The sequence below is a fragment of the Heptranchias perlo genome, chromosome 2 (assembly GCF_035084215.1).
Source record: "Heptranchias perlo isolate sHepPer1 chromosome 2, sHepPer1.hap1, whole genome shotgun sequence".
NCBI lineage: Eukaryota > Metazoa > Chordata > Chondrichthyes > Hexanchiformes > Hexanchidae > Heptranchias > Heptranchias perlo.
Genome location: NC_090326.1, coordinates 19,901,057 through 20,141,675, shown reverse-complemented (window position 1 = coordinate 20,141,675; position 240,619 = coordinate 19,901,057). Strand labels below are relative to the sequence as shown.

General features: G+C 44.5%; 1 protein-coding gene across 1 annotated transcript; it reads left to right on the top strand.

Moving 5' to 3' along the window:
• Positions 1-27,980: 27,980 nt before the first annotated feature.
• LOC137335661 (collagen alpha-6(VI) chain-like) lies at positions 27,981-227,538 on the top strand. Its single transcript, XM_068000953.1, has 38 exons — positions 27,981-28,019; positions 30,282-30,382; positions 34,266-34,871; positions 38,841-39,473; positions 42,818-43,381; positions 45,662-46,222; positions 49,153-49,731; positions 66,140-66,715; positions 69,894-70,249; positions 77,956-78,034; positions 93,469-93,605; positions 93,873-93,965; positions 94,090-94,143; positions 113,088-113,159; positions 113,256-113,282; positions 113,408-113,452; positions 113,537-113,590; positions 116,889-116,951; positions 130,915-130,980; positions 131,094-131,147; positions 133,014-133,049; positions 136,036-136,098; positions 141,442-141,504; positions 155,876-155,938; positions 157,348-157,410; positions 162,714-162,764; positions 174,222-174,257; positions 174,346-174,408; positions 183,446-183,508; positions 185,284-185,319; positions 185,433-185,469; positions 193,719-193,730; positions 193,849-194,342; positions 208,883-208,964; positions 210,585-211,253; positions 224,028-224,124; positions 224,212-224,264; positions 226,070-227,538. Exons 2-38 carry the CDS (start codon positions 30,307-30,309, stop codon positions 226,243-226,245), a joined length of 6,852 nt encoding a protein of 2,283 aa, XP_067857054.1. The 5' UTR covers positions 27,981-28,019; positions 30,282-30,306; the 3' UTR covers positions 226,246-227,538.
• Positions 227,539-240,619: the final 13,081 nt, after the last annotated feature.

Below are 240,619 nucleotides of genomic sequence, written 5' to 3'. Positions count from 1 at the left end.
TGGGATGAAAACAGAACCCAAAAGATTACTGTACAACATCTGCGATTGTGGTTCAAAGGGGAGCATTCCAATAGTGTAGTGAGTTCGGATTTATTCTGGAAACGTAGCATGGTTTATATCTTTGGTAGATGGAGTTTTGACATTCTTGACAAACATTATCGCTATAGATTGCCAGTCTAAAAACACAAAGCAAATGAATTTAAATACAACTTGGCTCCAGATAAAATATCAATCACTTAGACCATGATGAATTGAGGCCCATACATACCAAAAATGTTAAGAATTTTTTTTGTTTGCATAATTTGTTTGTATAAATAGTATTTTCCTGGTCTTTTTTAAGTCTTCCCTACATCATACACCTGTCCCAGTTAAGATGATATGTAGATAAACTGTTCCCAAGCCCCTCCGCATGCTGCTCATTTAACTAAACTAACAATTATAAATTTTCAATGTTATTACAGATATACCAAATTAAACTAGGTTTTGAACTGATTGTAGATATTGAATTTCTAAAAGTGATAATTTTCCAACTTTTCAGCTTATGCCCACCATTTTCTGACCATTGTATATAATGGTTGAAGAACGACATCTCCCCGCCCCTCCCCCCACACCACCACCATTTTGAACTCTCCTATCCTTTTGTAAACCTATGCCCCCTTTAAACTGAACCTCAGACAATACCAAACACCCAATCGTATTTCAGAGAACTTAATATCTATAAATCTTCCATAGCAACATATGCCTGCAATTCCAACATTTTACTTTTAGTACTTCTGTCATTTACACAGGAGCATTTTAAGAAACTTCTTGCATGCTTCATGGTTTCTCTTACATAAGTTGATTTGTTTCCTGTAATTAGAACTAAATATCGTTTTAATATTGCCATCCACTGCACTTTTGTTTGCAGTCCTAGATAAACTGCATACAGTAGAAGCTAAATTAGCTCCAGCCCCAATTAGGTTAAATCAGAGGCGGCTCTTGTCAGATAAGATGTGGAGATGCCGGTGATGGACTGGGGTTGACAATTGTAAACAATTTTACAACACCAAGTTATAGTCCAGCAATTTTATTTTAAATTCACAAGCTTTCGGAGGCTTCCTCCTTCCTCAGGTAAATGTTCAGGAGCTCCTCGAAGCCTACGCATTTATACATATAGAACAATACATGGTGTTTACAGACTGCCCCTGCAACTGCCCGTTGCCAAGGCAATCACCGTGTTCAGACAGAGAGGTGTCACCTGCAGAACCCCCGAATACACATTCAACAAAAAAACAAACAGAGAAAAAAAACAGAGAGAGGCAGAAACATCCGGAAGGCAGAGAAAGCCAGCAAATGACCCATTATATTAAAAACAGATAACATTTGTTCGCTGGTGGGGTAACGTGTAGCGTGACATGAACCCAAGATCCCGGTTGAGGCCGTCCTCATGGGTGCGGAACTTGGCTATCAATTTCTGCTCGACGATTTTGCGTTGTCGTGTGTCTCGAAGGCCGCCTTGGAGTACGCTTACCCGAAGGTCGGTGGATGAATGTCCATGACTGCTGAAGTGTTCCCCGACTGGGAGGGAACCCTCCTGTTTGGCGATTGTTGCGCGGTGTCCGTTCATCCGTTGTCGCAGTGTCTGCATGGTCTCGCCAATGTACCATGCTCTGGGGCATCCTTTCCTGCAACGTATGAGGTAGACAACGTTGGCCGAGTCACAGGAGTATGAACCATGCACCTGATGGGTGGTGTCCTCTCGTGTGATGGTGGTATCTGTGTCGATGATCTGGCATGTCTTGCAGAGGTTACCGTGGCAGGGTTGTGTGGTGTCGTGGACGCTGTTCTCTTGAAAGGTAGGTAATTTGCTGCGAACGATGGTCTGTTTGAGGTTGGGTGGCTGTTTAAAGGCGAGTAGTGGAGGTGTGGGGATGGCCATAGCGAGGTGTTTGTCCTCATTGATGACATGTTGAAGGCTGCGGAGAACATGGCGTAGTTTCTCCGCTCCGGGGAAGTACTGGACGACAAAGGGTACTCTGTTGGTTGCGTCCCGTGTTAGTCTCCTGAGGAGGTCTATGCGATTTTTTGCTGTGGCCCGTCGGAACTGTCGATCGATGAGTCGAGCGTCATATCCCGTTCTTACTAGGGCGTCTTTCAGCGTCTGTAGGTGTCCATCGCGTTCCTCCTCGTCTGAGCAGACCCTGTGTATTCGCAGGGCCTGTCCATAGGGGATGGCCTCTTTGACGTGGTTAGGGTGGAAGCTGGAAAAGCTGCCTTCCGGATGTTTCTGCCTCTCTCTGTTTTTTTTCCTGTTTGTTTTTTTGTTGAATGTGTATTCGGGGGTTCTGCAGGTGACACCTCTCTGTCTGAACACGGTGATTGCCTTGGCAACGGGCAGTTGCAGGGGCATTCTGTAAACACCATGTATTGTTCTATATGTATAAATGCGTAGGCTTCGAGGAGCTCCTGAACATTTACCTGAGGAAGGAGGAAGCCTCCGAAAGCTTGTGAATTTAAAATAAAATTGCTGGACTATAACTTGGTGTTGTAAAATTGTTTACACTTGTATCCAGAATCCTGCCAAGAAAGTTAGAGGGTTTTTAGATTTAGATTGGCCACTCGCTTTTCTTCTCCCGACTTACTGCAGCAATGTGAGGGAAGACGTCCCCTTGGAAAGTTCCAAGCCCCTCTACTGAATTCAAAATTGAATTCAATTTTAATAATTTGTTTTAAACCCTGCTAGATTTTCTTTTCAAGACTTACCACTGTAATATGAGGGAGGTCAGCCCACACGAACGTTCCCAGGATAGATTTATTGCTTACTGTAATATGGACACCCCAAACAGCAAGATTTTGCAAAACAGTCTGGTGATAATCCAGTTAGTTTCTTTCCAACAAAGTTTTAGTTGCTTTTTAAAAAATCCAATCCTGGATGCAAAGGTTTAAAAGAAAATAACTGCTGAACAATGCAGATACAGCTTCCATTGTGGACCTGGACCTTGCCTGAATGAAGAAGCTCAACCAAGTATTGGACTTTTGGATGCACCAGTGTCACTCTCTGCATGTCACGCTGGTAGAATACAACGACCAGAATACAGCTTAAGCATGTCACCTTCTATGGAGTCTAATACTCCAGTACCAACTCAAAATAAAACAACACCCCACATCAGAAATGCATTCTAAACCGCAAACTACCTGTGAGCAAAGTAACGGGAGATAGTTATATTGTAAGAATTTTTCCAAATGAAGCCATTCTAATTACTGGTTTTAGGGACCTATAAAATTGTATTAATAACAAGTGAGTGCAAGATTTTATGTGAAACTCTGCACTAGTAATGTTGCCTTGAAGGGCTTTACTCATGATGGACCAGGAAACTGCTATGCAAACCAATTTACTAAAATAAGACATTCCACTAGGGGTTTCGCCTAGGGCAAAGCTCAAAGAAATTTCCTGTGCACTAATCAACAAGTCTGTTAACACAGCAATCCAATGTGAGGGTTTTTCTGTCCTGTCAGTGAACTTGAACTGCGTTCCACTGAAAGAAACAATAGCATATAAAGTTAGAGATCAGAATATGTCAATGTCTGCTATAGGAACATAGGAACATAAGAACAGGAGTAGGCCATTCAGCCCCTCGTGCCTGCTCCGCCATTTGATAAGATCATGGCTGATCTGTGCTCTAACTCCATATACCTGCCTTTGGCCCATATCCCTTAATACCTTTGATTGCCAAAAAGCTATCTATCTCAGATTTAAATTTAGCAATTGAGCTAGTATCAATTGCCGTTTGCGGAAGAGAGTTCCAAACGTCTACCACTCTTTGTGTGTAGAAATGTTTTCTAATCTCGCTCCTGAAAGGTCTGGCTCTAATTTTTAGACTGTGCCCCCTACTCCTAGAATCCCCAACCAGCGGAAATAGTTTCTCTCTATCCACCCTATCCGTTCCCCTTAATATCTTATAAACTTCGGTCAGATCACCCCTTAACCTTCGAAACTCCAGAGAATACAACCCCAATTTGTGTAATCTCTCCTCGTAACTTAACCCTTGAAGTCCGGGTATCATTCTAGTAAACCTACGCTGCACTCTCTGCAAAGCCAATATGTCCTTCCGAAGGTGCGGTGCCCAGAACTGCTCACAGTACTCCAGGTGCGGTCTAACCAGGGTTTTGTATAGCTGCAGCATAACTTCTGCCCCCTTGTACTCCAGTCCTCTAGATATAAAGGCCAGCATTCCATTAGCATTATTGATTATTTTCTGCAACCGTTCATGACACTTCAATGATCTATGTACCTGAACCCCTAGGTCCCTTTGGACATCCACTGTTGTTAACTTTTTACCATTTAGAAAGTACCATGTTCTATCCTTTAGTGATCCAAAGTGGATGACCTCACATTTGTCTACATTGAATTCCATTTGCCACAGTTTTGCCCATTCACCTAATCCATCAATATCCCTTTGTAATTTTATGTTTTCATCTACACTGCTTACAATGCCACCAATCTTTGTGACATCGGCAAACTTAGATATGAGACTTTCTATGCCTTCATCTAAGTCGTTAATAAATATTGTGAATAATTGAGGCCCCAAGACAGATCCCTGCGGGACTCCACTAGTCACATCCTGCCAATGTGAGTACCTACCCATTATCCCTACTCTCTGTCGCCTTTTGCTCATTTGGACAGTTTTTGTTCATTGGGGCAGATTTTCATCTGGGCAGTGAGCCTGAACCAAAAGGCCAGAGGATCACCGTGAATTGGTCCTCGGGCCTCATCTACATATTCAGGTTAATTGCAAGCACCTGTTGCGCCTCCACAGGCAGCTTGCCCAACAAAAAAAAAATCAATTTCAGGCCACCTACCACACCGGCAGCAGCCCTTGGGTAAGTCCTGGGAGCTGAGTTGGAGCAGGCTATGGGGAGGGAAACCGATCACGATGACTATGAAGTTGGAGGAGCACTCCTGTTCCTCCTGGCACCACAGGAAGGTTTTTTAAAAAAAAATTTGGAAGAAAGCAACCTTTTGTTAGCAGACGCAGAGGCCACTGAAGAATTCTGAACAGGGCATGCCCAATGCCTGCTCTGCTTATTCTAAATTAATTTCAGCAAAGGGTCCTTCAGCAAGCATTAGGAAATTATTGACCTGTTAGTCTAACATCTGTTGTGGGGAAGTTATTGGAATCTATAATTAAGGACAGAGTGACTGAGCACTTAGAGAAATTTGAGCTGATTAGAGAGAGCAAACACAAATTTGTAAAGGGTAGGTTATGTCTAACGAACCAAATTGTTTTTTTTAAAGAAGTAACTAAAGTAGTAGACAGGGGAATGTCTATGGATGTAGTTCACCTGGACTTCCAGAAGGCATTCAAATGAGTTTGTTAAGAGCTAAAATTAAAGCTTATGGAATTGAAGGCAAATTATTGGCCTGGTTAGGAGATTGGTTAGGCGGTAGAAGACAGAGAGTAGGGATAATAGGTATGTACGCGAATTTGAAGGAAGTGACGAGTGGTGTCCCACAAGGATCTGTGCTGGGGCCTCAACTACTCACTTTATTTATTAATGACTTAGATAACACAATAGAGAGCCATACATCTAAGTTTGCTGATGACACAAAGATTGATGGCATAGTAAGTAGTGTAGATGGGGGCATAAAATTACAAACAGACATTGATAGATTAAGTGAGTGGGCAAAAACTGTGGCAGATGGATTTCAATGCAGGTAAATATGAGGTCATCCATTTTGGGCCAAAAAAGGATAGATCCGAATATTTTTTAAACAGTGAAAAGCTCGGAACAGTGGAGGTCCAAAGGGACTAAAATGTAGTACTCAGGTACAAATAATAATCAAAAAGACTAATAGAGTATTAACCTTTATAACTAGAGGGCTAGAATATAAAGGGGAGGAAGTTTTGCTACAGCTATACAACGCCCTGGTTAGACCACATCTGGAGTATTGTGTACAGTTCTGGGCACCGCACCTTAGAAAGGATATAATGGCCTTGGAAGGAGTGCAGTGCAGATACAGCAGAATGTTACCAGGGCTCCAAGGGTTAAATTGTGAGACGAGATTACATAAACTAGGCTTGTATTCCCTGGAATATAGAAAGTTAAGGGGTGATTTGATTGAGGTTTTTAGGATTTTGAAGGGAATTGATTGGGTAGATTAAAACCTTTTTCTGCTGGTGGGGAATCTAGGACAAGGGGACATAACCTTAAAATCAGAGCTAGGCCATTCAGGAGAGAAGCTAGGAAACACTTCTTCACACAAAGGGTGGTAGAAATGTGGAACTCTCTCCCACAGAAAGCAGTAGATGCTAGCTCAATTAATAATTTTAAATCTGAGATCGATAGATTTTTGCTAACCAAGGGTATTAAGGGATATGGAGCCAAGGTGAATGGGTGGAGTTAGGATACAGGTCAGCCATGATCTCACTGAATGGCGGAACAGGCTCGAGGGGCCGAATGGCCCACTCCTGTTCCTATGTCCCTATATGCAAGAGGCACGTGTTTTAGGCGGCTTCCTGGGATGCCTAAAAAATGGGCCCAACGAATATAGCAGTGAGCCAAACGCCTGTGCTATCTAGGTGCAAGCAGTCCCACTGCTAAATTGTTATGCATTGTGCCCACTTTACACCCGAAAAACCTGCACAACGCATACCAATTTCTACCCCATGATCTCTTGGTAACATTCAATCTAATAACGGGTGCACCAATCTCTGAGTGATTGTGAAAAATTAGTATTATAGCTATCATCAATAGTAGAAGATGTCCTGAATTCAAAGAAAAGATATTGTACTTCTCTTTCTGGGTATTACTGTTGAGATCTTAGTACAGTTACACATGTTTTTGTACACAGACATGATCGCCTGGAATTTCTGCAGGGGCTCTCCTGCAGAAGAATCCTACAGATATTCAAAGTCATTATGTGGCCATAAAGACATAAATGTTTTCTAACTTGTCAAAGCATCATTACATCTGAACATTTTTGATTGCGTATCCTACACTTTTCATCGTCTGACAAAAATTAGTTGGAAGCAGAATTTATTACTATGAACAGCTTTATTCACTTAATCTCTCTCAGCCAACATCTAATCATTTAACATTTATTTCTGGCCTTGTTCTTGGAATAGGATCACTTTTAGACTTCTGCTTACATTCACTCGCTTACCCAATTTGTTTGCGAGCTGCAATCCTTTCGGCTAAGTCTTGCTGGAGTTCCTTTTATCTTTTCTTTAAATGCATCTTCACACACAATAACTACCTCATGTCTTACCCTTTTCCATTCTAGAAGAATATTTGAGGTAGTTTTCTCAATACCTGCAGCATGCAATTATTTAGTATTGATTCATGCAATTATTTTGCTATATTGGCCAGGAAATTGGAATAGCGCCAGAAACTGGCACAAAATGGGCATTCATGGTTGGAATGCACACCTTAAGAAGTTGGCCCAAGGCTTGCTAGAAATTGAGCCTCAGTCACCATCTGCATAAAACGGGCGAGCTGCAGATGCCAATTGGACATTCCAATACAGCTTGCAGGCAGTGCCTTGGGTTGGTTCTGACGTTGAGCTGGCCCACAAGTAAGTCCTGGGAGGGAAGGAGGTAAACCAGATGAGGGGGCTAGCCCAGGCAGCAGCAGCCCACAATATTTTTGGATTCAGAAGGAGCACTTACCTTTAATGACCATTGGATAGGCTGCTGTAGATCAGGGAAAATGGAACAGAGCATGTTGATGATGAATTTTGAACAAGACCTAAAACAGGCGTTAGGACCCTTATTTGCATATTCAAGGTATCTGATGCCTGGACACTTGCTAGACGCCAACTTCCAATTTGTTGAGGGGAAATCAGGTGCGAGAAATCACGGCCTGAAATTGGCCCCCAAAACCAAATTTTTCCCAAAAAAAATGGGCGCAACGAGGACCAATGTCTTTCCATTGTTAGATGCAAGAACAATAATCTCCTGGTCTCCTGGGTGGACATAAGAAATAACAAGGGGCAAAAAGCACTAGTGGGAGTAGTTTATAGGCCCCTAACAGTAATTATACTGTTGGACAGAGTATTAATCAAGAAATAAGAGGACATTGTAACAATTATCATGGGGGACTTTAATCTTCATATAGACTGGACAAAGCAAATTGACAAAAGTAGTTTGGAGTACTGATTCATAGAATGCATTCGAGACAGTTTCCTAGAACAATACATCATGGAACCAACTAGGGAACAGGCTAGTTTAGATCTTGTCTTGTAATGAGACAGGGTTAATTAGTAATCTCATAGTAAGGCATCCTCTAGGGAAGAGTGATCATGATATGATGGAATTTCACGTTGAATTCGAGAATAACATACTTAAGTCTGAACCTAAAGTCTTAAACATAAACAAAGCCAATTACATAAGTATGAGGGGCAAGTTGGCTAAGGTAGATTGGGAAATTAAATTAAAAGATATGACAGTAGATTAGCAATGGCAAGCATTTAAAGAAATATTTCATAATTCTCAATGAATATACAATCCATTGAAAAGTAAAATCTCCACGGGAAAAGTGATCCATCTGTGACTAACTAAAGAAGTTAAGGATAGTATTCAATTAAAAGAAGAGGCTTATAATGTTGCCAAGAAGTCTAGTAAGCCTGAGGATTGGGAAAGTTTTAGAAACTAGCAAAAGATGATCAAAAAAATTGATAAAGAGGGAGGAAATAAAATATGAGGGTAAACTAACAAGAAATATAAAAAGATTGTTATTGCTTCTACAATTATGTAAAAAGGGAGAGAGTAGTAAAAGTAAACATGGGTCCCTTAGAGGCTGAGACAGGAGAAATTATAATGGGGAATAAGGAAATGTCAGCGATGTTAAACAAAAATTTTGTACCAATGGTCTAATGAGATTGAGGAACTTAAAGTAATTAATATTAGTAAAGAAAAAGTACTAGAGAAATTAATGGGACTAAAAGCCAACAAATCCCCTGGACCTGATGGCCTACATCCTAGGGTTCTAAAAGAGGTGGCTACAGAGATAGTGGATGCATTGGTTGTGATCTTCCAGAATTCCCTAGATTGTCGAACGGTCCCAGCAGATTGGAAGGTAGCAAATGTAACACTGCTATTCAAGAAAGGAGGGAGAGAGAAAACAGGGAATTACAGGCTAGTTAGCCTGATATCAGTCATTCGGAAAGCGCAGGAATTCATTATTAGGAACGTGGTAACAGTCTTAGCACTTAGAAAATCATGATATGATTAGGCAGAGTCAACATGGTTTTATGAAAGGGAAATCGTGTTTGACAAATCTATTCGAGTTTTTTGAGGATGTCACTAGTAGGGTAGATAAAAGGGAACCAGTGGATGTAGTATATTTGGATTTTCAAAAGGCATTCGATAAGGTGCCACATGAAAGGTTGTTACACGAGATAAGGGCTCATGGGGTTGGGGATAATATATTAGCATGGGTAGACAATTGGTTAATGGACAGAAAACGGAGAGTAGGAATAAACGGGTCATTTTCAGGTTGGCAGGCTGTAACTAGTGGGGTGCCGCAAAGATCGGTGCTTGGGCCTCAGCTATTTACAATCTATATTAATGACTTGGATGAGGGGACCGCGTGTAATGTATCCAAGTTTGCTGACGATACAAAGCTGGGTGGAAAAGTAAGCTATGAGGAGGACACAAGGGGGGTAATTTTACCACCCGCTATCGGGTGTGTTCTCGGCGGGGGGCCCCCGAAAATCGGGGAATCCCGGAGCGGGACTGGATCCTGTCTCGATCGCGCCCACTTCCGGGTTCCCCATGGACGCGCCGGCGTGCGCGCGCAGCCCCCGCTGGTGGGAATCCCGCAGGCAATTAAAGCCAGCGGGATGCCACTTGACAATATTTATTTAGGTATTTCAGGTCATTAACTAACCTGATTAAGGGATTATGTGGGATTTTAGAACAAAGTGGGACTGTTTCCCACACTGGGGGAAACACTCACATGTCAAATGGACGTGTTGCAGCTGTCAGCCTGTGGCAGCTGCAAAGGTCCATTTGACAGGTGGCAGGGGGGAGACCCTCACCCATTGCAGGAGGCCACTCTGTCACTTAGGACAAAGTTTGGCCTCCACCACCCTCCTCCTGACAGTCAAAGTCACCAACTTGCACACTTACCCCGGGGTCCAGAGACATGTACCTACCTTGCGGACCCCCTCAGATGTACATCTTGCGGATGGGGGACGTCGTAGCTGCAGTCATGACCTCCTCAGAGGGCGAACAGCATCACCAGCCTCACCGGCCTCGCCATCCACGCCGTCCACCTCTGACACGTGGAGCTCCACAACACAGTGCTGTGGCACATCCACCTGCACAGCAGGAGGGAGGGCTACCGCAGAGAGAGATGCGTCGCAGAGGGCACTACCCTCGCCACAGGGTCCACAGACAGAGGCTCAGCCTCCTGGACCTCTCTGAGCAGCAGTGCACACGGAGGCTCAGAGTCACTCGACATGTAGTCGTGGACATCTGCAGCCTCTTTCATGCCGAGCTGCTCCTGGCTGGCCCGAGCACCATCTTCTTACCTGTCGCTGTCAAAGTCACCACTGCCCTCAACAACTTCTCCTCCGCATCCTTCCAGGATGCAACCGGGGACATCGCCGATGTCTCCCAGTCGTCTGCGCAGAAGAGCCCTGCAAATACACCTACACCCACTCTGCAGTGACACAATGGATGGCATCAGTTGTGGCTCCTCATAGTGATCCTCAGGAGCGGGCATTATTGCACAGACCAGACAGGATTCGCGAAGACATGGCAGTAGTGGTGCCAATATAATATGTAATGTGAGTTGGTCAGAAATTCAATATAAGTAACAACCATGACAAACCCTCAAACACCCTTGTGCATCCCCTTCATGCTCACGACACGTTTGCCTTACGCTGCCTACTGCACATATGTGATGCATGCCCTGTGGCTGCAGCACAGGTGGTGGCAGGTTGAGTGAGGCTGGCCGTGAAAGAGATGCACGAGAGGGTGAGTATGAGATAGAGCCATGAGATTGTATGAGGATTGGGTTGAGTGGTAGTGGCGGGGTGAGTACTGGCGAGGTGAGTAGGTGCAGGTAAGATGAGGATGAGGTTTGAGTGGGTATGAGGGGTGATGTGACAGAGTAGTGTTGGCAGTGCCGAAGGAGATGTGGGGTGGGGGCAGTGATGTGGCAGATGGAGTGTAGGGGAAAGACTATGTGTACTCACTTTGGCTGACCTGCTGAGGTCATTGGAGCGCCTCCTGCACTGTATGCAGGTGGGCGATATGTTGGTTGCGCTGGTGACCTCCTCTGCCACCTCGAGCCAGGCCTTCCTGGTGGCAGAGGCGGGCCACTTCCTCCCGCCCGCTGGGTGGAAGATCTCTGTGCTCCCCTCCTCCTCACCCCATGTATTGATACCTGGAGTGAGGCATCATTAAACTGGGAGCAGCCTTACCCCTGGGCTGCTCCATGCTGTAATTTTTTCTATTTGTTGCAGCATCAATCAGTGGAGGACTGCCCCTTTAACTAGAGCGCCTCCAGCTGACAGATCTTACTGCGCATGCGCAGCCCGCCCGACGCGCAGATCAGCAGTGGGGAACCCGGAGGAGCAGGTAAGTGGATCCAATTAGTGAATTGTCGGCTACGATCGCGCGGGAAACTGACTAATTTCACCGGGCGCGTTACCCACGCGCCCGATAGCCCCCCTGCCGAGAACCCGCAGCCCTGCTAACATCGGGCCCAAAGCGTCTGCAAAGGGATATAGACAGGTTAAGTGAGTGGGCAAGAAGTTGGCAGATGGAGTATAATGTGGGGAAATATGAGGTTATTCACTTTGGTAGGAAGAATAGAAAAACAGAATATTTTTTTAAAGGGTGAGAAATTATTAAATGTTGGTGTTCAGAGGGATTTGGGTGTCCTTGTATACGAAACACAGAAAGTTAACATGCAGGTATAGCAAGCAATTAGGAAGGCAAATGGTAGGTTGGCCTTTATTTCAAGGGAGTTGGAGTACAACAGTAAGGAAGTCTTGCTACAATTTACAGGGCTTTGGTGAGACCTCACCTGGAGTACTATGTACAGTTTTGGTCTCCTTACCTACAGAAGGGTATACTTGCCTTCGAGGCGGTGCAACGAAGGTTCACTAGAGTGATTCCTGGGATGAGAGGGTTGTCCTATGAGGAGAGATTGAGTAGAATGTGCCTATACTCTCTGGAGTTTAGAGGGATGTGAATCTTTGGAATTCTCTACCCCAGAGGGCTGTGGATGCTCAGTCATTGAGTATATTCAAGGCTGAGATCGATAGATTTTTGGACTCTAGGGGAATCAAGGGTTATGGGGATCAGGCAGGACAGTGGAGATGAGGTTGAAGATCAGCATGATCTTATGGAATGGCGGAGCAGTCTCGAGGGGCCTCATGGCCTACTTCTGCTCCTATTTCTTATGTTCTTGTATTCCAGGGAATAGAAGCCTAGTTTATGTAATCTTTCCTCATAATCTAACCCTCGGAGCCCTGGTAACATTCTGGTGAATCTGCGCTGCACTCCTTCCAAGGGGGTACAGGAACAGAGAGACCTGGGGGTATATGTGCACAAATCTTGGAAGGTAGCAGGACCGGTTAAGAAAGCAATTAAAAAAGCATATGGGATCCTGGGCTTTATAAATAGAGGCATAGAGTACAAAAGCAAGGAAATTATGTTGAACCTTTATAAAACACTGGTTCGGTCACAACTGGAGTAATGTGTTCAATTCTGGGCACAGTACTTTAGGAAGGATGTGAAGGCCTTAGAGGGGGTGCAGAAAAGATTTACTAGAATGGTTTCAGGGATGAGGGACTACAGTTATGTGGATAGTCTGGAGAAGCTGGAGTTTTCTCCTTAGGGCAGGGAAGGTTGAGAGGAGATTTGATAGAAGTGTTCAAAATCATGACGGGATTAGATAAAGTAAATAAAGAGAAACTGTTCCCATTGGTGGAAGGGTCAAGAACCAGAGGACACAGATTTAAGGTGATTGGCAAAAGAACCAATGGCGACATGAGGAAAATCTTTTTTACGCAGCGAGGGCTATGGGGAAAGAGCGGGGGAATGGGACTAAATGGATTGGTCTCACATTGAACCGGCACAGGCTCGATGGGCTGAATGGCCTCCTTCTCTGCTGTAATGATTCTATGATTCTATGAAAAGCTGGCGTCAAATAAAGTGTTGCATTTTTAAGTCTGTCAAAAGCTACTTAAGCTAACAAACTCCAGATGTGCTATGGTAATCATTTGTACTATAATATGCTTTGGCTGATTTTTAGGTTAGTTGCACTCCTTAAAAGCACATAATTGCTTCATAACCCACCACAAGTATGGGCGGAGATCAGTTGCGTTTAATCTTCACCCACATTGCACACAATTTGAATTTCTGGGATGAATGCTTGACTCAGGAAGCTTCTGAGAGAAGCCAAAGCTTCATTTAAAGATCTTAATAAGGCAGAACGGAGTCTTTTGGACATGGACAGAATTTCCTGACTGTTACATTGGAATTGCATTAGATGTTAATTTTGCCTATATAAAATTGGTGTCCTGGGTTACTAAGTTTTGTCTTTTGTAAACAAACTTATTTTAAACTGATCTTTTGAAGTGTTTTGCTTTTTGATTTTCTTTTCTTCTGGGGCCAGCTCTGTGTCTGAAGAGTATTGTGGCACAGGTTTTGGGGTGACCATTTTTGGCTATCAAAGTGGGATAATGGGTGTTCCTGTCGATTCCCTATTTATTTGTGCTATTTTGAGGAAGAAGTGGATGTAGTGTACATGGACTTTCAGAAAGCCTTTGACAAGGTATCACACTGAAGATTATTGGAGAAGATTAAGGGGTATGGAATTAGGGAAAGGATACAAAATTGGATTAAATAGTGGTTAGATTGGAGAAAACAGAGAATAGGAGTCAAGGTCAGTCTTTCAGAGTGGTTGGAAGTGCGTAGTGGTGTCCCACAGGGTTCTGTTCTGAGACCACTTCTGTTCAGTGTACATCAATGATTTGGATAGAGGGCTAGAGGGAGTGGTGTTTAAATCTGCAGAAATAGGAAACATAGTTAGAATTTGATGTCAGTAAACGTGAGGTGGTACACTAGTTTAAAAAAATTATTATATTTTAATTGGGGAAGATTGGGTGATGTGGAAGAGCAAAAGGATTGGGGGTTTAGGTCCACAAGATGCCTCCACAGGCATTGCTCATCCAACAAATAGAGAATGTGCATTTCTGCCTGTAGATTCTGGAATGAAGGTGCCAATGGGATGATCTAATGCTTCTCTGGTGCAGCATGATCTGCCTAGCATCCGCCTGTTGTTCCTCCTCTTCCTTCTCCAAAAGACACAAATATAGGAGGAAGCCCTTGCAGAAACCCGTCGTGGCACTTTTACAGCTTTTAGGGAGAATAATCTGCACCACAACAATTACAATGGTTCCTGAAAGCCTAAATTACAACTTCCAAAGACAAGGAAAATGGTTGAGAAATGGCCTGAGTTATCAGGAGACCAGGAGAGCCCCACAGAATTTCAAGTCTATGGTGTGTAAAAGGGGCCAAGACTGTAATTTAATGCAGACCTAACACAATGGAGATGATGTGTGACTTCACGTAAAAGGAGGGTGGTAGCAGTGGTTCACATTTTCTGACAGGTTTAACAGCAAAGTAAAATCCTTAATCCATTTCCCGGTACATGCAGGCCCATAACACAAAACAACTTTAGTTTGGCACAAAATTGGAAATTCCATTCAGAGTACAGGAAATGGAAAAACTCACAGCAGTACAGATGGAGATGTTCTTCTGAAGACAAAGTAGACGATTGGGATACATGCTTTTTTCTATATCTGGCTATGCTAAACATGACCTGGGCATTGCTTGATACTGATGCTGACATTGGATGCCAAAACTGCAAATGTGCCATTCTTCAGCACTAATGAACACAAAAAATCCCCAAATATATACATTCTGTCAATTCAACCTAAGTAAGGTTTTTTAAAACTAAAGTAATAACCAGAATGTTTAATTTTATCATTTTCCCTCAGCAAATTCCATTTAAGAAGAGCCCTTTATAATTTTTGTTTAGTTTTCAATGAAAAACACTTCCCTGCTCTTCGAAAGAAATGCACATCTGCAATCTTCATTATCCACTTTTATCAGTATTCCATAAAGTTTTACGAGGAAACATATTTTGTTCAATATCTGTTGCAGAACCCTTCAAAAGAAAAAGAAAAATAACTTTCAAATGAGGGTCATATGTTCATAAATCATCATTCATAGATGATTCAACTACATCCAAAACCACATCTGAAAATATAAAAACCAGCATCATCCTCTCCAGAAATCACACTTTTATATGTGGCAGAGGACAAATGTAGTTTTGTGACCAAACCATTCTCCAAAAGAGGGTAAAGGAAATGTTGTGTACAATTCCAAAATATGCATTAATAATATATGTGTTCAACACTCAAACGGTGATGTAAAACTATTGCTACGTTAAATTATGTTAGGTAATTCCATCCTTTAATTATTTGATTAGTTGGTGAAGCAGTACTTTTGTGCTAAATGTTAACACCAGCAAATAATTGGCATCGTACAATTCAATTTATATTTGTTATGTTTTTTGTTCTTTTACTCAGATAATTTTCTTGTGCTTAATGACAAAGTCCTTGCTTCCTCGGAGCTGCAGTGCACTTTATAGGCCCAATGTCTGGTAATATAATAGTGAGCCCAGGGTTGAACCAAAATGCTTGCCACTTTATTTAGCTTATTGGATATGTAAGCCCTTTCATAGTCTCCTAGACTTTGAAAGGCAGCGGAATAAACATTCTAGCAGACCGTGTCAGTCAATATATTATGGAATAGGTTTGTTACAAATAACAGAGAAGCAGCAGCAGGGACAATTACCATAGTTTACAGAACAAATTTGGCAAAGGTATATATTTTGTCAACTGAATTACAGGACAATTTACTAAAACACAGAGAAGCAAATGGGTAATCCCTACCTAAATATTAAAGTATTGCCCTTGGGGGTATTCATGGCTTATTCATTACCCAGAAGCAATGTAATTTGGCAGCACAACTTGGCAGTACTCATATCAATTGTCTCGCACACTGTAATGCACGCTACCACCTTGAAGTCTCATATCCTAGGTCCTTGCTTCATCCACCTATTATTATTACCATCCATTCCATGAATTCTGACAGATAGTGACTGCAGGATCTGGAGAAGGTGGCAGCCAATAAGCACAACACATTCCTACTGCAGCAGGAGACAGCACATAATGCCAGAGTTTGATAGGCCACGAGAGGAGGATGTACACAAATCCATATATTAAGTGATCATGAAAAGGAAGCACTGGCAATCATTGGATTTAACACTGACCTGGCAGTCGGGTATGGAGATGTGGGAGTCAATGTGCCTTCAGTGGGTTCGTGAGCTTGTAAATCTTTTCTTATATATTTCTGTGTATTCTTCAATCACCCCAGCAGCTAACTGTTTTCTCATAAGAGATCCAGAAAGTAGCTGTTTAGCATAGCATGCTGCTCCTGCAGACCCAAGTTAACTGTGCTTTTATTTACCTCCAGAGGCTGCAAGCCAGGAATCAGATGAGAATGATGATGATTATAGAGTCCTCTACCTCTGACAACACTTGTAAACAATTTTACAACACCAAGTTATAGTCCAGCAATTTTATTTTAAATTCACAAGCTTTTGGAGGCTTCCTCCTTCCACATCGTTCACCTGAGGAAGGAGGAAGCCTCCAAAAGCTTGTGGAATTTAAAATAAATTTGTTGGACTATAACTTGGTGCTGTAAAATTGTTTACAATTGTCAACCCCAGTCCATCACCGGCATCTCCACATCTGACAACACTGGCATCCATTATTCTCCCTCTTTCTTGCACTCAGCAGCCTAAGACACTCACTTACAGGGTACAGACTGTGTAGATGAAGAATTGAAATGTGGTGAGACACAGAGCACAAGGAAGCCAGGGGATGCAAATGTGGAAATGGAGCCCGATGTAGTTGAGCAAACGATTAAGAAATGTCAGCCCCTGGCTACAGAGCACTTGGATGATGATCCCCCAAGTGCTGCTGTGCTGCTGTGAAACAAAGGATGCTACCAGAACATCAAACATATATGGAGGTTCTGTGTCGATGGCAGTTGGCTAAGGTAGTGGTGGAGTTCACTGCCCTGCTGTGCACCAACATTCAAGAGGGTTTCACTACGTTGCAGTGCACTCTGAAGTAAGTGGCGGCTGAAAAAACATCCGAAAACCAAACTCTGCTTCATGAGAGATCCAAGCAAGTCAGTCAGCTCTACTTGGAGGCACGGAATGAAAGACTGCAAGTCTTGAGGGACCAAGTAGAGAGCGCCATGTTGAAGGGATTGTAAAGTATACAGGACAACATCTCGGAGGGACTGGAGGATATTGGTTGACTCTCTCTCTCAGGAATTTTAAGGATCTTTCTGTTCCATGAATTCAATTCTTCTGAAGATCACTGGTAACCAGAATCATGTTTCCTGAACCAGTACAGTAGCCAGTGTGTATGATGATACGTGTATGATAGGGCTTTAAACTAAAAATGGTGGGGGGGAGGGGTCAGATGAGGGGAAATTTAGAAATTTAATGAGAAAAGTCAAGGCAACAGAGCAATGTAGTGATTTGGGTAATGATAAGCAGAGTGTGCAGGAAGGGTCAGAGAGTTTAACGGTAATAGTGCACCAGCAAATAATGTCAAAGCAAGGAAAAATGGTAAAAAGTTAAAATTAAAGGTTCTCTATCTGAATGCACAGAGCATTCGTAACAAGATAGATGAATTAGTACCACAAATAGAGATAAATGGGTTTGACCTAATAGCCATTACAGAGACGAGGTTGCAAAATGACCAAGGTTGGGAACTAAATATTCCAGGGTATTTGATATTTTCAAAAGACAGGCAGAATGGGAAAGGAAGGGGTGCAGCCCTGATAATAAAGGATGAGATAAAAACAGGGGTGAGAAAGGATCTTGGCTCAGAAGATCAGGAAGTAGATTCAGTATGGGTAGAAAAATTAAATAACAAGGGGCAGAAAACACTGGTGGGAGTAGTTTATAGGCCCCCAGTAGTAGCTATACGGTTGGACAGAGTATTAATCATGAAATAATAGAGGCTTGTAACAAAGGTAATGTAATAATCGTGGGGGACTTTAACCTTCAAATAGACTGCACATATCAAATTGGCAAAGATAGTCTGGACGACGAGTTCATGGAATGTATTCGAGACGGTTTCCTAGAACAATATGTCGTGGAACCAACCAGGGAACAGGCTATTTTAGATCTTGTATTGTGTAATGAGACAGGGTTAATTAGTAATCTCATAATAAAGGATCCTCTGGGAAGAGTGATAATAATATGATAGAATTTTTGCAAGAGGGTTGGAATACAAGAGTAAGGAAGTCTTACTACAATTGTACAGACCTTTGTGAGACCTCACCTGGAGTACTGTGTACAGTTTTGGTTTCCTTATCTAAGGAAGGTTATACTTGCCTTAGAGGCGGTGCAACGAAGGTTCACTAGATTGATTCCTGGGATGAGAGGGTTGTCTTGTGAGGAGAGACTGAGTAGAATGGGCCTATACTCTCTGGAGTTTAAAAGAATGAGAGGTTATCTCATTGAAACATATAAGATTCTGAGAGGGCTTGGCAAGGTAGATGCTGAGAGGTTATTTCCCCTGACTGGAGAGTCCAGAACTAAGGGGCACAGTTGCAGGATAAGTGGTTGGCCATTTAAGACTGAGGAGGAATTTCTTCACTCAGAGGGTTGTGAATTTTTGGAATTCCCTACTCCAGAGGGCTGTGGATGCTCTGTCGTTATTTATATTCAAGACAGATAGATATTTGGACTCTAGGGGAATCAAGGGTTATGGGGATTGGGTGGGAAAGTGAAGTTGAGGTCGAAGTTCAGCCATGATCTGATTGAATGGCGGAGCAGGCTTGTGGAGCCGTATGGCCTACTCCTGCTCTTATGTTCTTATGAAAATACACTTTCCCTCATAGTGGCAGCACACAGAAGCACTCCATCATCTCCCTGAAGGGGGCCTTCAAATTTGCAGGACTAGTTGCCAAGGAGCCCATGAAAAAGAGTCAGCCTGTCCCTTGTCCATCCAAGGACTTGAGAACCCTGAGGGAAATGGCCATCTCCATCCCAAGAGCCTCATAATATTTTTCAGCAGTCAACTAATCTCGGGCCTCAGGCGATGCGCAGAGGAAATGTTAGAATAGGACACGGTTACAAAGGGTGTGCACAGTGAATTAAAAAAACTACTGTTTTTGTAAATAGTTGTAATAAATTACTGGAATATATACCACTGCTTGGTGTTTGGCTCTTGTAGGACAATGGGGAACAGGTAATGAGCTGAAGTTGAGGATCAGGATTACACTGTGAGGAGCAAAGATTTTATTTAGACCATAGAAAGGTCAGTGGGCTGAGATTTCTGATAAATATTGCTCTGTGCATCCATGAAGGTGTCCTGAATAATTCTAGCTCTCAATTGACTAGAGGCAGTTGTCTCTGCATTTGCTTCCTGTTCTTCATGGTCCTCATTTTCAGCATCAACAATGTCATCATCAGCCTCTCTTGGCATTCTCTGGGACATCTACCATCAGTCCTTTCCTGATTACAAAGTTATGAAGCACAAGACATACTATTGTAACTTGTGAGACAGTGCTTGGAGCATACTGGAAGGCACCCCTGCACCTATACAGGCATCTGAACCTTCCTTTGAGTATCTCAATGACTTGCTCAGTTCTTATATTTGTCTTCATGTATGCTTCATGGTAGTCCTCCTCTGCAGCACTGATGGTACTATAAAGTGGAATCATGAGCAATGGGGGTAGCGGGTGTCCCTTGTTACCTAGCAGCCATCTTGCCCCTTTAGCCTGCTATTAAAATAGAGCTGGGACACTGAACTAGCTCCAGCATGTCATGAATTCATGCGCAAGAAGCTGTGCCCATCATTGCAAATGACCTGCTCATTTAGGGAATGCAAGACTTTCCGGTTCATATAAATATGAGGGTTTACATTTGGGCCATGCAATGCCTTGTGGTTTAATCAATTGCCCTGAGGAATTGGGCGATTCTGGAAAAAAACATGACCTTCTCAGTCATCACTCTTAACCAGTGTTAAATTGTATGAACTGAATGCATTGGTGACTTGCCTTATACGGGAATATACAGCAAATTGGCTGGTCAGGCAAAGTTCTCCTTTGACTCCCTGGAATGAGCCTGTGACATAAAAGTTTCGAGATGAGGTCATTTCTCTACCACAATCAGAGCAGTCCATGCTGTGAACTTTGATTGTACATCTGGCTGCATAAACAAGCAGAGCTTGTCCAAAGCTTCATGACTGAAGCGCAGCCTCTTGAGACAGAGATTTCAAAAAGAGCACCTGAGTTGATACATTTCGATGGATGGGTACTGTCAGGATGGTCTGGCTCTCTTTTCATGTTGTCTGATTAATATGGCTTCCGTCAAGGCCTCCTTCTGCTCCTCTTCCTCCAGCATGCATATCATGTAAAGTGTGAATTTCATTGGGAAGCCCATTTTGCAGCCTTCAGATATGAGCTCCCTGATTCTCTTTAAATACAATGCTCTCCAAGGGTAATGCAGAATGTAGGTGAAGGATTCCTGAGTACACAGTGCAAAATTTATTCAAATACCTGCAGTCGATCCCAAGAGATGGCCAAAATTCTTCACAAACAATCTCACTTCAGTGATTTCCCTTTAAACAAATACTTCTGCCTTGATGAGCAAGATCTGGCAAACTGCGCCTTTTAAATAGTGGCATACAATCACAAAGTTGTATGGGAAGGTGGAAGTCACTGAATTGAGGATGGGTGACGTAATTCCTTCCCAACTCCATGATTCATATATGGCTGTCACTGTGAGGGCAGGTTCTTCTTCAGTGTATGTGGAAACTTGATAAAATTTATGCCAGGGTGTTTTTGGGATGGATATGGCCAAATTCCTGTCACGACAAAGATGCAACGCTAACTTACGCCCTTCACCGAATTAGGAATTTCGCAGCCATAGAGTATGTCTGCAGTCCTAAGGATTATTGATACCCAAGATGGACTGCAAGTTGGGCACATGTCTGTCACTATCGATGTACTCCTTCAACTTATGACATCTCAAGACTACATCTCTGCCTAACAAGATGGTATATTTGGCAGATATTCAAGTATCTGGTGCATACGATTCTGTTGCAGAGCTTCATCTTACATGAGTGTACATTCAAAAGTTAAGCATGTACACTCCATGATTTTCCATCCTGAACAGCCTACTCAGAGTAAGACAACACCTCACAACTCCTTAGATGTCTCTCACTAACATATGCAAGTGCCAACACGGCTACACACATTCCAGATAAAAAAGTTGGTGAGCTTTAGGAGGTAGTCACTGTGCAAAGTGTGGGGTAGCAAGTGGTGTTCGTAGAAAAGAAACAGGAACCCGCTGAACAGGCCAGGTGGTCATATGGCTGCCATAAATGACACCTCTGCTCTTTGTGAAATGCAGCAGTGCAGTGAAATTGGGCAAACTCTCTTCTCCCTAGTGGAAGGAATAAGTGTAGTGACTGGAAGATGGGTCTCATTGGGACCTGCTTGATATTGAGGTGACCCTGTACTTCCTTATGCTGATTCTTGAAATGGCCTGTTGATTCAGCCATGTCCATTCAGCCTGTAGTGGAAGACTGGTCCTGGCCGCTTTCTGGTATATGTACTATTGTTTCACTGTGGTCTGTTCAGCAGTCTGTACAGACAGACAATAGCCTCATCCCTGTCTACTCCGGCCATATATCTGCTCCTGAGCAATCCCTCAGCATGTTCACAGATGTATATGGTAGCAGACCACTGGCAGCAATAAGGCCTTGTCTCAAAATTCGTTCAATCTGATCTCCCAATATGTTAAAAACAGACAAGAGAGCCTATTGCACTTTGGAGTCCAGGACCTCTATAGAAGCAGTGTGAGCATTCATGAGAGATTCTTCCACTGTGCTCAGTACCTGTGCCACAAAAAGCTCTGATGTAGATGCCCATGGAGTAGACATGTGCAGAGATGCCTTCATGCATGAATGTACAATGAGGCTACTGGGCTCCTCAACATTGCTGGCCAGGTCTTGCATGGTATTTTGTACAGATTCAAGTGTCTGGTGCATATAATCCTGCTCAGACAACAATTTCCTTTTATAAGTCGGTCCTGTGAGGTCGAAATCCTTTGGCTTTGTAGCTGAAGAAGGAAACAAGCTGAGCCTATATCCAGCAGGCTCCTGCTCCTCCACTGTCACTATCTCATGCTCCTCCTCATGCATGCACTGTGAATTGACCAGTGATAAGTCCTAAACTCGCTTCCTAGTTTATTTAGGGTGGAGGTAGCTGTGCTGTTGCTTGCAGCGGGTGAAGTAAATGATTCAGGGTGCTGTGAGGTGCTGGTTTCTCCAGTGCCACTGGGACTATTGGCTGACTCCTGGTACATGACTACAGATAAGGAACATATATTACAATATGGCCCAAAGGCATCCCTAGTGGTATGATGGTGTTGCACTTGAATGTAAACCTGCATGAGAATAAGTAAGTGAGTGTGTAGGTAGAGAGAGAAAACATAGTAAGAGATAATGATACTAGCGCCAGGCTTGGAAATCACCTCTAGCTTTTTCCTCCTCCATTCCCTCTATGTTTTGCAAGCCAATTATGTTGAATGTGGCCTCCTGAAAATTTAGGGCCCTTTTCCTGAGTGCATTTGCTCCTTCCTGGAATGAACTACCTCGCCCTGCTAGCAGAGAAGTAGTATGCAATGTTGGAAATTTCAAGAGCCAAGACAGTGACACCCAAGTGCCCATTCCACACCCCACCACATGTGAGTAAATGGACATGCATCATGCAGCTAGGTTGTGTTAGGGAGATTTTTTTGGGTGAAACTTTTTTAAGGTGTCAGTGTGACAAGAGTTCCAGTTACAAGTTGTAGCTTGAATGTGTGCCCCAGTGTTGTTTGGCCATGCATGGTAAGAAAGGATAGAGCTGTAAGGTTGTCTGAGTGCTTTGCATGGGCAGTAGTAAATCTGTGACAGGTTGAGAGGAAGCATTTTGTGTGTGGCATGCATATTAGTCATCTACTTGGTATAGGAAACCATTGGCTGACCTTGTCTTGACAGGTTTCTTCAAATCTACCATCTTCTTCTGCATTTGTTTCCAAGTCTTCTGAGTGTTGGAGACCGAATTCACTCCTCCTGCCACCACCTCCCAGTCATTCTGTACTGCTCTCTTCTGGGGACGGTGTTCTGGAGTACCAAGTATAGCGACCATCATTACACCCATTTCACACAGCAACACCTCTATTGCTGCATGAGTGAAACTGCCGGTTCTTCTGTCAGAGCATTCCATAAATAGTCAAGAAACTATTTTCTTTCACAATATATTTTTTTTTACTGGCTGTGGTCCCCTTTAAATGGCTTTGTAGCAGCATTCTGAAACTTAAGTCACATATGTGCAAGCCCACTGCAAGGGCGAGAGCTGCTCTTACACTTCTAATTATGGCCAAACCCGGAAGTTCAGGCGGAAACAGCACTGCACAAACAGTCAGGTCAACATCTTGTTCCCATGCTGGGAGTGCCGAAACCATAATTTTTACCACATTCCATCATTGTTTTGAAGCTCTACAAGTATATGACTGTCAAATATTGAAATTTTGCCATGAGACACGCTTTATCTCATGCCTATGTGGTATAGCCTTGACTCAAAAGTAGCACTCTTACCTCTGAGTCAGAAGGTCATGAGTTCCAGTCGTACTCCACAGACTTGAGCATATTATCTACGCTAGCATCCCGGGCAGTACGGAGGCAGTGCTGCATTTTTGGAGGCGCTGTCTTTCAGATGAGATGTTAATCTCAGACGGATGCAAAAGATCCCATGATATAATTGAAAGAAGAACAGTGGAGTTCTCCTGGTAACCCGGCCAACATTTATTCCTCAACCAATATCACCAAAACAGATCATCTGGTCATTTATCTCATTGCAGTGTGCAAATTGGTTGCTATATTTCCTACATTACAACAGTGAATACAATTCCAAAGTACAATTGGCTGTGAAGCACTTTGGGATGTCCTGAGGTCATGAAAGACACTATATAAATGGAAGTTATTTTTCTGTGTGCATCACTTTTCATTTCCACAAGGTGAACAACACTTCTAAAAAAAAGTTATCAATGCTTCTCATCTATGTTTCAATCACAGAATTAAGTAAAATTAATAATAATTAAGAACCATTACATTTGTTTTCCGTTCAAGTTTTCTTATTTTCTACATATTTGTTGTAATTTTTGTTATATTTTAATCTGTTTTGGAATCTACTTTTTAACAAACAATAAATTCTGATCACACTTTTACCTTACTCTCCATTTGTGATTTTTTTTCAACTTCATCTCCAAGCCTCTTTCTATTAAGTTCCTTTCTCTGCACAGCTGGTTTTGTTTTTCTCATGTTGATTTAATTCTGTTTGATCTGTCACATTAATGTTCTTGATCCTTTGCTGCCAAATACTGATGCCTTTCATTTACCCTTTTATTTGACCAGAAATATGACCAGAAATTCTGCACCGAGTGGCTCATCTTTTGACTCTCAAAGCCTGTCTACCATCTACAAGGCACAAGTCAGGAGTGTGGTGAAATACTCTCTACTTACCAGGATGGGGGCAGCTGCAACCACACTCAAGAAGCTCAACGTCATTCAGGACAAAGCAGTCTGCTAAAGCAGTCTGCTTAATCAGCGCTCCATCCACCAGCTTAAACATCAAGTTTCTCCACCAGCAGTGCACCTTGGCTGCAGTGTGTACCATCTACAGGATGCACAGTACCAACTCGCCAAAGCTTCTTCGGCAGCACCTCCAAACCTCCGACCGCCACCACTTAGAAGGACAAAGGCAGTTGCATGGGAACACCATCACCTCTAAATTCCCCTCCACGGCACACACCATTCCAATTTGGACACATTTTGCTGTTCCTTTATCATCACCGGGTCAAAATCCTGGAATTCCCTACCAAATAGCATTGTGGAAGCAACTTCACCACATGGACTGCAGTGGTTCAAGAAGAAGGCTCACCACCGCCTTCTGAAGTGCAACTAATGATGGGCAATCAATGCTGGCCTTGCTAGCGACACCCATATCCTGAGAATGAACAGAAAAAACCTCTTGATACTTTGCACCCTGAGCTCTGGAATCTCTCATATTGGTGTGTTTAAAGTGAATATTCAAAGTCTTTTTGAAGAGGTACCAATTTTAATCTCAACCATCATTTTACAAAATATTATAAATTTCTCCTTGCCTGTTATGATTTCAGGGTCTTCTTTTTCAACGGTTGTTATCTTAAATAGACCTTGTTCTTGTGATCCAAAAATTGTAGCTTTCTATACTCTGCCTAAAAGATTAACAATTACCCAACTTGCATGCAACCTAATTAACTACATTTAATGTTTTTAATTTATTCTCAGGATACAGGTAATGCTGGCAAGGCTGCATTTATTGCCTATTCCTAGTTTCCCTGAGAAGGTGGTGGTGGGCCTTCTTCAACCGCTGTAGTTCTTTGAGGTGGTGGTGCTCCCCCGATGATGTTAGGTAAGGAATTCCAGGATTTTGAAAAGAACTTCTCCAAGCCAGAATGGTTTGTGACTTTGAGGGAACTTGTGAGTGATGGTTTTTCTAAGATGTTGCTGCGCTTGTCTTTCTTTGTGGTAGAAGTCACGTGGCTGGGAGGTGCTGCCGAGTTGCTGGGGTGCATCCTGTAGATAGTACATACTGTAGCCATCATGCACTGGTGGCAGAGAGTGAATATGGAGTTCAGTGGCAGGCACCAATCAAACAGATTGTTTTTTTCTGGATGCTGTTGAGCAACTTGAGTGCTGTTGTAGCTGCAACCATCTAGAGAGTGGTGAGTATTCCACTACACTACTGACTTGACCCTTGTGGAGAGGCATTAAGAGATTGAGAGGTGAGCCTTTCATTGCGCAATACCCAGTATCTACCCTCTTCTTGTAGCCAGGTTATTGAAATGGCTGGTTCAGTTCAGCAAATGGTGACCCTCCAGGATATTGATGGTGGGGAACTCGGTAATGGTGGTGCCTTTGAACATCAGAGGCAAATAGTTGGACCTTTACTTGTTAGAGATGGCCATTGTCTGGCGCTTATGTGGCACGAATGTTACTTGCCATTTGTCAGCCCAAGCTTGGGTGTTGTCCAGGTCATGCTGTAGGCTGGCACGGGCATCTTCATTATCGGAGGAGTTGTGAATGGAGTTGAATGCTGTGCAATTGTCAGCCAGCAGCCCCATTCCTGACCATATGATGGAAGGAAGGTCTTTGATGAAGTAGCTGAAGATGGCTAAACCAGAGACATTACTCTGAGGAACTCCTTCAGTAATGTCCTGGGGCAGCAATGATTGGCCTCTGACAAACCATGACCATCTTCCTGTGTGTCAGGAATGACTCCAACCACTGGATAGCTTTCCCATTAACTCCCAATGGCTTTAATTTTGTAAGGTTCCTTGGTGCCATACTGATGAATGCTGCCTTGATATCAAGGGCAGCTACTGTCACCTCTCATCTGGCATTCAGCTCTGATGTCCATGGCTAGAACTAGGCTGTGCCAAGGTCAGGAGTCCAATAGTTCTGGCAAAGCTCAAACTGAACTTTAGCAAGCAGGTTATTGGTGAGTAGGTGCCATTTGATGGCACTATTGATTACTTCTATGGCTTTGTTCATGATTGTGAGGCAGCTGTTAGGGCAATAATTGGCTAGGTTAAATTTGTCCAGCTTTTTGTGGCTAGAACAACTTTCCACATTGTTATAGTTGCATTAGAACAGCTTGATTAGGGGGATGGCTAGTTTCTGTGTGCAGACCTTCAGCACTACAGTCTGAATGTTATGAGGCCCTAAAGCCTACGCTGTGTCCAGTACAATCAGTCACTTCTTAATGTAATGTGGAGTGGACCAAATTGGTTGGATAATTGCATCTATGATGGTGCAGTCCTTGGAAGGAGGCTGAGTAGAATCATCCACTTGACACATTTAGCTGAAGTCGCTTATCAACACTTCTGACATGTAGATCAACATTCTATTGGCTTTGTTGTTTGCTGCGTTGAGCATCAAGTCTAGTAAGATTCTGAGGTCTCTTTTAACTTCATTCTTAGCTATTTCAACAAAACATGTATGTTGCTCATTTTTCCTTCCTATGTGCAAAACTTTATAATTGTCTGCATTAAAATTAATTTGTCCTTGTTTAGCCCACTCACATATTTTGTTTTAACTCATTCTGTAATTTCTGGGCTCCCTTCTTTGATTCCACCGCCCCTCCGAGTTTGGTATCATCGTGCAAATTTCACAAATTTGCTTTGACTTTCTGAATTCAAGTCATTGATGGAAATTAGAAACAGTAGTGATCCCAACACTGGGCACTGGGGCACCCCACTCAGAACTTTCCCCAAGCTGACATTATTCCTCTAACAGTGTCGATTGTTTCTACCCTTCAAACTGTTACTTTTCTATTTCTAAGTTTTGCCTTGAATCCTCACAGCTTTGATCTTTTTGTGTGGAACTTTGCCAAATGCCTTGTGGAAGTCTAAATACGCAACATAGTAGGGTTCACCAAGGCCCACTTGGGTTATCACCACCTCAAATCAAAGAGGTATTCAGAAAAGATTTCCCCTGTCGATCCTTCCTCCCTCCCTGAAATGAAGCACATTCTTCAAGTTCCTGATAACCCCAAGGGCAACAGGCACCCAGCTGGAATTTGCTACATTACAGACTCACTCAGAATTCGGGGAAGAGCCGCCGGGATTTAAGGAACAACGGGCGGATTTCATTTACTGTAAAACCGGTGTAATTATTTCCGGCTTCTTACTATTGGGAGGTACTAAGTGGTACTAGGAATGAGGAGGAGGAGCTTGTGAGCAGTTTATTAATATGAAACAGTGCAATTAGTTTGGAGTTTTAGAACCTGCTGTGTGCAGTGGGTGGCTTGAAATCCTCTGAGGTGGTAGTGAGTAATAATTTCTTCTTAAATATTCGTGCACGGATTTTATGCAGAATAAAAATATGTAATAGCTGAATGGATTTTATACAGCTATTATGAACCTCCTGTATACTGTGACTGTGATTCGATTTACCTTAGATTATGAAATGATTGTATTCTGCGACCCTGAATCAGTTTTATACTCTGATTTTTACTTCAATTGCTTAAATGTAAAAATGGCGATAGATATGTAGATTTTTAGATTCTCTGCTCCGCACAGTCCAAAGTTCCTTGGATTTCGGGAACATTTTTCTCCCTGTGGAAGGTTAGAGATGCTTTTTGCTAAAGTGTTTATAACTTTACGCACAGAGGGAAATATACCGCCTTATGCTGTAAGCAATTTGAATTTGTGTCTAAATACAAGCAATTGTTTGAAATGAATCTCTGCCTTACTCAACATTTAATCCGTTTCGCACAGGTACACCTTGCTTTCTAAAACCATGTTGGAGTTTCCTTTTAGAGTATCACTTGCCAGGGTAGATAAAAGGCTCTGCATGACTTTTGTTCCTCACGAAAAGCGGTGCGTTTAATTGGATTATATTTGTTCCGTTTCTTCCGAGAGTCAGCGAGAGATAGGAGGTGCAGTGGGCGACTTCCAGTTTTTGTGAATCCGTCTCTTTGGTATCAATGGAAATTTCGTTCTATTAAACTGGAAACATTAGATTCAGAGAGCTGTCTTTTTTGTGTGTAGCATTGACCTGTTTCTGTCCGCGGCGATCGATCCGTTACAAAGAGGGAAAACACGAGCTCCCTTCCAAGGGTAAAAGGTGCGGTGGAAGCGTTGAAAGATGAATATAAAATACTCTGAGGTGGTCATATGGTGTATTAATTCAGCTCTGTAAACACCGCATTTGTGGGAAACTTCACCTTCATCAACGTTTATTTGTAAGGAGGGGCAGTGATCCGCTTTATTGAGACTGATTTAAACAGCCTGAAACTGGTTTACTAGACCTGAGGGAAACTGTTTACACTAATAAATAAGTATGCATTTTACAACGGAAGCAGCCAACATTAAAGCATTTTTTCGGAATGTTAAAATAATATTAGTTTACAAAAGGTGGGAATAAAGGCGCGCGATTTTTTTCACAAATATGATTTGAAATGGATTACATTAAAGGAATCCCACTGAAATTTGCAAATGAACTGACCAGCACTGGGGTTTAGCCATTCATTGCCACATCTGGCTGGAACACATCAAGCACTCCTCTCCTCTGCCAAAACTATACTCCTGGATCATCTTGGAATGCTAAGATAACCCCTGGCTTCTTTTCTCCACCACCAACTGTCTCCTTAAACACCTCTCCCCTGCCACCTTCACCCTCGCCTCCAATGTCAAGTGCGAGGAGCTCATGGATATCTTTGTCACTAAGATTGAGATCATCTGTTTGGCTGCCTCCGCTGCATCCCTCCCTTTCCCTTGACCATCAAGCCAAACTTCCCCCCTGCCCTAGCCCTGAACTTGCATCTTTCTCTAGTTTCTCTCCTATCTTCCCTCATGCCATCTCTGAGCTCATCTTATCCATGAGACCCTTCTCCTGTTCTCTTGACCCTATTCCTACTAAACTGCTGACCACCCAACTTCCCTTCCTGGCTGATACTGTGAACCGTTTCCTCTCCTCAGGTTCTCCTCCCTTTCAAATCTGCTGTCATCACCCCCTCCTCAAAAAACCCACCCTTGCCATTCTGTCCTTGCAAACTACCGCCCCATCTCCAACCTCCCTTTCCTCTCCAAAGTCCTTGAATGTGTTGTTGTCTCCCAAATCCATGCCCATCTTTCCCGCAACTCCATGTTTGAACCTCTTGTATTAGGTTTCCATCCCTACCACAACACTGAAACGGCCCTAATCAAAAGACACAAATGACATCCTCCAGTGGTGGCCGTGCCTGTGCTCTATGTCCTACACTCTGGAATTCCCTTCCTAAACTGCTCTGCCTCCCCATTTCCCTCTCCTCCAATGACCCTCCTTAAAACTCACCTTTGACCAAGCTTTTCGTCATCCCTCCAGATATCTCCTTATTTGGTTCAGCGTTGATTTTTGTTTGATTATGCTTCTATGATGTGCACCAGGATTTTTTTACGTTAACGGTGCAATATAAATGCAAGTTGTTGTTGCTGTAATATGCCATTTAAATATGCCAAAATAGGTTTTTGTGACTGTGAAAGAGCTCACTTCTAGGTTTGGAGAAGTTGTACAACGTTTGTAAAACATATCTTTTTTTCAGGAAAGTGTCTTGGAGCTCTGTCAATATGGGGATGTTAGAAATAACTGTCATGTTATTCATTCTAACTGCGAATGTATATGTTACCAAGACGCAGCAAAATGGTATGTAAGTAATTGTATATGTATTTTATAAACACTGCATTTTTAATTTTTTTAAATTTAATGAACAGCTGATGCTTATGTTTGATAGATGTCTTTATTTTAACTGTCAGCATGTGGTTAACAATCCAGAAAAATGCAGACATGTTTATTCAATTAGGCATGTAGTATTAGAGGTAGTGTAACACTACTAAATATTTTCACACAAACTAACATCTCCAGGGAAAGCAAGCTTCATGTTTTGACTGGGGAGAATGGGGGGGGGGGGGGAACGGTTAAAGAGTTATTGGCTCACTCAAGTCCCTTGAGTTAGGTGGGTGCAATAACTATCAAACAGCCAAGACATTCGCCTCAATATTAATTCCTCTAAGACAGGCGGGAGAGGGTTGGGTGCGGGTTAAAAAGTGAAATGCGCGGAACCTGCCATTTTTACAGCAGTGGATATCAGGGCATCCGAGTGTCGCATCATGGAGAGGTGGGATGATTAATTAACATACTTAAATTGCTTAATTAACATATTTTAAAAGGGTTCCCACAGTGCAGTTGGGAGCCCGATTTGAAATTGACTGCTGCTGCATGGGTTTCCCATGGGTCTGGAAACTCAGCAGTAAGATCGAGGCAGGAGCTGCCGGCTCCCTAAGGTAAGTGCCTCCTTCAGTAGGAGTGCTCCCCTAGGCCCTTCAAGGAACCCCAGCCCCGAAAGCCAGCCTTCCCCACCCCCCCAGCCCCGAACGCAGACCTCCACCCGTCCTGATTGTAAACCTCCCCACCCCAGCCCCCCGTTTGGCGACCTCACCCACCCATCTCGATTTCTGGGGATCATCTCCAAGGCTCCCCGGCTGCGACCTCCTGCTGCTGGTGTACCCTCACGCCCACCAGCTAGGCTTTCAATGAGATCGACTGATTTGCAGGGCTACGGGGAAAGGGCGGGGGAGTGGGACTAGCTGGATTGCTCTTGCATAGAGCTGGCGCGGACTCGATGGGCTGAATGGCCTCCTTCCGTGCTGTGACCTTTCTATGATTCTATGACTGCCAGGCGGGAGACGGAGGTACAAAATGTAAATGAGGTCCTGCCGTTCGTGTCCCAGCGTTGCCGGGTTCTTCATCTGTTTTCGGCCTCACCATAAATATTGGGACCATTGAGTACGGAATGCTCACACGTGGAACAAATTCCTCCATTTAATGGATTATTTTAAAGCACTTTCTTTGTTCTACAAGTGTGGCATAAATATATTACTCATTATCTTATTATGTACATTTTTACTTTAGTCTAAGCATTTATAAACGTTGTGACACCTTAATACTTCTCGTGCCTTTATGTGAAGTGATTTTCAATTTGTTCGAGATGAATTTGTCTACCATTTTGATAATCCCTGAGCAGGGATTTAAGTTGGTAATTGTGGGCCAATACAATCTTTCATGTTTAGAACTTAACCTTATAGCTAGTATAAATTTGGCACCCTTAACAGTCATATAAGAAAATAAACAAATCTTATTGGTGCCAGCATGTGGCCTTATTGTCAGCATCTGGGACAAACTTCTTACTTCAGTTTCTTCCTGAATTGTAAATTTAAAAATATTTGTGTTCTGAGTAGCAATAAATCATGCAGACAGATATCTAGACTAGCCTTGTGACAGAATATTAAAATGTATCTTCAGGTGAAATTGACTGAGTTAATTCTAGGAATGAACAAAATAGAAGAAAGTACTCCCAACCCCAGTGCATGCCAAAATAAGATACACCAATTAGATACACAAATGGTATGCAGTGTAAATTGTATGATTTATATCAATGAGTGTTAATTGTATTCAGGTGGCGGGTATCAATTGGGGACTCTGTTGTATCCTTTTTACAGGACAGCTTATCGAGGGTGTGGTGTGTGTGTAAGGGGAATCTCTATGAATAAAGGCTTGGAAACAATTAAAGACCAGGCTCTAGTATTCTGTCCTTCACCACATGGCTATCCATTTATAACATTTAAGGCTTTGTTTGTTCAAAAAGTCAAACAAAAGAAAAGCTTCAGGAAATCTTGCATTGTCATTGTAATACAATGTTTATATTTGTATTAATTTCCCTTCTCATATTTTAGCTTTTTGAGAAAATTATGGATTTTTTTTATTAAATCAGTCCTTTTTGTGAGAAAGGAGGAACTTGCAGTTATATACCTCCTTTCATATCCTCAGGATGTCTAAAGCACTTCACAGCCAATGAAGTACTTTTGAAATTTAGTCAGTGACGACTGCTTGCTAATTATCTTAGATCTGTGTCCTCTGGTTACCGACCCTCCTGCCAGTGGAAACAGTTTCTCCCTATTTACTCTATCAAAATCCCTCATAATTTTGAACATCTCTATTGAATCTCCCCTTAACCTTCTCTGCTCTAAGGAGAACAGTCCGAGCTTCTAGACCTGTCTGCAGCCTTTGACACAGTTGACCACATATCCTCCTCCAATGCCTCTCCTCCATCGTCCAGCTGGGTGGGATTGTGCTCACCTGGTTCCATTCTTATCTATCCAGTCATAGCCAGAGAATCACCTGCAATGGCTTCTCTTCCCGCTCCCGTGCCGTTACCTCTGGAGTCCCCCAAGGATCTATCCTTGGGCTCCTTCTAGTTCTCATTTGCATGCTGCCCCTTGGCGACATCATCTGAAAACAAAATGTCAGCTTCCACATGTACTAAGACGACACCCAGCTCTACCTCACAACCACCTCCCTCGATCCCTCCACCTCCCTCGACCCCTCCACTGTTTCTTATTTGTCACACAATTTGTCCGACAGTTGGATGAACAAAAATTGAACAATGGGAAGACCGAAACCATTGTCTTTGGTCCCCGCCGCAAACTCTGTTCCCTAACCACCGACTCCATCCCTCTCCCTGGCCACTGACTAAGGCTGAACCAGACTGTTTGCAACCTTGGCATCCTATCTGACCCTGAGATGAGCTTCTGACCACATATCTGCTCCATCATCAAGACCGCCATTTCCACCTCCGTAATATCACCCGTTTTCGCCCCTGCCTCAGCTCATCTGCTGCTGAAACCCTCATCCGTGCCTTTGTTACCTCTAAACTGGACTGTTCCAATGCTTTCCTGGCTGGCCTTCCATCTTCCACCCTCCATAAACTTGAGCTCATCCAAAACTCTGCTGCCCGTATCCTAACCAAGTCCCGTTCTCCCACCACCCCTGTGCTCGCTGACCTACATTGGCTCCCTGTCTGGGAACGCTTTGATTAAAAATTCTCATCCTTGTTTTCAAACCCCTCCATGGCCTCGCCCCTCCCTAACTCTGTAACCTCCTCCAGCCCTACAACCCTCCGAGATCTCTGCACTCCTCCAATTCTTGCCTCTTGTGCATCCCCAATTTTAATCGCTGTGCCTTCAGCTGCCTAGGTGCTAAGGTCTGGAATTCCCTCTCTGAATCTCTCCGTCTCTCTACTTATCTCTCCTCCTTTAAGATGCTCCTTAAAACCTATCTCTTTGGCCAAGCTTTTGGTCACCTGTCCTAATACCTCCTTATGTGGCTCGGTGTCACATTTTGTTTGATAATGTTCCTGTGACCTGCCTTGGGTCGTTTTACTATGTTAAAGACTCTATATAAATGCAAGTTGTTGTTGTAGTCCTCTAGTCTCTCCACATAACTGAAGTCCCTCATCCCTGGTATCATTCTAGTAAATCTCCTCTGCAACCTCTCAAAGGCCTTGACATCCTTCCTAAAGTGTGATGCACAGAATTGGACATAATACTCCAGCTGAGGCCTAACCAGTGATTAATAAAATTGGTAGTGGAATATCTTGGTAATGCCATTCATTCATGAGTAATATTAATGGTTCTGTTTACAAATGAAAGTTCTCCGTATATACTCATTCTTTGTTATTTCAAATTGACAGCTCAATATTCTGACATTGTGTTTCTGGTCGATGGATCTCGAAATGTGGGACGAGCAGGATTTCAATATATACAGAATTTTATTTTAGAGATTGTCGATCAACTAAATGTTGGAGCGAATAGCTACAGAATTGGACTTTCTCAGTACAGTGGGGATTCACGAACTGAATTCTTACTGAATACATTTCAGAGAAAGGAGGAGGTGATGAATTACTTACGGAGGAGTTTTGTCTTCAAGGGTGGAGCAGCACTGAGAACAGGACGTGCCATCGATTTTCTGCACAAAACATTCTTCACTCAATCTGCTGGGAGCCGAAAGGAGAAAGGCGTTCCTCAGATTGCGATAATAATTATTTCTGCGCCATCGCAAGATAATGTTGAAACAGCTGCCAAAGCTTTGAAAAATGACAATGTGAGAGTTATTTCCATTGGTGTAGGGAAGTTAGACCTAAGTGACCTGAGGAAAATGGCCTTTATTCAAAGTTACCCATTTGTGATACAGGTTGATACTTTTGACAAACTTATGCAGTCTGCTAGTGGTATGGCCACTACAATTAAAACAATAACACGACAACAGTTTTTGATGCAAGAGCTCAAAGCGCCAGCAGGTAACGGTTCATCTCCTCTTTCCTCCAGATCAGAATTGGTTCTAGGGGTGGGAGGTATCTGTCTGCCTTTGTTTGGTCTCATTGTGAAGAACATTGTAATCCATTGAGATGGTGTTTTGTTATAAATTGGTTCATTTGGAATGTTTCTTTAATGAAAATATCTTAATGGATTGAAAACCTGCCCCTGTCACTTACTGATTATTATTAATTTTTATTGTAAATTCATGTGACAACCACACATTTGTGCAAATGTACAAAGTTTAACTGGGGTAGACTTCTAACAATGAGTCAGTTTTAACCATTTTTATTCTTCACCCCCCACCACCCCCTCCTGAAGTTATGGATAGGCAGTCAACAAAACTGAGCAAAAAGTTTAAATACACTGGGTAAAGTTTTTACACTGTAAGGAAAAGGTCAACTTTTAGAGTTTAGCAGAAGAATTGTCCCGACCAAGTGGTTGAAGAGATGACACTGGGAGGAAGACATAGATTTTATTGATATCTAGGATGGATTTTGGGAAAAGAATAATTTATTCAAAAGGATGACTAATGCGATTGGATTTGGAGCTTGGAAGTTGGAGTTGAACATGAAGGGATTGAATTTCCTTGGGTGTTTTCCCATTCATCCACCTTAACTTCAGCAGAAGATCCATGGCATCCCCATGAGAAACTGTTTGTCATTTTTCCAGGTTTTCCGTGGATCTTCTGGAGTTATGGTGGACAATCGGAAGAATCTCTGTGGAATTTCAACTCTGAAAACTTTAATAGATTAAAATTAGAAAGGAGGGAAAATGGGTAAAATAACCAAGGGAAAAATGTACATGGAAGGCATGTGTTAGAATTTTGTTTTTTTATTGGACCAACTTTCACTTTAATCATCTAACAGCCATTCCTGTAAGTGGACCCTGCCTACCAAGTTCTCTTCAAAATATTATCATAGACCAGTGGTTTACAGACTAAAACAACTAAGATCTTTATTTACAATTAAATAGTGATATGAAGAACAAAAACCTTCAGCAAGTACTAAATATATAACATATGTAAACTTATATGCTGGCACTGTCATCTTTGAGCTGGAAGGTGATTGGTTCAAACCCCACTACCTGAATGGAGTTCATAATCTAGCTGGCACACGAGTGCAGTACTGAGGGAGTGCTGCACTGCCACAGATACCATTCCTCAAATATGCCTGCTAAATCACAATTCTATATGCCCATAAGCGTATTTGAAGAACAGCCAGGAATTCTCCCTGTTTCCTGGCCATCATAGCTTCCTTAACCAATGCCAACAAAAATGGATTAACTGGTTGTTTATCTCATTGCTGTTTGTGGGATCTTGCTATATGTAGATAGTGTTATGAGCACTACAGCAGTATCCTTGAGGCAGATACTGCATTCTGGAGACCATTTTGTTTACTGGAGCTGAAGGTTTGTGTTACTTTGCCTGTATATCGATCTTAGCTGTTTGTGTCCTGGAAGTTCTGTCAACACATTTCTTGCCATATTTAGTCTACTCTGCAGAAAGTACTGTTTTGAACTGAGGACTTTGATTTCCCAATGGAAATCTCTCTGTTCCTATGTTTTGAAGAGGATGAGGATATGTAAGACACAAGATTGGGGTGAGGCATTGTGGAAGACATTTGTTTCCTACATATAGATACCCGCTCAACAGGGTTTACAGACCAATATGGTTCAATTTTGTTTTTTTTTTGCATGTCATTACCTCAGAAGGTTCTCCGTCCCCCCATCAAAGGCAGCTGGGATTATATATCAGTTGCTGGCTGAAGACTTGCTTTTCACTTCTACCTGGAGAACAGCATTGTCTGCCCCAGTCAAAATCTTAGTAGTTGTTTTCCTCCCCGAGTTAAATTTCTCTGGTGCTGCTTATATTGGACTTTTTCCATTACAGGGAGAGAACACAATTTTAAAGGAATGTAAGTGGCATGATCTTACCCCCCGCCCCCCCACCAGATAAGTGCATGCATTCCATGATGATGAGACCCACAGGTGCATTGTTCCTTTAAATCAGCTGTCCTTCCAGACTAGCAGAACCCCTTGATGTAGATATTGAGTTCACAGAGTGGCTGTGTTAACGTGATGTTTCACTGGTTCCAGAGGTTCCCCTTTGCATAAGTCAGTTTCCCTCACACCCAGGTGGTGACACTTAAAGAGCATGAGAGGTAAGGAAGTGGATAGGGGGAGAAAGAGGAGAGGGGACAGAGGTGGGGATTGATGAATGAAGGGTGGAAAGGGAAAGAGAATAGGAGGGAAGAGAGAACAGAGGAGGGGTGAGAAGAGGGGGAAGGTGGAGGAGGACAGGAAGGGAAGGGAGAGAAAAAGGTAGGAGAGGTTAAGAGGGGTGAAAGGAAAGGAGGAGGGAGAAGATGGGGAGGGGAGAAATGAGATGGGGAAGGGGGTGTGGGAGGATGAGGAAGAGAATGAGCGAGAGGAGTGTGGAAGAAAAGAGGAGGGAGAGGTAGAGATGATTGGGAATGTGAAGGGAGGAGAGGGGGGCGGGGAAGAGAGAAGGAGGGGGAGAAAAGGAGGGGGAAGGGAGAGTGGGAGGGGAAAAGAATAAGGGACAGGTAGAAAGTGGTAGGGGGTCTCAGAGGAGAGAATGGAAGACAAGAGGAGGGAGAGTAGATGATAATAGGGGTTTGGGCGATGGAGAGTGGACTGGTGAAAGAGGAGGTGGGGGGAAAGGGGGACATGGTGGAGAAGGATGGATGGAGAAGTTCGGAGAGGGGAGGGTGATGAGGATGGTTGAGAGGAGGAGAATGAGGATTGGGAATGGGATGGTGAAGGGGAAATTGGACAGGAGATTGAGAGGGGGAAGAAGAGGAGGGGTTGTAGAATGTATGGATGATAAGTGGTGGAGTTGGGGACAGTTTTGTTGCCGGGGTGGTGGGGGGGGGGGGGCGGTTAGTATATCAAGGATGATGTCCCTGCCATTAAAGAAAGAGCACAGGGCCTGAAATGCTGGTCAGTAGTGGGGTGGGGAGCGATGCAGGATCACAATGGTGGGCAAGGACTGAAATGCTGTTCATTGGGGGGTGAACAGGTGCTCAGTGTAGTAGGAGATGTTGAGGTGCTACGTGATGGGAGGGAAGGCAAAAATGTTAGTCTTGAATGGGTTGACAAGGGCTGAAATGTTGTGCATGGAGGGTAGGGGTGAAAAGTAACTCCGAATTGCTGGGGTGGGGGGAGGTGTTGGGGGGGGGGATGCTAAGATGCTGCTCCGTGCAGGGAGGGCAAAATATTGCTCTGTTAGGCAGAAAACCAAAATGATTCTCAGTGAGGAGAGGATGGGTGCAATGCTGGTATTGGGGACGTGAAAGTCAGAATTAAAATTCCAACTCGTGGCGGGGCGTAATGGGGGCCAATTTGCTGCTGAATGTGGGGTGGTGGGGAGGAAGTGTTTCACAATGCTGCTCAATGGGGGAGAGCAACTTGGTGGTTACAATGCTGCTCAGTTAGGAGGGGGGATGTTTCAGTGGAGGCTTGGTGGGAGGTGGGTAAGAGTGGCTAAAATGCTGCACGGTGGAGGGGTTGTTGAAGTGCTGCTCGGTGGGGGGAAATTGGAAGCTTGTTGGAGGCTGGGTACAGGCGTGAATTACTAGTGAATGGAGGAGGAGGAGAATTGATCTGTGCGGGGTAGTGTGTGTCATTCTTACGGGAGTGCTCCTCCTGGGCTCACAAAATAACTCTGGCCCCCTGCTCGTGCGAGGCCCCTCTGGGATCACCTCCCCCCCCCCGCCCCCCCCCCCCCCACTCCCCTCGATTCAACCTGCTGGCTGGTTCACTGTTGAAACGGGCCAATTTCCCACCCTCCCACAGTCAGTCACTATACGTCCAGGTGCAGGAACTGGAACAGCCGCTCAGAATTCTTTTAATTATTGAATACATGCCTGGTCTTTGGGAAAGTAAATGTGTGCACAGTGCAGTTACAGTGTTTTCTTGTTTATTTTCAGTGTGCCAGTCTGCATCAATTGCTGATATTGTTTTCCTTGTGGACGAATCAAGCAGGGTTGGAGAATCAAACTTTCAGCTGATCCGTAATTTTATGTATAATTTTATCAAGGCGCTTGATATTGGTCCTGAAAAAGTGAGAGTTGGTTTGGTTCAGTACAGCACTGTCCCGACACCACAGTTTTACCTTCTTTCATATCAGAACAAGAATGACCTTCTCCAACACATTACAAATACACCTTACAGGGGAGGAGACGCAAATACTGGAATTGCTATTGACTATATAAAAGAGAATTACTTTGAACCAAGAGCTGGCAGTAGGAATAAACAAGGAATTCCTCAAATTGCAATTGTGATCACTGATGGAAACTCCAACGATGATGTCAAAAAATCAGCTGCTGCCCTTCGACGTACTGGTGTTACTGTGTATGCCTTAGGAACGAAAAATGCTAGTGACAGAGAGCTTCGAAATATTGCCTCGTATCCTCCAGAAACTTTTGTTTCAAGTATAGATCCTTCTGAAGAAAAAGATACTAGAAAAATGGATTTTGAAAGAATTATCCAAAAGAAAATTTGCGTTGAGATCGTCCAAATGACTGCAGTAAGATCTGAACAGAAAGAACACCTTCAGCAAGGTGAGATGTGTAAATTTCTAAAGTCTGAGCTTTACACAGATTTTAGGTGGAGAAACATCTTTTCAGTTGACTTCCAAAAGGATTTAGAGTAAGTTCCACAGGCGAGCCAATGAGTTAAACTCCAATCTGTGGGGTATCGGGGTAAACCTTGGGCATGAATAAGAAACTGGCTTAAGGGTAGAAAACAATGGAGGGTGAATGACTGCAGGGGTTGTCCCTATTGTCGACTGTAACTTTGCTGGCAGAGCTGCGATACCCCAGAAAAATGGCATAAACAATATTTACACTTTTCTCTGGGGTTTAAGAACATAAGAAATAGAAGCAGGAGTAGGCCACATGTCCCCTTGAGCCTGCTCCGCCATTCAATAAGATCATGGCTGACCTTCGACCTCAACTCCACTTTCCTGCCCGATCCCCATATCCCTTGATTCCCCTAGAGTCCAGAAATCTGTCTATCTCATGAATATATTCATGTAAGGAATCTTACACCACCAGGTTATAGTCCAACAATTTTATTTTAAAATCACAAGCTGGTGTTGTAAGATTCCTTACATTTGTTCACCCCAGTCCATCACCGGCATCTCCACATCTTGAATATATTCAACAACTCGGCATCCACAGCCCTCTGGGGTAGAGGGTTCCAAAGATTCATTACCCTCTGAGTGAAGAAATTCCTCCTCATCTCAGTCTTAAATGGCCAACCCCTTACACTGCGATTATGTCCCCTAGTTCTGGACTCTCCAGCCTGGGGAAACAATCTCTCAGCATCTATCCTGTCAAACCCCCTCATAATCTTATATGTTTCAATGAGATCACCTCTCTTTCTTCTAAACTCCAGAGTGTATAGGCCCATTCTACTCATCCTCGCCTCATAGGACAACCTTCTCATCCTAGGAATTAATCTAGCGAACCTTCGCTGCACCGCCTCTAAGGCAACTATATCCTTCCTAATCTAAGGGTTGTGACTGTCTCCTGGATCAAAGTGTCCAGGTAACTCTCCCCCTCCCTGATGCATTGCAACATCTGCAGCTCGGACTCCAGCTCAACAACTCTGAGCCAAAGCTCCTCGAGCTGCAGACACTTACTGCAGATGTGGTTGCCGGGGATCACGCTGCTCTCCACCAACTCCACATGCTGCAGTTATGACACACCACCTGCCCTGCCATCGCTTATCGAAGCAGAATTTATTTATTTATTAAAGCTTTTAATCACTTGCTATTTTTGGTTTTATTAACTAATTAATTTATCTATTGTAAACAATTTTACAACACCAAGTTATAGTCCAACAATTTTATTAGAAATTCACAAGCTTTCGGAGGCTTTCTCCTTCCTCAGGTGAATGTGGAAATGAAATCCTCGAACCCTTTGCATTTATAAATCACAGAACAATACTTGGTGATTACAGATAGTCTTGTAGGTAACACCTCTCTGTCTGCACACTGTGATTGCCTTGGCAACGGGCAGTTGGAAAGACTATCTGAAATCACCAAGTATTGTTCTGTGATTTATAAATGCGAAGGGTTCGAGGATTTCATTTCCACAACATTCACCTGAGGAAGGAGGAAGCCTCCGAAAGCTTGTGAATTTCTAATAAAATTGTTGGACTATAACTTGGTGTTTAAAATTGTTTACAATTGTCAACCCCAGTCCATCACCGGCATCTCCACATCATTAATTTATCTAGTTTAAGTTATTGATTTAAGCTCTTTGTTAAACCCCTGCCCTGACTTAGAGAGAGAAAATAAACAGTAATACTCACCAACCAATCACCTACCTGCTGACCTGCGATGTCACTCTTTCAATTTCTGCCTTTGTGAGTTGACGCCAACTGCGTAAAAACCGCGTGCGGCCTAACCTCCCGCTCCCCTCCCGCTCCTCCCCTCCCGCTCTCGGGCCTTGTGCTGACTCTGCTTTTTATCCTCTCGCTCCTCTCTGCTCTCGGGCCTTGCGCTGACTCTGCTTTTTATCCTCCCGCTGCTCTCTGCTCTCGAGTCTTGCAATGACTCTGCGTTTGATCCTCCCGTTCCTTTCTGCTCTGGGGCCGTGTCTCGGGACACAGGAGTTGTGTTTCTCCAACTACTGTTGAAGTCACAGTGGGTGATTGGAAGAAGGCCCTTGGAAATTCATCCCAATGACTACTTGTTAGAGAACTTATGTTGGAGAGAGGTGGCCAAGGGCTCACAGTTGCAGTTACTGCTGTTCCTAAATGAGCTGGATTCAGAAAGGCAATGCAGAGTATTCAAATTTGCAAATGATACCAAACTAGCAGGGGCAGTGGAATCAGAGAGGCAGCTCGGATAATATATAAGTGGGTAGAACAAAGTCAGGTAAAATTTAATGCAGACAATTTTGAAATATTGCATATTGGAATGGGTGACATGCAAATTTCACGATGGTGTCGAAATAGCTACATGTGAAGCTGAAATAGGCCTAGGAGACTTAGACTGGATGCTCAACATGAACAATCACACAGATCAACAATTAACAAAGCCAATAGAATCATAGAATGATACAGCACAGATGGAGGCCATTCGGCCCAACGTGCCTGTGCCGGCTCTATGAAAGAGCTATTCAATTAGTCCCACTCCCCTGCCCTTTCCCCAAAATTTTCCCCTTCAAGTATTTATCTAATTCCCTTTTGAAAGTTATTATTGAATCTGCTTCCACTACGCTTTCAGGCAGTGAATTCCAAATCATAACTCACTGTGTTTAAAAAAAAAAATTCTCCTCATCTCGTCTCTGGTTCTTTTGCCAATTACCTTAAATCTGTGTCCTCTGGTTACTGACCCTTCTGCCACTGGAAACAGTTTCTCCTTATTTACTCTATCAAAACCCTTCATGATTTTAAACACTATTAAATCTCCCCATAATCTCTGCTCTAAGGAGAACAACCCTAGCTTCTCTAGTCTCTCCACGTAACTGAAGCCCCACATCTAGTAAATCTCCTCTGCACCCTCTCTAAGGCCTTAACATCTTTCCTCAAGTGTGATGCCCAGAATTGGACACAATACTCCAGCTGGGGCCTAACCAGTGAATGTTGAACTACATAGCCAAAACAGTAGAATATAAGCCAGAGGTAATTGTAATCAAAGCTAATAGTGCTTTGCTCAGACCACACCTTGAATAACATGTTCAGTTCTAGTTACCGAGACACAAGAGAAACATCCATGCACTGGAGGCATTGCAGAGAAGAGATAATCCCTGTGTTATGAGGCAAGATTGGAGAAAATTGGTCTCTTCAGCCTAGAAAGGAGGTGTCCGAGAGTTGATCATACATAGAGAGATATGTTAAAATACTTGTTTCATCTTTCAGTACCTGAAGTCAGATTGTTTTGTATTTTCAGGCTGCATTGATACTGAAGAAGCTGATATCTTCTTCCTGATTGACGGATCAGGTGATATACAATCTGAGGATCTCAAAGACCTGAAAGATTTCATGCTAGATATAGTACGCATATTCCGTATTGGCACAGACAAGGTTCGGATTGGCGTTGTCCAGTATGGATATATTGCACAGACAGAATTTGACATCTCACAATATACGACTAAAAAGGACATAGAAGCTGCAATTAACAAAATCAGATTGATTGGAGGAGGGCGGTCAGAGGCGGGTCGAGCATTGACATATATGAAAACTCTCTTTAATGAAGCAGATAAAAGTCGTAAAAATAGGGTACGTCGCTTCCTGATCACCATCACAGACGGAAAGTCACACGACGATGTTTCTAGACCTGCTGCAGAATTAAGGCAAAGGGGAGTCGATGTTTATGCTGTTGGTGTGGGAAAAGCCGAACAATCTGAACTGCTACAGATCGGCGGAGCAAGAGAAAGGATTTTTCACACTGAAAACTATGACGCTTTGACAAAAATAAATCATAAAGTTATACGAGATATGTGTTCAAAAGAAGGTAAGAAGATCTACGTTTTTGTTGAAATTAGCAAACATGGAAAGGTTTCTGTCTCAGTATTCTATGTAGAGGGCCCTGGGATTCACTTTCCGGGCCCACTGTGCCCCAGGAGCAGTGCATCTAAAGTGCACTGCTTCAGTCTAGGCCCAGGGGCAGTGGGATTTCCAGTCCATGGCCACTAACATAGTTGAGGGGAAAGTCCTTGTACAAGACTGACACTCAACGGCATTACCATCGCCAAATCCCCCACCATCAACGTCCTGGGGGTCACCATTGACCAGAAACGTAACTGGACCAGCCATATAAATACTGTGGCTACAAGAGCAGGTCAGAGGCTGGGTATTCTGCGGCGAGTGACTCACCTCCTGACTCCCCAAAGCCTTTCCACCATCTACAAGGCACAAGTCAGGAGTGTGATTGAATATTCTCCACTTGCCTGGATGAGTGCAGCTCCAACAACACTCACGAAGCTCGACACCATCCAGGACAAAGCAGCCCACTTGATTGGCACCCCATCCACCACCCTAAGCATTCACTCCCTTCACCACCGGCGCACCGTGGCTGCAGTGTGTACCATTCGCAGGATGCACTGCAGCAACTCGCCAAGACTTCTTCGACAGCACCTCCCAAGAAAACCATGACCTTTACCACCTAGAAGGACAAGAGCAGCAGGCACATGGGAACAACACCACCTGCACATTCCCCTCCAAGTCACACACCGTTCTGACTTGAAAATATATCGCCATTCCTTCATCGTCACTGGGTCAAAATCCTGGAACTCCCTTCCTAACAGCACTGTGGGAGAACCTTTACCACATGGACTGCAGCGGTTCAAGAAGGCGGCTCACCACCACCTTCTCAAGGGCAGTTAGGGATGGGCAATAAATGATGGCCTTGCCAGTGACGTCCACATCCCATGAATGAATTTTAAAAAAGTCCTGCCGCTTACAGAGCAGAAGGGGCAGGATGGAGATGAGCAGCCATAGTGTACTAAAATTCTGGGGGGAAGTTTAAACAAAAAAGTCACCAACCTTTGAGTTATAATCTGCCCCGGGACTCCAGAGGCCCCTCAGATGGTGGGAGGTTGGCTGGCCACAGCACCATGTTTCTCTGGGTGCTCTTGCGCTGTGACACAAAAGGAATGTTCATTTGGAAAATGAGGTGCGAAGCTAAGAACACCTTCTCCTGTCTCTTTTGCATCAGTGCCTACTGCAAAGACAAGCCCCAGCCCATCCACTTTCCCGTCCCCGCCCTCTTCCCCCCTCCCCACCTCAGAGGTGGGGGTCAGGAAAATTGGTGCTGGAGATAAGACTGCTAGTTTCAACAACAACAAACTGTATTTGTAGAGTTCTCCTCATGTAAAAGAAAATGTTAGAATGCTTAACAAGGGTAAAAATGGTGGACTGAGCAGGAAAAGGGACGAAAGGCATGATCAGAGAGAACAGTTGTTAGAAAACAAGAAACGAGGCAAAGTGGCTTTGGGAGAGATATTCAAAGAGCAGGGATGGATTCACTGAAGGATTGGCCTCCAATGGTAGAGCAGAGGGAGTGGGATACTCCAGTCCCTACACATGAGTTACCTGCTAACCTTTCACTGAGGGCCATCTTGTCATGTAATAATGCTGGCTAAGAAACCGAAAAGTCCTGACAGGACCTCAGGAAGAAGTATTGCGACTTGACAGCAAGGTAAGGTAGAAATGGAGTCACAATTGCTACAGCCTTTACTTTACACAGTGGGGTAAATTTTCAGAGATCTCACCTGCCACCAGTGGCAATTAGAAAATCATGGGTGCACTGTGATGGTGGTAGGTGAGGTACCTCGCCTTGTGCGAGGACTCGGAAAATCCACTCTCTATTTATATATTTCAGTCTAATTTTTTAAGGTATTGCACACATTGTTATCGGACGTCATACGTAGCCCAGTATTAATACAGATATAATTGTGTAAAGATGTCAGAATGAAGGTAGTGACTTAAAAAATGTTCTCTTCAAATTTGCATTGAGTCTGCCATGACAGTACAGGAAAACTAACACAGCATTACAGGAATCTTGCTGAACAGATTTGCTAATGTCACTTTCACAGAAAAAAGTGGTGACCAGGAACAGGGTCGACAGTGGTATCAATGGAGACAGCAACAGAGTGAAGCCTCCAACAGCCTTTGAACAAAGTCTGCTGTTCTAAATTGATATGGAGAGATCGAATAGGCTTAAACAATTTGAAAATTTAGTAACAAATAACAACTTTGGACACAAATATTTTTTTGTTTTATTTTCCCACAGCCTGCAGTAAACTGGAAGTGGCAGACATCATTTTCCTAATTGATGGATCAAGAAGTATATACGGTCCAGATTTTAACAAAGTGAAAACATTTATAGAAACCTTAATCAACAAAACTGAGATTGGTGAAAGCAGAGTCCAGATTGGTGTGATACAGTTCAGCACACAAACAAGATTGGAATTCCAGCTTGATCAATATACTGACAAACAAGAACTACTGAAAGCTATTAATGACATTGAACAACTGAACGAAGAGACACTTACAGGCCGTGCACTGAGCTTTACAATAAAGTACTTTGATAGCTCAAGAGGGGGCCGTACTGGTGAACGACAATATCTTATAGTGATTACAGATGGAGAGGCACAGGATGAGGTGTATAAACCTGCCAAAGCCATAAGGGATAAAGGGATTAATATTTTTGCCATTGGTATCTTCGGTGCTAATAACAGTCAGCTTGTGGACATTGCAGGATCCCAAGATAAAGTTTATAATGTGCAGAATTTTGATGCCCTAAAGGACTTAGATAAATTGATTTCATTTGAAGTGTGCAGTCCATTTGAAGGTGAGTAAAAAGTTCATCAACTGCAGTTTTACAGGGCCTTGGTGAGACCACACCTGGAGTATTGTGTGCCATTTTGGCCTCCTTACCTAATGAAGGATATACTTGCCGTAGAGGGAGTGCAGCGAAGGTTCACCAGACTGATTCCTGGGATGGCAGGGCTGTCGTTGAGGAGAGATTGGGTCGACTCGGCCTGTATTTACTCGAGTTTAGAAGAATTAGAGGGGATCTCATTGAAACATATAAAATTCTGACAGGGCTAGACAGACTGACAGGGAGGATGCTTCCCCTGGCTGGGGGTCCAAAACGAGGGGTCACTGTCTCAGGATATGGGGTAGGACATTTAGGACTGAGATGAGGAGAAATTTCTTCACTCAGAGGGTAGTGAACCTGTTGAATTCTCTACCGTAGAAGGCTGTGGAGGCTAAGTCACTAAATATATCTAAGAAGGAGCTAGGTGGATTTCTAGACACAAAAGGCATCAAGGGGTATGGGGAGAGAGCGGGAATATGGTATTGAGATAGAGGATCAGCCATGATCTTGTTGAATGGCGGAGCAGGCTCGAAGGGCCGAATGGCCTACTCCTGCTTCTATTTTCTATGTTTCTATGTTTTCCCAAATTACTTTGAAAACTAGCAGAATGATTCCCCATTGGGAGGAATTTTTCAAATATGTGCTGGTGGTGGGAGCCTTGCCCACTGGCAACAAATATTGGAAAATCATCGATGTGCTGCCTGCAGTTGATGGAAAATTTTCCCATATGCTCTGCCAGAGAGCAAGGTTACTCCATTGATCATCCATTTTGGACCAAAAAAAGATAGATGTGAGTATTTTTTAAATGGGAAAAGCTAGGAACAGTGGAGGTCCAAAAAGATTTAGGGGTCCATGTACACAGATCACTAAAATGTAGTAATCTGGTACAAAAAATAATCAAAAAGGCTAATGGAATGTTAGCCTCTATAACTAGAGGGCTAGAATATAAAAGGGAGGAAGTTTTGCTTCAGCTATACAAAGCCCTGGTTAGACTGCATTTGGAGTACTGTGTACAGTTCATGGCACCGCACCTTAGACAGGACATACTGGCCTTGGGAGATTGCAGCGCAGATTCACCAGAATGTTACCAGGGCTTCAAGGATTAGATTATGAGGAGAGAGTACATAAACTAGGCTTGTGTTGCCTGGAATATAGAAGGTTAAGGGGTGATTTGATTGAGGTTTTTAGGATTTTGAAAGCAATTGATAGGGTAGATAGAGAAAAACTTCTTCCACAGGTGTTGGAGTCTAGGACAAGGGCACATAAAATCAGAGCCAGGCCATTCAGGAGAGAAGTTAGGAAATACTTCTTCACGCAAAGGATGATAGAAGTATGGAACTCTCTCCCATGAAAAGCAGTGGATGCTAGCTCAAATTAATAATTTCAAATCTGAGATCGATGGACTTTTGCTGGCCGAGGGTATTAAAGGATATGGAGCCAAGGCAGGTGGATGGAGTTAGGATAGAGATCAGCCATGATCTCATTGAATGGAGGAACAGGCTCGAGGGCTGAATGGCCTACTCCTGTTTCTGTGTACTTACCCTTAATTGTGTGTCTGGTTACATTTATTGCTGATTTACTCTCCTCCTCTCCTGAAGGTGGTGACGTGTGTTGAGTTACGGTTCCTTTGATCCCAGAAGCCTTCCAGTACTTCAGCCAAGTGGCCAATCTTCATGTTTGAGCCTGGCAGGGTATTTGACTCTGGGAGCCATCACAGCTGAGCCTAATCCTGTTCTCAGCCATAGTCCAAATATTCACACTTTCCAGGGGTCACTGGATAATGATAAGGAGCTGGAATCTTGATTGTGTTTTTTCCCTTCTCTAGCTGGAGGTAGTGAGGCCAGTTATAGCACCCTCCCTACCATCCCAGCTGAGATCAACTAACTCTAAACTAGAAATTGAACCTGAAACTTTTCTGGTCTATAAAACTCATTATAACACACAGGGAGCATCTCCCCCACCATTTCAGATAATGAAGGGTAAGAATGTTCTACAAGACTGTATTGAAAGCAATATTGCAATTTGTCAAGTTATTGCAATTAATACCCTTACCAAACAATTTCAGTTTTGAAATTTTCTATGGACCCCCAGCCTCAACATCTTTTTGGGGAAGAGAGTTCCAGATTTCCACTACCCTTTGTATGAAGAATTGTTTCCTGATATCACCCCTGAACTGCTTGATTTTAAGGTTATGCCCCCTTGTTCTGGACTCCCCCACCAGAGGAAATAGTTTCTCTCTATCTACCTTATCGAATCCTTTAATCATCTTAAATATCTCAATTAAATCACCCCTTAATCTTCTATACTGAAAGGAAAAGAAGCCTAGTTTGCAACCTGTCTTCATAATTTAATCTTTCAGCCCTGGTATCACCATGCTGAATCTGCGCTGCAACTCTCCAAGGCCAATATATTCTTCCTGAGGTGCGGTGCCTAAAATTGGACACCTTCTGTGAAGTTAAGTTAGTGCTTCAGGTCTTTTGACACTCTGTGAATGAGCAATCCCTTTATAGAACAAGAAAATAAAGTGAATGGGGAGAACGACATGTAAATGTCTAGACTCGGGTAACTAATATCACAAAGATCCACCTGATGGGTTTAAAAGCCTGTTATTATTGAACCCATTAACTTCTTCTTTGTGATGGGAATCAGCATACTTAAACCTCAACATTTAGCTGTTGTTCTTTTCTCCTCTCTTTGTTTTGTTCGGTCCTGTTTACCTTCCAGTTTTCAGTCTACACCTGAAGCATTGACCTGTCCTTTCTGTTTTCAGATGCTGACAGATCTACTGTGCACTTTGGCATTATCTGTTTTTATTTCAAATTTTCAGCATTTGCAGTTTTTTTCTTTTTGTTTCTACTTGCCTTTGCCTGATTATTTATTGCTGACTTTTTTTTAAGCAGAGTGCAAGAGAATAGAAGTTGCAGACATTGTATTTGTAATGGATGGATCAGACAGCATATCCACATCTCAATTTGACAGCATGAAGCATTTTATGATGGCAGTGGTGAACCGTTCTGAAGTTGACCGGGATTATGTTCGATTTGGAGCCATTGTGTATGGAAGCAGCCCGCGGACCATGTTTCAGCTTGATAAATTCACAAGCAAAGCTGAAATCAGAGGAGCAGTTTTGGGACTACGGAAAGAGACACGTGGATCCAGGTACACAGCAAAGGCTCTGAAACATGCAAAGGAACTTCTAGCTGCAGAAAAGGGTGGTCGAAGAAAAACCAATGTGCCGCGGTTCATTATTCTCATTACTGATGGACCAGCCACAGATTCAAAAGGCATACCAGCCATAGCTAAAGCCATCAGAGACGGTGGTGCTGAAGTCTTTGCCATTGGTGTAGCTGGTGCCAATAAACAAGAACTTGTGGCGATTACAGGATCAGAAGAGAAATACCATGATGCTCCAGATTTTGGAGTTTTGAAAAGTTTATCCAGAATAATTTCTCAGTCGCTGTGTAATCAAACTAAACCTGGTGAGTAATTATTTGTAAAAGCAAATTGCATGGAAAGTACATTGTTGAGGAATTGTGGGACATAAACCATATCATAAATGACAATCAATGGGATATCTCAATCAGTGGGATATCTCAATCAGTGGGATATATTGCTACTCATTTTATACCATACTTTACATAAATAATCAAGGTTAAAATGCTAAACATTAAGTATAAATTTAATTTTAAATGGGAACTAAATTGGATTCTGTATCTGCATTATATGCCAAAAGTACAGAATTATGCATGGTGGAAATCATTTTGGTGAATGGAAGATCTGGTCAAGAGACCTTTAAAAGTGCAATGTTTTTCTGACAGTTACAGCAGATTATTATACATGGTTTGTGTAGAAGAGTTGAAACTGTTTCAGAATTTATTTATAACTGACCTCAAAAGTAATTTCTTTGTTGAAAATTAGGTAATGTGTACACTAACCATCCATTAAAATACCTAGATGATGGTCTTTATCAGCTCCCATCCTTTAACCTAATCAAAGTGTTCAGGTGATAGAGTGAACTTTGGACAGTTTATGTAATTTGAGCTCGAGATTACTTTGTAGCTTTTAACTGACTCAGTACATTAAAAGAGGTGTGCCATTAATTTCTGCCAGGGTTCTCCCGATTGACTGCCGTAACTTTGGTGGAAACAGCACAGACAAAATTAGGCAACGGATAATCGGGAGAACCCCCCAGGAAATTGTACCCCGTGAAGTTTCATGGTTTATTTCCATTTTAGAGAATATTCCAGCGTTTTACTTAATAATAGTAGATTCCACAGAAATTCCCTCCATAACATACATTGTAATAATTAAATATATAGGGCCCAAACTTCCAAATTCCTTTTGGTGGACTCCCACCCCAGCTCTAGCTGGATTGCACTGGAAGGTTTGGAAAACAGGCCAGGACACAGATATGCCATGTCCCGGCCTGTGTTACCAAAATCAGTGGAACCTCCGTCCGCCTCTTACAAGGACAGCTGCATCAGAGGGCAGGGCCGGGGCGGGGAACCCCTAAGCTTGGAGTTCCCACAGTCTCGATCTTACAGAGACCTGGCGTAACTTTGGAGCCGAGTGAGAAGAGGTGTGCCAGCCTTCTCAGTGACGCAAGTGGAGATCACCCCGGGGGTCAAGACCAGGTAAGTAGCCTAGATTCTGAAAGTCTACAGTAGGAAATATTTTTCTCTTTGTGAAAACAGTGGGAAGTGTTCAAAGAAGTATTTGGTACAATACAAAAACCAGTACATGCCCCGAAAAGGCAAAAGTTGCACTTACAAATGAGGTAAGAGAGAGTATCCAGCTAAAAGAAAAGGCTGACTCAAATGCAGGGAAAAGTGGAAATCCAGCGGACTGGGAGAGCTATAAAAAACAATAAAGGGATGCAAAGAAAGTAATGAGGTGCAAAAATGGAATATGAAAAAATACTTGCAAGGGTTATCAAAGCTAACAGTAAAAGTTTTTTGTAAATATATTATGAGAAAGAGAGTGGTAAGGGAGTATGTGGGCCCATTAAAGACAGATGCAGGTTATACTATAATGGATAGTTGGGAAATGGCAGACTTATTAAATGAATACTTTGGGCACAATTTTAATATGCCGGCAGGAAGAGTCCGAGGGGAGTGATTTGCAGACGCCAAACCCGGAAGGGAAGTAGGCGGGTTGCGATCGCAACCCTAATGAGGCCAATCAAAGCCTCGTTTGGGTTTTGCGCCCGGCAGCCAGCCTGATTGACAGGCTGGCTGCCGACAGGAGCTGCACATCCGAGGGTGGGGGGGGGGGAGGGGGGGTTGGGGGGAGGGGGAGAAAGAGAGAGAGAGACCTCATCGGCCGTTGGGTGAGAGATAATCTGATTATAGATTGTTTCCAAAGCACCTGGACCTGGCTGTCTTCCTCATGCATTATTTTCCTTGTACCATTATCATCCTGGCACAAGGAACTTGCATGAAATTGTTCTGAAACAAAATTAGTGTCCAGGCTACACTTGCTTTTCTGTTTGGATTTTGTACTTCAGTGCTGGGAGTTGATTCTTGGTCAGCAACACGAAAGAAAGAACTTGGGTTTAAAGAACCCTACAACATTTAGGGTTTCATAAATACTTGGCCATAGTCATATAATGTGGTTAATGGACAGTTTATTAACTATTCATAAAATATCACAAATTTGTGTAGATATAGCAATGTGTGTTTTTTCCAGAAGTACTAGTCCAAGTCTAAAAATCTTCTGGTTAACATATATGCTATAATCTCGTAATATCAGTCTTGTAATATTTCCATTCCCCATATCCCCAGTGCATTAATTTGATGCTATGTCTTCCACCATTGGGAGAGAGATGGGTGGGGGGGGGGGGAGACAAAGATCGGAGGTGGGGGGGTACAGGTGACATTGTTTATAAGTTATGTTTATTTATTTTTTTAAATGGGAAATGTAATTTTATTTAATTTATTTAGTTTATTTTTCACTGATCCGGCCCGTCCCGCCTGGTTTCACCAGGTGTGAATCAGAAGCTGAGGGAAAGCCGCTCAGGTAAGGTCAAAATCTTTTTAACTGTCCAATATGCAAAAAATAAACTGCCTTCTTCAGCGTGTTGGAGCCAGGTATCCTGTCCGCTCCAGAAAATTACGATTTTCTTTGCCCCCCCCATCCCCAGCACACCTGGACTTTCATTATAAAATTGAGCCCTTTGTATCCGTTTTTACTGTAGAAGAAGAAGATCAAATACCAGTGGTACAAGGCAACCTAAAAACCAAGTCAAGGGGAGGAACTTAGTGGATTTCCACCCTAGGGTATTAAAAGAAACAGGTGGGGAAATTACAGATGCATTAGTCATAATTTTCCAAAGTGCTCTATATTCGAGAATTATGCCTTTGGATTGGAATATTGAAAATGTCACTCCATTATTTAAAAAGGAGACTACAGCCCTGTCAGTTTAACATCAGTAGTTGGGAAGTTACTGGAATCTATCATCAGTGACAGAATGATTGAGTACTTGAACAAGTATGAGCCAATCAAAGAGAGTCAGCATAGACTGGTGAAGGGTAGGTCATGTCTGACAATCTGTTTGATTTTTTTGAGGAGTTCATTAACTTGGTGGACAGGGGAGTTGGATATTGTCTATATGGACTTAGAGAAGGCATGAGAGAATATTAGCAAAAATAAAAGTGCATGGAATTGGAGGTAACCTTGTGACATGGCTTGGTAATTGATAGCAGGGTAGGAGACAGAGAGTTGGGATAAAAGAAATGTACTTTGATTGCCGGGATGTGACAAGTGCATTTCCCAGGGATCTGTATTGGTGCCTCTGCTTTTCACCAAATATATGAATGACTTAAATGAAGAGATAGAGAGTTGTATTTCTAAGGTGAGGTAGAAATGGAGTCACAATTGCTACATCCATTATTATGCACAATGGGGTAGATTTTCCAAAATCTCGCCTGCTGCCAGTGACAATCAAAATCATCCAAGTTTGCAGATGACAGTAAGTTGGGAGGAACAGTAATTTGTGTCAATGGGAACAGGAAGTTACAAAGGGACATAGTCAGATTAAGGGATTGGGCAAAACTTTGGCAGATGGAGTTCAATGTGGTGAATTGTGAGGTCAAGTACTCTGGCTCCAAGAATGACAAATCAGAATATTTTCTTAATGGTGAGAGACTAGGAACTGTGGAGGAGCAAAGACAGTTCAATGTCCGTGTACACAAATCACAAAAAGTTAGTGCTTAATACAAAAAGTAACCAAAGGGGGCTGGAGTACAGATTGGGAGGACTTCAGTTGTATAGAGCCTTGGTCAGACTCTATCAGGAGTACTGCATTCAGATTTAGGCACTAAACCTTAGGAAGGATATATTGGCCTTTGAGGGGGTACAGTGCAGATTCACGAGAATATATTGGGGTTTAAAAGGTTAAATGAGGGCAACAGGTTGCATAAACTTGCCTTGTATTCTCTTGAATTTAGAAGGTTGCCTGATGATCTAAGTGAGGTGTTTAAAATTATGAAGGGATTCGATAGGGTAGATACAAGAAATTATGGCGGAAACCAGGCAGGGGGCAGTCAAAATGGAGTGGGATACTTACCCATTCCTTTCCTGCCCCGATCGGTCCGACTGCAATTTTAAATTGCAGGGAGCAAGGACACCTGCTCTGATTCGGTGGGGTCCTCTTTAAATATGCAGGTCAGGCTCCAAAGATGTCAACAGGGTCCCGATCTACGATTTCAACCCAAGGTCTGAGCGGGGAAGCAGTGGTGCCTTCCCTGCCAGATCAAACCTGCCAAATGCTAGATCGAGGGCCAGAAGAGGCCCAGCAAAGTAAGTTTAAAATGTTTTTCTTAAGTTTTGTTGTTGGCCAGGAGGAGCAGGAATGCCTACAGGACCCTATAAGGAAGCCGTGGGCCTCCCTTGCCCTGTGCTTCTCCCACACCTCCCCCCCCCCCCCCCCCCCCCCCCCGGATCTGGGCCCCCCTCCCTCATCACTTCCCAGATGGCTGGGAAGTGATCCCATGGGCCCCATGCCAGAATCGAGGCCTGATTATTTAAATGAGGCCCGGGAGTTAGAATCTCTCCGGGCCTCGGCATGCAAATTTATTGCTCGCCCTGGATCCCCGTACACACCGATCCCACCCCAACTTAAAATCAAAGCCAATATCTTTTGTGATGGGGAGATCCATAACCAGGGAACACAATCTTGAAATTCGAGCTAGGCCATTTAGGAATGGAATCAAGAAGCAGTTTTTCACACACAGGGTGGTGGAAATCTGGATCTGGCTCCCCTAAAAGGCTGTGGATGCTGGGACAATTTAAATTTTCAAGGCTGAGATTGATAAGTTTTTGTTGGGTAAGGATATCAAGGGTGTTTTTTTATTCGTTCATGGGATGTGGGTTTTGCTGGCGAGGCCAGCATTTATTGCCCATCCCTAATTGCCCTTGAGAAGGTGGTGGTGAGCCGCCTTCTTGAACCGCTGCAGTCCATGTGGTGAAGGTTCTCCCATAGTGCTGTTAGGTAGGGAGTTCCAGGATTTTGACCCGGTGATATATTTCCAAGTCGGGATGGTGTGTGACTTGGAGGGGAACGTGCAGGTGGTGTTGTTCCCATGTGCCTGCTGCCCTTGTCCTTCTAGGTGGTAGAGGTTGTGGGTTTGGGAGGTGCTGTCGAAGAAGTCTTGGCGAGTTGCTGCAGTGCATCCTGTGGATGGTGCACACTGCAGCCACGGTGCGCCTGTGGTGAAGGGAATGAATGTTTAGGGTGATGGATGGGGTACCAATCAAGCGGGCTGCTTTGTCCTGGATGGTGTCGAGCTTCTTGAGTGCTGTCAGAGCTGCACTCATCCATGCAAGTGGAGAGTATTCCATCACACTCCTGACTTGTACCTTGTAGATGGTGGAAAGGCTTTGGGGAGTCAGGAGGTGAGTCACTCGCTGCAGAATACCCAGCCTCTGACCTGCTCTTGTAGCCACAGTATTTATATGGCTGGTCCAGTTAATTTTCTGGACAGTGGTGACCCCCAGGATGTTGATGGTGGGGGATTCGGCGATGGTAATGCTGTTGAATGTCTAGGGGAGGTGGTTAGACCCTCTCTTGTTGGAGATGGTCATTGCCTGGCACTTGTCTGGCATGAATGTTACTTGCCATTTATCAGCTCAAGCCTGGATGTTGTCCAGGTCTTGCTGCATGCGGGCACGGACTGCTTCATTATCTGAGGGGTTGCGAATGGAACTGAACACTGTGCAGTCATCAGCGAACATCCCCATTTCTGACCTTATGATGGAGGGTAGGTCATTGATGAAGCAGCTGAAGATGGTTGGGCCTAGGACATTGCCCTGAGGAGCTCTTGCAGCAATGTCCTGGGGCTGAGATGATTGGCCTCCAACAACCACTACCATCTTCCTTTGTGCTAGGTATGACTCCAGCCACTGGAGAGTTTTCCCCCTGATTCCCATTGACTTCAATGGGCTCCTTGGTGCCACACTCGGTCAAATGCTGCCTTGATGTCGAGGGCAGTCACTCTCACCTCACCTCTGGAATTCAACTCTTTTCCCATGTTTGGATCAAGACTGTAAGGAGGTTTGGAGCTGAGTGGAAATGGAGCAAAGACTGGTGAATGGAGTTAAGGTACAGATCAGCCATGATCTGATTGAATTGTGGAACAGGTTTGAGGGGTGAATAGCCTACCCCTGTTCCTACGTAGATTCATGGATTTATTTGCATTTTTGATTATGCTATAAAGTCTGGTCAGATAACATGGCATGGGGGAGATTTTGAGGCCTCCCACCTGGCGGAAATGGGTTGGTAGTGACCCAGAAATGATGAAGAATGACACAATATCCCATTCTCGCCGTCAATGGGGCTGCTGCAGTTTTCCCCTGGGCCCAATGGTGGGCGGCCAAGTGCCAGTCTGAGTCAGGCAGTCGGCTATTTTAATATGCAAATGGTGGTGATATGACGTACATGGAACCCTGTTTGCGATTTTAGGGCAGTATTGGGCAGAGCGTGTGGCACGCCGGAATAAGTGTTCTCGTCTGGGCTGCTCGGGGCACTCATTTTCTACCAGCAGCCTGCTGGCCGAATGCTAATGAGGCCCGGCTCTCAAAATGGACCGGGCTTCCCACTGTGACTATCAGGCATCCAGCAGGCGCACTTCGCACATGGGTCACACGAAATCTGCAGCAGGAGAAAACCTGCTCACATACCTTTTATAATCACTAGCAATTCTAGGTTGCTTTACTACCTGTGAAACTAGAAAGAAAACAGGAGAAAGAGGAAAAGAGAGAGACTAGCTTCTAATCACAGAAATCAAAATGACTGGGGCATTAGAACCCAGACTGCATTGTAAATTATGCCACAAGCTTTGCTGTGAACTGTTTATCAAGAGCTACGTGGATAGACCACCTGAAGCTTCAGCCTCTTCTTCCTAGTGTGCTAGCTCCGATAGCAATGATTTTGTAATTGTCTCAATGAGAACTTTTGGAGTTGGAATACTTTGTGACATACTTTCATCAAGACCTGTTTCTTTTGAATTCTTAAACTGTTTTCATATTTTGCTCAGTGTGATGATGGGGTCACCATCTTCACTAAGGCCAGCCTGCAGACCCATTGATTTTCCTAGTAGCAGCCTTAGAAAATATGACAAGTTTATTCTGGGGTTGCTAGTGGCTGCATGAGTCCCACATGTCAGGAGGTAATGACCCCAGCACTCCACTAAATGCAATATGAAAGCAGCTTTAAATAGCTGACTCATTTAGTAAATACCATTTCCAGGGTTAATTGATGCAGTCAATGCCTATTTCCAAAACTCCATTTGAAATACCTCTTGGATATTTTCAAAGTCTTACAAATGCCGACATTTATTTCACATAGCATAGTGTAGTGCTACATAATATTTGTAACTTCTGTAAACTATCAAATCCATTACATAAACTGCAAGTCGAATCATCCGAAAAATTGGGTAACCAAGGCAAAATGCAGAACTAAGATTTAAAGAACTAAATTGTGTAAATGTTACTTTAAATTGAGCAAAATGTACATGGTGCAATTTTTTCCAGTGTTCTAGTTGTCATGATTTATGTTTTACACTATGGGGGAAAAAAAATATTGGATGGGGGCCGTTTTTGGGCGTAGGTAGTGTGATGTGCTATTACCCCACGCCCAATGGTTCCTGCACAGGCAGAATGCAAGTTTCAGCCCACCCCAGGACTTATCTGCAATCAGCCTTCCATTCCAGGCCTTGCACGTGGAATCAATGCAATTCGCACTTTCCACCACCAGGGGGAAGGTCAATCTCTTAAAGGGAGGATGTATCTTAGAAATCTCTTAAAGGTAGCTGGTTACTCTTATTTGCTGAAAATAACAGTCTATTTTCTGCACAGAGTCTGAACAGATATCAGACATCGCACACGTTAAATACAGATGCAGGTCCCATCCTTATGTTTACACACTGATAAGGTATGTTAAAACATTGAATAAAGGTTGCGCACTACTAAATCCTGCATCCTCCAATCTGCACGCCAGACTTCACCAATCTGCCAATCTGAGTTAATACCAGGCCTGCGAGAGTGCATACACCAAGGTTCTCTGCTGATGCACTAGAGACCTTGGTGCAAGAGGTGGACAGAAGGAGGGACATCCTATATCCGCCAGGGAGGGGGGAGTGGGGGGAGGGGGGCAAGAGGCCCTCCAGACATATATCCAAAAGGCAGTGGGAGACAGCGGGGGACAAAGTCAATGCCAGGCGCACAACATCATGAACATGGATGCAGTGCAGGAAGAAGTTCAATGCTTTGACATGAGTGATCAAGGGGAGTGAGGTCAACTATCAAGTGGCGTCTCTTACTAACTGCTCCACACACTACACCCCCATCACCCACATACCAACAAACTCTTTCCATCAGTACTCAACTCTTCCAACTAGATGCTTCCTCTCACCCTTACACATTACCACTGTTCTAAGCCGCCCACCCACAACTCACAGGCCACACACACTGGCAGCTATTCAACCATGACAGGCACATCACCCAGACACATGTTCCGCTTCCTTGAAGGAGCAGGTGGCGCATATCAAGAGGTGGCAGTGGCATTTAGCCCATCGAGCCTATTCCGCCATTCAATGAGATCATGATGGACCTGTAACCTAACTCCATATACCCGCCTTAGCCCCATATCTCTTAATACCCTTGGTTCGCAGAAATCTATCAATCTCAGATTTAACTTTCACAAGCATCAATTGCCATCTGCAGAAAAATGTTCCAAACGTCTCCCACCCTTTGCGTGTAGAAGCATTTTCTAACTTCACTCCTGCACGTCCTGGCTGTAAGTGTTTGGCTATGTCCCCTAGTCCTAATGTTCAAGTCTAGGAGACCTCCAAAAACAGTAACAAATGTTTCTGCAGCCAGAAGTAATAATCCAGCCACTAACCTGTAAATCCTGCATGGCCCCTTTAAATAGCGCCGGTGAGGGGTCCTTCAGGCACTCTAAGACACGTTCAGATGGTCGGGGTTAAGACTGTGCGTTGAGTTGAGCGTTGAGTCCCAAAATGGTGTCTATCACTCTAAATCAGCGTTGCACACTGATTGAAGCCATTTTCTCCCTACGTTACATGATTCCAGCGTTCGTTATCTGCGCCTGCAGTAACTCCTATACCAAGATGGCGTCTGGCGCATGTCACACTGGAAACGTGCGTGCACATCCAAGACGCCATCTTGGATGTCAGAGAGGCCGTGTAGCGCTGAAACAACGGACGCTACACAGCCCAATTTAGCGCCCTATATGTTTATAACATTTTGAAGAATTTTAATAGAATTGTTTCGACCCGTGTGTGACTTTTTCTATTTTTTTACACCAAAACATATCCTGACAGGCTAGATTTACATTTAACATTCTTCAGCTGCCTCCAGCTGTTACTCTACAGCTATGTAAACGGTAACATAATATATACACCAATCTATGGCTGCATTTCTGTTGGCTACAATTGTCTTATCTGCTGATTGAAATGCTTAATACCTTTGCTGTTAAATATCAAGGCAGATCTTATTGCAAGACAAAGAATTCACCATCCTGATTTCTAGGCCTAAATTTTAACTCCGAAAAACGGGTGGGTTGGGGGCAGGGGGGCAGTAAAATAACTTTTAAAGTCTAAAACCCACCCCCAAACCGCCTCCATCCTGCCGATTTCAGGTTTTAATGGAGGTGGGACGAGGGGTGGGCGACTAACCCGCTCTTAGGAGGTGTGTCGGTAACTGAAAGCTTTCAAGGAGGCTGCAGGCCTCTGTTTTTACAGCTTTTTTGTTTTTAACATCTGGGGGCCAGGATTCCAGGACCTTCTGCTTCACTACACGTGAAAGGAGGTGAGAAGGCTCGAAGCTGCCTTTATAGCACTGCTTGTGGGCCCGGAGGAGCAAGAATGCTTCCCCCAGGCCCAACAAGCCTACCAGCAGCAACACCCCGTCTCCCCCGCAATCTCGGACGACCCTCTCCGCTCTCCCCGCAATCTCGGACAACCCCCCCCCGTGATTTCGGACGACCCTCCCTACCCCCCCCCCGAGATCTCGGATGACCCCCCTCCACCCCGCTATCTTGGACGACCTCCCCCGCCGTGATCTCTGACCCACATTATTCCTCTGAACTTTCCCTTCGTATTCCTCCCAAACTCCAAATGCACCATATCACACATTCTTCTTTACATCCGCATTGTGTTGAAATTAAAACACATTGCATTGTCTCATACACTGAACCAAACTTTTTCAGATCTTCTTAACTGTAACTCCATATCTCCCTCAGTCATCTCCTCTTCCTACAATGCACAGGTTTCTAAAATCTAAGCTTGGCGTTGTCTAATCACTACATATTGATTTACCTAATTTTCTTTCTCTTTTTGGCTTCAGTGGCGTTCAGCACTATAGGCGTTCATCTAGGTTACTTAAAAAAAAAACAGCTATTGCACCAAACTGAGTGAGAGGGGCTTAAGAGATTATAAACTGGGTAGAAACGATGGGGGTGAATTTCCGCCGGAATTCACCTGTTCATCTGCTGTAACTTTGGCAGAAGAGCCTTGGAAAAATGAGGTAAGTGGCGATATGGTGAATGAGCAGCAGAACCCCCATGGAAATTGAACCCCCATGTTTTGCACTTATCCTTGGTATACATACTATTAACCCAGAGCTGCCAACACTGGGGAGAAGTTGGGAATGACTGGTACAGATTGAGAGCTCATTGAAGCATATAGAGATGTGTACATGCTTAAGAGTGACATACATCAAAGTAGGCTGTATTTTTTAGCCAAAGCCAATGACAATCATTTATATTCAACCAACCTCATATCATTCTAGCTCCAATTTCTCTTCTTTCGCCTCAGACACATTATTGCAACCAAATTTGATGCAAATTTCAAGAATGATACCTCATGTCTCTTGGCACTCTGCAGCTCTCTAGTCTGAGCATGAAATGTAGCAACTTCAAGCTTTAGGTGTCTCCTTGATTTTCTCTCCCGTCTCTTCCATTAATTTTCCACTTCCAATGGGTGGCCTTTAAAGAGGAGATGGTTCGGGTACAGTCTAGGTACATTCCCACGAGGGGGAAATGTAGGGCAACTAAAGCCTGAGCAGAGCTCCCTGGATGACAAAAGAGATAGATAGTAAGATGAAGCAGAAAAAGGGGGTAGGAACATAGGAACATAGGATCAGGAGTAAGCCATTCAGCCCCTCGAGCCTTCTCTGCCATTTGATAAGATCATGGCTGGTCTGTGATCTAACTCCATATACCTGCCTTTGGCCCATATCCTTTAATACCTTTGGTTGCCAAAAAGCTATCTATCTCAGATTTAAATTTAACAATTGAGCTAGCATCAATTGCTGTTTGCGGAAGAGAGTTCCAAATTTCTACCACCCATTGTGGGTAGAAATGTTTTCTAATCTCACTCCTGAAAGATCTGGCTCTAATTTTTAGACTGTGCCCCCTACTCCTAGAATCCCCAACCAGCGGAAATAGTTTCTCTCTATCCACCCTATCTGTTCCTCTTAATATCTTATAAACTTCGATCAGATCACTTCTTAACCTTCTAAACTCTAGAGAATACAACCCCAATTTGTAATGTGAGGTCATCCACTTTGGATCAAAAAAGGATAGAACAGGGTACTTTCTAAATGATAAAAAGTTAAAAAGAGTGGATGTCCAAAGGGACTTAGGGGTTCAGGTACGTAGATCATTGAAGTAATCTCTCATCGTATTGAAGTAATCTCTCATCTCATTGAAGTAATCTCGTATCATTCTAGTAAACCTACGCTGCACTCTCTCCAAGGCCAATATGTCCTTCCGAAGTTGTGGTGCCCAGAACTGCTCACAGTACTCCAGGTGCGGTCTAACCAGGGTTTTGTATAGCTGCAGCATAACTTCTGCCCCCTTGTACTCTAGTCCTCTAGATATAAAGGCCAGCATTCCATTAGCCTTCTTGATTATTTTCTGCACCTGTTCATGACACTTCAATGATCAATGTATCTGAATCCCTAAGTCCCTTTGGACATCCACTGTTTTTAACTTTTTACCATTTAGAAAGTACCCTGTTCTATCCTTTTTTGATCCAAAGTGGATGACCTCACATTTGTCTACATTGAATTCCATTTGCCACAGTTTTGCCCATTCACCTAATCTATCAATATCCCTTTGTAATTTTATGTTTTCATCTACACTGCTTACAATGCCACCAATCTTTGTGTCATTGGCAAACTTAGATATGACTTTCTATGCCTTCATCCAAGTCGTTAATAAATATTGTGAATAATTGAGGCCCCAAGACAGATCCCTGCGGGACTCCACTAGTCACATCCTGCCAATGTGAGTACCTGCCCATTATCCTTACTCTCTGTCGCCTCTCACTCAGCCAACTTCCTAACCAAGTCCGTACTTTTCCCTAGATTCCATGGGCTTCTATCTTAGCTAACAGTCTCTTATGTGGGACTTTATCAAATGCCTTCTGGAAGTCCATATAAATAACATCCATTGACATTCCCCTGTCCACTACTTTAGTCACCTCTTCAAAAAATTCAATCAGGTTTGTCAGGTACGACCTACCTTTCACAAATCCATGCTGGCTCTCTCTGATTAACTGAAAATTCTCAAGGTGTTCAGTCACCCTATCCTTAATTATAGTCTCCAGCATTTTCCCCACAACGGATGTTAGGCTAACTGGTCAATAATTTCCTGGTTTCCCTCTCTCTCCTATCTTAAAAAGCAGAGTGACACGTGCAATTTTCCAATCTAGAGGGACAGTTCCTGAATCTAGAGAACTTTGAAAGATTATAGTTAGGGCATCTGCAATGTGCTCACCTACTTCCTTTAAAACCCTGGGATGGAAACCATCTGGTCCTGGGGATTTGTCACCCTTTAGTGCTATTATTTTCTTCATTACTGTTGTTTTACTTATGTTAATTTTATTGAGTCCCTGTCCCCGATTCAATATTAGTTTTCTTGGGATTTCCGGCATGCTATCCTCTTGCTCTACTGTAAATACTGACGCAAAGTAATTATTCAACATGTCCGCCATTTCCCCATTGTCAATGACAATATCCCCACTTTCAGTTTTTAAGGGGCCAACACTGCTCCTGACCACCCTCTTTTTCCCAATATAACTATACTAACAGATGTCAGGTTGATAATACAAGTGAGAACCAGGCTGAATATAGAAAGTACAGAGGAGAAGTGAAAAAGGAAATAAGAGGGGCAAAGAGAGAGTATGAGAATAGACTGGCATCTAACATAAAAGGGAATCCAAAAGTCTTCTATAGGCATATAAATAGTAAACTGGTAGTAAGAGGAGGGGTGGGGCCGATTAGGGACCAAAAAGGAGATCTACGCATCCCAAGCTTTATGAATAGAGGCATAGAGGCAGAGGGCATGGCTGAGGTATTAAATGAGTACTTTGCATCTGTCTTTACCAAGGAAGAAGATGCTGCCAAAGTCACAGTGAAAGGAGAGATACTTGAGATCCTGGATGGGGTAAAAATTGATAGAGGAGGTACTAGAAAGGCTAGCTGTACTTAAAGTAGATAAGTCACCTGGGCTGGATGGGATGCATCCTAGGTTGCTGAGGGAAGTAAGGGTGAAAATTGCAGAGGTGCTGGCCATAATCTTCCAATCATCCTTAGATACGGAGGTGGTGCCAGAGGGCTGGAAAATTGCAAATGTTCCACCCTTGTTCAAAAAAGGGTGTCAGAGTAAACTTGGCAACTACAGGCCTGTCAGTTTAACCTCAGTGGTGGGGAAGCTATTAGAAATTATAATCTGGGACAAAATTAATAGTCACTTTGACAAGTATGGATTAATTAAGGAAAGCCAGCACGGATTTGTTAAAGGCAAATCGTGTTTAACTAACTTGATTGAGTTTTTTGATGAGGTCACAGAGGGTTGATAAGGGCAATGCATTTGATGTTTTGTATATGGACTTTCAAATGGCATTTGATAAAGTGCCACATAATAGGCTTGTCAGCAAAATTGAAGCCAGTGGAATAAAAGGGACAGTGGCAACATGGATACGAAATTGGCTAAGTGACAGGAAACAGAGAGTAATGGTGAATGGTTGTTTTTCCGACTGGAGGAAGATATACGGTGGTGTTTCCCAGGGGTCAGTACTAGGACCACTGCTTAATTTCAAAATTTGCAAATGACACAAAACTTGGAAATGTAGTAAACAGTGAGGAGGATAGTAATAGACTTCAGGAGGACATGGACAGGCTGGTGGAATGGGCAGACATGTGGCAGATGAAATTTAATGCAGAGAAATGCGAAGTGATACATTTTGGCAGGAAGAATGAGGAGAGGCAATATAAACTAAATGGTACAATTCTAAAGGGGATGCAGGAACAGAGAGACATGGGGGTGTATGTGCAAAATCTTTGAAGGCGGCAGGACAGGTTGAGAAAGCGGTTATAAAAGCATACGGGATCCCAAGCTTTATGAAGAGGCATAGAGTACAAAAGCATGGAAGTTATGCTAAATCTTTATAAAACACCTACTCGGCCACAGCTGGAGTATTGTGTCCAATTTTGGGCACCACACTTTAGGAAGGATGTGAAGGCCTGAGAGAGAGTGCAGAAAAGATTTACTAGAATGGTTCCAGGGATGAGGGACTTTAGTTACGTGGGTAGACTGGAGAAGCTGGGGTTGTTCTCCTTAGAACAGAGAAGGTTGAGAGGAAATTTGATGGAAGTGTTCAAAATCATGATTGGTTTAGATAAAGTAAATAAAGAGAAACTATCCCCATTGGCAGAAGGGTCGAGAACCAGAGGACATAGATTTAAGATGATTGGCAAAAGAGCCAAAAGCGAGTAGTTATGATCTGGAATGCACTGCCTGAATGGGTGGTGGAGGCAGATTCATTTGTGGCTTTCAAAAAGGAATTGGATAAATACTTGAAGGGAAAACATTTGCAGGGCTACAGGGAAAAGGCGGGGGAATGGGACTATCTTGATTGACATTACAAAGAGCCAGCACGGGCTCGACTGGCCGAATGGCCTTTCTGTGCTGTAACGATTCTACTCTATGATTCTTTCCTTCCATCTTGGAGTCATCTCCTTGGGCTCAATTTTGAAATGGTGGTGGGTTGGCAGCGGTGGGGGGGTGGTGAAGGTGCGCATGGCAAACCCGAATTTAAAAAAAACTTACCTTTTCCGATGCGATTGCAATCTAATTAATGGTGATTAAAGTTGTTTCCGGGTTTAGCGCCCGGCAGCCAGCCTGATTGACAGGCTGGCTGCCGACAGGAGGGGGACAGGGGGGTGGGGGGAGAGAAAGAGAGAGAGAGATGTCATCCGGCACTGGAACAGAGATTGGAGGGCGCTGAAGATCGGGGTGGGGGGAGAGGGGAAGATTGGGGGGGGAGAAGGGGACATCGGTGGGGGCGAAGAGGGGGAGATGGGAGAGGGGGACATCGGGGTGGGGGGGAACGGGAGATCAGAGAAGGATATTGGGAGGAGGGGGACATCGGAGAGGGAGACTTCTGGGGGAGGGGGACACGGAGAGAGACATCGGGGGCTGAGAGGGACATCGGAGAGGGAGATATCAGAGGGAGAAGGGGACATTGGAGAGGGAGACATCGGAACAGGGTGGAAAGGTAGGTTTACTTTGTTTTTTAACTTTGTGCAATCGTTTTTTATTTAATTTATTTTGTTTATTTTTGCCTGATCCGGCCCTCACGCCTGGTTTCACCAGGCATGAATCGGAAGCCGTAAGAAAACCGCCCAGGTAAGTTTAGAATCGTTTTAACTATCTACTATGTCAGAAATAAAGTACCTTAAGTACCTCAATGAGGTCCAATTGGTTCTTTGACTATCATCCCACCGGCTTTAATTGCACGTTCGTGAGGCGCACGCACACAGATGCATCTGTGGGGAACCTGGGTGTTGGCGGGTTGGAGTCGGCTTCCTCACCCGCTCGGGATTTCCCCGATTTTCGCACCCCCCCCCCCCGCCCCCAATGCATCCACAATTTCCTTTGAAAATCAGGGCCATTGTCTTTCTACTGCCTTTTTACTACCTGACTAAACGTCTTCATTTTCTTTTTGTCTTCCTAAAGCTTTTTCATTCCCTAACTGAGGTGATCTTTGTATATCACCCAGCACATTCTCTCCTCTTTACAATTTAAAAAAAATAATAATATGCATTTACTTTTTCTTTGTGATAGGAGTCAACAGACTTAACTATTGTTGTTCTCCCATGGCTTTGTTTAGTTCAATTCAAGGAAGGGTTTCCTATCTCCTAGTTTCCAGTTTTGACGAAAGTTCTACACCAGAAACATTAATCTGCATTTTCCCTCTACAGATGCAAATGGTCTTGCTGTGTATTTGCAAGTTTTCTTTCTGACCACATCATCTTGCCTTGTTCTAACTGCTTTGTGATCCTATTTATTTTGTGCAGAATGTGAAGTTGAAAAAGCAGACACTGTTTTCCTTATGGATGGATCAGAAATAATAAAAAACGATGACTTCAAGATGATGAAGAGTTTCTTGAAAGAGTTTATCAACTTGTTTGATGTTGGTCAAAGTCAGTTCCAGTTCGCTGTAGCCCAGTATGGCACAAAGCAAATACCTGAAATCTACCTGAACGAGTCTGATTCACACAATACGCTAAGAAACAGAATTGATAAAATCAACCAGCTGCATGGAGAAACCGCCACTGGAGCAGCACTAAAATTCGTGAGCAGCTTCTTTCATCCATCAGCGGGAAGTCGAAAAAAAGAAAAGGTGCCCCAGTACCTTCTGGTGATTACAGCTGGACAATCTTCGGACAGTGTAGTTGCAGCAGCTGCTGCTTTGAGGAAACAACACATCCATGTATTCGCACTGGGCATTCAACAAGCAAACACTAATGAGCTTCTGCAAATCACTGGAGCAGCAGAGAGAAAATATTTTATTCAAGATTTTAAACATTTAAGTAAAATTAAAAGAAGAATCGTTCGTAACATTTGTATTCCTCTTCCTCCTCCTCCGAAAGGTAAGTGACCTTTTATCAATGACACAGCATTCTAAAAGATTGTGCTTGGCTCTCTATACCATGACCCCAGTCTCTGACAACTGTTGAAGTAAATCATGAATCTAGCCATATATTGGCCTAGATTTTTTTGTCTCCAGTTTTTTGTTTTGGCAGATTGAGGCACAGGAAGCCTCTATGCACCTTTTCCCCCCATTTCCCAGGGGCTGGCCCTGTCAGTGGTGAATGTCCCGTCCATATGTGGGTGAGTGAATATTAGAGACACGCAAAAGAGATAAATATGTCCTTTAACGTATATCCAAGCATTTGAGTCATTAGATGCAGGACTTTAAAAAGGATCTGATAGCCAGGATCTTGGTGGCGCTCACAGAGTGCTGCCTTGAACAGATCCCAGGAAAAAATCCAAAATTTTAAAAAGAGTTTTACCATTTTACTGGCAGCTTGAGGGCTGCCTGCCTCTTCACACTGCAGCTAGCTTCCGATTTTAGAGGGTGTTATCTGGCAGAGGCTGGTGAGCGCACCTCCAATAAATAATTGTGGGGCTCTGTAAGAGATGTGCCCCAATCAGATAATCTAAGCTTTTCTGTTTTAAATTAGAAAAGCAAATGACTCCTTATTAAATGTGTGTTCAAAAGTTCAAAATCTGATATTCATGTCTTTAATTTTCATTGTTATTAATGTTACTTCCTTTTATAATAATTTACTATCCGATCTATATAGGTTGACTGAATGATGTGTTGCTTGGCTATAACTAAATGTTTGCCATAATCAATGGAACTGCCCAGTGGGAACAGTGCAGCAAAAAATGTTTCTTCCCTTTTTCCCATATTGGTCACCCTGTGCTACCCACCATCCACAACTGAAGAGGCGACCTGCAACCAGACCTCTATCAATGTTGTGAGTGGCCCACATGACTGTCCCTTCCTGTGAGAAGTGCTCAGCTCCTGTATGGTTCCTGCCCAAAATGGTACAGTGCCACTGAAATTGGGAATTCTCTGCTTGGGGATGTAACCCTGGGTCCTGCCACAGTGGCATGTTGACACCCAGTCACTCCAACAACTCACTGTGTCCTGTTAATTTTTAAAGGTTTCCTGTAATGATTTAACATGGGAACTTACTTTAATTATTCCTGATCTAGTAGAGTCCTCAAAGACCAGGAAGCAATCTAAGTTTTATTTTTTAAAATAGCATTTTTCAGGATTTTATAACAATATTTTGAAACCAGTTCTGTGCATTGGAAATAATGGCCTGCTCCCAAAGGCTCAGTTTAAATCTACACTGCCTAATGGAGTACTGAGCCATATAGACTAAGAAACGCCTGTATTCCATCCTTGGTGTGTGTTGAGATAGCTGGCCTCACCTGTGGCAGTAATAAAGACACTACAATTAGCGTTAGCATCCCTGGCCTAGGGAGGGGAAAATCAGTCAGGGTTTCATGCTTTTGATAGCTATCTTGTTGGAAAGTGCATGGGGTAAATTTTAACCCCCATGAACGGGTGGGTTGGGGGTGGATGGGGAGTAAAAATCTTCCGTTTTCAGAGTGGGACTGCGTCCTGGCTCCAACACGCCTACTTCTGGGTTTAGCCCAGGCAGGTTTGTTGGCGTGTGGAAGGCAGACACCAGGAAGTCCCGCCCCCACTTAGAGCCGGCGGGCCAATACTTAAAAGGGCAATGTACCTCATTGAGATAGTTGAGGTACTTAATGTTTTGTGTATTGGAATAATAAAATAAATTTAACCTTACCTGTTTGGGTTTCCCATTGCTTCCCATTCACATCAGGTGAAAGCAGGCAGGAAGGGCCGGAGAGGGCCACGAGGTGAGTGCCTTTATCGCACTGCTTGTGGGTCCGGAGGAGCAATAGTACTTCATCCAGGCCCAACAAGCTCACCTGGCCGACAGGAACCCGACCTCCCCACAGATGGTGTCCCCTCCGATGGTGGACCCCCAACTACCTCCGATTCTTCACCCGACCTCCGATCTTCTTCCCGGCTCCCCGATCTCTTCCTCAGCCCCCTGATCTCTTGCCCGCCCCCCCCCCCACCCCCGGATCTTCTCTCTCCCTCCATCCCTCAGATCCCCGGCTGCGGTCTGCTGCAGCACACCTTCCTGCCCGACAGCCAGCCTGTCAACCCGCCTACTTACCTTCCAGGTTTCGCACTCGGAAATCTTGCCTCCCTGCTCCCTTCCCGGCTGGAAGTTAAAATTTACCCCCATTTGTTGACTTTGACTGAAGACAGGATCAGGCTTGGCTGTGATTCGCTTCAAAATCAAAGAACTTGCAGACCCTCTGTGGTTAGGGTCACATGGCCACTCAGTTAAGGTATAGCTGAAGTTGTGGAACATTAATCTTATTTGTTGGATTTTTAAAAAATTCCCAAATTTGTCTTTGTTTCTCACACAGTACCAGTATGGCACAAATGTGTTTCCTGAATTTCAGCATTCTGTGGACATCTCATATCGCTCTGCAAATGCCTCAGCATTTCCTGTAACCTTATGTATCCCGTGGGATTCCCAGAGCTCTGTCAACGTTGCTTATTTCGTCTCTCATATTTTGAAGCTCTTAGAACACAATTTTCAAATTTTTAATAGCTGTTCAAACATTATTTTCACTTTTTCTATTTGCTTTCCTTTTGCAGTTATTTTGAAAATACATGAAATCTTAGTGCCAATTGATATACATGAAGAGCACATGTAGAATCATTCAACACACTAAAAAAAACAGCCACTGTGGTTGATATAATGGACATAATAAAATAAAATATGATGTATTGCAGGGCTCATCTTATCGTATGTTCTTTATACTGTGCAGAGCACCAGAACTCAGTGTTGGGACCACAGAAATATCAGCTACGTAGATGGTAATCTTAGACTGATGGTCAGGAGTTTTTGATTGATTACCTTTGAGTATTAGGAAGACAATTTTTGGAATTTGACCTATTCACCTCTCTATATATTACATAAGTCAGGAAGAGTCCATGGGAATGCAATTTTCAACTGGTTTGTTGGAAAGCACAAATTTTGTGGGTTAGATAGGATTCTCTCATTTCTTATTATCGTATATGATTCTTTTACTTTTCAAAAAAATGTTTGTTTGAAAAGAAAGTTATTACTTTGGAAAAAAATATGATTTACTGTACCAAATGTATTTATAAAATCTGACTTTGAATTGTTCACATTATAGAGGATCCAGCATGTACGATAGACGTTGCTGTGGGGTTTGATTTGCCAAGATGGACTGGAATACAGAACATATTTACTAATCAGCAAAAACTACGAGCAAAGCTTGGTCAAATATTACAGAAAATCGCTTCCATACATAACATCAGCTGTGCAACTGCTTCACAGCTAAATATCAGAGTGGGCTTTCATGTAAAAAGCAACACAGGCCGTTCTATCTTTGAAACCGAATTTGAAGAATACAACCCGGCAATTTTAGATAAACTGCTAGCAACTGAAGCAGATGCCAGAATTGATATGAATGCAGAAAATTTGAAATCATTTCTTGGCAAATTCAGTGCATCAACTGCAACTGCAAAGGTAAGGATCTTTTTAACCACATATGCAACACTTTTAATCATAAATCTTTCAAAAATATGAATTGTTTTTAAAAGGAATGGATGAGTCACCTTTGGCTGTTTGAACACACTGTAATGATTTGGGCTTTCATGTATTGGTTATGATCTGGGAATTTGTACAGGATGTAGCAATAAAGCTACTTTTAGATGGCTTCCCTGAGTGACTCAGTTTTCAAATCTACTGTATACTGCTCAGTTGTGCAGACCGGGGGGGCCAAGCTTCGATGTAATGTCTGTGTTGACTTAACTGATCTCAGCTGCGTGGTGGTCGGGGCACTGTGATTAGCCTGAGCACCCCAGAGCTAGTTAGGGGAAAAATTGGCCTAAGGTTGCCACTGTTGATTGTTATCCATTCATCCCTGCAGGAAAGTTCATATATTGTGGATGACAAATGAGAGCAGGAACAGATTTGGCTGTGATGCCATCTATGGTTTATCAAGCTTGCCAACACTCGTACTCTTAGGTATCCAAACTATGGCCCACGGGTCATAGGTATCTTGCAAATCCTGTCTATTCGGCCCATGAATCCATGTGACTTACTTGTGAGATGACTTCTTGCATCTCCTCGGACACATTCTTTCTTGTGCTTGCTCTTTGTGTTTCTCCCTTTGCCATGGAAAGGTTGTCAATCAGATGGAAATCAGGAAATGGCAGACTTACTAAATAGTTACTTTTTATCGGTCTTCACAGTAGAGGATGAGGATAAAGTACCAAAGGTACAAGGAAAACTAAAAATAATTCAAGGGGAGGAACTAACTAGATTCAATATTAGTAAAAAAAAATGATGATGGAGAAACTAATGAGATTAAAGATAGACAAATCTCCAGGACCCGATGGTTTCTACCCCAGGGTGTTAAAACAAGTGGGTGAAGAAATTATTGTGTTGGTCATGATGTTCCAAAACTCTCTCGATTCAGGAATTGACCCCATGGATTGAAAAACTGCCAATGTCACTCCATTATTTAAGAAGGATAAGAGAGATAAAACTATGAAATTATAGGCCTATTAGTATGATGTCAGTTGTGGAGAAGTTACTAGAACTGTTATTAGGATCAGAGTGACTGAGCATTTTGACCATTATGAGCTGATCAGAGAGAGCCAGCATGGATTTGTAAAGGGTAAATCGTGTATAACGAACTTAGTTGAATTTTTGGAGGAGGTAACTAATGCGATAGATAAGGGAGTGTCTATGGATGTTATTTATATGGACTTCCAGAAGGCATTCGACAAGGTTCCACATAAGAGACTGTTAACGATAATAAGAGCGCATTAAATTGGAGGCAACCTATTGACTTGGATAGGGACTTGGTTGGGAGGTAGGAGATAGAGAGTAGGGCTAATGGATATATATTCATATTGGCAGGATGTGACTAGTGGTGTCCCCCAGTGATTTGTACTGGGGCCTCAGCTTTTCACTATATTTATAAATGACTTGGGTGAAGGAATAGAGAGTCGTATATCTAAGTTTGCTGCCGACACTAAGTTAGGTGGCACAGTAAATAGTATAGATAGGAGCAGAAAGTTGCAAAGGGACATTGATAGATTAAATGAGTGGACAAAACTGTAGCAGATGGAGTTCAATGTGGGAAAGTGTGAGATCATCCACTTTGGACCTAAGAAAGATAGATCAGAGTATTTTCTAAATGTCAAGAAGCTAGGAACTGTGGATGAGCAGAGAGATTTAGGGATCCAAGTACTGAAATCACTAAAAGCTAGTGGACAGGTACAAAAATAATTAAAAAGGCTAATGGAATGTTGGTCTTTATCTCACGAGGGCTGGAATACAAAGGGGTGGAAGTTATGTTACAGCTGTACAGAATTCTGGTTAGACCCTATTTAGAGTACCGTATTCAATTGTGGACACCGCACCTCAGGGGGTTAGATCAGCCTTGGAGGAGATGCAGCACAATTCAGCAGAATGATACCAGGGCTAAAAGGGTTAAATTATGTGGACAGGTTGCATGGACTAAGCTTGTATTCCCTTGAATAGAAGATGAAGGGTGATCTAATTTAGATGTTTATGATGATCATAGGAGTTGATAGGGTGGATAGAGAGAAACTATTTCCTCTCTTGGGGAAGTTTAGAACAAGAGGGCATGAACTTAAAATTGGAGGTAGGCTGTTGAGGGGTGATGTCAGAAAGCACTTCTTCACAAAAAGGACAGTGGAAATCTGGAAAACTCTCCCCCAAAAAGCTGTTGAGGCTAGGGGTCAATTGAAAATTTCAAAACTGAGATTGATAGATTTTTGTTAGGGGTTATGGAACTAAGGCGAGAAGATGGAGTTAAGATACAGATCAACAATGATCTAATTGAATAGTGGAATAGGTTCAAGGTGCTGAATGGCCTATTCATGTTCCTACAATCTGCACGTATTTAAAGAAGCAAGTGTGCTGCAGTGGTCATTATGGATTTGGGGAGAAGGTAACGAGAGAGCGAGAGAAGAATAGAGAGGGAGATTTCAGAATCACAATTTTAACCTTGAGATAATGGGCTCGATTTTCGCGTCGGGTTTCCAGCGGGGGGGGCCCCGAAAATCCCGATATCCGGTCACGTGACCGGATCGCGCCGAGATCCCGCCCACTTCCGGGTGCCACGCTGACGTGCGGGGCTGCGTGCGCAAGCCCTGCTGGTGGGAATCCCGCAGGCAATTAAAGCCAGCGGGGTTCCACTTGAGTATACTTACCTTGCTTGTTGAGGTCATTAAATGAGCTGAAGCAGCTGTCAAAACAGGAAGTGTGGGATTTTAGGTTCAAGGCAGTGAGTTTCACACACTGGGGGAAACAGTCTTCCCTCAACCGATCGTGTTCCAGCCAGCAGCCTGTGGCAGCTGCCAAGGTGCACTCCACAGCGGGTGGGAGAGCCCTCACCCACGCAGGAGGCCACCGCGTCATGTTGGGCAACCCCTGCCCTCCACCACCCCCCGCCAAGCCAGAGGACAGACCGACGTGAAACCGCAGCCCTAGAGCGAGAAACCACCTACCTACCCTGCACAACCCCTCACACCAAGACCTGCCAGATGGGTGGTGCGTTGACATCCTCGGAGGACGAACAGCATGACCAGCCCCAGCAGCCTCGCGGTCCACGCCGTCCGCCTCGGAGACGTGGATCCCCCCAACACGGTGCTGTGGCACACCCACCTGCACAGCAGGAGGGAGGGCAACCGCAGAGAGAGATGCGTCGCAGGAGGCACTACCCTCCGCACAGGGTGTACAGACCGAGGCTCAGCTTCATGGCCCTCTCCGAGGAGCAGTGCACACGGAGGCTCAGAGTCAATCGCCAGGTAGTCGCCGACATCTGCAGCCTCCTTAACGACGAGCTGCTCCCTGATGGACCAAGCAGCATCTTCTTACCTGTCGCCGTCAAAGTCACCACTGCCCTCAACTTCTTCGCATCCGGTTCCTTCCAGGGTGCCACCGGGGACATCACCGGGGTCTGTCAGTCGTCTGCACACAAGTGCATAAGGCAGGTCACCGATGGGTTGTTCCGCAGGGCCTCCCACTACATCAACTTCGCCATGGACGAGCGCAGCCAGATGGAGAGGGTGGTTGGATTCCATGCCATGGCTGGCTTCCCACGGGTACATGGTGTAATCGACTGCACCCACATCGCAATACAGGCACCTCCGCATGAGCCAGGGCTGTTCATCAACAGGAAGGGGTATCACTCCATGAACGCCCAGCTCATCTGTGACCACCGCCAGAGATTCCTACACGTGTGCGCCAGATACCCCGGCAGCTGCCACGATGCCTTCGTCCTCAGGGAGTCCACCGTCTCGCCCATCCTCCAGGCACCCAACGCCGGCAACGGCTGGCTCCTCGGCGACAAGGGGTATCCCCTACACACGTGGCTCATGACGCCTCTGAGGAACCCCATCACCGAGCCGGAGCGTCAGTACAATGACAGCCACACTGCTACCAGGTTTACAATTGAGCAGACCATAGGGCTGCTCAAGATGCGCTTCAGGTGCCTTGATCGTTCTGGGGGAGCGCTGCAATACACACCATTCAGAGTGGGACGAATCATAGTTGTCTGCTGTGCCCTGCACAACATGGCCCAACAGAGAGGGGTGCCGCTGGAGGAGGCCCCATCCACACCCGCCACCCACATTGAGGACGGCGATGAGGAGGAGGAGGAGGAGGAGGCGGAGGAGGAGGACGCGCCAGAGGATAGTGGACGACCCATGCGCCGAACCACGACTCACCGGGATGCTCGCCGGGCCAGGGAGGCACTCATACGTCAACGGTTCTCCTAGAGTCAGACAGTGCGAGGCGCTCGCATCTCCTCACCTGCACATGCGAGGGGCCATACCAGCCCCCTCCACTGAAGACTGTTGCCAGTATTCCTGCACCCACAGCAGTGTGCCCAATGGGCGGCAGCAGGTGGTCGCCGTCATGATGGCCTGCACGGAACGCACCTATTGCACAGGCCGCGGGAGAATGGACGAGAGGTGGCAGGAGTGGTGAGAATATAGTATTTAATATGTACAATGTGACATAATATAAAAAAAAAGTGTACAAATTAATAGACACCCTGGTGCATTCCCTTTGTGCTTATAACGCCTTCGGATTTCTTTTGCGGGTACCCCTACGTGGTGCTACCCCTGTGGCTCCAGCAGAGGTAGTGGCAGGTTGCTCCTGTTCTCGCCTTGACCGGGTAGATGCTTTGGGTGGACGGCCCCTGGGTTTCGGTGCCCGTGAGGGCACCTCCACAGACTGCTCCTCCTGCACCGGGGCAGGGGCAGACTCGGCCACCTGGAGAGGAGGCACCATTGCGGGTACTGGTTGAGAGGTGGGCAACGGGTGGGACGTGGGGGCGCCTTGAGAAGCGTCCCCGCTTCCATGCCCCCGGTCACCATCATCCCTCTCGTGGCCTCGGCCCACATCACCCCTTCCACCCTGCTGGACGGCAGTTTGGATGGCATGTGTGAGGCCTTGCAAGGCCACCCCTAGTGTATCCGTCAGCCTGTTTATGGCGGCGGAATGTTGCTCACCCTGAATCCGTACAGCCGTTGTCAGGGCCTGCACGGACTCGATGTGGAGCTGTGCGTGACGCTCGAGGGAGGCCAGCCTGTCCTCCACCGCAGACATTCCCGCACCTACCCGCGACACTGTGTCGCCGGTACCCTCCTGTGCCTGCGCCACCAATGCCCGCATGCAGGAGTTGGACTCCTCCATCGCCTGCGCTATTGTGGACAATGTGCGCGGCACCTCTCCCAGTACCTCAGCAATTAGCTGGTGCCCCTCGACGACTCTCCTTTTCACTGGTGGCCCCCTGGGTTCAGCATCTGGGTCCGGCTGAGCAGAGCCTGGAGATGAGTGCTCCCACCGACGCGGACCCTCCGCGGCTGCCCCTGCCACCAGGGTCTGCTCATGCTCACTCGTGCGCGGTGAATCACCAAGTGCTACCCCAACTAGTTGGCAAGGGGGACCCACCGAGGTGTGTGTCTCTGCGCTGGTGGATGGTTGGCTAAGATGTGACGATGCACCCTCAGAGACCGCCATGTCCTCTGAGGAATCGCCCTCCTCAATCGGTTCGCTCGCAGACGGCCCTGCAAGAGAACAGAGGGCACTTTGAGGCATGTACACCAACTTTACGGTGCGCCTGATGGCAGGTGATGATACGGTCATTCGCGATCATGGGTGTTGAGTGTCAGCTTTCCCTTACCGGCCGTTTCTGCATCGACAGACTCGCCATCAGCCACCGACAGCGGGCGGGCAAGGTCGAGCGCCTCCACCTCTGCGTCGGTGAGCTCTACCACTTGCGGCGGGCCACCTCCGGTGCGTGCCCTTTCCCGATTGTTCTTGCTCCTCTTCTCCTGTCAAGGCAAAACACAGATGTGTGAGTGGGTGCGTGTTGCATTTTGAGACGCATCGAGCATCGGTGTGGGTGGGTTGAGCGTGGGGCAGATGGATGGGAGGATGCGTGTGCCACATGCCCATCCCATTGCATAGGGATTGGGGTGTGTGGTAGTGTTCGGGTGGGGACAGGGACGGTGGGTACTTGCGGGCACGGCGAGGATGGTGAGTGAGTGAGGATTGCTGCGGGAGCGCTGTGGTGGCTCTGCAGGAGGGGTTGTGATCTGTTTGGCATGATGGTGGGGACGGGCTGTGGGAGGGTGTGTTGGTGTACTCACCTTGCCAGACCTAGTGAGGTCATTGAAGCGCTTGCGGCACTGCTCCCATGTCCTTGGGGTGTTCGCCCTGCTGCTGACCGCCGCCGCCACCTCTGTCCATGCCTTCCTGGTGGCGGCGGCAGGGCACTTGCGTCCATCCGCAGGGAAGAGCGTGTCCCTCCTCCTCCTCACGCCCTCCAGCATCAGCTGCAGCGCAAGGTCTGAAAAACGTGGCGCAGCCTTTCCCCTTGGCTGAGCCATCATCACCAGCCTAATGATTGCAGCAGGAGGGGCTTTGGGAGACTGCCCCTTTAAGTGGAGCTCCTACATCGCGTCGACGCTACTGCGCATGCGCAGCCGGCCGGCACGCAGCTGGGGAGCGGAGAACCCGGAAGCAGGGCTTAATCAGGTCAATTATCCCGCGATCGCGCGGGGGACGCACGCAATTAGCCGTCCGCGTTTTCCACGCTCCCGGAGGACCACCCGCTGGGAACCCGCAGGCCTGCTAAAATCGAGCCCAATATGTTTTGAGGGAGAGGAGGAAAGAACAGAAACAACAATCAATGCAGAGCTAATTAAAAAAATTTTTGCAGGGTTGATGAGAAAAAGAAGAAAACTAAATTCGACCATCTGCGCTTGAATTTGTTGGAATGCAGCAGCTTTACTGCTTTTTAAGTTCAACCCTAAAATGTCAATTCTTTGTTGTTTTAGTGTGAAATAAATCATTCCTTTGGTCACTTCTTGTTCTAAGCAGATGAAGTCACTTAATAGCTAAGAGCTCAGAACTTTTTTTGTACCAAGACCTGCTAGATATGTTGCTTCAAAAAGATGGGGTGGGGGAGTCTCAAGAACCACAGGACTGAAAGGGTCCATTACTGCTACTACTTATTTGTATAGGATAAAAACAAATCTCTACTGTCTCATCCCCTCCCACCACTGCATCCTGGGGATGCAAAAGCTCCAAAACTGAAGTAAACGCTGAATATTCCCGCTTCATCCTGAATATACATGAGCATTCATACACACAAAATTTGTGGACTTGTACCAAGTAGGGAAACTCCATTCCCAATTCCAAGAATATATAACATGGTATGCTACTAAGTGAGTCACCAATGCAAGAAAGTTTGGACACCCTTGATTTAGTCTCACATAGGAAGGATAGCCACTTGGCCAAGGTATCAGAAAGTGCCATGGAACCTTGTCACAGTCTGAGTGAGCACATTTGGAAGGACATTTTGGGGTAAATAATGACAAAAAATCCCACTTTCAGTACTTTCCAATTGCAAATTCATATGGCATTAAGCAAGAATTCCCTGCACACCTAACATTCATCTTGTTTATTTAGGCACTTGCATGCATACACTCAAAAGGATCATGAGGCCATGCTTCCTAACATCGAAGTTAGCAATGTTGTCAAGCACCTGCAGTTACTTTAATATTATTACAGCTAATGGAGATGAAAACTTATTTTTTTCTCTGTTCCCTTTGCAGTCTGGTAATTTTAAATGTAAATTAGCAACAATGGCAGTCTCTTTAATTACAATCTCTTTACAGGTGATACTATTCTTCACGGACGGATTGGATGACACTGAAAAGAGACTTAAACAAGAATCAGAAGAACTCTACGATAATGGTAAGCGCATTTTCATTTAGATCTAGACTTCTCGTTGGTATTGTTAGACCTAATAAGAGGAACCTATAAAGGCTGAATTTCTAATTGCATTGGTATTCTTTGTAACACAAACATAAGTCCAAAAATTGCAAGGCTGAGAGTTTCGCTCGCTCGGAATGCAGATGGGAGGATTGGGTGCATAGGTCAGCATGCACGATTTGCAGCTCCGGCAACTTTTTGCTGTTGATTTTAATAGCTAGAAAATTGGGAGTGGCGCGAATCGGGCACGATGATTTCCGAACCAATTTCTCCAATCTGCGTTCTGAGCAAGTGAGACCCAGTGCCAGGAATGTAGTCCCACAGTTCCAAGGCCAGAGCCTGAGGTGAATGGGTTAATCTGTAATCTGGAGAGTTCTTGCCAAAAACTTTACGGGAGAAATTTGTTTAAGTACAAAGCAGAGACTTGGGCTTTTTCAGTAAAGTTATTGACTGAATTACTTCAGTCCCTTGGAAGTAATGTTGCTATTACACTAGGTCACTAGTAACATGATTTTGAATCTAGGCTAGAAATTCCTTTGGAGTGTAACGGAGTGGATTTTGGGCTGCGTGGAACTGTCACCTTTACCTTGCCTGCACCCCGACCCTGCTATTTAAATATTTTGGGCAGGAACCAATGGGCATGGCACCAATGGGGTGCCTGCCTCACATCGGTAGAGGGATTCCACTATGGCGTCTTGCCGCAGCATAAGTGGGCCTATGATCCTGGACTAACATTCAAGAACCTTTTTAACATGCCCCCACTTTATATATTCTGGTTTCCCTACAGCGTTAGATTAGTCTGTGATTGATTGAGAGCAATTACTTTTGGGAAAACGATCTTTTAAAATTTAAAGCCCACCCACTTAAGGAATGCTGGATACCAAAGAAACACAGGTGACCCTCGTGCCTGGCATGGTTAGGGTGCAAATTATCTATTTTATTCATTTGCATTTGTAATTATGATTTCCTGCCCAATTTACGCCTGTTTCTCTCAAAGGAATTTTGGCTCTCCCATGTTTATTTTAGTGTTGCACCATACAAATACGTAGTGTATATCTACAACAATAGAGATGGAAAATGATAAGATATGAGAAAGCAATTAAATGCGTAATGCTTGAAACTCTCTTGCCCCATAATTTTGTGAATTATATTTACCACAATTCTTGGAGTTTTCTCTTTTCAACTGTTCCTGACTCAGTCTTAGCTGTACAGGATCATCACTTTTATTGTTTCATGTTATTATTGTCAGTCCATTTTCTCCCCCTCTGGATGTAAATTTTCATTCCAAAAAAAATATTGAAAATAATAGATGTAATTTGATTTGGTGGTTTATATTCATATTAAATTGTTTTTTGACATTTACTTTTACTTTTTTTTTAAAAAGCTGTTTTCCCCACTCTTTGGGGTCGATTTTAGGATGGCTGAGCGGGTGCGTTCGTGGCAGGGGGGGGCTCCGAAAATTCGGGATTCCCGGGGCAGGTCCGAAGCCCAGCTCCAACCCGCCCACTTCCGGGTTCCCCAATGACGCGCTTAGATGCACGCTCAGCCCCCGCATGCGGGACTCCCACCGGCAATTATTTTGATACTTCAGGTTGTTTGCAAACCTGATTGGGAGGATATTTTAGGAGGGGTGGAATTTTCAGGTCAACTGAGCGTGTTTCCTATACTGGGGGAAACACTCCCAGTTGAAACAGACGTGTTGCAGCCACCAGGCTGTGGGAGCTGCAAAGGTCCATTTGACAGGTTGGGGGGAGACGCTCATAGGAGGCCACTCTGTCACTTTGAACAAAGTTTGGCCTGCACCACCCTCCTAACACAAAAATTCACCAACATGGAACCTCAACCCCGGTGTGCAGACACATTTACATACCTTGCGGACCCCCTGAAACGTACATCTTTTTGATGGGGGCCGCCTTAGCTGCAGTCATGACCTCCTCGGAGGATGAACAGCATCACCAGCCTCGCTGGCCACGCTGTCCACCTCTGACACATGGAGCTCCACAACACAGTGCTGTGACACATCCACCTGCACAGCAGGAGGGAGGGCAACCACAGAGAGAGATGCGTCGCAGAGGGCACTACCCTCACCACAGGGTCCACAGACCGAGGTTCAGCTTCCTGGACCTCTCTGAGGAGCAGTGCACATGGAGGCTCAGAGTCACTTGACATGTAGTCGTGGACATCTGCAGCCTCCTTGATGCCGAGCTGCTCCTGGCTGGCCTGAGCCACCATCTTCTTACCTGTCGCTGTCAAAGTCACCACTGCCATCAACAACTTCTCCGGATCCTTCCAGGGTGCCACCGGGGACCTCGCCGGCGTCTCTCAATCGTCTGCACAAACGAGCCCTGCAAATACACCTACACCCACTCTGCAGTGACACAATGGGTGGCATCAGGTGTGGATCTTCATGGTGATCCTCAGGAAAGGGAATTATTGCACAAACCAGACAAGATTTGCAAAAACGTGGGAGTAGTGGTGATAACAAATTTTAATGTGCTTTGCAAAGCTAACGAAACTAAATCAAAAACATGACATTCTGTCATACACCCTTGTGCATCCCCTTTGTGCTCACAAAACCTTAGCCTTATGTTTACGGGAACCCCTACGTGGTGCTACCCCTGTGGCTTCAGCAGAGGTAATGGAAGGTTGCTCTTGTCCATGCCCTGACCGATGAGATGCTTTGCGCGGACGCCCTCTGGGTTTCGGTGCCCGTGAGGGCCCCTCCAAAGACTGTTCCGCCTGCACCTGTGCAGGGGCTAACCCGGCCACCTGGAGAGGAGGCAGCATTGTGGGTACTGGTTGAGAGTGGGGCAGTGGGTGAGACGTGGGAGCGTTTTGAGTGGTGTCCCCACTTCCATGTCCACTTTCGCCATCATCCCTCTCCTGGACCAGGCCCACATCACTCTTTCCACCCTATTTACTCTATCAAAACCCCTCATAATTTTGACCACCTCTATTAAATCTCCCCATAGCCTTCTCTGCTCTAGAGAGAACAATCCCTGCTTCTGGGCACCGCACCTTCGGAAGGACATATTGGCCTTGGAGGGAGTGCAGCGTGGGTTTACTAGAATGGTACCTGGACTTCAAGGGTTAAGTTACGAGGAGAGATTACACAAATTGTGGTTGTATTCTCTAGAGTTCAGGAGGTTAAGGGGTGATCTGATCGAAGTTTATAAAATATTAAGGGGAACAGATAGGGTGGATAGAGAGAAACTATTTCCCACTGGTTGGGGATTCTAGGAGTAGGGGGCACAGACCAAAAATTAGAGCCAGACCTTTCAGGAGCGAGATTAGAAAACATTTCTACACACAAAGGGTGGTAGAAGTTTGGAACTCTTTTCCGCAAACGGCAATTGATGCTAGCTCACTTGCTAATTTTAAATCTGAGATAGATAGCTTTTTGGCAACCAAAGGTATTAAGGGATATGGGCCAAAGGCAGGTATATGGAGTTAGATCACAGATCAGCCATGATCTTATCAAATGGCAGAGTGGGCTTGAGGGGCTGAATGGCCTACTCCTATTCCCATGTTCCTATGTTTTAATCTCTCCACATAACTGAAGTCCCCCATTCCTGGTACTATTCTCGTAAATCTCCTCTGCACATTCTCCAAGGCCTTAACATCCTTCCTAAAGTGTGGTGCCTAGAATTGGATCTGATACTCCAACTGAGGACTTAGGTTTACCATAACTTCCTTGCTTTTGTACTCTGTGCCTCTATTTATAAAGCCAAGGATCTGTGATGCTTTTTTTAACAGCCTTATCGATTTGTCCTGCCACCTTCAAAGATTTGTACCCCCGGTCTCTCTGTCCCTGCACCCCTTTTAAAACTGTACCATTTAGTTTATATTGCCTCTCCTCATTCTTCCTTCCAAATTACAGTAAATGTGTAAATATTTCTTGTGATGTATATGTTAAATTTTCAACAGAAAAAAGTGGACCTGGTAAAGTTGCATTGATGTCTAAATAGCTGCTCTATTTTCATATTTAAGGTATCTAGTGCAGGATAAATTATTTTTGGCTTGAAAGGGAGAAGTACATTAGATTCCAAAATGCCTCCAAACCCCCTTTAGAAAATTAATCTGGCATCTTACAAGTCGCATTTCCTTCAGAGGATTTGAAATCCCATCTGCAAACAATGCAGATGGGATTTTCTACTGGCTCCCTGGTGTAACTTGAGTCGGCAGGGGTGGAAAATTGGATGGAGAGCTGTTCTACCAGTTCCCTGCAGCCCTTGCCATTCTCTGGATTTTCTGATGGAAGTGACAGGAGACGTAGAATATGTCTGCCTTAACATGCATGGGTGTATTCAAAATGATGGGAATACCTCACACAAATTATTAACTGTCTTTTGGGCTAGGAATTCTGGTATGTTCCTGGCATCCAGGGTTGCAGTGGGCGTACAGCAGGATTTAAAATTTAAAGGGCCACCTTGCCCAGTACAAACGATAACAGAGCTGGATTTTAGATTTTTTTAAAAATCTATTTTTTGGCCTGCTCTGAAGGCTGTCAGCCAAATGCTGTGATGCAGCAGGTGCCTGAAACCTCTGCATCCATTTTCCTGCCTCCCCCAAGTTTCCAGATGGAGGTGGGAATTTGCCAAGTAGCCTATGAAAATTGCTGGGGTTGAGGGTATAATCATGAGTGCATATCATGCCCTGCTGAGTTTCTGCCAGGTTTTAACAGGAGCAGAAAGTCCTGCCTACATTGCCTCCAGATACACAGAATGTTGCTCATGGCATTGACTCTGGTTGACACTTCCTCCGATTGCCCTGGGCTGCATTTCTTGAAGACCTGTTGCACTCACTCCCGATTGTTGAAGTGCACTTGCTGTTGGTTTACTATTCCTCTGGGCTTTTCTTAGATTTGTACATTAAACATTGCCAGACTTGGCAGCCAGTATTCTGAGTGCTGTTGAATTAAAAACATCTGTGTGCCATCAGATACTATGTTTTTATGTCATCATTGTACAGAATTTCACCTTTGTGTACATTCTACATGCCAAAAGATTATTTAATTTAAACACAGATGACAGAAGTAGAGAATGTGAGAACAAAATTGGAATAGTGGTGTCACTATATGCAGCTACAGACTGCAGCGAATAGAGCTCATACGTAAAATCAACCTTAGTCACTTACAGCAGTGTGGTCTCCAGGCATGATTGTCAGGGGAATTACCCAATCATCTACATTCTGGCCAAGAATATTGGTGTCACTATATGCAGCCAACAAAATTCGCAAGCAAAATTCATGAAGGGTAATAAGTATATGGAATACTCCTCTCAAAAACAGCTAACAGCTATTCCATTAATTCCTTTAAAGAGAAACAACTGAATAAACATCTTTATTTTGATGTTTCAATACACATTTTATTGAAAACTTCTTCCACTATAGTAGACAGTTGGAACATACTATCCAGATTTAAAGCCAGTCCAAAAATAAAGTTATACAAGCAATGAGTTCTTCCTGCATTTAAAACATTGTAATAGGGGTTCCATTAAAAGGCAATAACTAGAGAATATCTCCAGAGGTCCCTTAGTTACAGTTCCACCACGAAGATTATGGGCCTAAATTTTAACTAGGAGGCGGGATCTCAGCGGAGTATCGAACCAACGCGAGGGAATAACCTACTTGACCTCGTCCTCACCAATCTACCTGTCGCAGATGCATCTGTCCATGACAGTATTGGTAAGAGTGACCAACGCACAGTCCTCGTGGAGACAAAGTCCCGTCTTCGCACTGAGGACACCATCCAACATGTTGTGGGCACTATCACCGTGCTAAATGGGATAGATTCAGAACAGATCTAGCAGCTCAAAACTGGACATCCATGAGGTGCTGTGGGCCATCAGCAGCAGCAGAATTGTATTCCAGCACAATCTGTAACCTCATGGCCCGGCATATTCCTCACTCTACCATTACCAACAAGCCAGGAGATCAACCCTGGTTCAATGAGGAGTGTAGAAGAGCATGCCAGGAGCAGCACCAGGCGTACCTAAAAATGAGGTGCCAACCTGGTGAAACTACAACTCAGGACTACATGCATGCTAAACAGCGGAAGCAACATGCTATAGACAGAGCTAAGCGATTCCACAATCAACGGATCAGATCAAAGCTCTGCAGTCCTGCCATATCCAGTCGTGAGTGGTGGTGGACAATTAAACAACTAACAGGAGGAGGAGGCTCTGTAATCATCCCCATCCTCAATGACGGTGGAGTCTAGCACGTGAGTTCAAAAGACAAGGCTGAAGCGTTTGCAACCATCTTCAGCCAGAAGTGCCGAATGGATGATCCATCTCAGCCTCCTCCCGATATCCCCACCATCACAGAAGCCAGTCTTCAGCCAATTCGATTCACTCCACATGATATCAAGAAACGGCTGAGTGCACTGGATACAGCAAAGGCTATGGGCCCCGACAACATCCTGGCTGTAGTGCTGAAGACTTGTGCTTCAGAACTAGCCGTACCTCTAGCCAAACTGTTCCAGTACAGCTACAACACTGGCATCTACCCGACAATGTGGAAAATTGTCCAAGTATGTCCTGGCCACAAAAAGCAGAACCAATCAAATCCGGCCAATTATTGTCCCATCAGTCTACTCTCAATCATCAGCAAAGTGATGGAAGGTGTCGTCGACAGTGCTATCAAGCGGCACTTACTCACCAACAACCTGCTCACCGATGCTCAGTTTGGGTTCCGCCAGGTCCACTCAGCTCCAGACCTCATTACAGCCTTGGTCCAAACATGGACAAAAGAGCTGAATTCCAGAGGTGAGGTGAAAGTGACTGCCCTTGACATCAAGGCAGCATTTGACTGAGTGTGGCCCAAGGAGCCGTTGTAAAATTGAAGTCAATGGGAATCGGGGAAAACTCTCCAGTGGCTGCAGTCATACCTAGCACAAAGGAAGATGGTAGTGGTTGTTGGAGGCCAATCATCTCAGCCCCAGGACATTGCTGCAGGAGTTCCTCAGGGCAGTGTCCTTGGCCCAATCAGCTTCAGCTGCTTCATCAATGACCTTCCCTCCATCATAAGGTCAGAAATGGGGATGTTCGCTGATGATTGCACGGTGTTCAGTTCCATTCGCAACCCCTCAGATAATGAAGTAGTCCATGCCCACATGCAGCAAGACCTGGACAACACCCAGGCTTGGGCTGATAAGTGGCAAGTAACATTCGCGCCAGACAAGTGCCAGGCAATGACCATCTCCAACAAGAGAATCTAACCACCTCCCCTTAACATTCAATGGCATTACCATCGCCGAATCCCCCACCAACAACATCCTGGGGGTCACCATTGACCAAAAACTGAACTGGACCAACCATATAAATACTGTGGCTACAAGAGCAGGTCAGAGGCTGGGTGTCTGCGACGAGTGACTCTTCTCCTGACTCCCCAAAGCCTTTCCACCATCTACAAGGCACAAGTCAGGAGTGTGATTGAATACTCTCCACTTGCCTGGATGAGTGCAGCTCCAACAACACTCAAGAGCTCGACACCATCCAAGACAAAGCAGCCCGCTTGATTGGCACCCCATCCACCACCCTAAACATTCCCTCCCTTCACCACCAGCGCACAGTGGCTGCAGTGTGTACCATCCACAGGATGCACTGCAGCAACTCACCAAGGCTTCTTTGACAGCACCTCCCAAAGCCGCGACCTCTACCACCTAGAACAACAAGAGCAGCAGGCACGAGGGAACAACACCACCTGCACATTCCCCTCCAAGTCACACACCATCCCGACTTGGAAATATATCGCCGTTCCTTCATCGTTGCTGGGTGAAAATCCTGGAACTCCCTTCCGAACAGCACTGTGGGAGAACCGTCACCACACGGACTGCAGCGGTTCAAGAAGGCGGCTCACCACCACCTTCTCCAGGGCAATTAGTGATGGACAATAAATGCTGGCCTCACCAGCAACGCCCACATCCCATAAACAAATTTAAAAAAATAATAGGGTAGGAAACCCAGTGAAAAAAATCGAGAGGTTTCCCAAGCGATTGCGACTCACTCGAAGCCATTTAACTCAACTTCCAGGTTTTGCATCTTCAAGCTGCACAGCGGGTGCACTGCGCACCTGCATGACGCATTTAAGTCCACTATTTAAAGGGCCACTCCAACAATGTATTTTGAAGGAGAAAAGAGGCTCAAATGAGTATGCAACGTTCCAGAACCAAGCCAGCACCTGGGTTCTCCGACACTACCCTGGAGACATTGCTGGGCAAAGTGAGAAACAGGAGGGAGTTCCTTTATCCACCGGACAGGAGAAAGAAACCTGGTTCTTTCACAAAGAAGGCATGGCTGGAGGTGGCAGAACAAGTGAGCAGTAGGAGCACGGTGTCCTGATAGTGGCTGCAATGCAGAATGAGATTTAATCACCTACCCAGGTCAGGAAAAGTGAGTACAGTTATTGATTGACCTGCATTCTGTGGTGAACATTACCTCCACTGCCCCCCCACCCCCCACACTGCCCTGCGAAGCCTACTCCATCACATCACTCCTCACACCCACGTAAGGCTCAGTGTCAAGTTACCTTCACTTTTTGCACACTTCTTCTCCCCCACCCCCTTTTGTGCACCCACCTCTCCCACTCACCCCAATCCTTTTCCAATGTGATCAATCTGTCTAATAGTCACCCTCTGATTCAACTGCTTCATTGTCATTCCGACCCAAAGCAATGCATCCATTGGGTGACCACTTCATCCTCACTCACTCACATGTCTGTACTTTCTCCCCTTGTAGAAAAAGAGCACAAAATGCAAGGGAGAGGGTGAGGACTGGAGGGGAGCCTCCACAAATCGTGGCCCTCACAAAGGTGGAGGAGGAGGTGTTAGAGATAAGACAGACGGTGGATTGTCTGGCTGTGGGGGATACTGAGACTGGAAACCCGCAAACGTCTGGTTATAGAACTTTAACATTCGTCACACACAACATGGATTGATGTTATCAATGATTGGCCTGTTGCACAACTCAGTATGCTGATCACAACATTACTTCTGCGATGAGTGGAGTCACGGACTGAAGACGTGGTTGAGGGTGATTCCTCAGAGGAGCTCCTTGCTTCTGAGGGCGCACTGTCACATCTTAGGCGCAGAAACTTACACCTTGGTGGGTCCTATTAGAGAGGTAGTTGGGTTGTCACCAGGTGAGTCAACACACACATGTGAGCACGAGCAGACACTGATGGCAGGGGCAGCGGTGGAGAGTCCGCATCGGTGGGCGTATTCTTCTCTAAGCTCTGCTCAGCTGGACACAGATGCTGAACCTTGGTGGCCATCCTTGTAAAGGAGAATGATAGAGGTATAGGAGAACTTTGCGAGGCAGTGGAAAATGTACCATGCACACTCTCCACAATAGCAGAGAGGATGGAGGAGTCCAACTATATAGCTAGTGGACTGGTGGCACAGGTAAATGCAAGAATGTCTGCGATGGAGAGAATGGCAGCCTCCATTGAGCTTCATGCACGGACTCTGGGCAAACTACATTCTGCTGCCTTAGACAGGGAGACAGAGACATTTGCACTGGCCTTAAAAGGTATCACTCATGTCCTCCAAACTGTTGTCCAGCAGAGTGGTAGGAGTGATGTGGGCCTGGCCCAGGAGAGGGATGGTGGCGAAAGGGGTCATGGAAGTAGGCACGCCGCTCAAAGCGCTCCCATGTCTCACCTGTTGCCCCCCTCTCCACCAGTACCCGCAATGCTGCCTCCTCTCCAGGTGGCCGAGTCTGCTCCTGCACAGGTGCAGGTGGAGCAGTCATTGGAGGGGCCCTCACGGTCTCCAAAACCCAGAGGTCATAGGCCGAAAGCATCTAAGCAGTACGGGCATGAATCTGAGCAACCTGCCCCTACTCCTGCTGCAGCCTCAGGGGATGCATCACGTAGAAGCGGTAGGAAGAAGAAGTCGAAGGTTTTGTAATCACCAAGCGTGTCAGACAGACTGTCATGTTTTTCATATTTATTTGGTTTATGTTAAATTAAACGTTATGATTATCACCACTGCCACGTCTTGTCCATTCTTGAGACCCTTTTGTGAAAGCTCCCTTCTATATCTATATCTCAGCCTTGAATATACTCAACGACTCAGCATCCACAGCCCTCGGGGGTAGAGAATTCCAAAGATTCACAACCCTCTGAGTGAAGAAATTCCTCCTCAGCTCAGTCATAAATGGCCGACCCCTTATCCTGCAACTATGCCTTCTAGTTCTAGACTCTCCAGCCAGGGGAAACAACCTGTCAGCATCTACCCTGTCAAGCCCCCTCAGAATCTAATATGTTTCAATGAGATCATCTCTCATTCTTCTAAACTCCAGAGAGTATAGGCCCATTCTACTCAACCTCTACTCATAGGACAACCCTCTCATCCCAGGAATTAATCTAGTGAAGCTTCGTTGCACCGCCTTTAAGGCAAGTATATCCTCCCTTATAAGACCAAAACAGCCCTGTACAATTGTAGTAAGATTTCCTTACTCTTGTACACCAACACCCCCTTGCAATAAAGGCCAACATGCAATTTGCCTTCCTAATTGCATGCTGCACCTGCATGCTAACTTTTTGTGTTTCTTGTACCAGGGCACCCAAGTCTCACTGGACACCAACATTTAATAGTTTCTCACCATTTAAAAAATATTCTGTTTTTCTATTCTTCCTACCAAAGTGAATAACCTCACATTTCCCCACATTATACTCCATCTGCCACCTTCTTGCCCACTCACTTAACCTGTCTATATCCCTTTGCAGACTCTTTGTGTCCTCCTCACAGCTTATTTTCCCACCTAGCTTTGCATCGTCAGCAAACTTGGATACATTACTCTCGGTCCTTTCATCTAAGTCATTAATATGGATTGTAAATAGCTGAGGCCCAAGCACGAATCCTTGTGGTACCCCACTAGTTACAGCCTGCTAACCTGAAAATTACATGCTTATTATTTGGCTGTAGTCACTTTGCAGATCTTCTTATGAGAATCTATCAACTATGAGTGACTCCCTGGCGTGACGAGCAGCCAGATGAGACGCTGCTCTACCGATGGTTCGCCCGTCATCCCCCTCCTCCTCATCCTCCTCCTCCTCCTCCTCCTCATCTTCTTCAATGCTGATGGCAGCTGCGGCTGCTTCTTGAGTGCATGGGACCTCATCCACCTGTAACCCTCTTTGTTGAACGATGTTATGCAGGACGCAACACACGACAATTATTCTGCACACCCTCGCTGGTGAGTACTGAAGGGCTCCTCCAGATCGATCCAGGCACCGGAAGCGCATCTTCAGCACTCCTATGGCTTGCTCTATGAAAGACCTGGTGGTAAGGTGACTGTTGTTGCAATGCTTCTGTGCCTTGCTGGTGGGGTTCCTCACAGGTGTCATGAGCCATGTCTGCAGGGAGTATCCCTTGTCTCTAAGGAGCCAGTCCTTAAGTGTGTCTTGTGCGAGGAAGAGGGCTGGGATGTTGGATTCGCGCAGAATGAAGGAATCATGGCAGTTGCCAGGGAATTTGGTACACACCTGCAGAAACCTCTTCTGGTGGTCGCAATCTAGCTGCGCATTGATGGAGTTAGATCCCTATCGGTTGATGAACAGCCCTGGCTCATGTGTAGGTCCTCGGATTGCTACGTGTGTGCAATCAATTGCACCCTGCACCCGTGGGAAGTCAGCCAGAGAGTGAAAACCCACTGCCCTCTCAGTTTGGCTGATGTCGTCACAGGGGAAGTTGACGTAGTCGGATGTCCTGGCAAACAAGCCATCCTGTTGTATACACTTATGGGCGGACGACTGAGAGATCCTGGTGATGTCACTGGTGGTGCCCTGGAAGGATCTGGAGACAAAAAAGTTGAGGGCAGTGGTGACTTTCACTGCAACGGGCAATATGTGGCATGAAGGAGCCTGCAGATGCCTGTGCCCACCTGGCCATTCAATCTGAGCTTTCGTAGGCACTGCTGCTCAGAAAGGTCCACAAAGCTCAGCCTCTGCCTTTAGACCCTCTCATGTGAATAGTTCCTCCTGCGACGTCGGCCCCTCCATTGGTCTCCTCTCTGCTCTTCAGCAGGTCACTGTGGCACACTTCTGTCTTGCGGAGCTGCAACTCCCAGAACTGCACGCCGTGCCTGGTGTGGATGCTGATGTGTCTCCTCCTTAGATGTACTGCTGAATACATCCATTGCGCCCCCACCACCCATCCTGATGGTGCCAGTGTGAGGAGGGGTCCAAAATGCAGGCAAATATGTGTGAACACAAGGATTCTGAGTGTGAACACAAGAATTCTGAATGTGAACAAAGAAATCTGAGTCTGAATACAGAGAACTCCCAGCCAAAGGTTGGTCTGAGAGAACTGACTGCCCTGCTGCAAAATCTCACCTTTTATCCCCATGTGTCCATCACTGGTTTAAAGGTCCAAATAGCTGCTGGCTGCAACTCACCTCTGTTTCCATGGCATGTTTCAGAGGCCACGGAAGAGACGTTGAGGCAGAGTTAAAATCATTTCTCTGTCTCAATCCACAAAAAATTGATTGATGTAAGTACTTCAATGATGTTAATTGCCGCTTTAAATGCAACCGGCAGGACTTCCGGGTTTCCGAAGCGTACGCGCCCAGATACGTCTGGGTGAAACTCATTTCTTGGCAGGTTGGTGCCGGGTTTCGTTCCCGCTCCAAACTTTTAAAACTTTTACTGCCCTCTTGCCCCCAACCCACCCGTTCGTCTGGGTTAAAATCATGCCCATGATCCCGGATTTAACTTTCCCAGACCAGTGAACAGGGACGTAAACATTTGCTTTAAGAATGAAATTGAATAAGATTAAATGCGGAGATAGGTGATTTTTCTTGATGAACAGTCAACAGGAAACAATGATCTGGGTCCTGTTGGAATCATAGTAATTTACACGATGCAGCTGCTCAGGTTTAGACTGTAGGGTTAGATTGTTACCTTGAAGTTTTGTTCGAATATTTAGAACCTTTGAGGTGCAGTTGATTTTAATTTTTGGGCGGCTAACTGGCGAGCACGCAGCAAAGAGAGGCACCAAACGGGCATCGCAGTGTAACTCATTAGATGCAGGCTGGCACAATATCGGGTGACCCAGACGCCGCTAGGCCAGCAACAAGGTAGATCCGAGGTGGGGAGCGGGGGGAGGGGGGATATAATCACGGAGGAGGGAAACATAAGAACATAAGAAATAGAACCTTCCTCTCTTATTCATACATGTTGAATTAGAAAACCTGCAAAAACTGATGAAAACTTCAAAAAGCTGACACAGCTCCAAAAAAGCTGAAATCCAAATAAAATGTACAGCACTGAATGTAAATCTGTAACTAAGGTCACTACTTTTTAGGGTGACCGAATAAGTTAAATTCCTTTTTTATTACATGGGATTTTAGGAATGAATGACAGTGGGCAATTTAGTCTGACTCCTCTTTTGACACTGATAGATTCAGTTATGTGCTTCAAACAAAAAAATCATATTCACCAATCTCAGAAGATGCAGCTCCAAAGCAAGTGGTGGTTCCTGGCTCTGTTCTCCAAGATTATTGCCATTTTCCTCTCTCACCCTTGCCTAGGGCAACAGTTAAGTATTGACAATTGTCATCTATGTGCCAACTTCCTGGTTGCACATTTTACATCACATTCTCCTGTGTATTTTACGTCACTTTGTCCACTGGATTTTACATCAGTCCCTCCCTTGATACATTTTACATTACTCTCTCATAAACAATTCACACAATCAGTCGCTGCTGCATATCTGCCATTCGATGCAATTTCATCACTAGCCAGCAGAGTAGCTACCTAATTGACCTGCTGCAAATGTGCATATGATTTATTTCCAGTATCCTGAGATGATTTCAGAGCAGCAGTAAACACTGGCACAGACACAATGCAACAAATGCTGACCGTCAACTGTGAAACGTTGATGGTTAGCATTTATTTCCATTTTTGCCACTAACCATGTTTTTTCCACCTCATGCATCTTTTGTGGATACTGGTTAGCGTCGATGGCTTAGAATGGCAATAGAAAGAGTAGGCCCAAGGCCCACCTGACACTGGGCCACGGATTCATTTGCCTCAGACCGCAAGCTGTGGACACCTGCTGGGTGTCCCTCGACAGCTCGCTGTCAAAGAACATTGAATTTGTGGCCGCTGCATCACCAGCAGATCAGGTAGGGCTTGGGAGAAGGTGGGGGTGACCGGGAGAGGGACGATCGAGAGCAGAGGCGAGCAGGAGGGGGCAACCGAGAGAGGGGCGACTGGAAACGGGGTAGGTCGAGTAGGCGATCGGGAGGGGGGGGGTGAGCAGTGGCTGGCAGTGGCCCGTGGTTTTAATGTGGAGCCAGGAGGAGCACTCTTGCACCTTCTGACTCCACATTCAGGTAAATATTTTCTAAAAACCTTACCTTTTTGGTGGCGGCCTGCAGCAGTCACTTAAGGACCGCTGGTTAGGTCGCATGTAGACCTGGTTTTCCTGAATACAGCAGGGGTGGGAAGAGAATTCATTGCTGGAGATGCTGTAGCTATGATTGGATAGGTAACCATGGAACCAAGCAAGGGCACGCCCACTGAGCTGGACAATGGAGGAGGGACTTTAGAGGAGGATGGTGTGATTGACAGCGTGAAAGGCTGCAGAGAGGTCGAGGACGAGTAGGGAAAATACACTGGTCACAGTCACAGAGGATGTAATTTGTGACTTTGATTCAGGCTGTTTTAGTGCTGTGGCAATAATGGCAACCTGATTGGACAGATTCAAACATGCAGTTGCAGGAACAATGGGCATGGACTTCGGAGAGGAAAGGGAGGTTGGAGATGGGGCAGTAATTTGCAAGGACAGAGCAGTTAAACGTTTGTTTTTTTTGAGGAAGTACAATGACAGTTCTTGAGGAGAGGGAACCATTTGTAATATCAGCTACCGAGGAGAAGGGGTAAGAAAAGGGAGTTGGTTGGTGAGCAATTTAGTGGGAATGGTGCCAATGGAGCAGGAGGAGGATCTCATGGACAAGATGAGTTCAGAGAAAATGCTTCAAACTGATTCCATTTTTGGGGGGGGGTGGAGGGAGGCTACATTTTCCCTATTATAGGTAGACACATTGCAGTTAAAAAAAAAATTACATGATCATGAGACAGTTTATACTGTGAAATGGTTGGATGAATTCAATTTTTTGCTTTTTTGGTGAACAGTTTGTTCCTTGTGTCTCTGCCAAAAATGTAAATGATTCAAAAGATTGCCAACTTCCATTCACCTGTCTCAGAAGATTTTAATTTTATTATTCCTTAATTTCTGTTCAGGGCAACTGCTACATGTATTTTATAATGTCACTTGATATATTTCCTTAGAACATGCTGGTCCCCACCATTTAACAATGGCTGCCAGCCATCCAATCAGAATCTTCAATATTACTCAGTTATCTACAGTAATATGTAATAAATAAATGGTCATTTTATAATGACAGGAGTCCATGCCCTCATCACTGTGGCTCTGGAAGGTGCCCTGAATGTTCCTCTTATTGACTTTGGAACCGGATTTGGATACAAACAACAGCTATCAATTGAAATGGAGGATATTGGAAGTGCTTTGCTTAAACAAATAGTAAGTGACCCTGAGAAAAGCAATTCAGGATATTTTGTAAGTTTCTCTAAGAAAATAGAAAATGGCCTATTAATTCAATTACTCTTAATATGTAGTTTGATTATTTTATTTTGGTGATTGATCCTAATATCGATTCATCAAATTTACTCTTGATGAAGAATTTTCTGTTCAGTGACTTAACTACACTTAGAAACTCATTATGTAATAAATTTCTTCTGAATTAGTATTATATTAAAAATTATTAAAATTAGAATGTTTTGCTTTTAGAGTGCAGTTATGGAAACGAAGTGTTGTAATATCCATTGCACGTGCATGGGAGAGCCAGGTGTGATTGGTTTGCAAGGAGGAAAAGGACAGAAGGTAAATGAATAGTCTATTTGCACTTTTAACAGTTTCTTGATAAATATGACTCATTGGGGTTTAGAAAAAAAAGTATTATGCCTTTTCTATTAATTGCCTAATAGACATTTTGATGTTATTTTAGGGACGTCCAGGTCCAAAGGGATTTCTAGGCTATCCAGGAGAAGAAGGAGGACCAGTAAGTTGGTACTTTTAACAGATTCTTGTCAAAAATTGTCATCTGCCCTCTTTTACATGGTGAGGTGCAACTGCTTTTGTTTCTGAGCTCTATGGCATTTACCAGATGCCAGACCAAGCAACAACTACTTGCATTTACATAGCGCCTTTAATGTAGTAAAACATCCCAAGGCGCTTCACAGGAGTGTTGTCAAACAAAATTTTACACTGAGCCACGTAAGGAGATATTAGGACAGGTCAAAGCTTGGTCAAAGAGGTAGGTTTTAAGGAGCGTCTTAAAGGAGGAGAGAGAGTGGTAGAGAGGTGAAAAGGTTTAGGGAGGAAATTCCAGAGTTTAGGGCGTAGGCAGCTGAAGGCATGGCCGCCAATGGTGGAGCGATTAAAATCGAGGTTGCACAAGAGGCCAGAATTGGAGAAGCGCAGAGATCTCGGAGGGTTGTAGGGCTGGAGGAGATTACAGAGACAAAGAGGGGCGAGGCAATGGAGGGATTTGAAAACAAGCTTGAAAATTTTAAAATCAAGGCTTTGCTGGGCCGGGAGCCAATTTAGGTCAGCGAGCACAGGGGTAATGGGTGAATGAGACTTGGTGCGAGTTAGGATATGGGCAGCAGAGTTTTGGATGAGCTCAAGTTTATGAAGTTTGCTAGTGCTGTCGGGGAGAGTTTAAACTAGCTTGGCAGGGGGATGGCAACCTGAATGTGGATTCAGGTGGGATAAAGTCAGAACTGGAAATGGAAGGCAGAAAATTAGCGAGTGAGTCTGGAAGGCAGAGGGAACAAAGGTTAGAAAATAAAGAACAGAGGAGTTTGGCAGGCCTTAAATGTATTTACCTCAATGCAAGGAGTATAGGAAATAAGGCAGATGAGCTGAGGGCACAGATAGACACGTGGCAGTATGATATCTTAACTATTACAGAAACATGGGGCAGGACTGGCAGCTCAATGTCCCTGGTTACAGGATTTTCAGATGTGATAGGGGGACAAAAAAAGGAGGGGGGATGGCAATTTTGGTTAAGGAAACAATTACAGTTGTGAGGAGGGATGATATTTTAGAAGGAGCATCAAATGAGGCCTTATGGGTTGAGTTAAAGAACCAAAAAGGGGCAGTCACACTACTGGGAGTCAGAGGGAGATAGAGGAGCAAATATGTAGGCAAATTTCTGAGAAGTGCAAAAACAATCGGCCAGTAATAGTAGGGGATTTCAACTACCCTAATATTAACTGGGATACAAACAGTGTGAATGGTATTGAGGATGCAGAATTCTTAAATTGCATACAGGAGAATTTTTTTAGCCAGTATATAGCAAGCCCAACGAGAGGGGAGCAGTTCTGGATTTAGTTCTAGGAAATGAAGAGGGGCAGGTGGACGAAGTAGCAGTAGGAGAGCATTTTGGTGGTAGTGATCATAATACAGTTAGCTTTAGCATTGTTATGGAAAAGGACAAAGACAGAGCAGGAGTTAAGGTTTTCAATTGGGGAAAGGCCAATTTTACTAACCTGAGAAGTGATTTAACAGAAGTAAACTGGAAACAGCTACTTGAAGGTAAATCAGTGTCAGAGCAGTGGGAGATATTCAAAGGAATGATTCAAGGGGTTCAGGGTAAACATTTTACCACAAAGAAAAAGAGAGGGGCTGCCAAATCTATAGCCCCCTGGATGTCAAGAAGCATTCAGGGTAAGATAAGGCAGAAAAAGAAAGCCTATGATAGACACCGGAAACTCAATACTACGGAAAGCTTGAAGGAGTATACAAAGTGCAGGGGTGAAGTTAAAAAGGAAATTAGGAAAGCAAAGAAAGGGCATGAAAAAATATTAGCAGGTAAAATCAAAGAAAACCCAAAGATGTTTTATAAACACATTAAGAGCAAGAGGATAACTAAGGAAAGAGTAGGGCCTATTAGAGACCAAAAAGGTAAACTATGTGTGGAGGCGGAAGATGTGAGTGTGGTTCGTAATGAATACTTTGCATCTGTCTTCACAAAGGAGAGGGTTGATACAGGGATTGAAGTTAAGGAGGAGTGCGAAATATTGGATGGGATAAACATAATGAGAGAGGAAGTATTAAGGGGATTAGCATCTTTGAAAATGGATAAATCACCAGGGCCGGATGAAATGTATCCCAGGCAGTTAAAAGAAACCAGGGAGGAAATAGCGGAGGCTTTAACAATCATTTTCCAAACTTCACTGGATACAGGCGTAGTGCCGGAGAATTGGAGGACTGCTAACGTCGTACCATTGTTTAAAAAGGGAGCGAAGGATAGACCGAGTAATTATAGGCCAGTCAGCCTAACCCTGGTGGTGGGCAAATTATTGGAATCAATTCTGAGGGACAGGATAAACTGTCACTTAGAAAGGCATGGACTAATCAAGGACAGTCAGCACGGATTTGTTAAGGGGAGGTCGTGACTGACTAACTTGATTGAATTTTTCGAGGAGGTGTCAAGGAGGATCATTGAGGGTAGTGCATTTGATGTAGTCTACATGGATTTTAGCAAGGCTTTTGACAAGGTCCCACATGGCAGACTGGTCAAAAAAGTAAAGGCCCATGGAATCCAAGGGAATGTGGAAAATTGAATCTAAAATTGACTCAGTGGCAGGAAGCAAAGGGTAATGATCGACGGGTGTTTTTGCGACTGGAAGGCTGTTTCCAGTGGGGTGCCGCAGGGCTCGGTACAAGGTCCTTTGCTTTCTGTGGTATACATTAACGATTTGGGCTTAAATGTAGGGGGCGTGATTAAGAAATTTGCGGATGACACAAAGATAGGCCATGTGGATGATAGTGAGGAGGAAAGCTGTAGACTGCAGGAAGATATCAATGGACTAGTCAGATGGGCAGAAAAGTGGCAAATGGAGTTCAATCCAGAGAAGTGTGAGGTAATGCATTTGGGGAGGGCAAACAAAGCAAGGGAATACACAATAAATGGGAGGATACTGAGAGATGTAGAGGAAATGAGGGACCTTGGAGTGCATGTCCACAGATCCCTGAAGGTAGCAGGACAGGTAGATAAGGTGGTTAAGAAGGCATACGGAATACTTTCCTTTATTAGCCGAGGCATAGAATATAAAAGCAGGGATGTTATGCTGGAACTGTATAAAACACTAGTTAGGCCACAGCTTGAGTACTGCGCACAGTTCTGGTCACCACATTACAGGAAGGATGTAATTGCACTAGAGAGAGTGCAGAGGAGATTTACGAGGATGTTGCCAGGACTGGAGAATTTTAGCTATGATGTCAGATTGGATAGGCTGGGGTTGTTTTCCTTGGAACTGAGGGGTGATTTGATTGAGGTGTACAAAATTATGAGGGGCCGAGATAGAGTGGATAGGAAGGACCTATTTCCCTTAGCAGAGGGGTCAATAACCAGGGGGCATAGATTTAAAGTGATTGGTAGAAGGATTAGAGCGGAAATGAGGAAAAATGTTTTCACCCAGAGGATGGTTGGGGTCTGGAACTCACTACCTCAGATGGCGGTAGAGGCAGAAACCCTCAACTCATTTAAAAAGTACCTGGATGTGCAGCTGAAGAGCCATGACCTGCAGGGCTACGGACCAAATGCGGGAAAGTGGGATTAGGCTGAGTGGCTCATTTCTCAGCCGGCGCGGACACGATGGACCGAATGTCCTCCTTCTGTGCCGTAAATTTTCTATGATTCTTTGGGAGGCCGGCCAGGAGAGCATTGGACTCACACACAGGTACACAGAAGAGAAGCCAATGCAAGGACCTCACATCACTGGATAGCTTAAATACTTTCTTCGTGAAACTGTGGACTGCTTCAAATTTAGATTCCAGTGAGAGCGATTTTAACTTCTGGGTAGTTGACCAGCGGAGTATACCAGCAGCCCACCCGTTCTGGGGTGAAGAGGCTGGAACCATTTTGAGGTACCGGCCTCATTTAAATAGAACTGGCAAGCTGCAGCCAACAATGTAGCTCGCTGGCTACAGGCCTGCCAGTATTGCCTGGCAGCAAGGTAAGTCCAGGGTGGGAAAGGTGTTACGATCACGGAGTTGGGGGGAGCCCGGTGTGGCAGCGTCCCAGATTATTCCTGGCCTCATAAAAATAATTTAAAAACTGATCTTTCTAGGGCCTTTTCAGCTCAATCATCAGTGAAACTGGTTGGAGAGTGCATGGCTCATGCTCCAACCAGTTTTATCCTAAAGTGGTAATTGGGGTTCTATGTACATCACAGGACCCCAATTTGGACAGTAGAAGAGGCCTACCAACTCAGTAGGTGGGCGGTCCCTCTGAAAGTGGCAGTGGGCTGATCATCGGCGTTAACGGGGTGATAGGTCTGTTTTAAGGTCATCAATGCTGATTTTGACAAGCTAAAATCGATCCCAGTTTCTTTTTCTTTTAATTCGTTCAGGCGTCACTGGCAAGGCCAGCATTTATTGCCCATCCCTAATTGCTCTTGAGAAGGTGGTGGTGAGCCGCCTTCTTGAACCGCTGCAGTCCGTGTGGTGAAGGTTCTCCCACAGTGCTGTTAGGAAGGGAGTTCCAGGATTTTGACCCAGTGACGATGAAGGAACGGCGATATGTTTCCAAGTCGGGATGGTGTGTGACTTGGAGGGGAACGTGCAGGTGGTGTTGTTCCCATGTGCCTGCTGCCCTTGTCCTTCCAGGTGGTAGAGGTCGCGGGTTTGAGAGATGCTGTCAAAGAAGCCTTGGCGAGTTGCTGCAGTGCATCCTGTGGATGGTACACACTACAGCCACTGTGCGTCGTCGGTGGTGGAGGGAGTGAATGTCTAGGGTGGTGGATGGGGTGCCAATCAAGTGGACTGCTTTGTCCTGGATGGTGTTGAGCTTCTTGAGTGTTGTTGGAGCTGCACTCATCCAGGCAAGTGGAGAGTATTCCATCATACTCCTGACTTGTGCCTTGAATATGGTGGAAAGACTTTGGGGAGTCAGGAGGTGAGTCACTCACTGCAGAATACCCAGTCTCTGACCTGCTCTTGTAGCTACAGTATTTATGTGGCTGGTCCAGTTAAATTTCTGGTCAATGGTGACCCCCAGGATGTTGATGGTGGGGGATTCGACAATGGTAATGCTGTTGAATGTCAAGGGGAGGTGGTTAGATTCTCTCTTGTTGGAGATGGTCATTGCCTGGCACTTGTCTGGCGCGAATGTTACTTGCCACTTATTAGCCCAAGCCTGGATGTTGTCCAGGTCTTGCTGCATGCTGGCACGGACTGCTTCATTATCTGAGGGGTTGCGAATGGAGCGAGCACTGTGCAATCTTCAAACCCTAGTTCACACAGCACTGATAAAATTCACTTTACAAAAGGGGACTTAAAAGGGGTGAAATTGGTCATAGGCAGTAGTGCAAAATGTGTGATAGTGAATCAGACGCTCGTTATACTCCTCACCCAATTTCCCTTTCCATTGAAGTCCATTGGGGTGGTTGTATTGTGGGCAGCTGATCCATTAGCGCCCATTTGTTGCCCACATCGAAGTTAATAGACTCTGGAGTGAATTTGTAGATGAGCTTGGTGTCTCTGTTGAATTTACACAGGGTTTTTGAGTTTAGAACTTGAGCCATTCCAGAATTATTCCAAAATGCCCATAAAAAGAGTTAAAATTGCTGTTAAAGAGTGAGCCCTCGCATCAATGTCCCACATAATCAAATAGCTGTAAAGACTTCATCAAACATTCCTCAATTATTATGACTATTTAAAAAAATAGATATGTATTTATTTATAACAGTGAATCCTGGTAGTATTGAAGGAACCAACTTGGAGGAGTTAATTATCTTGATCTTGCAGGGGTGGTAACCCCTTCTGCTGGGGATGATTCATACCACCTACCATATCAAATTCCTGCTCTTGATTTTTGTATATGTAGACAATGCAAGGACATCAGGGGAGATCATTACATATTGCCTAAGTTTACATTTCTCTCCCGCTGGGTATCAAATAACAAACACCAGGAGATAGTTGTTAATGTATTCCAGTCCAACCAGGAGAAAAAGGACCTAAATATCTTGTGCTATAATTATATCTAATATGCTAAGAAAATAAATGAGGAAAGTAGGATTATAAAAGATTTAGTTCTCTCCTTCAGCCTATATTAGTCTACTCCTAATTGTTGTCATTTTTTGCACTAAAAGAAATTAAATTATCCAATAATTTGCATTAAACAATATACATAACACAGCAAAGTGGGAATTTGTGTGCTTAAAAAAAATTGAATTATCAGATAATTTGAACTGAGCAACCTTGAATTAAGAGGAGTAGACAATACACAGAATCTGTGACCCAGTTTGGAAAGTTTGCATTATCACTGCATTGAATCCATTTATCATACAACTGTGTAAATTATCTTATTAACATATACAAAGTATATTTACATCAGAACCAGAATGTGACCGCTGAGTGAATTATTCTGAAATGGAAACAGGTTTTTGCGTATAATACAATTGACTCTTTGATCCCACTAATATAACGCAGCTGTGTGTTGGCTGTAGTGGCATTGAATCATTGAGCTGAAATCCAGTTGTTGCTGGTTTGGGGAATTGCTAGGAACAATCTTTCACAAAAACTCAGTGACATGCATGATTTTTACTTCATTGTGGTTTTTATATTTTTATCTTAGCTTATGTTAAGTCAAGTATCTGGGACAATTGATGGCTCAATGTCCTTCATGCTGTTAATGGATTAATTGCATCCTCTTGTATGATTAGTGTCTTACCATGATGAAAATGTCCATTTAACCTTTTCCTGTGTGCTCAGCTTGCTCCAACCTCTACAATTTGGTTTGCTGCAATTGCATTTATCTTTCCTTTTAATCCAAAACTACCTCCAAGGGGTCGATTTTCGGACGTCCGAGCGGGTGTGTTCGTGGGGGGGGCTGCTAAAATTCGGGATTCCTAGGGCGGGTCCGGAGCCTGGCTCCAACCCGCCCACTTCCGGGTTCCCCAATGATGCGCTTAGATGCGCACGCAGCCCCCGCATGCGGGACTCCTACCGGCAATTAAAGCCGGCGGGATCCCACTTAAACCAATTAATTAGATAGTTCAGGATTTTTTGCATACCTGATTGGGATGATATTTTAGGAGGGGTGGGATTTTCATCTCAACTGAGCGTGTTTCCCGACTGGGGGAAATACTCCCAGTTGAAACAGACGTGTTGCAGCCACCAGCCTGTGGGAGCTGCAAAGGTCCATTTGACAGGTGGTGGTGGGGGGGGGGAGACCCTCACTCATTGCAGGAGGCCACTCTGTCACTTTGGACAAAGTTTGGCCTCCACCACCGTCCTCCTAACACAAAAATTCACAAACTTGCAACCTTAACTCCGGTGTGCAGACACATTTACCTACGTTGCGGACCCCCTCAAATGTACATCTTACGGATGGGGGCCGCCATAGCTGCAATCATGACCTCATCGCCGGCCACCTCTGACGTGGAGCTCCACAACACAGTGCTGTGAACCATCCACCTGCACAGCAGGAGAGAGGGCAACTGCAGAGAGAGATGCGTTGCAGAAGGCACTACCCTCACCACAGGGTCTACAGACTGAGGCTCAGCTTCTTGGACCTCTCTGAGGAGCAGTGCACACAGAGGCTCAGAGTCATTCGACATGTAGTCGTGGACATCTGCAGCCTCCTTGATGCCGAGCTGCTCCTGGCTGGTCCGACCACCATCTTCTTACCTGTCGCTGTCAAAGTCACCACTGCCCTCAAAAAACTTCTCCAGATCCTTCCAGGGTGCCACTGGGGACGTCGCCAGTGTCTCTCAGTCGTCTGCGCAAAACAACCCTGAAAATACACCTACTCCCACTCTGCAGTGACACAATGGGCGGCATCAGGTGTGGGTCTTCATGGTGATCCTCAGGAAAGGGAATTATTGCACAAACCAGACAAGATTTGCAAAAACGTGGCAGTAGTGGTGATAACAAATGTTAATGTGCTTGGCAAAACAAACAAAACTAAATGAAAAACATGACATTCTGTCATACACCCTTGTGCATCCCCTTTGTGCTCACAAAACCTTAGCCTTACGTTTACGGGAACCCCTACGTGGTGCTACCCCTGTGGCTTCAGCAGAGGTAATGGAAGGTTGCTCTTGTCCTTGCCCTGACCGATGAGATGCTTTGCGTGGACGCCCTCTGGGTTTCGGCGCCTGTGAGGGCCCCTCCAAAGACTGCTCCACCTGCACCTGTGTAGGGGCAGACTCGGCCACCTGGAGAGGGGGTAGCATTGTGGGTACTGGTTGAGAGGGGGGCAACGGGTGAGACGTGGGAGCGCTTTGAGTGGCGTCTCCACTTCCATGTCCCCTTTCGCCATCATCCCTCTCATGGGCCAGTCCCACACCACTCCTTCCACCTGCTGGATGACAGTTTGGAGGACTTGTGTGAAGCCTTGGAAGGCCAGTTGTAATGTATCTGTCAGCCTGTTTAAGGCGGCAGAATGTTGCTCACCCTGAATCCGAACGGCCTTTGTCAGGGCCTGAATGGACTCATTGTTGAGCCGTGCTTGAAGCTCGATGGAGGCTAGCCTTTCCTCCATCGCAGACATACCTGCACGTCTCTGTGACAGTATTCCACTCATGCAGGAGTTGGACTCCTCCATCCTCTGTGCGATTGTGGAGAGTGCGCGTGGCAACTGTTCCAGTACCTCGGCAATGTGCTGCTGCCCCTCGATGACTCTCCTTTTCATGGCTGGCCCCCAGGGTTCAGCATCTGGGTCCAGCTGAGCAGAGCCTGGAGAAGAGTGCTCCCACCGACGCAGACTCTCCACAGCTGCCCCTGCCACCAGGGTCTGCTCGTGCACACATGTGCGTGGTGACTCACCTTGTGCAAGCCCAACTAACTGAGGACAGGGAACCACCGAGGTGTGTGTATCTGCGCTGGTGGATGGCTGGCTCAGATGTGACGATGCACCCTCAGAGGCCGGCAGGTCCTCTGAGGAATCGCCCTCCGCAGTCACGGTGGTCGCAGATGGCCCTGCAAGAGAACAGAAAGCAATATGTGTACAGATGTTGAGGTGCTGCAGATGCCAAGTGATGTTAAGATCATTCGCTATCATGAGTGCTGAGTGCTAGATTTCTGTCACCAGCCGTTTGTGCGCTCCCAGTCTTGGCGTCCGCCACGGACAGGCACTCTAGCGTGCGGCTTATTTCCATTGCCTGCTGCTCTGCATCCGTTAGGACCACCTGATGTGGCGAGCCCCCTCCGGTCCTTGCCCTCCTTCTCCTATCAAGGCAAAACACAGAGAGGCGTGATTGAGTGATGGTTGCATAGTGACCCGCTGCATGCATTGGTGTGGGTGGGGGTGACCGTGAGGGAGATGCATGGGAGGGTGCATGTGAGACATAGCCATGCGATTGTATGAGGATTGGGTTGCGTGGTAGTGTTCGAATAGGAACTGGGGTGCTGAGTAAGTGCAGGCAAGGTGAGGATGATGGTTGAGTGGATGTGAGGAGTGATGCGAGAGCGTTGTGGTGGCAGTGCAGAAGGAGTTGTGTGGTGGTGGAGGTGATGTGGAAGACGGAGTGTGGGAGAATGCGTAAGTATACTCACTTTGGCTGACCTGGTTAGGTCATTAAAGCGCTTCCTGCACTGGACCCAGCTTTGGCCGACATTGCCGCTGCTGCTGACCTCCTCGGCCACCTCAAGCCAGGCCTTCTTGGTGGCAGAGGGAGGCCACCTCCTCCCATCAGATGGGAAAAACATTTCCCTCCTTCTCCTCACCCCATCGAGCAGCACCAGGAGTGAGGAGTCAGAAAACCTTAGAGCAGCCTTGCCTCTGGCCTGCTCTATTCTATTATTTTGGTTATTTGCTGCAGGAGGAGCATTGGAGGACTGCCCCTTTAAATAGGGCTCCTCCTGCTGACAGCCCGGAAGCACGCGTAAGTACATTCAACTCGGCTGCGATCGCGTGCGGAGCACCCCGCTTTCACTGGACGCGTTACCCACGCGCCCAGTCGACTCCCCGTTGCCAACCCGCCTCCCTCCTAATATCAGGCCCCAAATGTCTGTTCTGCAAATGTAGATTCCATAACTGAAGTCATGTAACTGATGTCTGTAACTGAATTAAAATCAGTTCAAATATTTATTCTAGTGTCCAAAAGTATTCAGTATTGGAACGAGACAGAGAAGCAGGGTTGGGCAAGATTTTGAGATGGGGAAAAAACAAAAGAAGCAAGCAAAATTAGGGAGAAAGGCGAGTACCAAACTGAATCAATAAGGAGACAGAGAAGGAAGGAAAGAAAATGGAAAGATGCTCATCGACTCTGCAAAAGGAGCTGGTTCTGAACTTCTCATTTATACTCCATAACTACAGTTAGCACCCAGGCATGGAAAGCATGTAGATCTGCACTTGGTTTAAAAGCATTTCAATTGGGTCAAAATTGGGTGGGTTCTACACAAGGCACATAATCTACTCTGTCAGATTACCGACCTGGCGATGAAGGTGAAAATGAACCCCCATGTGCATAATTTTCCACTGTTTCCTTTACAAGCCTGTATTAGCTGAGCATTCAAAGTTGCTGTGCTTCTATGGAAATCAGTTTAAAAGACAAGTGGGGTGAATTTCCTTGAGGCTTCTATTGCTCCGCCAGTGTAATTTCAGTGGCAGTTTGGCAGAAATCCCATTTACGCACATAAATGGGTTTCCGCCAAAATCATGATGGCTGAGCGGGAGAAGCCCTAGGGAAATTCCCCCCCCCCCCCCGCCCCATCTCCCCTTTCGTGAAACATTTTAAAAACATTCTCCTGTTAATGTTTTCAGTTTTAGCTTGGGGTCGAAAACGACGATGAGATTGCAAACAGTCTGGTTCAGCCTGAGACAATGTCCAGGGAGTGGGATGGAATGAGTGACGATGGTATGGAGTCTTTCCAGTGTTTAACTGGAGAAAATTGCAGTTAATCCATGACTAGATATCGGACAAGCAACCTGACAACACAGAGGCAGTGGAAGGGTTGAGAGAGGTGGTGGAGAGATCGAGCTGGGTGTCGTCAGCGTATATGTGGAAGCTGACCCCAAGTCTGTGAATGATGTTGCCAAAGGGCAACATGTAGATGAGGAAGACAATTGAGCCAAGGACAGATCCTTGGAGGACTCCAGAGGTAACAGTGCAGGAGCGGGAAGAGAATCTATTGCAGGAGATGCACTGGCTATGATCGAATAGATAAGAGTGGAACCAAGCTAGGACAATTCCACAGAGCTGGACAATGAGGGAGATGGTGTGGTTAACAGTGTGAAAGGCTGCGGAGAGGTCGAAGAGGACAAGGAGGGAAACTACACTGTGGTCACAGTCACAGAGGATGTCATTTATGAAATTGGTTAGCTTTAGTGTTGTCACAGGGATGTAAACCTGATTGGAGAGATTTGACCATGACCATGAAAGGTGGGCTTGAATTTGGGAGGTGACAACATGTTCAAGAACTTCGGAGAGGAAAGGGAGGTTGGAGATGGAGCAATAGTTTGTTTATTTGAGGAGGGGGTGATGAAGGAGGTTTTGAAAAGGAGGGAGCAGTACTTGAGGAGAGGAAGCCATTTACAATGTCAGCTAGCAAGGGAGCCAGGGAGGGAAGTTGGATGGTCAGCAGTTTAGTGCGAATGAGGTCAAGGGAACAGAGGATCAGCCTCACGGACAAGATGAGATCAGAAATGGCCTGAAGGGAGATAGGAGAGAATAAAGAGAACAATATGGTTATAGTGCTTGGGCAGGGTGGAGTCTTTGGGGGCTTGGTAGACAAGGGGAAGCAGAACAGATGCAGCACAGACATGAATGGATGGTCTCAATCTTAGTGACAAAAAGTCCATTTAGCTCCTTGCATTTGTTTTTGGAGGTGAGGGTAGAAGGGGCAATGGAAAGGTACTTAAGGAATTTGTTGGTAGTGGAGAAAAGAAGCTGGGGGTGGTCTTTTCTTTTCAGGATGATCCTGGGGCAGTGTGTGGTTTTGGCAGAGGATAGCGATGCCTGATTATGTGTTCCAGCCAGAATTGATGATAGATGGCTAAACCGGTTGTGTACCAGATACACTCAGGTCTGCACCCCTTGGACTTTAGGGAGCGAAGATGGGGGCCATAACCGGGGGATCAATTGGTATGGGAGAGGATAAATGTTTTGCTTGGGGCAAGAACACCAAAGGTGGACATGAGGGAGTGGTTGAACAGATTGACAGTTGCAGAAGTATTATGATGGATGGAAGATCAAAGGCTAGGCAGTTGGAATTTAAAAATGCAGTACTAAGTGACCTGGGGGAGAGTTTTTCTATGCACGCCACAGAATGAAATGGGGTGAAAGGGGGGTGGGGGGATGTGGGTGGTGAGGAATTCAAGGAAATGGTCAGAGATTGCCTTGTTTGTGATGGAGACCATGGGAGTACAGAAGCCATGGGAGATGCCAAGGTCGAAGGGGAGGCTGTGAGTATGATAAGGCGAGTTTAAATAGAGGTAGAGGTTTAGAGAGGGCAGGAGGTCAGTAAATTCAGAGGAAGGCAAGAGGAGCTAAGATGAAGATTGATATCACAGAGGATGAGGAGTTGCTCAGTGCAGAGGTTGAGGCAGGAAAGGGGGAAGGAAATGTGTGGAAAAACTCAGGGTGGCGCTTGGGGGGCGCAGTAGACAATGAGGATTCTAAAGAAGAGGTAAGAAAAGTGGAACTAGGTGAGCTCCTCGAAGGAGAAGAAAATGTGAGAGGAGTAGGGAGAGAGATCAAGGTATGATTTGGTGATAAGAACCCCACCGCCACTCTGGCAGTTTGGGCGGGGCAGATGGAGTAAGGTATAGTCAGGCAGGGATGCTTCAGTAAGGGGTAAGGTGTTGCCACCTGTTAGCCAAGTTTCAGTCAAAGTCAGGATGTCAGTGCAATCATCCATAATAAGGGCGTGGAAGGAAGACCCTTGTTTATTCATCACAATACTTCTGCAGCTGTCAATCTGCTCAACCACTCCCTCGCGTCCACTTTTGAATGGACATTCTGAAGGGAAATGCTGAGAAGGGCGGTGATTGTTGGTCCACTGGCAGAGTCCAAGGGAGCAGTGCTGGGTGAGATGAGGGGGATGGGAAGGAGGTTGGCGACATTAGTCTCCAGCGGGTGTGCTGCACGGGAAGGTTGGTAAGAGACAAGGATGAGGCAGCTCGGGTTGCTGCTCGTAAGGAGGTAGCAACGTGTGCTTCGATGGTCCCTTCGGAGAATGCCAGGTGAGGCACAGAAGCAAGGAGACGAGACAGGAGGGAAGGGCCCAAGAGGGACCAGGAGAGAACAAAAGGAGATAGAAGTAATGAGCTTGGGTCCAGAGCAGCAGCCAAAATGAACATGTGAATGGACACAGAGGGAATTTGGGTTACATAGGCATGGCACAGATTAGAAGAGACATATCTTGATCCGAAACAGAGGTCCTCCCCTTACACCAGATGCTTTGTAGTGAATGGAATAAAAAACTGTTACACTTGGTACCACTCAGTACCTTAATGTTACAATAAAATGTTAAAATATCTAATTTACCAACTGTCAGCCCACAGTTGCAAAACTACATTGGATAAACTACCTCACCAAACACAAAATCACTTCACAAAGGAAAGCAAACAAATTCAGCAGAAATTGTCTTCTTTTTAAATGAGTTTCCCTCAGCAGGTTCTGTGGATAATGTACCTCAATGGGTATTTAGCTGTCAATGTTTAGTGCTCGGTCAGTATGCAGCTCTCTCTCGGTTGGTATGCAGCTCTTTCAGTTAGTGTGTATATAGACTACATTAACGTTTGGCACTAAAACCTAAACACTGAAAGAGATGTATCACTTTCAACAGCAACTTATACACATATAGGGCTTTTAACATAAAGAAATAGCCCAAGGCGCTTCACAAATAGGCAGAAGGAAATGGACGCTAAGCCAGAAAAGGAGAGATTAGGATAGCTGACCGAAAGCTTGGTTGCAAAAATGGATTTTAGGAAAGCTTTTAAACATGGAAACTGAGTTGGAGAGGCCAAGGCATTTAGGGAGGGAGGGAGTTCCAGAGATTAGGGTTGAAGTGGCCAAAGGCTCTGCACTAGTAGTAGAGCTAAGGGGCAGGAGGATACAAAAGAGGTTGGAGTCAAGAATGGAGTGTTTGGGAGGGGGATAGGGCTGGAGGAGATTACAGAGATGGGGTGGTTTGAAATCATAGAGGAATTTATTGATGAGAATGAGGATTTTAAATTTAATGCATTGGGGGATTGGGAGCAAATGTAAATCACTGAGGACTGCGGTAATGGGCAAACGGGACTTACTGCGGGACAAGAACCAGCAGAGGAGTTTGGACAAATTGGAGTTTATGGATGGTGGAGTATGGGAGGCTAGCAAGGAGAGTGTTGGAATCACGTGGTTAGAGGAACAAATCTACTGTCTGTCTTAGATTGTGTTTTCAAAAATCCAGTTTAACTTGAATGGGCAAGTGTGTATGTGTTAGAATTTGTTCTGTCTGAATTATTTACATTCTTTTTAATGTCTCATTAACCGAATCTTGACTCAGAGGCAAACTCTCCATTTTTCCCCTCAGTATAAAAAAGAATTTACAGGCAAGCTTTGCTTGTGGCTGAATGCTTAAATACACTATCTGATGTGGTGCTGAAACCAGGGAGATCCTAAGAAAGAAAGATTTTGAATAGTGCCATGGGATCTTTTACGTCCACCTGAGAAGACAGACGGGGATTCGGTTTAATGTTTCATCCAAAAGACGGCACCTTCGACAGTGCAGCACTCCCTTGGTGCTGCACTGAAGTGTCAGCCTAGCTTATGTGCTCAAGTCTCTGGAGTGGGACTTTGAACCCACAACCTTGTGTCTCAGAAGCGAGAGTGCTACCACTGAGCCAAGGCTGACATTTGTCCTGGGTTTGGACCTCAGTCTGGGCTGAGTTACTTAATTTCAGCTGGGGTGATGGTGGAGACTATTACTGTCTTCTGTGGCCACAGTCTAGGTAGAGTAAAAATATCCTCAGGTTCCCATTCCTGTCCAGTGACTCCTTCTGAAAAGTGTGCATGTGTGGACGTCTGCCAGGAGAGGATAGGATCAGGCTTAGCTGTGATATACCGCACAGTCGAAAACGCTCACATATGAAGAATGGCCACGTGGGTAAGGGACTGGAGGGTGTCCTTAGAACGTGTGGAGCCGTATGCCAGCAAGAATCACTGATGACATTAGGAGAAAATTTTTAAAAATCTGGATAATTTTCAGTTTTTATTACATATTTAAAAGACTAAATTCAGATGAAAATTAATATTACATTTTCCAGGCAAAAACTGGGGCTGTTCATTGGCAAAGGTGAAGGATTTGCTTTGATTGAATGTTGGACGATAGGACCAACAGTTAGACCTTAGCACCCAATGTTCAAAGGTCAGGATGGAATGAAAAAGATGGTATTATCTATGAAGGCTTTTGCTATGGCTCTCCAAGAATTGCTATGCACAGACCCCAGGAGGCAATTTTTGAAACGTTTTTTACTTTTTATTGGCTGCTCTGAAGTACGAGCACTGTCATGCTATGGTCGGTCTCTGTGACCTACCGGTACTAAATTCTGTCTCAATTCTGGCAGGAGGCCAGTCCGCCTCCACATGCAATTGACTTTGGAAAGTCATACATCTCTGGCAGATTGATGTCCTGCCCCACCAGAGCTGTTTTTGCTTGGAAAATCCAGGCCCTCATCTGCAAAAGAACATTGATGCATTAGAACTTAGTTAAAAAAAAGCAGCAAGGTTTGCAGAATTTTGCTTGTTACATTAGGGGTAGGATGTGGGGAAAAAGCAGGACAAATCCAATCCGGCCAATTACCGCCCCATCAGCCTACTCTCAATCATCAGCAAGTGATGGAAGGTGTCGTCGACAGTGCTATCAAGCGGCACTTGCTCACCAATAACCTGCTCATCGATGCTCAGTTTGGGTTCTGCCAAGACCACTCAGCGCCAGACCTCATTACAGCCTTGGTCCAAACATGGACAAAAGAGCTGAATTCCAGAGGTGAGGTGAGAGTGACTGCCCTTGACATCAAGGCAGCATTTGACCGAGTGTGGCACCAAGGAGCCCTAGTAAAATTGAAGTCAATGGGAATCGGGGAAAACTCTCCAGTGGCTGGAGTCATACCAGCACAAAGGAAGATGGTCGTGGTTGTTGGAGGCCAATCATCTCAGCCCCAGGGCATTGCTGCAGGAGTTCCTCAGGACAGTGTCGTAGGCCCAACCATCTTCAGCTGCTTCATCAATGACCTTCCCTCCATCATAAGGTCAGAATGGGGATGTTCGCTGATGACTGCACAGTGTTCAGCTCCATTCGCAACCCCTCAGATAATGAGGCAGTCCGAGCCCGCATTCAGCAAGACCTGGACAACATCCAGGCTTGGGCTCATAAGTGACAAGTAACATTCGCGCCAGACAAGGACCATCTCCAACAAGAGAGGGTCTAACCACCTCCCCTTGACATTCAACAGCATTACCATCGCCGAATCCCCCACCATCAACATCCTGAGGGTCACCATTGACCAGAAACTTAATTGGACCAGCCACATAAATACTGTGGCTACAAGAGCAGGTCAGAGGCTGGGTATTCTGCAGTGAGTGACTCACCTCCTGACTCCCCAAAGCCTTTCCACCATCTATAAGGCACAAGTCAGGAGTGTGATGGAATACTCTCCACTTGCCTGGATGAGTGCAGCTCCAACAACACTCAAGAAGCTCGACACCATCCAGGACAAAGCAGCCCGCTTGATTGGCACCCCATCCACCACCCTAAACATTCACTCCCTTCACCACCGGCGCACTGTGGCTGCAGTGTGTACCATCCACAGGATGCACTGCAGCAACTCGCCAAGGCTTCTTCGACAGCACCTCCTAAACCCGCGACCTCTACCACCTAGAAGGACAAGAGCAGCAGGTACATGGGAACAACACCACCTGCACGTTCCTCTCCAAGTCACACACCATCCCGACTTGGAAATATATTGCCGTTCCTTCATTGTCGCTGGGTCAAAATCCTGGAACTCCCTTCCTAACAGCACTGTGGAAGAACCTTCACCACACGGACTGCAGCGGTTCAAGAAGGCGGCTCACCACCACCTTCTCAAGGGCAATTAGGGATGGGCAATAAATGCCGGCCTTGCCAACGACGCCCACATCCCATGAACGAATGAAAAAAAGGATGAATTAGAGAGAAACTTTGCAGAAGCTTTCGGGAGGAGACTAAATAGTTGTGTGGAATCTTTGACATGAGGGACTGGACATTGTCTGTGGGAGGATCAACCCTGAGAACTGAATGAATGGCCTTTTTCCTGCCATGTATTCTTGTTTCTTTGTATGGACTAAGGAACTACAAATTAATTTTTAAATGGGTGTACATTAGCAATGGTGTGAATATTGTCCATTCACTAATATTTCTAGTCAATCTTAGGCTGGTACCAACAAGATTAGTCAAGTACTGCACTTCATTTTGGGAACACTTCATTATGTGATATGACGACATCGGCGCTGACATTTACAGGGAGGAAGGGAGGGAGCGGGGGTGACTGTCAGCAGCCGGAAAACCCAGAAATACAAGAAAGGCAGAGGGCCTGCTGAATTTAACAGCAGGACCTCTTTTGAATTTTCGTACTCAGTTTCCTGCATGGTAGCTGGCCAGATTGAGAGGCTGGCTGGCTGCAATGCAGAAAAGCCTGCTGTACAAGGCCGCAGCTGGGGACCGGAGAGGAGGGAGGGAGGGTGGGAGACATCGGGGCGGGGAGGGTGGAAGAGATCGCACGGGGGTGGAAGAGAACAGGGGGTGGGAGGCAGTTCGTGGCAGATTAGCTTGGGGGGGCGGGGGGAAATACTCCTGCTCCTCCTGGCCCACAAGCAGTGCCGGAAAACAACTTACCTGTTGGATCCAGCCGTTTTCGCCTCCCTTTAGCTGCCGGATTTTCCTATCCCCAGGAAACCCAGCCTTCAGCTGTTAAATCCAAATGGCTGCTAAAATCTTGAGACACGCAGCATCATTAACATATTATAATTACTGACCCGCCTCTCAAGAGCAGGTTACTCGCCAGCCCCCCAACCTGCCCCAGCTAAACCGGAAGTAGGCATGTTTGCTGCGGTTTGGGGTCGGGTTTCCCATTTTTAAGAATTTAACCTCCCCGCCTGCCCCTCTCCCGCCCGTCCTGGGGGGGGGGGGGGGAGTTAAAATTCCCCCCATCATATCCAGATATCTTTGTATAATCCCTTTGTTCGCCTTCAAATTCTTATTTAACTTGTTAGGAGCATTCATTATGCAGTCAGAATATTTTTATTGGACTTTTTATTGGAAAAATATAGATGTTTTGTTTAGCAAAAATAAAAACTAGTATTAGAGTCTAATGTAGTTACAGAGACATAACAATCAAAGAATTGAATAGACCTCCTAAAACACAGAGAACACACTCAAACATTTTGGTAAAAGACTGAAATCTGAAATCTGGATTCCACTGGTAGTGGATTTGATTTACCCAGAGTAAATCAGAAAGACCAGGTCTGCCCATTAAAAGCAATACATGTGTTGTTTTCTCTAGACTTCTGGTTTGACCAGACATACCAATGACTGGTACATTACCTTTCTTCACAAATGGCAATTACCCTTCCTAATTCTTGGCTCCCTAGTCCATCAAAAACTCTATAGCTAATCGTTCAGATTTAGAGCACTCCCAACTTACATACAGAAATATTCCTTATAAGATTTAGTGAACCTGTTTATAGTGAACCAAACTGCTATGCCAATTAATCTGTTATAAATGGCTTGCAAGTATTTACAAAAGTACTGGTGAGGGTGGGATTATGATTTTTATTCCACCAGCGAAAATGACACGTTAAATTGTATCTAAATTCAATAGTAATGTTACCAGAAGTTTGAAAATGCAGCTGAGAACACTATCCATGTATTTTTTTTCTTTTTAGTCTGATTTTTTGGGTGGATAATATAGTCACTGAAATTTTAGGAAACATTGGTTTAATATGTAGTAAATTGTTTCTTTAGGGTGCGAGAGGCCCACCTGGATATAATGGAACTCAAGGAGATGATGGATGTCCAGGTACCAGAGGCTCCAAGGTAAGAACATGTTCCATGTACGCATCATTGACATTTATCAAAAATACAAAACTTCATGGTCTTACAGTTTCATAATCAACTACATATATATTTCAGGGAAGAAAAGGTTATCGAGGACAGAAGGTAAATATGGCGTAATAAAATTCTTTTATTTATAATTGCTTTGTCCTGTGAAATTTGAATATTTTCTTCAGCCTGACAGTTCTAATTTTACCAGTGTACTAAAACCCAGCATTCTATTGTAACAGGGTATTGATGGAGGCAATGGTATTGATGGAATAATTGGAGAGCAGGTAATAATTTTCTGAACTAGATTTGCACAGAAAGACTATTTACAAATACATTACAAGTATTAATTGAATATTGTGGTCTTACAGGGAGACTATGGACTTCCTGGAGCTCCTGGTGAAAAAGGCAACTCCGGAAATCTGGTAAAATCTTTCCCATTATATTTTAATAGTTATTGTGACCAAGAAATGTGTATCCACTGCCTTGTGTAGAATTGTCCTGTTTCGGTGGATAAATAAGGAAACAAAACTGCTCTGTTCCATCCCTTCACAATGTTAAACATCTCTATTAAATCATCCCTTAATTTACTCTGTTCCAACAAAAACAGCTCCAATTTTTGATGTCTTTGTTCATATTTGTATTTCCTTATACCAGGCAACATTCTATTGAATCTGTGCTGTACCATTTTTATTGCCTCAATATTCTTCCTGTAGTGTGAAGCCCAAAACTGCATACAATAGTCCTGAACACTGTGGTTCTACTACGGTTTTATATAGATTCATCATTACATCCCGACTTTTATATTTTATACCTCGTCATAAAGCCCAATATTCCATTTTTTTTAATGGATCTATCTAGATGAGGTGCTGCTTTTAAGGTCATGTAAACCTGATCCTCAAATTCGTCTGCTCTTCCACATCACCCAGACTTCCCACATTCAAAGTATAATTACATTTTTTTTAACCAAAATGTACCACCTCAAATTTACTGACATTGAATTCCAGTTGTCACTTTTTTGCCCATTCCACCATCTTATCAATATCCTCTTGCAGCTTCCTTTTGCCTTCAAAATTATTTACTATGTCTTTTATTTTAGCCTTATCTTCAAATTTGGACACTGTAGCCCTATATCCAAAACATTGTAAAAGCAGTCCCAGAACAGAACCCTGTGTAACACCACTACCCACTTCCAGCCACTCTGAGAAACTGTATTTATCTCTTAATGGCCGATTCTATGATTTTCCTCTTGCATTTGAGCATTAAATAATTGTCTGGGTGGAGCGCATAAAAGAAAATCGGACATCTGTAACGGAATTCTGATTTTCTGTCCAGTATTTTAAATGGATGAAAGATTGGGCACCTTCGTCACGGATATGATATCCTTTCTGCCCAATTTTCTCTGTGTGGTTTGCCCAGGTGATTACTTAACACCCAAGCACAAAAGAGGAAAATCTACCCACAGTCTACTGTACTGGAGATGTGCAGCTATGCATGTTCCTCTTTAGCCATGGATAATGAGCATTAGGTAACTAGATAATAAATACACTTTGAGCTAAGACATTGAGGGATTCAGATGGTATAAACTGTTAGAGTGCAACTCAAGCGCTCAACATTATCTGAACCTGCAACATAATCCCACATTTTTAAAAGTTCTTTAGAATACATAGGAATGTTTGCTAGAAGTTAACAAAGCTGGATGATAATTTGCACACTGCCCTTGACATCAAGGCAGCAATCGAACGAGTGTGGCACCAAGGAGTCTTAGTAAAACTGAAGTCAATGGGAATTGGGTAAAACTCTCCAGTGGCTGGAGTCATACCTGACACAAAGGAAGATGGTTGTGATTATTGGAGGCCAATCATCTCACCCCCAGGGACATTGCTGCACGAGTTCCTCAGGGCAGTGTCCTAGGCCCAACCATCTTCAGCTGCTTCGTCAATGACCTTCCCTCCATCATAAGGTCAGAAGTAGGTCTGTTTGCTGATGATTGCACAGTGTTCAGTTCCATTCACAATTCTTCCGATAATGAAGCAGTGCGTGCCCGCATGCAGCAAGACCTGGACAACATCCAGGCTTGGGCTGATAAGTGGCAAGTAATATTCACACCACAAAAGTGCTAGGCAATGACCATCTACAACAAGAGAGATTCTAACAACTTTTCAATGGCATTACCATTGCCAAATCCCCCACCATCAACATCCTGGGGGTCACCATTGACCAGAAGCTTACCTCGATCAGCCAAATAAATACTGTGGCTGCAAGAGCAGGCCAGAGGCTGGGTATTCTGCGCCGAGTGACTCACCTCCTGACTCTCCACCATCTACAAGTCACAAGTCAGGAGTATGATGGAATACTCTCCACTTGCCTGGATGAGTGCAGCTCCAACAATAGTGAAGAAGCTCGACACCATCCAGGACAAAGCAGTCCACTGCCTTAAACATTCACTCCCTCCACCACTGGTGAACCGTAGTGGCAGTATGTACCATCTACAGGATGCACTGCAGCAACTCACCAAGGCTTCTTCTACAGAACTTCCCAAACCCACGGCCTCTACCACCTAGGAGGACAAGGGCAGCAGGTGCATGAGAACACCATCCTCCAAGTTCCCCTCCAAGTCACACACCATCCAGACTTGGACACATATTTCTGTTCCTTCATCGTGACTGGGTCAAAATTCAATGAATTGCTTATTTTTGGACTAAACTGTTTTTATTTCCCTCCCCCCCCCGCCCCATCATCTTTCAGCCTACACAGGCAATACACTATATACCGACTGAAAGAGTTAGCAGGAAGTGCGTTTACATATCTTGTGCAGTGCAGCTCTTGAGCTAGGTGCTAGGATCAAAAGTGGTCTCCTTACCTAAGGAAGGATATACTTGTCTTAAAGGCGGTGCAATGAACGTTCACTAGATTGATTCCTAGGATGAGAGGGCTGTCCAATGAGGAGAGATTGAGTAGAAGGGACCTATACTCTCTGGAGTTTAGAATAATGAGAGGTGGTCTCATTGACACATATAAGATTATGAGGGCGTTTGACAGGGTAGATGCTGTGAGGATGTTTACCCTGGCTGGAGAGTCGAGAACTAGGGGACATAGTCTCAGAATAAGGGGTTGGCCATTTAGGACTGAGAATGAGAAGAAATTTCTTCACTCAGGGGGTTGTGAATCTTTGGAATTCTCTACTCCAGAGGGCTGTGGATGCTTAGTCATTGAGCATATTCAAGGCTGAGATCGATAGATTTTTGGACTCTATGGGGAATCGAGGGATATGGGGATTGGGCAGGCGAGTAGAGATGAGGTCGAAGATCAGCCATGATCTTACTGAATGGCGGAGCAGGCTCAAAGGGCTGTATGGCCTACTCCTGGTCCTATTTCTTATGTTCTTATGATCAGATGTTTGGGGACCAGTTAGGGTGACCTGACGTACATTTTGTCCCTTCCTCATTGTGTGGAAGTACAATACCTTTCTTCGTGCAGCGGAGATCAGAATCTCAAGATGTGAAAATTCAATGGGCCAGTATACCACTTTGCTAGACAGAGCTGTGGATTTCCTGTGTACTGTAGCTATATATTGCCTTAAGTGAATTATATTTTTCATCTGACTGGGGTGCTTCATATTTCTGGACAGTGAAATTATTCTTCCCTATGGAATAAATTGAATTCAGATGTTGTGTATTGCATTTATTTCTGAGAACTAATATGGCATGCCTTAATTTCTAGGGTAGAAAAGGCCAAAAAGGAATTCCAGGTGATCGTGGAGAGACCAGTTCACGTGGAGACCCTGTAAGTAATCTTCAGAAAAGAGGTAATATAAACATGGATGATCAGTGACTGTATGGAGCACTGTTCCTCCAGTCCTGCTTAGACCTGCTTGAGAATGTTGTCTGTGGAATGCAACAGGTTAGGACTGAATAATGTAGGATGTAATATTAGACTGATGTTCTGGAGTTTTGATTGGTTAGAATTTTATATCTATGGTTATTCGGTGAATTTAAATAAATTTAAATTACACAGGATCCATTGTAAAGTGTGGGCTTGATGGCTGAGTCGTCTTTCTCCTTCCATACTCTTAAGTGGTGCTGCACTAATCAACGGAGGTCACTGGATTAGAGTTTCACAAATGGCACAATTACACAGTTACATCAAATCTGAGTGCAAATGCTTTTGCTTTCCCTCTCCTCCCATTGTCCAGACTAGTAAGAATGTTAGGACAGTAACACTGTGATAATGTAGAAAGCAGCATATTACTAAACAACATGTTGGATTGTCACATAAGACATCAGATATATATTTACCACAATTTAGTATCTAGAAAAAGCCAACAAAAAAAAGTGTTTGTTCAAAAAGGAAATTAAGAAAACAAACTAAGTCTCACAAATTTTGCTCAAAATCTACTTTTAAATGTTTTTAGTTTTCTGGGATTTTTTTAGAAATTCATCATGAATGGGAGTGTTGGCTACTAGCCAGCATTCTTGAAAATGTGATCATGTTTCTAGCCGTACAGGATAGTAAAATAAATTAGTAGTAAGTTTTGCGCATGCAACATCTGGCAGACAAATCTTGAGGTACTGGACAGATGCTTTTATTGGCCAGTAAAAATGTCACAAAATTGGTAAATTTTAGGGGTGATTTCACGATCCAAAGCTTCCAGTGGGGAGACGCATTTGCAAGAAGCATTTGTCAGGAAACTATGGGTGCAGCCTAAGATTTCCCATCCACTAATGCAAGGAGAATCACAGGCTGCATTCCTATCATTTCCTGTGAATTCCCTCCCTGCTGGGAGCACTAGATCACAGAATCATCCCCTTTTGTCTTTTTGGAAAATCTGTTTGTTTTAATAGGACGTTATTAATGCTGTTCATGTTTATGTAAGTGACAGGTGGAGGTAATGAGTGGTACTGCTATATTACACTGCTTTTTGGTCAGCCATATGCCTGAAATACATGGAAACCCATCATATTTAGGAGTCCTCAAACCTAGTTACTGAGAAATCCACACAGGCAAAGCTCCTGTTTGTTAGAAATGGAAGTCATAAGGACACATCACAACCTAAATTCAGAGAGCTCAGGCACAAGCAAGCCACAAGTTGGCAAGAGACAAGGTTTAGAGACCTCTAAGTGTAAACAGGAGTTTAACCACCACAACTTATTGGCATAGAGCAATAGTAAGTTCCCCGCTGTTTGTCCAGGTAGGTCCTCCATGCCCCTTAGGACACAGTCTTGCAAGTGTACCTGGGGCTGAGTGAGCGCCCAGTGAAGGTCTCCCTCTCCAGGTCCCATCATTGGGCCAAGAATATGGAACTATATGGCTCAGATATCAGATTACTAACTCCGAGAGTTGATTCCGTTCCAATTTTTCATCACCAAGTGTGTCATCGTGGAGCCATCTTGAATCCAAAGAGAAACTGCCTACCACTCCAGTCTCCAAGGAGGATAGTAACTAGTTGTTCAATATTAACAAGAGAATGTGTGACTTCTATATTAACAAGAGAATGTGTAACTCACTAAATATTGCCATTGTAATGTCACTTGCTACAGCCCATATCCACTGTGTACATCTGCAACATCAACTCAAGGGTTATTGCATAAATAGTTTTAATGATTTAAAATAAAGCAGTTTGATTTGGGTGGTGTAAAACCTGAAAAATAATTACAGTACATTTGTAGGATTATTAATGGGAAGTCACAAAAATAGGAATGGTGGTTAACTGTGAAGAGGATTATACACAACTTCTGGAGGATATAGACAAGTTAGTAGATTGGGTTATTCTGGGAAGAGTGTGAAGATACGAAAACAACAACTTTTAAAACCAACTCTGGGGACGTGTGTGGGGGCTTTTCCAAACTTCACTGGGAATTCTGCCCAACTTGCCTCTGATAGTCCCAGCAAGACCTATACCTGCTAAGAGCAGATGTAGGTTCTGTTATGAACCTACTGAAGGTCCCAAGAAGCCTTGCCAACTGAACTTCCAGACTGTCAATAGGGACTGCAAAATTTCTACCCTGTTGTGTTCAGTTTTAGGCATCTTACTTTACGAAAGATGTTAAGGCAGACAGTGAGAGAGTGCAGAGAAGGTTCACTAGGATGATACCAGGATTGAAAGGCTTTAGCTATGAAGAAAGACTAGAGAAACTGGGACTTCATTAGAACAAAGAAGATTAAGAGGACAGTTAATAGACATGGTCAAGACATGGGATTGGCACCCCATCCACCACCTTAAACATTCATTCCCTCCACCACTGGCTCACTGTGGCTGCAGTGTGTACCATCTACAAGAGGCAGTGCAGCTATTTGCCAAAGCTTCATCGACAGCACCTCCTAAACCTGCGACCTCTACCACCTAGCAGGTCAAGGGCAGCAGGCGCATGGGAACACCACCACCTGCACGTTTCCCTCCAAGTCACACACCATCCTAACTTGGAAACATATCGCCATTTCTTCATCGTCGCTGGGTCAAAATCCTGGAACTCCCTACCTAACGGCACTGTGGGAGAACCTTCGCCACATGGACTGCAGCAGTTTAAGAAGGTGGCTCACCACCACCTTCTCAAGGGCAATTAGGGATGGGAAATAAATGCTGGCCTTGCCAGTGATGCCCACATCCCATGAATGAATTTAAAAAAAGATTGAGAGGTTTTAATAAAGTAAATTGGGAAAAACTGTTTCAACTGGTCAGTGAGTCAGTAACTAGAAGACATAAATTTAAGATTTTCACCAAAAGAATAAAGGGAGAGGCTAGGTCATTTTTTTTACACAGAGGGTTGTTAGGACATGGAATGGCTTGAACAGTGGTGGAAGCAGAATCCATAACAGCTTTTAAAAGGAAAGTGGCTAAGTATTTGAAAAAGAAAAAATTAAAATGGTGTGGGAAAAGGAGAGCTCTTCCAGAGAGCTGACACAGGCACAGGCGCAATACGCCAAGTGGCTGCCTGCCTTGCTGTAAAATTCTATGGGGGCAATTTTCATCTCTCTACGGCCCCATTTTTCAGCATGAATTGGGTGGTACAAGACGAAAATAGTAAAAAATAAACTTACCACTGACTTCCTGCCCGATGCGACTTTCGAGCTGGCCTTAACTCAGGCAGCCAGCACTCCTGCAGGGATAACGCGTGAGTCTCATTGGTACATGCGAATCAGGGCCCCATGACCTCTTCAGGACCCCAGTGCCATTTTCGTCATCACCAGTGAGGTGCCCACTCAGTGCTAAAACTGCCCACTATTAGATGGTACAAGGTGGAAAATGGCTGTGACCAATTTTCCCTTTTCTAGCCCAAAGCATTGTGGCCAATTGTAGTGCCCATACTGACCAAAATAACTTTCCAGAGATAGAACTTAGGTCCTTTCTGTTGTCTTTGGCTGAGATGCTCACTGAATAAACTTGTTGAGTTATCGAGGGAGCTTCATTACTGGTTATAATCTAAATTCCTTTTCACATTAAATTCAAATTACTGATTCCTAATGTAACTAGTATTGCCATAAGATGTCATTAAAACAGTGAACATAATGATGACTAGGTAATAACTCTAAATATTATTTTGGTAAAGACTGATGTTGTCTTTTATTTGTTCATGGGATGTAGGCATTGCTGGCAAGGCCAGCATTTATTGCCCATCCCTAATTGCCCTTGAGAAGGTGGTGGTGGGCCGCCTTCTTGAACCGCTGCAGTGTGGTGAAGGTTCTCCCACGGTGCTGTTAGGTAGGGAGATCCAGGATTTTGACCCAGCAATGATGAAGCAGCGGCGATATATTTCCAAGACGGGATGGTGTGTGACTTGGAGAGGCACGTGCAGGTGGTTTTGGTCCCATGTGCCTGCTGCCCTTGTCCTTCTAGGTGGTAGAGGTTGCGGGTTTGGGACATGTTGTCGAAGAAGCCTTGGCGAGTTGCTGCAGTTCCTCCTGTGGATGGTACACACTGCAGCCATGGTGCACCAGTAGTGAAGAGAGTAAACGTTTAGGGTGGTGGATGGGATGCCAATCAAGCAGGCTGCTTTGTCCTGGATGGAGCTTCTTGAGTGTTGTTGGAATTGCACTCATCCAAGCAAGTGGAGAGTATTCCATTACACTCCTGACTTGTGCCTTGTAGATGGTAGAGAGGCTTTGGGGAGTCAGGAGGTGAGTCACTCGCCGCAGAATACCCAGCCTCTGACCTGCTCTTGTAGCCACAGTATTTTTATGGTTGGTCCAGTTAAGTTTCTGGTCAGTGGTGACCCCCAGGATGTTGATGGTGGGGGATTCAGCGATGGTAATGCCACTGAATGTCAAGGGAAGGTGGTTAGACTCTTGTTGGAGATGTTCATTGCCTCCACTTCTCTGGCGTGAATGTTACTTGCCACTTATCAGCCCAAGCCTGGACATTGTCCAGGTCTTGCTGTATGTGGGCACGGACTGCTTCATTATCTGAGGAGTTGCGAATGGAATTGAACACTGTGCAATCATCAGCGAACATCCCCATTTCTGACCTTATGCTGGAGGGAAGGTCATTGATGAAGCAGCTGAAGATGGTTGGGCCTAGGACATTGCCCTGAGGAACCCCTGCAGCAATGTCCTGGGGCTGAGATGATTGGCCTCCAACAACCACGACCATCTTCCTTTGTGCTAGGTATGACTGCAGCCACTGGAGAGTTTTGCCCCTGATTCCCATTGACTTCAATTTTACTCGGGCTCCTTGGTGCCACACTCGGTTAAATGCTGCCTTAATGTCAAGGGCAGTCACTCTCACCTCACCTCTGGAATTCAGCTCTTTTGTCCATGTTTGGACCAAGGCTGTAATGAGGTCTGGAGCCGAGTGGTCCTGGTGGAACCCAAACTGAACATCGTTAGCAGGTTATTGGTGAGTCAGTGCTGCTTGATAGCACTGTCGACGACACCTTCCATCACTATGCTGATGATTGAGAGTAGACTAATGGGGCGGTAATTGGCCGGATTGGATTTGTCCTGCTTTTTGTGGACAGGACATACCCGGGCAATTTTCCACATTGTCGGGTAGATGCCAGTTTTGTAGCTGTATTGGAACAGTTTGGCTAGAGGTGCGGCTAGTTTTGGAGCACAAGTTTTCAGCACTACAGCCGGGATGTTGTTGGGGCCCATAGCCTTTGCTGTATCTAGTGCACTCAGCCGTTTCTTGATATCACGTGGCGTGAATTGAATTGGCTGAAGACTGGCTTTTGTGATGGTGGGGATATCGGGAAGAGGCCAAGATAGATCATCCACTCTGCACTTCTGGCTGAGAGTGGTTGCAAACGCCTCAGCCTTGTCTTTTGCACTCATGTGGTGGGCTCTGCCATCATTGAGGACGGGGATGTTCACAGAGCTTCTTCCTCCCGTTGGTTGTTTAATTGTCCACCACCATTCACGACTGGATGTGGCAGGACTGTAGAGCTTTGATCTGATCTGTTGTTTCTGGAATTGCTTAGCTCTGTCTATGGCATGTTGCTTCCACTGTTTAGCATGTATGTAGTCCTGTGTTGTAGCTTCACCAGGTTGGCACTTCAGTTTGAGATATGCCTGGTGCTGCTCCTGGCATGCTGTTCTACACTCCTCATTGAACCAGGGTTGATCCCCTGGCTTGTTGGTAATGGTAGAGTGAGGAAATGCCATGAGGTTACAGATTGTACTGGAATACAATTCTGCTGCTGCTGCTAGATAGCCCACACCGCCTCGTGGATGCCCAGTTTTGAGCTGCTAGATCTGTTCAGAATCTATCCCATTTAGCACGGTGGTGGTGCCACACAACACGTTGGATGATGTCCTCAGTGTGAACACGGGACTTCGTCTCCACAAGGACTGTGTGGTGGTCACTCCTACCAATACTGTCATGGATAGATGCATCTGCGACAGATAGATTGGTGAGGACGAGGTCAAGTAGGTTTTTCCCTAATGTTGGTTCGCTCACCACCTCCCGCAGGCCCGGTCTGGCAGCTGTATCCTTCGGTACTCAGCCAGCTTGGTCAGTAGTGGTGCTACCAAGCCACACTTGGTGATGGGTATTGAAATCCCCCACCCAGAGTACATTCTGTGTCCATGCTACCCTCAGTGCTTCGCAACATGGAGGAGGACTGATTCATCAGCTGAGGGAGGGCAGTAGGTTGTAATCAGCAGGCGGTTTCCTTGCCCATGTTTGACCTGATGCCTTGAGATTTCAGAGTCACTGTTGAGGACTCCCAGGACCACTCCCTCCTGACTGTATACCACTGTACTGCCACCTCTGCGGGACAGAACATGCCCAGGGATGGTGATGGAAGTGTCTGGGACTGTTGGCTGAAAGGTATGATTCTGTGAGTCTGGCTATGTCAGGCTGTTGCTTGACTAGACTGTGAGACAGCTCTCCCAATTTTGGCACTAGTCCCCAGATGTTAGTGAGGAGGACATTGCAGGGTCGACTGGGTCTTGGTTTGCCTTTGTCGTGTCCGGTGCATCCGTCGGTTTTATTCTTATTGTGACTTTCTGTCGTGAAATTGTACAACTGAATCAACTAATTAAGAATCAACCACATTGCTGTGGGTCTGGAGTCACATATAAGCCAGACCAGGTTTCCTTCCATTTTATTTTAATTTAATTAATTGAATTTAAATTCCCCAGCTGCCACGGTGGGACTTAAACTCTGGATTACTAGTCCAGATCCTAACCACTCGCTGTGTAGGTGATTAGGTGAGTGGGCAAAACTGTGGCAGATGGAGTTCAATGTGGGGAAAGGTGAGGTCATCCACTTTGGACCTAAGAAAGGTAGATCAGAGTATTTTCGAAATGGCGAGAAGCCAGAAACTTTGAAGAAGCAGAGAGATTTTGAGGTCCAAATACAGAAATCACTAAAAGTTAGTGGACAGGTACAAAAAATAATTAAAAAGGAGTTGATAGGATAGATAGAGAGAAACTAGTTCCTCCGGTGGGGCAGTCCAGAACAAAGGGGCATAAACTTAAAATTGGAGCTAGGCATTTCAGGGGTGATATCAGGAAGCACTTCTTCACACAAAGGATAGTGGAAATCTGGAATGCTCTACCCCAAAAAGCCATTGAGGCTGGGGGTGGTGTCAATTGAAAATATCAAAACTGAGATTGATAGGTTTTTGTTCTGCAAGGATATTAAGAGTTATGGAATAGATGGAGTTAAGAAGTTAAGATACAGATCAGCAATGACCTAATTGAATGGCAGAACAGGCTCGAGGGGCTGAATGGCTTACTCCTGTTCCTATGTTCCTCAAAGCCTCTCTACCATCTACATAGAATTATATACAATGTACTGCACAGAAATAGGCCATTTGGCCTAACAGTTCTGTGCCGGTGTTTATGCGCCACATGAGCCTTCTCCCACCCTTCTTCATCTAACCCCATCAACATATCCTTCTATTCCTTTCTCCCTTTATCTAGCTTCCCTTAAATGTATCTATGCTAGTCGCCTCAACTACTCCTTGTGGAAGCGAGTTCCACATTCCAACCACTCTCTGGGTAAAGAAGTTTCTCCTGAATTTCCTGTTGGGATTTATTAGTGACTGTCTTATATTTATGGCCCGTAGTTCTGGTGTCCCCCAGGGTAGACATAGAGAAGATGGGGGAAAAATTCGATAGGGCCTATTATTGGGTATAGGTAGCGTGATCCGCTATTAACCCGCGCCCAATGGCCACTGCACAGTACTCAATTGCAAGCTGCGTTCAAATCCAGGCCTTGCAGGTCGATTCGATGCAATTTGCACTTTCCGCCAGCAGGGGGCGCCCCAATCTCTTAAAGGTAAGATGGCTCTTAAAACCTCTTAAAGGTAGCCGGTACCTGTTATTTGCTAAAAATAACAGTCTGCTGTCTGCACGGAGTCTGAATGGAGATCAGACATGACACACGTAAAACACAGATGCGGGTCTCATTCCTATATTTACACATTTTTGAATTATGTTAAAACATTGAATAAAGGTTGCACACTACTAAATCCCACATCCTCCAGTCTGCATGCCACGCCTCACCAATATGTTGATCTGAGTTTGTACCAGGCCAGCGAGAGTGCGTACACCAAGGTTCTCTGCTGATGCACTAGAGGCCTTGGTGCAAGAGATGGACAGAAGGAGGGACATCCTATATCCACGGTGGGGGGCGGGGGGGGGGGGGGGGGTGCAAGAGGCCCTCCAGACATATGCCCAAAAGGCAGTGGGAGACAGTAGACAACGAAGTCAATGCCAGGCACACAGCACCACGAACATGGTTGCAGTGCAGGAAGAAGTTCAATGCTTTGACATGAGTGATCAAGGTGAGTGAGGTCAACTGTCAAGTGGCGTCTCCTATCAACTGCACCACCAGCCTCATACACTGCTCCACGCATTACACCCCCCATCACCCCCATACCAACAAACTCTTTCCATCAGTACTCAACTCTTCCAATCAGATGCTTCCTCTCACCCTTACACATTACCACCGTTGCAAGCCGCCCACCCACAACTCACAAGCCACACACAGGCAGCTATTCAACCCTACAGGCTCATCACCCAGACACACATCCCGCTTTCTTGCAGGAGAAGGTGGCGCATATCAGGAGGCAGCAAGTGGCAGTGGCATTTAGCCCCTCAAGCCTGTTCCGCCATTCATTGAGAACGTGGTTGATCTGTGACCTAACTCCATATACTCACCTTAGCCCCATATCCCTTAATGCCCTTGGTTCACAGAAATCTGTCAATCTCAGATTTAGAATTCATAATTGAGCTACCATCAACTGCCATTTGCGGAAGAGCGTTCCAAACTTCTCCCACCCTTTGAGTATAGAAGCATTTCCCAAATTCACTCTTGTATGTTCTGGCTCTAAATGTTAGGCTATATCCCCACGTTCTAGTATTCAAGTATAGGAGACCTCCAAAAACAGTTACAAATGTCTCGGCAGCCAGAAGCAATAATCCAACCACTAACCTGTAAATCCTGCATGGTCCCTTTAATTAGCACTGGCGGGAGTCCTCCAGACACTCTGAGACACGTTCGGGTGGTCAGGGTTAAGACTGCGTTGAATTGAGTGTTAAGTGCCAAAATGGTGTCTATAACTTTAAATCAGCATTGCACACTGATTGTATCCATTTTCTCCTTACTTTACATGCAACCGGCGTTCGGTATTTGCGCATGGGCTAACTCCTATACCAAGGTGACATCCGGCGCACGTCATGCTGGTAACGTGACCAATTTAGCGCCCGATGTTTCCGCTTCCTCCGCAAGTGGAAACATCTTATCTATGTCTCCTCTATCAAACCCTTTCATAATCTTAAAGACCTCCATCAGGTCACCTCTCAGTCTTCTCTTTTCTAGAGAAAAGAACCCCGGCCTGCTCAATCTTTCCTGATAGGTATAACCTCTCAGTTCTGGTATCATCTTAGTAAATCTTTTTTGCACTTTCTCCAGTGCCTCTATAATCCTTTTTATAATATGGAGACCAGAATTGTTCACAGTACTCCCAAGTGTGGTCTAACCAAGGTTCTATACAAGATTAACATAACTTCTCTGCTTTTCAATTCTATCCCTTTAGAAATGAACCCCAGTGGTTGGTTTGCTTTGTTTATGGCCTTGTTAACCTGCATTGCTACTTTTAATGATTTGTGTATCTGTACCCCCAGATCCTTCTGCTCCTCTACCCAATTTAGACTTTTATTTTCGAAGGAGTATGTGGCCTCCTCATTTTTCCCACCAAAATGTACCATCTCACACTTATTTATATTGAAATTCATTTGCCCATTCTGCAAGTTTATTAACTTCTTCCTGTATTTTGTCGCAGTCCTCCTCCGTATTAACTATGCCCCCAATTTGGTGTTGTCCGCAAATTTTGAAATTGTACTTCCGATTTACAAGTACAAATCGTTTATATGTAAATGGTGAACAACAGTGATACCAGCACCGATTCTTGTGGAACACGACTTCCCACCTTTTGCCAGTCTGAGTAACTGCCTTTAACCCCTACTCTCTGTTTTGTACCCATCTTGCTATGCATTCTGGTACTTGTTCCCTGACTCCACATGCTCTGACCTTAGCCATGAGTCTACTACCTTATTGAAGGCCTTTTGAAAATCCAAATATATCACATCTACTGCAGTACCTTCTGTTACTTCTTCAAAGGATTCAATAAAGTTGGTCAAGCATGACCTTCCCTTTTGAAATCTGCGCTGACTCTTCTTTATTATATTTTTGGTTTCTAGATGTTTTTCTATTACATCTTTGAGTAAGGATTCCATTATCTTTCCTACCACCGACATTAAGCTTATTGGTCTATAGTTCCCTGGACTTGTTCTATCTCCTTTTTAAATATAGGAATTACATTAGTTGTCCATCAGTCCTCTGGCACTATTTCCTTTCTAATCAATGTTTATATATATGGAATAGTGCTGATGCTATCTATTCCCTAACTTTTTTTAATATGCGCGGAAGGATCAAGTCAGGAGTGCAGTGTATACTTACCACTTGCCTGGATAGGTGTAGCCGCAGCAACACTCAAGAAGCTCAACACACCCAGAACAGAGCAGTTTGCTTGATCAGTGTTCCTGCCACTGGACCCAATATCCACTACTTCCAACACCGACACATTATGACTGTACTAGGTACAATCTGCAGGGTGCACTGTAGCAACACACCAAGGTTACTTCAACAGAACTTCTCCCCTGCGCCCTCTATCTATGTGAAGGACAAGGACAACAGTGTCGTAGGACACCGTCATCTACAAGTTCTCCTCCCAATTGCACAACATTCTGACTTGGACATATATCACCATTCCTCCATCGCTGCTGGGTCCATATCGAGGGTTCCATACCTAACACTATTGTGGGAGCAACATCACTATAAGGACTGCAGTGGTTCAAGTAGAAGGCCCACCATCACCTTCTCACGGCAATTAGGGATGCGCAATAAATGTGGCCTTGCCAGACATCCTGAGAACACATTAAAAAAAAGGGATTAGTAGCACTTATGAGTCTGTGCACTGTAGCAGTTGTCTGCAAGGAGTAGCTGCAGATATTACTGTCTCTCCAGAGAATAGTAATGAGCCAATTTCTTTAAGGCTCTCTCCGGTGCCTTCACTTGAGGGAACACCTGATATTGGCCAAGCACCTCTTACCACTGCATGAGGTAGGGTGCTGAAAGCTGATCGCTCTGGGACAGGACTGTTCTAAGATCGAGTCACCTCAAGACTGTAAGGCTCCAGGGAAACCATCCAAACTACCCATTGCTCCACCTCATCTCACTCAGGAGGCATCTCATAGGAGTAGTAGATTAGGATCTAGCACAATTTAGTCACCTGACACAAAGGGGAGTCATGGTGTTAGGAAATAGTGGATTTATATGGCACTTCCTGGTGAATGCTGTTGTTTAAAGTAAGCATAGACTGATCACATAGAGTTGTTAGTTAATTTCTGTGTATGCTTTCAATTTTTGGGAGTTGGATGATGGCAGGGAAATGGAGACTTCTGTTTTCTTTAGGAAACCATGGTCAATGAGAGACTCTGAGGCTAGGGGGACAAGCAGGTGTGAAGTGACTTTATTTTAGTGACTCAACTTTTATTCTTTGAAAGCACTGGGCTATCAGTCATGTTCTTCATGCTTTGGCAGCTGATTGCTGGTTCTTCTGTTACACTTCTTCTTCCTCTTGCTTTGGGGATGCAGGTGCTTCCTCTTCCTCCTCTTCATCATCAACACGTTCAGGTTCCGCTGGCAGCAAGCCTTTCTTCATGGCAGTCTTATGAAGCACATAGCATGCTATAATGATTTTGGAGATTCTGACTGGGCTGTGCTTTAGTGCTCCACCAGATTTATCCAGGCACCTAAAGTGAGACCTGAGAATTCCTATAGTCTGCTTTATGACACTTCATGAGGTTGCATAGGCCTCATTTTACCTGTTTTCCATCCCCCACTCTGTATATGGAAACCTTGTTCGAGTCATCAGCCACGAGTGGAGAGGTTTGCCCTAATCACCAATTAACCACCCTGATGCATGGCCTGGAGTCATGAGGGTTGGAATGGTGGATTTTCGCATGATAAAAAAGTCAGGGCAGCTCCTCGGGTACCTGGCATAGAAATGTAGGATCAAGTGATTAGCACAATATAGTAGCTGCATATTAATGGAATGGAAGCCCTTTCTGTTCATAAAACAGAGGGGCTTTGAGTGACACATGAATTCTGTCAATTGTTCCCTGCACCTGTGGCAGCCTGCCAGCATTGGATAGTTCTCTCTCTGGTTCCAATGGGAAGTAATTTAACAAAGAAAGAAAAAAGACTTGCATTTAAATAGCGCTTTTCACAACCTCAAGCACTTTACAGCCAATGAAGTATTATTGAAGTGCAGTCACCGTTGTAATATAGGATACACAGCTGCCAAATTGAACACAGCAAACTCCCACAAACTGCAATGTGATAATGACCAGATAATCTGTTTTTAGTAATGTTGGTTGAGGGATAAACATTGACTAGGAGATAACTCCCCTGCTCTTCTTTGAAATAGTGCCGTGCAATCTATTTACATCCACCTGAGAGGGCAGACAGGGCCTCAGTTTAACATCTCATCTGAAAGACGGCACCTTCCTCAGTACTACACTGCAGTGTCAGCCTAGTATTTGTGCTCAAGCGTGTGGAGTGGGATAACGAACCCACAACCTTCTGACTCAGAGGTGAGAGTGCTACCCACTGAGCCAGGGCTGACACTTAATGGTGCAACCCTCCTGAAGAGTACATCAATGACCTTAATGCATCGATGCGGTGCTGAACGGCTAATGTGGCACAGGTCACCTGATGTTGTCTGGGAGAATCTAGATGCAAAGAAGTTTAAGGCAGTGGCGACCTGGATTAATATAGACAATGCTGTTCTGGTTAAATTTTCAGCAAGCAGTTGACACTTCCCCAGTAGCCTCAAGGAGGAAGTGCAGCCTTTTGAGGCACAAACGTTCAGAGAAGTTTAAGTAAGACCTTCTTGTTCTGAATACCCTGGTGACCGAATGTCCTTATACCTTCTATGATACCTGACACCAACAGCCTCTAATATGGTTTCTTAATTGGCCTCATCCTCCTTCTCTTCGTATAACAAAAATAGAGAAATGCCTATAGGGAAATCCATGTCTAAAGTGTTAAGCAGTACTTTGAACAGAGCTAAGTAAAAGTAGCAGCAGAAGTCCAGACCCAACTCCAAAAGTACTTTAAAGAATGCTGTGCAGGCAAAGAAAACTGAGCTTCAATTTGAGCACACAAAATTACTTTCCCCAATCTGTGTCCATCTCAAGGGTATCTGCTGCTGCCTCAGGTGATAATCGGGTGGTATCTATAAAAGGTAAACAATTGTAAACAATCACCGGCATCTCCACATCTATAAAAGGTGGGGGATCCATTCCGCCAATTTACCACGCAAACAATGAAAGTGAAAATTACCCCACTGATTCTACTTTAGTCCTCTGTATTCAGCATTCCTCAACTCAGACAGGGTTGAGTTAAGAAATTTATGATTATTGGGTGTAAATGCATTGGGATATGGGGACCGAAGACATCATTAGCTGATCATTAATACACTGACCAGTTTGAGAACCCTATTCCAGCACAGAACTTGCTGACACACTATAGCTAAGTCACAACACACACAATGCTGGTTTGAATAGTTTTTTGTAAACCACTAATTTCTACGAAAATGCATTCTTAATGGTACATTTGTAATTGGTGCTAGCAAGAACTAATACCATTTGATGAATCATTTGGATCACTGAACTATCTACGAATGTGTTTTTGACAAAGGTTTTATGACTTTTTTTGTGTTTCTATCTTAAGGGCGAACCTGGCACCAACAGCAATACTCAAGGTCCAAAGGGTGAAAGAGGAAACTCAGGCCAAGTGGTACAATATCTTCACTTCTCTTTAAAGTGGAATGCATCTATTTAGTGAGCTGTCATTTTTCTTTATGGACTAGAAAATCGTGAATGGGATAACAGTGAAACATTCTTTTACAGGGTAATTCAGGGAATGGTGGTAATCCAGGAAAACGTGGTGGTGCAGGAAACCTTGTAAGAAAGTCTCCATTAACTTCATCAGATACACTGCAGTTCCATAATAGTTATTCGTCTGAATTATTACTTTTCAAATCAAATGCATTGTTTCACATTTATTGAATCAGCCCCCAATATAAACAGAAGGGATAGCTTGACTTAGTGAAGGCTAATTATCGGTGGAGCCCAATCATGAGAACTGGGAACAATTTTTCAATTTGACCATTAGAGATATATTTTCCTGTTTGCTAATTTTACTTAAAACATTAAACAGGACTATAAAGTAGTTTACTGTTTCAATTAAATTAACATATAAAAAAAAATATAGCCATTAATGTCTAACCTTCTTGATAAATTAAAACATAATTAATTTAGGTAGCTTAATACAGTACACTCAATGTATAAATTAACACTGGTTCAAGTACTGCAGGGGGTGCCTAGAGAATGGGCGATGTTGCGGAGATGGAAGTAGGCGGACTTTGGGATGGAGAGAATATGAGGTGGAAAGCTCAGCTCAGGGTTAAATAGGATACTGAGGTTTCAAACAGTTTGATTCCTGAGATAGTGGCTGGGGAGAGGGATGGAGTAGGTGGTGAGAGCATGGAGGTAAAAGATGATGCCTTAAGTATTCCCAGTGTTTAGCTGGAGGAAGTTGTGGCTCATCCAAGACTGGGAGGTAAATTTTAACCCCCAAGATCGGGTGGTTGGGGGCGGGTGGGGATTAAAAATACTCCGTTTTCAGAACGGCTCCATCACGCCTCCACGCCACACCAGGCAGGTTTGTCTGCGTGTGGCGAGCAGACAGCAAGAAGACCCACGCCCACTTAAAGCCGGCGGGCCGATACTTAAAAGGGCAATGTACCTCATTGAGATACTCGAGGTACTTAATATTTTGTGTATTGGAATAATAAAATAAATTTAACCTTACCAGTTCGGGTTTCCCATCACTTCCCATTCACGGCAGGTGAAAGTAGGGGGGAAGGGCCAGATCCACGAGATGAGTGCCTTTTTTGCACTGTTTGTGGGCCCGGAGGAGCAGGACTGCTTCATCGAGGCCCAACAAGCTCAACTGGCTGACGGGAGCCCTCAATCGGCCAACCTCCTACCTCCCTCCGACTCTTTACCCAACCTCCAGCGACCTACAATCTTATTCCCGGTCTCCCAAACTTTGCTCAGCCCCCTGATCTTTACCTCAGGCCCCCCCACCGAACTCCTCACCCCCCCCGATCTTCTCTCCGGCCTTTGATCCCTCCCTCCCTCCGATTCCCGGCTGCTATAGCAGGCCTTCCTGCCCTCCAGCCAGCCAGCCTGTCACTTAGGCTGGCTGCAGGGCACGAAACCCAGAAGTGCAATTGATGGGCCTCATTAAGGTCATGATCTGCCCACTTACCTTCTGGGTTTCATACCCAGAAATATCCCCAACCCCACCCCCATCCTCCCCGCTCCCTTCCTGGCTGGAAGTTAAAATTTAGCCCCAGATGTTTGAAAAGCATTCTGAAAACAGAGTTGGTGAGGGGGTCAAGAGAGGTGGTGGAGAGTGTGGGGGTCAAGAGAAGAGGATGTCATTAATGCACACGTGAAAGCTGAAAGCTGATCCCATGTGTGCAGATAATGTCACCAAGGAACAGTATGTAGATGAGGAAGAGAAGGGAGCCAAAAATGAATCCTTGGGAGACTCCCGAGGTGCCAGTGTGGGGTGGAAAGAGAAACCTAATATACTCATTATATAAGTTATATTAAGTTTTACCTCTTGCCTGTATTTTATAGACAAAAGTGGAAATTTCTTTCTTTTTTCAAAAATGTCAGGTCGAATAAGAAAAGATTGCATTGGTTATTATTAGAATAACTGACTAAGACAAACATTATATTTTCCACTTTGTTTAGGGTCCAGATGGTGAGAGAGGACTGCTGGGTGCACAGGTGAGATTTTTTTGTTTATATCATATTGGTTTAGTGGCTTTTACACAATATGCAATGGCAGGCAAAAGCTTGTAATTTTTTTTTTATTCGTTCATGGGATGTGGGCTTCGCTGGCGAGGCCAGCATTTATTACCCATCTCTAATTGCCCTTGAGAAGGTGGTGGTGAGCCGCCTTCTTGAACCGCAGCAGTCCGTGTGGTGAAGGTTCTCCCACAGTGCTGTTAGGTAGGGAGTTCCAGGATTTTGACCCAGCGACGATGAAGGAACGGTGATATATTTCCAAGTCGGGATGGCGTGTGACTTGGAGGGGAACGTGCAGGTGGTGGTGTTCCCATGTGCCTGCTGCCCTTGTCCTACTAGGTAATAGAGATTGCGGGTTTGGGAGTTGCTGCAGTGCATCCTGTAGATGGTACATACTGCAGCCACGGTGCGCCGGTAGTGAAGGGAGTGAATGTTTAGGGTGGTGGATGGGTGCCAATCAAGCGGGCTGCTTTGTCCTGGATGGTGTTGAGCTTCTTGAGTGTTGTTGGAGCTGCACTCATCCAGGCAAGTGGAGAGTATTCCATCACATTCCTGACTTGTGCCTTGTAGATGGTGGAAAGGCTTTGGGGAGTCAGGAGGCGAGATACTCGCCGCAGAATACCCAGCCTCTGACCTGCTCTTGTAGCCACAGTATTTATGTGGCTGGTCCAGGTACGTTTCTGGTCAATGGTGACCCCCAGGATGTTGATGGTGGGGGATTCAGCGATGGTAATGCCGTTGAATGTCATAGGGAGATGGTTAGACGCTGTCTTGTTGGAGATGGTCATTGCCTGGCACTTGTCGGGCGCGAATGTTACTTGTCACTTATGAGCCCAAGCCTGGATGTTGTCCAGGACTTGCTGCATGCGGGCACGGACTGCTTCATTATCTGAGGGGTTACGAATGGAACGGAACACTGCAATCAACAGCGAACAGCCCCATTTCTAACCTTATGATGGAGGGAAGGTCATTGATGAAGCAGCTGAAGATGGTTGGACCAAGGACACTGCCCTGAAGAACTCCTGCAGCAATGTCCTGGGGCTGAGATGATTGGCCTCCAACAACCACTATCATCTTCCTTTGTGCTAGGTATGACTCCAGCCACTGGAGAGTTTTCCCCCTGATTCCCATTGACTTCAATTTAACTAGGGCTCCTTGGTGCCACACTCGGTCAAATGCTGCCTTGATGTCAAGGGCAGTCACTTTCACCTCAATTTTCCAAATTGTCAGGTAGATGCCAGTGTTGTAGCTGTACTGGAACAGCTTGGCTACAGGCGCAGCTAGATATGGAGCACAAGTTTTCAGCACTACAAATGGGATGTTGTCGGGGCCCATAGCCTTTGCTGTATCCCGTGCACTCAGCCGTTTCTTGATATCATGTGGAGTGAATCGAATTGACTGAAGACTGGCTTCTGTGATGTTGGGATATCGGGAGGAGGCCGAGATGGATCATCCACTCGGCACTTCTGGCTGAAGGTGGTTGCAAACGCCTCAGCCTTGTCTTTTGCACTCACATGCTGGACTCTGCCATCATTGAGGATGTGGATGTTCACGGAGCCTCCTCCTCCCGTTAGCTGTTTAATTGTCCACCACCATTCATGACTGGATGTGGCAGGACTGCAGAGCTTTGATCTGATCCGTTGGTTGTGAAATTGCTTAGCTCTGTCTGTAGCATGTTGCTTCCGCTGTTTAGCATGTATGTAGTCCTATGTTGTAGCTTCACCAGGTTGGCACCTCATTTTTAGGTACACCTGGTGTTGCTCATGGCATACTCTTCTACACTCCTCATTGCAGACAGGAAGAGTGAAAGATGTAGTTTTTGCCTGGGAACCTCAGAATTAACAAAGCTGTCTTGTTTCAAGAGTTCTGACATTTTATCATAGTAGAAGGCATTCACTGTCATATAAACCCACACATCTGTATTGGTAAACAAAACGAGGTGCATAACCACAGTGGTATGATAAATAGATGCTCCTAATTTTTTTTTTAAGGCAGTATTCTGGCAAAATTTTCATAGCCTCTCATGCCCCAGTAACTATATGTGCAAAATTCTACAGGTCTGATTTTAAATGTTGAGGAATGATGAACCATTCATTCATGGTTATTCCTGAAAAAGCACTTTGCCTTTTAAGGAGGTGCCCTTTAAAAGAGATAGCATGCTGAAGTTGTTCTGCTCTGTCGAAGTTCATCATATTTTGATTAGAGTTGCTTAAGTTGGACTCATTGCTGGATTTGTGGCAAGGTGTGTCCATTGCATGGTGTGCGCTGCTGCACCAATATTCCTGATCACCTCCTTTAGTTGGATGGTTTGGGAGTCTGGTGCAGTTGTCAGCGGCAGCCACTGGGGAAAGAAAGCCAATCACATTCTACGTGTCACTGACTCCATGACTGCCATTCAGGAACATATCATTGGAGCTATTTGAAACTAACACTAATCATTGGAAGAAATGAGAATTATTATTATTTAAATTTGGGCAATTTCAGCTTCTATAATATTGAGGCAGGCTTCTGTCGCTTTAGCAATGTCCATGAGTAGGAATTGGTACCCAATGCGGCTAAAAGGGGAGTCTGGAGAGAAGGTAAAGATTAAGAACAATCACTGTCGGAACTGTGACAGATTAGAGCTGACTTTGACTCGACTCGGGGAACTGGATTTCCTGAAACAAAAGCAGGAGACCTTGGTTAGGGGCATCATGAAATCATTACATACTTCAGTGCTCAAAGACAAAATGGAAATGTTAATGATAATTGTTGATTTTGCCAGCAAGTGCACGGAGGGGAGTGGTGCTGGAGAGGACTGAGGTGGGTGGATGGTTGGGTGGGGGCAGAAACTGCGTTGACAATTCAAAGCAGTAATCAGAAGTGTAATATGGGGTTATTGATTATGCACCAATTTCCCTTATTTGCCAAGATGGATAATTAAAGTTTCCATATCATTAAATAATGCTTTTCTCTTTGTGTGTAGGGGACTAAAGGAACAGTGGGTGAGCAAGGTCATGAAGGAGATCCAGGAACCCGAGGCCCACAGGTTGTTCAGTAGTGATTAGTGTTTAATGAGTACATTAGTACTGTATTAGCTCAATGTTTATCTGGTTTAATTTTCATGCTGCTGTTTTACTAACATTTCAATGACTTATTCAACTGAAGTTTATCTACAGGTGAAAATAATACTGAGGTTTGGGGAGCATTCATAACTTTTCTAAGCTTTAAGCTGTCATTATTTTATCTACTGATACATATGAGTAGGGTCTTAAAAGAAGTGGCTGCAGAGATAGTAGATGCATTGGTATTAATTTTCCAAAATTCCCTAGATTCTGGAAGGGTTCCATCAGATTGGGAAACAGTGAATGTAACTCCTCTGTTCAAGAAAGGAGGGAGACAGAAAGCAGGAAACTACAGGCCAGTTAGCTTAACATCTGTCATAGGGAAAATGCTAGAATCTATTATTAAGGAGGTTATAGCAGGGCACTTAGAAAATCTCAATGCAATCAGGCAGAGTCAACATGGATTTGTGAAAGGGAAATCGTGTTTGACTAATTTATTAGAGTTCTTTGAGGAAGTAACAAGCAACGTGGATAAAGGGGATTCTGTGGATGTGGTGTACTTGGATTTCTAGAAGGCTTTTGACAAGGTGCCACATCAAAGGCTATTACACAAAATAAGAGCTCACGGTGTAGGGGGTAACATTTTAGCATGGATAAAAGATTGGTTAGCTAACAGGAAACAGAGAGTAGGCATAAATGGGCCATTTTCAGGTTGGCAAGATGTAACGAGTGGAGTGTCACAGGGATCAATGCTGGGGCCTCAACTATTTACAATCTATATCAATGACTTGGATGAAGGGACCGAATGTATGGTTGCTAAATTTGCTGATGACACAAAGGTAGGTAGGAAAGTAAGTTGTGAAGAGAACATAAGGAGTCTGCAAAGGGATATAGATAGGTTAAGTGAGTGGGCAAAAATTTGGCAAATGCAGTATAATGTGGGAAAATGTGAACTTGTCCACTTTGGCAGGAGGAATAGGAAAGCAGTATATTATTTAAATAGAGAGATTGCAGAACTCTGAGGTACAGAGGGATTTGGGTGTTCTAGTACATGAATCACAAAAAGTTAGTATGCAGATACAGCAATTCATTAGGAAGGCAAATGGAATGTTGTCATTTATTGCAAGGGGAATGGAATATAAAAGTAGAGATGTTTTACTACAGTTGTTTAGGGCATTGGTGAGACCACATCTAGAATACTGTATGCAGTTTTGGTCTCCTTATTTAAGAAAGGACATAATTGCTTTAGAGGCAGTTCAGAGAAGGTTCACTCGACTGATTCCTGGGATGAGGGGGTTATCTTATGAGGAAAGGTTGGACAAGTTGGGCCTGTATACGTTGAAGTTTAGAAGAATGAGAGGTGATCTTATTGAAACATATAAGATCCTGAGGGGACTAGAAGGGGATACTTCCCCCTGTGGGAGAGACTAGAACTAGGGGCCACAGTTTAAAAATAAGGCGTCTCCGATCTAAGGCGGAGATGAGGAGAATTTTTTTCTCTGAGGGTCGTGAGTCTGTAGAACTCCCTTCCCCAGAGAGAGGTGGAGGCAGGGTCATTGAATATTTTTAAGGCTGAGTTAGGTAGATTCCTGATTAACAAGGGAGTCAAAGGTTATAGTAGGTAGACGGGAAAGTAGGGCTGAGGTCACAATCAGATCAGCCATGATCTTATCAATGGCACAGCAGGCTCGAGGAGCCAAAAGGCTTACTCCTGCTCTTAATTTGTATGTTTGTATGTGCAATCCTTCCAAACTCAGGGTAGGCTGGGTGATTGACAGACTTTGAGTCAACATCCACCATGTTTGAATTGGTGTGATAGAACTTTTTGTGTGGATTCCATTATTATTAGTCAGCCAGACCTTACAGGTCTTCACATTTCAGTTTGCAAGTTAAGTATTTTCAAATTTTTGTTAACACTAGCAGATTTCCCAAGGTGTTGCACACAGTACATCAGAGTACATGGTCTCTCTCTTACATGTCTCTGTTGTCTTTGTGTTCTTGGCCTAGAAATTGGATTGCGCTGCACCCATTTTACAAGCATAAAACGGCACTTAAGGATCCAATATGGCAGGCGGTGCGCACACATTCATTTCGCACTGTAAGTGCGTCACCAGTCACAACGGTAAAGGCTCCTCCGTAGGCACCCAGGGTGCACACCTGTAACAGGCGTTAGGCCCTTTGCATGAACGTATAGGGGGCCTGATCGATTGTGCATGCCTGCTGGAAAAGGGAACGCTGGAGGCTACCACTGGAAAGGTAAGTTTGAACTTTTTTTTTACTTACCTTATTAAATCTGCGGGCCGCTACCGCCCACCTCCCAATTGCCTCCCCCGACCTGGACTCTGCTAATGACCTTGGCTGCCTCCGAGCTGGCTGATCCTGCTGACGCCCTGGGACTGGCAAGCTGCCTCTGGGGCCGCGACTGGCACCCACAGCCAATAAGCAAATGAGGCCAACAGGCCAATTTGCCATGGCCTTGCTGCTGGCTCTATTAGGCGGGTGCATGGGATCATGCCCCAATTCAGGTGCAGTCCAATTTCTTGGCTGTTGTTTCTCTGTCTCTCCTCTTCTGCTTCTTTCTCCTTAACTCATTCTATTTTTTTCAGGTCCCTTCTGCTTCTCATTCTCTTTTTCTTCTTTTCTTTCAGGTAGAAGGTGATGGATGGCATGACGTGGTGTGACAGCCATAAAAGACACTAAACGGCTGTATTGTCACTAGGAAAAGGGTAGCCCTCAGTGGCTCACTTTCCATCCCCTCTGACATCACTTATACTTCCCTGCATCCCCTTGTTCCCATCGCGTCCCCTATCCCTTCGCCTTCGCACTAACTCCTCCCCTTCCCACCACCCTCTAAAACCCATCATCACCCTTAACTATTCTCCTTTTGAACTACTACTCAATTTCTTAATCCTGCCCTCATTCTGCTGTCATTCACCTCACTCTTAATCCTTCATCTATTCCCAAATACTTTCCCCAAGGACAAGTGGCGAGAGGCCAGAAGCTCCCTTACTTTTAACATGTTTTATTCCTCCTTTCCATCCCCCCTCCCCTGTTGCTGGCACATCTGGGCTCCCCACCGGATCACTTCCCTCGACCCCCCTCCCCGCTCCCCAGGCTCTTGGTGTTGACAAGCTCAGCATGGGAGCTGGATGATTTCCCGCCCTCCCAGAACCGGCAAGCTGCAGCAGGGTGTCCATTTGACGCCCATAGCTTGCAGGCGGAATGTAAATGAGGCCTAGGTTTCAAAATGGCTTGGGCCTCATACTGGCAAGAATGGGCACCACATGCTGGTTCTCTATCTATAGTGCAAATCAGCTCTACTATGTCTACCTCTTTCTGTCTCTTTCCCTCTACCTCTCTGTCTCTCTATTGCCTCTGTCTGTCTTTTTTTTCTGTGTCTTATGGGTATTTGTAATTAGAACAGTTACATATTTCAACTTTCAAAAAACACAGGTGAGATCATTTGAGGCATTTTGTTGGCTTTGAAATGCAACCTGTATTTTTAAAAAAGATGTGTCTCATTACCATGACAAAAGACACACTCTCAGCTTAATATACTTTCTGAAGTTTATACAACAGTATGCTTCATTACTTTCTCACTCTCTATATACACACAAACACACACACACACACACACAGCCTGTTCTTTTTTTAAAAAAAATCACTCAAATAAACTTTCACCACAGAAAGCTTTTGAAATTTGCCCTTTAGCTTATCTTCAAATAATTTTGAAAAACAATTGAACAGGAACTGTTAGAAGCTAAGAAAAAATCCAACAGTAAAGTTGACTAAATGGTAGTGATGCATCCTTGGAAATTAGGTACATTGCACATGTTCAGCCTGCACAATCTGAAATCAGCTCACAGCGCCATAGTTCTGGGCAAAAATATCCAAGGCCAGGTTTTTGCGAGAGGCTGAGATCTTCAGTTAAAAATTCTAATGAAGTCATTAAAAGTCAAGTTAATTAATAATTTAATCAACTTATTGTGAAATGTGTATTTCTTTTGATTTGTTAGTAGTTTGTTTAAACTCTTATTTTGAACATTAAAGTTTCATTCACAGGAAAAAAACGACACTGAAAAATGGTGCTGTGTCTGGGGCAGCAATAGTTAATGGAAACTTCATCCACGATAATGCTGCTAATTGGACTAGCAGAAACATGATTGGTTTTCTTCTGTATCTTGCTGTTATTTACTGTTACTATGCACCTGTGGAAATGATTTAACAGTGCTTAATGGATGAATCAGTTTGAGTTGAGACATGCCTATACTGAATCTCATGCCTTCCTCCAGCTCAATTGTCTAGGCTTGGTTAAACAGGCCAAATATAGATATTTTCAAATTTATGGCTGAGTTCCAGGCTATCCTTGCAATCTAGAAACTGGAATGATCATGTTCTATTCGTAATGATAAATAAAATGATATATAGGTAACACTTGTAACTGAAAAATGGCTATGTAACTCTAGAAATGTGTAAAATGTGATACAATCAACCTGAATGAACTTGTTTTTATTTTCTATAAACCAACACTTTTCATACATATTGTAGGAGAAATAAGCATTGTAATTGTAGTACTTTGTTGTTCTGCTTGCACTTAGTAATTGAAGTCAAAATAAAGAATTTTTACTGTGTCTTCAAGAAGGACATGGAATTGATCAAATTCAATTGGGCAGAAACTCCTTTGGAAAAATATTGGACTTTTAGGAACTGTTTGCATAGCTCATTTTTAATGATTACAGCTTGGGAACAGCTCCGTAACGTGCTATGACTTTCGACTGCAGCACAAACAGTGGCAGCTTTGGTGGTATTTACCCTAAAGCCACATTTATTGTACCAGTTGCACCAAATGCTTCTCAAAAAAATCACCATATATTAAACAATAAATTCTTGCAGCAGCTTATAGTTGTACATACATCACCAACATAATGTTGGTACACAGTACAGTATTAAATTGGATCCAGTGTCTCTTTAATTGAAAATTAAGTGGGAATAGTGTGGAAGAAATAATTTAAATCTATAATACCGTCTAATAAAGGTTGGGGAGAAACTACATAAATTACAACTGTAAGTCACACAGCACTTTACTAGGGATCTACTACACTGAGTTCCTTAACTGGATAAGAACTTCTGCTCCTAGATGTGTGAAAGGACCATTCGCAACTGTTTTTCATCATGTTGAGTGAGAGCAGGCACGCTTCTTTGGGTATGGATGCAGATGCCGGAACTCCCAGCTATTAAATAGGCGGTGACTCGAGTGCATTATCACTGCATTAAACACACTTACTTCAGTTTACAAACAATTCCTGACATGCCTTTTCTTGTTACAGGGGATACCTGGTTCCATTGGAACTCCAGGTCGAAAAGGAGAACTGGGAGGTCGGGGTCAACAGGTTTGTAGTAGGGATGAATCTTGGTATATCTGTGATAAAGAGGCTTTGTGCAGTTTTAGGTCAGGTTTATAAAAGTACAGTTATTCTCCTGAGCCATTGTAATGGAGATTACAGGGTAACTTAGAACCTGGATGGATATGAATGTCTGTTTAAAATTACAGTCACATCTGCATGACTCAGGGCACAATATTATTCTGTTCACTCGCCGAGTGCTGATCATACTGATTCTAAAATGAGTGGAAATTGTAAGATACTAGAGGATTTTATTCCAGAATTTCCATGCAATGTACAACATATACACAGAATAGTTAAGTGCTTCAAGCTGATCTAGAGGAATGAGGGTAGCTGCACTGAATGGGGACTGGGTTGTGGGAGCCCTGAAGGGGAACAGGATGCAGGGACACTGAAAGGGGAGAAAGAAACTGGAGGAACTGAGGGGGTCCAGGACCACTGAGAAGGAGATACTGAGTTGAAGCATGAGAGGTTGGATCTGGAAGCAGTCCAGGACAGAGACAAACCCCAAGTATATACTCAGGTCCTTGGGTACTCATCCAGGTCTGGGAACAGAGCACACCATGAGAGGACAAGAGGTGCTCTGTCAAAATACAGCAGATTCAATGATGTTAGCAAGAAGCAGAAGATTCAGGCAGTTAGCAAGAGGCGCTTTAGAGATGGCACAGCTGAAGAGACAGTGAAAATATTTTTAGATGGGGAGTGGGCCATAGATATGAGAGGGGAGTGAGCTTTCATGTCCTTTTAATGGATGGAAATGTCATGCAGGCCATGAGTCGAGTGTACTGATATCCATGCCTGAATTCACAATGCTGTGTGAAGCTCTGCACTGAGTGTACCAACATAAAATTTGACCCTGTTCCCAGTGAAGAATATTGCTGCATGTTGTACTGTGGGCAAATTACTGGAATTGATTCTGAGTGACAGCATAAATCATCATTTACAAAGGCATGGGTTAATCAAGGACAGTCAACATGGATTTGTTAAGGGAAGGTTGTGTCTAACTAACTTGATTGAATTTTTTGAGCAGGTAACAAGGAGGGCCAATGAGGGTAACACGTTTGATGTAGTGTACATGGATTTTAGCAAGGCTTTTGACAAGGTCCCACATGGCAGACTGGTCAAAAAAGTAAAAGCCCGTGGGATCCAAGGGAAAGTAGCTAGTTGGATCCAAAATTGGCTCAGTGGCAGGAAGCAAAGGGTAATGGTTAACGGGTGTTTTTGCGACTGGAAGGCTATTTCCAGTGGGGTCCCGCAAGGCTCAGTACTAGGACCCTTGCTTTTTGTGGTATGTATTAATGATTTGGAATTGAATGTGGGGGGCTTGATCAAGAAGTTTGCAGATGATACAAAAATTGGCCCTGTGGTTGATAGTGAGGAGGAAAGCTATAGCCTACAGGAAAATATCAATGGACTGGTCAGGTGGGCAGAAAAGTGGTAAATGGAATTCAATCCAGAGAAGTGTGAGGTAATGCATTTGGGGAGGGCATACAAGACAAGGGAGTACACAATAATGGGAGGATACTGAGAAGTGTAGAGGAACAAAGGGACCTTGGAGTGCATGTCCACAGATCCCTGAAGGTAGCAGGACAGATAGATAAGGTGGTTAAAAAGGTATACAGGATACTTTCCTTTATTAGCTGAGGCAAAGAATATAAGAGCAGGGAGGTTTTGCTAGAACTGTATAAAACATTGGTTAAGCCACAGCTTGAGTACTGCGTACAGTTCAGGTCATCACATTACAGGAAAGATGCGATTGCACTAGAGAAGGTACAAGGGAGATTTACAAGGATGTTGCCAGGGCTGGAGAATTTTAGCTATGAGAAAAGATTGGATAGCCTGGGGTTGTTTTCCTTGGAACAAAGGAGGCTGAGGGGAGATTTAATTGAGGTATATAAAATGATGACGGGACTAGCTAGATTGGATAGAGAGGTCCTATTTCCCTTAGCAGAGGGGTCAGTGACCAGGGGGAATAGATTTAAAGTAATTGGTAGAAGAATTAGATGGGAGTTGAGGAGAAATTTTTTCACCCAGAGGGTGGTTGGGGGTCTGGAACTCACTGCCTGAAAGAATGGCAGCGGCAGAAACCCTCAACTCATTTAAAAAGTGCTGGGAAGTGGGATTAAGCTGGATAGCTCTCTTTCGGCCGGCACGGACATGATGGGCCGAATGGCCTCCTTCTGTGCCGTAACTTTCTATGATTCTATGGGCGCTAAATGGGGCTGTGTAGCGCCTGTTGTTTCAGCGTTATGCGGCCTCCCGAAGTGCCAAGATGGCGTCTTGGCTGCGCAAGCACGTATTCAGCGTGACGTGCGCCGGTTGCCATCTTGGTATAGGAGTTAGCGCAGGCGCAGATAACAAATGCCGGAAGCATGTATAGTAAGGAGAAAATAGATACAATCAGTGTGCAACGCTGATTTAAAGTGATAGACACCATTTTGGGACTTATCGCTCAACTCAATGCACAGTCTTAACCCCGAACATCTGAACGTATCTTACAGTGCCTAGAGGACCCCCACCAGCGCTTTTTAAAGGGACCATGCAAGACTTACAGCTTAGTGGCTGGATTATTGCTTTTGGCTGCCGGGAAATTTGTAACTGTTTTTGGAGGTCTCATAGACTTCAATACTAGGACTAGGGGACATAGCCTAACATTTAGAGCCAGGACGTGCAGGAGTGAAGTTAGGAAATGCTTCTACATGCAAAGGGTACGAGAAGCTTGGAATGCTCTTCTGCAAACGGCAGTTGATGCTAGCTCAATTGTGAATTCTAAATCTGAGATAAATAGATTTCTGTGAACCAAGGGTATTAAGGGATATGGGGCTAAGGTGGGGATATGGGGTTAGGTCACAGGTCCAGCATGATCCCAATGAATGACGGAACAGGCTCGAGGGGCTAAATGCCACTGCCACTTGCTGCCTCCTGCTCCTGCAAGAAAGCGGGACATGTGTCTGGGTGATGTGCCTGTCATAGTTGAATAGCTGCCAGTATGTTTGGCCTATGAGTTGTGGGTGGGCGGCTTGAAACAGTGGTAATGTGTAAGGGTGAGAGGAAGCATTTGATTGGAAGAGTTGAGTACTGATGGAAAGAGTTTGTTGCTATGTGGGTGATGGGGGATGTAGTGCGTGGAGCAGTGGACGTGGCTAGTTGTGCAGTTGGTAGGAGATGTCACCTGACACATCTGTGTGTTGACCTCACACATCTTGACCACTCACGTCAAAGTATTGAACTTCTTCCTGCACTGCATCCATGTTCATGATGCTATGCGCCTAGCATTGATTTTGTCCCCTGCTGCCTCCCGCTATCTTTTGGGTATATGTCTGGAGGGCTCTTGCACCCCCCCCCCCCTCGCGGATATAGTATTCCCTCCTTCTGTCCACCTCTTGCACCAAGGCCTCTAGTGCATCATCAGAGAACCTTGGTGCACGCACTCTCGCTGGCCTAGTACAAACTCAGATCGGCAGATTGGTGAGGTGTGGCGTGCAGATTTGAGGATGTGCGAAACCTTTATTCAATGTGAAGGGCAAGGCTGGTAGAAGTAGGGAACCTTGGATGACTCGGGAGATTGAGGCACTAGTCAAAAAGAAGAAGGAGGCATATGACATGCATAGGCAGCTGGGATCAAGTGGATCCCTTGAAGAGTATAGAGATTGCCGGAGTAGAGTTAAGAGAGAAATCAGGAGGGCAAAAAGGGGATATGAGATTGCTTTGGCAGATCAGGCAAAGGTGAATCCAAAGAGCTTCTACAAATACATAAAGGGCAAAAGGGTAACTAGGGAGAGAGTAGGGCCTCTTAAGGATCAACAAGGTCATCTATGTGCGGAACCACAAGAGATGGGTGAGATCCTGAATGAATATTTCACATCGGTATTTACGGTTGAGAAAGGCATGGATGTTAGGGAACTTGGGGAAATAAATAGTGATGTCTTGAGGAGTGTACATATTACAGAGAGGGAGGTGCTGGAAGTCTTAACGCGCATCAAGGTAGATAAATCTCCGGGACCTGATGAAATGTATCCCAGGACGTTATGGGAGGTTAGGGAGGAAATTGCGGGTCCCCTAGCAGAGATATTTGAATCATCCACCGCTACAGGTGAGGTGCCTGAAGATTGGAGGGTAGCAAATGTTGTGCCTTTGTTTAAGAAGGGCGGCAGGGAAAAGCCTGGGAACTACAGACCAGTGAGCCTGACATCTGTAGTGGGTAAGTTGTTAGAGGGTATTCTGAGGGACAGGATCTACAGGCATTTGGAGAGGCAGGGACTAATTAGGAACAGTCAGCATGGTTTTGTGAGAGGAAAATCATGTCTCACGAATTTGATTGAGTTTTTTGAAGGGGTAACCAAGAAGATAGATGAGGGCTGTGCAGTAGACGTGGTCTACATGGACTTCAGCAAAGCATTTGACAAGGTACCGCAAGGTAGGTTGTTACATAAGGTTAAATCTCATGGGATCCAAGGTGAGGTAGCCAATTGGATACAAAATTGGCTTGACGACAGAAGACAGAGGGTGGTTGTAGAGGGTTGTTTTTCAAACTGGATGCCTGTGTCCAGCGGTGTGCCTCAGGGATCGGTGCTGGGTCCGCTGTTATTTGTTATTTATATTAATGATTTGGATGAGAATTTAGGAGGCATGGTTAGTAAGTTTGCAGATGACACCAAGATTGGTGGCATTGTGGACAGTGAAGAAGGTTATCTAGGATTGCAACGGGATCTTGATAAATTGGGCCAGTGGGCCGATGAATGGCAGATGGAGTTTAATTTAGATAAATGTGAGGTGCTGCATTTTGGTAGATCGAATCGGGCCAGGACCTACTCCGTTAATGGTAGGGCGTTGGGGAGAGTTATAGAACAAAGAGATCTGGGAGTACAGATTCATAGCTCCTTGAAAGTGGAGTCACAGGTGGATAGGGTGGTGAAGAAGGCATTCAGCATGCTTGGTTTCATTGGTCAGAACATTGAATGCAGGAGTTGGGATGTCTTGTTGAAGTTGTACAGGGCATTGGTGAGGCCACACTTGGAGTACTGTGTACAGTTCTGGTCACCCTATTATAGAAAGGATATTATTAAACTAGAAAGAGTGCAGAAAAGATTTACGAGGATGCTACCGGGACTTGATGGTTTGACTTACAGGGAGAGGTTAGACAGACTGGGACTTTTTTCCCTGGAGAGTAGGAGGTTAAGGGGAGATCTTATAGAAGTCTATAAAATAATGAGGGGCATAGATAAGGTCGATAGTCAAAATCTTTTCCCAAAGGTAGGGGAGACTATAACGAGGGGGCACAGATTTAAGGTGAGAGGGGAGAGATACAAAAGGGTCCAGAGGGGCAATTTTTTCACTCAAAGGGTGGTGAGTGTCTGGAACGAGCTGCCAGAGGCAGTAGTAGAGGCGGGTACAATTTTGTCTTTTAAAAAGCATTTGGACAGTTACATGGGTAAGATGGGTATCGAGGGATATGGGCCAAGTGCAGGCAATTGGGACTAGCTTAGTGGTATAAACTGGGCGACATGGACATGTTGGGCCGAAGGGCCTGTTTCCATGTTGTAACTTCTATGATTCTATGATTCTATGAATGTTTTAACATAACTACTCATTGTGTAAACATAGGGACGGGACCTGCATCTGTGCTTTACGTTTGCGATGTCTGATCTCCGTTCAGACTCCGTGCAGACAGCAGACTGTTATTTTCAGCAAATAACAGGTATCAGCTACCTTTCAGAGTTTTGATGTGGAGATGCCGGTGATGGACTGGGGTTGACAATTGTAAACAATTTTACAACACCAAGTTATAGTCCAGCAATTTTATTTTAAATTCACAAGCTTTCGGAGGCTTCCTCCTTCGTCAGGTCACATCGTTCACCTGACGAAGGAGGAAGCCTCCGAAAGCTTGTAAATTTAAAATAAAATTGCTGGACTATAACTTGGTGTTGTAAAATTGTTTACAATTTTCAGAGTTTTCTCACAGACATCCTGCCTGTAAGAGATTGGAGCTCCCCCTGCTGGTGGAACATGTGAATTGCATGGAATTCTCGTTCAACACTGATTTCCAATGCAGATTGCGGGTGAGTCCTCAGGCCTGACGAAAGTCTCGTCCTGCCTGCGCAGGGGCCATAGGGTGTGGGATAATAGCGGATCACGCTACCCCCGCCCAATAACAGGCCCTTCCAATTTTTCCCTCTATGATTCTGTGTTCTGAACTTTTACACTGAACCTCCTACCAGGAGCAACAGTGGCATCTGCTGACCAAAAGTGGTACTGAATGAGCTGTAATTCTCTGCCAGATTTTTCATTGAATGACCTTTATTCACAAGTGCAAACTGCCAGTCTATTTAATCTTTTTAAATAGAACTAACTCTGATACTGAAGGTGATACAAACAGTCCAGGAATAAATTTTGTTTAATTTCCTTTTTTGATTGAAGAGATTTCTCTTCATTTTTGAAGCTCCGAAAGCTGGTATTGTTTTATCTTGCCATGTCAATTTTCTTCCTTCCCCACCTCTGCCAGGCACATTGAGTTCTTGTTGGGGTGCCTCACCTAACTGCCTAATATTCATGCTTTAATCTTAACAGTGAACATCTGCAGGCTGTTTGATTGCAGGAGATATCACAGCTGAGCCCATTCTGTCTTCATCTAACATCCAGCAGGGATAATTGGATAGTAAGCAGAAGCAGGAACACTGCTGTTTTTCCCCTCTCTAGCCCAGAGGTGGCGAGTCCAATTGCAGCTCCTCTACGGTCACCCTTACTGAGATCAGCTAACTCAGCACAGATTAGGGATTAAATTTGAGACCTTCCCATTCGTCATGGCTCAGCAATTCACCAATAACCTTGCTGAACCACCAAGGAAGCCCACAGGCCAGATATTGATGAAACCAAAGGCTGTTTTTGGAAATGAAACTTGACATATAAGTCACCCTGGACCATTATGGAATAGGTACTTCAAAATCTATTGCTCTAAATGGCCCCAAATTTGCTATGGTCACAATCCTGGCGTAACCACTAAGACTGTCCCTGCCAGCGTCCTCCAGCACTGACCCCACTGGAGTTTGTGGGGTCAGTGAAAGGTCATCTCATTAGCATAGAGTAGGCAGGCCAAGTGCCACTTTGGGCACATCTTGCTACATGACGGCCTATGGCATTCAAACTCAATTGCTTGCCCACTGCTGAGGGGTGGTTTGTCCAGGCAATCCCCAGCAGTAGCACTAGTCGGATTGGACTCCAGGTAAGGAGGCCAGTCCATGACATTTTTATCTCAAAAAATTGATTCCTCTTCAGGGGTCCAGCCCACATGCGACCTTGTGAGGGATTGTATATCTCAGCTCATTGGACCGCCACTGCAATGCCAGATGCCTCTTGTGGGGCAGGACTGGGAACTCTGGCTAGGGAGTTCCCATCCTGATTCCTGCCTTTGTCTTGTAAGGACCAGGTAACCAAGTCCTCACCATTTTCCTTGGGGTTCTGCCAATTCTAATTAATAAAAAGAGAAATACTGTGCAAAATTTGTCCTTTTAACAGGAGTTTGTGTTATTTGAGTTAGAGTATTTGAATGTGCTTTGTAATCTATTAAATCTGATTAAATCTGGCATTATAGCAAAATGTTTTGTTCATTTCACAAATAAAGCATTAATTGGAGTTATTTTGTGAAACTGACTAAACAATTGGTGGCAGGTAAATATGACTTTGCTTCTGAATTTTTTTTTCAATTTTCTTTTTGGTCTGATGTGTACAGAAACCCATCACCATGTTTAGGGGTCTCCAAACCAAGCTACTAAGAAATCCACACAGGTAGAATATCTGTTTGCAGAATATAAAGTGCACACTCTTTCCCTCTAGGGAGGCATCCCACTTACCTAGATTTAGAGATTAATGGCCTCCATGTCTGCTCAGAGATATTGCTGGAGTGTAACCAGTTAAAAGTGTGCAGGTTACCAGTACTGTACACCAGTAAGCATCATGCTGCTTAACCAGCCAGGACCACCCTACCCATTAGGGCATGAAATTGCAATTTTAAGGCCCCTTACGTTCACAGCAGGTATCAGGAGTTCCTCTAGAGCAGCATGGAAGGAAATACAACTCATAAAATGTGTGAGTGCATGTGTAAAGTTTTGCAATCAATTATTAGGGGTAAACTTAAGTGTTATCTGTACAACAACTTAGAAAACAGCAGTTAATGTGACTTCAGAAGAGGAAAATCCTAACTGACCAATCTTTTTAAGTAAGGGACAGCCCAAGTGGACTGTAGTAAACCATACAACGTTGTGTACCTAGACTTCCAAAAGGCATTTAATAAAGTTCCACACAAAAGGTTGCTGGCTAAGCTAAAGCTGTGGGGAGTCAGGGTAAAACTTGGGATTGGATAAGTATTGTCTGAAAGGTAGAAAGTAAGAGGTACTTGTTAAAGGCTTTTCATTGGGATGGTGGTGAATACTGAGTGGGGTGCCTCAGAAATCACTGTTGAGACCACTACTGTTTCTAATTTATATCAATGACTTGGATTCTGAAACTCAATACAAACTGGTCAAATTTGTAGATGATATAAAACTATGATGGGTAGTGAAATCGAAGGAGGCATCTCAAATATGAGAGAATGAGTTGGACAAAATATGTGAGTGGGCAGAACGGTAGAATCTGAAATTTAATGCAGACAAGTGTAAAGTACTGCACACAGTAAGGAAAAGGTGTGACACACATATTGTCTGAATGGTTGTTGAAATAGCTGAGGTCGAAGTTGAAACATGTCCAACCACTGCACAGCAGCAGTCAACAAAACTAATAGAATGTTGAACTACATAACCATAATAGCAGAATATGAGTCTGAGGCAGTTTTGAGCAAGCCATACAGTACTCTGGACCACATCCTGATTATTGCATCCAGTTCTGGTCGCCAAGAAACAGCAGAGATATTTAGGCTGCTGGAGGTATTGCAGAAAAGAGCCAGGAGGATAATTCCTAGTGTCATAGGTCTGAGTTATGATGTAAGACTGGAGAAATCTTGACTTTTTATAATCTAATTAGGGTTGCCAACCATCCATGATTGCCCAGGAGTCTCCTGGAATGGGGCACGGGTCTCCCAAGTGCTGCTGCTAACAGCCCAGGAAAACTTTGCGCTTTAAATTTTCTGCCACAGCAGTGGCCCCCCCATCTCTGTAACATCACCGGCTGACGCTGCAGAGAAATCTCCGGCACCACAGAGAGCTGGGAATGGGTAGTGTGCTGGAAACAATTAGGAGTTGTGGGGAGCTCGGGAGTTGGAAGGAGGCTCAAGAAGTCGGGGAGAGGAACAGTGAGGATTGGGGGTTGGTGGAGAATGGAGGATAAGTTGGGATACTTATTTAAAAAGGAGGAACATAAAAGAATCAGTGAGGAATGGGGTTACAGGAGACCTTGTCAGCTCCAGCACAGGCACTGGGGGCCGAATGGCCTCGTCTCATGCTGTAATTTTTAGCATTCTATTAAAGATTTCCTTTGATGAGTCCTAGCCCATTGGAGTGGTTTAAAAATGTTAGTGCGGAGCTGAGTTTAGGATAATTTGCCCTGTGAGAAGTGCCCTAAACACAGAGCCTGCTGCCCTTTCTGCCATCTCTTAGTTCGGTGTCAGCTGGTTTTGACGTGGGAAGTCCAAGTACAGATCAGCTGTGACTGAGTCTCTCAGTTCAGAATAGTCACCTTCACACGAAACCTAAGTCCAAACTAGAGTCCAAGAAGATAGGGAGAGAGATCAGGCCTATTAAAAGTGCCATCAACTGGGGAGACTGACTGCACCTTGTGCAGTGCAGGAGGATTCTGGCTTTAGTTTCAGGTGAATATCATCAGGTAACAGGATTATTATTAATTATGATATTAACCACCTCGTGAGGACATTGGTCCCAGCTCTGTTGAGGTGCAACCCATCCATCTTGAACAGGTCCCTCCTGCCTCAGAACTGGTCCCAATGCCCCAGGAATCTGAAGCCCTCCTGCACCACTTCTCCAGCCATGCGTTAACCTGTCTTAGCCTTCTGTTCCTATACTCACTAGCGTGTGGCACTGGGACTAATCCAGCGATTACTACCTTTTGAGGTACTGGTGGAATCAAAGTTCCTCCCACCTCTGGTTTCTCCTCTGCGAATCGCTCCCCCAACTTCGCTTTCCCCACTTTCCCACCCTTGGTTTCCCTTCTCTGTCTGTTCTCGGAATTTCTTCCACAACGGCTGTTGGTGCGAAACCCAATCTTTATAAATTAAATGCAATAACATTCACAAATGTCATGTGGTCAGAAGTCATGTGATCAAACCTCCAGTAATGCCTCCAACCAAACTTGGCAACCCTAACTGGAATGGAGGCATCTGCAATGTGATTTTATAGAGGTTTAGAAGATAGTTAAGGGAATGGGAAAGGTAGATCCAGAATATTTCTTTAAATTAAATTAAGAGTAGGTTAAGTGGACATAGATTCAAACTAGCAAAAAGTAAATTTAAAACTGATATTAGGAAGTGCTTCTTCACATAAAGAGTAATCAACACTTGGATTGGACTTCTAATTGGAGTCATATAGGCGATAACCCTGGAGTCATTTACAAAACAATTAAATGCAATAATGGGGGGTCTGTAGGATCTTTCTGGAAGGATGAATTGAGATGGGCCAAATGGCATTCCTGATCCATAACTAGGTTCTGGTCTTCTTATCCTCCTGACCACAGCATGGATACACACTATACCTCATTAAATGACGGATACACAAGTTGGAGGTGCAGAACGTCGGCAGCAGCTGGTTGCCTGTCTATAACCTAATCACAGTAGGCACCAAGCTATGGAGACATGAGTGCACATTCTCATACGCGGCCTCTGGGTAATACCTTCCAGGAGCTGTCATCCTGAGGTTCAAAATTTTCACCTGACTAGTTTGACAGACGTGTCTTCAGTGTACTAGGTGACCTATGCTGGACAGCTTGCAATGTGCAGAACTGTCAGCTCCTTCAAAGATGTGTCATGTGTGTTTGCCTTAGAATAAATGCATGATACTTACTGTACAATGTGCATTGATGCGCATAATCCATAAATTATATCCCTTTCTATTTTGGTATGCCACAACATTGTTGGGTGCACAAATAGCTATATGGCTACTGTCAATGATGCCTTGCACTATGGAGGAAGCAGAAAGTTTAGTAAAAATAGACCTGCCTCTCCTGGTACTGCTAAAATATATATAAGTGGGTGCATGGGGAAATGAGGCTTCAAAACCCTACATTATGCAGCAGTGGACAGCATGGCGACTGATTCATGTGATGTCCCTGTACGTGTCTGGAAGGACACCGAGCATAAAAGTTGAGGGTAGTTATGGCCTTCACTGCCAATGATCGTGCAATAATGTGCGGACTGTTCTTGGCTTGAATCCTGAAATGAAAATGAAAATAAGACTGGCAATAACAGGCCAGTCAGCCTAACGTCTATGGTGGAGAAACTTTTAGAGACAATAATCCGGGATAAAATTAATTGGCGCTTGGAAAAGTATGGAGTAATAAATGAAAGTCAGCACAGATTTGTTAAAGGAAAATCGTGTTTGACTAACATGATTGATTTCTTTGATGAAGTAACAAAGGGTTGATGAGGATAGTGTGGTTGATGTTGTGAAAATGGACTTTCAAAAGGCGTTTGATAAAGTACCACATTATTGACTTGTTAGAAAAATTAAAGCCCATGGGATTAAAAGACAGCAGCAGAGTGGATACAAAATTGGCTAAGGGACAGAAAGCAGAGAATATTGGTGAACGGTTGTTTTTTAGATTGGAGGGAGGTATATGGTGGCGTTACGCTGGGGTCAGTATTAGGACCACTGCTCTTTTTGATATATATTAATGACCTGGACTTGGGTATATAGGGTATAATTTCAAAGTTTGCTGATGGCACAAAACTCGGAAATGTGATAAACAATGTAGAGGATAGCAATAGACTTCAGGAGGACATTGACAGACTGGTGAGGTGGGCGGACACATGGCAGTTGAAATTTAATGCAGAGAAGTGTGAAATGATACATTTTGGTAGGAACAATGAGGAGAGGCAGTATAAACTAAATGGTACAATCTGGTGTTCAGAGAGATCTGGGTGTCCTTGTACAAGAAACACAGAAAGTTAGCATGCAGATACAGCTAGCAATTAGGAAGACAAATGGCATTTTGGCCTTTATTGCAAGTTAGTTGGAGTACAAGAGTAAGGAAGTCTTGCTGCAATTGTACCGGGCTTTGTTGAGAGCATATCTGGTGTACTGCGTACAGTTTTGGTCTCCTTATCTAAGGAAAGATATACTTGCCTCAGAGGCGGTGCAACGAGGGTTCACTGGATTGATTCCTGGGATGAGAGGGTTGTCCCATGAGGAGAGATTAAGTAGAATGGGCCTATACTCTCTGGAGTTTAGAAGACTGAGAGGTGATCTCATTGAAACATACAAGATTATAAGGGGGCTTGACAGGATAGATGCTGAGAGGTTGTTTCCCCAGGCTGGCGAGTCTAGATCTAGTTGGCATAGTCTCAGGATAAGGGGTCGGCCATTTAATACTGAGATGAGGAGGAATTTCTTCACTCAGAGGGTTGTGAATCTTTGGAATTCTCTACCCCGGAGGGCTGTGGATGCTGAGTCATTGAGTATATTCAAGGCTGAGATAGATAGATTTTTGGACTCTAGGGGAATCAAGGGATATGGGGATCAGGCGGGAAACTGGAGTTGAGGCCAAAGATCAGCCATGATCTTACTGAATAGCAGAGCAGGCTCGAGGGGCCAGATGGCCTACTCCTGCGCTATTTTTTATGTTTCTTATTTTAAAGGGGGTGCAGGAACAGAGAGATCTGGGGGCGTATGTACACATATTTTTGAAGGTGGTAGCACAAGTTGAGACAGCTGTTAGAAAAGCATATGGGACCCTGGGCTTTATTAATAAAGGCATAGAGTACAAAAGCAGGGAAGTTATGCTAAACCTTTATAAAATACTGGTTAGGCCTCAGCTGGAGTATTGTGTTCATTTCTGGGCACCACACTTTAGGAAGGATGTCAAGGCCTTATATGAGATTTACTAGAATGGTACAAGGGATGAGTGACTTCAGTTATGTATGATGTGGAGATGCCGGTGATGGACTGGGGTTGACAATTGTAAACAATTTTACAACACCAAGTTATAGTCCAGCAATTTTATTTTAAATTCACAAGCTTTCGGAGATTTTCTCCTTCCTCAGGCAAATGTTTCAAGATCTCATTTCATTCGAAACATTTCAAAATGTTTCGAGATCTTGAAACATTTGCCTGAGGAAGGAGAAAATCTCCGAAAGCTTGTGAATTTAAAATAAAATTGCTGGACTATAACTTGGTGTTGTAAAATTGTTTTCAGTTATGTAGAGAGACTAGAGAAGCTGGGATTGATTTCCTTTAAGCAGAGAAGGTTAAGAAGAGATTTGATAGAGGTGTTCAAAATCATGAATGGTTTTGATATTACATTCTGTGTAATTCTATGTAGTAAATAAGGAGAAACTGTTTCCAGTGGCAGAGGGGTCAGTAACCAGACGACACAGATTTAAGGTGATTGGCAAAAGAACCAGAGGCGACATGAGGAAGCATTTTTTTAAGCAGCGAGTTGTTGTGAACTGGAATGCACTGCCTGAAAGGGTGATGGAAGCAGATGTAATAATAACTTTCAAAAGGGAATTGGATAAATACCTGAAGGGAAAAGATTTATGAGAAAAGAGCTATGGGGAAAGAGCAGGGGAGTGGGGCTAATTGCTGTACCACAGCCGGCACAGGCACGATGGGCCGAATGACCTGTGTTGTGTTGTATTATACTATGATACTTTCCCAATGTTTGTTGGCTATGTACACTGCCTGGTGGTACTAAAACATCATGGGTTCAGGTTCAATCGCTGTTCTATGCTGAGTTAGCTGATCTCCGAGGTGCTACACTTTATCCCAGTGCGACTAGGCTACTGAGGAGAAAAATCAACTAAGATTCCCGTTACTGATCACTATCCAGTAATAAATGCTGGAAAGTATTCCTGTGTTGAAGTTGGGTGGCATCTGATGTGTTTGAGTTCTCCCCCCCTCCAGCCCCGTCAAGAGTGCAGTGCTACCCCAACCTACTCCACTCCTTGCTGCAAGAGACAAATTCAGGGACACTATTGAGAAGTGGGGTTATCCCTCATGCTCTAAAACCAACTATCATGTTGTCAGTTACTTCATGATATGTGGGAAATCCCATCAAACTTTAGACCTATACTCTGTAAAACACACATTAACAAATCTCTGTGAACTTCAAGAATCAAGATTGTTCCTAAATTAAAATTTCTTTAGTGATTATGAAATATGCAGTCACTACAATCAATATTTCTGTGTCATTCATATGACAGGGTCGATCTGGAAATCCAGGCCCTCTGGGAATAATCGGCGACCTTGGACAAACAGGGAAAATTGTAAGTCTCTATTTATTATTTATTTAACATAGACAACAAGATCACCAGTGGAACGGTCATGCTGGTGATCATGGATTTGGCCTTTCTTGGTGATAGGATGAATGTTGGCAAATTTCTAAGAAGGAAAGGTGGGACAAAAAAAATTGGTACAGAGCAGGGATAAGTTTAGTTGCATACATGGGAGCGATACCATGAGGGTCAGAGGTCTTATTACAGTCCACGGAGCAGAAAATTCAACAGACCTGTCAGGATAAAACATCTTGCCAGTCATAATAGTAGAACAGAATGAAGCAATACAGAATCACTTCTTTAGTATGACTGTCAAGGTTAGGTTTGGAGCCAAAAAGATGACATTGTCTTTAGAAGAGTAGTAATTGTGTACTAAGATGGAAGAGGATTAGAAAAGAGAATTCATAAAAGTTACGAGAGACAGTTTTGGTAAGGGACTAGAAAGAGCTGCAACTGCATTTGATGTTTTTTTTAGTAATATTCAAGAGCTCTCAAAGTGGATTTGCCGAAGTTAAGCAGCAGTGATAAAGTGGGCTCGGGACGCTTCAAACTGATCAAGGCATCTTGTCAAAATCAGAATTTTTACAAGAGGCAGCAGAACAGCAGACATAATTGGACCAAGAAGCACCTCCAGATCAAACAGAAATGAAGTGTGAGGCATGAAACCTTGCATCTATTTAGAATAACATCAGTTACTTCACTGGCATAGATAGAAGGGTCTGAAGAATATTGTATAGGTTAATGAGTAACAACCAGAGAAAACATGGTTATCAAACTTTCCACTAAAATACTTACATTTGAACTCATGCATCAACTCTGCAATTTCCTATACTGAGAGTTGCCAATTTTAATCATATTCAAATAATAACTGTCATAATAATAGGAATATTTAATTTGTGCTGGTAGTCATTTTCAAGGTGGTCATGGTACTATTCTCATCTCTTTCATAAAAGAAAACAGATCAATGAGCTGTAATCCTGTTGCGCCAGTATCAGTTCACTCAATAATGTTTCCATTTTTTAATCTTTTGGAGCTTTGCTCCATAACATAATAGTTCATTGTAGCTTTTATGGTTGGTACGGTGTGCAGATTTCAATTTTTGTGTATGTGAGAAACCTTGTCTGTCACTTGTTGCAAAATGACAAAAGATTATAGGGTAAATTTTATGAGCTGGTGCTCCTGGTACAGAGTTTCATGGAACAGGAGCGCTCTCATTTTAATAGCGGGAAAATCATGCGGGCTGTTAATCAGGTGTATTAATTAGCCTCCATGCCCGAATTCTCGATCATTCACTCCTGTCACATGAAGCTCTGCGCGGGAGTGCTAAATTGTAAAATGTACCCCCTATATTCCCTGTATCATTAATCGATTACTAACCAGTCCCTTTGGATATTTAATAGGGTCAGCCTGGAAATCCTGGGGACAGAGGTGTAAGAGGACCAGAGGGACCTCGTGGGATGATGGTGAGCTTATTCTCTTTTTCTTCAATTTATTATTTCTTATGAATTTTTGCCAGAAAATGTGTAGCAAACAACAAATGATCTAGAAGAGCAATAGGAAAAAAGCTGCAGGGCTCTCATTTAGTTACTAGTCTTATCATAGTATCATAGTAGGTACAGAATTGGAGGAGGCCATTTGGCCCATTGTGCCTGTTCCGACTCTTTGAAAGAGCTATCCAATTAGTCCCATTCCCCTGCACTTTCCCCATAGCCCTGTAAATTTTTGCCCTTCAAGTATTTATCCAAATCCCTTTTGAAAGTAACTATTGAATCTGCTTCCACCACCCTTTCAGGCAGTGCATGCCAGTTCATAACAACTCGCTGCGTAAAAAATGTTTCCTCATGTTGCCTCTGGCTCTTTTGCCGATCACCTTAAATCTGTGACCTCTGGTGACCGACCCTTCTGCCACTGGAAACAGTTTCTCCTCATTTCCTCTGTCAAAACCGTTCATGATTTTGAACACCTCTTTCAAATCTCCCCTTAACCTTCTCTGTTCCAAGGAGAACAACCACAGCTTCTCGAATCTCTCCACATAACTGAAGCCCCTCATCCTTGGCTCCAATCTAGTAAATCTCTTCTGCGCCTTCTCTAAGGCCTTGACATCCTAAGGTATGGTGCTTAGAATTGAACACAATACTTCAGCTGAGGCCTACCAGTGTTTATTAAAGGTTCAGTATAACTTCCTTGCTTTTATACTCTATAACCCTATTAATAAAGCCCAGGATCATATATGTTTTTTGAACAGTCTTCTCAACTTGTCCTACCACCTTCAAAGATTTGTATATCAGTACCCCCAGGTCTCTCTGTTCCTGCACCCACTTTAAAATTCTACTATTTAGTTTATATTGTCTCTCCTCATTCTTCCTACCAAAATACCGAGTCCTGAAGGACATAACTGTCAGACTGGGCCTGCGACAGGAGGTGAGCAAACCAACACGAGGAAAAAACCTACTTGACCTTGTCCTCACCAATCTGGCCAATTACTGCCCCATCAGTTGCATCTGTCCATGATAGTATTGGTAGGAGTGACCACCGCACAGTCCTCGTGGAGACGAAGTCCCATCTTCGCAATGAGGACACCATCCAACGTGTTGTGTGGCACAATCACCGTGCTAAATGGGATAGATTCAGAACAGATCTAGCAGCTCAAAACTGGGCATGAAGCGCTTTGGACCATCAGCAGCAGCAGTTTTGTATTCCAGCACAATCTGTAACCTCATGGCCCGTCAAATTCCTCACTCTACCATTACCAACAAGCCTGGTTCAATGAGGAGTGTAGAAGAGCATGCCAGGAGCAGCACCAGGCATACCTAAAAATGAGGTGCCAACCTGGTGAAGCTACAACACAGGACTACATGCATACTAAACAGCAGAAGCAACATGCTATAGACAGAGCTAAGTGATTCCACAACCAACGGATCAGATCAAAGCTCTGCAGTCCTGCCACATCCAGTTGTGAATGGTGGTGGACAGTTAAACAACTAACGGGCGGAGGAAGCTCTGTAAACATCCCCATCCTCAATGATGGCAGAGTCCAGCACATGAGTTCAAAAGACAAGGCAGAAGTGTTTGCAACCATCGTCAGCCAGAAGTGCCAAGTAGATGATCCATCTCGGCCTCCTCCCGATATCCCCACCATCACAGAAGTCTTTAGCCAATTCGATTCACTCCACGTGATATCAAGAAACGGCTGAGTGCACTGGATACAGCAAAGGCTATGGGCCCCGACAACATCCCGGCTGTAGTGCTGAAGACTTGTGCTCCAAAACTAGCTGCGTCTCTAGCCAAACTGTTCCAGTACAGCTACAACACTGGCATCTACCCGACAATGTGGAAAATTGCCCAGGTATGTCCTGTCCACAAAAAGCAAGACAAATCCAATCCGGCCAATTACTGCCCCATCAGTCTACTCTCAATCATCAGCAAAGTGATGGAAGGTGTCATCGACAGTGCTATCAAGCGACACTTACTCACCAATAACCTGCTCACTGATGCTCAGTTTGGGTTCCGCCAGGACCATTCGGCTCCAGACCTCATTACAGCCTTGGTCCAAACATGGACAAAAGAGCTGAATTCTAGAGCTGAAGTGAGAGTAACTGCCCTTGACATCAAGGCAGCATTTGACTGAGTGTGGCACCAAGGAGCCCTAGTAAAATTGAAGTCAATGGGGATCAGGGGGAAAACTCTCCAATGTCTGGAATCATACCTAGCACAAAGGAAGATGGTAGTGGTTGTTGGAGGCCAATCATCTCAGTCCCAGGGCATTGCTGCAGGAGTTCCTCAGGGCAGTGTCCTAGGCCCAACCATCTTCAGCTGCTTCATCAATGACCTTCCCTCCATCATAAGGTCAGAAATGGGGATGTTCGCTGATGATTGCACAGTGTTCAGTTCTATTCGCAACCCCTCAGATAATGAAGCAGTCCTTGCCCGCATGCAGCAAGACCTGAACAACATCCAGGCTTGGGCTGATAAGTGGCAAGTAACATTCGCACCAGATAAGTGCCAGGCAATGAACATCTCCAACAAGAGAGAATCTAACCACCTTCCCTTGACATTCAACGGCGTTACCATCGCTGAATCCCCCACCATCAACATCCTGGGGGTCACCATTGACCAGAAACTTAACTGGACCAGCCACATAAATACTGTGACTATAAGAGCAGGTCAGAGGTGGCGAGTGACTCACCTCTTGACTCCCCAAAGCCTTTCCACCATCTACAAGGCACAAGTCAGGAGTGTGATGGAACACTCTCCACTTGCCTGGATGAGTGCAGCTCCAACAACACTCAAGAAGCTCGACACCATCCAGGACAAAGCAGCCTGCTTGATTGGCACCCCATCCACTTTCACTCCCTCCACCACCGGCGCACAGTGGCTGCAGAGTGTACCATCCACAGGATGCACTGCAGCAACTCACCAAGGCTTCTTTGACAGCACCTCCCAAACCCACGACCTCTACCACCTAGAAGCACAAGAGCAGCAGGCACATGGGAACAACACCACCTGCACGTTCCCCTCCAAGTCACACACCATCCCGACTTGGAAATATATCGCCGTTCCTTCATTGTCGCTGGGTCAAAATACTGGAACTCCCTTCCTAACAGCACTGTGGGAGAACCGTCACCACACGGACTGCAGCGGTTCAAGAAGGCGGCTAACCACCACCTTCTCGAGGGCAATTAGGAATGGGCAATAAATGCCGGCCTCGCCAGCGACACCCACATCCCATGAACGAATAAAAAAAAACTACCCTTTTACTATTTATATGTTTCGAAAAGACTTTTGGGTTCCCTTTTATGTTAGCCACTATTCTATTCTCATACTCTCTCTTTGTCCCTCTTAGTCCCTTTTTTAGATTTCCTCTGTACTTTCTGTATTCAGCCTAGTTCTCTACTGTATTACGAACCTTGCATTCATCCTAAGCCTCCTTTTTCTGTTTCATTTTAATCTCCAAATCTTGCGGAGAAATATCATGGATTCTGTTATTCAGTACATTACATTCAATCCAAAATATAGTACTGTTTTTTTTCTAAGCACTCAAGGGCTGCAGTAGTAACATATGATTTAAATTTGGAAAGCGCATATCTGATTTTCTAGTTTTAATACTTTCAGGAGAACACATTTATGAGAAAAGTAGAAAGGATACAATAATAAAAGTTGTTTATGTGGAAAAATGCCAATTTGTAATTATAATAGGATAGATTCAGACTAACATTGGAATATAATATTTACATTGGCTGGTTAAAAATTAAATAGTTTCAGTTCGTCCTATGATAGAGTAGTTACGTTTCAGGCTCTTAAAACTTGTTTTATTCTAATGTTTGTACCAGACTATCCATGAATGAGCCACACCTACATAACCAGATAATGCACGTCTTAGAGTGAGTAGCCCAATGATAATTATCCTATTTAACAGTAACATTACACAATGGATTTCATGTAATGATCTGCCTACAATATTCTCTTGTCAACTTAGAAACTTTAAAATATCACATTTAAGGCTTGCGTCATACAGGCTAAAATAACTAGTCAAATTTAAATAATTTGCAGAAACAAGGATAATAAGGCAAATTGTATAGAGTACAAATAGAGTTTAAAAGTACGTACACTTGGAATGGAATTAACGAGCCAGATAGTTCAGTATTTTTTTCTTTGCTTTTTGGAATGGAACAATCGCTTAGGATGAAACAGATGACTTGGTAAACGGAATTTAGTATGATGGTGTATCCCTTCAATAGAATGTTGACGTCTAGAATGCATAAGCCAAAGTGCTTATGAAGTTCTGTGTCATACCAGAGCTGAAAAACTAGCAACCAGGCCTGGGTCATTTATACATTTTGAATAAATTCCTTGATTCTGTGCTCCCTGTGGGGAAATGCACAAAGGGAGCACAGGTTGGAGGATTGTGCTTCAGTGCTGTAGCCCTATCATTAACCCATATTCCTTCTGAGCATGGCTCCCCACTGGGATTGCAGAATCAGTGAATTTATCCTTTACTCCTTCTGATGTAAAGCAATTCTTTTGAAAGAAATGAAGTGTTAATAATCTTATCATTTTAGTAACTAATGGAATAAAACCTTGGGACAGTCTTGTCCCCCATCTGTGACTTTTACACATTGCACCCAGTCTATATTAACATGTGACAATAACCAGAAATTACAATTTAATGTGCTATTATACCAGGATGAATGTGCATCAACCATTTATGACCACATGGAATTGTAATGAGAAGGTAAACGCACATCAAAGTAGAAAATACAATTAGTACAGTTCTCATATGAAGGCTTAACACTCACATACCAAATTCTTCTTTGAGCTATTTTAACTATGATATTAAAATAACACAGAGGAACTAGGGATAAGCACATTTAAATGTTTGTACAAGAACAGTCCCAATTGTAACGTCTACCCCACTGGAACCCAAGTACCACACTAGTTGGCAATCCTTTCACTATATTTCACAATGATTAACACTACACAATCTAGTTCACACACAAAACAAGTGTGTTTTGTGGTTGTAAGCCAGACATAGGGAGGGGTCACGGCTCAGCAGAAAGACTGGATAGTTCTTTTGGCTGATTTCTATTGAAAAAACTCATTGGTCTGAGGTAGTCTGTTGGATAATTTACCAAAACATGAATTTAAGGATATATTGCAACTATGTATTGTTTTTGATAGCATCTACATTTTGAAATATACCAAGTCAAATGAAAAATGTTGAGCAAATTGTACAACTGTATTGCTAAAGATGTTATTTATCATACAGGGGACAGATGGCAAAACTGGATTTGGTTCCAAAGGACCAAAAGGCAAAAAGGTAACAAAGCATCTTATTGTTGTATATAGGGTAAATTCAGTGATCCCACACCTAGCAGAAGCGTGGGTCAGAGGATCAGAACCTCAGTGTGGTAGCCGTACCACTAACTCGTGCTCCTTTCAGGCGAGGCTTCCTGCTGGAAATACTGAAGCCCCCTTGTTCTGACAACATTAACACTCTTTGATTAATACAAAGATTTCTCCCTCTACCCCATGATAGCACCAGAATTGAAAGAAACAGTGCAAAGGCAGAGCTTTCTTACACTGCAAGGCCATCAGCTTATCATTGCAATAACTGTTCAACATGGGATTTATATCTCATAAATCGGTATATTTTCTGATCAGTGAAATTCAGATATGAATGCTTAGCATGCTCATACAACATTTCTCTGGGTGTTATTTTTAGGCAGGTGTTAATGTATTTAAAATAAATGTTTTAAAATCTACCTAAAAGCAATGTACGGAAAAATGTTGTTCCTGAACTTCACTGATGGGATTTTCAAACACAGTGGGCTAAAAATTGGGCCGTGTAACGCCTGTTGTTTCAGCATTACGTGGCCTCCCGAACATCCAAGATGGTGTCTTGGCTGCGCACGCACGTTTCCAGCGTGACGTGCACCGGATGCCATCTTGGTATAGGTATTAGCGCATGCACAAATTCCAAATGCCGGCAGCAAGTAAAGTAAGGAGAAAATGGATACAATCAGTGTGCAATGCTGATTTAAAGTGATAGACACCATTTTGGAACTTAACGCTCAACTCAATGCACAGTCTTAACCACGACCATCTGAATGTGTCTTAGAGTGCCTGGAGGACTCCCGCCAGTGCTATTTAAAGGGACCATGAAGGATTTGCAGGCTAGTGGCTGGATTATTGCGTCTGGCTGCCGATACGTTTGTACCTGTTTTTGGATGTCTCCTATTCTTGAATACTAGGACTAGGGGACATAGCCTAACATTTAGAGCCAGGACATGCAGGAGTGAAGTTAGGAAATGCTGCTACATGCAAAGGGTGGGAGAAGTTTGGAACGGTCTTCTGCAAAAGGCAGCTGATGCTAGCTCAATTGCGATTTCTAAATCTGAGATTGATAGATTTCTGTGAACCAAGGGTATTAAGGGATATGGAGCTAAGGCAGGTATATGGAGTTAGGTCACAGGTCCCCCGTGATCTCATTAAATGGCGGAACAGGCTCGAGGGGCTAAATGCCACCGCCACTTGCTGCCTCCTGATATGCGCCACCTTCTCCTGCAAGAAAGCAAGACGTGTGTATGGGTGATGTGCATGTTGAATAGCTGCCAGTGTGTGTGGCCTGTGAGTTATGGGTGGGCAGCTTGCAACAGTGGTAATGTGTAAGGGTGAGAAGAAGCATCTGATTGGAAGAGTTGAGCACTGCTGGAAAGAGTTTGTTGGTATGTGGGTGATGGGGGGTGCACTGCGTGGAGCAGTGGATGCAGCTAGTGGTGCAGTTGTAGGAGACGCCACTTGACAGTTGACCTCACTCCCCTTGACCATTCATGTCAAAGCATTGAACTTCTTCCTGCACTGCATCCATGTTCGTGGTTGCTGTGCGCCTGGCATTGACTTCATCCCCCGCTGCCTCCCACTGCCTTTTGGGCATATGTCTGGAGGACCTCTTGCCCTCCCCCCCCCCCCCCACCCCGCCCCGCCCCCCAGTGGTTATAGGATGTCCCTCCTTCTGTCCACCTCTTGCACCAAGGCCTCTAGTGCATCATCTGAGAATCTTGGTGCACGCACTCTCGCCAGCCTGGTACCAACTCAGATCGGCAGGTTGGTGAGGTCTGGCATGCAGATTGGAGGATATGCGATTTAGCAGTACGCAACCTTTATTCTATGTTTTAATATAACTCATCAATGTGTAAACATAGGGATGGGATCTGCATCTGTGCTTTACGTGTGCGATGTCTGATCTCCATTCAGACTCCGTGCAGACAGCAGACTGTTACTTTTAGCAAATAACAGGTACCGGCTACCTTTAAGAGATTTTAAGAGACAGCCTGCCTTTAAGAGATTGGAGTACCCCCTGCTGGTGTAAAGTGCAAATTGCATTGAACCCTTGTGTCAACGCTGATTTCCAATGCTGCTTGCAGCTAAGTCCTCAGGCCTGACTAAAGTCTCATTCTGCCTGCGCAGGGGCCATTAGGTGCGGGTAAATAGCAGATCACGCTACCAACGCCCAATAATAGGTCTTATCAAATTTTTTTCTCCCACCGCATCTTACACTAAAAGATAATGCCAGTACGCCAGGAAAGGCAAAATCATGGTTCTCGTTTTTATTCGAAGTCTGCATACCATTCTACCACCGGGACAAGATTCATTTTATTTTCAAGTGCATTATTTTGATGACTAAAAGAATGAGGCCCCAAATTTCTTCGGGGCACACTCCCAGCATAAATCGGAGGGGGGGGGAAATTGGACCGAAACTCAAAACACCGGCTAGTCATCTGGGAGAGAAGCCAGTACTAGTTTCCAATGGGCCAGGGGTAGTAGAGTTCCATCCACCTCATATAAAGCTCCTGAAGTCATAAGGAGGCAGGACTAACAGGATAGCTACCCCCACTGGAATTTCTGCAGCCGCCACCTGCTTTCCACCCAGCAATTTAAATGCCAGGATGAATTTAGCATCCAAGTTAGTCTCGGGGTCGAAGCAGGGCCCATTAGGGTCTCAAGGTGAGGGTTACATCCTGGAGCTCCCTACAATTGACTGGCAATTTTTTTTGATTGATTCTCCTTACAAAGGATCTTCTGACTTCCCCCCCTCTCCCCCCCGCCATAGGTGCCCAAGATGCAGCTGCCAAGGATATTTAGATCCAATGACCCGACCCTGACTCCAGATACTCCAGTGGATTCCTGCCACATTGATACCAGTCCAGCAGTCCTGAAGAATTTTGGGCCCTAAGAGTTTTAGAATCATGGAATGATACAGCAAGAAAGAGGCCATTTGGCCCATTAGCCTGTGCCGGCTCTTTGAAAGAGGTATCCAATTAGTTCCGTTTCCCTGCTCCTTCCCCAAAGCCCTGCAAATTTTTCCCTTTCAAGTATTTATCCAATTCCCTTTTGAAAGGTATTTTAGAATCTGCTCCCGCCACCCTTTTAGGCAATGCATTCCAGATCAGAACACCCCCCAGCTTCTCCAGTCTCTCCACATAACTGAAGTCCCTCAACCCTGGCACCATTCTAGTAAATCTCTTCTTTGAGACCTTGACATTCTTCCTAAAATGTGGTGCCCAGAACTGGACACAATACTCCAGCTGAGGCCTACTCAGTGATTTATAATGGTTTAGCATAACTTCCTCTATGGGCATGATTTTCGCTCGGAGCCAGGAAGGGGGCGGGGGGGGGGGTGGGGGGTGCTGGAAATCCTGTCAGGAAACCCAGAAGTATGGGTTTCCTAGACATCCTTACGATTTTGATGTAAAAAACGTCATTTTTTTTGCTGGTTTCCCGCACGACAGGGCAGCCTGATTGACAGGCTGGCCTCAGTCGGATGGGAGAAGAGTAAGGAAGAGGACATGATCAGGTAAGTGTTAGATTGGGGGCGGAAGGGTCGGGAGTCACCGGGAGGATGAGGGGGTCTGTCATAGGGGGTGTTGGGGGTCACCGGGGGGCTGTCAGTCATGGGGGAGGGGGTGTGGTCCGGGGGTCATCACGGGGTCGGAGATTGTGGGGGGGTCGTTGGAAATTGTGGTGGGGGGGTCATTGCAGGAGGGTTTGTTGGGCCTGGGGGAAACATTCCTGCTACTCCGGGCCCACAAGCTGTGCTACAAAGACACTTACCTGCAGTTTCGGGCCTTTTTGCCTCGTCTCACGTGGCATGAAGTAGAAGGCCCAGGAATTCCGGCCCCCAAGGGCTAAAATCAAAAAAGCTTTGAAAATGGAGGTCCGCAGCCTCCTTAAAAGCTTTTAATGCCCGACCTGCCTCCTAAGAGCGGGTTGGTTGCTCGCCCCTCGTCCTGCCCCCGTGAAAACCGGAAATGGACGGATTGGGGGCGGATTTTAGATTTTTGCAATTGTTACTGCCGCCCCCATCCCCAACCCACCTGTTTTTCCAGGCTAAAATCATGCCCTATGCCTCTGTTTATAAAGCCGAGGATCCCATATGCTTTTTTAACAGCCTTCTCAACTTGTCCTGCCACCTTCAAAGATTTGTGTACGTACACCCTCAAGTTTCTCTGTGCCTGCACCCCTTTTAAAATTGTACCATTTAGTTTATATTGCCTCTCCTCATTCTTCCTACCAAAATGCACTACTTCACTCTTATCTGTGTTAAATTTCATCTGCCATGTGTCTGTCCATTTCACCAGTCTGTCTACGTCCTCCTGAAGTCTGTTACTATCCTCCTCACTATTTACTACATTTCTGAGTTTCGTGTCATCTGCAAACTTTGAAATTCTACCCTGCAAGTCCAGGTCATTACTATATATCAAAAAGAGCGGTGGTCCTAGTACTGACTCCTGGAGGACACCACTGTATACTTTCCTCCAGTCTGAAAAACAACCATTCACCACTACTCTCTGCTGTCTGTCCCATAACCAATTTTGTATCCGCACTGCCAATGTCCCTTTAATCCCATGGGCTTCAATTTTGCTAACAAGTTTGCTATTCTGTGGTACTTTATCAAATGCCTTTTGAAAGTCCATATACACAACATCAACCGCACTACCTTCATCAACCCTCTCCGTTACTTCATCAAAGAACTTGATCAAGTTAACCAAACATGATTTTCCTTTAACAAATGCTAGCAGTCATTTTTTGATTCCAATCCACCTAGGCCAGATCCCCTTTCAACTCACTGAAATTACCTGTTGAGTATTTTCATGTTTGGTTGTTCCTTACCCTTTTCCATAACTACACTAAACCTTGAAGTGTTTAATTTTTAGCTGAGTTGACGTGATGCTGTTCATTTGCAGTTTCCACCGAGGACGCTGTTGTACTGATCTTGAGCAAAGGATTCAACAAACTACTTAAACTTAAATTTTGTATGGCTCTGTTTCTGGTGCGGAGCCTGGCTTGATTGACATTTAGATTGGAGAATAGGTGGTGGAGGTCAGCGAGCATGTTTCACAGTGCTCCGATTTTTCCGGTAAATAAAAATTTATCACTGGAAAATTGAGAGTGCCATGAATTGGGTGCTTTGACCTCTGCTCCCAATTCTGTGATCTATGCTGCCATTGGGCTAGGTTCTTGTGCCAGGCGTGGACCTTCACAAATTTGCTCTTGTATGCTAACATTATACAGATGTTTAAACACTGGCCATTTAATAAACCTTTGTATGAATGGGCTACAAGAATTGGTAAACAATTTCAAAATATTTATACATTTTGGCAAATGTAGCTTATCAAAAATATTGACCCCAACATTTACGGGGAGGGTGCAGAGAGTGCGGTATAAAACTCGGCAAGGCTGAAGACGTGGAGGTCCTGCTGAATTTAATGGCAGGACCTCATTATCATCTTTTTCTTCAAATTGACAGGCTGGATGGCTGCCGTGCGGGGAAACCAGAGGCAGGAGGCCACAGCTGAGGACCCTTAGAGACGGTCCCCAGCAATCGGGAGGAGGCAAGGAGCAAGAGATTGAGGCTTGGGTAGGGGAGAGGTCATGGGAGGGAGGGAGCGAGAGATCAGGGCTGGAAGTAGGCGATCGAGGGAGGGGGGAGAGAGAGGCCATGATCGGCAGAGGGGAGGCCAAAGGCTTCTTTGAGGGCCTGGGGGTAGCACTCCTGCTCCTCCTGGCCCATAAGGAGTGCTAAAATAGGCACTTATCTTTCCTTCTTGAGCCGGTATCTCCCACCTCCCTTTCACTGCCATGTTTCTCAAGCCCTGGAAACCCGCCCGGAACTGTTAAATTTAAATCAAGCTCTGTATTGCACTGTGGGAGCCTGATTTAAATATGTTAATGAAGTGTCCTGCCGTTCGACAGCAGGACACTCGCACGACACGAAAACCGCTGAAGCAAAAACAGCAGCAGGCGCATACGCGGCGGGTTGGGGATGTGTTCCCCATTTTAACATTTTTAAACCTGACCCTCTCTCACCCGTTGTGGGGGGGTTAATATTGAGGCAATTGTGTTTGCCATCTACAATGTTGTATAAACAGCCGGGGATTGAAATTCCTCTGTGCACTATTTTAGCAAAGTCATAAGCTCACTTAAAATAAACAGATTAAGAACTTGGTTGAAATAGAACACAGGAATTTGCTGCAAACATGATAACCAATATGCTAAAATAGTGAACAGAGGAACTTCATCGAGTTACATCGAAACTACAGCACAGAAACAGGCCATTCGGCCCAACTGGTCTATGCTGGCGTTTATGCTCCACATGAGTCGCCTCCCACCTTACTTCATCTAACCCTATCGGGATATCCTTCTATTCCTTTCTCCCTCATGTGCTTCTCTAGCTTCCCCTTAAATGCATCTATGTTATTTGCCTCAACTACTTCTTGTGGTAGTGTGTTCCACATTCTTACCATTCTTTGGGTAAAGAAATTTCTCCTGAATTTCCTATTGGATTTATTAGCAACTATTTTACATTTATAACCTCTAGTTTTGGACTACCCCACAAGTGGAAACATTTTCTCTACGTCTACCCTATCAAACTCTATCATTATCTTAAAGACCTCTATCAGGTCACCCCTCATCCTTCTCTTTTCTAGAGAAAAGAGCTCCAGCCTGTTCAGCCTTTCCTGATAAGGATATCCTCTCAGTTCTGATATCATCCTTGTGAATCTTTCTTGCACCCTCTTCAATGCCTCTATATCCTTTCTATAATATGGCGACTAGAACTGTGTACAATACTCCAAGTGTGGTCTAACCAGGTTTCCATACAAGTTTAACATAACTTCTTTGTTTTTCAATTCTATCCCTTTAGAAATGAACCCTAGTGCTTGATTTGCCTTTTTTATGGCCTTGTTAACCTGCCTCACTACTTTTAGTGATTTGTGTATCTGTACGCCTAGATCCCTTTGCTCCTCTATCCCATTTAGACTCTTATTATCCAAGCAGTATGTGGCCTCCTTATTCTTCCTACTAAAATGTACCACCTCACACTTATCTGTATTGAAATTCATTTGCCAATTACATACCCATTCTGAAAGTTTATTAATGTCCTCTTGCATTTTGATGCATTCTTCCTTTGTGTTAACTATACCCCCCAATTTGGTGTCGTCCGCAAATTTTGAAATAGTACTTCTGATTCCCGAATCCAAATCGTTAATGTAAATTGTGAACAACAGTGGTCCCAGCACCGATCCCGCTGGAACACCACTTCCCACCTTTTGCCAGTCTCAGTAGCTACCCTTAACCCCTACTTTCTGTTTTGTATCCAATTTGCTATCCATTCTGCCAACTCTTCCCTGACTCCACATGCTCTGACCTTAGCCATGATGTGGAGATGCCGGTGATGGACTGGGGTGGACAAATGTAAGGAATCTTACAACACCAGGTTATAACTGTTGGACTATAACCTGGTGTTGTAAGATTCCTTACACTTAGCCATGAGTCTACAATGTGGTACTTTATCGAAGGCCTTTTGAAAATCCAAATATATTACATCTACCGCATTACCATTATCTACTCTTTCTGTTACTTCTTCAAAGAACTTCAATCTCAAGATTCTTTAGCTGGTTCAGTGGCACAAAAAGGTTGTGCTCATGCAATGCTTCCAACTCTAATTTAACAGAGGGAGGTGAGAGCCACTTAATATAAAGATATGATAAATACTTAAGCAATCCACCCTCAATGTTTATCAAAGTACATTTCTTATTCTCCACTTGCACACTTTAGGATGAGCCATAGCTGATCCCCCTGGTACAGTACAGATTATCCTACAGGGGTGATTCTGTGATCCTCTGCTTCCATTGGGTAAGCACGCTCAACGAGAGCTGGGGTCGGAGAATCCGGGCTACAATGCTGGTGCGCTGTCTCTGATCTGGGCTCTCTTCGAGCATGGCTTCCCTGCTGAGAATGCATGAATCGTAGAATCACTTCTTACTGAGTTTCAATTTAAAACATCTTTTACTTGGAAGCAGGTTAACTTAGAGGTGTTAAAATTGTTATGCTAAATATCATGAAGTGGCATATAATGTAGATAGCCAAGTAGGCAGGCATGTGCATATAATGTACTTATAAATAGTATGTTAACATAAACATAACAATAATAATGATGTTACAGGAGGATCCAGAGTTTTTGATAAAATCACCCTTAATAGAAGCGATAAACAGATATGATTAACTTTTTTCTTGATATACAGTAACCAGTTTATGTAAATTAAACATTCCATCCAGTTGATCAACTCAGCTTCTTCTTGCAGTTCCTAATTTGCCTAATTTTTTCAAGCATGACAATGTCAAATAATTGAGGCAGTGTCGCCAGGAATTTACTCAGAGGTTCTTCTGATTGGCTGCCGTAACTTCAGTGCAAATCCTGGATACACCAGGTAAATGGTGTTTCCGCTGATGGCAGCCAATCAGGAGAACTCCCTAGGCAATTCCTGACACACATGCTGTGGCCGTTGCTGAGTGTTATTCTGTCTACGTTTGCCTACATACTATGGTGCAAACCCAGTGCCGCATTAAGATTATTCAGTTTCCAAACCAAACTACTGGGAAAATCCACAAAGGTAGTGTTTCTGTTTGCCAATATGGGTGCACGCTCTTTCTGAGCAGAGAGAGACACTTCACTTACCTCTGTCCATAGAGCTTAGGTGCAGATTGGTAAGAGCCAAGGTTTATGGACCCATGAGTGTGCAAAGGTATTATTAGAGTTTAATCATCTCAAACTACACAGCCTATCAGAACACAGCACTGATGAGTTTTGCACTACTTGTCCAGCCAGCAGCATCCAATCTGACAGGACATTAACCTGCATGGATATTTCAAACTGAATAAGAAGATCCCAGTGACAGGTCTACCTGTCAAGGTCTAATTAATGAAACAGGCTGCCTGGGCAATCAATAGCAGTGCCTAGGAATACTCTGCATCTGCCTGGTTCAGATATCGGATGACCAAATCTGCCACAGAGGGTCAATTCAGTTCCAATCTAGTAACACCTCGCAGAAAATAAAAGTCTTGCCTTTATATTGCACCTTTCGCACCCTCAGGATATCCCAAAGTTCTGAACAGCCAATGAATTAATTTTGAATTGTAGTCACTGTTATGTAGGCAAATGCAGCAGCCAATTTGTGCACAGCCATGTCCTACAAACAGTAAATGAGATAAAACAGCAGCTAATCTGTTTTTGGTTGTGCTGGCTCATGGATAAATTGGCCAGGACACTGGGAGAACCCCCTTGCTCTTCTTCAAATAGTGCCATGGGATCTTTTATAAATAAAACTAGAAAAAGTATGATACTAATGCACAAATTGAAAAAAATCTATAGTTTTCCCAGTAACTTTTATAAGTAATTTGTGAATAGCATCTTCACGTACATGGTACTGATGTAGTACTCCTTGGATGATCTAGTATAAAGACAGATACAAATCAAAGTCTACCTTCTTGAACTGTAAACTATATCAATGATTCTAAATGATTAAAGATCACACAGCTAGTTTTTCTGGCTTCCCTCTGCCCTAGTGCAGGATAGGAGCATTGCACCCAAAGATCATTGCCAGAGACACTCCCAGCGCAGGCTCGGCCCTTGGTAGGACATATGGTCGGAAAATAGTGCAGCGAAGTGGATTGCAGCTGCAGGCTTGTCTATCAACTTCGTGGCCTTCTAGCTGCATTGGTAATGAGAACAAGAGGTTTTATACCCCAAAATAATTGTTGGCCCGTAAAGAAAAAAGGCCACCTAGCTTTTGGCCTTGCTGTCTGGCTCTTCTTCGGCTGCCACTAAAAATGGGTATTCAACTAACAAGAGAAGAGAAAATGAATGTGGGAGGACAAGGAAAGCCCATCCCACCTTATTTACATGACATCGTTGCAGCTGTAGGCCCCGCTCCCCTCCTCCCTTATAGCAAAGCCCTGAAAATCCCAGGGAAGTGTAAAGGCTGTGGAGACCCAGCGGGAGGGATCTCTGCTCCATTTTTCCTGGGCTTTGCACCTGGGGACTGGGCATTCTTCGAGGTAAAGCTCAGGAAAATCAGCCTCTACAATCCATAGGATGGATTGAGTAGTTCATAGCTAATATTGTCCCCTATTAAAGGCACTAATAATAATATGGGTACAGTGAAACCTGTACAATGGACACTCCCAAAAAATGGACACCTGCAAAAAACGGACACTAATTAACAGTCCCAAATAATTTACATTGTAACAGATACAAGCTGCACCTTGAAACCATGGACACTCACAAATTACCAACTACGGATAGCCTTCAATGAACCATATCCGTTTACAGCTTAAAACACGGGACAGGCAGGTCAGCGTGAGGTGGCTGCAGGTGAAAGAAAGCATTTTTGTGTAATGGGGAGCATACATTGTGACAGAGAAACCGCACTGTCTCTGGGATCGAATGCTTGCATGGCTCTATCCCAGAGAAACCGTTCCATCTCTGGGATTGAATGCTCGCACGGCCCTATCCCAGAGAAACCGCTCCATCTCTGGGATCGAATGCTCGCACGGCTCTATCCCAGGGAAACCGCTCCATCTCTGGGATCGAATGCTTGCACGGCTCTATCCCAGAGAAACAGCTCCATCTCTGGGATTGAATGTTTGCGCGGCTGTATCCCAGAGAAACCACTCTATCTCTGGGATTGAATGCTTGCACGGCTCTATTCCAGAGAAACCGCTCTATCCCTGGGATTGAATGCTTGCACGGTTCTATCCCAGGAATAGAGCGGGTTCTCTGCTGCTATGGATGCTGGGTAAAGAACTCCCCATTCAACAAAAGCCAGGAACGGCACCAGGCAAAACCGCATCTCACTCCACCAGTATGGCAGGTACTGATGAGCTGCTAACTGCACCCTACCCAGTCCCAGCACTTCAAACATTAGCAGCTGTAACACATGGAGGGAGGGGGTCCCAAACCAGGCTCTGCAGGGCATTAATCCTCCCAATTAGGCTGGGATCTCCCAGGCACTCTGGCCCTACAGCAGCCACCTCGTCCTGTGCAGGCTGCCGAACCTAGGATCACGGACGTCCCTCCCTCAATGGGAAAGGACCCCGGGATGGCAATAAACTGGGAAACCCAACCAACAGAAAATGAACTGAAATCACATCCTGCTGGCAGGGCCCCAGAATTAGGCACAATCTCAGGTGAGGGCGAAAAAAAGAAGGAATGCTGCAGGAGATACAGCCAATCCCGGGATATTTGGCTCATCCGCTTTACTGTACATACAATGACTATTTTGAAAATAAGGTCGCCTGATGCATGTCCCTAGGTGTCCCTAATTTACAGTTTTCACTGTAGTACTAAACATTGCAGAGTAAAATAATTAATAGAATTAGTGACAGTATTATATATGTGGACTAAAAATGACTGCTTTTGAATTTAATTTTATAGGGACCACGAGGGCCCCTTGGAAATCCTGGTCCACAGGTAACTATCACAATTTTTGTTGTCTTATGTTTTATACTAAAGGATATAACATACTGGTTCACCTGTATTTGTCCATCATGGCACTTAGGGAGTGGATGGAGAACCTGGAGCTCCTGGTAATGAAGGACTCAAAGGAATAAGAGGTCGCAGGGTAGGATTCTCATTTAAATTATTCTCAACTTGTTTGTTTCAAATCCTCAAAGATACAGAAACATATTTTCTGCTGTTTTTCAATTTTATTTTCCTGCTTTATACTTGTATCTACTCTTTTACTAAAATTAGCAAATGGCTGAAAAAACCTGTCAGGTTCTTTGTCTCTTGCTAGTCCAACCAACAGTTACGACCTCTCACCTTTGATAGATCCATTCTTACTCCAGCTTTATCTATTAATGTTCTTGGCCTTAATGTTTTCTTTTATCTCAAATGAAGCTCCCACATCTTCTCCATTGATAAAAACTGCTGAAAGGAGGTCTGTTTTTTATTTATCTCAATCACTTCTCTTCCCCTCAATGGCTTTTAACTCTCAATATAGCCTAAACCTATCCAAGACTTGAATATTGTTTCCATATCTGTGAAGCTCTACCATACCCCTGTTCAGGATACAAGAAAAAGCTTGTTGTCTAATAGATGATCCTTCTCTTATTTCTAGACTCCATTCTCTCTCCAGTGCAAACTTCAGGGGCTCGATTTTACCGTCGGGTTTCCTGTGTGTTTCCAGCGGGGGGCCCCGAAAAGCCCGATATCCAGTCACGTGACCGGATTGCGCCACGATCCCGCCCACTTCCGGGTTCCCCGATGACGAGCGGGGGTGCGTGCGTGGTCCCCGCTGGTGGGAATCCCGCAGGCAATTAAAGCCAGCGGGATGCCACTTGAGGTTATTTATTTTGCTTGTTTAGGTCATTAACTGACCTGATTAAGGGACTGTGTGTGATTTTGGGGAAACATGGGACTGTTTCACACACTGGGGGAAACAGTCCTAGTTGAACTGGACGTGTTGCAGCCGTCAGCCTGTGGCAGCTGCAAAGGTCCATTTGACAGGTGGCGGGGGGGGAGACCCTCACCCATTGCAGGAGGCCGCTCTGCCACTTGGGACAAAGTGTGGCCTCCACCACCCCCCTCCGGACGGTCACAGTCACCAACCTGCACACTCACCCCGGGGTCCGGAGAGATGTGCCTACCTTGCAGACCCCCTCAGATGTACATATTGCGGATGGGGGCCGCCGTAGCTGCAGTCATGACCCCCTCGGAGGGCGAACAGCATCACCAGCCTCACCATCCACGCCGTCCACCTCTGACACGTGGAGCTCCACAACAGAGTGCTGTGACACATCCACCTGTACAGCAGGAGGGAGGGCTACCGCAGAAAGAGACACGTCGCAGAGGGCACTACCCTCACCACAGGGTCCACAGACCGAGGCGCAGCTCCCCGGACCTCTCCGAGCAGCAGTGCACACGGAAGCGCAGATTCACTCGACATGTAGTCGTGGACATCTGCAGCCTCTTTCATGCCGAGCTGCTCCTGGCTGGCCCCAGCACCATCTGCTTACCTGTCGCTGCCGAAGTCACCACTGCCCTCCACAACTTCTCCTCCGCATCCTTCCAGGGTGCAGCCGGGTACACCGCCGATGTCTCTCAGTCGTCTGCACGGAAGAGCCCTGCAAATACACCTGCACCTACTCTGCAGTAACACAATGGGTGGCATCAGTGGTGGGAAAATTGAGGGAAGTAAGAAATTCTACAGTTTTATGGTTCTCAGAAACAATGAATTAGAGCAACTGACAGTTTGATGAGCCTGTTGTGTGCAATAATGCCCGCTCCTGGGTATCACTCATAGTGATACCCAGGAGCGGGCATTATTGCACACAACAGACAGGATTCGGGGAGACATGGCAGTGGTGGTGCCAATAAAATGTGACACGTTTGCCGTACGCTGCCTACTGCACATATGTGATGCATGCCCTGTGGCTGCAGCACAGGTGGTGGCAGGTTGAGTGAGGCTGGCCGTGAGGGAGATGCATGAGAGGGTGAGTATGGGATAGAGCCATGAGATTGTATGAGGATTGGGTTGCGTGTTAGTGGCGGGGTGAGTACTGGCGAGGTGAGTAGGTGCAGGTAAGATGAGGATGGGGTTTGAGTGGGTATGAGGGGTGATGTGACAGAGTAGTGTTGGCGGTGCCGAAGGAGATGTGGGGTGGGGGCAGTGTTGTGGCAGACGGAGTGTAGGGGAAAGACTACGTGTTCTCACTGTGGCTGACCTACTGTGGTCATTGGAGCGCCTCCTGCACTGTATGCAGGTGGGCGATATGTTGGTGGTGCAGGTGACCCCCCTCTGCCACCTCGAGCCAGTCCTTCTTGGTGGCAGAGGCAAGCCGCTTCCTCCCGCCCGCTGGGGCGAAGATCTCTGTCCTCCCCCTCCTCCTCACCCCATCTGATGATACCTGGGGTGAGGCATCATTAAACTGGGAGCAGCCTTCCCCCTGGGCTGCTCCATGCTGTAATTTGTTCCATTGGTTGCAGCATCTGTCAGTGGAGGACTGCCCCTTTAACTAGAGAGCCTCCAGCTGACAGACCAGCAGCGCGGACCCCGGAGGAGCAGGTCAGTGATTCCAATTAGTGGATTGCCTGCTACGATTGCGCAGGCAACCCACTAATTTCACCGGGCGCGGAGGCCACGCACCCGAAACCCAACCCGCCGGAAACCCGCAGGCCTGCTAAAATTAGGCCCCAGATTTCTGTTTCACTGACACTGCTGTGACTATTAGTCCTCTGAACTTTATCCTTATGATCCTCCAAAGCTCTAAATATGCCACTATATAAGCTTTTTGTTTTTAAATGAAGGCTCATCAAACTGTCAGTTGCTCTAATTCATTGTTTCTGAGAACCATAAAACTGTAGAATTTCTTACTTCCCTCAATTTTCCCTTCTTACAATGTTCATGCTTTTAAAATCTATATATGTTGTCACCTAATTATTACTACTTGAATTATCCCATCTTCTTCTTAAACTTTTTAACATTGTTGGCGTCCTGTACAATGGGCCTTGAGCAAAATTTCTCAATAATAAAGAAAACTATAATAGTTTGCCTTCCTTTAGCTCCTATTTCCAATGTTTCAAGTCACACTCTGCACTTCTGTTTAGTGCTGTTTAAAAGCAACCCATTTAAAAATTAACCGTACCGATCATTTGTTCAAATTTCTTCCTTGGCCAACCTCCTTGATCTTTTGGAGAAAACAACATGCAAAAAAAAATACAAAGTGATGTGCTTAGATTTCCTAAAAATGTTCAATAAAGTTCCTCACAAAAGACTCCTAGAGAAGCTGAAAAGCAAAACATGGAAAAGAAGCTGGTGAAGGAAAGCAAGCAAATAGTACTTGCTAGGGTATTAAGAGTTGGGGTGGGGTGTGGGTATGGAGTATTGAATGGAGTGCCTCGGGGATTGATACTAAAACTTCCACTGATCCTGATATATAATAAGAAGGAATAGTGTCATAAGTAAACTGCAAACAGTCCAGAAATAGCTAAAGGTGAAATTGGAAGGAATCTGGAGACAGTTATCTTAGCACATAAGGACGATTTTACAAATGTACATAATCTGTGGGGAGTCTCACCTGCCAGTCATACCGATCAAGAAATTGTGAGTGCGTTGCCTGTGATTTTCCTTATCTTTAATGGATTTAAAATTGTGCACAACACATCTGAAATTTCACAATGTGAGTGACTGGCAAGTGAGGCCTCCTGCTGGTAGCATGCATTTCTTGAATTGGCCTCAATAAATTGGGCTGCCTAGCGCCCGTTGTGTAGGCACTACGTGGACTCCTAAGGTCTCAAAATGGCGTCCGGAATACGTGCGCACACTTCTAGCATGACATGCACCGGACACTATCTTGGTAAAGGTGTTTGCGCACATGCAGATAACTAACGCCGACAGCATGTAAAGTAGGGAGAATATGCGGTGGATCAGTGTGCAACGCTGATTTAAAGGGACAGATGCGATTTTAGAACTCAATGCTCCAGCCAATGCACTGTCTTAAACTCGCACAGCTGCACAGGTCTTACACAGCATGGAGGACCCCCCCCCCCCCCCACCAGCGCTGTTTAAAGGGATCATGCAGGAGTTACAGGTTAGTTGCTGGGTTACTGCTTCTGGCTGCAGATACATTTGTACCTGTTCTTGGAGGTCTCCTATACTTGATTATTAGAACTAGGGGACATAGCCTAAAAATTAGAGCCATGACTTGCAGGAGTGAAGTTAGGAAACGCTTCTACACGCAAAGGGTGGTAGAAGTTTGGAACGCTCTTCTGCAAGCGGAAGTTGATGCCAGCTCAGTGGTTCATTTTAAATTTGTGATTGATAGATTTCTGTTAACCAAAGGTATTAAGGGATATGGGGCTACAGCAGGTATGTGGAGTTAGGTCACAGACCAACCATGATCTAATTGATTGGCGGAATAGGCTCGAGGGGCTAAATGGCCCACTCCTGTTTCAATCACCCTATGTTCCTTTAATAAAGTTTCAGTACTTTTCAGGGAGTGGGCTGGCTAGCTGACAGGCAACAGCAAGGGCACTGGTGGAGTGGCAGGGGTGGGACAGGAATGTTGTCATCCTGAGAGAGGAGAGCAGGTTCATGTTCCATGGAACCACTGCCTCCTGTTATGCACCACCTTCTCCTGCAAGAAAGCGGGACGTGTGTCGGTGAGTATCCTGCAAGATGTTTGGGCGATGTGGCTGTCATGGTTGAATAGCTGCCAGTGTGTGTGACCTGTGAGTTGAGTGTGCGGCTTGCAACAGTGGTAATGTGTGAGGGTGAGAGGAAGCATCTGATTGGAATAGTTAAGTACTGATTGAAAGAGTTTGTTGGTAGGTGGGTGATGGGGGTTGTAGTGTATGGAGCAGCTAGTTGATGCAGTTGGCAGTTGACCTCACTCACCTTCACCACTTGTATCAAAGCATTGAAATTCTTCCTGCACTGCATCCATGTTCCCTTGAATATTCAGGTTCCAGCCTTTGTCATCTTGCAGCCATGTCTCTGTAATGGCTATCAGATAGTACATATTTATTACTATTTGAGCTGTCAATTCATCCATTTGTTACAAATGCTACCCACGTTCAGATACAAAGCCTTTAGTGCTGTCTTTTTACCTTTTTTGCAACCCCTAGCCTTATCTGCTGGCGCACTCTTAAGTTGGCATGCTCTGTCCCTTCCTGCCACTCTCTGATTATCATTTCCCTTATTGCTACCTTGCTCTCTTGTCTTCTTTCTTTAATTTATCACATTTCCCCTTACTTGATCCCTCGCCCCCACTATTTAGTTTAAAGTCCTCTCTACCGTCCTAGTTACAGGATTCGCCAGAACACTGGCCCCAGCACCGTTCAGATGAAGCCCGTCCCAACAGTACAGCTCCCACTTTCCCCAGTACTGGTGCCAGTACCCAATGAATCGAAACCCATTTCTCCCACACCAATCTTTGAGCCACGAATTTAACTCTCCAATCTTATTTAACCTATGCCAATTTGCTCATGGCTCAGGTAATAATCCAGAGATTAATACCTTTGAGGTTCTGCTTTTTAATTTAGCCCCTAGCTGCTCATACTCCCTAAGCAGAACCTCCTCCCTCGTCCTACCTAAGTCGTTGGTACCTACGAGGACCACAACAACTGGATCCTCCCCCTCCCAATGCAAGTACCTCTCCAGCCCAGAGTAGATGTCCCGAACCCTGGCACCAGGCAGGCAACACAGCCTTCTGGACTCTCGTTCTTGGCTGCAGAGAACTGTGTCAATCCCCCTGACTATACTGTTCCCTACTACCACTACATTCCTACTAACTCCCCCCGCTTGAATGGCTTCCTGTATCATGGTGCCACTGTTAGTTTGCTCATCCACCCTGCAGCCCCCGCTTTCGTCCATACAGGCTGCAAGCGCCTCAAACCTGATGGACAATTGCAAAGGTTGAGGCTCTTCCACTTCTACCTTCTCGATCCCCTTACCTGCCTCGTCCGCAGTCACACCCTCGTGTCCCTGACCACTGACCAATTTAGACGACCATATCCTAAGGTGACCACCTCCTGGAACCGAATGTCCAGGTATTTTTCCCCCTCCCTGATGCGTCGCAGTGTCTGCAACTCGACCTCCAGTTCAATGACTCTGAGCCGAAGCTCCTCAAGCCGCAGACACTTACTGCAAACGTGTTTGCCCTGGATCACACTGGCTTCCCGGAACTCCCACATTCTGCAGTCGCTACACATCACCTGCCCTGTCACCTTTATTATGTGTTAATTTATTTATTATTATTATTAATTAAATTTATAATTTATAAACCCTACTACTCCCAATAAGCTTTACAACTGCTAGTAAACCTTCTACCACTACTAAAATCTTACAATTACTAAGTTACACTTGTTTTAAAAATTAAATGAGTCAATTACCCATGAACCAATCACTTATGTGTTTCCCTGTGACATCACACTTGGTTTTTCTCAGAACATGGTGGGTGGGTTCTGACTGGCAGTTACTGAAACTCTCGCTTTCTCTGCGCTGATTATATCCCCACTCTGGTCTTGTTCTTTCCCGCTGCTCACCGACTGAAACTCTCGCTTTCTCCGCGCTGATTATATCCCTACTCTGGTCTTGTTCTTTCCCACCGCTCGCCGACTGAACTCTCGCTTTCTCTGCACTGATTATATCTCCGCTCTGGTCTTGTTCTTTCCCACCGCTCGCTGACTGAACTCCCGCTTTCTCTGCACTGATTATATCCCCGCTCTGGTCTTGTTCTTTCCCACCGCTCGCTGACTGAACTCCCGCTTTCTCTGCACTGATTATATCCCCGCTCTGGTCTTGTTCTTTCCCACCGCTCGCTGACTGAACTCTCGCGTTCACTGCACTGATTATATCTCCGCTCTGGTCTTGTTCTTTCCCGCTGCTCGCTGACTGAACTCCCACTTTCTCTGCACTGATTATATCTCCGCTCTGGTCTTGTTCTTTCCCACCGCTCGCCGACTGAACTCCCGCTTTCTCTGCACTGATTATATCCCCGCTCTGGTCTCGTTCTTTCCCACCGCTCGCTGACTGAACTCCCGCTTTCTCTGCACTGATTATATCCCCGCTCTGGTCTTGTTCTTTCCCGCTGCTCACCGACTGAACTCCCGCTTTCTCCGTGCTGATTATATCCCCACTCTGGTCTCGCTCTTTCCCGCTGCTCGCCAACTGAACTCTCGCTTTCTCCGTGCTGATTATATCCCCGCTCTGGTCTTGTTCTTTCCCGCTGCTCACCGACTGAACTCCCGCTTTCTCTGTGCTGATTATATCCCCACTCTGGTCTCGCTCTTTCCCGCTGCTCGCCAACTGAACTCTCGCTTTCTCCGCGCTGATTATATCCCCACTCTGGTCTTGTTCTTTCCCACCGCTCGCCGACTGAACTCTCGCTTTCACTGCGCTGATTATATCCCCGCTCTGGTCTTGTTCTTTCCCACCGCTCACCGACTGAACTCTCGCTTTCTCCGCGCTGATTATATCCCCGCTCTGGTCTTGTTCTTTCCCACCGCTCACCGACTGAACTCTCGCTTTCACTGCACTGATTATATCCCCGCTCTGGTCTTGTTCTTTCCCGCCGCTCACCGACTGAACTCGCTCTTTCTCTGCGCTGATTATATCCCCGCTCTGGTCTTGTTCTTTCCCACCGCTCACCGACTGAACTCTCGCTTTCACTGCGCTGATTATATCCCCACTCTGGTCTTGTTCTTTCCCACCGCTCACCGACTGAACTCTCGCTTTCACTGCACTGATTATATCCCCACTCTGGTCTCGCTCTTTCCCACCGCTCACCGACTGAACTCCCGCTTTCACTGCACTGATTATATCCCCGCTCTGGTCTTGTTCTTTCCCACCGCTCACCGACTGAACTCTCGCTTTCACTGCGCTGATTATATCCCCACTCTGGTCTCGTTCTTTCCCGCCGCTCGCTGTTTGCCCAGTCTGTCTATGTCCTCCTGAAGTCTATTACTGTCCTACTCACTGTTAACTACATTTCCAAGTTTCATGTCATCTGCAAACTTTGAAATTATGCGATGTATACCCAAGTCCAGGTCAATAATATATATCAAAAAGAGCAGTGGTCCCAACACCTACTCCTGGGGAACACCACTGAACACTTCCTTCCAGTCTGAAAAACAACCATTCACCACTACACTCTGCTTTTTGTCCCTTATCCAATTTCGTATCCACGCAGCAACTGTTTCTTTAATCCCATGGGCTTCAATTTTGCTAACAAGTCTATTATACGGTACTTTATTAGACGCCTTTTGAAAGTCTATATACACAACTTCAACCGCAATACCCTCATCAATCCTCTCCGTTACTTCATCAAAGAACTCAACCAAATTAGTCAAACATGATTTGCCTTTAACAAATCCGTGCTGGCTTTTGTTTATTAACCCATATTTTTCTAAGTGCCAACTAATTTTGTCTCGGATTAATGTCTCTAAAAGTTTCCCCAGCATTGACGTTAGGCTGACTGGCCTGTTTATCCCTCTCCCTTTTTTTGAACAGGGGTGTAACATTTGCAGTCCTCTAGTCCTCTGGCACCACTCCCATTTCTAAGGAGGATTGGAAGATTGTGACCAGAGTCTCCACAATTTCCACCCTTTCTTCCCACAGCAACCTAGAATGCGTCCCATCTCGGACCAGGTGATTTTTCTACCTTGAGCGCTGCCAACCTTTTTAGTACCTCCTTTATCTATTTTTATCCTACCAATTTTTCTACTACCTCCTCCTTTACTGTGAGATTGGCAGCATCCTCTTCTTTGGTGAAGACAGATGCAAAGTATTCATTTAGTACCTCAGCCATGCCCTGTGCTTCCACACGAAGATCTCCTCTTTGGTCCCTAATCAACCCACCCTTCCTTTGACCACCCTTTAAGTATTTATATGTTTAGATGATTCTATAAACCTGTTAGACTATGATTGCACTAGAGAGAAGTTTAAACATCAACGATTCTTAAACCCTCATGAAAATAGCCTGTAGCAAAGATTTGGGAAACATTTTAGAAATATTGATAATTTTATAATTATAATATATTAGCAAGTTACAGTCACAACTTCTATCTAATTGTAAAACTGTTGATAACTGTTCACTGATACTTGTGGTTGATGATAAAGTTTCAAGTGAAATAATGTGGTATTTTTATAATATTAGGGTACTTCTGGCTCTGCTGGTGATCCTGGTGACACAGGCGTGTTTGGATATCCTGGAGAAAGGGTAAGATGTGTTCCACAAAGTGAGCAAATTGGTCAGAAACGTAATCAATGTGCTGATTGATAACAGGTGATGGTGTCACAAAACATCACATGGGATGTGCTTTACCTGACAATAAGAGTGCTTGGTACTGTCACTATAGTGATCCAAGATTACTATTCTTACTCTCAGTGGTTTCATACTTCACCTCCATGAACACAAGCAAACATAAACAAAGTATTTTAGGGAAGAAAACCTGCCGTCCTTACCCAGTCTGGCCAATATGTGACTCCAGACCCACAGCAATGTGGTTGATTCTTAATCACCCTCTGAACTGGCCTAGTGGCTCATCACCACCACTTTCAAAGGCAATTGGGCAATAAATGCTGGCCTTGCCAGTGATGCCCACATCCCATGAACGAATAAAAAAAAGAGGGGAATTCTCCCCTGGTGTCCTGGCCAAGATTTATCCCTCAATCAACACCACTAAAACAGATTAGCTGGTCACATTGCTGTTTGTGGGAGCTTCCAGTGCGTAAATTGGCTGCCGCGTTTGCTACATTACAACAGTGACTACGCTGCAAAAAAGTAATTTATTGGTTGTTAAGTGCTTTGGGACGTCCTGAGGTCGTGAAAGGCGCTATGTAAATGCAGGTCTTTCTTTTCTTTTAAGATGGGCCAAATGGACTTCCTCATCCTTAACTATCTTGTGAAAGTATCTGATGGGGGGGGGGCGGTAGTGCAGAGATCCAGAGATTTCATAGAGAAAGAGGACAGGTTTGAAATGTTGTTCTAATAATGGAAAATAAAACAGAATTCAACTGAAACAAAGATTAAATACATCTATGCAACACATTCAACAAATCAAGCAATGGCTGGATCAATTCCTTATCCTTCCCAATTTTGTTCTTGGGTTTAGACCTGCTAAGAAGTCCCCTTCTAAGCCCCCAGAGTCCTCTACAAGAAAGTTTTTATAAGGTACATCACGCTTCTAGAAATGTAATAGAGGACCTCTGGCATGTCAAAACATTTCCTTTTTGTATATAAACTGCTTGGCCACATTTGGACGGGAAAATTTCCTCAACACACTGTTTGCAGCAAAAACATGAATACATTAATAAAGCACGGGTTTACAATTTCACTAGGAACAGCGCGCACAGAAAATCACCAGTGTTAAAATTTACCAGACCTTTGCAGCATATAAGTGTCCTCCAAAATATTACTACTTAGCAAGGGTTTGGATGAAAGAAGATATTAAACTTCTTCCATAGTATCATAGTATGGTGCATAACTTAACATTTTGGTCATTGCTTCTTTTGAAAGAACATGGCCTGTAAGGCTAGTCTTTAGAAAAATCAATCATATTTAAGTCTGTTTTAATAGGGCCCCCAGTGGCTCAGTAAGTTTACGCAGTGAATAATTGAGTCATACATCCTGGGAAGCCCGGCATCAATAATTGGTCTTTGCTAATTTAGCTGATCTCAACTTGGGCAGCAGTAGGAGTGCTACAATTGGTCTCTATGCCACTGCCTTAGGGAGGAGAAAATCACACAGGTTTCTGCTCCTGCTCACTATCCAGTGACCCCTATTGAACTGTCGACATTGGAAGGTAAGACCAGGCTCATTTGATCAAATAGCTTGCTAAAAGTCACTGTTAACTTGGGCGAGACAGTGGAGAGTGTCCATGCAAACATACCCAGCAAAAAGTCAATACCTTCAGGGGGAGAGGGAGAGAACATGAATAAGAATGAAAAAATAGATGCATTATTTAAACAAGATTTATCTTTCCTTTATTTCAGGGCCCAAAGGGACCACCAGGCTACACACTGGAAACAGTATGTAACTTACTATATATATATATATAAATAATGTCTACTGATGTAGTTACTAATCGTAGATTTTATCTAATGTTTGTTTGCAAACTTAAATTTTCTCATTTTCATTGCAGTCTTGTGGCCTTGTAGCACATATACGAGATAATTGCCGTAAGTAATAGCCTTTTCACATCTTTCTTTTCAGTGATTTTTAAGCTGCAGTCTCTCAGTAAAAATGGAACACTTTAGAAATATGTTATAACTTGTAGGATATCATGGAAAAGTGAAACCAAATTTTGTTCAGATTTCTTTAGATAATGATGAATATACTGATACTTTTAAACTCTACAACTAGGTTTTCCAGTTATTGTTTCTAACTCTAGATTATTCTTTTTAGATGAAAACATAAGAAAGACATTGGGGACTGGGTGGTGCAGTGATCAGACAGTGTTCTTTCTCCTCAGTTTGAATCTAGACTAAATTGATGGAATGATAGAGGCCTCTGGCTGCTGGCTTTAAGGTTTCTGAGCAAAATAAATTTAGTCATCTTAATCCAGTTCGTAATGGGCATGGGTTCACAGCACACACTGACCTAATCTGGCACTAAATTGATCATAGAGGTGGCTGGTGTGGGAAATGCAAAATATCACACTGTTGAAGAAGGGGGTGCTTGACACTGACATTGGAGATTGGACTTTCCTCCACAATCCCATCTGAAAAAGTGCGAGTTAGTGGCAGAAAATGGGGCAAAACCAGGTGGTGATACCCTCTGCTGCATTCCTACCACAAGCACAATGTCCCTTCCTCTGCCACCATTAGGACGGCCACCTGCCACCCCTTCCCTGCCTGCTGCATCTAAACACAAGCGTGGAGGTGAGACCTGGCAAGCCGCCCCATTTCCCTGCTGCTCTCTCCACCAACCTGGAGAAAGGTGGTGGTAGTCCCAGGGAACCCACAGTAAGCCTTTAACTCTGGGTACTAAAAATGAAAAGTGTTCTATTTCCCAGCACTTGCATCCCAAACTTCAATGAATACAAAATTCACCAAAAAGTAATTTTAAAAATATACAGATGTGGTTAATAAAGCTGGTATGTAACTGAGCTATGTAGACCAGAAGGATCAAGGTTTAATTTGTGGCCTGTTATGAGTTAGCTCCTCTCAGCTGGGATGGCAGTAGGGAATAAATTGGGAGTAAGAGAGTATTGGCTTTGAATGTGGTTCATTTTTTTTCACGTGAGAAGGATTAACATCGCCCGGCCCCACCCCTGCCTCAGCTCATCTGCTGCTGAAACCCTCATCCATGCCTTTGTTACCTCTAGACTGGACTATTCCAATACTGTCCTGGCCGGCCTCCCATCTTCCACCCTCCATAAACTTTTTTTTAATTCGTTCATGGGATGTGGGCGTCGCTGGCGAGGCCAGTATTTATTGCCCATCCCTAATTGCCCTTGAGAAGGTGGTGGTGAGCCGCCTTCTTGAACCGCTGCAGTCTGTGTGGTGAAGGTTCTCCCACAGTGCTGTTAGGAAGGGAGTTCCAGGATTTTGACCCAGCAACGATGAAGGAACGGTGATATATTTCCAAGTCGGGATGGTGTGTGACTTGAAGGGGAACGTGCAGGTGGTGTTGTTCCCATGTGCCTGCTGCCCTTGTCCTTCTAGGTGGTAGAGGTCGTGGGTTTGAGAGGTGCTGTCGAAGAAGCCTTGGCGAGTCGCTGCAGTACATCCTGTGGATGGTACACACTGCAGCCACAGTACGCCGGTGGTGAAGGGAGTACATGTTTAGGGTGGTGGATGGGGTGCTAATCAAGCGGGCTGCTTTGTCCTGGATGGTTTCGAGCTTCTTGAGTGTTGTTGGAGCTGCACTCATCCAGGCAAGTGGAGAGTATTCCATTACACTCCTGACTTGTGCCTTATAGATGGTGGAAAGGCTTTGGGGAGTCAGGAGGTGAGTCACATGCCACAGAATACCCAGCCTCTGACCAGCTCTTGTAGCCACAGTATTTATGTGGCTGGTCCAGTTTCTGGCCAATGGTGACCCCCAGGATGTTGATGGTGGGGGATTTGGTGATAGTAATGCCGTTGAATGTCAAGGGGAGGTTGTTAGACTCTCTCTTGTTGGAGATGGTCATTGCCTGGAACTTGTCTGGCGCGAATCTTACTTGCCATGTTACTTGAGCTCATCCAAAACTCTGTTGGCTGTATCATAACGCGCACCAAATCCTGTTCACCTATCACCCATGTGCTCGCTGACCTACATCATTCACTCAGGTCTGGGTTAGCTTTTTTTGAGATATGTTTGCAAACTTTTTTGTATAGGACAATTACTGGGCACAAGAAGAGTTACAGGCATGCTGCTCCATGAACGAGAAGACACATGATGTAAAATCTTGTGGTAGGAAAGAATAACTTGGATTTATAAGCTGATGGGCTGACATTATCCTGCTCCCAGGTCCTACAAATGCTACACTGGGATACATTTGAGTTTAAGTTCATTTGAGTTGAAGTTCCCGGTCCAGCAATGTCTCGATTTTAAAAATTCTCATCCTTGTTTTCAAATCCCTCCATGGCCTTGCCCCTCCCAACTCTGTAACTTTCTCCAATCCTACAACGCTCCGAGAATCTCTGCGCTCCTCCAATTATGGCCTCTTGAGCATCCCCGATTTTAATCACTCCACCTTTGATGGCCGTGCCTTCAGTTGCCTAGGCCATAAGCTCTGGGATTCCCTTCCTAAACCTCTCCGCCTCTCTCTCCTCCTATAAGACGCTCCTTAAAACTTACCTTTTGGTCACCTGTCCTATTACCTCCTTATGTGGCTCAATGTCAAATTTTGTCTGGTAACGCTGCTGTGAAGCGCCTTGGGATGTTTAGCTACGTTAAAGGCACTATGTAAATTCAGGTTGTTTTTGTTATTGAGTGGTGCATCATTTAAGTGGAACCTCCATCATCCATCATAATGGAAGGGACCTCATGGCAGATAACGGAAATTGGTAGATAATCATGGTTCTACTGGACTGTATTTAGATTACCTACACCCAGTATTTTGTTTGCACTTTATGCAGGTGTCAGTTCAGGCATTTTTATTGTGTGCGGTGAATCTCTTTCAGATCTGAAATAGAATTTTATGGATTTTTTTCCCACCTATGCTCTTTCTCCCACCATCCCCCAACTCATGTTTGTTTTCTGACCCAGCCTCAACTTCTGTCAAAACTTTCAAGGATAATTGGGAACACAGATAATGGGAGCACAAATAATAGGGAATCCTTTGTACCATGAAAATACAATATGGTGTTAATGTCTCTGATTGAGAAATGTGAAAACAAACATTTGGTCATGCTTTATCTTTCAATTCCTGTTATTCCAAAAAAAGTCTAAGAACCAACTTTTTTAGGCTGGGAGGACATTCTAAAATTTGAAAATGCCACATTAAAGATGGGATAGTGGGACAAGATTGTAATTCACCAAGAAAATTGGGATATCCTGATTAAATTCGAACAGTTGAGAGGTATGGAGGACACAGAATCAAACTTAATGACAACAACTTCCTATTTCTTATGTTCTTATGGGAATCAAGGGATATGGGGATCGGGCGCGAAAGTGGAGTTGAGGTCGAAGATCAGCCATGATCTTATTGAATGATGCAGCAGGCTTGAGAGACCGTACGGCCTATTCCTGCTGCTATTTCTTATGTTCTTATGTTCTTAAAAGAAAATAGGAAATTTAGGAGGAGCTTTTTTTTACTAAAAAGGTGGCTTTCAAGAAGGAACTACTACAACAAGAACAACTTGCATTTCTATAGTGGCTATAACGTAGTAAAACGTCCCAAGGCGCTTAGCAGGACCCATTATCAAACAAATTTTGACATCGAGCCACATAAAGAGATATTAGGAGAGGTGAGAGGTTGCTCCTTTTATGGAGCATCTAAAAGGAGAAGAGAGAGGTAGAGAGGCAGAAAGGTTTCGGGAGGGAATTCCAGAGCTTAGGTACTAGGCAGTTGAAGGCACGGCCGCCAATGGTGGAGTGAAGAAAACTGGGGATGCGCAAGAGGCCAGAATTGGAGGAGTGCAGAGATCTCGGAGGGTTATATGACTAGTGGAGGTTACTGAGATAGGGAGGGGCAAGGCCATGGAGGGATTTGTAAACAAAGACGAGAATTTTAAAATCAAAATGTTGCCCGACCGGGAGTCATTGCAGGTCAGTGAGCACAGGGGTGATGAGTGAACTGGACTTGGTGTGAGTTAGGATACGGGCAGCAGAGTTTTGGATGAGCTCAAGTTTATGGAGGATGCAAGATGGGAGACCGGCCAGGAGGGCACTGGAATGGTCCAGTCTGGAGGTAACAAAGGCATGGACGAGGGTTTCAGCAGCAGATGAGCTGAGGCAGGGGTAGAGATGGAGGTGGAAATAAGTGGTCATGATGATGGAGAGGATATATGCTCGGAAGTTCAGCTCAGGATCACATAGAACAGTCTGATTCAGCCACAGTGGCCAAGGAGAGGGATGGTATCAGTGGCTAGGGAACGGAGTTTGTGGTGGGGACTGAGGACAATGGCTTCGGTCTCTCAATATTTAATTGGAGGACATTTCTGCTCATCCAATACTGGATGTCAGACAAGCAGCGTGACAAATCAGAGGCAGTGGTGGTGAGGTAAAGCTGTCATCAGCGTACATGTGGAACCTGATGTGTTTTACACGGAAGCAGGAAGAGAAGCCATTGCAGGTGATTCTCTGGCTACGACTGTCAACAAATGGGATTCAGGATTGTTAGAGATTCACTATGGGGATACTAAGGGAATAAGGGGGGCTAAATGAACCGAAGATCTTCTCCTGCCTGAAACTGTTACTGTATTACTATGTTTAAATAGCTTCAAACGAGAGTTGAAACTGGAAGAATTCTTCCCACTCAGTGTGGTGGATATGTGGAACTGATTGCCATCAAAAGCTGTGTTGATTAACTCATTCAAAATGGAGATGGATAAATATTTGGTTGGGGATGGGATTGAAAATTATAAGGAAAAGTAAAAATAAATCTGATATAAAACTCCATGGAATACAATGTTTTGTGCCTTGCTGACCTCAAGAAACATATAGTAAGTAATCAGTCAGAATTGTGTAGGTACCATGTAGGAATAGGCAGATATTCTTGAGTCTTGCTTGATTACTTTTGGGGTACAAAGGTGTCTCCTAGAGTTATATAGCGCCCTTCCTTATAGAATAACAGACCGAGGGTTTCATTCCAAGCATGCCTCAGTCTTAATTTATCTCTCAGAAGTATAACAGATATGTATGCTGCAACCTACTGCAGGAACTCTTCTGTTCAGCGGACAGCGATTAAAGATATTAGCCTAAAACATTGGAGCAATACAAGCCTGCAAGTTTCAGGATTATCAAATTGGAGACCAAGTCAAATATCAGTCCACCAGAGGCATTGATGTTGTGTTCTACAACAAATAAAATTTGATTGTCTGATATAAGCTGGGAAGTGATATATGTGGCTATATTTTCCAAATGGTTCTGTTCCCATATGAGAGCATAACATATTTGTACTAAATTTCTCTCTGTGCTATTTTTAACAGAGGTGTTAACTCAGGTTTAAATGGCTAATGCCTGCATTAAAAAATTGAGTTGGGGAATTTAATATGAGCATGTTAAGTGCTCATACAGGAACAGCGGCGGTTGGAAAATATACCTCCATGGTCTCCGTATTTTCACAAAGCATTATAAATTGGAACTGCAATCTTAATATTAGAAATTGGAAATAGTCACCTCAGCTAGAACTAGATTTGATTACAGATTTTTGCAGAGTATAATGACAGCATTAGACATTTTTTTTGCTTCTACTTGTATCAATTTACCTTTCAGCTTTCACCTTATTCTTGCGTTCCCCATGATGAAGTTTACCAAACAGAAAGAACAACTAAAAAGAGGATTTATCACTTATCTTAAAACTTTTTAAGAGTTCCTCTCCTCCTTCAAAGGAGATAACTTCAACCCCTAATCCTCCATCCCCCCCCCGCCCCCAAAATGCTGGTCTTCAGCTGTTTCATGCACTGATTGTTGCCCATTCAATTAATTAGGGTGATGAACAGTGCAGATTATTCAGTGAGTTGAAATATTCAGCTTTCTCATTGATTTGTATTTTTTGCTTTGTTTTCTTTGAACACTTATTTTGCCGCCTAATCCCAGGGTAGATACCAAGGCCAATCATTGCACCCTTACTTCCCCTGGCTGAAATCAACTAACTGAGCTACTAAACTATAACCAACTGAGCTACTGAGGGAGCTCCAGAACGCCTGTTGCAACTATATGCTGAGGAATCAGTGAATCAGGGAAAAGAAGAACTCATCAAAAAAAATTACAAACAAGTGAAAAAAGCTAGTGTAGCCTGTCTTCTCCCCAAATAGGTGATATCTATCACATCGGCTTCTGTCAGAGTGCAATGGTAGGTCATGTGGGCAACTGTCAGTCCTCTTCCATAATTGGTCAACGACTAAAATCAAATTTCAAGCACAAGTTGGTCATAGTATCATAGTAGGTACAGCACTGGAGGAGGCCATTCGGCCCATTGAGCCTGTGTCTGCTCTTAGAAAGAGCTATCCAATTAGTCCCATTCCCCTGCTCTTTCCCTATAGCCCAGTAATTTTTTTCCCTTCAAGTATTTATCCATTTCCCTTTTGAAAGTTACTATTGAATTTGCTTCTACCACCCTTTCAGGCAGTGCATTCCAGATCATTACAACTCACTGTGTAAAAAAAATGCTTCCTCATGTCGCCTCTGGCTCTTTTGCCGATCACTTTAAATCTGTGTCCTCCGGTTACCGACTCTTCTGCCACCGGAAACAGTTTCTCCTTATTTACTCTATCAAAACCATTCATGATTTTGAACACCTCTATCAAATCTCTCCTAACCTTCTCTGTTCTAAGAAGAACAACCCCAGCTTCTCCAGTCTTTCCACATAACTGAAGTCCCTCATCCCTGATACCATCTTCTGCACCCTCTCCAAGGCCTTGACATCCTTCCTAAAGTGTGGTGCCCAGAATTGAACACGATACTCCTGCTGGGGCCTAACCAATGTTTTATAAAGGTTTAGCATAATTTCCTTGCTTTTGTACTCTATGCCTCGATTAATAAAGCCCAGGATCCCATATGCTTTTTGAAGAGCCTTTTCAACTTGTCCTGCCACCTTCAAAGGTTTGTGTACGTGCACCCCCAAGTCTCTCTGTTCCTGCACGCCCTTTAAAATTGTACTAATTAGTTTATACTGCCTCTCCCCATTCTTCCTACCAAAATGTATCACTTCACACTTCCCTACGTTAAATTTCATCTGCATGTGTCTGTCCATTTCACCAGTCTGTCTATGTCTTCCTGAAGTCTGTTACTATCCTCCACATTGTTTACTACATTGCTGAGTTTCATGTCAGCTGCAAACTTTGAAATTATACCCTCTATACCCAAGTCCAGGTCATTAATATATATCAAAAAGAGCAGTGGTCCTAATACTGACCCCTGGGGGACACAACTGTTTACTTCCCTCCAGTCTGAAAAACAATCGTTTACCACTACTCTCTGCTTTCTGTCCCTTAGCCAATTTTGTATCCATGCTGCCACTGTCCCTTTAATCCAATGCGCTTTAATTTTGCAAACAAGTCTATTATTTGGTACTTTATCAAATGCCTTTTGAAAATCCATATACACATCAACCGCACTACCCTCATGAACCCTCTCCGTTACTTCATCAAAGAACTCAATCAAGTTAGTCAAACACGATTGTCCTTTAACAAATCCGTGCCGACTTTCATTTATTACTCCATACTTTTCGATGTGCCAATTAATTTTGTCCCGGATTATTGTCTCTAAAAGTTTCCCCACTGCCGACGTTAGGCTGACTGGCCTGTAAACGCCAGGTTTATCCCTCTTCCCTTTTTTGAACAGGGGACTGGTCCTTGATTTTTTTTTCAATCCCTAGGAGATAGAGAACATTGCCTCTGCATCATGTTCTCTCAAGTTGCTTCATCAAGAACTGATGAAACACAACCAAGCAAAGCAAAGCAAACAAAACTGAATGGCAGACAGCCCCAAGACTAAACTTAAGTGGTCTTCCAACTTGTGCCATTGAGTGCACCACCCATCCTTTCACATCAGTTTAAATACTACTGATTTAAAATGTCCCTGCTCACATCAATTTAAAAAAAATATGTAAACAGAAAGTTTTCCCTCATTGTAACTAACTAAAAGTTCCCTAAGGCTTTGCAATCTCAGGTATTCAAAGTACTTGAGGTGCAAATCCACTTGTAGAATGTGGCTTTGTGAAATTGCAACCTCTACACTGATTGACTTTGTGTTTCAGATGAACAGGTAATAATAAAAATAAGTATTATATTGTAACTTCAATCATTAATTTTACTTTCTCTTTTTTCTTTAGCTTGTTCACAAAGTAAGTAACCTTTAAGGAGTTTTGCAAAATAAAACATTTGCCATTCCTTTGAATTTTGTCTGTTACTTACTTGAATAAATGACATCTTTAAATATTAAGCTTCTTTGGATTGTTCCAGGAAGAGGAGAGTGCCCTGCATATCCCACGGAGCTGGCGTTCGCTCTGGACATGTCTGCTGATGTCACACCACTTCTATTTGAAAGGATGAAGGGAATTGTGATTCATTTGCTGCAGGACATTAACATCGCTGAAAGCAACTGTCCCATCGGTGCTCGTGTGGCAGTTCTTACGTATAATAATGAAGCAAAGCCTTTCATTCAATTTTCAGACTTTAAGAAAAAACAGTTACTTTTGAATGAAATAGTGGCACTAGAACATGAACGATCAACTAGCAGACGGAATATCGGTATTGGTATGCAGTTTGTTGCAAGAAATACTTTTAAACGAGTTCGTAATGGTGTCCTTGTGAAGAAAATAGCTGTGTTTATCACTAATGGGGCATCCAAAGACACTGAAGCCATAGCTGCAGCTGCCTCACAATTCAGTGCTTCAGGTATCATTCCACTCATCATCTCTTTTAAAGACATCCCAGAAGTAGAACAGGCTCTTAAGGTGAGGAAGATTACATATGTCTATTTTAACATTCTCTTTAACTGCTTTTAAAATGTTGCAAAGGGTGTAAGATTAGCTGGAATTATAAGTAGCAAGATGTGTATAATTTTACTTTTCGAAGTCTATTTCACAAAACTCCTAACACTTTTCAGACTGTTTGAAACCTAGGAAGGTTTTAATTTTGTGCATGACTCTGATACACTGCATATTGCTATTTCTTTTTCCATATTAGAGGTTATGTTTATGGAAAAATTAGATTTTAACTTGTTTTTAAAGTGGTTTGTAAGTCATTGGGATGTAAGATTTAGAACTTGTTTAGCTGCTCAGTGCCTGGATAATTTATACTACATGTTCTAAAAGTGTTAAGCTTTTTAAGCTAAGTCCTGTTTTGATTCCAGCTGTTCACACACTGCGGACAAAGGAGGCTTTGTTTAAAAAATTACAAATATCATCAAGTAAGCCTGTGAAAATTTGCAAGGTAGATGTTCTCAATGGGATCACAGTTGTACTTGTATGGGAATTATAGTCAATTATTAGGGTTGCAAGGGTAGGCTTAATTATGAGGAAGAGCCCTCTATGGGGAGTGATGCTGCAAATTCCTTTAGGTGAAGACCAATAGCTCATGCAAGCAGTGCTCCAGCAGCCATGATGGTACTAACTGTACTTTGCTGCAGAAAAGATTACTATGTAGTGAACTCAAAGTTCTAATGTCTCTCTTTTTACCTTTTACAGGATAAGATAACATTTAATAAAAATGAACAGGAAGCAGCAGTGCCCAAATCCACTTCTGAAAAAAGTAATTCTGGATGTGATAGGATGTGAAATCTTAGCAGTGTAGTTGATGCAGCAGCAGATGTGAAGGTCACATCTACTAGTTAGTGGCCTTGGGAGTAGATCTAATTTTCACAATAAACAATACATTCAGCAAGGCCCTCGTCAGCTGTAGTGCACAACTGTAGTCAACAGTTGCTGCTAGTTCTACAGCCATTTGAACAACATGTGAACTCCTAACATTCCTTTTTGCCTTTTCATAGATTCCATAGAAAAAGGGGAGTCTGACACAAGGGCAGCCAGTAGCCCACAATGTACAGTATCGCCACCAGTTCAAATAAAGACCATCTAAGGCACATTGACATAGATGTAGAGAGTAATTTAGAGGAGGGTTCACATGGTGGTACACCAAGCACAGGACAGAAGGGTCAGCTGCAATAGGACAGAGATCCCATCAAGAATTCCAACTTCATTAGGCCTGCTTTGAAAATAAGGCTGCTGCTTCTGCATCAACAGAGTAATGAGTTATTTGCCTCCCTGCATGACTCACAGGAAAATGGTATGCTTAGTGTATATGAGTCATGTGCCCAACTCACTATCACTGTGATCAACCTTTTGCGTGCCATCGTGGAACATTTGTCTCGCCCGCAGACTATCATTGGCATTGTGACAATGTCAGCAGCATCTGCAGTGGCAGCCATGCATACACGCACAAGTAGTGGAGCAGGAGCTCCTGATGGATGCTGAACAAATGAACAAAATGTGTGCATGACAGAGGGGAATCCAGAAAAAGAGGGCACAATCTTAAAATTAGAGATAGGCCATTCAGAAGTGAAATCAGGGACCACTTTTTCACACAAACAGTAGTGGAAGTCTGGAACTTTCTCCCCCAGAGAGACCTGGGGGTATATGTACACAAATCTTTGAAGGTGGCAGGATAAGTTGAGAAGGCTCTTCAAAAAGCATATGGGAGCCTTGGTTTTATTAATAGAGGCATAGAGTACAAAAGCAAGGAAGTTACACTAAACCTTTATAAAACACTGACCATAAGATCATAAGAGATAGGAGCAGGAGTCGGCCATTCGGCCCCTTGAGCCTGCTCCGCCATTCAATGAGATCATGGCTGATCTGATTTTTACCTCAACTCCACTTTCCCGCCTTTTCCCCATATCCTTTGACTCCCTTGCTGATCAAAAATTTGTCTAACTCAGAATGTATTCAATTTTTAAAAATTCATTCATGGGATGTGGGCGTCGCTGGCAAGGCCGGCATTTATTGCCCATCCCTAATTGCTCTTGAGAAGGTGGTGGTGAGCCGCCTTCTTGAACCGCTGCAGTCCGTGTGGTGACGGTTCTCCCACAGTGCTGTTAGGAAGGGAGTTCCAGGATTTTGACCCAGCAACGATGAAGGAACGACGATATATTTCCAAGTCGGGATGGTGTGTGACTTGGAGGGGAACGTGCAGGTGGTATTGTTCCCATGTGCCTGAGGTGGTAGAGGTCGCGGGTTTGGGAGGTACTGTCGAAGAAGCCTTGGCGAGTTGCTGCAGTGCATCCTGTGGATGGTGCACACTGCAGCCACTGTGCGCTGGTGGTGAAGGGAGTGAATGTTGAGGGTGGTGAATGGGGAGCCAATCAAGCGGGCTGCTTTATCTTGGATGGTGTCAAGCTTCTTGAGTGTTGTTGGAGCTGCACTCATCCAAGCAAGTGGACAGTATTCCATCACACTCCTGACTTGTGCCTTGTAGATGGTGGAAAGGCTTTGGGGAGTCAGGAGGTGAGTCACTCGCCGCAGAATACCCAGCCTCTGACCTGCTATCGTAGCCACAGTATTTATATGGCTGGTGCAGTTAAGTTTCTGGTCAATGGTGACCCCCAGGATGTTGATGGTGGGGGATTCGGCAATGGTAATGCTGTTGACAGCATTACCATTGCCGAATCCCCCACCATCAACATCCTGGGGGTCACCATTGACCAGAAACTTAACTGCACCAGCCATATAAATACTGTGGCTACGATAGCAGGTCAGAGGCTGGGTATTCTGCGGCGAGTGACTCACCTCCTGACTCCCCAAAGCCTTTCCACCATCTACAAGGCACAAGTCAGGAGTGTGATGGAATGCTGTTGAACGTCAAGGGGAGGGGGTTAGACTCTCTCTTGTTGGAGATGGTCATTGCCTGGCACTTATCTGGCGCGAATGTTACTTGCCACTTATCAGCCCAAGCCTGGATGTTGTCCAGTTCTAGCTGCATGCGGGCTCGGACTGCTTCATTATCTGAGGGGTTGCGAATGGAACTGAACACAGTGCAATCATCAGCGAACATCCCCATTTCTGACATTATGATGGAGGGAAGGTCATTGATGAAGCAGCTGAAGATGGTTGGGCCTAGGACACTGCCCTGAGGAACTCCTGCAGCAATGTCCTGGGGCTGAGATGATTGGCCTCCAACAACCACTACCATCTTTCTTTGTGCTAGGTATGACTCCTTGGTGCCACACTCGGTCAAATGCTGCCTTGATGTCAAGGGCAGTCACTCTCACCTCACCTCTGGAATTCAGCTCTTTTGTCCATTTTTGGACCAAGGCTGTAATGAGGTCTGGAGCCGTGTGGTCCTGGCGGAACCCAAACTGAGCATCGGTGAGCAGGTTATTGGTGAGTAAGTGCCGCTTGATAGCACTGTCGATGACACCTTCTATCACTTTGCTGATGATTGAGAGTAGACTGATGGGGCGGTAATTGGCCGGATTGGATTTGTCCTGCTTTTTGTGGACAGGACATACCTGGGCAATTTTCCACATTGTCGGGTAGATGCCAGTGTTGTAGCTGTACTGGAACAGCTTGGCTAGAGGCGCAGCTAGTTCTGGAGCACAAGTTTTCAGCACTACAGCTGGGATGTTGTTGGGGCCCATAGCCTTTGCTGTATCCAGTGCACTCAGCCATTTCTTGATATCACGTGGAGTGAATCGAATTGGCTGAAGACTGGCTTCTGTGATGGTGGGGTTATGGGAGGAGACCGAGATGGATCATCCACTCGGCACTTCTGGCTGACGATGGTTGCAAACGCTTCAGCCTTGTCTTTTGCACTCACGTGCTGGACTCCGCCATCATTGAGGATGGGGATGTTTGCAGAGCCTCCTCCTCCTGTTAGTTGTTTAATTGTCCACCACCATTCACGACTGGATGTGGCAGGACTGCAGAGCTTTGATCTGATCCGTTGGTTGTGGAATTGCTTAGCTCTGTCTATAGCATGTTGCTTCTGCTGTTTAGCATGCATGTAGTCCTGAGTTGTAGTTTCACCAGGTTGGCACCTCATTTTTAGGTACGCCTGGTGCTGCTCCTGGCATGCTCTTCTACACTCCTCATTGAACCAGGGTTGATCCCCTGGCTTGTTGGTAATGGTAGAGTGAGGAATATGCCGGGCCATGAGGTTACAGATTGTGCTGGAATACAATTCTGCTGCTGCTGATGGCCCACAATGCCTCATGGATGCCCAGTTTTGAGCTGCTAGATCTGTTCTGAATCTATCCCATTTAGCACGGTGGTAGTGCCACACAACACGTTGGATGGTGTCCTCAGTGCGAAGACGGGACTTCATCTCCACGAGGACTGTGCGGTGGTCACTCCTACCAATACTGTCATGGACAGATGCATTTGCGACAGATAGATTGGTGAGGACGAGGTCAAGTAAGTTTTTCCCTCTTGTTGGTTCGCTCACCAACTGCCGCAGGCCCAGTCTGGCAGCTATGTCCTTCAGGACTCGGCCAGCTCGGTCAGTAGTGGTGCTACCGAGCCACTCTTGGTGATGAACATTGAAGTCCCCCACCCAGAGTACATTCTGTGCCCTTGCTACCCTCAGTGCTTCCTCCAAGTGGTGCTCAACACTGATTCATCAGCTGAGGGAGGACGGTAGGTGGTAATCAGCAGGAGGTTTCCTTGCCCATGTTTGACCTGATGCCATGAGATTTCATGGGGTCCAGAGTCAATGTTGAGGACTCCCAGGGCCACTCCCTGTTTACTGTATATCACTATACCGCCACCTCTGGTGGGTCTGTCCTGCCGGTGGGACAGGACATACCCAGGGTTCGTGATGGAAGAGTCTGGGACGTTGGCTGAAAGGTATGATTCTGTGAGTATGGCTATGTCAGGCTGTTGCTTGACTAGTCTGTGGGACAGCTCTCCCAATTTTGGCTCAAGTCCCCAGATGTTAGTAAGGAGGACCTTGCAGGGTCGACTGGGCTTGGTTTGCCGTTGTCGTGTTCGGTGCCTAGTGGTCCGATGCCGGGTGGTCCATCCGGTTTTATTCTTATTCTGACTTTTCGTAGCGAGATTTTACAACTGAGTGGCTTGCTAGGCCATTTCAGAGGGCAATTAAGAATCAACCACATTGCTGTGGGTCTGGAGTCACATATAGGCCAGACCGGGTAAGGACGGCAGGTTTCCTTCCCTGAAGGACATTTGGGGTAAAGAATTCCAAAGATTCACGACCCTCTGGGAGAAGAAATTCCTCCTCATTTCCGTGTTACATGGGCGACCCCTTATTCTGAGACTATGCCCCCTAGTTTTAGATTCCCCCATGAGGGGTAACATCCTCTCAGCATCTACCCTATCGAGTCTCCTCAGAATCTTGTATGTTTCAATAAGATCTCCTCTCATTCTTCTAAACTCCAATGAGTATAGACCCAACATGCTCAATCTTTCCTCATAAGACAACCCTTCCATACCTGGAATCAACCTAGTGAACCTTCTCTGAACTGCCTCCAATGCAAGTATGTCCTTCCTTAAATAAGGGCACCAGAACCGTATGCAGTACTCCAGGTGTGGTCTCACCAGCACCCTGTACACTTGTAGCATGACTTCCCTGCTTTTATACTCCATCCCTCTAGAAATAAAGGCCAATATTCCGTTTGCCTTCCGGATTACCTGCTGCACCTGTATGTTGAATTTTTGTGTTTCATGTACAAGGACACCCAGGTCCCTCAACCGCAGCATTTTGTAGTATTTCTCCATTCAAATAATATTTGGCTTTTTTATTTTTCCTCCCAAAGTGGATGACTTCACATTTTCCCACATTATATTCCATCTGTCAAATTTTTGCCCATTCGCTTAACCTGTCAATATCCCTTTGCAGACAATTTGGGCCCGATTTTAGCAGGGCTGCGGGTTCTCGGCGGATGGGCTAGCGGGCGCGTGGGTAATGCGCCCGGTGAAATTAGTGGGTTTCCCGCGCGATCGTAGCAGGCAAACCACTAATTGGATCCACTTACCTGCTCCTCCGGGTTCCCCACTGCTGATCTGCGCGTCGGGCGGGCTGCACATGCGCAGTAAGATCTGTCAGCTGGAGGCGCTCTATTTAAAGGGGCAGTCCTCCACTGACAGATGCTGCAACCAATAGCAAAGATGACTGCATGGAGCAGCCCAGGGGGAAGGCTGCTCCCAGTTTAATGATGCCTCACCCCAGGTATCAATACATGGGGTGAGGAGGAGGGGGAGAACAGAGATCTTCCACCCGGCGGGCGGGAGGAAGCGGCCCGCCTCCGCCACCAGGAAGGCCTGGCTCGAGGTGGCAGAGGGGGTCACCTGCGCCACCAACATATCGCCCACCTGCACACAGTGCAGGAGGCGGTCCAATGACCTCAGTAGGTCAGCCACAGTGAGTACACGTAGTCTTTCCCCTACACTCCGTCTGCCACATCACTGCCCCCACCCCACATCTCCTTCGGAACTGCCAACACTACTCTGTCACATCACCCCTCATACCCACTCAAACCCCATCCTCATCTTACCTGCACCTACTCACCTCGCCAGTACTCACCCTGCCACTACCACGCAACCCAATCCTCATACAATCTCATGGCTCTATCCCATACTCACCCTCTCGTGCATCTCTCTCATGGCCAGCCTCACTCAACCTGCCACCACCTGTGCTGCAGCCACAGGGCATGCATCACATATGTGCAGTAGGCAGCGTAAGGCAAACGTGTCGTGAGCATGAAGGGGATGCACAAGGGTGTTTGAGGGTTTGTCATGGTTGTTACTTCTATTGAATTTCAGAACAACTCACATCACACATTATATTGGCACCACTACTGCCATGTCTTCGCGAATCCTGTCCGGTTTGTGCAATAATGCCCGCTCCTGGGTATCACTATGAGGACCCACCACTGATGCCACCCATTGTGTCACTGCAGAGTGGGTGTAGGTGTATTTGCAGGGCTCTTCTGCGCAGACGACTGAGAGACATCGGCGATGACCCCGGTTGCACCCTGGAAGGCTGCGGAGGAGAAGTTCGGGAGGGCAGTGGTGACTTTGACAGGTAGGAAGATGGTGCACGGGCCAGCCAGGAGCAGTTCGGCATGAAAGAGGCTGCAGATGTCCACGGCTACATGTCGAGTGACTCTGAGCCTCCGTGTGCACTGCTGCTCAGAGAGGTCCAGGAGGCTGAGCCTCGGTCTGTGGAACCTGTGGCGAGGGTAGTGCCCTCTGCGACGTATCTCTCTCTGCGGTAGCACTCCCTCCTGCTGTACAGGTGGATGTGTCACAGCACTCTGTTGTGGAGCTCCACGTGTCAGAGGTGGACGGCGTGGATGGCGAGGCTGGTGATGCTGTTCGCCCTCCGAGGAGGTTATGACTGCAGCTACGGCGGCCCCCATCCGCAAGATGTACATCTGAGGGGGTCCGCAAGGTAGGTACATGTCTCCGGACCCCGGGGTAAGTGTGCAGGTTGGTGACTTTGACCGTCAGGAGGAGGGTGGTGGAGGCCAAACTTTGTCCGAAGTGACAGAGTGGCCTCCTGCAATGGGTGAGGGTCTCACCACCACCACCTGTCAAATGGACCTTTGCAGCTGCCACAGGCTGACAGCAAAGGTCCATTTGACAGGTGGTGGTGGGGAGCTGGGAGTGTTTCCCCCAGTGTGGGAAACAGTCCCATGTTGTTCAAAAATCCCACATAGCCCCTTAATCAGGTCAGTTAATGACCTGAAATACCTAAATAAATACTGTAAAGTGGCATCCCGCTGGCTTTAATTGCCTGCGGGATTCCCACCAGCGGGGGCTGCGCGCGCACGCCGGCGCGTCAGCGGGGAACCCGGAACTGGGCGGAATTGAGGCGGGATCCGGTCCCACTCCTGGATTTTCCGATTTTCGGGGCCCTCCCGCCGAGAACGCACCCGATAGCGGGTGCTAAAATCGAGCCCTTTGTGTCCTCATCGCAACTTGCTTTTCCACCTATCTTTGTATCATCAGCAAATTTGGCGACAAGACACTCTGTTCCTTCATCCAAGTCGCTGATATATATTGTAAATAGTTGAGGCCCCAGCACTGAGCCCTGCGGCACCCCACGAGTTACAGATTGCCATTTTGAAAATGGCCCTTTTATCCCGACTCTTTGTTTTCTGTTAGTTAGCCAATCCTCTATCCATGCCAATATATTACCCCCAACAACATGAGCTCTAATCTTGTGCAGCAATCTTTTATGTAGCACCTTATCGAATGCCTTTTGGAAATCCAAATATACTGCATCCATTGGTTCCCCTTTATCCACCCTGCCCGTTACTTCCTCAAAGAACTCTAATAAATTCCCAATGACAGATGTTAGGCTAACCGGTCTATAGTTACCTGCTTTCTGTCTCACTCCCCTCTTGAATAGGGGTGTTACATTTGCAGTTTTCCAATCCGCTGGAATCTAGTCAATTCTGGAATATTACAACCAATGCATCCACTATCTCTGTAGCCACTTCCTTTAAGACTCTCGGATGCAAGCCATCAGGTCCAGGGGACCTGTCAGCCTTTAGACCCATTAGTTTACCTAGTACTTTTTCTCTAGTGATAGTGATTGTTTTTAGTTCCTCCCTCCCCTTTGCCCCTTGATTTTCTACTATTATTGGTATATTATTAGTGTCTTCTGCTGTGAATACAGATACAAAATATCTGTTCAATTCCTCTGCCATTTCCTTGTTTTCCATTATTATTTCCCCAGTCTGATCCTCTAAGGGACCAATGTTTACTTTAGTTACGCTCTTCCTTTTTATATACTTGTAGAAGCTTTTACTGTCAGTTTTTATATTTCTTGCTAGTTTACTCTCATAATTTATTTTCTCCCTTTTTATTATTCTTTTAGTCATCCTTTGCTGGTTTTTAACGTTTTCCCAATCTTCGGGCGTACCAGTAATCTTTGCCATGTTGTATGCTTTTCTTTTAACTTGATACCATCCTTTACTTCCTTAGTTAGCCATGGTTGGTTCACCCTTTTTATGGAGTCTTTCCTCCTCACAGGGATATATTTTTGTTGGGTGTCATAAAATATCTTTTTAAATGTTTGCCACTGCTTATCCACCATCATACCATCCGATCTGTTTACCCAGTCCACCTTAGCCAATTCTGCCCTCATTCCTTTATAATTGCTCTTATTTAAGTTTAATACAGTAGTTTCAGACCCAAGATCCTTGCTCTCAAACTGGATGTGAAATTCTATCATGTTATGATCACTGCTTCCCAAGGGATCCTTTACTTTGAGATCATTAATTAATCCTGTTTCGTTACCCATTACCAGATCCAAAATAGCCTGTTCCCTGGTAGGTTCCCTGACATATTAGTCGAAGAAACAGTCCCTAATACACTCTATGAACTCCTCCTCAGGGCTATTTTTGCCAATTTGATTTGTCTAATCTATGTGAAAGTTAAAATCGACCATGATTATTGCATTACCTTTTTTACAAGCCCCCCTTATTTCCTGATTTATATTTTGCCCTACAGTGTAGCTGCTGTTAGGGGACCTATTTACTACTCCCAACAGTGATTTCTTTCCCTTGCTATTTCTTACCTCCACCCAAATTGATTCGACATCTTGATCTTCTGAGCCAAGATCATTTCTCACTATAATACCAATTTCATCCTTTATTCACAGAGCTACCTCACCACCTTTACCTTTTTTCCTATCCTTCCAAAATGTTAAATAACCCTGAATATTTAGCTCCCAACCTTGGTCACCTTGCAACCACGTCTCTGTAATGGCCACGAGATCATATCCATTTGTTTCTATTTGTGCCGTCAATTCATCTATCTTATTACGAATGCTGCGCGCATTCAGATAAAGAACCTTTAATTTTGTCTTTTTACCATTCTTTCCTGCCCCGGCCCATTTGCTAGTGCACTCTTATGTTTGTACGCTCTGTCCCTTCCTGACACACTCTGTTTATCACTTTCCTGTACTACTTCCTTGTCTTTTCTCTTTATCAATCTAAACTTCGCCCCACCTGAGCCCTCCCCCCCTCTATTTAGTTTAAAGCCTTCTCTACCGCCCTAGTTATTCGGTTTGCCAGAACACTGGTCCCAGCATGGTTCAGGTGAAGCCCGTCCCAACGGAACAGCTCCCTCTTTCACCAGTACTGGTGCCAGTGCCCCATGAATCGAAACCCACTTCTCCCACACCAATCTTTGAGCCACGCATTCATCTCTCTGATCTTATTTACCCTGTGCCAATTTGCTCGTGGCTCAGGTAATAATCCGGAGATTATCACCTTTGAGGTTCTGCTTTTTAATTTACTCCCTAGCTGCTCAAACTCCCTCAGCAGAACCTTTTTCTTAGTCCTACCTATGTCGTTGGTACCTACGTGGACCACGACAACTGGATCCTCCCGCTCCCACTCCAAGTTTCTCTCCAGCCCTGAGGAGATGTCCTTAACCCTGGCACTGGTCAGGCCGCAGCTGGAATATTGTGTTCAATTTTGAGCACCACACTTCAGGAAGGATGTCAAGGCCTTGGAGATGGTGCAGAAGAGATTTACTAAAATGGTATCAGGGATGAGGGACTTCAGTTATGTGGAAAGACTGGAGAAGCTGGGGTTGTTCTAAGAGCAGAGAAGGTTAAGAGGAAATTTGATAGAGGTGTCCAAAATCATGAACGGTCTTGATAGAGTAAATAAAGAGAATCTGTTTCCAGTGGCAGAAGGGTCAGTAACCAGAGGACACAGATTTAAGGTGATAGGCAAAAGAGCCAGAGGCGACATGAGGAAACATTTTTTTATACAGTGAGTTGTAATGATCTGGAATGCACTGCCTGAAAGGGTGTTGGAAGCAGATTCAATAATAACGTTCAAAAAAGAATTGGATAAATACTTGAAGGGAAAAAATTTACAGGGCTATGGGGAAAGAGCAGGGGAATGGGACTAATTGGATAGCTCTTCCAAAGAGCTGGCACAGGCATGATGAGCCAAATGGCCTCCTCCTGTCCTGCACCTACTGTGATACTATGAAAAGGCTGTGATGCTGGGTCAATAGAAATTTTCTAGACTGAGATTGACAGATTTTTGTTAGGTAAGGGTATCAAGGGATATAAATCAAAGGCTGGAGTTGAGGTACAGATCAGCTATGATCTAGTTGAATGGCAGAATAGGTTCAAGGTGCTAAATGTCCTACTTCCAGATCATTACAACTCACTGCATTAAAAAATGTTTCCTCATGTCACCTCTGGCTCTTTTGCCGATCACCTTAAATCTGTGTCCTCTGGTTACCGACCCTTCAGCCATTGGTTCCTATGGATTCAGGAACCTTGTGGCAGCACATTGGGCTATACACAGATACTGGTTGCCGCAAGGAAGGCCAGCAAAGTTCCTTCCACAGCTGCAATTCCTAGGGAGTCAGACATCATCGGGCCTGCTTATAAAAGAAGATTGCTATCTGACCAGGATTGTTCATGGGAGTTACTTAGTCCCTACAAAATATCCCGCAAGGTCTGGCTAGGAGTATGAAGCAGTCCAGTAACCATATATGTGCATTAATGCAGTAAAGCTTCTCTGCACTGCAGTCTACCGTGGAGTGTGCAACAAATCTCTTGGGGCATTTGCCATAGTGCCCTCAATAACATAGTTGAAGTATGAATGGTCAGACTGCTGCTTTAGCGGCCTTGGGATCAAATCTACTAAATGCTTTTTTGTCTGATTTCAAAATTCTGAGTGATTAGATTGAGAGAAGCATTAGGCAGGGATTCACAGAGCACAGTTCTGCCCTGAGGTCACCTCCCATAGAGATCAGTGGACATGCTGAAGAAATTCCCAGCAGCAGTGGCATGGCTGGAATAGATATGGGTGACCCTGTTGTCTCTAAGAGCGGCCCAACATCTGGCTCATCCAGCTCCACCATTCATGTGACGATAGATGTGCCAATCACATCGGCAGTGTGGCTGAATCAGTTGCAGGATGATCACATGAACCAGCAGAAGGAACTACTGGACCGCCTAAACTCCAATCAGCTCCCACTGCTCCCTTAACGCCAGCCACCAAACTTACGTCTTCCATGAGGATTTTTTTTTTAAATTCGTTCATGGGATATGGGCATTGCTGGCGAGGCCAGCATTTATTGCCCATCTCCAATTGCCCTTGAAAAGGTGGTGGTGAGCCGCCTTCTTGAACCGCTGCAGTCCGTGTGGTGAAGGTTCTCCCACAGTGCTGTTAGGAAGGGATTCTCTTAGAAGTCACAAGTTAGGAGTTTGATGCACCATGAGAAACTCACAGGCATCACTCACACATGACCAGTACAGTAATATATTGGTTCCAATGTATTTAAATTTTTACTGTTTTGATTGTGTAGCAGCACAATAAAGGGTGAATACTGATGGTAGTTGAGAAAGTGCAGAGGACTATATTGTAGAAGGTGCTTGGGGTCATTTTATTTTGTACATGTGGACAGGATAGAGCAGCTCAGACAAAAAGCTAAATATATTTTGGATGAACATCTGATGCACTGGTCTTCTTTGCTGTTTGTGGAGTTGTGATTCTCATGGTCAGTTTCTGCTTCCTTCTCTGGATTCAGAATTGGCCTCTTCAAATCATTGTTTATAAAGTAAAATTATGGAGCATGCATCTGACAACTATGACCTTTGAGACGCAGGGGGAACTTCACAGTAAGGGGCCCCTGATCTATTTAAACCAAACATCTGAAGTGCTGTTTCAGGATGCCACTGCTCAAAAATAATTATGGTAATTGAATATGGTATCTGACAATGACTATCATTAAAGTGCCATTAGCCAAGGCTGAAGAAGGTAGCGTTAGTCTCTGAAAAGCCATCCTTCCAGTCCTTCTTCACCTTGTATTGAGCCTGGCACAGATAATTAGTGGAAAATGAAAACATCATGGCTGCTGCCTGTTAAGTGGCATAGAGATGTGTGATGTCGTGTTGATGTTTGTAGAATTCCTTTTTGTGTATGTAGACCATTGCATTGTTATTTGTGGTCCACATGGACCCTTTCTACTTTTAGAAAGCCAGCAGTCCGGTGGAATTGGGCAGTTCTGTCAATGATATTTGATGCATCTATCAGTACCAAATGGTCAGATAATGCTCATGTTCACTGCATTAGCTTTGAAAGCCCTGGCCTACTCAGTGCCCAATGTGCACTGGACTTAGCAATGTGACCTGGAAAGTTGCATAATGCTCTGAAGCACCTCAGCAGCAAAGGCCAGATAAAAAAAAAATCACAAGAATGATTTGTTGGATGTTTCTTTCATGCATCATAGCCTCCAACCAGCAATTGATGAATTCGGCCCTTTTTCCAAGCCATTTAAAAAAAAGCGAGCATGGCTTTAAGCGCAACCACCAGCCCATTAACAACTACTTGTGCACCTCATCACCATCATGCTCTCCCAGTGTGTCTTGCGCTACACACTTGGAGTTCCCTCTAAATATTTAAATTAGCTGACCTCATATCACGAGGCTAGGTTAACTTATGCCTGCAGCCATGGCCAGAGCCCAGTGCTTAACAGTGCCAGGCCTACATTACTATCCCCTTCTTAATGTGTTAGCTATGGTTCAGTGATAGCACTGTCAGAAGGTTGTTGGTTCAAGTTCTACTCCAGACACTTGGGCCCCAATATTAGCGGGGAGGCGGGATGGCAGCAGGTGGGGGGGTAACCTGCCCAATAAAATCTGTCCGTTGCCCATGCGATCGCAGGTCAATTGGAGCTTAATGTGGCTTCAGGGTTTGCCGTACGAAAACTGCGCAGTGGGCGGACTGCGCACCCGCATCACAGGCTGTCAACTGGAGGAGCTCTATTTAAAGGGGCAGTCCTGCAATGGCTTGATTTTCACGGTAGGGAGGGGGCGACAAACCCAGCAAGGTCGGGGATGTGGAGGCCCTGCCGATCTTAACGGGAGTGGGGGTAAGGCTGTCAGCAGGGATTGGGAGGGGGTAAGGCTGTCGCAGGGATCGGGAGGGGGTAAGGCTGTCAGCAAGGATAGGGAAGTGAGGGGAAAGATCTGGTGATGATCGAGAGGAGGGTAGCCCGGCGCAAGGGATGCTCAAGGCTTCCTTGTGAGGCCCGAAGGAACACTACTGCTCCTCCTGGCCCACAAGAAAACCTAAAATAAAACTTTTAAACTTATCTCTTCTGGTCCAGGATCCGGCTCCTGACAGGTTTGCCTGACAAGAGTGCCAACACTGCTCCCCTGCTCAGGCCTCAGGTTGAAATTGCAGATCGGATCCTGATGACATCATTGGACCAGATCTGCATATTTAAAGTAGGACCTTGCTTCCTTCCTGTGGGTGTCCTGCTCAAAAGAGCAGGTTAATATCGGGATACAACAGGAAGGCAGCGGGAACGAAAGAGATAATGACTCACCTTATTTTAATTGCCCCCCCCCCCCGCCTGGTTACTGCCAGGTAGGGGCGATTAAAATTCGGGTCCATGTTTCTATTGCTGAATTACATTATTACATTTACAAATCTTAGAGATTTTTTTTGTTTCTAAATTTTAATTTTATTTACACTCTTTTTCACAAGAATGCAGTGGTTGTTTTGCCAAGACAGCAGCAAAGGTCCCAAGAACTGTTACGCCGAGTCTATTTATGCACGCTGTGCTTTGGTATGATTTTAGATTTATCACGCCTAAGTCTATGATATATTAAGAAATCTTATTTCTGTGCACACTTTCTATCTACAAAACCTTACTTCCTATTGTCACTGTTTTGTCACACTTTTTTGACATCTTTTTCCATTGTAATGTCCTATGTCTACATTTATAATGCGAATTACCTATATATACTTGTCATGCTCCATTTACACCCTCCTACCAGCACAGGCACTGTAGCACCTCAGGTTTGTGCCTCCCAGCAACTGTATTGCAGAAAAATTATTATGCTCTTACTTCTGTGCTTCCCAAATTGTCATAAATTTTGCTATTTAATTATAGTATCAAATCAAAGTATTATAAACATACAGGATAGAATGTATGACTATAATGGGGCTGAATTATGTCTGTGCATCCTCATCTAATTATCCCCACCTTTAACCTTGCTTCACCTGAAGACTACACTTGATCCTGACTACACTTGGTCCTGTGCCATGGGAGATCAACTATGTTATTAATATAAATCCTGTTTACGTACACACTTTTTGTCTATCTTCCTGCTGTCTTGATTTTTAGTCTTGCTTTTCTGTCAATGTTATACAATAAAACTGCCTGTTTAAACATTTAGAATGGAAATCCTGTATGTTAACAGTTTCCTGTAACAATATAGTTGCAGCTCTGGCCAGTCTTTAGTCTGTCTCTCAACTCCATCATCATTTTGTTTATCAAAATATTGGGCTGAAATTTGCTGGAGCAAGGCATCTCGCAGTGCACATCATTGGTTAGACTTTTTTCTGCACCCTTCAGCTCAAATTTTTTTTTCACCATAACTTGCTGGAAGTGCGAGCTGATAACGGCGCAGTGAGAACAAAGGGGCATCTTGGACCTCAATGAATGGCGGGACCAACAGTGTACCTCCTTAACCAATGAGATTTAAGGATTGAGAAAGAATCGGAGGAATGACGGAGAAGGAAATAGGGTGAATTAAAGTCAAATAGGTAAAAGAAAGAGAAATAAAGAGAGGGAAAGAAAGATTGGATTAATGGAAAGAGAAAAAAGAGACAAAGGAAAAGTAAGATAAAAACTTAAATTTTAAATTTTAGATTTTTAAAATCGCTAAGAAGAAATTACTACATGCAGTTAACAATTATCACGTAAAGGGGTATTTACGCTGCTAATTATAAGACTAAACTTTCTGTGACGAATTTAATGGGCAATTACTGTGCAAATCCAGCAAGTTCTTAAAAATAATGGGGAGGCTAAGGGCGAGATGCCGTTTATGCGAAGCAAACGGTAGAGCAACATAAATCGACCAGCAAATTCTGGAAATTCGCAATTCATGGCGTATCTCTTAATCCCCTGAATTTACTGGCTGATTTGCACATTAATAACGCCGTGCATCGTTAACTTGCTGTTTTTTTTCCAGCAAGATCCGGCCCATTATATTTTTTAATTGGCTACTGTATATTGTGTCATATGTAAAATTGTTTTGTTTAAAACTTTGATTTTTTGTGCATAACAACCCTAAAATATTAGCAAAACAAAACACACACACATATCTAAAAATATTCATCTAACATCCAAACATTTTGTTCAGCAAAAAATAAACTAAGAACTTCTAATCTTCTTTCACAGATGAGTGTGAACCTGATGACCTGTGTCCAAGACATATCTCCCCACTTCCCATTCCAGTAAACCTGGAAATAGCTTTTGTTGTTGATGACTTACAGCAAATGGAAACAGCACAATCAGAAACAGTTCAGCATTTCTTAAACTCAATGTTTAATGAGTTTGTAAGCTCCACAGAACCAAAGGCCTCTGATCTTCATCCCAGGGTGGCTCTTATGCAACACACACCAAGTTACACACCAAGATATGGGAAAGATCCATTTAATCTGGAGTTTGGGATTTTGGATTACACTGCAAAAACACTGAAGAAGAGACACATCCAAGACTCGTTCAGTCAGCTGGAGGGCTCCTCTGGCATTGGCAGTACCATTGAATGGAGCTTGAAGAATTTCTTCATAAATGCTACCAAGCAGCAGAACTACAAGGTTATTTTTACAATATTTTCAGGGGAAACAAGTATTGATGAGAAGAAATTACTGGAAATATCACAAGAAGCCAAATGTAAAGGTTTCACAATATTTGCATTGGTCCTTGGGGAGGTAACTAATGTCACAGTCCTGGAGGAATTTGTCAGTTTTCCTTTTGATCAACATTTAGTTCATCTGGATAGAATCCTTGAAGCTGAAATGGAATATGCACAAAAGTTTGCAGTTGCTTTTCTGAAAAACCTGGCAAGTAAGTGCAGTAAAAACCTCATTAAAATTTTAGAGATAAAACTAAAACTAGATATTATGCAGCATTGACACTTCATAAGATGAACACCAATGCAATAGCTTATCTAGTACTGTTTAATTCTAATTTAAATGAATCGATATCTGTATATCTTTATTGATATCTGTTATATATTTGAGTTTGATATATGGGGCACACATTTAATTGAAAACTCATCTTAAGTACATGCAGTACCTATTACTCCTTAGGCGACACTGTGATAGGCATTTTCAATATTAAAGATATCATAGCTGCTATTGTATACCATATTACTCTGAATATATTACCCGGAGATTGCGCAATCTGGCCACTGGGTTCCTATAACTCAAAATACTTTCTTCAGCTGCCATTTTTTCTTAGTAACATAAATTTCTCATATCCAGTATGAAGGTTTAAACAAATTTTAAAAATATATTTTACAATAACATGATTACATTTATCCATTAGATTGCCTTTTGTGTCTTTTAATGCTTCTTTAAAGAGTTTACTTGAAGGCCTTAACCTTTCCCAAAAGCCTGGACTTAATGGGGGAAAAATTGGATAGGACCTGTTTTTGGGCGGGAGTAGCACGATCCGCTATTATCCCACGCCCTATGGTCCCTACGCAGGCAGGACGAGATTTTCGTCAGACCTGAGGACTCGACTGCAATCTGCGTTGGAAATCAGCGTTGAACGAGGATTCCATGCAATTTCCACTTTCCACCAGCAGGGGGAGCTCCAATCTTTTATAGGCAGGCTGTCTGTTAGAAAACTCTTAAAGGTAGCTGGTACCTATTATTTGCTGAATATCAAGGCTGCTGTCTGCACAGAGTCTGAACAGAGATCAGACATCGCACACGTAAAGCACAGATGCAGGTCCCATCCCTATTTTTACATACTGATGAGTTATGTTAAAACATTGAATAAAGGTTGCGCATTACTAAATCCCACATCCTCCAATCTGCACACCAGAACTCAACAATCTGCTGACCTGAGTTGGTACCAGGCCTGCGAGAGTGCATGCATCAAGGTTCTCTGCTGATGCACTAGGGAGACCTTGGGTGCAAGAGGTGGACAGAAGGAGGGACATCCTATATCCACAGGGGGGGCAAGAGGTCCTCCAGACATATACTCAAAAGGCAGTGGGAGGCAGCGGGAGACGAAGTCTATGCCAGGTGCACAGCATCAAGAACATGGATGCAGTGCAGGAAGAAGTTCAATGCTTTGACATGAGTGGTCAAGGGGAGTGAGGTCAACTATCAAGTGGCGTCTCCTACTAACTGCACCACGCACTACACCCCCCTATCCCCCACATACCAATAAACTCTTTCCAACAGTACTCAACTCTTCCAATCAGATGCTTCCTCTCACCCTTACACATTACCACTGTTTCAAGCTGCCACCCACAACTCACAGGCCACACACACTGGTAGCTAGTCAACCATGACAGGCATATCACCCAGACACACGTCCCGCTTTCTTACAGGAGAAGGTGGCGCATATCAAGAGGCAGCAAGTGGCAGTGGCAGTTAGCCCCTCGAGCCTGTTCCGTCATTCAATGAGATCATGGTGGACCTGTGACCTAACTCCATATACCCACCTTAGCCCCATATCCCTTAATCCCCTTGGTTTACAGAAATCTATCAATTTCAGATTTAACATTCACAAGTGAGCTAGCATCAACTGCCTTCTGCAGAAGAGCGTTCCAAACGTCTCCCACCCTTTGCGTGTAGAAGCATTTCCTAACTTCACTCCTGCACGTCCTGGCTCTAAATGTTAGGCTATGTCCCCCGCGTCCTACTACTGAAGTCTAGGAGACCTCCAAAAACACTTACAAATGTCTCGGCAGCCAGAAGCAATAATCCAGCCACTAACCTGTAAATCCTGCATGGTCCCTTTAAATAGCGCCGGTGTGAGGTCCTCCAGGCACTCTAACTCACGTTCAGATGGTCGGGGTTAAGACTGTGCGTTGAGTTGAGCGTTGAGTCCCAAAATGGTGTCGATCACTTTAAATCAGCATTGCACACTGATTGAAGCCATTTTCTCCCGACTTTACATGATTCCAGCCATTCGTTATCTGCGCCTAAGCAAACTCCTATACCAAGATGGCGTCTGGCACACGTCACGCAGGAAACGTGCGTGTGCATCCAAGACGACATCTTGGATGTCGGAGAGGACGTGTAGCACCGAAACAATGGGCGCTACACGGCCCAATTTAGCGCCCAATATTTTTGCCAAGAACTCTGTGAGCTGAATTTGGATTGTATGTTCTGAACATCTGCAGTGATGCATCAGTTTCTGTAAGCTGCACTGAGGGGATATTTTTCCTTAACTGCTAGCACGTCCACGTTGCCTTTTTTCAAATAATTTTGAAAAACAGAAGACAAATTTCAAAAGCCTTACTGAGGTAAAACTTCTGTTAAGTATTTTTTAAAGAGAGGATGTGTGTGTGAGAAAATAAGAATAAAATGACAGTGTTCCGCTAACATACCGGTTCTAGCTTTTGTGTTCTATAAACTTTAAAAAGTATGTTAAACTGAGTAGGAGATTTAAGAGAGATGCAGACTGGGGTCAGAGAGAAAGAAAAAGAGAGATAAGAGTGCTTTCTTCAATTAATGTGAATTCAATTTTCAAAAAAAAAGCTGAATTTTAAAGCAAACTAATTATCTGCACCTGATAGTTAGAGACAGTCAATGCTAACCATGTATGCGTATGAGGCAGATTTTCACTATGGACGATGGCGGAAAACTAGTGGTAGCAGATCAGCTGCCATTACACACCGCGCCAGATCTTTTCCATTGTTGGAAAGAAAAATTGAGCAGGGTGTATAATGGGCGAATGATCTACTACCGCCCGTTTTTCGCCACTGCCGAAAGTGAAAATCTACACCAGAGATTCTAATCTCTAATATCTATGTAACAGACATACAAGCCTTTTTATTATTAATTGTAATTTGATTTCTTTTTAAAACAAGTTGAATTTTGAAAGCAAATAAAACCTCTTGGAGAGAAACAGATAGAAGGAAGGATGAGGAAGAGGAGGGAAACTTGGTTAAGGGTAAGGTGCTGCATTTTGGGAGGAAGAATGAGGAGAGGCAATATAAACTTAATCGTTCAGCTTTAAACGGGGCATAGGAACAGACAGACCTGGGGGTGCACATATACAAGTCTCTGAAGGTGGCAGGACAAGTTGATCAAGCTGTTAAAAAATCATATGGGATCCTTGGCTTTATAAATAGAGGCATAAGAATACAAAAGCAAGGAAGTTATGTAAAATCTTTATTAATCACTGGTTAGGGCTCAGTTAGAGTATTGTGTCCCAACACTTAGCACCACATTTTAGGAAGGATGTCAAGGCCTTGGAGATGGTGCAGAGGAGATTTGCCAGAATGATACTAGAGATGAGGGACTTCAGTTATGTGGAGAGACTAGAGAAGCTGGAATTGTTCTTCTTAGAGCAGAGAAGGTTAAAGAGAGATTTAAGAGAGTTGTTCAAAATTATACAGGATTTTCGTTAACCAGAGGACACAGATTTAAGATAACTGGCAAAAGAAGCAGAGGGGAGATGAGAAGAAAGTTTTTTACACAGCGAGTTGTTATGATCTTGAAACATTGCCTGAAAGGATGGTGGAATTTGCAGGGCTATTGAAAAAGAGCAAGGGGTGGGATTAATTGGATAGTTCTTTCAAAAGATCTGGCACGGGCACAATGGACCAAATGGCCTCCTTCTGTGCTGTAAGATTCTATGATTCTATGGTAGCAACATCCTTCAGCCTCATCCATATAAATCTGTGAGCAACATCACAGGAGATTAACTTGTAGCTATTAAAGGGCTTTTGATCTTTCTTTTCATTGATCCTCCATGTTCTTTAGTGAGGTTAGACAAACACCTTGAAGACACCAGAGACAGTGAGATTGTAGAACTAAAAGGATTTGTCAATCAGCACTATATATATATATCCAATGAGTAGCTTATATTATATCTCCTCTGTTGTCCAACTGGGTGGGACTGCCCTTGCTTGGTTTCATTCCTATCTATTCACTCGTAGCCAGAGAATCTCCTGCAATGGCTTCTCTTTCCGCTCCCACACCGTTACCTCTGGAGTCCCCCAAGGATCTATCCTTGGCCCCTCCGATTTCTCATCTACATGCTGCCCCTTGGCGATGTCATCCGAAAACACGTCAGGTTCCACATGTACGCTGACAACATCCAGCTCTACCACACCACCATCTTGTCCCCTCTACTGCTTCTGATTTGTCATGCTGCTTGTTCGACATCCAGTATTGGATGAGCAGAAATTTCCTCCAATTAAATATTGGGAAGACCGAAGCCATTGCCTTCGGTTTTCACCACAAATCATTTCCCTAGCCACCGACTCCATCTCTCTCCCTGGCCACTGTCTGTGGCTGAACCAAACCATTTGCAACCTTGGTGTCCTATTTTATCCTGAGCTGAGCTTCCAACCCCATATCCCTTCCATCATCAAGACCGCTTACTTCCACCTCTGTAACACTGCCTGTCGCTACCCCCGCCTCAGCTCATCTGCTGCTGAAACACTCATCCATACCTTTGTTACCTCTAGACTCGATTATTCCAATGCTCTCCTGGCCGGTCTCCCATCTTGCACCCTCCGTAAATTTGAGTTCATCCAAAACTCTGCTGCCCGTATCCTAACTCGCATTAAGTCCTGTTCACCCATCACCACTGTGCTCGCTGACCTACAGTTGCTGTCTGGCAACGCCTTGTATTTTAAATTCTCATCCCTGTGTTCAAATCCCTCCATGGCCTCGCCCCTCCTTATCTCTGTAACCTCCTTCAGCCCTACAACAGCCAAGCTGTTTCAGCACAGCTACAACACTGGCATCTACCCGACAAAGTGGAAAATTGTCCAGGTATGTCCTGTCCACAAAAAGCAGGACAAATCCAATCCAGTCAATTACCGCCCATCAGTCTACTCTCAATCATCAGCAAAGTGATGGAAGGTGTCATCAACAGTGCTATCAAGCGGCACTTACTCATCAATAACCTGCTCATCGATGCTCAGTTTGGGTTCCGCCAGGACCACTTGGCTCCAGACCTCAGCCTTGGTCCAAACATGGACTAAAGAGCTGAATTCCAGAGCTGAGGTTAGAGTGACCGCCTTTGACATCAAGGCAGCATTTGACCGAGTGTCACATCAAGGAGCCCGAGTAAAGTTGAAGTCAATGGGAATTAGGGGGAAAACTCTCCAGTGGCTGGACCCATTCCTAGGACAAAGGAAGATGGTAGTGATTGTTGGAGGCCAGTCATCTCAGCCCCAGGACATTGCTGCAGGAGTTTCTCGGGGCAGTGTCCTAGGCCCAACCATCTTCAGCTGCTTCATCGATGACCTTCCCACCATCAGACGGTCAGAAGTGGGGATACTCGCTGATGATTGCACAGTGTTCAGTTCCATTCGCAACCCCTCAAATAATGAGGCAGTCCGAGCCCGCATGCAGCAAGACCTGGACAACACCCAGGCTTGGGCTGATAAGTGACAAGTAACATTCGCGCCCGACAAGTGCCAGGCAATGACCATCTCCAACAAGAGAGAGTCTAACCACTTCCCCATGACATTCAACGGCATTACCATCGCCAAATTCCCCACCGTCAACATCCTGGGGGTCACCATTGACCAGAAACTTAACTGGACCAGCCACATGAAAACTGTGGCTACAAGAGCAAGTCAGAGGCTGGGTATTCTGCGGCGAGTGACTCACCTCCTGACTCCCCATAGCCTTTCCACCATCTACAAGGCACAAGTCAGGAATGTGATGGAATACTCTCCACTTGCCTGGATGAGTGCAGCTCCAACAACACTCAAGAAGCTCAACACCATCCAGGACAAAGCAGCCCGCTTGATTGGCACCCCATCCACCACCTTAAACATTCACTCCCTCCGCCACTACCACATCGTGGCTGCACTATGTACCATCTACAAGATGCACTGCAGCAACTCGCCAAGGCTTCTTCGACAACACGTCCCAAACCCGCGATCTCTACCACCTAGAAGGACAAGGGCAGCAGGTGCATGGGAACAACACCACCTGCACGTTCCCCTACAAGTCACACACCTCCTGACTTGGAAATATATCGTCATTCCTTCATCGTCGCTGGGTCAAAATCCTGGAACTCCCTACCTAACAGCACTGTGGGAGCACTTTCACCACACGGACTGCAGCAGTTCAAGAAGGCGGCTCACCACTGATCTTCTTAATTAGGGATGGGTAATAAATGATGGCCTTGCCAGCGACACCCACAGTCCATGAATGAATTAAAATAAAAACCCTCCGAGATCTTTGCGCTCCTCCAATTCTGGCCTCTCGCGTATCCCCGATTTTCATCGCTTCACCATTGGCGGCCGTGCCTTCAGCTACCTGAGCCCTAAGTTCTGGAATTCCCTCCCTAAACCTCTCTGCACTCTCTCCTCCTTTTAGACTCTCCTTAAAACCTATCTCTGGCCAAGCTTTTGGTCACCTATCCTATTATCTCCTTATGTGGCTCGGTGTGAAATTTTGTTTGATAATGCTCCTGTGAAGCGCCTTGGGATATTTTACGTTAAAGGTGCGATATAAGTTGTTGTATACTAACACTAAGGTGTGGGCTCATGTCTTAGTGACTCACTATTGATGAAGTTATAGCATCCACATCTTGCTACAGACCAATGTACCCCAAACTAACCTTTTAATTAACAGGTGCAAGGCAGGGGTTTACGATCAGGGCTGCAGTTCTAATGTTTGCTTTGCAACTGATGAAAATGTATTGAAAAGGTTTGTAGTTTTGAAAGTCTAAAAATACCCATTTAAGTAATTTAATTTAAAGGTCAGAAAACATTCCCAGTAATTAGCAAGGAACCAAAGAATATTGAGTTAAATTGGAAATCATTTTATAAACACATAGAAACATAGAAAATAGGAGCAAGAGTAGGCCATTCAGCCCTTCGGGCCTGCTCCGCCATTCCAAATGATCATGGCTGATCGTCTAACTCAGTACTCTGTTCCCGCTTTTTCCCCATATCCCTTGATCCCTTTAGCATTAAGAAATATATCTATCTCCTTCTTGAATACATCCAATGACTTGGCCTCCACTGCCTTCTGTGGTAGAGAATTCCACAGGTTCACCATCCTTTGAGTGAAAAGATTTCTCCTCATCCCGGTTCTAAATGGCATGCCCCATATCCTGAGACTGTGACCCCTGGTTCTGCACTCCCCAGCCATCGGGAACATCCTCCCTGCATCTAGTCTGTCTAGTCCTGTTAGAATTTTATATGTTTCGATGAGATCACCTCTCATTCTTCTAAACTCTAATGAATATAGGCCTAGTCGGCCCAATCTCTCCTCATACGTCAGTCCTGCCATCCCAGGAATCAGTCTGGTAAACCTTTGTTGCACTCCCTCCATGGCAAGGACATCCTTCCTCAGATAAGGAGACCAAAACTGCACACAATACTCCAGATGTGGTCTCACCAAGGCCCTGTATAACTGCAGTAAGACATCCCTACTCCTGTACTCAAATCCTTTTGCAATGAAGGCCAACATACCATTCGCCTTCCTAACTGCTTGCTGCACCTGAATGCTCGCTTTCAGCGATTGGTGTACAAGGACACCCAGGTCTCGTTGCATCTCCCCTTTTCCCTGTCTATCACGATTCACTTAATAATCTGCCTTTCTGTTTTTACAACCAAAGTGGATAACCTCACATTTATCCATGTTATACTGCATCTGCCATGTTCTTGCCCACTCACCCAACTTGTATAAATCACATTGGAGCCTCTTTGCATCCTCCTCACAGCACACATTCCACCTCAGCTTTGTGTCGTCTGCAAACTTGGAAATGTTACATTTAGTTCCCTCATCCAGTTCATTGATATATATTGTGAATAGCTGGGGCCCAAGCACTGATCCCTGCGGTATCCCACTAGTCACTGCCGGAAAAGACCCGTTTATTCCTATTCTCTGTTTCCTGTCTGTCAACCAATTCTCAATCCATGCCAGTATATTCCCCCCAATCCCATGTGCTTTAATTTTGCACACTAACCTCTTGTGTGGGACCTTATCAAAAGCCTTCTGAAAATCCAAATACACCACATCCACTGGTTCTCCCCTATCTATTCTACTAGTTACATCCTCAAAAAACTCCAGTAGATTTGTTAAGCATGATTTCCCTTTCATAAACCCATGCTGACTTTGTCCAATCCCGTAAAGGCCCTCCAAGTGTCCTGTTATCACATCTTTTATAATAGACTCTAGCATTTTCCCCACTACTGATATTAGGCTAAATGGTCTGTAATTCCCTGTTTTTTCTCTCCCTCCTTTTTTAAATAGTGGGGTTACATTTGCCACCCTCCAATCTGTAGGAACTGTTCCAGAGTCTATAGAATTTTGGAAGATGATGACCAATGCAGCCACTATTTCCGGGGCCATTTCCTTCAGTACTCTGGGATATAGATTATCAGGCCCTGGGTATTTGTCAGCCTTTAGCCCCATTAATTTCCCTAGCACTATTTTCTTACTAATACTGGTTTCCTTCAGTTCCTCCCTCTCACTAGACCCTTGGTTCCCTAACATTTCTGGGAGGTTATTTGTGTCCTCCTTTGTGAAGACAGAACCAAAGTATGTGTTTAATTGCTCTGCCATTTCTTTGCTCCCCATTATAAATTCCCCCATTTCTGACTGTAAGGAACCTACATTTGTCTTCACTAATCTTTTTCTCTTGACATATTTATAGAAGCTTTTACAGTCAGTTTTTATGTTCCCTGCTAGTTTACTCTCATACTCTATTTTTCCCCTCTTAATCAATCTCTTTGTCCTTCTTTGATGAATTCTGAACTGCTCCCAATCCTCAGGCTTGCCGCTTTTTCTGGCAATTTTATATGTCTCCTCTTTGGATCTAATTTCTTTTGTAAGCCACAGTTGAGGCACCTTTCCTGTTTTATTTTTGCGCCAGACAGAAATGAATAATTGTTGTAATTCCTGCACATGTTCTTTAAATACTAGCCATTGCCTATCCACCATCATCCCTTTTAGTAAAGGTCCCCAATCTGTCATAGCCAACTTGCACCTCATACTTTCGGAATTTCCTTTATTTAGATTCAGGACCCTAGTTTCGGATTCAACTACTTCACTCTCCATCTTAATGAGGAATTCTATCATGTTATGGTCGCTCTTCCCTAAGGGACCCCGCACAACAAAATTGTTAATTAATCCTTTCTCATTGCACAATACCCAGTCTAGGATTGCCTGTTCTCTAGTTGGTTCCTCAACGTATTGGTCTAGAAATCCATCACGTACACACTCCAGGAATTCCTCCCCCACAATATTATTGCTAATTTGGTTTGACCAATCTGTATGTAGATTAAAGTCACCCATGATTATAGTTGTACCCTTCTTGCATGCATCTCTAATTTCCTGTTTAATGCCCTCCCCTACATCTCCACTACTATTTGGGGGCCTATAGACAACCACCACCAACATTTTCTGCCCCTTGTTGTTTCTTAGCTCCACCCACACAGATTCCACATCGTGATTTTCCGTGCCAATATCCTTCCTCACTATTGCATTGATTTCCTCCTTTACTAACAACGCTACCCCACCTCCTTTCCCTTTTTGCCTGTCCTTCGTAAATATTGAATACCCCTGGATGTTCAGTTCCCATCCCTGGTCACCCTGTAGCCATGTCTCCGTAATCGCAACTATATCATAACCGTTAATATCTATCTGCGCTGTTAATTCATCTAGCTTATTGTGAATGCTCCGCATATTAAGACACAATGCCTTTAGACTGCTATCCACCCGCAGCTCCAGCTCCGAAATACGGTTAGTCAGTAGCTGCAGGTGGACACACTTCCTGCACACATCGTCTACTAACTCCTTAAATTCACCTTGCAGGACCTCAATATATTGTTGTGCATGAATAAACAAAGCATGCTGTCTAATATCTAACTTAAATATTTTACAGAATGTTTTTAAACTGCTAAAATTTCAGAACAGTTTCCATCTATAGCTTTACCGGGTGTGCTGGCATTAAGATAGCATTATGACTTCAAGCTAGGGTTACATGTTACAAGATTTTTATGGTAAAGCCCACTAAGCAAGTCTTTGTATGGCTTTTTATCCTCTCAGAGAAGGGAAGCAGTATTTTATTATCTCACAATGTTTTATTATTATCCTGCCCTCAGGAAAGTCTTTGAAATAATTTCTTTATTTTGGTTTCTTTCCCACGTCTAATCCTATGCATGGGAACCTTTTGATTCATGGATTCATCTTGTTCCTAGTGCCCTGATTCCTATATTTTCCTATTCCAAGTGGTGGAGTTCAGTCTGTTTAAATCTTTACAATTAATAAATCTTTTACCCTCTCAAGATGTAAAGTAAAATATTTTTATACCACAAATTAAAGAGCCTAACAGGGAAGGTTCCAGCAGAAGTCCTGCCAACTGAAGACAATCCTAGAGGCTGCTGTCACATACAAGTCAACACTGTCTTTTGGTCTGTTTTTTTCAGGCCCTGCTATCAATTATAGGATTATAATTAGGATTACAGTATTGGTCTATCAATGTAGAACACTGGTAAAGTATGCCAGAAAAGTACCCACCTTTTTAATTCATCCAAGAATTGGAAAAAGTGGAAGTTTGTTCTACTTGGTAAGGACAACCATTCTTACTGTCAATTTTGTGATGAAAAAAACATCACATTGTACTTAAGTATTCAAGGAACACTTGTTTGTATTATGGGAGTCCTTTTAAATCATTAATAAGGAAATAGTTTAATGGTAAATTTATGTTTCTTTTATGTTTTGAAACTCCAGCCATATGAACATACATTAACAGAAACAACAGAAGTTGAACATTTTAGCAGAACGTTGTCACGTCCCTTTTGTTAGATATACACCAACCTAGGAAACTAGCAAAAGCTGACCATCAGCTTCAAAAAACTGACAGACCCTAAAAAGCTGACAACTCAATAACGTGCCTGATTTCCCCCTTTAACTGCCTCAGTTTAAGTTGGCACTCCTCTCCCCAGTTCTTGCTGACATTTTTTTCCCTCCCTCAATTTAAACTCTCCCTCCCTACTCCCTCACATTAATGCTGACACTCTCCTTACTGCCCACCCGAATGCACTAGTCCCAACTTCTCCCTTGTTCCCTCCAAAGCACCACACCCAGCTTCTGCCTATATCCCTCACCTCTTCATTGCCAACCATTTCCTTCAGTTCCTCTCCAATCATTGTCATGTATTTCCTCCTTCATTGCAGTTCTTTTCCCTCCCTTCCCTTTCACATTAATTACCATCTATTTTCTCCTTTCCTGTCTCCTTCATTGCCATCCATTTCCTTCCTCTTCTTTTGTCACCCTTTTTGCCCTTCCCTCTCTCCTCCACTGCCATTCTTTTCCCTCTGTTGCTGTCCCTTTATTGTCATCCATTTCCCCCTTTCTTATCCCCTTCATGGCATCAATTTTCCCCTTTCCCAGCCCCTTCATTCCCATCCATTTTCTGCCTCCCTTCCCACTTCATTGCCATCTATTCCTCACCCTTCTATCTCCCCTCATTGCCATTCCTACCTGAGTGCTGCTGCTCGTAATGGAAATGATTGTGGCATACTGGAAGCAGGAATTCCTTTTCTTGTGAGAATTCCCGTTCACGGTAGCAACTGAAGACTTTTTCCTTAGTGTTAAGATTCTGGTAGGAGTGGTGTTGAGGGGAAAGGGGCCTGGTTCATACTGATTTTTGTCAGCAAATGCTGACTCGTGGACCAGGACTCCAAAACACTAGTTGTCAATATGAAACCCAGATGATTGGCATGTATGTTGTTATAAGGTCTGGAAATGATTTAAGTGGAAGCAGGGACACCTGAATCTATCTGAAATCCCTGTGCGAACAATCTGAATTTCAGCTTGAGGGCTTTAGAAAAGCTGATTTCCTGAGCACAGTGAGTCCTGGCATCACCCCTGGGAGTTGCCAGATGCAAGGTGCAACCTTACTCTTTAGGCCTTGTTCCAACATTAAGATCTTTAGAACAATTCTCCTGAGATTTCTCAGGCAATGCCTGATTCCTCAATGAAACTTCATTCTCGTCTCTGCTTTCTTGTGTATACTCTCTTTCAATCCCTGAAGGTTATTCCTGTGGAATGGTCAAGAGTTCTTACATAAAGCGGTAGTGCATTCATAAACATAGTCTGAAGAATGCCTTCAACATTAAATGCTCACGTTTTATGTTTCCAACATTCAGGGTTACAGGCAGTCTAGGTACATATTTGCTTTTTAAGAGAAAAAAAGGCACAAGTATCAATAAGGACTACAACTAAACTAGGCATCAGAGCTAGATCTTTGCATTGGATCATCAATCCACACCTTCACACAACATTCTAAATTTGGCCTAACCACTTCACTAGATGGAAGATTTAGCTGCAGAGTATTGCAACCATCAATGCTCTCTTCTTTAACAGTCTTCTAAACCATTATTACATTCTTCTTTTCCCAATGCTAAAGCTATCAATGAATCAGGGAAGGTAAAAATGACTGAAAAGGGAAATTATTCTTTTTATGTTCCTCTCCACTAAAGTGCCTCTGTGCTGATGGAGAATTAAAGGAATTGACTGAGGTAGCTAAGATATAGTAGGTGAATTATATACTGATCTTAATTGAAAAATTCTATGAAAATTATACATAACTGTAATCTTGTTACATTTTATGTTTGGTGTGGATGTCGTGCTGTCATGCTAAAATATTTTATTTATTTTATAGCTGGAATCAACAACTATCCACCTCCAGCTCTAAAGAGGGAATGCAGAGGAATAAAATCTCAGAACACAAAAGAAACAGAAACATTTCCTGATTTGCCGTATGTTTTGTAGACATCTACTATCAAATTTTGAACATTAGAGTGTAAGTTTCCTTTAGTGATTAATGTATTATTTCCTCATTACAGCATGAATATTATGGAAGATTTTGAAGAACAAAAAGATGACACCAATATTTATGGTAGGTAGACAAAAAAAATTCTATTGGGAGGATTTTACCTCGGGTTTCGGAAGGGGGTGGGGCAACGGCATCAATTTGAGGCCCAGGTTATTTTAACTTCCAGGCTTCATTTACATCCCAATGACCAGTTGCCCACCCGAAATGGGTACAAAGAGGTAGATGGCCGAATGCCAGCAGGTGAAGATTGGGCCGTCCGTATGGTGCCTGCCAACATGTAGGTAAGCGCAGGGGAGGGAGGTTTCATCTGGGAATCAGGGATGGGAAGAGAGGAGGGAGCCCGTGGCAGCAGAGGACCAAACTTTACTTGTGGGGCCTGGAGGAGCACTCCTACTCTTCCTGGCCCCACAAAGCTAAGTTTAAAACTTACCTTTTAGGGTCTCCGCTTCTTCCCCGACAGGATTTACTGAGTGGGGCAGGTGGCCCGGTCATTCAGGGTTAAAATGTCATCAGGGTCCTAATGACATCCTAGAACCTCAATTTGCATGTATTAATGAGGCTCCTGACTGAATCAGGCGAGGGCCTCGGCCGCCTAAATAAGGGCCCGGTTAAAGCAGCGTCTGGCAGGAATGGGGCAGTAAGTTTCTGGAGGCGATTTCAAATGCACAGACATCCCATTCCCGCCGGATGGAGTGGGTTAAAAATGCTCCCTATGTGTTTTGTAGAGTGTTAACTGATACATAAAAATGAGCTGGAGGGGCTGTTTGGCCTACTCCTGCTCCTATTTCTTATGATCTTATATAAAGTGCATGGATATTACCATGTTCCCTATTATGCAAAAGTAGGGGTCCAATGGCCTACCCTGTCCTGGCCTTCCCTTCCCCTTCCCATGATTGCCTCGGACGCTGCTCCTTGGTACTCGCCTAGCTCGGGTCCGCTTTTTTGGGTCCCCGGCAGCAGCTTGCTGCTGCACAATTTCCTGTCCCACCTGCTAGCCATTGCATCATTCCCGCCGGCTTCGGCTGGGCGTCTGATCTTCATTTTTCCAGCCACATAGGGAAGAATACAAATGATCAGGAAAATAAAGGGGAAAATGCAGGAAATGTATATTACCAAATGGGAATTTAAGTGAGCTTCTGATTGCTCATTTGGCAAGAGGGAGCTTGCCAGTATTAAAAAAGCAGAATGAAGAGGTGCTGCAACAGGACTGCTGCTACAGCACCCAAAGAGGAGGCGACGAGCAGAAAAGCCCTGAAAAGGGAGAAAACGCCCCCGGCTTTGCAGGTCTTTGCTTAGATTGAAACCTATAAAGGTATGTATGGGAGCCAAATTGGAGAGAGAAGAGGCTTCTACTAGGCCCTTTCCCTCTATTTACAGAATTTGGGACCTGACCATCGCTATCACGAGCCAACTGTCAATTTTACCAGGCGGTCTGTGGGAGTGGCAGAAAGAGGGGCAGCTGTCACGAAAATTCACTGGAAAGCTGGACCCTGCTCCCACCGGCATTTACATGTGGTGGGCAGGGAAGACGCAGTCGGCAGTGGCGGGAAAATGAAACTCAGGGCGAGTAGGTAGTGGTAGGCTTTGCCAACTAATTTTTGCCCTCTTTTTCTGCTGCTGTATCGTACCCGATTTTGGGCAGGATCACAGAGGAAAATGCAGCTCATCAATTCTTTCCGTACTTACTAAAGAGAATAATATGTAAAGTTTGCTAAATAACATGAAATTCAAAAGCATTTTTGCAGATTTGGCTCCATTGCTTATATTTGCAATCAAAAATTTTTGCTCATTTAATTTAATTCAATCAAAAAGATCTACTTAATTAATATAAACCTTTAATAAGCCTGTTTCATTCTTTCCCATTCTAGATGTATGTGCACTGAATCTCGATGAAGGAGACTGTTACAACTACAACTTAAAATGGTTTTTTGACAAAACATTACAAGTCTGCAAACAGTTTTGGTACGGTGACTGTGGAGGAAACAAGAACAGATTCGACACTCAAAGGGAATGTGAAGCCTTGTGTCTAAACTCTGCCTTCTAAATGCTATGGTGCCTTCTAAATGCATATACCTGACACAAACATAAAATTCCAATGTACCACACCATTTCCTATTTACATATAAAATACCTCATTTATACTGGTACATCATGTTTATACTACTTATCACCCTTTGCTGAATAATAATTAGGAAACAGAACTACTCCATTTATACTTTTCCTCAAAGCAGGACAACTCCACAATGGATAAGTGTATTTTTGTTCAGTGGAATTTTTTTTAAAGGAAATGGAGCAGAAAGATGGCAGAAGGATCAGCCAGAAATAATGGCAGAACATCAAATGGGTTCCAAGAATTGTTTTTAAAAGTTACCAATTTGCTATCAAATAAAATCAAATTAAAACATGAGAGCTGTGAGGAGATGGCTTCCCCAGTTTTTCTTTATCTGGGCTATTTGTGTGGCCTTGGGGAGTTCCAGGTGCATGCTAGGCTATGCCTTCAAAATTGCTGTAGGAAATGTGAGTACAGCCGAGATCAAGACCTTCTGGCTGCTGCTGGAGAATATCAGCGAAGGACCTGAATGCTTTCAGTTTTCCGGGAGAGGGTAGGGGGGATAGATAAAACTTCTCCACTTGCCTGTGAATTGCCGAGAACGCTGCAAGCTCACTGGTCCTAGGGGGCGCTGACTAACCAAACATAGCGGAAAAATGAAGCGCTACACCATGGAAGTCCACTCATCTTATTTAAATATTGATGCTGGGCCTGCAGGTATAACATGCGCAGGCCAAATTACACTGCTTTGGGAAGTCCCAGGAAATCTCAAAGCAGCTCAATAGATGCAGAGACCTGATTTAAGAGGCCTTCACCCAATTTTCCTCTGCCCTGCAGCTAGGGAATACTGATTCCCCATCTGCAAGATAAAGGAAAATTGACCCTATTCTCTACTCACCAGGGAATACTATAAATGCAAAAAAAAATTAGAACATATAAGAATGTAGCAAATGGATGGGCTGCTTTATTTCCTGATTTTATTGAATGAATCAAGATCATTGGTTTTACACGAGTGGCTACTTTGCATTATGGAAACTCCAGACTGATGTCTGAATGAAGCCAATATCTGGAGGATATTGCCACTGGCTACAAGCAAAGAGGCAGAAATTTGGTAAGGTTCATACTGACAAGTTATTATTTGAATGGTGCGAGTAATGTATTGCAATGTAAATGGGAATTACATGTAAAATCCAGGTCCAAAACAAAATGATTATTGCAATCCATTGCCATTTCAATCTGCTGCCATATTTAAGTTTTGTAAACAATTTTACAACACCAAGTTATAGTCCAGCAATTTTATTTTAAATTCACAAGCTTTCGGAGGCTTCCTCCTTCCTCAGGTGAACGAAATGAAATCCTCGAAATGAAATCGCATTTATAATTCACAGAACAATGCTTGGTGATTACAGACAGTTTTTTCAACTGCCCGTTGCCAAGGCAATCAGTGTGCAGACAGACAGGTGTTACCTGCAAGGTCTCCGAATATACAAATCACCAAAAAAAACAACAAACAAAAAAAAAAGAGATAGAGAGGTAGAAACATAGAAAAGACAGCAACTGACCCGTTATATTAAAAACAGATAACATTTGTTCGCTGGTGGGGTAACGTGTAGCGTGACATGAACCCAAGATCCCGGTTGAGGCCGTCCTCATGGGTGCGGAACTTGGCTATCAATTTCTGCTCGACGATTTTGCTCGACGATTTTGCGGCCTTCGAGACACACGACAACGCAAAATCGTCGAGCAGAAATTGATAGCCAAGTTCCGCACCATGAGGACGGCCTCAACCGGGATCTTGGGTTCATGTCACGTTACACGTTACCCCACCAGCGAACAAATGTTATCTGTTTTTAATATAACGGGTCAGTTGCTGTCTTTTCTATGTTTCTACCTCTCTATCTCTGTTTTTTTTTTGTTTGTTGTTTTTTTTGGTGATTTGTTTATTCTGAGACCTTGCAGGTAACACCTGTCTGTCTGCACACTGATTGCCTTGGCAACGGGCAGTTGAAAAAACTGTCTGTAATCACCAAGCATTGTTCTGTGAATTATAAATGCGATTTCATTTCGAGGATTTCATTTCGTTCACCTGAGGAAGGAGGAAGCCTCCGAAAGCTTGTGAATTTAAAATAAAATTGCTGGACTATAACTTGGTGTTGTAAAATTGTTTACAATTGTCAACCCCAGTCCATCACCGGCATCTCCACATCATATTTAAGTTTGAGAGCAGAATCTTCCAGAAGTTTAATCTCTTTTGTGTAAATTGTGTTTCTATATTTTTGCTTATTGGTTTTAATGTACTGAAATGCTTAATTTAATATTAAATGGGTAGTGGTGCAAACATTTTCAAAGTTACTTTTTATATGTCATTTACAAAGGTACTGTTTTAAGCATAGACCTGTTTCAAGTACAAAATGTACTAGTTATGCATTTACCAGGATTCAACCATATGTGGATATATAAAATATTTGCAAAGGGAATTTTGAAGAGGCATTTACAAGTGGAATCAGTACTCAGGGTAATTAAAGGACAGGTTAGGGGTTGAACTGAACAGGATTTACTAATAATGTTGAGTGTGGCAAGATTCCTCATTTACATTTACCTCGCTCTTTCCCACAAGACTATTAATTTCTATTACCTGCAAAGTTCAACAAAACTTTTGGATGATATACCAGTATCTTATAATTGTTTCCTTACTAATTAGAGGCAAACAAATGTAAGGTACAGACATGAAGTTTGATTTGCATTTTAAATGTGCTATACTGGGCGAGGTGGACTTAATGGCAGGATGCACTTTGGATAGGATATACCCAGAAATAGCATTTTTTAGCTTGGAAAGAGAAAGTTAAATCCATGAATGACTTGCTGGATTCATTAACACGGCTAATAATTTGTGCTTAGTTGAATTTGAACCTCTAGACCGTAGGCTAATCCTTTAAAATTGCTAGAGTAAATTACCTTCTAAAAATCAAATGTAAATTAATTTTTTATATTGCTTTGCAGTTGTAGTCAAACCAGCTACATATTAAAAATTTATTGTTGTCAGTGTTAGGATTGAAGATGATTCCTGTGTTTTTTATTCCAAGTATATTTGTTCTAAGGGAAACATTATTGTTCTTTGCTCAGGGTAGGGCATATGGTTATTTGTATGTTAGCTTGTATCTCTAAAGCTCCAGTCAATGATACACGTGGTACTACTGGGCTCAAAAAGAATAACCTGATGACTTCAGTGAAATGCCAATTTAATGTTGTGAAAACTAGTGTGATATAATAACATTTACTACTCTTGTGATATAAAGCACATTTACGAACCACTTCTGGTTTTGTTTGTATGAATGCATACATGACTTATAGCTCACATTTGTAGGTCCATACATTTTGCATTTGTGCTTTCAATTAATGACCGTGCTAGAGTTTGCAGGGTCAGTGGGAGGGCACCTAATTTACACGGGTCAGGCGGGTGCAAGTGCCACTTCAGACTGAAAACTCTGGCACTCACAGGGAGAGTTTAAAAACATTTATTGAACTCTTTTGGTGGGGGTCCTCTTGTCCGACCTAGACTTCAATGGCAGGGCCCACGTACACCCTTGTGGAGGCCAGTACACCTCCAATTAATTGGTCTACTGTCCACCACTACTACACCGGGTTCCCTTTCAGGCTCACGAGCAGAAACTCCCAGCTTATGGAATTCCTGCTCTTGGCTCCACCCCAGCTGCCTTTTGCCTTGTAAGGGATGGACAGAGGTTCTGCCCCTTATAAGGCAAAGAGAAAACTCCCAGAAATGGTAGAGACCCTGGTCGTCACTGTTTTCTTCGAGATTCCACCACTTTCCTGCCAGAATCGTGGAATTTTGGCTAATTTGATCACAGACTTCAGAGTTCATTTCTGTGGATGTTTGCAACTTAGTGGACTCGGATAAAGACTTGACTGAGCAGGTTGTGGGTTCCAGAGACTTGAACACATAATTCAGGCTGGCACTTCAGTGCAGTACTAAGGGAGTGCTGCACTGTGGGAGGTGCCATATTTCGGATGAGATGTAAAACTGAGGCACTGTCTGCCCTCTTAGGTGGACCGAAAATGGCACTATTCAAAGAAGAGCAGGAAAGTTCTCCCTGGTGTCCTGGCCAAAATTTATCCCTCCACCAAAAACAGATTATCTGGTCATTTACCTCATCGCTGTTTGTGGAATCTTAATGTGTGTAAATTGGCTGCCACATTTCCTACATTACAACAGTGACTACGGGCCCGATATTAGGAGGGCGGCAGGTTGGCAGCGGGGGGTCAACTGGGCGCGTGGGTAACGCGCCCAGTGAAATCGGGGTGCTCCGCACACAATCGCAGCTTGATTGAAGGTACTTACCTTTGCTTCCGGGTTTCGCGCTGGAAAGCTACGTAGCGGGCGGACTGCGCAGGCGCATCGTAGGCTGTCAGCTGGAGGAGCCCTGTTTAAAGGGGCAGTCCTCCACTGACAGATGCTGCAGAAAATAGGCAAAATTACAACATGGAGCAGCCCAGGTGGAAGGCAGCTCCCAGGTTTAATGATGCCTCACTCCAGGTCTTATTGGATGGGGTGAGGAGGAATGGAAGGACAGAGATCTTCTCCCCAGCGGGCGGGAGGAAGTGGCCTGCCTCTGACACCAAGAAGGTCTGGCTCGAGGTGGAAGAAGAGGTCACCTGCCCCACCAACATATCGCGCACCTGCATACAGTGCAGGAGGCGCTTCAATCATCTAAGTAGGTCAGCCGAAGTGAGTACACTTACTCATTCCCCTACACTCCGTCTGCCACATCACCACCCCCACCCCACATCTCCTTCTGCACTGCCAACACTACTCTATCACATCACTCCTCACACCCACTCAAAGCTCATCCTCATCTTACCTGCACTTACTCACCTCGCCAGTACTCATCCCACCACTACCACTCAACCCAATCCTCATACAATCTCATGGCTCTATCTCATACCCTCTCATGCATCTCTTTCATGGTCAGCCTCACTCAACCTGCCACTATCTGTGCTGCAGCCACAGGGCATGCATCACATATGTGCAGTAGGCAGCATAAGGCAAACGTGTCGTGAGCATGGAGGGGATGCACAAGGGTGTTTGAGGGTTTGTCATGGTTTTTAATTATATTTGATTTCTGATCAACTCACATTACATATTATATTGTCACCACTACTGCCACGTCTTTGCGAATCTTGTCTGGTTTGTGCAATAATGCCCTTTCCTGAGGATCATCATGAAGACCCACAACTGATGCCACCATTGTGTCACTGCAGAGTGGGTGTAGGTGTATTTGTAGGGCACTTTTGTGCAGACGACTGAGAGACGTCAACGATGTCCCTAGTGGCACCCTGGAAGGATGCGGAGGAGAAGTTGTTGAGGGCAGTGGTGACTTTGACAGCGACAGGTAAGAAGATGGTGCACGGGCCAGCCGGGAGCAGCTCGGCATGAAGGAGGCTGCAGATGTCCACGTCTACATGTCGAGTGACTCTGAGCCTCCGTGTGCACTGCTGCTCAGAGAGGTCCAGGAAGCTGAGCCTCGGTCAGTAGACCCTGTGGCGAGAGTACTGCCTTTTGCGACACATCTCTCTCTGCGGTTGCGCTCCCTCCTGCTGTGCAGGTGAATGTGTCACAGCACTGTGTTGTGGAGCTCCACGTGTCAGAGGTGGACGGCGTGGCCGGCGAGGCTGGTGAAGCTGTTCGTCCTCCGAGAAGGTCATGACTGCAGCTATGGCGGCCCCCATCCGGAAGATGTACGTTTGAGGGGGTCCGCAAGGTAGGTAAATGTGTCTGCACACCGGGGTAAATGTGCAAGCTTGTGAATTTTATTGTTAGGAGGAGGGTGGTGGAGGCCAAACTTTGTCCAAAGTGACAAAGCGGCCTCCTGCAATGAGTGAGGGTCTCCCCCCTCCACCTGTCAAATGGACCTTTGCAGCTTCCACAGGCTGATAGCTGCAACACATCCATTTGAACTGGGAGTGTTTCCCCCAGTACGGGAAACAGTCTCAGTTGAGATGAAAATCCCAACCCTCCTGAAATATCTCCTTAATCAGGTCTGTAAACGACCTGAAATACCTAAATAAATAGCTTAAGCGGCTTTAATTGCCTGCAGGAGTCCCACGTGTGGGGGCTGCGCGCGCATGTCAGCACGTCTGTGGGAAACCCGGAAGTGGGCGGGTTGGAGCCGGGCTCCCGACCCACCCCGGGATTCCCCGATTTTCGGAGCCCCCCCCCCCGCCAGGAATGCACCCGATCGCGGGTGCTAAAATCGACCCTCTTATGTCCTCTACACAACTTACTTTCCTACCTACCTTTGTGTCATCAGCAAACTTAGCAACCATACATTTGGTCCCATCATCCAAGTCATTGATATAGATTGTAAATAGTTGAGGCCCCAGCACTGATCCCTGTGGCACTCCACTCATTACATCTTGCCAACCTGAAAATGACCCATTTATGCCTATTCTCTGTTTCCTGTTGGCTAACCAATCCTTTATCCATGCTAATGTTACCCCCTACACCATGAGCTCTTATTTTGTGTAATATCCTTTGATGTGGCACCTTGTCAAATGCCTTCTGGAAATCCAAGTACACCACATCCACAGGATCCCCTTTATCCACGTTGCTTGTTACTTTCTCAAAGAACTCTAATAAATTAGTCAAACACGATTTCCCTTTCACAAAGCCCAGTTGACTCTACCTGATTGCATTGAGATTTTTCTAAGTGCCCTGCTATAATCTCCTTAATAATAGATTCTAGCATTTTCCCTATGACAGATGTTAAGCTAACTGGCAAGTAGTTTCCTGCTTCCTGTCTCCCTCCTTTCTTGAATAGAGGAGTTACATTCGCTATTTTCCAATCTGATGGGACCCTTCCAGAATCTAGGAAATTTTGGAAAATTAATATCAATGCATCTACTATCTCTGCAGCCACTTCTTTTAAGACCTTAGGATGAAGTCCGTCAGGACCTGGGGACTTCTCAGCTTTTAGTTCGAATATTTTTTTCAGAACCCTTTCCCTGGTGATTGTAAATGTTTTGAGTTCCTCCCTCCCTTTCACCTCTTAGAACCTTAGAACCATAGAAAAGATACAGCACAGAAGGGGGCCATTCGGCCCATCGTGTTCGCGCCGGCTCGAAGAACAACCAGGTGCCCATTCTAATCCCACCTTCCAGCACCCGGTCCGTAGCCCTGCAGCTTACAGCACTTTAGGTGCAGGTCCAGGTACTTTTTAAAAGAGTTGAGGGTCCCTGCCTCTACCACCAGCGAATTCCATACACCCACCATCCTCTGGGTAAAAAAGTTTTTCCTCATGTCCCCTCTAATCCTTCCGCCAATCAGCTTAAATCGAGATCCTCTAGTTCTTGAACTCTCCACTAGGTGAAACAAGTACTTCCTGTCTACTCTGTCTCGGCCCCTCATAATTTTGTACACCTCAATCAAGTCTCCCCTCAGTCTCCTCTGCTCCAAGGAAAACAACCCCAGACTATCCCATCTCTCCTCGTAGCTGCAATTTTCCAGCCCTGACAACATTCTTGTAAATCTTCTCTGCATTCTCTCCAGAGCAATTATGTCCTTCCTGTAATGTGGTGACCAGAACTGCGCACAATATTCCAGCTGTGGCCTTACCAGCGTTTTATACAGTTCCATCATTACATCCCTGCTTTTGTATTCTATACCTCGGCTAATAACTGAGAGCATTCCATATGCCTTCTTCACAACCTTGTCTACCTGTACTGCCACCTTCAGGGACCTGTGCACATGCACTCCAAGTTCTCTCACTTCCTCTACCCCTCAATATATTCCCGTTTACTGTGTATTCCCTTTTACTGTTTGCCCTCCCTAAGTGCATTACCTCACACTTCTCCGGGTTGAACTCCACTTGCCACTTTTCCGCCCACTCCACCAACCCACTGATATCTTCTCGGAGTCTACAGCTATCCTCTTCACTATCAACTACATGGCCAATTTTTGTGTCGTCTGCAAATGTGCCAATCACAATTATTCCTGGCACATTATTTGTATCCTCTACAGTGAAGACGGACGCAAAATATCTGTTCGATTCATCCGCCATTTCCTTATTCTCCATTATTAATTCCCAGATTCACTCTCTAGAGGACCATCGCTCACTTTACTTACTCTTTTCCTTTTTAAATACCTGTAGAAACTCTTACCAGCTGTTTTTATATTTCTAGCTAGCTTTCTCTCGTACTTTAATTTCTCCCTCATTATTCTTTTAGTCATTCTTTGATGTTTTTTATATTCTGTCCAGTCTTCTGACCTGCCACTAATCTTCACAGAATTATATGCTTTTTCTTTCAATTTGTTACTATCTTTAACTTCCTTAGTTAGCCACGGATGGTATGTCCTTCCCCTAGAGTCTTTCTTTCTCACTGGAATGTATCTTTGCTGAGCGTTACGAAAAATCTCATTAAATGTTTGCCACTGCATCTCTACTGACCTATCCCTTAACCTAATTTCCCAGTTCACTTTTGCCAGCTCTGTCTTCATGCCCTCATAATTGCCCTTACTTAAGTTTAAAACACTAGTCTTTGACTTACTCTTCTCTCCCTCAAACTGAATGCGAAATTCAATCATATTGTGATCACTGCTACCTAAATGCTCCTTTACAATGAGGTCATTAATTAATCCTGTCTCATTACACATTACCAGATCTAGAATAGCCTGCTCTCTGGTTAACTCTAGAACATGCTGCTCTAAGAAACTGTCCCGAAAGCACTCTATGAACTCATCTTCCAGGCTACCTTTGCCAATCAGATTCTCCCAATCTATATGTTGATTAAAGTGACCCATGGTTACACCTGTTCCTTCCTCACAAGAACCCATTATTTCTTCCTGTATGTCCTGTCCTACATTGTGGTAACTGTTAGGGGGCCTATAAACTAATCCTACAAGCGACATCTTGCCTTTACTATTTCTTATCTCTACCCAAACTGATTCTATATCTTGCTCTTTAGAACGAGGGTCATTTCTCTCTATTATACTCATGTCATCCTTAATGAACAGAGCTACCATTCACCTTTTCCGAGCTTTCTGTATTTCCGAAATGTCAAGTTCCCTTGAATATTCAGGTTCCAGCCTTTGTCATCTTGCAACCATGTCTCTGTAGTGTTTAACTAACTTGATTGAGTTTTTTGATGAGTTAATAGAGAGGATTGACGAGGGCAATGCGGTTGATGTGTATATGGACTTTCAAAAGGCGTTTGATAAAGTGCTACATAATAGGCTTGTCAGCAAAATTGAAGCCCGTGGAATAAAACGGGCAGTGGCAGCATGGATACGAAATTGGCTAAGTGACAGGAAACAGACAGTAGTGGTGAACGATTGTTTTTCAGACTGGAGGAAGGTATACAGTGGTGTTCCCCAGGGGTCGGTACTAGGACCACTGCTTTTTTTGATATATATTAATGACTTGGACTTTGGTGTATAGGGCACAATTTCAAAATTTGTAGATGACACAAAACTTGGAAGTGCAGTAAACAGGGAGGAGGATAGTAATAAAATTCAAGAGGACATAGACAGGCTGGTGAAATGGGCAGACACATGGCAGATGAAATTTAACGCAGAGAAGTGTGAAGTGATACATTTTGGCAGGAAGAATGAGGAGAGGCAATATAAACTAAATGGCACAATTCTAAAGGGGGTGCAGGAACAGAGACAACTGGGGGTGAATGTGAACAAATCTTTGAAGGTGGCAGGACAGGTTGAGAAAGCAGTTAAAGAAGCATACGGGATCCTGGGCTTTATAAATAGCGGCATAGAGGACAAAAGCAGGAAGTTATGTTGAACCTTTATAAAACACTGGTTCGGCCACAACTGGAGTATTGTGTCCAATTCTGAGCACCGCACTTTAGGAAGGATGTGAAGATCTTAGAGAGGGTGCAGAAAATGGTTCCAGGGATGAGGGACTTCAATTATGTGGATAGACTGGAGAAGCTGGGGTTGTACTCCTTACAGCAGAGAAGGTTGAGAGCAGATTGGATAGAAATGATCAAAATCATGAAGGGTTTAGATAAAGTAAATAAAGAGATTGGACGCTAAATTGGGCCATGTAGCGCCTTTTGTTTCAGCGCTATGTGGCCTCTCGAAGTGCCAGGATGGCGTCTTGGATGCGCACGCACGTTTCCAGCGTGGGGTGCGCTGGACGCCACCTTGGTATAGGAGTTAGCCCATGCACAAATACTGAATGCCGGAAGCATGTAAAGTAAGGAGAAAATGCGTGCAATCAGGGTGCAACACTGATTTAAAGTGATAGATACCATTTTGGACCTTAACGCTCAACTCAACACACAGGGGAAAAAATTGGATAAGGGTCCGTTCTGGGTGATGGTAACGCGCTACCACCCCGCGCCCAACGGACCCTACGCAGGCAGCACGTGAACTTCATGCTGCCTGCTACTTACCCTGAAATCTCCGTGCAGCAAGCGCAGCCCTCGCTGCTGAGAGGCTGCACGGAGAATGAGGAAGTTGGAAATGGGGCGTGGACAGCGCACGTCATCAGCTGCCTGCACTACTTAAAGGTGCAGGCACATTTCCAATGGCAGGTACATAGCCAAGGAGGAGAAGGAAGAATGGCATCACGAGATACACAGCCAAGGAGAAGGAAGAATGCCATGATTGGCAAAAGAACTAAAGGCAACGTGAGGAAAAACTTTTTTACGCAGCGAGTAGTTATGATCTGGAATGCACTGCCTGAAAGGGTGGTGGAAGCAGATTCAATCGTGGCTTTCAAAAAGGAATTGGATAAATACTTGAAGCGAAAAAATTTGCAGGGCTATACAGAAAGAGCGGGGGAATGGGACTAACTGGCTCTTACAAAGAGCCGGCATGGGCTTGATGGGCTGAATGGCCTCCTTCTATGCTGTAAGCATTCTATGATTCTCTGAACCATCCTGATACATGGTTTTGAGTCATCAGGGCTGGGATGGTGGATTGTTGCATGGTAAGAACATCATGACGCTTTCCTGGGTAGCAGTCTTGAAGTGCAGGATAAGGTGACTGGCATCACACACTAGCTGGATGTTTATTGAATGAAAGCCTTTCTTATTCATAAAATTGAGGGAGTTGTCGCATGGGGCTTTCAATGCCACATGTTTTCTTCCAGTTGCTCTTTGCACCTATGGGAACCCTATAGAATTGGATTCGCTCCCTCTCTTTGATTTACAGGTTCCATGGAGAAGGTATTAAATTGCAAGGCCCACCTTAATAGAGCATAAGTGACCTTTGTACAATGATGTGCTGACTGATGTGACAAAGGTCCCTCAGTACCTGGAAGGACCCAGTGGCAAAAAAAAATCAAGGCAGTAGTCATTTTGCTCCTAGACAATGGTGTTCCTCTGATGGAAGTGGACTGCAGGTTTGCAGCCAACATCTGGTATAACTTGCTCAAAAACTTTAACTCTTAACATCTTCCAGTTCTGACTGAAGGTTTTTGACCTGAAACATTAACTCTGTTTCTTTCTCCACAGATGCTGCCTGACTTGCTGAGCTTCTCCAGCATTTTCTGTTTTTATATCTGGTATAACTCCCCAGTAGCTTCTGTGAGGAAGCTCAATTTGTGGCTGATTCGAGTGGAGATAGCGGAAAGTGAGGCGGAAGGGTTGGTGTTGATTCTCTGCCAGTCAAAAACCCTGTCACAATTTTCCTCTGTCCAAGATGTGGGCAATCTGCAGCACACACTGCAACTGCACATGTAAATGGATTTAAATGAAGTAATGATGTAAATTGTTGGCTTTTCTTCCCTGCCTATCACCTGGTTCAAAAAAAAATCAACACCTCTATGAAAGAGGCTTTGATGTTTGCTAGGCAGTGTGGGACAGGTGAAAGTACTGTTAAAGGCACCTTATTAGGTTAGTACACTTTGTCAAACTGCTGCCGAAGAATGTTGGGTTTTTATTTGCTTTTCTCAGTAGTATTTTTCATCTTGCCTTCACCACCGTTACCTTCAGTATTGTTGCTGGTGTTGTGGAGATTTTTTTGGACTTATTACCAGAAAACAGTGCACACAATTATATTTCCATTAGGGATTCCCCTGTGCCCCTGGGTTATGAAAAGGAAAATGAAAAAGAGCAGCAGGGTAAGCAGTCAACCAAAGCCCCATTTCAGGAAGGAAGTCGCCCAAGAGAACCCATTGCCAGTTATCAGGCCTCTGTGGACAGAGCTAATAAGGACACCTTTACCTAAATAAGATCCGTGCCAACTGCAAAAACAGTCCTGCGATATAGTCTGCCTTTGGCAACTACATCAACTGAATCATGTACAGTGAAACCTGTAAATTACGGATATGTTAGGGACTGACATCAGCTGTATGTTTTTTGGAGGTGTCCTTATTTTCAAAATGGTCATTGTATGTACTGTAAAAATTTTCCCAACAATCTTGAAGAACCAGCTGAAATTAGGATCAGCACCTAATCAGCTGCAATAACGCCAAGAATTCCCCTCCCACACACCAGCATTCAGCTCTGTTCACTTAACAGTTATGCAGCCTAAATTCCCATTTCATTCAAATTGCTCTCACGTGGAACAGTGTGTAACTTCAGTAATGAACTGTGTTTCTCAGTGCTACTTACCAGCATTAGGGCAGTCACAAAAAAAGGAGGAAATGTGATGTCAGGTTGTGCCGGTATACTGAAGCTTCTAAAGGCAAGTCTTAGAACTGACTGAGAATATTTGGAAGGGAAAACACAACTGGTCATATGTGAGGTGTCAGAGTGAAACTGCAGTTTTCTGGTTGAGCAGTGAGTCTGTAGGAAGACAAGCTGATAGCTGGGATTCACAGGCCTGTCCATCACTCTATAGAGCAGTAGAGAGACAGAGAGATCTGAGACATCCATCCACCTCCACTCAACAAAGCCAAAGCTCCTCAAAGAAGTGGATCCACCATCAGAAACTGAGGGAAAGAAGACAATGGCAGGGTCAGGGGGAGAGGAGCTACCAGCAGCCGCTGAAAGAGTGTATGGACACGGTGCTGGGGCAGGAAAGGACGGCCCCTCTCGCTGTTCACATGTGCTTTCCTTGATTCAGGAGGCTGGTGAGGTCAGTGCATGCAGGTTAACATGAGGCAGCAGCAGGGTTTGTGAAAGAAACTGCTTTTGTGGAATGGGGAGTTCTTTACCCAGCATCCATAGTGGCAGAGAAACTGGTGTATTCCTGGAATAGAGTCGTGCAAGCCTTCGATCCCAGAGATAGAGCAGTTTCTCTGGGATAGAGCCGTGCAAGCATTCAATCCCAGAGATAGAGCGGTTTCTCTGGGATAGAGCCGTGCAAGCATTCAATCCCAGAGATAGAGCGGTTTCTCTGGGATAGAGCCGTGCAAGCCTTCGATCCCAGAGATAGAGCAGTTTCTCTGGGATAGAGCCGTGCAAGCATTCAATCCCAGAGATAGAGCGGTTTCTCTGGGATAGAGCCGTGCAAACATTCAATCCCAGAGATAGAGCGGTTTCTCTGGGATAGAGCCGTGCAAGCATTCAATCCCAGAGATAGAGCGGTTTCTCTGCCACTAAAGATGTTGGGTAAAGAGCTCCCCATTACACAAAAGACACTTCTTTCACAAAACCCGCTGACACTTCGCGCTGACCTGTATGTCCTGTGTTTTAAGATGTTAAAGGGCTTGGTGCACTGAAGGCTGTCTGTAGTTCGTAATTTGCGAGTGTCTATGGTTTCAGAGTGCCTCTTGTATATTTTACCATGTAAGTTATTTGGGTCTGTCAATAAGTGTTAGTTTTTTGGGAGTATCCATTTATATAAGTTTCACTGTATCTCTCTTCCACAACTTTCAAGGTCTCATTGGAAAGTTTCGACTACTATTTCTGGCATGCATTTCCTCACCTTGCCCCATCATTTTGTACATATCCCATCAGTGGCAAAAATCCCCAAAGTCCAAAGAGTCCTAGATTGACTCACATGACCGTACCACATGTGCTCCCTTTCACAATTCCATTAACTACCTCAATAGGGAAAGTTACATTCAACCAGTGAACAGCTTGTTTTGTACTGCACTGTCAATTATTCAGGCTAACGCTTACACTATTGGCGGATTCCATGATTTCCTTCATTTTGAGGCACTCCACCATTCTTTGCATCTGAAAGATAAGTATCTGGGAGGACTCTAGGAGATCACAGTTATGGGTTCTGATACCTGCGTGCTTTCCTTGGACACCAGATGAACATCACTACAAGGAGGTCCAAGGTGCCATAAGAATCATCATTGAGCAGACAATAGGCATTCTACAGTAGCACCTTACCTGGATTTATTGCGGGGAGCACTGTTATAGTCTAGTGAGGATTTCAAGGATGCTAGTGATGTGCCACGTGCTGGACAAAATGTATTGCAAAAAGATCTCTACA

Coding starts and splice junctions, on each gene's coding strand:
- LOC137335661 (XM_068000953.1), top strand. CDS start 30,307: ATGGGGATGTTAGAAATAACTGTCATGTTATTCATTCTAACTGCGAAT. Junction 39,474..42,817: donor GAAAGAACACCTTCAGCAAG/GTGAGATGTGTA, acceptor TTGTATTTTCAG/GCTGCATTGATACTGAAGAA. Junction 185,320..185,432: donor CAGGCTACACACTGGAAACA/GTATGTAACTTA, acceptor TTTTCATTGCAG/TCTTGTGGCCTTGTAGCACA.